Here is a 288,358-nt window from a genome sequence, read left to right on the forward strand (position 1 = left end):
TTAATTGTCTTTAATTGCGGCAAGCGCTAACAAAATCGAAAAATCACTGTTTACATTCGAAATGTTAACTTATATAGGTTTACAGGTTTGCTGACAAGGCTGGGGGTGTTTAATACAATCATTTTACTAAATTGATTTTTTTCATTTAAAAATAAAATTATTTCTTTTTTAATAAAGTTTTATTTTAAAATATTTGTTTTTGTTTATTTATATAAAATTACGATAGTTGAATTGTATTCTTTCAATTATATTGGCAAGTAAAATATAAAAGATTAAAACGGAACGAAATTGAAATTTCCATTACATTTTCAATACAATCCCAAAACATAAAGCTTTCCTCGCCAATGAATTGTTTTGATAATATACTTAAAGTGAAATAAATCGAATATAAAATTAAATGAAAATATATTAAATAATTAAATGTTAAATAGATTTTGTAAATAGTACAGTTGAAATGATTAGAATATTTCCAATATGTAATAAGGTCGAGGTAATTAGTTAAAGAGATTTAATATAATGTGATATGCAAATGAGCATAAGTCATTCGATATGGGGGTGGTTTGTAGACTAGTATATAAAGAAATTAGGCATTGATTCTTATGTCTCCTATAACAGAAACATCCTAAAATGGGTTCTAATGTTTCTCTACCAGGAGAGATCTACCCTCTTACCTCCTTTATATTTCGTTGATGATGGAGAGCTGTACACACAGACAGAAACACACGAACCCTATTACTTTATAAAAATATAGATATATATATATATATATATATATATATATATATATATAGGGTACCCACAAAATCTAACTATATAATCCACCTGGTGCCCAATAAAGTCTGGCTACATGATGTAGCCAGACTTTGTGATATACAGTGTAACCCGGATAAGAGACTACTTATCTGTTTTTGGCGGATCTCTTATATTCGGGTTATATTGTACATTAACACAGGCTCTAATTTGGGACCAGAGAAAATCTCTTATATCTGCTTTTCTTACATTGGGTCACTTATATCAGGGTATCAGGGTTACACAGTTTATATATATATATATATATATATATATATATATATATATATATATGTGTGTGTGTGTGATTAGAAAGATTAGTGTGTATGCGCACGTGAATAAAAGAAAAATATACCAGCAAACATATGGATAACTGATAATTTAAGTTAGCTATTGATAGATATGAACTGACTGAAATATAAAGATAAAACCAGACTGGAATTAATGACATCACTCATCTCTTTTTTTTTCTTTAACTATTTTATGTTTTACCTCATCTAATTTTTTCAATTAGTCTGGAGACTTATTTTTCTTTAAAAATTTGGATATTTATATTTAGTGTACGTGCAGTATATAAGATTTCTAAAACATGTAGCTTGCGTAAAAACATGTTCTTACACGTCATGCCTAAATCAGTAAAAATTCCAAAAATTATAAAAAATGATCTGCTAGAAATACTTTTTACAAAGAATCATAGATATTCGTGGTCCACCATTTTTTATTTTGAAATGGCAGATTACAATTTTTTTGTCAAAATAGATTGCAGTTACCTCGCCTGGCCTTTCAACATTAACAAATACGATAAAACTATAATTTGATAAACTTTATTTCTATTTATAACAAGCAGGCCACCAGGCATTGCCCAGTCGTAGCATACATATATGATATTTTAATTTATGCAGAGTTTGTATTTATTATTATTATTAGAGAGCCAACTATCTATTAATTATTATATTATATCAGTTGTGTCCAGAGAAATGGGTTGTCAGAATCATGGAATATTTGAATGCAAAGTAAACAAGCTCATTTTAGGTTCAATACTATTTACTACAGTCGAAACACAAATTATATTCACAGCACAATATGCACCACATGTTAGCACAGCCGTCATCTTGTCCATTCTCCCTGGAACTCTTTAGTCTTTTTTCTCTTCATCTATACAAGGGCAATAACTCTTACTTCCTTTATTAGACCTATCTCCCCTTTAGCTTTTGATCGCTATAACAGTATCCAAGATATAGTAGTGATTTCAAAAGGTTTTAAAAAATATGACTTGTGTGCCATCAGCTAGAATTGAAACCAAACATTTAGCACTTCAGCCTTATTCATTATCGTCTGAGCTAACAACAGATGGATATCAGAACTTTAAAAATGAACTTTACCATGATGCCTCTGTTCAGTCTCAAGAGACAATGGGTATCTCCTGAAAGGGTAGCTGTGCATGTAATTGCGAGACAAGAGTTTCACAATCCCCAACCACACTTCTCCTCAATTGGCATTGCTTGAGTCTAGTGACAAGGAGAAATGCAAGACGCCTGGAAACAATGCCGAGATGAGCAGAGAGTACATACAGCATCTGGAATTCCCAAATGGTCACCCATTTAGTACTGCCCAGGCTCAATGTTGTACAGAATAAGGACGACCGATGAAACGAGTTGGAAAAATATGGAACACCAGTGGTCATCTGGTGTTATAAATACAGCACTGGTCTTGGACTCGAGAGACTTTTAAGTCCACTTTACATAGCACTACAAACAGGATTTATTTTTACAGGATTTTTCTTACTGAAATTTGAATAATAATGGCGTTAGGACAATGTGATGATGAACATTACTTGCAACTAATTCATCGGTTGATAAATTTGCAAAAAGAAAACAACAAACTTTGTGCTGGCAGGGAAAATTTGTCGAACCAGCCCCACACTAAAAAAGACAGACCTGTGATAAGCATGGTTACACCAACAAAGACTGGCCATTATTCATCGACACATGAATTCGGTGCAAACAAATAAACAGTTAACTGACCCCATGGATATACACAACGAGTTAAATACAAGTACTTGAACCAGGTAAACAGACTTTTGCTCAACCTACTAGGGCTTAAAACTCTCCATATAGCCATAGAAGAACAGCTTCTATGGTATATATGACTCATTGCAGTGAAAGGTCTACATCAAGAGGTGCATAGGCATGGATTCCACAATATAAGACAGCACAGTTTTTGACAAAACTTTAGTCCCAAGTGAGGTTTTGTAATTTTACTGTCAATTGTCCTAACGAGAGCTGCTGACAGACTATAAACTATTCAGAGAACATGGTGGCTGGCCAACTTGTAGATGGACTTGCAAATACAGAATACCAATGGAAGCTATTGGTTGAAGCCAATAATCTGGTTAGTCTAGAGACAACGGCTACGTCAACTCCTCATTTGCAAAGCAGCCTAAATGAGTGTTTGACATTTGGTTCCATGAGGTCGGAGAAAAAAGCATCTTGGAAGGAGGAGGTACCTAGAACCCACCCAAAATAAACCGTGTAATGGATGTGGGAGGACATCACATGCTAACGATCTCAAAGGATGGAAGAACTGTCTGGTGAGGGAACTCAGATGTCATAATTGTAGAATTACTGGATACTTGCTGGTAAGTGTGTAGAAAATCAGAGAAGTGACAATGGAGTCAATGAGTGATTCAATATGACACCAGTCAAAAATACTTAGCAGCAAAGTGTGAGCAAAAACAGAAATTAGAAGCAATACTACATCTTGCATGGAGCAGAGGTAGATTCAAAAGACGCTCCCCCCCCCCAAAAAAAAACGCCACCCTCCATAAAAGTTGAAGTATCTTGGATACTGGAGTTCCATGTCAAATTTGGGTGTGCTGTAGATAAGGGGATATGCCGTCAAATACACCATATCCAGGCCATTGTGGATACTGTTGCTCGAACATGCTTGAGTAAAATACTTGAAGCATTGAGATGCACTAGCAACGTGTTGATACCAACTACCTCCAGGATATGTAGAATCACTAATGACCTACTGTTTGCATAGCTGGTTCTTTGGGATAATAGGGGCGCCTCAAACTCCCCTTCCAAAAAAAGCTTTAATGTTTTTACTATTTTAAAGCGTTTTTTTTTCTTTCTTTTTCTTTAAATTTGAAACACAAGTAGTGGCTAGTTGTTAACTTAGAACAACAAGGGTGAATGGCGGAATTCTTCAGGGTTTAAATGTATTGTAATGCTTTTATTGGGGTCAAAAAACGTTTTTCAGCTGCCACATTACTTCCTATTTATTTGCCTCCTCACAAGGGCAGAGTTAGAGACAAGGTTGGTTTTTAATGTAGAGAAGTATTTATTTATCATTCAAAGGGTCAATAATCATAGAAGCACCGGTGGTACATGTCACGTGACCAAACTGTTCAGATTTTTAGAACGAGGCTCGTCCGTGGGACCTACTTATCTAAGCTGCACTGAGAAATAGTTCCAAACAAATCTACTAGGATCCTGTTTACCCTTATTGGAAATAAGAGGGGACCTGTGGAACACTGGTTATGGGAGCACTTTCAATCAAGCACATTCAACCATTACAAATGATGTCAGGGAGACCACTAAATATAACGTTCACTCTGGGAGTGAAACCATATCATAATAATCCTTTTTTTTTTTTTTCACAAAAGAGTCACCACTCATAAAGGTCCAGAGGCCACCTGAGAATAAAGGTTAATGAGTGTATGGTAGTCAATAGGACAATATCATAGTAACCGTTAGTAGTGGGAATTTGGTAAATTAGATTACTTAAGGGGAAAAGCTCATCAAGAACTTGTTTACATTGGACTTGAAGACGACCATATTGTAGTCAGCTAAAAAACAGGGAGACAGAATAGAGTTCCACAGGCATGCTGTTTTAAGAAAGAAGCTTTGTTCATGGAATCTACGTTTAGGTTTAGGCACAGATAAAGAGTGGGGGAAATTATTGATAGTGGTTTTAGATAGACGAGTGTTTTTCATGAAAGTTTGGCAAGGGAGAACCATAAATTAGAGCTCAGATGAGCACTTACAGAGGACTATTGAACCGAATGGAGGGAAAATTATTCAAGATCTGTCCAAGTGACTTCTTTCCCAAGGTATATCTGTTCTGTGTTTTCTTTAGTCATTTCTGTACAGTAGAACCTCAGGATATGGTTTTTCATGTTATGATATGGAATGCAATGTTTTTCCAGCCCTTGGTTACGATATTTGCCCTGCCTTATAGTGTCATTTATAATGTTATTATATACTGTATTGTACTTTCTTACTAATTTTTAATACCATATCCCTGGGTTTTACTGTACTATAATAATTTGTAAACGTTTTCCATTTAAGTGTTATAAGAAAGGTCTCCCTTTTCGTGTAAGTAAGAAAAACATTCGATAAGTAAAAATGAGATTAGATAGACCGAGATTCGAACCCCGTAAGCAAGGTTCAGGAATAGGGTCAGAAATGGAATTTTCGCATTGTTCAGTTTTCACATAAAATAGTTTTGATATGTTGTTTGAAAAGGAATTTAATTATTCAATTCTTTTTATGAAAACTGAATTGAAATAAGGTCAGTTAGAAGAACGAACAATAGAAAATTAAAAACATATTGAAAAATAAGTTAGGTCGAAAATAGGTTAGAAGAATTATTTGTCTGTAGAAATGGGTTGGACATGTGCGAACCATGCATGTTTAAGCTACCATGTGAGTGGGGCACGTTCTTGGACATGTGCATGACGTCATAGCAGAAAATGAATTCTCAATATAGTTTGCTAGTTTTAGGAGATTAGAGAGAGTTGGACAGAGTTGGAGACAGGAGCCAGTCGAGTTCGGATTGAATCAGAGGAGGGTCTCCCTTTGGAAGCGAAGGGTTAGACAGTTTTAATCATGTAGTCATCTTTGAATTCCTGGAACCAATCATCATTGCAAGCGGCCGAATGTAATAAAGAACGCATCATATTTTGTAACTGCGTCTTCGTGTTGTGTCATTCTTCAACAATTAAAGGTAATGTGAAACATCCTTTATATTAACATTGTGTCCACTCATCGTTATTAATGAACTTTGTGTATAAACCATCTAAGTAATGTGTCCCCCTCTCCATCATAAGTCATGACTGTCTCCTCCTGTGTTATAAGAACTGAACCCCCCCCCTCTAAATATGTGTTAAAAGAACTCCTCCTCTCCCTCTGTGAAACAGAACTGTGGAACTGTATAAATGTCCTCCTCTCTTTTCTTCCCCTCTCACTGTATTACATGTCCCCGTCTCTCTTTAAAATGTACCCGATATATGTCTCCCCAATATAACACCCCCTATGCAACATAAGAAACATTCAGATTTTATTTTGTAACTACATGTAACTCTGTAATACTTATAGCGCATCAGGCATCTCTGTTTGTTGGATTTGATATCAGCATAAATTAATCTAAACAAATTCAGTTTCTTAAATCACACTCTAAAATTTATAACAACTGGATTGATTATCTTCATTAATAAGTAGTGAGAAAAGGTGAAGATTAGTCGCAGGAAGAGTTCATGTGTATGGACGTAAATAAAATATTGGAGACAGTCCTGTAGGAAGATATTGGTTCACGTGTATACCATATTGAAGTTTGGTTGCTGGATTATTTGTTTCCTCGTATTGTCAAACTCAGAGCCAAAGGCTTGGGTGGGTTCTATTGCACCCCAAGAGAATAGTTTGAGAGTTGATCTGAGCTCTGTGAAGATTGTTACTGTTCTGTGAGCCAGAATGGAAGAGAGAAAATAGCCATGGGTTTAACCTTTTTATGAACTTTGTCATGTAGTCAGCTCACTTGAGAACTGGTCTCTGAGTGGGCAAGCCAGAAAGGAAGTTGACTGCTACAACCAATCAGCAATGATCTTATAAACCAACGATATTAAAAATCTCAAGCTGCGAGTATATGCTGCTCCTGCTGCTATGCATACATGCACACACATTTGGAGGGGCCCTTTTTAGGGTTCTAGTTTGAGTTGAGAAATACATTATTTAGCTACACCAACGCATGACAGAAGGGAAAGAGAAGATCGCATAAAGCAGGTGTTAGCACTTTGACTCAAATTCCTTATTGAAAGAAAAATTTGTTCCTTTTTATGCATTCAGGATCGATCAAAACAGCAAATTTGATTAATTCTTAACAAATGCATCTGATTGGCTTAAAATGTTTGTATTTTTTTTTTTACTAATTGAGGCGTAGAGTCATATGCACAGAAACGATTTTAAGCATTTTCTTTTGTTACATAGTGAAAGGGTGTAACAGTGTATATTCAATGTAATCATGTCTATATAATCAAGTGTGTATATTCTTGCTGTTTCTCGCTGTCATCTAGTGGTTTCCAATTGTTCCTTGTGTGCGTATGTGTGTGTGCATGTGTGTGTATATGTGTGTATGCGTGTGTATGTATGTGTGTGTTATGTGTGTGTGTGTGTGTGTGACATGCAATACAGTGCAACATATAAAATTTAATACACAAATAATGGCGGGACTCAGTCTTAGGGTTATTATCTTGCCAACAGAAAACCATACCTTCATTCATCCGCGTCTTGTTGGGTGAATTCGCCAAAAGCTGAAACGAACATTTCTTTTAAAGAAACGACCAGGAGTCTTCGGTTATATTTCAGATTGCTTTTATTTCACCATGTTTCCTTGTTGGAAGATTGCATGCCGGTCTTAGTCTACACCCCCAGCACCAGGCCCAAAGGTCTGTCGCTAGGGATTCAACCGTCCCACTGTGTCTCCATGATTTCTCCCCTTTGGAATTCTGTCCCAGACTCTCTTTGTCTCTTTAACTAACTCGTATATATATCTAAACTAACAAATCCTATTATATCGTTGACTTCCATTACCTGACACGTGACTTCCAAACACGTTTTGATACTTGATTTAGTCATTTTATTTGCTGTTTGGTAACCTACATTCCCATCAAGGCCAAATTCCAAGATCTCTTTTTTCTAAGTTAAATATTTTACTAACATTCCTTTGTTTCAATGACATTCTCTCTGCAAACCTTTTTCTACATAACAATTAACAAAACAATAATAATGTTCATTATCTTATATTTTACTTTTTAATAATAATAATAGTTGATTTCCTAAATCGATTATCAGCAAGGCAACCCGGCGTGATATAACATTTTTTGGACACTGAAGGATAAACTGTTTTGCTCGCTACACACACAAATGCACATGCACACATAAATGCACACATACACACAGACTATAATCAAATAAATCTTTCATCAGCTGACAGTTATGAGATAACTCATCGAATTCAACAATGAGATTAGTTATAGAAACAACAAGATTATAAAATAGTTACAGAAGCAGTGAGTTTACAACATGCAATACATTCCTGGCAGAATTAGAAATGAAATCCGGTTTAAACAACCATACAACAAAAAACTTAAAAACAAATGCAACAAAAATATTTCTAAACCAATAAACACTTACCAACATTGAAGAAATTACATGACATTTAAGCTACAGTTGAAAACAAAACAATAATACATACAACACTGCAAGCATCATGCAAAACATGCCAAAAAAAAAAAAGTTTGACGCTTCTACACTATTGGAACAAGATTTTCGGAAATCGTGAAACTGAATTTTGAATTTTGAAAGCACAATTTTATGTTCTTTTCCATGAAAATAATGGTGTTTATGTATTCATTGTATTTTTAAGATGATTATATCCAAAAATTACGAAAATTGATAATGTAGAAAAAATTTTATTAAAGAAAGTAAAAAATAGAATTTGATGAAACAATCGTAAAACACAGGAGAGTTCAATAGAGAGTTAATTTTCAGTTTTGATCAAAACAAAATGGCGGTAATTTTTAACCTGCTAACACGATTGAAGTTATTTTTTAATAATTCAGGTATTTCGGCTGCATAATTTGGAAGCTACTATTGTAACTTATTGACAAACAAATTAGTTGAAACCATTGTTTTTTATCTGAAAACTCCATTTATCAACTACAAAATCTTGTACCAATAATGTAGAAGCACCAGCTATTCTAACTAAAGGCAATAAAAAACAAAAGAGCTATTCACAGAAAACTGCATTTAAATTTTTTTGTTGTATAAATATACGAACATAATGCAACACTTTCAAGTTCAAAAAAAGATGAACCTGAAGAAGGTTAGCATTTACATCATTCAAAATTTTGTGAAAATAACAGCCAAGATGAGAATAGTAGCTTAAATAATCCTAATATATATAATAAATAACCCTCATATAAAAATTTTTTTTAAAAACATAACACACAGTACTTACCAGATGTATATGGTACCTTAAAAATTTACACCAATACAGAAGTTCAAAATGTCTATCATCAATTATTATCATAAAAAAGAAAAGAAAAAAGAGTAGAAATATAGTCATTGTTTGTAGACATCTATTGCATGGAGAGAAATGACATGAGAATGAATGTGTAATATAAGTCTTTAAAATAGGCTTAGATCTGATGACCTCGGAGGAAGATTAAATCTGAACAGTATAGGGAGACAAGTGCAGAATTAGAGACTTTGATGGCATAGCCATGTTGAAAAAAATGGATAAAAGTTCCTGGGTCAGTAGATATAGAATAATTGTGATAGCAGGGTCAGTTCACATCGGGAAGGCCAAGGAAAACATATGAGGAAGTAATAAGGATGAACTTGATAGAGAGAGAGAGAGAGAGAGAGAGAGAGAGAGAGAGAGAGAGAGAAATAAAGACCTGGCACAAAGAGAGATGCAAAAATATCCACAAAAGTGTACCTCTCGTACAGATATTGGCATGTTGGGCTCGATGATGCATCCAGTAACCTGATCACCTTTCAGACATGCTTTGACCGATACTGTTGGCGTTGCTACCATTTGGCCTGAACTCCTCAACAGAGATATTCCAAAGAAAGCTGAATTAACAATTTCAAGGCATTCAGGGGGTTGTCATTATTGTAGATGATCTAGTCACAAGAAAAATACTCCAGAAATACCAAACGATAGGAGTAAAACTTAACCCAGAAAAACTAGGGACCGGACTAAACGTGATCATTTTCATGGGGTATCGCATAACCAAAGATGGCATTGGAGTCGACCCAGAAAAAATGAGGGCTATCACGTATATGCCAGCACCAGGAAACATTGGAGCTCTCCGCAAATTCCTAGGCATAACAAACTACATAGGGAAATTTATTCCAGATTTTGCAATAATGACAAAACCCCTCCAGAATCTGACCAAAAAAGATGTTCTGTGGACATGATCAGATTTCCAACAAGCAGCTTGAAATACTGGAAAGAAGCAATCACAAACTTGTAGCAGACGAAAATTGCAACATGCACAAGCAGGAGCTAATTCTCTGGATTTTAAATCTACTTTCTTTCTGGATTGTCCAATCACAAGCCAGCTCTCAGTCACGTGACCGAGTGTATAAAACGTGAAACTGGCAACAAGCTTGCTTTCTCTCTCTCTTTCCCCTGCTCTGGCTGGTGGATCATTCCTGACAAAGGTAAATAGTCTCTTAAAGGACCCATAGGATTGATGCGCCATGGTAGCTGACTAATCAAGAATGCAAGAAGGCATTAATCCACAAGAAAAAATACTCTGTTATGGTGACTGCTACAATCCTGGGCCCCTTCGGTTCTGACCAATAAGCCAACATCTTTCCTACCACAGCACTCTTATCCTTTGCTTCCGTCTCTACATGAACGCATGCTCTTTCAACAGGTATACACATTATAATTCAATAACTTGAGTGTTATTTCTTCCGCCCGTCACACCAATAATTTCTTGGGTAAGGTTGACACTGTTGTACAAAATTCCAACTTCCAAACTTCTGTATACGTAATGCACCTTCTCTCAACTCGAAACGAACTTCTGCTAATTCAACTTATTTCTTCGAAATCCAACTTCAAAATGAACGTCCCTCTAAAAAAATCAACCCTCTTTTATCTCCAACCAGGAGCATCTCATTTGCATATCGGGTGGTCACATTGCAGGCACATAAAGAGATAAGGCAGCCATTTTTGTTTCTCTCTTCTTCATTCATTTCATTCCACAACCGACCCGTTGAATTATACACACGTGCTAGTTAAGTAAGTCGCACGTTTCCCTACACACATGAACACTTTTCTCATTCTTTCTCATTAAATGTTGCAATGTAACGATTAACCTTGTTGTGAGGGAAAATTGGTTTCCTGGAGTCTGCGTTTGTTTCCATTTAAACTTTGTGTGTCTGTGAATGAATTTAGACTAAGTTTGTCACGCGTAGTCCTTTTATAAATATTTTATCACATATTTTCGTATCTAATCAGTCAAAAATTTCTGGCCTTCTATCTCTTAGTGTAGCTATTTCCTTGGGCAATGTGTTTTGCCCGATAATTTTTTGCTATAATGAACTGTGTATCATAGTGGAAAGATAGGTGTATCCGAATTTTAGGAGAATTTTTTACACCCTTAATACAAAACTGCAAATAAAATATAAAAAAACCCGTAATTTCTATTTTTAAAGTGGGTTGCTTAATTTCTTTTTGGAATATACTTTCAAAATAAACTATTAAAGTTTTTTTAAAAAAAATAATAGAAATATTATTTTTTATTTTTTAAAAAACAGTGTTTACAAAGTGCTTGCGTGCGCTCGTGCAGCCATTTTTTTTACGTAATAAAATGAAGTGAATTTTATGAGTTAAATTTTTTTCAATTTTTTCAATTTAAAAATCTATCCAAATTTTTCTATTGGTTCAATTTTTAAGATATTTTCAGGTTTAATGTGAAATTTTATGCTCTTTCCAATAAACCGAAGAGAATATTCTAAACAAACGTTTTTTTTTTGTAAAATTCACCCCGCCCCCATTTTGAAATGTCTATTAAAATGAAAATAATTAATTTTCTTACCTAAGGTTTATATATCACAAATTGAAGATAAAATAAAATAATTTAATTTATAAACAAAAACAAAAGAATAGTTATGTGCAAATTTACCTGTAAAGTCAAAAGTTTAAAACTTTTTTTTTTAAAAACATGTTGATTTTTTTTTAAGTGAAACGTCATATTTTGAAAATATTGTCCTGTAAGAATTGGACACCTACATCAATTTTTTCTTTTTCATTCAATGTTGCTTTCTTTTAGATTTAAAAAAAAAAAAAAAATTATTGCATAAAGAACAAATAAAATATTTTAAATCAAAAACTCGTAATTCTTTAAGAGAATAAAAAAAAAAAAAATGGAAAATTTGTAAGCGGGTTTGTGTATAAAAGTAAACTTAATTATTCAACTGATGAGTGAAATGTGATAATTTTTTATTACGGTGACCCATAATTGACTAACTTGGTTGTTGACAGCAAACATATGTCAGAAATTCAAAGGGGAGATAAGACACTTGTCAGCACTTCAAATGTTTGTTTCTTTATATAGTTACTACCGGAAAATATATTTGGTCTAATGTGTTGTTTTTACGTTTTTTAAATAATCAATTATGGCGGTTTTCAGCCTTCGTATTTCTCAACTGGAAGAAAGAGAGACAACTCCGTTGTGAACCTCTGATATGACAATTTAAAATCGCGGTCTTTTTTAATCTTTGCTTAAAAAATTCTTTTATTTAAAAAGTACACGAAATATAAAATATAAATATGGACAAATTCTTAACAATGAAGAATGGAAGCACCCATTGATTATTATTTTTATAGGTAAGTGATTTTTTTTTGAATTTATATATATTTTTATATTCGAAGTAAGTTAAAATTCGTTGAATTTTTCAAAATCTTTTTTAAAGAAAACCGATTTTTAAAAAAATATTGCATATTTTTCTATTAAACCTTTTATTATTTTAAAATTTGGTCTTTGCTCCTTTTATTGAAAAAAAAAATAGGGTTCAAATTACATTTTTCAAGTAGTTATAAACTTCGAAAGACAGTGAGTCTAATTATTCTGATTTTTATCACTCATTTTTAATGGCGATATCTGACACTGCTAGTGGAAAGATGTAGCACAATCGCGCTCACATCAGTGATTGCTCCTGATGCACTTTGTGTTTTGTTTAAATATCGTTATAAGCTTATCTAACACCGTCTACTTCCTATGACATGTAATGACATTTAAAACAGGAAATGACTCCAGAAAGTTAATATGCCGGTTCGCCACGTGTTTGATTTAATGTTTTCAACAGTAAAGGAAGAAAAATTACTCGAACACCAGCAAATAAAGAAAGTAAAAACATTGCCAAAATTTACTTAAAAAATAAATAAAAATTTTTTAAAGCTGTATCTGGTCCGGAAGTGGACGATCATTTATATGCGAAACTGATCCCCATGCTCAAATCTAAAAAATATTTTTGTCTTGTTTATTTTTGCTGCCGAATTTTTCAGGCATATAATCGACTAAAGAGAAATAGAATTTAATCTTTCATTTTTTTTTTGTGTGAATGTATAAAAGCGAAGGAGTAAAATTTTGTTCAATGTTCTAAGCGACGGTATTTTGTTTTCTATGCTCTAAGCGGCCATAATTGACAACTAGAAAATATTCCTGGGGGAAAAAAAACATAAAAACAAAAATTTTGCTCAACCTTTTGTGAAACAATACTGGAACAAGGGGGAAAAAAAAACTGTAAGTAAAAACAATATTTTTATATATTGCTGTTTAGGATTTATTTATATAATAATCATAACCAAATGTAAATTTTGAATCTTATAAATCTATGTGATTATTATCGTTTTCTTTTCTTTTTTTTTTTTTGTTCGTTGTTTAATGTTTTGCATTTAAGGAGAAAAAAAAATACCACACCTCTTTTTTTTTTCTATCTAAATCTCCGTAGTGTATTAATAAAATTATGCGACAGCTTCGGTGTATGTGTGTTTCTCGCCTTATGTGACTTACAATCACGTCGACACTGTCACATTGGTTCTCGTTAGATCACTGAAGTTAAGCTACGTCTAATCTGATTAGCACCAGATGGGTGACTATTTATTTGGGAATACGAAACAAAAAAAAAATAAATAACGAAAGGCACTTATGCATCCATGTTACCACGTTGAAATAATGTTATTTAGAAAACCGTTCTTAACCTGGGGAGGGGATTTTGTAACTATTGTGTATTTTCACTTAACAATTTAATAAATAAATGTATCGTAAAACTAGAATTTAACTCGAAAATACTATTTAAAAAGAAATAGCGCGGTAACATGCATTGCATAGGCAAAAACGAAGTGTGCTGCAGTGCTGCTGGTCTAAAATGTAGGGTCCTGAGATTTTAGCCGCATTTTCGCATTGGGGAAGACTATCCCTGCTAGAAAACTGCGGCCGGTGTCACACAAAAATATTCTCCTTTTCGAAAATATTCCCCTTTTATGGGCCGATGAATTATATTTTTTGCAAACTTGTTTTTTTTTTGTTTTTTTTTCTGAAAAAGAAAAAATTGGTACTAGTGCAGAGAGTGATCCGGACGTAAATAATAACGTTATTATTTAAAAAGCCATTCTTAACATGGGAAGGGTGTTTGGGTTCAGATTCGAAAAAGTTGTCAAAAAACAAATATATAACAAATAAATGTTATCAAAGGCAAGATAAGTTACTTTTCTACCTAACTGGATATATTTTTCGTGTTTTTATTCAATGTAACATGTTTATTCAGCTCGAAAAGCATACAGTGTTTACCGATGTATTGGAAAATTCAAAATGGCGGCCGACACTCTTTAACACGGTAAGTTCAGGAAAAAATGTTATAAATAATAAACTAGACAACGTACTGTTAGAAATTCGCTCGTTATATGTTACCGTGACATAAGTTGACATATATTCGGTGTTTTTTTAATAGTATTTTGTATAGTTTTTTTATTTATAACATAGGCACCGCCAAAACTGGGGGGGCAGGTCAGTACTTTTTGATGGACCGTCTTTTTAAAAATCTACCAAAAATCAGGTAATTATCCGATCAATACGAAATTTTCAGCGATTATTAGGAGAAGAATGAACTTTATAACCGTGTACTTATTTTTCATAAACGATATTTATATATATATTTTTTTTGCTTACAAAACCCCCCCTTGTTTTGAAGTGGGAACAAATATGCTTAAAATAATCATCTGAAACTGAACAAAACATATTGTGTTGTTGTAAGGGACAGAATTATAGATTAAAAAAAAAAAAAAATTGTTTGCATACCTTATTTTGACGTCTGAATATCAGAACTTCGATTGTGTTTAATTATCCCGCTTTTGAGTTTTGAAGTGTGAAATTCGGTGAATATGTTAAGTAAAATAATTAATTTAAGTTAAGCAAAACAAAAAAAAAAAATTTTTTATATTTATACGAAAAAAGCCATTTTAAAATTTTTGATAAATAAATTAACAATTTTTTTTTAGCGAGCCGAATAATGCATGACCATTATTAAACAGAGCATGCTTTGAATTATCGATACAAAAAAAAAAAATTCGATAAATATTGTGCCCTTTGTGTTAAAAATAGCATCATTTTTTTCGATCTCGTTTGAAAACGTTTGCCGCCTTTCGACTACGGTGGACCAAACGCGCTGAAATAATTTTTTTTTATTCTGCTTTAAATTGCCCCCTCCCCCCATTTTGGGGAGCCTGGCCCCCACACACATACACATTAAAAACCAAACTCATACAAATGGTCACCCATCTGGTACTGGCCAGCCTCAGCTTAATAATACATTGAAATTTTCGTCACTGAAAAATAAGTTTTTTTGGCCTGTTTAGTCTTCCATAGTTTTCGTCTCATCGAAAGAAAACGTAAACAGAGTCGATCTGAACTCTTCGGCGACGCGAAATATCTGGTTACATATATGAATAAGTGGAATTATTTGAAATTCAGGTACTTATATTATAATATTTTTGCATATTCTCTTAGAAAATCATCCTAAATCTTAGTTAGACAATAAATGAATAAATAAATTATTTCAAAAACCCTTTTTTTTTAAATATTTAAGTACGTTTTTTGTGCAAGACAAAAAATAACAATTGTTAACTTTTTGGGAAAATTTAACATTTAAAATTGAATTAAAAATAGTAGAAAAAGTTTTACATTATTCTGTTTTCTATATGATAAAATTCAGGGTTTTATCTTTCTGGAAAAAAAAAAGTTACTCAGAAATAATGGATTTTGATAAATGTAATTTAGTTTTAAAAAACAACAACAACTTGATTTTGCGGCCATTTTTGGCGGTGCCTATTATAACACCTTTTCCCAAACTTACCATGTTAAAGAGAGTGTTGGGCGCCATTTTGAATTTTCCAATACATCGGTAAACACTGCATGTTTTTCGAGCTGAATAAACATGTTACATTGAATAAAAACACAAAAAATATATCCAGTTAGGTAGAAAAGTAACTTATCTTGCCTTTGATAACATTTATTTGTTATATATTTGTTTTTTGACAACTTTTTCGAATCTGTGTTATAGTAAAACAAACCCGGGTGTTTTGTATACTTCAACCTTACAATTGAATAAAAAAGCATATCATAAAACTTTAATTAAACTTGGAAATACGATTTAAAAAATAGCGCGGATCACTCTCTGCACTAGCACCAAAAAATTTAAAGACCAACTGAAACTTACACAGAAAAGTCGTACTGTGTTCACTTGTAAAATTAAAAACGTGAGTCTTTTCTGGATAAATTTTTTAAGTCGCAACTTATCAAGGTTAAAACACACTCGAGGATAAGGGTTTTCCTAAAACAAAACAAAAAACGACTTAAACTTATCCAGAAAAGGCGCATAATGTTTACTCGTAGAGATAAATTTAGTTTCTTTTTTTTTTTTTTTTTTTTTTTTTTTTTGATAAATATGAATGGAGAGTAGAAAGCGCATTGTGGATGCGTTATCGGCTGCTCCCATTACTCTCGCTTCTCTTTATTTGTCACTCAATCCTCATTTTTTAATGAGTGATTTTTCTGACAAAGGGAGAAGAAAAAGCTGTATGGCAGTATTTTATGTGGATAGTCGGCAGAAATGGCGGAAATTTTCTTTTTCTATGTCTATCCTTGTAACCATGTCACTAGTAAGGGTGCTGGAGGTAAACGGTTTATCTGGGCTGACGTTATCCGTCTGATAGTCAGGGACCCGAACCTTGGATTAACCACTAAGGAGGCTGTACTATCAGCAGGTGTAAAGTACTGGGGCTGCTGTATTGCCATTTCGTGAATGGATTCTGGACCATGCAGTAGCTTCTGGTGGGGGCCTCTCGATGCCATATTAGTGGGTAATTGTTACTGCTTTACCTTATGTTCTCCCAAAAAAAATTTTTTTTCTTTCTTCATTTCTTTTTCTCTCTTAGTTTCCCCTCTCTGTCCTGCTCTAAGCAAGTCTGACGACCTAGTCCACAAACTCCAAAATTCCATCATGACGAGTTTCAAGAAAAAATGCACAATTAAACCCGGATCTCCAACTTCCAACGTAGACCCCCACTACCATGTCTCCTTCTCCAACATCAAGGATCTACGTTCTAACCTTCCAGAGATTGAAACCCAATTACAGGAGACTAAACCAGGCTTTTTATTTTTAAGCAAAACTGGCATTGGACAGACTGTTTCCCTAGATGAGTTCACAATTAAAGGATACTCTAACTTAACTTCTAAATCTGACCCCCAAGATCGCCATGGGCATGGAATATGTGCCTATATTAAAGATGGCTTTCCATGTGGTACGGACATCTCCAGAGAAGATCCTAGCTTACCTTATATGTGCTTTCAGGTTGCACTTTCTCACACTACTGCATTTATATTTACTCTCTATCGCCCCCACAACAGCGGAGTTACTATCTTTAAAAGCATATCTGAGAAAATTGACCAAGTCCTATCTGCTAATCCTTCAGCTAACATGTGTATGTGAAGACTTCAATGTTCACAACCTGGAATGGTTGACCCACTCAAACAAGACCAATGATGAGGGGAGGTTCTGTTATGATTTCTCCATTGCTTATGACCTCACTCAGATTGTTCACGAACCCACCCGTGTGCCCGATAATGACGGCCAGTATGCGAGTCTAATAGACCTTTTTCTCACAACTTGCCCTGAACTATGTTCAGTTTCTGTTCTGTCTTCTCTTGGATCTTCCGACAACTCTGTTGTATCAATTAAGATAAAAATGAAATGTAATAAATCCCCAGACATACCTCTCCATCATACAGTATATCGATACACTAAGGCTGACTGGGATAGCTTCCGTACATTTATATCGGATATACATCTGCGTTCCATGTTTAAAAAGGATGTGTCCTCTATAGTATCAGACCTGACAGAATGGTTAATTGTAGGTATAGACCGTTTCATACCCTCGAAAAAGTTTCAGCAAAAACCTAACAGCCAGCCATGGTTCTCTCCAGAATGTGCCACTGCCATTACACACAGAAATCACTTTTTCCACTGCTTCTAACGTAATAGATGTATGGAAACTAAAGCCGCTTCAGGACTGCCAGCAGTCATTGTAAGAAAGCAATAAAGAATGCAAGAGTTGTATGCTCAATCCGTCAAGTCCAAAGTAGCTGAGCAACGGCTTGGTTCCCACCAGTTTTGGCAAATTGCAAACAGAATCCTGAACAGAAGCGTGTGCTCTATCCCAACTATCATCAATTGACCTGAGGTAATCTCGTCAGTATCAGACAAAGCCAAACTCTTTGCTAAGAACTTTGCAGCTAATTCTACCCTTTGCGACCAAGGCCGCCAACCCCCAATATTTCCTCCTGTATCAGAAAACACGCTATGTGATATACATATATCTGTACGTGATGTTGCCAAGCTAATCAAAAACCTTGATTCCAGTAAAGCAACCAGCCCTGACGGTATTCCAATTATAGTACTCCAAAAAATTCAACCAGAACTAGCGCCCATACTTACAAAACTGTTTAAACGTTGTCTTAAGGAGAATTGCTTCCCATCACCTTGGAAAATCTCATTAGTATGCCCTGTATTTAAGAATTCAGGTGATCGCTCATCTCCCTCTCAGTACAGGCCAATAAGTTTCCTGTGCGTCATGAGTAAGTTGCTGGAATCTGTGTTAAATATAGAAGTAATCAACCATCTTAACAAAAATAACCTTCTTAGTGACACTCAATATGGTTTCCGTTCTGCTAGATCTACAGCAGATGTGCTTACAGTTATATCTCATAGGATTAGCGAATCTCTCGATGGAGGCAACCTTTCTAGGGCAATTGCTCTTGACATATCTAAGGCCTTTGATAGGGTATGGTATAAAGGTTTACTTCACAAGATCTCTAGCTATGGTATAGCTGGAAATGTCTTCTCAATTATTAAATCATTTCTTTCTGATAGATTCATAAGAGTAGTAGTTGATGGGCAAAAATCAGAAGCTCACAGTATTAATGCTGGAGTCCCTGAGGAGTCCATCCTGGGCCCAACTCTTTTCCTGATCTGCGTTAATGATCTTCCAAATCACATCCTTACATCATTTGTAGACATTTATGCTGATGACACTACCATTTATGGTCGCACATCTAAGACAGTAAACAACCAAGTTCTCTCCAATTCTCTCTTCTCTGATCTTGAGCACGTGGTACAATGGGGAAAGGAGTGGCTGGTTACTTTTAATGCATCTAAAACCAAGCTTTTATCTTTACATCATCAAAGTTCTGATCTCCATCTGGCATCAGTTGAAATGAATGGCTCTCGTCTTGAGGAGGCCTCAAGTTTTGACAAGTTTCTGGGTTTGACCTTTACTCCTGCTCTTAAATGGAACACGTACATCAAATCTGTTGCTAAGGCCGCTGGAAAATGGTGGGATCTTTCTATCGATCCAGTAGATATCTCACTGCTGATACAATTCTCTATCTATATAAGAGCCAGGTACGTCCAAGGATGGAATACTGTTGCCACATCTGGGCAGGAGCTGCTAGAAAGGACTTGTTCTGCCTTGATAGAGTTCAAAATAGACTTCATAGCCTCATAGGAGATATCCTTTTCTCTTCCCTGCAACCTCTATTTTACAGAAGAGATGTTGCGAGTTTGTCTCTGCTGTGTCGTTATTTTCATGGAAAGTGTTCGACTGAGCTTCAATCTATGGTCCCCCTCACCAAACTTTCACAAGAAACACTCGTCTAGCTGAAAACACTATCAATAATTCCCCCCACTCTTTCTGTGCCTAAACCTAAACGTCTGTGGAATTGTCTTCTGTTTTCCTGCTTTCCAGCTGACTACAATATAGTTGTCTTGAAGTCGTAACGTAAACAAGTTCTTGATGAGCCGTTCCACTTAACAAATTTACCGAATTTCCATTACTAACGATTACTATATTGTCCAATTTCTACCGTACACTCTTTAACCCTTATCCTCGAGTGGCCTCTTGGCCTTGATAAGTGGTGATGCCTATGTAAAAAAAAAAAAAAAAAAAAAAAAAAAAAAAAAAAAAAAAATTACTTCACCCTCGAAAATTCCTTTAAAATTACCACTCTTATAGGTTTTAGGGATCGCTGAAAACGAAAATAACGTTTAAAATTACGGCAAACGAGTAGTTTCCAAGATATGAAGAAATGTTAGTTTTTAAATAGGGGGAATCACTTTTCTATATTAATTTAACGTAAAATGAGCACCCACTTTATGCCCACGATTTATTTTTTTTTTTTCGGGGGGGAGGGTCTTTCTTTCCACCCTCGGAAAATCCTTTAAAATTACCAAAGAAACAAGTAGTTTCCAAGATATGAAGAAATGTGCTCACTTTATGATCACTTTTTTTTTTTTTTTTTTTAAGTGGGGAGGACTGCCGGTTTGTTTTTCGTTTTTTTTTTTTTAAATTAACCATCTTAACGTAAGTACCGCACCGACATTAACCGAGCAGAAGAACTGTTTAATATTTTCCAAAAATTCGTCTCCCATCAAATGTAAACAGAATTTTTGTAAGATATTAAACAGTATAGTGCTAGTGCACTATTCACTTACTGATCCGCGCTATTTTTTAATCGTATTTCCAAGTTTAATTAAAGTTTTATGTTGTTTTTTTTATTCAATTGTAAGGTTAAAGTATAGAATAGGTACAAAACCCCCTCCTCTCCCCATATTAAGAATGCCTTTTTAAATAATAACATTATTTCAGCACAGATCGATAAGTGCACTAGTACCAACAGTTCTTCTGCTCAAGACAGTTAATTAAACTGCATAAGCACCTATTAAAAAAACGATACAAGTTCTATAATTGAATATCCCCCTCCAACAAAAGAACGAAAAACAAACTGGCAGTCCCCCCCCCCTCAAAAAAAAAAAAAAGCTACTTGTTTCCTGGAATTTTAAAAGTTAGTGGTAATTTTAAAGGATTTTTCGAGAGTGGAAAGCCCCCCCCCCTTCCCCCCGAAAAATGAAAATTGTGCCCACAAAGTGGGTGCTCATTTTACATTAAATTATTATAGAAAAGTGATCCCCCACTTTTTTAAAACTAACATTTCTTTATATCTTGGAAACTACTCGTTTGCCGTAATTTTAAGCCTTATTTTCGTTTTCAACACCCCCCAAAACCTTTAAGAGTGATAATTTTAAAGGAATTTTCGAGGGTGGAGTAATTCTTCATATTTACCTTTCTTTTTTTTTTTTTTCTTTTTTTCTAACCAGTCGCAACTTATCAAGGATAAAACACTTCAGGATAAGGGTTAATGGAAGGAGTTTTTAGACAAACAAAATGTGTCTTTCTGGATAAGTTTTATTTGTTTATTTTTCCTAATGAGTCGCTAGTTATCAAGGATAAAAGTTAATGAAGAGTTCAAAGAATTTTTTCAATAACAAATAACTAGTGTTAGCGCATGTGATATGCGTCACATGTCACGTTCATAAAAGTTGTGCCTGCAAACAAAAAAACATACAAATAAACTTTTTTTTTTTAGTTTAAGTGAGGAATCAGTTCAAATTAAATTCTATTTAATATTATGCGTGTAAGAACACGCTTGAAATGTGTACAATCACTAGAGAAGAGAGGAAAAAATGAACAACAATGGAGTATTGGAGTCGTCCTATAGACAGAAGTTGGAGAAGTATTATTCCAGTATATGTTGGGTAACCTGGGGCATTAGGCACCACTCTTTTTTTTTTTTTTTTTTTTTGTTTTTGCTGACTCTGTTTCATCATAAAAGTTAGTTTTAAAGGTTCTTTTTGGACTGTCACGGGATTGATGATATCTTATTTAAACAAATGATGACGAACCTATACGAGAGTGCCCACCCACTAAAAATGCGTGTTTTACATCTTTATTTTTTTTTTTCTATCCATAGATTACAGACTTATTAATCATATAAGCAGAAAAAAAATTTGAAAAAAAAAAAAAAATTATTAACTTTTAAGAAGGGGGTTCACTTTCACGTTATAACGTCCTACTTCATCATTGCTACCTGACTTAATATCCATTCTTTACTGGTGTGTCACATGATTAGAACATAACAAGAAAGTGAACCCCTTTCTTAATCATTAATTTTTTTTTTTTCCAAAGTATTTTCTGCTAATATCATACTTGTCTGTAATCTATGATAATCGTCAGAAAAAAAACTTAAAAAAAGATGGAAAACATGCATTTGGTGGGGGGAAACGCTCTCATACAGGTCCAGTCAAATGACATTTGATTCGTGTTCTTTCAAAGAAGAATGCATGTTTTAGTGAATATTTTTAAAACTCTGGTTAGCTTTCCACAAGTTTCAGCCACCTGAAGTAATAGGCATCATCTCTCGGACATGAAGCACCAGGTATACTGTGTGCAATAATCACACCGCCATTCTTCATTTTGGAGGTTTTAAAGTGAAATGTTGATGCTGGTGCATTGTACAGAAATCACAGATGTTACACTTAACCAAGTTAATGCAATCACATCTACTAGGTCTGCAACATTCTTCAGTGTCAGTGCCCCCCCCCCCCCCGATGTTGACAGTGAACTTGTTGTTAATGGTGATAATTGTGTTTTCTATCCTATGGTTTTTTGTTTGTTTGTTTTACCTCTGCTTTTCTCCTTTTGTTTCCTTCTGCCACATCCTCCTGGACACTGTAGCAACCTCCTTAGCAGCAAATATCTCTTCATGGGTTTCTTTATTACAAGAAAAGGGGAACCTTTTCTTGTAATAAAGAAAAACATTAGATAGACCGAGATTCGAACTTTGTAAGCAAGGTTCAGAAATAGATTCAGAAATGGAATGTGGAATTTCGCATTGTTAAGTTTCACATAAAATAGTTTATAGATGTTGTTGTAAAAGGAATTTTAATTGTTCAATTCTTTTTATGACAACTGAATTAAAATAAGGTCAGCTAGAAAATAAATAACAATGCAATTTAAATATGTTGAAAAATAGGTTAGGAAAAAAATAGGTTAGTAAGAATTCTTTGTCTGCAGAAATGATTTGGAAACATGTGCGAACCACGCATTTTCAGGCCATGTGGGTCGATCACATTTTTTGGACACGTATGACAATGAATTCTTAATATAGGAGCTAGAGTCGAAGATGAGTTAGACAGTTGGAGACGACGATAGGAAAGAGAGCTGACATGGTCAGAGGAGTGTTCCTTTGGAAGCGAGGGAGAGTTTTAATCAGGTAGTCGACTTTGAATTCTTGGATGTCATCATCATCTCGACTGGTCAAATGGAATAAAAAAAACATTTTTGTAACTGCCGTCTTCGTGTCGTCTTTCTACAACAAAGTAATGTGTAATCATCTTTAATGAACTTTGTATAACTCATCATAAGTAATGCCTCTCTCCATCATAAGTAATGACTAGTCCCCCCTCCTGTGTTAAAAGGACTGATCACCTCCTCTCTCCAGGCTAATCTACGTTATAAGGTCCACAGAACTGTATAAATGTCTCTTCTCCCCCTCATCAATACGAATGCCCCCATCCTATCTAATAAAAAGACCCCAGCTATGCAACATATTGATACTTTCATCTGCTGTAAGGCTCTCCCCATATCAGAATCTTTCTATTCTAGATGATCTCCCTGTTGTTGCAGATTGAAATTGGGGAGTCTTTTAGGGAAAAAGTGTTTCAATGAGTGACGAAGATGAAGTCACCAAGGCATGTCTGAGCATGAATGTCTTGGAGAGAGGGGCTGAAGATGAGGGTCCTGGAGAGGGGGGGGGGGCTGAAGATAAGGTTTCTGGAGAAGCAGGTGTGAAGAGCTCTGTTTGAGCAGTGACATGAGACTGACTTTTCCTAGTGACAATTTAAGCATTGAAAGGACAGATCTCTGGCTTGAAGGAGATATGTAAGCCATAAGCATAATAGGGAAAGTCCCTCCTTTTCATTGGTCCTATGTAGGTTCAGGCAAATTTAACGAGGATGGGACCATCTCATGAATACCCAATTTCCCTCTGCATCAGCTTGATGTACTCGGCAAGCTCATTTTTATGAGCGCAGACAGCACCGTTTGCTTCCCAACATGTTTGTCCACGTGGATTTCCTCAGACATTATCTTAAGCAATGAGGTTTTGTTAATTTTGAAATACTTGGTTTCTTGATTGACATGACTCTGCTTCTTCATGATGGCCTCATATCTCCTGAATGGCTCCGACTCTACTTTCCACCCTTAAACACATTTTTAGTCTGTGTACACGAGTATTATTATCAGTAAATTATTATCAGTAAATGTTGACTTGTTACAAATTTCTAGTTTTATATAACTTCCTCAGTAATAAGAATAAGTTAAACTTAATAAAAATCATGTTTCTTATTTACACCATTGTAAAGGATTTTCAACTCTTTTTGTTCAGGAAAATAAAGAAAGCAGTACTTTTTTTCAAAGATTGATATATTTGTTGAAAAAATTGCACACTGACACGTAAAAATAATTTATATATGCTGCTCCCCATTTAGGGGGTACCAAATTGGTCAAAGGGAAAATTATTCCCAACTCGCATTTAGGTAAAAATGCACTTTCGTATAAATAATTGAATTCGTTCAAAGAGTATCGCTAACAAAAAACAAAAACATCTACATAAATTGCACTGTTACATCATGCTTAAAACAATTAACGTACTGAAAACTTGGCAAGTTGAATTTTGCAGCAAATTTAAAAATCTGTGTGCAAATCCTGATTACATTTGATAGGATGTGGATGAAGCCGACCTTAACAAACTTTAAAACCCTGAAAATCTGAATGTGTAAAAAAATTTTGATGTGGAAAAAAAAAAAAAAAAAAAAAAAAAAAAATGACACTTAACTCCGATATCTCGGAGAAATAAAGTTTTGTGCAGTCGCCTTTTCTGAAGTAAAACATTATGAAGTCAGTTTTAAAATGGCTTAAGATCTGAAAGGAAAACAGCTTCTCATCTTGACACAAAATGACCAGGTTTGGTAAATGCTACTCTTGAGAAATAAGGCTTTTGATTTGTCAGTTATCAGACAAGCTTTGTGCTTCTTGCTCCACAAGCGTCATCCTAATGCTATGGTGAGATTTGTGAAGAGTACCTAGTTGCTCGTGCTTAATGTCCAAGGTTACCCTACACATTTGAAGTGTGTTTTTGAGATTATAAATGAGTGAAAACTAATGGGAAAATAATCTCCAAATTAGTTTAGGGTTATTAGTAAGTTTTTGATTACATAAAGTAACAAACTTTTTTTTTTTTCTTTTTGCAGTAAGTACTGAAATCGTTCTCACGGCATTCAAAAAAAAAAAAAAAAAAAAAAACTATTGAAGATGGAGTAATTCTACAAACTCACGTCCCCCCCCCTCTCCAAATAATGAAATTACAAAATTGAATTCAATAGAATACATCGACTTTTCATTATAACAGTCTCGAACAATGTATTGTATTGTTAATTGTTCCATATCTTTATTAAAGGAATTGAACTGAACAGTAAAAAAAAAAAAAAAATAAAGGGGGGCGATTTATAAAGAACACAGCCATGGCAGAATGCAAGAAAAAATTTGTCTAGGCATTAAAAGTAATTTTGTTATATTCGTTAAATATTATTAATTTATATTAATAATAATTAGTATTATTAAATAAGGAATTATTTGGAGTTAAAATTTGAATTTTGTTAGATAAACAGCACATCAGTACAAATTTGGTAATTTTGTTGTTCAGGTAATGTTGACACTTTTATGGCCTGCTTTTCTCAATTTTAGATGCATAATACTAACTTTTATTGGAAATGATTTCTCATTTAATAATATATGATGAAAACAATATAAAACTACCTTTTTAGTACCTAAACAGATGTTTCCTCGTGTTCTTCCATAGTTGTGATTTTTATGAATTGTCAAAAAAATAACTGTACAATAACTCTTATGATAAAGTTGTCTACCTTTTTAATTAGATGAATTAAACCAACTGATTTAGCCAGCACACAAAGAATAAATATAATTATGATTACACATAAAAAAATTAAAAATATTAATACTAGCACTTTATTATGTTTAAAGAATAACAATGAATTTGAAACAAAATTTTAAAAAAAATTTAATTTGGATTTCAATTCCATTACAATTTTTGCTGAATAGTCTAGCATCACAAATGTATTTGAAAAGTTTTATCACCACACAAGCAAGAGGGCTCTGTGTATAAAATCAACAGTAGGTTATTTTTAAGAATAATAAGACCGGTGTGTTTGAAATTGACATTTGTTTAGAACACAAAGGCCATGATGACTTTTACATTTTAAAATGTAATTCAAGCGATTATATAAAAATTTTTATAAAATCAGGTTTCCTACAGTGCAGTGTAGACTTACAATCTATTGTGAACTAAGTAACTGTGAGGAGGCATGTGATGTTTCTTCATGGTGTACTATGGTGGGTCCCAGACTAGAGCAATCAATCGATTTGATTGAAAAATGAGTGATTTAACAGATTTTGATAACAATAAAAGTATTTTAAGTGTGGAACATTGGTTAATCCTCATTCAATCCCTGGCAACATCAGGTCTTCCTGCTAATACTTATCTATATCGTATTAATAAATGGTGAATCTGCATAGCTCATTCTACCGTTATAGGTTTTAATTTGTTTTGTATGAGTCTTCTGCATGGTATTGCCTGATTTATTTATTTTTTATTTTTTTTTATTTTTTATTTTTTTTTATTTATTTTTATTTATTTATTTATTTATTTTTTTTTCAGGTTTCGTTTTGATATTTAAAAATAATTATTCAAAGGAATTTTTTTTTTTTTTTTTTTTTTTTTTTGGTTGTCTAATCTTTTTCAGAGATTTCTTTAATTTTGTTTTTATTTGTAGGTCATTATGAACAGTTGCGATGGTCAGATGGACTTGTCGGGTAAGCTAATAATCAAAGTTCAATTGGACGATGACATACGACGTATCCCAATCCACAATGTGGATATTACTTATGATGAATTGGTACTTATGATGCAACGGGTTTATCGGGGAAAACTTGGCACTAATGATGACATCACAATCAAATACAAAGATGAAGGTCAGCATCTCCATATTTTTTTCCATTTCATCTATTTCATTTTTCTTTTTTTCTTTTTCCTTTTTTTTTTTTCTTGTAACCCAATGATTTGCAAGACACAAGTTCTTGCTATACTTCAGTTGAGGTTCGTGTGTGCATGTGATATCATCGTATAGCGTAGAAAGATGGATGTATAATTTGGTAAAACAAATTCTGTAAATTAAAAATTTACTACAAATTATATAATTCTTATAAATTTTCACACAATCTTTAGTTTTCAATTTACATGCTAACCAGCAAAATTTGTAGACTACTTATGAATATTATTTTGCTAACTACGTTTCCTCTGAGGATATGAGCCATTCATTGAAACTTCATGAAATAAGGAAAAATTTTGACTCTGGATTTCTTGTCGAAAAATAAATTTGTTGTAAATTTTTAATTTACAGAATTTAATTCCAAATTTTCTATTCATACTATTGCTCAATCTTGTATATTGAGCTTTTTCATCTGGTTGGGATTGTCTTATAAATATTGATACTAATATTTATATGGATTTTTATTTTACAGTATTGTATAATCTGTAATCTGAAATGAACTTTTTCTTGAAATATATATAAACTATTTTATTTAATCACATAAATTAATATACAAAGATATAATTTTATGCGTAAATTTTTAGTATTTATTTCAACAGTGCTCGAATGAGCATGGCGGCAACTAGAAAACTGATTGGCTAACTAGAAAATTCAATAGCATGTGCGTATATAAAAAGACCCGCTAACCACAACTTTTCACATAAGCCTGACGAATTCTCATGAGAATGAAATGCAGAATAGTCTATGTAGCTTAATTGCTATATATATTTCCACAACTTATATATATATGATTTAACAGTTAAAAAAACATACAAGTGCAAAATTGATTTTAAACATTTCTATATATTAAGATTAATTTTTTTTTTTTTTTTTTTTTTTCTTTTTTTCTTTGTTTTGCATTATGGTGGAGGAAATAACTTCTGGCATGTCCTCGGAGATTGGAAATTGAAGCTGAATGAGATTTAAATGTCTGATAACAGTGTGACCAGTGGTCGTGTACACGCACACATATATTTATTAGTCACTGTCCACATAGAAGACCGTTTAGGTTGCGAGTTGTTTGTTTGTTTTTTTTAATGGACAGTGTCATCCTTTTGTTACTTCAGAATCTATAACACCTGATTTAATGAGCTCATCCATTCTGCATACAAATATGTAAGCATGGCTCACAAACTTTCTTCATTTGTATACATTATTGATGTAAGTAATGATGATATTTCAGATAAAGGTGCTTCTGAAGAATAATAGGATTTGAAACAAACGCATTTCAGGTAAAAACACTGTTACATACTTAACATATAATGTTGAAATTAGTATAAATTCCAAAAATTATTAAAAAAAAATAATCAATAGAAAAATTATTACAAGTAAAAATAAAATTTATCAAGCTTATCATGTTTTAATTGAAACAATTCTATATGATAAACTGATTTTTCCTTGCTTTCAATTAAAATCCGTCATTTAAAAATGCAAATGTAGATTGTATGATTTTATAATTTTTGGAATTTTTACCAATTTCGACATGATACATAAGTTTTTTTTTTTTTTTTTTTTTTTTTTTTTTTTTTTTTTTTTTTTTTTTTTTTTTTTTTTTTAATATCAGAAATGCATACTCACCATTCTGCAGAAGCACCTAGGTGAGATTTTTTTTTTTTTAATCTGGACTTATTGAGAGTTATACTCTTATGATGAAAATAAAAATAATGAAATAAATTTAATTTTTAATTATTTTTTATTGTCTAAATAAGAATGTGTATTTATTTATCGTCTCTTTTACTAAATTTCAGATGGAGATCTGATCACAATATTTGACAGTTCTGATCTTTCATTTGCTATTCAGTGCAGCAGAATTTTGAAACTCACTCTTTTTGGTAAGAATTAAAAAAAAAAAACAAAGACAGAAGCAATTATTTTTTCCCCAATATAAAGTGTTGGTTCTTGTCCAAAATTCCTACATATTAAAAAAAATAAAAATTTTTTAAATCTGTATGATGTATGTACCCATAATGGAACGATCAACCAATGACAGTCCGTTCAGTTGGCCTTTAATGTCAGTTGAGAGTTGAACAAAATTAAAGATGGATTGTGACTTTGAGCAGATGGGAAAATGAACTGATCAGCTAACTGACGAAAATGGCTTCAACAGCAGATATAAATGTTAGCTTTAGCAAGTAGAGGTCAAACAAATAAAATAAAAAAAACATTTTTAAAACAAATCAATTAGAGTAATGCAGTAAATTTTGCAGTTGAAAAAATGAAGGGATAGAAACTTATGAAGATGTAAGAGAGAAGAACAGAAAATATGATCTGACATTTATTTCTGGTTTGAGTCTCAAGAGTTTCTTACTAACTTGACCCCAGGTTATAATTTAATGAGAGTAGAAAATGGATCTTGGATTTACTTTCAGCAGCCTTGTAACTCTTGCTTTTCTTATTTTGTCCTTGAGTCCTCACATTCCATGAGCAATATTTCTGACAAAGAGGAAAGAATTGCTGAATCCATTCCATCTAACACTTATCATTGGCAAGTTTTGGATTTTGAAGGGGTAGTGTTTGTTTTTTGTTTTGTTTTTTTTTTTTGTTTTTGTTTTTTAGCTCCTTACATCAAGTGGCTTCAGAGCGATTTCCATCAAGAAAAAAAAAAAAAAAAAAAAGAAATGCATTTATAAATCTTTTATTTACTGTTCAAATAAAGATTACTTTTGTTTTTAAATGGAACTGATGTCGGCTTTAGCAAATAAGTAAAAATAAATTAAATAAATCAACTTTAAATAATATTCTTAAATGGAACAAAACTCTGTTACTAAAATTCATTAATAACATAGTCAATTATTAAAATAGTTTTTTGAATGTAAATTGGATAACTTCTAAATTTAGATTTCCTTTGAATAAGTAGCATTATATAGAGACGATGAAAGTGTGTAATTTAAATTCAAAGAAGCCTGTTTTTAGTATGAAAATTAATTTGTGAAATAGTGTACCTTTTTGTATATATTAATCAAAATGTGAACAAACAACTAAACAAACAGGCAGGAATATGACTTTATTATGAGAGATAAGAAAATCAAATTTTAGGAGTACCAGAAGTGCGATTGCTTGTCCTTTATTTTGAAAACAATCTAAAAAAAAAAAAAAAAAAAGCAAAAAGATAACTAAATAATACAAACTTTAGTTGTAATGCCTATGAATTGCTTTATTCCTTACGAAAATAAAACTACTTAATTTTTGGGATAACATGTTTTCATCACGAGTATTTATATTATACAGATTTTTCTTTTCTTTCTAAAACATTAAATAGGGAAATTTTGGATAAGAACCAAAGTTTGAATTTTTAATCTATTGATCTTTGTTGCTCATGATGATTGATTTTTTTTTTTTTTTTTTTTTTTTTTTTTTTTTTTTAGTGAATCGCACGGCTAACCATTTAGACCATGAAGAAGTGAAATACATTCGTGATGAATTAACTCGGCTAAATGATCATATTAATCATTTATTGGAAGATCTGCAACCGCCATCATCAGTTGAATCTGAACGGATGATGGATGAAGGTCAGATATCTCTCTGTATGTATCTATACTTATTGTGTCATCTTTCGTTCGTCAAACGCGCACACATCCTTATCTCTCCCTTTCTTCTTTTTCAAGTTTTCTTTCTTCGTATTTCAGATTGACTTGCTTCTTTTTGTACAAATGTAAAATATACAGGATAATCAACAAAACGTAAATCATTTTTATCAAGGGATTTCTTTTTTTAAGGGTTGTCTTTTTAAAATGTTGGATTTTTTTTTTTTATTATTGGAATTATTTTTTTTTTTATTTGTAAATGTTGGTATCTTTCTTTTCTATTTTTTTTTTCTTTGGAAAACAACTTTGTTTCATTAATTTGGAATATTTAAAAAAAATTTTTTTTTAAATGTTGAATCCATTTTGAAAACATTTTTATTCCTGTGGAATAGATAATTAAATACCTTTTTAATGAATCTTTCGTTTGTGCTTAAATGGAAACATTTCTCTCACCAGACTGCTTCACTCATAAGAGATTAAGGGGGCATATATATATAAGGGTCATTCCAAAAGTAAAGCTTACTTTTTTTTCTTTTTTTTTTTTCCTTACTGCAAAGACAGCAAAAATGAATGACGTTTTGTGCTCCAGAATTTATTTTTCTACATAGTCACCATTAAGAATTCAGTGATGCATTTCTACTTCTGACACAAGTCTATGACAGGAGTTGCTTTTTTAGCATCTCACACCGTCAATATCTGCAACAGATGAAACTTTCAAGTCATGAATGCAGAAGTTCAGTCATCATAACGATGAAATTTGCAACCCCCCCCCTTATCCTTTTGGACAGAATTAAAAAAAAAAAAAAATAATAAAGAGGCAATACTTTTGGAATCTCATTTGTGTGTGTGGCTATATATATATATATATATATATATATATAGGCAGCATATTTTCATTAAAACAAACCTTGTTAAAAATCAGAGCTTCTGCTTGATTATACCATTTTTAATTTTCTTTAAATCAAGAAAATCTTATTAATACAAAAATAATACACTCCGAAACAAATGTAAAAAGTTAAAAATACTCGACTTTAAAATTAAACAAAATGCTGATAGAAATGAAACCAATAACTGCCACTGTGACATTGATTGAGTTGATTTCTATAAGTATTTTGTTTTATTTTAGGTTTTTGAGCCATTATCGAGGCTCCAATGCTGACAACCTCATGTCAGCCATTTTGTAGTTGTTCTAACTTAGCAACTTGGCACTATTTGTGTTTCTAATTAAATAAGCACTTTAAAATAAGTTAATACACCAAAAACTTTCTAAGTAGAAGAGTAACTTTTGCTTTTGGTAACATTTTGTTTCTTTACCACTTTTTTGGTTTGTTGTCTATACTAATATATGCCCGTATATAGATATAAATGTATACTCCAGAGATGTTTTAAGGATGTCATCAAAGACAATATGAAAACTGGATGTGGATGAAAGTACAGTGCTGGCAAAAAGAAAGTCCGCACTTGTAATTTTTTTCAAAAACTGCAAATTTAAGCTAAATTTAATGTAACTGTTTAAACAACTTGTACCTCATTTGATTCACCATTTATTATTCTATAATTTTACCTGTTCATATTTGACTTTTAATTCTAGTGGTCACGTCAATTTAAAAAAAATAACTTCAAATTGAGGCGGCAAAAAGAAAGTCCGCAGCAACAAATTCACTTAAAACCAGCTTAAATTATCGCCCCTAAATCAGTTTAAAATTATCCACCAACAAGCAACAAAGCATCTCTAATCGTAATTGTTGTTGTTCCAGGTTATACAATGTAACATTTAGTCCATATGCCACGACTTTCCCTTAGTGATCATCAGGAGCTCATTAATCTTCACCTTTCTGGTTTATTCAGTCGAGAACTCGACCGCAGATAGAAATATGATGAGAAAACGGTTCAAAAGACAGTGCAAAAGCACTAAAACACCGACAGTATTCATGATGTCATAGTAGAGTTACTTCTAACAGGGAAGACAATGCTATCAAGATCCGCAGCCTAAGAAGCAGATTTGAAACGACTACCCAAATCCAACAACAGTGCAATCTTCTACAGTTAAGAACAGATTAAAGGAATTTAATCTGCGAGGATATGTTGCAAGACGCAAGACAATGATTTCTTTAAAGAAAAGAAAGCGCTGTCCGGACTTCGTCAGATGCAATGAAGATCATGACTCTTCATATTGGTCAAAAGTGATTTTTAGCAATGAAAGCAAGTTCAATAGGCTAGGCAGTGATGGTAGGCAGTATGTCCATCAGAGGAAAGACAAAGAATTTAATCCTAGGTGCTCAGTTTCAACGCTGCAAGGTGGAGGAGGTTCAGTTTTGGTGTGGAGCATTATTAGTACGAATGGTCCAGGGCCTATAGTTTGCTTGCAAGGTCAAATTAATTCGACCAAGTACATTAATATGTTGACTGAGCATTTTCTACCTTACTTTGATTGGAATTTGAATGATAATCCCATCTTCATGCAAGATAACGCTCTCATTCACACAGCTAGCAATGTCAAGAGGTTCCTTGAAGAGCATGATATTCCGTGTTTGGATTGGCCTGCACAATCTCCAGACTTCAATCCTATCGAAAACATATGGCATTACATCAAGCAACAGCTACACAATGATAAAAGTTTAAATTTGGAAAAAACTTTGGACAAAAATTAAAGAAAAGTGGGATGCTCTTTCCCTGGAGTATTGCTACAGTCTAATTCAAGGAATTCTCAAAAGATTGCAGGTTGTCAAATTGCAGAAGAGCTATGCTATTAAATATTAATTAGTTCGTTGTGTTCCTGTTGTATTTGTGTTGCATTAATGTCCTAAAGTTACATTTAAATAATAATTTTTCATTGTGCGAACTTTCTTTTTGCCTCCTCAATTTGAGGTTATTTTTTTCAATGGACGTGAACACTAGAATATTTCAATTAAAAGTCAAATATAAACAGGTAAAATTATAGAAGAATAAAAGGCCAATCAAATGAGGTTTAAACAGTTACATAAAATTTAGCTTAAATTTGCAGTTTTTGAAAAAATTAGAAGCGCAGACTTTCTTTTTGCCGCCTGTGTATGTAATAACAACAATTGACAACACACAGAGAATATTAATTCTCAGTATATTTGCTTCTTTCTGGTGCCAAATTATTTTCTTTGTTCTTTTCACCAGCAAAATAGAAAAATTAGAAAAAGTAGCAGCAGCACTAGTTTTGGCTCGATTGAGTGTTGGTGTGAACTGCCTTTAATCAGTAGAGCATTACCATTGTCAACCCAGGAAAGTGCACTAAGCATATGTATGTAGTATGATGTAAGTGTAACCTGATTAGTGAGGGTTGAGGACATGTGTTGCATGATGAGAAATAAATACAATAAAGTGAGTAATGTGAGTCTTAAAGACAGGCTTAGTTCTGATGACCTCTGAGGACGATTAAATTCGGACAGTATAGGAAGATATGTACAGAAGAGTAGACTTTAATGTTATGGCCATGTTGAAAGAATGGACAAAAATTCTTGAGTCATTAGATGCAGAACAGTTGAAGTAGCAGGTTCAATTCACGGAGGAAGGTCAAAGGAAACATGGGAGTGAACCTTAGAGAAAGAGAGACAAATAAAGGCCTGGCTAGCAATAGGTTCATTTGGGAGTCAATTTCTTAATACCATCCAGGCCCTGTCGGTGGGGCATTAGAATACGCCGACTGCCCCCCTGCAGAGGGTAAAAGTCCCTCAATGGGGGTCCCGGATATGACCTTAAACTATATCCAATGGTGAAGCCCCAGCTTGTGGGCTTTGGGGAGTGTGGAGCCACCCTTTAATTACCATTGCTCCCAGGTCCACTCTGACCCGGAGTGGTAGTACCTGTTAGGGTCCCAACTATGGGTTAAATAGAAACCGATGTGAAAACAACAAATATATTCTATTAAAAAAATTTTTTCTTTAAAATCTTTGGATTCGGCATTAAATAACCCGAAAAGGGTTGATATGCCGTAAAACAACCAACCAACCAACCAACCAACATAATCAACATCAATGATCTCCCAAAACACATACCTAAATCATTCGTTGACATCTATGCTGATGATACGACCATCTATAGCAACACATCAAAGGATGTAAATGACCAAGTTCTCTCTGATTCTCTCTCCTCTGATCTTGAGCGCGTGGTACAGTGGGGAAAGAGGTGGCTGGTTACCTTTTAATGCATCTAAAACCACGCTCCTATGTTTACATCATCAACGCTCTGATCCCCATCTGGCATCAATTGAAATGGATGGCTTTCGTCTAGGGGAGGCCCCATGTTTTGGTAAGCTTCTGGCTTTGACCTTTACTCCTGATCTGAAATGCAACACATACATCAAGTCTGTTGCCAAGCTCGCTGGAAAAATGGTGGGATCCTTCTACCGCTCCAGAAGATATCTCACTATTGATGCAATTCTCTATCTATATAAAAGCCAAGTACGTCTAAGAATGGAATGCTGCTGCCACATCTGGGCAGGAGCTGCTAAAAACAGCCTATCCTGCCTTGACAGAGTACAAAATAGACTTTGTGGTTTAGTGAGGCATGCCCTTTTCTCTTCCCTGCAACTTATCTCCCACAGAAGAGACATTACGAGGCTATCTTTGTTTTATCGTTATTTCCATGGCAGGTGCTCGTCTGACCTCCAATCTCTGGTCCCCCCTTGCCAATCTTTTACGAAAAACACCCGTCTAGCTGAAACCACTGTCAATAATTTTCCCCACTCTTTATCTGTGCCTTAATCAAAATGTAGATTCCATGAACAAAGCTTCTTTCTTAGAACTGTACGCCTGTGGAATTCTTTACCGCTTGCCTGTTTCCCTCCTGACTTCAACATGGATGTCTTCAAGTCCAACACAAATAAATTCCTGATGAACCGCCCCCTTAAGTAATGACACTTTGTCAAATCTCCAATACTAACAAATACTACAACACTATCCCATTGATTACTGTACACAAAATAACCCTTATCCCCGAGTGGCTTCTGGGCCTTGATAAGTGGTGACCTCCATGTAAAAAAAAATATATATGATAAGGCATTTATTTTTTCTTGGCAACTGATTTTATTTTTGTTGCAATCACATTATCTGATAAGTGATACGCATACAGAAAAACACACACATACTTTTTATGTTGCTACACATTAATGAGCATGTTTCGGTCAGCCAGTTACAAGTAACTAGAGACCTTTTAAGGCGATATTACTTATACAAAAGTAGAGTCTATAATGAAAATTAGAAAAAAATATCTTGCTCTACTTTGGTATTGAGCACTCTTATATGAACCTTGTTAAAATTCATTAGTTGCTTCACCTCTGGAAAATATTAACCTGGAATAATTTATTTACTTATATATATATAAAATTACAAAAATATTCGTTATACTATTATAATAAAATTAGGTGATTATCTTGTTTGCAAGGAATGAATAGATACTATATATTTATTACATGATAGAATATATACAAAATGATATTCAATTGCTGGACTAATTTTCAACAGAATATTAAGAGTCCAAATAAAAAAGGAAGCATTACTCGTGTTAGGATCATAAGTCTCAGTCTTCGCACCAATGGAAACATAGTAAGTTCAGTTCTATTCCTGTTTTTAAATTGTTTCATCATTTGTCTATTATTTAAATATTAAATTTATTTAGTTTAATTTGAATCTTGTGTAATAAAAAAAATAAAAAAGATTCTGGGATTTTATTAGATACATATTTTCTTGTTTTTAGTCCTGAAAGACCGTTTGTCTGTCAGTGGTGTACATCAGAAAGAATTTGATCCACTCTCCTCACAACCAGCGGCGGTGGATGAAGCTGCTCAGAAAAATGTTCTTTCATCATTTGGACTTATACCCGAGGGTAAAGATTGTTTCAAATTCATAAACTATTAATTTTTTTTTCTCTTTTGTGCATACATAATTGGCCTGTGCTGAGTTCAAATCTTATTGGATCCATTGTGATCCATTTACATCATTATTTGGGAAAGGTATGAACTCGATCCCCCACCCTCACCCCCAGATGTGGGTAAAATGGCAATTTGTGTTCAATTTATTATATATTACAGATCATTTACAATAGTTGATACTTATGCAAAGAAGGTACTTTTATAAAAACATTTAAAAATCCGTTCTTAACATGGGAAGGGAAAGGTGTTTCGTAACTATTCTGTACTTTCACCTAACAATTTAATAAACAAAAGATACTACAAAACTTGAATTTAACTTGAAAATCTTATCCAAAATATAGCACAATACCTTCTGTGCATAAGCACTCAGTAGTTGAGTTTTTACATTAAATAACCTAAAAAAGGGTTAATTTGCTAAAACAGGTACATCAAATCTTTTTTTTTTTCTTTTTTCTTTCTTTTTTTTTCTTTTCTTTTCTTTTTCTTTTTTTTCTTCTTTTTTTTTAATGGATAGTTTATGTCTATCTTTTGATAGATGAGAATGAAGTTATCAATGTAAATATACTCCGAAGTAACAATTTCTTTTATATTAAACTAGCATGGATATCTGGTGTTGCCCAGGTGGACATGAAGTTTGGTTTGGACACAGCTACTATACTAATGATATTAATCACTTTCATCGATAACCCCACAACAATCCCCAAAATAAAAGAATGGAATCACCAAAATAAAAAAACAATCTTCCCACCAGATATTTCAGCAGAAGGGATACAAAGAGAATTAGCTATTCTCCGGATATTGAGCACTTTTTGTTACCTGTGCACTGGAACCCCCTCCCTCCCAATAAATAAATGAATCAAAATAACTTTTCTTTCAATCAAAATAACAGTAATAAAAAATGAGCCGCGGCAATCAGGCTTGAACCTGAAACACAAAAGAGGAAAAGAAGGTAAAAAAAAAGCTGCTGGCAAACACGCTTGCTGTTACGGTCACGACTACTTATGATATCATGACGTTGCAAAATAATGTTTTTAAACATGGTTTTAGTAAATTATGCATGTGTGACTTACGAAAAATATCATGCAAAAAACAGACCCCTCTTCTAAAAAGTGATCCAGTTAACCACTATAGAATTAATCTTTATTTCTAATTTTCACATATTGTGCATCTGAAGGATTGCCCTCTCAGATGGTACTGATTTTGACCCAGTCGGATGCGGCTGATGAAAGTTTTTAATTGACATACAAACACACATACATTAACACACAGACGAGTTTCCTTTATATAATAGATAATTTGTCTGTGTGTCAAAAGTATATCTCAAAATAAATTCTGTTTTCGAACCGATCTATCCAATGAATCCTGCTATCGTAACAGTTGCAGAAATGGACAACAGAGAATGTGTGGGGAAAAAACGGTTTACCTTGTGGACTTGTATATATATTTTAATATTTCTTTACAAGTTTTCACTTGTAGAATATTTCATTTCCAGCTTCAGATAATATTGTCATCAGGAGAGAATATGTACCCTTTTGGAGGCCTTCTTCTTGATGGCTTTTTGCTTATCGATCGCCCTCACTGGTGTGAGGTCCCCATTATCTGAATTGCATCATTTCAATTAAATGAACTGTTCACTGGAATCAAAACAACTAAGTGTTTAATGGTTTAGCATTTCGCGTCTTTGTTGCACGTAAACAATCTTTTTTCTCTTACAAAGGTAACAATGTAATTTAGTTTGGTGTCAAAATAGTACCTTGATATAAATTATGTTCTCTAAAGTAGTGCCAAGCTATTGTAATTGAATAAAGAAATATTCACAATGTGTTTCGTATTTTAAAGTTGCCTATTGCAAAAGATACACAAAATAATTATTTTAGTTGCATCTATTTATCATAAAATTATTTCATTATTTTTAATTTTTATTTATGAGTACTCATCTTTTTTTTTTTTTTTTTTTTTTTTTTTTTTTTTTTAGGAATAAACATGGTTGAGAAAAATCGGTTCTAGTCAGCTAATGTACTTCCTAACTTCCGGCATGGCTGCTACCGGAAGTGGTGACAAGACAAATCAGTTGCTTCACTGTTATTGCTCTTCAGTATTTCTATTGCGAAGTGATTTATTGAAATGAAATATGAGAAAAGAACACTATTGAAAAGTATACAATAAAAATTGATAAAATGATATAGATAAAAATATCAGTTTGTAGTTTCACTTTTAATAACAAATTAAAAAGATAAGTTTTTATTTTATTTGAACTTTTATAAAAAAATATGTTCATGAAAATATAAAATACATTCTTTTTTACTTTTTAAAAACAATTTTTTTTTTATTTGATTTTAAATAATAAATAAATGTTTATGAAAATATAAAATAAAATTATTGCAATCAAAATTACAAATAAAATTGAAATCAAAATAACAAAATTTCAGAACTCAAAAGAAAATGTATCCAATACATAATTTTCACTAAAAAAGTTTTAAAAGATTTTTAAAAGCGTTTTCAATAATTCTTAAAAAAAAAAAAAAATAATAATTTCAATAATTCTTAATTAAGATAAGACAAAAAAAAACTTTTCATTGATTATTAAATAAAAAAAGAACGATTGGAAAAACAAAACATGCACAGGAGAGATATGTGTAAGAGAAAAAAACAAAGGAACTCATTTGTCTTGTCACCACTTCCGGTAGCAGCGACGTCAGAAGTTAGGAAGTACATTAGCTGACTATAATTGAAAAATCTTAGTGATTTTGAAATTCAACTGTTGTCTGCATGAATTTACGAGGGGTGTTTAATAAGTAATGCCTGTGACCCACTTCCAATTGTCTGATTTTGTTGTAATGATTTATATCTCTATGAGTTATATGACAAATTACAGCTCTGTACTAATTGTGGTTTCTGATTTAAAGATGTTTGAATTGAGTCAGGTGTAAAATGGAGCCAGTTGAGTGTTGCACAGTTATCTGGGTTTGGTATTTGAAAGGACATGCACCACAGGAAACTTTTAATGAAATGAAAGAAACGTATGGTAACGATGCCCCATGATGTTGTAAAATGCTAGCATCCTGAATTTAAACATGGACGGAAATTTATGAAAACATCTCCCAGACTTGGTTGTTCCCCCTTTTACCGTTGATGAAGCATCTGTCAGTAAAATTGAGGCTGCCATTTTGGAAGATCAACACGTGACTATTCACTAAATAGCCCATGAGATCAATATTAGTGCTGGGTCTCCAAAAACTGTCATCCATGACTATTTGCATATGCATAAGATGTCCGTCAGATGGATTCCCAGTTTGCTGACACCTTTCCAGAAGTAAGAATGCCTAGAGTGCTCGAGGATGAATTTGAAGAGATGCCATGAGGATGAGGCAAAGTTATTTTTGTAAGGAAAGCATTTCCCAGATGATGCAACCTTGTTTATGTTTATAGGCAAAAGTCTATTATGGTTCATTTGCGCTGCTAAAGTAAAGAGTAAACATTTCACAAAGAAATAAAAGTGCAATGAAATAAATTTATAATTCATTGAAAAAAATTTTTTTTTATTAAAACAACTTTAAGAGTTTGATGGGGTTTTTTAATTAATACTTTTTTTTGTGAAAACTATCAATTTGACTAATAATAATGGAATTAAATTGATTAAAATATCAAATAATAGAATTGATTAAAATTAAAACTTTATTTACAGTCAACTTTATATTTCAAATTGTGAAGACTGATGACAATTTTTTTTATAGTGAATATATATTTAAATATTGAAGATTTCTTTTTTTTTAATTTTTTTTTATTTTTTTCATACTGTTTATTTTTCATTTTAGTTGATTCGGGTGAGAATCGCAGAGAAGTAAACACAGAAAGCAATAAAGAATTTGATCCCCTCTCTGTTCAATCAGCTGAAAATATTCAAAACCAAGTTTTGTCATCTTTTGGATTATCAAATGATAGTAAGACATTTTGTTTTCATATTTGTCCTTTTTTTAATATATTTACCCGGGATGCTCCAAAAGTAATGTCTCATATTTTTTTTAATCCACTACAAATGGGTCATAGGGGATTGCAAATTGCATTGTTATGATGACTGAACTTATGCATTTATGACCTAAGTTTCATCTCTTTTGCTGATATTGATGGTGTGAGACTCTACAAAATTAGAAATTGTTTAAAAAAATAAGATACAAATGAGTAAAATCTAAAGCTGTTTATGGATGTTTGCAGATTACTATATATACAATACTGTTATATTGTAGAATTAAGAAGCCATTTTGATATTAATACAGTTAGGATAGGTGGGAAAAAACTTTTGCATTTATTCATTGATTCATATATATATATATATATATATATATATATTATTTTATTCAATTAAACAAGATTATCATAAGTCGCTACAATAAATTTACTGTTTCTGTCTTAAGACATCGTCAGACAACAATAAACCTATGGTCTTAATGTCTTACTTAAGGCCAGTCATTTAATGAAAACTGAATAGAAAAAAGAAAAATACTTTTTTCTTTTCTGGTTTTCATTTCATTAAATGATTGTTTTTAAGATTGAAACAGTTAAATTTATTGAAGCGACTTATGGTAATCTTGTTTACCTAAATTGAATAAAATATATTGCTCTTTTAATGTAGCACTATCACTAACCTCGTTGAAATTCAATGGTTTTTACGTTTGGATATTTTTAACCTGGACTATATATATATATATATATATATATATATATATATATATATATATATTGTTAGCAAACATTCTAAAACTGCATGTGTATTTATTTCACATTGATATAGTTTTATTGCAGATATGCAATAAAACTATATCAATGTGATATAAATACATATGCGGCTTTGGAATATTTGCTAATGATATCTATGCTCTGAAAGTGTAAATCCATTTTTATTGAGCTTAATTGTGGCAATTTAGAACTTTATTGAATATATACCTTACAAGTATATATTTTTAAAATTGACGATACAAATAATCTCTGGACAAATGAACCTATCAAGATAGTAAAAGCTCTGCATGGTGAAGTGGAGCAATTAATATAAGAAATGTAAGTGTCCACAGTTAAATAAAACTTTACTACATCAGATCAATAATGAAAAAGGAAGAAAAAGAACTTCTTTAAACCATGGCATTTCAAGGCCAAATGCTTTTTATCAAGAGAAAAATCTGGCATACAAACATTAGCTTATATATATTGTGTATAGCCGTAAGAAGGATATTGAAAAATGTAGCTAGCAGTAAGATGGAATAAATAAGGACATATATATGAGCATAGGCACATGCAGAAAGAGAAAAGTAGAGAAGTACAAAAAAAATATTAAAAAAATATAAGAAAACCAAAGTAGTTCGAAGTTTAGAGGATTAGCCAAGTAAAATCTGTGAAGAGTATCTAGTGAGTTGAAAAATAGTGCAGAAAACATCAAGCAAATTGTAAAAAAAACAATTTATTTCTAATATATATATAAAGTGACCTTGTCTGTATGTATGTGTGCGGAATGGTCTCTACCAAACCACTCTGTCAGTTTTTGGTCTATGGACTTGAAACTTCATATATAGAGAATTCGGACCTGTGGAATGAATTTGATTTGGTTTTTAGCCAGAAAAAAATGTCTGCTAAAGAGACAAAATTGGAACTTGGCAAGTCTAAGTTGAGTTAATATGTATTCTCTATGCATGTGCATTTATGTTTAACTGTGTTAATTTGTAAAGTTTTCATATGCATGTGTCCTTATGTCAGATGGTAATGAATAACGTTGGAGTTAAATGTTTTGGTTATGATTCTAGCTGATGGCACCCAGCCATTTCTTTTTTTTTTTAACTTTTAAAATCACTATGATATAGTGGGTACAATATAATAATTGGTACTTGTACAGTTTAATCAAGACATTAAAAAATAAAAATATCGAAAAAAAAAGTTTAAATTGTACGTATCCGTTATGGAACAAAGTTCTAAAAAAAAATTTCACTTAATTTCATCAAGTAGTTTCTTTTTTACAGCGAAAAAAAACTATTTATAATACCGAACAAAAGATTAAATTTTTAGGAAGAAAAGCTAGTAATAAAGATGGGGAGGGAGTGTCGGTGCTTTAACTGGAGTCATCTCCCCGTGGTGTGTTCAATAAATTTCATAATGGCTGTCTTCAACGCGCTCTCATAAAAACATGGTTTTCTGCTGTAAAAACAAAACCTACTCGATCAAATTAAGTGAAATTTTTTTTCGGAGATCTTCAGTCCAAAACGGATACGTAACATTTAAAACTTTTTTTCGATATTTTCATTTTTTTAATTTCTTGGTTAAACTGTACAAGTACCTAATAATCAATAGAGAATTGGCTGTATAATCATAAACACTAAATCTGCATAAATTAAAATATCATATTTAAGCATATTTTATGATTGGGCAATGCCTGGCAGTCTAGAAATAATAATATATATTTCAGAGAGGCGGTAGCACTCTCTATATAGGGATGGCCCGTACACGCCTATATACGCCTACAAAACAAAACTATCCAAATCTCAACTAAAATCAACTTATAAGTTTCAAAAAGCACATATTCTTACAGAGAAGCGTCTTACGAATCCAGCGAGTGTCAGAACGTCGGTTAAAATGTCAAAAGAGAGAAAAAAAAAAAAAGGTACAAAAATGGCCAATTGTTCTTTCTTCTTCTGCTTTCTTCTTTCTTTTGAGACGATGTATCTCGGTGTACGAACGGTCTCTGACAACAGTTCAAGCATCAATCGACTGCTCTTTACACGGAGAAGTTCAGTGACCCATCGCTTTTTAGCTAACTCCATAATTAAATAAGATTACGTGTAATAACAAGTTTTAAACACTATATACCCAATGTAGACAGACCACTTCGAACACGGAACTTCTCTCAAAAGGGACAGCTCCAAATAATACACCGGATGCCACAGACGTTCCAGTTTGCCAGTGGCCTATATTTCTTGGACGCTGAATATTTGAGGTGAACGTTAAGGTTTTTTCTTTAAACAGTAACCCACCAGCGTTAATGAAACCACGAAATCTTTATCTCAGTTGATCAAAATTGTTATAAGAGTAACCTATCAACAAGTACGACGTCAAAAAACAATGTTATAAAAACAAATAATTCTTCAGATTTTGGACTGTAAAATATGTACAAAATGTCAATGCTGTGACCAGGATTCGAACCTAGGTTAGCACGGCCACAACGTGGGGTCCTAACCACTAGACGATCACGGCTAACACTGACGTCTGTCGCTCTTGGCAGAAAGACACATGACTACTGTCAAACTATTGAAAAATAAGGAGGAAACTTGAAATTCTCACGCATGCGCAAAAATACACTATAGCAACCATTGTTAAATGCAGCTGAATCTCTTCGCTCGCTAAGAAAAGTAGATCAGACCAGTTCTTCTAAGAACTCGCCAAACGCCAAAGGAAATAAGTTAAATTAACCGCAAAAGAAACTGCAAGAAAGTCATCTTCTAAGAACTCACTGGAAGCTGACCAAAAAGAATCAAAATCCAAGCCCTAGCCACAAAAATAACTAGATATTGTGGCTACTATACACAATCTACTAATAAAAACAAGTTTTCTAAAATAAACTACAATAAATTAACCAAGTAACCTCACACTGTCACTGATTAGGACTTCATATAAAGATAACAACTACCCTATTGGTGTATATACCGTTCCACACTTTAACTATTGGTGACGGGGCAGTATCTCAATTCTACGAGAGTTGTCTTGCTATAAGATAAGTGATGTTATAGTAAGATACACATAAGTGTTATATGTTTACATTTAATAAAAAATGCCAAAGTCAGCACGTAGTAAAAAAGCTCAGAGAAATATAGACTATGAAAAAAACAAAGTCAAGGTATTATCTGAGCAAAAAGAATACTATCAGAAAAATGCTGAAATAATAAAAATAAGTATCATGCAAATCCTGAGGCAAAGAAGGCTGCCTCACGTGCTGACTCAAAAGCACGGTATAACAGGGATCCCGAGGGGAAAAAAACTGCCTCACGTGCTCTTTATAACAAAGAACCAGAAAAAAAGAAGGCTGCCTCACGTGCTGACTCAAAAGCACGGTATAACAGGGATTCTGAGGAGAAAAAAGCTACCTCACGTGCTCTTTATAACAAAGAACCAGAAAAAAAGAAGCCTGCCTCACGTGCTGACTCAAAAGCACGGTATAACAGGGATCCCAAGGGGAAAAAAGCTGCCTCATGCACAAACTATTATAAATATAAATATCAAAAACTGCCAAATCTTTGCCAAAACGCCAAAGAATGAACCAAGAAAAATTTAATAGTGAAGGTATGAACATTTTAGAACTTTATAATACTCTAACTGTTTTATCAGAGAGGCGGTAGCACTCTCTATGTAATATAGAACCGATGGAGGACCAAGAGGCAACTCCTAAGGCCCAAAACCCAAAGACCTAAAACCCAGCAGGAAGCGACCTGCTACTAATGGAGGCGGCAATGAGCCGCCTCCTAAAAAAGACAATACTATCATGAATGTAAGTTTAAAAATAAGACTGTAAGTAAAAATACTAATTAACAAGAATAAACAAGAATTACAACCGTAATGATGGCACGGAATGAAGATTGGAGAAAAGCTATAGGGCTATACTTTGGATGCAATTCTATTTCCATGTGCCTAGCCATTCATAGCTATCTTGTTTGTATACTTTTTGGCATACCATCCGTATATCCTTTTGCATTTCCAATGCTTTTTTATTCTTGTATATATATTGTTAAAGTTTAAATGAAATTACTGATCAGATAAGAATTTTTTTTTTTTCTTTTTTTCAGAGATCTTCAGTCCAAAATGGATACGTACAATATAACCTCGATATTTTCATTTTTTAATGTCTTAATTAAACTGTACAAGTGCCTAATTTTGAATTAAAAACACGAACAATGTTGATAATTAAGAGCAATAATATATAATTAAAGAAATAAAAGATTGAATATATACAGCAGAATTTTGAATATTAAAAATGATAATAGGCTTATAAGTCAAGATGATAAAAGTGTAGTATAATATATCAATATAATAATAATAATAATAATAATAATAATGTACTAAAATAGTAATAGGAAATAAAAATGTGCTAATAAAGTAAAAATAAAGATATTTCTAGAGTAAAAGAAATATTACTATATCGATATTATATTTATTTAATATATAAACAGTAGGAAAATCGTGTATATATATATATATATATATATATATATATATATATATATATATATATATGTGTGTTGTTAAAGTTTAAATGAAATTACTGATCAGATAAGAGATTTCCAAAATGAGCCAAAAACGCATTTAATTCATTTTCATTTACTTTGTTTCTTTTTTTTTTTCTTTTCTTTGTTTTTCTTTTTTTAGGTTCATCTGCTCTTTGATTTTGGAGCAATTTTCTTTAAGGACACACACTACTCCACTCCCATCCCCATCCCAACTACATGTACACACTCACATAATTTGTTAACTCTTTGCAGCAAAATACTGAAACTGTTTTTACAAAAATTTGGGTGAATTTTGAAACTATACATTTTTACTTTTATCACTGTAAAGAAACAAGCAGACCAAACATGGATAGTGATAAGTGTTTACTTCTGGTTTTGGTCTTATAATTTAAGATGTGTCTGTCACAATTTAGATAAAATCTTCAGCTTTTTAAAAATATTAATTTATTAAATTATAAAAACCACATTAGTGGATGATCCTTTAATGTATTTGGTCTATGTGAATGTTCTGTAAGATTTTTTTTTTCCTTGTTTTTTAAAAGAAAACTACAATATAATTGCTTGCATGAAACTCTTGCTTCTTTAACTGTTTTTAGCATTTATTTTCAGAAGTGTTTTTATTGGGTTTGGAAGATATATATATCCAGGATGGGTAAAATGAATTTTTCAAATAGTTTTGCATCACTTTTATACCACTTACAAAGATCAAGATATAATGATACTAAAGCTTATGTCTAGAATCCTTATTTTAATTTTGATCAAAATCCATTGCATGATTGTGATTCTAAAATATATTTAAAATCTAAGGCTTAAAAACTTAAGGCATCTTACAAAGAAATTAATATTTAGGGAGTCTTGCTAAACTGCCATGCCTATGGATCAAATTCAATGCAAATCTGATGGATTTCAATTTTCAAATGAGATATTGTATCTATATTATGCCCCCTAAAATCACTTTAAAATACTTGTATTATTATTCATCGTACTATGAATAATAATAATAATACAAATAACCAAACCTCATCTCCAAAATTTAGAAACGTCATTTACAATACTTATTTGAAATATAAATTGATGTCTAATACCTATTGTTAAAATTTCATGAAAAGAGGTACCCAAATTTTCACAAAGGGCTTCCATCCACATTTTAACTTCTTTTAATTAAATTTGGCATAAAGATTCCCAAGTTCCACTGCCAACTTGCTCTGCTACCTCAACTGTTCTACGTCTGCTAACCTAAGAATTCTCACTTATTTTTTTCAATGTGACCAAACCAACAAATTCTCCTGTTCTGCACATATACTGTCCAGATTTATTCTTCATCTGAGGTTAACAGATCTAAGCCTGTTTTTTAAGACTCATATTATGCATACCCTGTGTCATTCTCCTATCATTTCTTTCTATGCAACTCATGTCCTCAACCCTCACTGGGCATCAAGCTATGCGTTTTTTTATGTCCTAGACATATTTTCCATTTGTGTAAAGAAATTGCAATGTTTAAACTGTTAAGTGACACATACCCCTTAGTTAATATTGCCTCAAGTTTAACGCTTCTTTTCATCATGAAACTCCATTCCACTTAGAATTTAGAAAATCCAATCCAATAAATTTTTCATAACCTTTCAGATTTTTATCAATCTTTCGACTTGTTTCACATTTACTCTTATGTTGCTTTTCATGCTAGTCCTTCTTATAATCTGTTGAGCACTGCCCACTTTAGTTTATAAAATTCCTTTGCCATTTAGGCCCAACAGAGAAACCAAGTCCCGCTGCTTCCCTTTCACCTGCACAAGTTATGGAGGCTCGCGGAGGAAGTCCTGACAGTATATCCAGTGTCGGTTCTTCTTCAGTGGCCAGTCGCAACTCCCATCTCCAGTCAGCCGCAGCCGCCACCCCACCATCACACATGTCTCCATACCGTGGTTCTCCAAGTCCAGCTCATATGCAATCCAACCCTCGTGCACCATCTCCTAGGCAAACAAATACAACTCCAGTCCCAATGGTGCAGGGAAATCAACCATATATTTCACAACAGTCACATGAACCAGTCAGTCATCAGATGGGCTATGCAGGTGTTCAGACACCACCAAGACCCATGTACCCTGGACAGATGCCACAGTCTGGTGAGTAGATCATTCATTTTAAAAAAACAAAAATGGATTAATTCTTAAAATGCATCTATTCAATCTGCACCTTGTAACAATGAAATTTTTGGTACTGATCCAGAACCTGACTCAAGGCCACGTTGACATCTTCCGGGTAGTTTATGGTAAGCCACTAGAAAAGTTGCCAGAAAAGCCAATGTGAACACTGCCCGGAGATAAATTTAAAATGCTGAAAACAAAACTTTAACACAGTAAGATAAGATTTACTGCAATTTTAATTATATGAACAAAATATTTTTATTTCATTTTTTGTTTTTAAGAAAAATATATTTGAAAATTTTTTTTCAACAAAATATTTTTTTTTTGTTTAAGATGAAAACATGGAAACGGCTATGAATAAAAAAAATTTTTTTTTTTTTTTTTTTTTTTTTTTTAACCAGTTTTTATTAGTTTTTTCCTATTAACATTGTTTGCTGATTGCCTAAGTGCATCTGCTTTTACTAGTAGTTTACCGTAAACTGCCGAAAGATGCCGACACAATCTTGGGTCAGGTTCTGGATCACTACTCAAGAATGAATCTATTGATGATGAAAATTTTATCGAGGTGCTTGGATGCATTTGACATATTCTGAAAAACCTGCAGATTTCATGATGAGAAATTAAATTCAAACTGTGACGGATCAACAAAATTCATATTCAAAACTTAAACGTGATACAAAACAGAAGTTACAAATTGACTTACAAAGTCTCACAGAGATGCAAGAACTCATTTAAAAATGGTGAAAAAAAATAATATTTTCTGATTCATTTATCTTGTTATGTATTTTTTATTTATTTATTATTAGATCCTTCAAGAAAGTTGTTTTATAAGAGGTATAATCTCTATTTTTAGTTCATCCGTTTTGTTTATTGGGGAAGGTGGATATTAAATAACTAATATCTGTTTAAAAGAAAAAAAATCGCCATTTATCTTAGATTTAAAGTAAAAAAAAAAATTATATTTCTATAATCAAATAATCATTTTACTTTCGAGTATAATTTTATTGCAGTTTAACATTTTTTTTATGCCAAAAAGATGCTTTTTCTTTTCTATTAAGGTTACCCATCTTGCCAACAACAGCAGTCTTATCCCAGCCAACAATATGGCCAATCTTTGCCATCAGATACTGGATCCCAAGGAGGTATGGGTTTCAATAGCGGTTTTAACCCTAACAGTAATTATCCATATTCACCGAATATGCAACAGCAGCAAACACCCCCACACCAACCCTATGGCTCTTAGCAAACAGGTAAGCACAACCCACCACCAGTATTTATTTATATAACGGAACCATTTTATTTATTTATTTATTTTTTTTTTTTTTTTAACCTCTTTTGCTCTGTTAACCATACATCAAATTACAGCAAACAAAAAAGCAAACTGTCTTTAATTTTTTGGAAAACAATTAAAAACTGAATAACGTGTATGTGAAAAATGACAAGTGAAGTGTAAAGTATGCTTCACCAATGTTTACACTCACTATTTATCTGGATATATTCATATATAATCATCAAATTATGTTAGTAATTCAATTTTCCATATGGAAAATAAGTATATGTGTGTATGTGCATATATATGTGTGTGTATGTGTGTATATATATATATATATATATATATGACACACACAAATAAATGTCTATTAATCTTTATTGTTCAGCGAAGGATATATATCTCCAAGAAAGTTATCTAAAAAATTGTTGAGAATAAGCTCTAGTTAGCCGTTTATATATCCTCAACTAAGAATATCAAACAGCCTCTTAACAACTAAATCAGCTCCTGATATTATTATGGCAGAAGTATTTGGAGCAGACGTGTAAAAAGGTAATTTACTGGCACCTTAAAACCAGATTCCATCGCGATGACAGTCATTCAACATGAATGAGATCTATTTAGAAAGTTTCAGTTTTGTGTAATGACCTACGATAGATGAGATTTCTCAACCTTTCAAGAATGAAACTGATGTAAAACTGCTGTATTAAAATGTGATTACTAATCCATTCACCTTGTAATAATGATGGAGGCTCGTAGAGGCATAGTGGTGTAATATGAGCATTGGTCATTATAATTTAATAACGTACAGTTGTGTGATCTCGTCTATCACACAAACTTTATTTAGTTTTATGGTTGTACCTGCAGCAGCATTCACCCGAAATGGGTTTATGGTGATGGAGAAGTGTACAAGCAATATGTTAGCAGCATACGGTCACAATTCTATGCAAACGTGACATAAAGTAGAATTGGGTTACAAGTCATACAAATCTGCAGTTGGTTTAAAAAGCCACCTACGAAGTTACAAACAAGGAAAGGAGGTGAGTGGAGAAATGTGATGAGTTAGAAATAATCTGTGAAGATACGAGTTGTCATGATCATGTACCTGACGCCTTCAATCAGTTTCTCCGACTTGTTTCGGTCAGTCACCTAATAAGATGTCTAGCAAAAACATACTTAATTTTCAAAAGTCAACAACAATTTTAAATGCCTGTACAAAAAAGTCTGGAAACTTATTTTAGGCAGCTTGTATAATCAGCAAGAAGAAAACAGACAATTCAGATAAGAGATTAAGAACATACCTGATGCACTTGTCACTGCTACTATGACTTTTAAGATATGTTTCCTGATCTTAAAGTTAAGATTCAATCATTGACTAACTATCCAGTTGTAGACAGGTTATGTAAGTATTGAGGTGATGAATTGAAATCACGAATCCAAAAAGTGGGATACCCTATAGGGTATTGGAATCAAATATTTTTTTGCCTATTTTCCAATGCCAAAAATGATTATTTTTATAGTTTTAATTTGTTTAAAATTTAATTCTACATAACTCGTATTAATGATGAAATGATATTTATTGATTTTTAAACTACCAATAAAACTAAAATCACCGTGGTTGAAAAAATATTTCTGTATCTGAATCGGGAATTTAGAACAGAATCAGTAATTGTATTGGAATCTAGGGGAGGGAATAATGGATTATCCCATCACTTATACATGTAACTGATTAACTATTTACTTATAGGTATGTTTCCATGGCTTGCATGGATCTGCCTTTTGATGGCTGCTCGGACGTCTGTTTGTCATTTTAGTTCGATTCGTGGTATCCCGCTTACAAAGTTGCCAAGCCTTCAAGTCCTTGATAGTTGCAGCCTAGGTCTTGCATAGACGATCAATGTCCATGATACCAGCTCTGTTGATTGCACTTGGCATGATCAAATCAGCCGAGACACTTCTTGCATAGTGCTACATCTAGAGGTGCGATTTTGGAGTCTTCTACAAAGAGTATGTCAGCAACTATATTCTATCATCTTCGTTATTTAAAACAAATGTAACAAATTAAAAATAATGTTTAAAGAAATTCATGCTTGGAATTATTTTTAAAAAAAATTTTTTGTTTGTTTACGTGCAGATTTCTGAAGAAATGTAAGCATATTGAACAACGTGGCCTTCTGTTGATGACTCGGCTGGACCGAAATAGACACTCACCTTGATCTGGTTAAGTGATTATTGATGAAACGTGGCTGTCATTGTTTTCATCTTTTGTCACTTACAAAGCATTTCAATCAATAAAAAAAAAAAAAAAAAAGGACAAATTTAGGTTCTTATCCAAAATTCTTTCTTTATTAAGAAACGAAAATAAATAAAAATCTATTATGTATGTAGCCATGAAGAAATGAAAATATATTCCAAGTATCACATAAATTGATCGAGTAGTTTTATTTTATAAGTAACAGAGGAACGGGTGTCTTGTCCGCCATTTTGAAAACAATCTATTTAGAAAAAAAAAAAAAAGAAAAAAAACAGGGAGATAACTCAATAATTCAAACTTGTAAGATTTATGTTGTAATGCCTATGAATTCTCATTAATCACTTACAAATGATTTTCTTTATAAAAATAAAACTACTTGATCAATTTATGAGTTTTGGAATGTGCTGTTTTCGTTTTGTTTCAGGTATGTACATCAAACAGATTTTTCTTAATTTTTGTTTAATATGGATGAATTCTGAAGAACCCATATTTATTTAATCTCAAAATAAGAGTGGGAAGTTTTTCTTATGGTTTTCTTATTTATAATAGAAATATATATATATATATATATATGATACATTTGTTAATGAAAACAAAAAATGAAATAATTTAATAAAGAAAATACTTTTTTTTTTTTTTTTTTTAAATTTACATAGAATCCCATTTTATTTCACACAGTCGTTAAATATCAAATTGGCCAAATGTTTCCCATCATTGCTAACACACGATTGTAGACGTTCACAAAAGTTTTCAATAACTTGATACATCATTTTGAGTGGAATAGCAGCAATTTCATAAATAGCTTGTTTTAATTCTTCAAGAGATCAAAGGCGGTGACTTTTGACTTCAAATATCATAAGAAAAAACATTGCAGGGTTTTAGATCAGGTGATCTTGTGTGCCAATCAATATCACACAAAGAGATCAAATGATTTGGGAACATGTCCTTAAAAAAGAAAAATGCATAAATTAAATACAGATATGAATTTTGACCTAACTAAAATAAAATGGCATTCTACGTATATCCAAAAAATAAAAATACATTTTCTTTAATTGTTTTTTTTTACTTACAAATGTGTCGGATCATTTTGGGACACACACACTGTGTGTGTGTGTGAGAGAGAGAGAAATAGAAATATATAAATTTTTTTAAACTTTTAAGCATGCAAAGGAGAAAGCATAAAAAAATTCAGAACTAAGAGTAATCAATTATTTTCCTTTGTTTATTGGTATTCTCATTATGAATGTTATCGTCCTGACAAACTTAGCATCTTCCAAAAATTGTAAGACTTTGTCATTAACGAATCAGACCCTTTCTTCAATCTACGCTTGCGGACAGCCTTGCTGTTGTGGAAAAAAAATTTTAAAAGTTTCCCTCTATATTAAAAAACGAAAATAAAGAAAAATCTGTATTATGTAGCTGTGATGAACTGAAAGTATAATATTCACGTAAATTGAACAAGTGGTTTTATTTTTAAAGAAAATCAATTTTTTTTTTCTTTTTTGAGTAACAGAAGAGCAGCTGTAGTGTCAGCCATTTTGAAAACAATATAAAAAAAAAAAAAGAAAAACTACATAGTTCTAGATATTGTCAGACTTGGTTATTTAGGAATCAGGCCCATTATTTAATCTGTCAAAGGGCAGCCTTGTTGGTGTGAAGAGAAAAGAAAAGTTTGTCTAACTTTATATCTGAAGATACTCAAGCAAGACAGCCGAATAGACATGAACTGACTGTTCGTGTGCTTTTTTTTTTTTTTTTTTTTTTTTTTTAGACCTCTTCATGGACAAACTACTTCGTGAATTAAGAATGGAACACAATCCAAAATGTAATATTGTTATTCCTGGAAACTACTTTGCTGCCGACACTTAATTATTTTCCCTGCAACCAATATCAAACCATCTTTTTTATCCATAATGCCACAAATTTCAGATGTCACAAAACCTCATGCTCTCTCTCTCTCTCTCTCCTTTTGTATATCCAATTAGAACGTGATCACTTCCCAATCATCAGGTTCTGCCAATTATAGTGATTGATTACTGACAAAGGGGGAAGAATTGCTGTTTTACAAAGCGGCTCTCATTTTAAGTGGGTGATGTAGAGACTTACAATCCTCTCATAATATTCATCATTATTTGATTGTTAATCTGCTCATCTCATTATCAATTATCATTGTGTTTTTTGGCCTTGATAAAGGAGTCCTTCATTAGTAAAATAATGATTTAAATAAACACTTTGTGAATCACAGCCGAAGGCAACAAAGCTTTAAAATCTAACTTAGATCTAGGAACCATAACATTCTGCAATGTATGAGGCAGTCAAAGAATACCATAGTTTTTAATCTGAAGCCAAATTCACAAGTGTCCTTCTACTTGCAATCAAATCTCTTGATTCCAGTTCATTTTCGGTCTTCTTTTTCCATTTGTGGTCCATTGGAGCACTTCATTCTCAATTCTTTCTGGGCCAATCTTAGGGTATGTCAGAGTCAGCCTAAACATTGTTTGCACATTATCAACGATATTACCTGTTGGTTAGTGCGGTCTCTAATTCCCCAACAGTAAAAGATTTTAGGAAATGGAATGGACTCTTCCAATTCATCTTGTCATTGAAGCAGAGTTTCAATTCATTCTATAAATACCATTTGCTCAAGAGACCTGAATCCATCTCATTACTTTGGTTATAAAGATCAAATAGCATTAACAGTTTGATCTTCAGCCCCCTGCGTGTGCGTGTGAGATGAGACTTTCGTTAGAAACTTTAGTGGTTCTTGTCCAGAATTCAATCTAATTAAAAAAACAAAAATACAGAAAAATCTTTATAATATATGTATACATCACAGAACGAAAATGTCATATTTCCAAAATCATGAGAAAATCAGGTTCTTTGAGGAATCTGCCATCTTTTAATAAATAGACGAAACAACTCAATTCAATTTTATTTTTTAAATACGTTTTAAGAATTAATTTTTAGATAACATTATTTCAGTACGCCCTTATTCCTGAAAAGGTAAGATTCATTACTGATTACCTCCCCCTTGACAACCTCTCCAGAAATAGACCAATATCAGCCTTGTAATGGCTATGATTTTTGTTAAAGATAAAAAAAAATTGATTTTCTATCTTTTCAAAAAAAAAAAAAGGGGGGGGGAGGGGTCAATTTACATGTTTTGAATGATTTTTTTTTTTTTTTTTTTTTTTTTTTAATTTTTTTTTTATTATACATGGACACATACATAGATTTTTATTTATTTTTATTTTAATGTAGGTTGAATTCTGGACTTGCACCAAAACTTTTTCAAAACCTTCCCATTCTTTGCAATGGGAAGTTCTTAATACTAGAATGAGAACACCAAATCAAATAATTTTTTGTGATATTTTTCATTTTCACAAAAGCTGGAGTGGGGTGAGATTTGAACAGTTGCCTTGGTTGTCCAACCAGTCTATGGAAAGGACCTCTTTCAATGATGATACATGAATAAATAAAAAAAGGACTGATAAAAATCTTTTTTTTTTTTTTTTTTTTTTTTTTGTAACTTAGACTGAAAAGGGGTAAACTAAAAATATTATGTGCTAATTTTAAGTAAGTTTTGGTGCATGTGTAAATTGGAAATCTTGTAAACTAACATTTCGGGTGAAAACATTACATACAGGTCATGTCAAAATTAGTATAAATTCCAAAAAATAATCCAATAGAAAAATAATTACAATTAAAAATAAAATTTATCGAGTTTTATCGTATGTTTTAATGTGGAAGAGTTGTGGCCAATTCTGTATGAGAAAATAACTTGTCTCCCTTGATTTAAATTAAAAGGTCTGCCATTTTTATACATAGAATCTTAGAACTTAATTATGAATGTTGTTAAAAATATATCTAGCACATCTACTGGATCATTTTTATAATTTTTTTTAATTTATGCTAATTTTAACCTGACACATAAGTATGCAATAATGTCTTCACGTGAAATGCGTTGATTTAAAAGTTCACGAATCTACAGAAGCACTAAAGTTTTTTTTTATTTTTATTTAATTTTACAAAATAAATTTTGAACATTGCATGCTATAAAATGAACCATGTCAAACAGGTTGATTTGGTTTTAGAATATAAATTTGTTAAAATAATTTGCTTTCTGTTTTGTTTTTTTTGTTGTTTTTTTCCTTAACTCTTGGCCGATTAATCATTGACATAAGAAATCTTGTGTTAAAACAGTTGCAAACATTGAATAATCAGCAACTTATTTTTTTTCTTTATTGTTTTTGATTAACTCTGAGAAAATGCAGCATCCACTTTGAACTCCTTTTTCTCATTGACAAATATTCATGCAAAATGTCTCCTGATCTTTCAAAACGAGTTTATAGATTTTTTTTGTTTCCTAGGGCGACCTCAGCATTCGGCATCATTTATGTAAACCAATGTTGAAAGTCAGCATACAACCTCTTAACTGTTGTTTCTAACAGTCTGAATACTATTTTTCAAGCCATTACTTTAATAGTATTTTTCCCCATCAGAAAGCAATGCTTTTATCAACACACAAAATTCAGATTTTTCATTGCTTTAAAAATTTTAAACAGTAATTTCACTTCAATTAATCAGGGTTTTATCACTCAATGAAGAACCCTTCTCCCTGTGCCGAGCTATCCGCTGCCATGTGGGACCCGTGTTTTGTATCAGGTCGTCCCTTCTTCTTAGTCTTCCCTTTGGCCTCTTATGTTCATGAGGTGTCCATTCTGTTCTAATGGACCATCTGTTGTCTGGTTATGTGCTCTGCCCATCTGTGACAGCCAAACACAGATGGGCAGGGCACATAGGCTTGGCGGTATTGATGTCAATAACTGTTGTTTGTTGGCGGATCCAGATGTTTGTCGAGTGATGCCCAACATCATCCTCTCTATCTTCCTTTGTGCCACTGCCAAGATTTCACTTTGGCAAGACTCATGGTTCATGTTTCACTACTGCCATAGGTCATCATCATGCAGTCCGTCAGTCTTGACGATAAGTAGTCGGGGCCTCAGTGCTTTATCCTTCTGTGTTGGCATAGTCCTTTCTGTATGAAACATCCAGTCACAGGCACTGCATATGTGGGTGCCAGGGTTGTGTCGTTTATAGTGTCTCAGCTCTAAAGCTTCTCCAATCTTTCTCTATTTCTTTCTTCCCTTTGTGGAGACTGTTCCGCCAACCACTCCTTTCTTTGGCTTGTTCCTCCCAACTCTCAACATTAATGTTCATTACCTTCAGGTTCCACTTTACATCTTTGTAGCGAAGCTTCTGACCTTCTACCTTGAGGGTTTCATTTTCCAGTTCCCCGTAGAAGATCATCTTTGGGATTCGGTTGTTCCATTCTAGTAATGTGCCCAGTCCATCGTAGTTGCATAGTAGCTTCCATGCTATCTAGGTTTGCTCTTCTGAGAACTTCCGTGTTTTGTATGTAGTCACTCCATTTGATCTTCATGATCCTTTTCAGGTGTCTCTGCTGGAAGGCTTCCAATCTCCTTATGTGTTCTCTATACAGTGTAGGTCTTTGCTGAGTACAACAGGGCTGGCAGGACAATGGTTTTGTAGACTCTGCACTTCATCTCTAGCCCGATACCAGCCCTTGTCCAGAGCCTCTTTTCTAGCTTGCCAAAGGAGACACATGCGCTTTGGATTTGTCAGCTTATTTCTTTGTCAGCACGGTTATCAGTGCTTAGAGTGCTTCCAAGATATTTGAAGTTTTTAACACCTTGCCGTTGATTGTTATTATAGGCTCTTGCAGGTTGTTATCTGGTGAGGGCTGATACATCACTTCAGTCTTCTCTATGTTGATTTGTAGGCCTATCTTCCCGGCTGTTTGAGAGAAGCTATCAACTATCCTTTGCATCTGAGCTTGATTTTGAGCTATCAGAGCAGTGTCGTCTGTGAACAATAGTTCTGTTATCAGTTCCTTCCTTGTGTTGATCTTGGCCTTCAGTCTTGCAAGGTTGAACAGTTTCCCATCAGAGCGTGTGTGGATGAAGACCTTCTTCTATGCTTTAATGAAGCAGCATTAGGCCAGCTGTCAGAAATTGGGTGAACAGTGTTGGGGCCAGGACGCAACACTGTTCACCCTATTTCTGATAGCCGACCTAATGCTGCTTCATCAAAGAAGGTGGTACAGGTAGTATATATTCATTGAAGATCCTCCGTTTGATTGCCATACTTGCTTTTCATATTCTAAATGACATCCACTCTAAGAGCAAATTGGTTGGCCTCAACATCCATCTTGGGAAGACCACGGTAAGGTTGAACCAGCACGCTGGCAAGTCGCCAATAATTGTTGATAGAAAGACCATTGAGGAAAATGAAAGCTACATCTACTTCGGAAAGAAAATTACGAAAGATGGAGATCTCCTCCCTGAGATAAAGAGAAGGATAGCATTGGGATGGGCAGCTTTTGGAAAAATGGATATTATGAGAAGCCAAAAAGCAAGTATTGCAATCAAAAGATTTTCAAAAACTTCACTTACGTCATTATAATTTATAAATTAATAATTTAATTTGGTTCTAATTTTGACATGTGCTGTTTGAAAGTTGTACTTTATAAAAATCATGGATTTTTTTTTTTTTTCATTAGTGGTGCTGGGATTTTATTGAGTGACATGTTAATTTAAAAATGGCAAAGCAAAATAATCCTATTAATGAAGAAAAATGCTGTTGTCAATTTTTTGTAGAAGTGAGTAATATATACACCCAGCAGTCTATAAAGAAAATGGCTGCCGAGTTCAAGTTTTGTGTAAAACCTGTAACTAAAAGATTGTTACTACAAATATAAATTATAATTGTCTGTAAGGAAAGTTTGTTTCACTAAAAAAGAAAAAACGTTTTCATATTAAACGGCAAAATCCATCTTTTAAACATTTACATCTCCAACCATCATTTGACTGTGAATAATGGTTCAATGCACATATAAATTACAGATTTAACACCAAGAATTGTTTTTAACCAATGCTTAGCAATCCATTAAAACAGTAGGCAGAGGTGTTTTTTTTTTTTTTTTTTTAAAAAGTGGTAGTAGGCAGGCAGGCAGGCTCGAACCTGTGACGCAAAGGCAGAAAAAGTGAAAGAAAATCTGGCGTCTTACCGCTACTCCATGACACGACCGGGAGTTCGGAATGTTAAAATTAGGCAAAGTCAATCCAACTGATACGATGACTTGCAAAAGATCGACCCCCTCCTTGTAGAAAACTGCCCAGTTGAGGGTGAAGGGATTAATATTTTTGGCCAATTTTTCGGTATTTGTCGTCCGAGACGTCAAGCTTCAAAATGATACCGATCATGAAAATCCGTTTCCTCCATTGAAAGTTTTAGGAAAACATACATATATTTAAATAGACAGGTGAGATTTCTATTATAGACTAGCGGGGATGCCCAGCATTTCCCAGGTATAAAATGAAAAAAAAGTTTTGGTAGGCAATTCTTGAGGCAAAGGCGGAAAAAAAAAAAAAAAGTGTGATGACTTACCTTGACGCTACGAAAACAGTAGAATGAGAATGGAAGAAATTGAATAATTAAAAGGTTATGTGACAGGTGTGCGTAAATTTAATGCGGTCAAACATCACGCCATAGGGGAAATGAAATCTCGCAGTTAACTTTGGCTGCGAGGCAGTGTTTTGTTTCCTCAAGATGTTGGGTTGAAAACCAGCTCCCCATAAAAAAAAAAAGGGGCGTGTCCAAATGAATAGCAATTGTCTGATGTGACGATTTTCACCGCATTGATCGAACCTGATATTGCTTTCTGGACGTCCCTGGTGAGGAAGCCAAGGTATCAACTTGGCCCAATCAGTTTCATTTTATTTATACTAAAAAGCCGAACAAACACAGGACAGAACGAAATAGCACAAATTTTATAAAAGTCAATCAAAATAAATCTAGACACGATATCCCTTTGCAAATCGTAGATATTATCTGTACTATTTCTTACAACTGTTTATATACCCCTAGATAATATAGGTTTGCAACAACATATGCAACATACAAATTTATTACGTCTAGACTATTAACCACTATCTTATGTAACTTTAGAACATTTTAGACATAATTAGTCGTTCTAATAAAATCCTACATTATATCCTAAGAGCAACATCATCACTATCGCAGCATTTTTATTTTTTTCCTATTTTTCACCCTAAATATTAAGTCTTCCTACCACCCTAAGTCAAGACCAGGAGGAAACACACACATTCTACAGATATTATATTTGCACTCTTCATAACTGGATCATGAATTCATAATTTTTCTATTCCTGGATTCAAATATAATAAATTCTCCCTTCTCAAATTACACCCATTCTCATTGGCTTAGAGTTGACAATTTGATTATTCCAGAATCTACCTCTTAATACATAAACGAATGCTCCAGAACTTTTCAAATCTGGCGGCACTCTCTACAGGAGGCAATTGTTTAAAAAACAAAAAAAAAAAAAAATAATCGCTACTAAACAGAAAATTAAATACTGATAACCTTACATTTAATTATGCACACATTAACAACACGCTACTATCCCCACCTCCCCCCCCCCAACTTGTACAGGTACCATTGTTTTGTTTTTTGTTATTTTTTGATCTTAGAGAAGCTTAGTTAACCTTACATGATACTATTTTTTTTTGTTTTCTTTTACACTGCCATCCCCTAATTTTTTTTGTTGGTTTATAGTATTTGCAGGTAAGTACCCTAACAACGATTATCAAGGTTAAATTCGAGGCAAATACTTTGGGCCCCCCCCCTCACAAAATGGGGTGTCTATTCAGATTAGCCATGTTTGATTTTAGACAAATTATACTTTCTGTGGAGTATTTTGTTTACTTCTCTTTATCGACACTGCACATATTACCTTTTTTGGCACTTGTACAGCTTAATCAAGACATTAAAAAATGAAAATATCATGAAAAGGTTATATTGCATGTATCCATTATGGAATGAAGTTCTCCGAAAAAAAATTTCACTTAATTTCATCAAGTAGTTTTTATTTTACAGCAAAAAAACAATTTATGATACCGAGCAAAAGGTTTGATTTTTAGGAAGAAAAGCAAGTAATAAAGATGAGTGTCATGGAGTTATATCCCCGTGGCGTGTCAACAAATTCCATAATGGCTGACTTCAACACGCTCTCATAAGAACGTGTTTTTTCCGCTGTAAAAAAAACAAAAAAAAACAAACAAAAACTACTCGATCAAATTAAATGAAATTTTTTTTCAGAGATCTTCAGTCCAAAATGGATACGTACAATATAACCTTTTTTTGGATATTTTCATTTTTGAATGTCTTAATTAAACTGTACAAACTACCCCTTTGTTTATACATAAATTTTTACCATAGCTCCACCTCCACACTTTTCTTTAAAAATAACTTTTATAGGTTTTCGACTAAGCTGATTAGGAAAATCTCATTTAAATTTAGCAGATACAAGTAGTTTTTGAGATATAAAAACTTGTATTATGCACTTTAAATCAGTGGCCACCAGATTTATACACACGCGTGAGGAACAAATCTAATTCTATCCAACCGACACTACCCCCCCCCCCCTGCCAATTTTTTTTGTTGGTGGGTATCATGACCATGATTGTCAAAGTTAAATTCGGGGCAAATATTTCGACTCCCCCCCCCCTACACACAAAATGGGGTGTCTATTCTGATAGCTGTTCTCAACATGAGGAGGTTGAGGGTTAGGCAACAACAAGCAACTGAACTTTAATTTTTTACAAGGGGAAGGATGCTTCCACCAGGCAATGTCGGTTAACAGGTCCTGCTAGTTTTAAAATAAAACTACTTGATCAATTTACATGATTTCTTGGAATATATTTATGGTCACAGGTATGTACATCATACACATTCTTCTTTAGTTTTTGACAAGAAGGCCGCCCAGCATTGCCCAGTCGTAAAATATGCTTAAATATGTTTTAAGTAGAATTTGTATTTATTATAAAGCTAATCCTTTATGGATTATATTGTATCTAATATATATAGTAGTAGTCTGAAACCTTATTAGATTATTATATTGTACCTAATATATAGTAATGAGTTCCAAACTTTCAAAAAATGACTTGGTACCATTAGCTAGAATCGAAGTAACAGCATTTAGCACTCCAGCCCTAGTCGTTATTATTAAAGTTATTGACAGATTGATAAGAAAAATTAAGTGACTTTTAACATATAAATGGATATTTGTGTACGCGTAAAAGTAACAGGTTTAGTTGACTTACTCCTGCCATAGTCAATATTTTTTTCTTTTTACAATTGTGACCCCCTAGCAGCTATTTTTTTTTTTTTTTTTACATAGGCATCACCACATTATCAAGGCCAAGAGGCCACTCAAGGATAAGGGTTAAAGAGTGTACAGTAGAAATTGGACAATATAGTAATCATTAGTAATGAAAATTTGGTAAATTTGATAACTTATATGGAACAGCTCATCAAGAACTTATTTACGTTAGACTTGAAGACAACCATATTGTAGTCAGCTGGAAAGCAGGAAAACGGAAGACAATTCCACAGGCGTGCAGTTCTAAGAAAGAAGCTTTGTTCATGGAATCTACGTTTAGGTTTAGGCACAGATAAAGAGTCGAGGGAATTATTGATAGTGTTTACAGCTAGACGAGTGTTTCTTGTGAAAGTTTGGCGAGGGGGGGGGACCATAGATTGAAGCTCACTCGAACACTTTCCATGAAAATAACGATACATCAGAGACAAACTCGCAACATTTTTATACTAATTTTAAACCAAATAGAATTTGTTCCACAGGTCCAAATCCCCTATATATGAAGTTTCAAGTCCAGACCAAAAATTAACAAGATTTTAGTTGAAATAGTTCCATATACACACAGACAAGGTCACTTATGTAATGTGTACGATTTAAAACTTTCATCCTAAATGCTATATGATTATGCACAATGTAGAAAATACGCATAAACAAGCTGTGCGTGCATGGTCTCCCTCTTGTGCTGCATGTGAGATGAAACCACAAAAAATACTGAAGAAATGATGAATGTGAGAAGTGTGAAGGGCCAACGTTGCCTTCACATGTTTGTCAAGTTTCAGAAAACTCAAATGGATAGGGCAAATGTTATGAGGTAAAAAGTGTCATTTTTTGCAATTTTGAGGCATTTGTGACCCCTTTTGAGCTCCTGGGAATGTCGAATCCCAGTGAAAATGGACAAACGATGCAGTTTCATGCCTTAAGACATGTATCATGTATATTTGAATTCAGCACCATGGAAAACTACTATATAGATATACATATCAAGTTCTTGAATAATATGAAAAAAGAGCTCCAAAAAGGCATGTTTTTTTTTAGCCCTAAAAGTCCCAGGGGTATGCAAACCAGAATTTTGCCAGGGTCACCCATACTGAATTTATATTAAGAACAATAGCCTCCACATTTTGGCCAAGTTTCAGGAAAATCTAATGGATGGATCAAACGCTATGGGGCAAAAAGTGTCATTTTTGGTCATTATTCGGGTATTTTTTTACCTCTTTTGAGCCCCTGGAAATGCCAAATCCCAGTGTAAATGTATAACGGTGCAGTTTCAGGCCTTAACACATGTATATTTGAGTTGACCAGTGTGAAAAACAACTATATAATCAGATATATCAAGTTTTTGTTGAGAAATATGAAAAAAGAGCTACATACAGGCGTTTTTAGCACTGAAAGTACCCAGAGATGCAAACCAGAATTTTGCCAGGGTCACCCATACTAGATTTATATAAAGAACAATGGGCTCCACATTTTGACCAAGTTTGAAAAAAATCTAATGGATGGATAAGTAATTGGGAAAAATGTGTCATTTTGGGACATTTTTGACCTCTTGAGCTCCTGGGGGCACAACGGGAATTTTTGTAAATTTTTTTTTTTTTTTTTTTTTTACTGCGCACACCTATTTAATGAAATACAATTTGTGGTGCAATTTCAAGAAAAACTAATGGACGGTTATCTGGCAATAGTCCGGACTAACAGATGTACGGAAGCCACTGCCTCTCCGATAAATCGGACCAATAAAAATAAGCGTAAATGAAACCAAACATCAAATGGGAAACTATAAAAATGAATAATTAAAGTTTGTTTTTCAAAGGAATCTGAAAATTAGTTAACCTTCATTTAGTCGTTCGCATATCCATGACTGAGTATATTAAGAAATTTGTTTTAATAATTTTTAAATAGAAAAAGTAGTTTTTTTTAATATCAATGTCATTGTAACAAAAAAACTTTGTGTATAGGTATAGGGGGAATTCTGGACAAGAACAGAACCTATTCAGTACAGATGTAATCTGAATTCTGTGTATTTTTTGTCAAAATCAGATTATATACAGTTTTGTGGTAACCAAAGTATATAAAGGCTGAAACTTTGAAAAATGACAACCAAGATAATGAAAACTGTTGAAAAGAAGTAAAAAGAAAATGTTTATTTCCAACTAAATTATTCAAATCAGTTGAAAGTAGAACAAATAAGCACGAAGCAACTAAACGAATCTCCAACTCACCTTTCATATTGAGAGACACTTTCTTTCCCCTAATCCAACTGTTTCTCACTGTGCTAAGGGCAGTGGCAACATAGTAGTGCCATAACTACTCAGTTAACAGGCCACTGGTGCAAATTAAGATCCGTTCTTTTCTAGTAATATGCCTCTGCAGCCACATGCTCCCTTGTTTGACAACTATCACTGACTAATGCCGATTCTGTGGTCTTTTTTCATCTTCTCTTATGGCGGTGTCGTCTTGGCAACTGCATGGGTTCAGGGGGTATAAAAAATAAAACAACTGGAAACAAACTCAAGAGAAACAAAGCACTAATGGCCACATCTAAAGTCCTCTGTCGAGGTCGTCAGCTCATCTCAATTTTTTTTCAAAACCACAGCCTGCATTTAACTATCAGAAACTCGAGAATTTCTGTAAACTGTTAGGTTCGGAATTGGAATCCCATGACGCGTGAAGATAATAATGTTGCTTCTGCATATGTGCAACTGCCATTCCTTCGTTTTCTGTACCAAATCTTCAACTTGATACACAACTACCGAAACTTGCTATTCTAAGTGTTGGGTTAAAAATTTGCAATCTTACAGATATTACTATGACGTGACTGTCTTGAGGAGCGATACTGTTCCCCACTGGGGAGGTTAAAATCCCCTAAAACCCTAAGTAAGACCGGGTACATATGCTGAGATTGTCTGTTAAATGTTAACTGAATCCCGGACAGCGGCAGATGACCTATAAAAAAGGACGAGTTTGTATTTGATAAAACAGACATATTTTTATTATTTGGGACAATGACAGGAAATGTCAGAATAAGGAGCGATGACATGCATTTGGCCTCAGGAAGCCCAGCTCAGACGTTCTGGGTTTCTGAGTGACAGGGCTTGACCCTTTGAGGTCGTGTGAAAAGGATTTCATTTTTGATCCCAGCTTAAACTGCGGACAAATTGCTGAGATGCACACACGCAAAATGTATCCGGCGATTTCCCAGAAAGCGTCTTGAACGCTGATTGGTTTATCAGATCGCCAGACCCATCCCATCACCTTAGTATAAGAGCGGGTACTCGGGTCAAAGCAGACCGATTGAAGCCAGAAACACACACTCCCGGAGGACACCACAGCCCCTCCATCCATCCTAACCGCCATCGTGAGAACGAAAATCAAGATTTTGGGAAAATCTTGATATTTTCTGATGTAATCGAACTGAACGTTGTATATATGTAAAAACTTGAACTTTCGTGAAATTAACTTTTTTCATGGTTAGAAACCCTGAGTCTGTCTGTCTTTCTTTTTCTTGCATGTGTGCGAAGCTATTTGCTTTTCAGCAGAATCGACACGGGGATGAGACGCTGAGAAACTATGTGAAGGACTCCTGGAGAATAGACGATCACAACCAACAGTTTCGATGAGGCCAGAGATCAATTGCTGACCTGAGCGGGAGATCCTTTCACATTACAGTCAACAAGGAAGACTTCATGAAGATCGGACAATCTGGAAACATGATCATTGTGGGCACGATTCATACAACCACTTGGACATCCAAATGTTTGTTTTCTTTTGTATAATTTATATGCTTCAGATTACTCTTCTCGTTTCGATTGTTATTTTCACAAGATTCTGGTTGATTTAATCTCTAATATTCTTCAGATATACCTTGTCAAACTCATGAATCTGCACAGCATCCTTTATTTAATCTGCGGGGTTGCATGCTCTCGTTTAGTCAACCATGACTGGGTAGAAGTCCTAAGTAATTCTCAATTGTATTGGAAGTGACACCTGCACTGACGATTAAATCTCCAACCTCCAGAAAAGTATAACTTACAACTGAATTTACCAAGTACTTTATCCACTATGTCACAGAAAATAACACTCAAGATGAGAAGAGTAGTCTGAAGAATCCAAATAATCAATCCTCATCTCAAAAATTCAGAAACATAATTTGTTTTCTGTATTCGTTTGTTTTGTATTTCAGGTATGTCTAATTTTTTTTTGATATTGATAGCAATAAATGTTTTCAAACTTATAAAAAAAAAAAAAGTAACGATTTAAGACATTTTTTAATAATAAGAGAAATAAATTAAAATAAATGGAGAAAAAAAAATTCAAATTTCCAACAGTACTATCTGTATTAATCAACAGAACCAAAAAATATATAGCGTTACATGTGGGAGTGGTTTTTAAAGTCTGGCTCAATAATCAGATTTGTTTTGCGCCCCCAACCCCACTTTTTTTTTTTTTACCCTATCCTCTCCACAAGTAATTTTTCTAGAGTTTCATTCATTTTTGTTTCAAAGTCTTTGGGATGTCTGGGTTTCTTTTCTATTTGTTTTTTTTCTTTTTTCAATATTGTCAAAAAGAAGCCATTGATTATTTTTTGTAAGTTAACGATATTAGATCAGGTAAAAAAAAAAAACAACCTGTTAAAAGTTTTGCATTTTTGTAATCTCCTACAACTGTTGGTCAGCAATTTTATTAATCATATCTGCTTCTTCATATATTTTGTTGAGGGTAGTTGGCTGCTGGTCGGGGATAAGTGCCTCCATAGGAACCAGGACCCCGGGCATAAGGGTTGGCACTACCGGTACCACCAGCTGTTGGCGGAGGGGTGGCTGAACTCACTTGTTGTGGATTAAATCCATATTGTGGTTGATTTGGTTGTCCTTGACCCTGAAAACAGAAAGAGAGTGAATTTAGAAAAACAAAAGGATAGATTTATATATAAAGTTTGTTACTGATCTAGAACCTGACCCAAGGACGAGTCAACATCTTCCAGCAGTTTACAGTAAGCAACGGAAAAGGTTGCCGGAAAAAGCAAACGTAACCTTGGCCCAGGTTCTAGATCACTACTATAAATGGCATTATCTGTGATTGATAGTTTCTAATTTTATTCAGATTTAAACTTTTTTATTTTTTTAAATATCCAACATGATTGGCCCAATTAATGTTTGAGGAATTTGTTTCTTTTATTTGAACGAAATATTAAATTCTATATATAAAGACAAAAATGAAACAAAATAAATTTTTAAAAAAACCCATTTTTTTTAACCACTGACAAAATTTTTATTAATAAATTTTTCATTTAATTTCTAGGTGAATCTAGTTTATTTACATTTAACATATCACCCTCAGATCCAAACTATCAAATATTAGCTGGAGTAATGTTTTATTTTTAATTTTAATGAGTAATCAGTTTGTTATTTCTTCTTTTGTAACAATACAAGTCCATGAATGTTTGTGGCTTTCTCGATTCAATTCGGTACTCTAATTTGGCTTTAACAGTCGCCTATCAGGAAAGTTTGTGCACGGATCTAAGGTTATGTCTAATGTCTCAAAGTACATTAGAAGAGAGTGGATCAGAGACTGACGCTGATTGGGTTTAGAGGCACCCAACTATGGTGTGTATATTTGAACAAATGTTCTTTAATTTTATGTGTTTTTGATTGTTGATATAGTTTTAACGAATCTAATCAAGGGAATGGATAAGGTAAATAGAGAATTACCAAAATTGTTAGTTCAAAGGAAAAAAAAAAAATTCAACAAGCAAAAAGTCATGGGTGATCAATAGTTTATGTTAAACTTTAAAAGCTAACTAAACTACAAACGTCATGAAGAAACAGAATGTGATTATATTTGGTTTGCCAAGCTTAAGTGTGAAATTTACATTTTCAAGGGGAGACAACTGGAATTAAAAAAGAAGATGTTTGGAGTGAAATCATTACAATTACAAAACTATGTCAGAGAAACATGAAGAATATATAAAATCTAACTCAAAAGGTAAAAAACAGTAGAAATAAGAATGAAAACTCGAAATATTCAATTTTATAAAGCTCTTTTGAAAGATTTTCCAACAGATGCAAAAAGGGAAATAAGTTCATTTTCGGATTTAACATACTAGTTTAAATACCCATCTTAGACAGGTTCATCATACTTGAAAAATGTAAGTGAAATGATCATAGTTTCTTCCTTTTTTATGTATGAATATGTTCCTTGCTCCTGTTCAAGACGAAAGTATCTAAACAACTGCTTCAACCCAATTTTAGGAAGTGGACAACATGCATAAATCCCATTAAAGTGCAATTTAATATATTCTAGTTGGTTTAAAGCGATAGTAAATCATTTGCAGCACCCAAAAAGATTTTTGCTGTCTCATCTGTTCACAATCTTCAGTTTTTAAAAAATGTGCATAGCAGATGACCTATTTTTTTTATTTTTATTTATTTTTTTTTTTTAACAAATTCCACCATTCTAGATGGACTTTTGAATTTTTAACAGTTTTTGAAAAACATGATTAATCAGTTGTCATCTGCATGGCAAAAAAAAAAGAAAAAAAAAAGCTAATTACTCACCCTACCACTTATAACAACAACAAAAAAAAAATTCCATTTTTATTTTTTTTATTATAAAAAAACAGAATTATGCTAAAAAAATAGAACTTATATAATGAGAATGTTGTAATGTGCTAAAAGCTTTGTGCATAATATTAAAAGAGTTATGTTTGAAGACTATGCTAATATAATCTTGTAGAAAAAAGACTGCTGGGTTCAGGAGTAGATAGATAAAAGGAATAGTGACCATATTGAACAATTTCAATATTTTTCAATTATAAATTTTTTTTTAGTAACATGATTTGTCACATCAGAATGATAATGTAGTGTTAAGTTCTCTAAATTTTTAAGGTATACTTCATCTTCAGGAGGAATAAAAGAACAAGGTGTGCAATCAGTCGGTGATTCACTAGATTTTATCTTTTGCATTACTGAAACACACACATACCCACTATAACAAAAGCACTTGCAGGAACATCTTCATAAACTACAAATCAACACTCCCCACCAAAACTAAAATAGGATATGCTATGAATGAGGCTAACTACATCAGTAGAAAATGCAAAAATGAAAGTGAAATAGAAAAGATCACCTCCATTAGACGTTTTCAACTCGGGCAGAACGAATGAACTGCAAATGCCAAATACCACACTAGGATATCTAGAAAACTACAATACTCACTGTCTAACACCCGTTTCCTCAAACTACCACAGTTCAACAATATCAGCCATCCACAAAAAGAAAAATTGGATATCCAACTCACAGATCCCAGACCAACACTGAGACAACACTTATCCAGAACTAGAAGACCAACCAACGAATCCTGCACTGTGCCAAATTGCCCCATCAACAACACAGACTTATGTTATCGGATATACTCAGTATATCAAATACAATGTGTGATATGCAAGGAGTTCTCCTTCAGTAGCACAGTTAGGCTATTGGATATGCATGTAAAAGAACACGCTACAACCAGGAGTCTTCATTCCATAAACACAATCCTCACCAAAGATATACAAATAAAAATACTAGTCACAAAAAGAGACCTAGGTAATCTGAGAATTAAGGATTCACTGTTAATACAGAAATTCAACCCTTAAATAAACAGACGAAGCTCAATTGCAGCTTCATGATATATAACTACATAAACACAAACAGCACTATTAACAGGCATAAAATATTAGAAATACAAATACTATCATCCACTACTAATATTTGATGCGCACGTATGCCGAAATATCAGACATGAAACTTGCATCTGACATATTTATGTAGAACGCTAACATGCAGCAGAAGACATTTATATAGAAGATAACATGTAATAACAAAATACATATAAATAACTGCACAATAAAATAAACCCATAATATAATTAACCATTATTACTTCCTTTACAAACCATTAAATAAGTAATATATGAATAAACAAATAAGTTAAATAAAAATGACAGTTTAAAAACACATACAGAATACAACCCAAGGGAAATAACTCTGAAATTCACAAGAGTACCCTGCCCTTGGATAATATCACTAAACAATATTAAATAACAGTATATGTAAGTAAATACATACATAATTCAAAAATACTACCCAGGAGAAATAACTCTGAAATTTGTGACAGCAATTATCTTTCTTAAACTCATTACTAAACAACAAAAAGGAGAAAGATAAAATGTGTAAAATAAAAAAAATAAAAAATGTGTAAGCATGTGAACAATTATAAGTAGAACACTCAATATAATTATTATGGATAAATTTTTTTCGTCTTGAAGATGAGGTATACTTCAAAAATTTACAACATTTCCAAAAAATTCCAGCAAAAACCTAACAATCAACCATGGTTCTCTCCAGAATGTGCTACTACCATTGTGCACAGAAATATTTTCCATTGCTTTCAACGTAATAGATGTACTGAGACTAAAGCTGCTTTCAGGACTGCCAGCAACCACTGTAAAAGAGTAACAAAGAACACAAGAGAATTGTATGCTCAGTCCATCAAGTCCAAAGTAATTGAGCAGCGGCTTGATTCCCACCAGTTCTGGCAAATAACAAACAGGGTCCTGAACAGAAGCATGTGCTCTATCCCAACCATTATCAATGGATTTGAGGTAATCTTGTCAGTATCAGACAAAGCCAAACTCTTTGACAAGAACTTTGCAGCTAATTCTATCTTATGTGATCAAGGTCCCCCCCCCGTATGTCCTCCTGTATCTGAAAGCACGCTATGCAACATACCAATATCTGTGTGTGATGTTGCCAAGCTAATCAAAAACCTTGATTCCAGTGAAGCATTCCAATTATAGTGCTGAAAAAGATTCATCCAGAATTAGCTCCCATACTTACAAAGCTGTTTAAGCATTGTCGTAAGGAGAATTGCTTCCCAACACACTAGAAAACCTCATTGGTATTCGTATTTAAGAATTTAGGTGATCTGTCACCTCCCTCTCAGGACAGACCAATAAGTCTCCTGCGCATCATGAGTAAGTTGCTAAAATCTGCTAATTAGAGAAGTAGTCAACTACCTCAGCAAAAATAACCTTTTTAGTGACATGCAATACGGTTTTCGTTCTGCTAGATCTACAGTAGATGTGCTAACGGTTATATTTCAAGGCTTCCTTTCTAAGGAAATTGCCCTTAACATATCAAAGGCATTTTATAGAGTATGGCATAAAGGTCTACTCCTCAAGATCTCCTGCTACTGTATAGCTGGAAATGTCTTCTCAATTAGTAAATCATTTCTTTCTGATAGGTTCAGAAGAGTAGTGGTTGATGGGCAGAAATCAGAAGCCCACAGTATTAATGCTGGAGTTCCTCAGAGGTCCATCCTGGGTCCAACTCTCTTCCTAATCTACATCAATGATCTCCCAAAACACATACTTAGATCATTCGTTGATATTTATGCTGATGACACTACCATCTATGGCAACTCATCAAAGGCAATAAATGACCAAATTCTCTCTGATTCTCTCTCCTCTGATCTTGAGCGTGTGGTACAATGGGGGGGGGGGCTGGTTACTTTTAATGCATCTAAAACTAAGCTTCTATCTTTACATCATCAACGCTCTGATCCTCGTCTGGCATCAATTGAAATGAAAGGCTCTCGTCTTGAGGAGCTTCATGTTTTGACAAGCTTCTGGGTCTAACCTTTACTCCTGATCTGAAATGGAACATTTACATAAAAAAAAAAAAAAAAAAAAAAAAAAAAAAAAAAAAAAAAAAATGGTGGTGGTCATTTTACTGTTCCAGTAGATATCTCAATAATGGTGCAATTCTCTACCTGTATAAGAGCCAAGTATGTCCAAGGATGGAGTATTTATGCCACATCTGGCCAGGATCTGCTAGAAAGCTTTATCCTGCCTTAACAGAGTTCGAAATAGACTTTGTAGCCTAGTGGAGGATGCTCTTTTCTCTTCCCTGCAATCTCTTTTTCACAGAAGAGACCTGTCTCTGCTTTATTGTTATTTTCATGGCAAGTGTTCATCTGAGCCCCAATCTATGGTCCTCCTCCTCGCCAAACTTTCATGAAAAACACTTGTCTAGCTGAAACCACTATTAATAATTTACCCCACTCTTTTATCTGTGCCTAAACCCAAATGTAGATTCCATGAACAAAACTTCTTTCTTAGAACTGCATGCCTGTGGCACTCTGTTCCATTTTCCTGCTTTCCAACGGACTACTTTATGGTCGTCTTCAAGTCCAATGTAAACAAGTTCTTGATGAGCCGTCCGTTTTAAGTAATCTAATTTACCAAATTTCCACTACTAACAATTACTACGATATTGTCCCATTGACTACGGTATACTCATTGACTCTGATCCTTGAGTGGCCTCTGGGCCTTGATAAGCGTAGAATAAACAGACAGCAAATTTTCATTAGAATGAGACTATATAGAAGCAGCAATACTCATCAACAATAAAACGCTTTGGATAATTACAGATTTCAAGATAGTCATATTTTACAGAACAAAACATTTTTAAGTCTTCAAAATACCACCATTTTGTTTGGAAATGAATATCCTTTCACATGCTTTTAATAAGTAATAATCAACATGATATATTTAAAGAATTTTTAGGAAAGTAATGATAAAAATGGTAACGCTATGAAATGGCTATTTTGCGTTAGATTTTTTTCCCCCCTCTCAAAGCTCTATACCAATTCCTTATGAGGAATTTCATCATGAAATTTGGAAAACAATCAGAAAAAACATAAATCTCGCTTATTGTCAGTGTATAAAATAAACTGGTCGTTATTTTTTTAAAATAAGACTTTAACATGACGTGTATGAACATTGTTTTCTAAATATTTTTTGTACCCCAACTACATTAATGTTTTTCGTACCCCAACTACATTAATGTTTTTTTTTTATTCTTATACATTCTTTTGGTATCAGCAGTTTCTAATTAGTCTCTCCAAAATATTAAACCCTTTTTCGCAAAGGTAAACAACGTAACGCTAATAATTATAAGCTAGCCAGCAGCTGATACAGCAGCCACTGTTGATTTAATTTTATTTTGGAAAAGAAAAATTTTTGTTTAAAATTAATGCAGTTTGTTAGTGGCCCCTTCAAGAAATAATAGTTTTCAAAAATACTTAACTTTCAAACTTTAATTGTAGTAATAAATGACTTTCTAGTTACCAATTTAAAAAAAATTTTTTTTTTTTTTTTTTTTAGATGATTATGTGTTAATACCCTAAAAACTTAGTGGAAATATTTTTTTAAATTAACAAAAATAATTTAGAATTAAAAGAGGGGGATCAGTTTTACATATAATTTAAGCATAATAATCCCCTTTTTCCTGGACATTGTCTTTTAGCAGTTAATACTCCAAATTTTGATATTTTTCAATTTGAAAAGTGTGTGTGTGTGTGTGTGTGTTTATAAATAAAATTACACTATCATTAAATCTAGGTTTGAGTGACAATTTAATTTAAAATCTGAATGACACCCCCCGATTTTCTTTGTATCACTAACCTTAAGTCCGAATGGCACCCATTTAAAATAAAAACCTTCCATAACCCTAAGACCGAATGGCAATCCCCATCATACAAACCGTCTTAAAACCACACATAATGCATCGGATTTGTCTCTCATAGTAAAATAAATCGATTAATCATTCTAAAATGCTGGAACGGCCTGGAATTGCTGGGTTATTTTACATTAAATTTATATGTGAAACTAATCCCTCACTCTAAAATAATTGTTTTTATTTTAAGATTTTTGTTCCTTAGAAGTGCAGGTTGAGTTTGAATGAAATAAAATATGTATTATATACGTTTGAAGCCAAAACAACGCATTATTACAAAATAAACCGACATTTATTTTGTTTGAAATTTATATTGAAATTCATAAATATATTTCGAAGATATACTTCATCTTCAGTATGCCTTTTTTTTTGTTGTTGTTTTTACGAAAAACAACAAACGGACTTATACTTTTTATACTTTCTGATTCTCTGCTCCAACAACAACAACATGGCAAAAAAACGACATACTGAAGATGAAGTATATCTTCGAAATATATTTATGAATTTCAATATAAATTTCAAACAAAATAAATGCATGTTTATTTTGTAATAATACGTTGTTTTGGCTTCAAACGTATATAATACATATTTTATTTTAATTGTTTTTATATTTTCAGGATGTTCACACATAATTGCCCATAGCACTACTACTAACCTGGTCAGAGTGGCAAGCCTTCTCTTATGAAGACCCTTTAAAACACACACGCTGTCTTTAAAAAAATTATTTAAAAAAAAACAACAAAAAAAAAAACAGGATTTATTTTCATAGAAAAAAATTGGTTAACTCCCCTAAAAGGTTAGAATGAACCAAAAATCTAAGATTATTTTGCATTAAATTTTATGTTAATTTTTTTTTTTTTCTAATTGCTTAAAATAGGAAAAATCACATTTTTGGAGAGGCGGATAGGTGTGATTTAGTAAGTGTTAATCTACAATAATACTAAGAAATCTTGCAATATATTAATTTTTCCTTAGGTTTTAGTTTTTGTAGATAAACTACAATTACAATTCAACTTAAAGAGTTCTGACTTTTTTTCTTTTTAATGCATACATGGAATTTTGATGGTATTGAAACATGTGCATTTACTGTAGATTACTTGGAAATCATTAATTTTTTTAGATTTTCAGTGCCCTATTCCGATTCCTTGTACAAAAGTACACTTATACGGCAAATTTCATTGCTTTATCGTGTGTTATAAAGACAAACTTTTCATTAAAAAAATAGTGTAAAAAAAATGTGACAAATCATGGTCTAAAAAGAAGGAAAAAATATCCAAACATGCGAGACACAAAAATAGTCATGAATTCCTTATTTTTAGTCAGATTTAAAAACTTAAAGATTCTTAGATTATAAAACATTTACTATGTATGCCATCGAGATATTTTAATTTCAATGTTTTCATGTGTATTGCTAATACAATGGCTATTATTATCTTCCAGAAGTAAAGACTTATTTCGCCATTTAATTCAGTGTGTACAGACACACGTATGTAAATTATACATTGACAAAAAAGTCATTCTTTAAATGTTCAGACATCAAGAAATATATTAGAGAATGATTGAATCGACCTAAAGTTTATGACTAATTAAACAATTTTTTCCCTCAAAAAACTCAATCCCAGAAGTAATGTATATTAATGTTCTATTTTATGTTAGTTAAAGTATACAAAATAAAACTATCTTAGGGAAATAAACATTGATTAACTCACATTTATATATAGTAGTGTTGGAATGATTAATTGGAAATCGTAAAAAATAAAAACTTTTTAGGGTATCGGAATCGGAAAAATTTGTGCGTATCTTCTGATACCAAAATGATTTTTTTTAAATTGTTTTTTTTGTTTTTGTTTTTTAATTTGATTTATTTTTAAAAAGCAAAATTTTCCACTGCTGGTAGTAATAAAATGATAAACTACCAGTAAAACAAATCTATAAATCATCCCCCACACACGTGTGTGTGCAAAAATATATGTACATTTAACATGCTTTTACAGTAATTGTCAGAAAAAATAACTCAATAGTTAAACATTTAGAGATTTCTAAAGAATCAGAATTTGTAATTGTATTAGGATCAGGAATTTAGTATTGAATTAAGCAAAAAAATTTAGGAATCATCTCATCAATATATAGTATAGTTTTTATAGTATAATAGACGTGACCGGTGTTAGAATATTATTTCTACAAAATTGAATCTTTGTAGAAATAATATCCTACCTCTGCAGATTATACATATATAAGAAAAAAAAAATGTGTATTCTTTTAAGATCCTATAATAAGATCTTAACTCTACAAAAATAACTGTTGCAATATTTTTGGCATGTTAAGAGGAATATGACGACAAAAATTTGGGCGATTATATTTATAACCAGGGATAATGAGAACAAATCAATCAGATGGCAGAATTGTTTTATAAAATATACCAAATCTCTGAATTCTTAGATGATAGCTTTTTCCTCTTGATATGACAAGACCACTGCACTCAACCGATTTTGACCGAATTAATTATTTTCATGAAAAAGGCTGCCATTTTTTTCTTTTTTGGTTTAAGACAATTACATTTCTCTATTACAAGACTGGCTCTACATTAAAAAATAACATGAGTGTGTGAAGGGTTTTCAATATAGTATGTTTTTGATTTGAAGGATTTTTAGGTCTAACTTCTTGCATTTACTTAAATGAGTCCTTAACATAACCATCCATCCCCCCTCCTCTGCTAAATTTTTTTCTTACATTTGACTTTAAATGAGACTAACAAGATGTAGATTCTAAAAATACCCCTTACACATATCTCAAGAATGTTATATATTAGGGACCCTACGTCAGTAGTGATTAAGTTAGCTAGTGTGAATTTTGACAAGGGCCACATTTAATGCATAATAGCCCAGATCTGTAAAACAAAATCATTGCCAGAGTTAAATGAAAGATGGGTAACAAAACAGGGGCAACAGATCAAAAGGTAAACAAAATAGAATAAACGATGGCGAATTGACGTCACGTTTTTTGAGCCGAAAAAAAAGAAAAAAAAAAAAAAAAAGACAAAAAAACTAAGGTTTCAGATTAGTCTTTCTCAAGAAGCGATGAGAATGAGAGCCAATAATCTAGAATAATCTAAAGCAAATGTTATTTTGACGTTTGTTATTCTGTGTCACTCATTTCTTAAGTCAGAGAGTTTATGAAGTAAATAACTATGATAGCATTAGTCTTTGTCTCCCAAGTCCATTCTCTCCAGATAAAACCTTGAAGAAAACTCAGCAAACATCTCCTTGTGTCTTTTTTTCACAATGAAGAGTTTTATTCTTCTTAGTCAAACAGATGACCACTTATGAAACGTAAAGAGAAACAGTGACGATGAAGAGAATAAAAAGACTTCTGTATATACACCTGCGCATGTATGTATAAAGACTGCTATCTTTCCACAAACCACTTGAAACCAATGTATCCCTTTGGACCTTCTATACTTTTGTATAAGCCACATGGAATTTGAACTTCCAACCCATTTTAAACGGGCAGTCTGCAGAGTTTGTTCTCGTTCCTCCCTAGCATAATGTATTCTTCATCAGTTATTGAGAGGATAACAATGTACTTTGCAACAATGTTTTGATTCCCTTTTTGTTTTTTTGTTTTTTTCAGAATAAATAAGGGGAAAATAAGTATCCAATTTTCATAGTAAAAACAAAGTTTTGGTCAAAACATTAGTGAAATGTGAATACATTATTACGGCTGGTGATAGGGATTAATTATTCATACTTGGATTCTTTGGACTACTATTCTAATCTTGAGTGTTATTTTCACGTTTCGGTTGCTGTCACCCACCATCTTCAGGTGTATTGTGCACAGAATTTTGAATGGAACCCTTTATTTAATCCACAGGAGTAGCATGCAAGAGCTCCGGCAGCCATGAGTGAGTAGAAACCCTTAGTAATTCGAAATTGAATTTTGAGTATCACCCACACTGAGAATTAAACATTCAACCCCCAGAAGAGTATAACTTTACAACTGAAATTTACCAAGTACTTTATCCACTTTGCTATGTGTCCTTGCGGATGGTTATATCGACCAAAAGATTGTGAATGTTATGACGTGGGTAAATGGAATCCTTCATAACAGTAAAAACCATGGTAATAAATCACACCGACGGAGAGACAAAACAATGGTTATCGGTTAACGTTTATTGATGTTAACATAACGATTACATAAAAATATATACTCAGATGGGAACAGATTAAATTAGAAATGTCTCTGCTACGAAGAACGATGTTCGTTCCTCCATTGTCCCCATCGCAGACTGGGCCGCTTCTCGTATTCTCATTCCTGTGTTTTCATACGAGAATTCCAGGGACCATTCCACAGTTCAGGGGAAACAACTCTTCTCTGAAAATTTAGGAGTTATTTCCCTTAGATTGGATTCTTAGATTTGTTCTAATTGTCGTCCGAACAGTGAAAATAGCACTGGAGATTAGAGCAGTATTCCAAAGAATCCAAAAAAGAATAATAATTTCACAAAGGATAAACGACACAAAACAAAAAATTAATAAAAGGCAAAAATGAACGTAGGAAGACTCCCCAATTATAAATAATTCATTGTATATGATAAATCGAACACAAGTTTCTATTTCAGCCATAGCTGCACAAATATTGTGGGTTCATACTCCTCTCATAATTATTAGTATGTAAATGACAACAATCGGTCGGATAACAGACTTTGATCTGGCAAAGCATATTCTATAGTCTGTGATGACATCCATTAGGACAACCACACACCTTTGCAGGAATGGAAAAATGAGTTCCAGTTTGATTCTATGCAACAAATGCAACCCTTTTTTGTGGTGATTTAGTGCTAAACATACAATACATTTTGTAAAAGTGTGTATACGATTAGTTAAACACTAATTGTTGTTTTACATACAGATAAAGGGGGGAGTTAAGATGTTAAAAAATCAAATATTTTAGTACGTGGCCAATTCTGTTGTTTTTATTTGTTTCTACAAATACAGTTTAAAAGAAAAAAACAAAAAAGAAACTAGTGTCATCACAAATTCTACCATTATTTCTTTAACACAAATACAAAACGAGCATGCACATGAAACAACTAAAACTAAATACACAAAAAAAATCACATTCTACACAAAGAAAACATTCTATAAAATATATATCACATTCTACAAAAAAAAAAAAACATCACATTCTACACAAAGAAAACATTCTATAAAATATATATCACATTCTACAAAAAAAAAAAAAAAAAAAAAAAAAAATCGCATTCTACAAAAATTAGCTTTAAGCAGAAATTTTTTTAAAATAAGTTGCTATACTCTTTACCAAAGAAAAAATATATCTTTGAAAAATAAAATGTTGACAGAAAATCTGCGAATTACTAATAAAAGCAGGTTCAGTTTAGTCATGAGTTTAAAAGGGATTTTCTTTCAACATTTACACGAGACAAACTTTAAGTTTCCTTACAACCAGGAGCAACTTTATGTTACATTACTTTTGGAAAGATTTTTATGCTTCAAAAAGGTTTTTATGCATGGTGTTTGGTTTCGTTGTTTTACTAAAAAAAATTGTTGTTTTTGATTTTGCAGAACATGATTGCAAAAGGAAAGGAATAAGATGTCAATTTTTGGTCAGGAAGCCAGTATCTTCAGCCATTTAAATCTGACAGTAGCAACAGGAAACTATATTTCAGCCATTTAAATGTTTTGCAAATATTTTTTTTTTTTTTTTTTTTTTTTACATGGAAGTCACCATTTATCAAGGCCCGGAGGCCACTCGGGGATAAGGGTTATTGCGTGTACAGTAATCAATGGGACAATATTGTAGTAATCGTTAGTAATGGAGATTTGATAAAGTGTCTTAATAATATTATTATAGCGACTGTACACAAATATCAAATTATTATTACTAACGAAACTACCTGGCATTGCCCAGGTCCAAATTTCTATAATTATGCAGATTAAAAAAAATTTTTTTAAATAAATAATCTGCTAAATATTATAATATCAAAGTTCATTTTGCAACAAAATTATAGTAAAACTAATTTTTTCTTGGTTGCTGTTCAAACTCAAACTGCCTCTATAAATGATGCTGCACTAAATGATTGATTCACGACGCGAGCACTATTAATCTAATACATTAAGTAGCCTTTTTATCCTTTTCTCTAAAGCAACAAAAACGTGCATAATGGAGCAAAACGGACATCAGGACTTCCTTTCCGTATTTTTCAACCACAAGTAAATATTAACTGTAACTACTGCTATCTAAGTCATCATTTAACATGGTTGCATTCTAAAAAAAATTATGAGGTGGATAAATTATATTTTGAAAGAAATTAAATTGAAATATGTTTCTTTAAGAATATTGATAAATGTCAAAAAATAAAAAAAATAATAAGATTGACTAATCGGAATCAAATATAGAGTTTTGTAAGAAGAAAACTTAAAATTCCAAAAACTGACTCAATTTGCTTTATAAATTAGATTTGATAGTTCTCTTTTATAAATAATTTTTTATCCCAATAAATTGTTAAGTCATTAAACTTCAGTTTTTTTTTTATTCTTCAATTATATGGTCAAATGTAACATTCTGCAAAGGTCAGTTTTAAAATTGGCATGAAGCATAATTTTTAAAGTTGTCATTGATTAATTTTTTTTTTTTAATCTGTTCTTTTATTAAATAAAAAATATATTTATTAAAGAAACAAAACTTTTTTTTTTAAGCTAAAAAAAAAAAAAGAAAAAAAAAAGAAAAAGGAGGGTGCTTATCCAATTTTACATCAATACTAAAAATTAATTGCATAAAAACTTTATGTACATAACTTGGGTTAAAAAAAAAAAGGTCAAAATTTATACAAATTCATCCAGTATTTTCGTTTTTAAAAAATAAAATCATCTCCCTGTAAATTTTGGAATCCATTCTTAACACAAAGAAGTTTTGTTGAATTAAAGTCCGAGTTAAGTTCCTTTGCACTGATCTTAATGAAGACAAAAAATGGCTGCTTTGACAATTTTATTTCAGTCTTTTTTACACCAAAAATACTGCATGAATTTGTGCATTTTTTTTGGCATATTGTCTTTTTTTAGCCTAACACATAAATACAAAATTTTATGCTATTTTGTTAATTTCAATTTTACAAGTAGTTTTAAACATTGAGGTGAAACTAAAATAGACTCTACAATAATATATTTATAGAAATCAGACTTATAGTTACGGATGATCCAGATAACTTATAAGTTTCTCCATCTCTCGTTAATACTAGCCTAGTCTAAAGCTAAAACAATGAGGGATATATGCTTAGAATATAAAATACAGATTTTAGTAAGTGACACACAGGCATTCATAAATGCATCTAAGAGGAAAAAGGTGAGTATTGAGAAGAAGCCAGCAGAAGGAACAAATAGAAAAACAGTGAAAAAAAAAAAAAAAAAAAAAGTAAAAACGGTTAAGGAAATTGAAAGAATACAGATTCCATTTTCACTGCGGTTTAATATTATTAGACTGAGCTAGAATAAAGGAAAGATGAAGAAACAGATTATGTATTTTCAGAAATAAATGCTTGTTGGAGAATTTTAATCATGGATATAAAAAAAAAAAAAGAGAGAAGTTAAAAAATATTTTTTTTAAAATGAGAAAAAAAATTGGTAATTCCATCACAAGACTTCAAATAATGTTTCAAAAAGGCACATCTACTTACAATGAAATTCTTCAGCCATTTCACATCATTTGCTTTTGTTTACTTGCAGCTTTTGCTTTTGTAAAATGCATTTTTTTCTTACTTTCACTTTTTTTTAAAACAAATTTTGATACAAAGTTCTTGTTTCTCTTCATGTATAAAAAAAAAAATGATTCATCGATCCAATATGAGTGCGAAAAAAAATTTTTTTTTTGTTTATGATAAACTAACTAAAATTGTCAATTGTTTGCTAATAAACTTCATTTCTAATTGGAAATTTCTATCCACAAATTTAAAGATTTTAAAATGGTATTGACTCAGATTAACTGCCTCATCCTGTTGTGGTTATTTTGGCCAAGGTTGCAGTTGTGGAGTCAAAGATTTTGAAAGAAGTCAGATTCAGACCTGTAAGAATGCTAAAAGTTAGAGTTGGATTTTTAATCTTTCTGAAGAATCAAGTCTGAACATTTGAACACTTTAAAATATTTCTCACATTTTGAGATGATTAATAATCCATATTCAGAATACTGTTCTCGTCTCAAGTGTCATTCGCACTACATTTCAGTCGATGCAACCTCTGACCTTCTTCAAGCGTATCTTACCGAACTAAGGAATTTGCATTGAATTTTGAACAGAACTTTTTATTTAATCCACATTAAAAAGTCGGGTATGGTTGACTACATATGTGGGGGAAAAAAAGGAATCATCTACCATTATGGAGCAAAGTAAAGATTATAGATAGAAAAGAATGGTAGAAAGTAAGATAACTCAATGAAGCATTGCATATGCTGGGCTATGATCAATCACCTACTTGTGTTTTATTTTCATACTAGCATTTCAGCCTGGCATTGCCCGCACGTTTGGAGGTGTAAAAAAAAAAAAGCGGTCAATTTTTTAAACTTTGACTCCTATTATGCCCCCTTAACATTTGTTTTGGGCTCAAATCAAGTTATTAAATTAGATCCATGTCCAAGGAACCTATATCTAAAATTTCAAGTGTTTATACCCAAAGTTAGCGGAGGAGTTTGGTAGAGTTCTCAAAGGTCAAATCGTTGAACTTTGACCCCTTAAGAGCCAAATTTCAGGCCGAAAATGGATTACAAAGATTTTCCCAAATCTCAGTACCCTGTATATCAAATTTTGAGCCCGGAGACTGAAAATTGACAGAGTTATTGCGTAGGAAAATGTACACAGAAGTGTGTGTGTGTCTGTGTGTACATTTCCCTACGAAATTACTGTCAATTTTTAGTCTACAGACTCGAAATTTGATATACAGGGTACTGAGATTTGGGAAAAATCGATGTGATCGGTTTTTGGCCAGAAATTTGGCGATTAAGGGGTCAAAGTTCAACAATTTGACCTTTGAGAACTCTACCAAACTCCTGAGAATTTTGGGTTTATGCACTTGAAATTTTAGATATAGGTTCCTTGGACATGGATCTAACTTAACTTGATTTGAGCCCAAAACAATAAATTTTAAGGGGTCATAATAGGGGTCAAAGTTAAAAAAAAATTGACCTCTGCGGTCTCTTCCAAATTACTCAGACAATTTCTGGTCTAAATATTTGAAATTTTACATAAAGGGTATTCAGAGATAGGGAAAGCTTTTTCATCAGTTTGGGTCGAAAATTTTTAGTTACCAATATATAAATGTATGTATGTCTGTTTGCATGTCTGCCTTAAACTTTCAATAGGGGCGACGGATTTTACCAAGATCAGTATCGTTTTAAAGTTCGACCTTTCATACGACAAATATCGAAAAATTGGCTAAAAACATTAATATCTTCCCCTTCAACTAGGCACTTTTCTATGGGGGGGGGGGGTCACTTTTTTCACCGATATTTTCGAAAGTTATCCTCTCCTTTAAATTGTCTAGCCCTAATTTTAAAAAATGTCGCTTCCGGTTTGGCGGTGGTCATAACAGCATAAACGTTAGGTTTTACCCCGTTCTTTTCCTCCTTTGCGGTACGGGTTCGAGCCTGCCTTCCTACTACCACTTTTTTTTTTTTTTTTTGCTCAACATACACATCCAAACACCCGGGCAAGGCCGGGCTAAAATGCCACTATATATGCAGACATACAATTCATTATTATAATTGTCAGCTGTCTTGCACGAGATTACATAAATAATAAACATCCAGTCATTAAGATGATTTACAAATCTATATATCTATAAAAGTGAAATGGTCTCTGTGTGTGTGTGTGTGTGTGTGTGTGTGTGCGTGTGTGTGCGCGCGCGTACATTACCCTACCAAACTACTCTGTCAATTTTCAGTCTACAGACTAAAGATTTGACATAAAGGGTATTGAGATTTGGGAAAATCATTTTAATCAGTTTTCAGACAGAAATTTGACTGTCAAGCTGTCAAGTTCAACGATTTCACCTATAAAAACTCTAGCAAACTCCTCCACCAATTTTGGGTCTAAACAATTGAAATTTTAGATGTAGGTTCCTTGGACATCGGCCAAACTTTTTAATTTGATTTGAATCCAAAACAATAAATTTTAAGGGGTCAAAATTGAGGTCAAAATTAACAAATTTGACCTCTCCGGTCTCTACTAAATTATTCAGTCAATTTTTGGTCTAACCATTTGAAATTTTACATAAAGTGTATTCAGACATAAGGCAAGCTTTTAAATGTGGTTCTGGCTGAAAATATGACTGCCAAGGGGTCAAAGTTCAAAAGATTTGACCTCTAGCAAATTATTCAGCCAATTTTGGATCTAAACATTTGAAATTTTACATAAAGGGTATTCAGATATGCAACAAGCTGTTTAATTAGTTTGGGGGCAAAAATTTGGCTGCCAAGTGGTCAAACTTTAAAGAGTTGACCTTTCAAGACCCTACCAAACTCTCCCGCCAATTTTGAGTCTTTACTTGGACATGAGTATATATATATATATATATATATATATATATATATATATATATATATATATACACACACACACACATGCAAATAAAGTTATGAACAGTACATAAGGCCCAAGCAAAGCCAGTCTGAACTGCTAGTATTATTATAGACTTTTGTACACCACAATCAAAATAGTGAATATATTTGTATTATTTAAATTATTTGGACTACTGTTCTCATCTTGGGTGTCATTTTCACAACATTTCCATCATCTATAACATAAATCTCACCTGCCTGTTTAAATATATGTATGTATGTTTGTAGGTTTGCCTAAAACTTTCGACAGATTTTCACGAGATTGGTATCGTTTTGAAGCTCGACCCTTCGGATGACAAATATCGAAAAATTTGTCCAAAAACATTAATTCTTTCACCCTCAACTGCGCACATTTCTACAGGGAGGGTCGCTTTTTTCGCCAATATTTTTTTAAGTCATCCCCCTCTTTTCGATTTACTAGCCTTAATTTAAACCTTTGCCACTTCTGGTTTTGTGATGGACGCAATGGCAAAGATATCTTTTTTTCACATTCTTTTCCTCCTTCGCGGTACAGGTTCGAGCCTGCCTACCTACTACCTCTTTTTTTTGTTTTTTGTTTTTTTTTAGCACTTCTGCCTACTGTTGTTTTGATTCCCCCTGCCCCGCTACTACCACTTTTTTACACCACCCTCTTACTACACCACCTACACACATCCAGGCACCCCCACTACTGTTTAACCCCTCCACCAGGTGTCCTTACTACATCACCTAAACACCCAGTCAACGCCGGGCACCCCCACTAGTCTATTATAAAAAGGGCAAAATGGGCGTGAGCGTTTGTGTATGCCCACGAAAGGCTTCTTGCATCATTTAGAGTCCACAAGAAGTTTTTGCCTATTTCCCAGATCATAATATCTCAGATTCGCAAACGAATATCGTCTTTTTTTTTTATCAAAGTAAACAAAATTCCCACCGTGCCGTCGTCTCCAGTGTTTTTTTTGTTTCTTTTTCTTTCTTATAATTAAAGCGAAACTATTCAAACACAAACGCCTAGCCTTTGGGCTGGGTGGTATCTGTAATTGGTCCTTGGTCAATGTAGGGGAAACTTTCATACTGAGACAATTACTATTTATTTAGATACTGCCAGATTGCCCTTTTGGGGGGAGATGGTTTTCCTCCCACATTAAAAACGACCTTGTGTCTAATTTGCTTCCATGGGAGGTTTAAAAGCAATGCCATTTCTGCAAGTCATCTTTTGTTTTTGATTGACTACGTTAAATTTTAACGCTTTAGACTTTCGGTCGCATCATGAAATAGTGGTAAGACGTTAGATTTTCTTTCACTTTCTTTTCCGCCTTTGCGCCACAGGTTTGAGCCTGCTTGCCTACTATACCACTTTTTTTTTTTTTGCGCTCAACACACCTACAAAACACCCGGGCAATGCCGGGCACCCAGGCTAGTTCCCGCTTTTCGCCAAAATATTTGAGTCCTTAGTTAATCAAGCCCTAATCCAGCACCTAACAGCTGCTAAACTCCTGACTGACAAACAATATGGATTCAGACAAGCCCGTTCAACAGCAGATATCTTAACTGTAGTTTCTGAACGTATATACCATTCATTGGATAAAACAGGGGAGGGTACAACGGTGGCCCTTGATATATCTAAGGCTTCTGACAGGGTATGGCACGATGGTCTTCTAAGGAAAATTAGATCATGTGGAATCACTGGAAGAATTCATAATGTAATTAAATCCTTCTTAAGTAATAGAAAAATCAAAGTTGTCCTTGACGGTCGTACATCCAAACAATATGACATAAATGCGGGAGTACCTCAGGGCTCTCTCCTTGGACCTCTATTATTCCTGATATTCATAAATGACCTCCCTGATAAGATTGTTTCGGAGATGGGTATATTTGCCGAGGACACCACTCTCTATAATAGATATGAGGGGAAAACAAATGAACACATATCCAAGGAAATGGCAGAAACACTAGAGGATGACCTCCAATCTGTAGTGGAATGGGGACAAAAATGGTTGGTCACATTCAATGCTGCTAAGACTAAGCTTGTTTCCTTCAATAACTACAAGAAACCTTCTCTACCACCAATAGCAATGGCCAAGAACACATTGCCTGAAAATACTTCTTTTAAACTCCTCGGCCTAACGTTTACAGGGAATATGAACTGGAATAGATACATTGAGAGCATTGCCAAGGCTGCTGCAAGGAAGGTTGGCTCCCGCTACCGTGCTAGAAAACTACTTACGCCTGACAGTATCCTATACCTCTATAAGGCCACCATTATCCCATGTATGGAGTACTGTTGTCATATCTGGGCTGGTGCATCTGCTGCTTGTCTCTCGCTCCTGGACAGGGTTCAAAAGAGAGTCGCCAACCTGATAGGTCCTGAACTGTCATCTAGGCTTCAGTCTCTGTCCCATCGACGAGATGTTGCATCCCTCTGCCTGTTCTACAAATACTTTAATGGTGAATGCTCTGACGAACTGCAAACACTTGTACCTCCCTGGCGTAACTACCCCCGACAAACCCGACAAGCTACTAAGTCTCATCCCTTTACAGTAGAGATCCCTAGGTGCAAGAAAGCCTTTTACTCCAATAGTTTCTTCCCCAGAACTACGGGTCTTTGGAACTCCCTTCCGGGATTCTGCTTTCCCAACTGCAATGATATGCAGAAGTTCAAGTGTAATGTTAACAAACATCTTTCTACTCATCTCCCTTCATAATGACCCCGCTAATAAAGTCCTTAATAGTAGCCCCCTGCTTCAAAGTGGCACTGTGCCTTGTTTGGGGTGAAAATTGAATAAAAAAATAAATAAATAAATAGATACAGTATTAAGTAAACAATAATGTGTGTATATATATAAGTAGTAAATAGTGATATTTATAACTAGAAATAAAATGGGTTTAAGGCTCCAAAAATTCATACTAGCACTGCCCGCAAGGATCAGTGGCACAGTAGTTATAGTACTTGGAAAAATCACTTGTAAAAGTGATATTCTCCTTAAGGTTAAAGATTCAATTACCAGTGTGAGCAACAGAAAAATACAATTGCAAATTACTTACGACGTTTATCCAGTCATGGCTGACAGACGAGAGCATGCTACCCCCGTGAAATAAATAAAAAGTTCTGTTCAAAATTCCATCCAAATTCTCGAGTTCAACAAAATACGCCTAACGGTCTGAGGTTATATTGACCAAAACGCTATGAAAATGACACTCAAGATGAGAACAATAGTCCAAAGAATTCAAATAATACAAAGAACCAATCCTCATCTCAAAAATTCAGGAACATAGTGAGCATATTATTATTATTATTATTACTAGCAAGGCTACTGGGTACCTTGCTCCCAATATTATAGATAAAAAATTCAAAGTAATTTCTGGCTAAACTTAAAGTTTATAGGCCAAAGTCAAGTATAATTGTCCATTTGTGCTCCAAAATTAGGTTGCATGAGACATAGCACACCACATGTCTAAATAAAAAGTAAACCTAATTTTTCGCTGATGGTACAATGCTAGAAAAGTACTTACACATAAGCTGTTTTTGGAAAAGTTTGGTTTTGTTGTTTTTGTTATATGGCATATCGACCCTTTTCAGGTTATTTAGTGAAGAATCCAATAATTTTAGCAAAACTTCTTTATATCTTTAAATATTTATTCATGGCATTTGGTTTGATTGTTTTGTAGAAGAAAAATGCTTTTGACTTGGCAGAACCTGATCGAATTTTGCAAAGGGAAAGGGAAAAAAAAACAATCTCAATGTTTAGTGCCTTTTTGGTCAAGAAGCCAGTTTCTTTAGACAGCCTGATTTTGTAGCACCAGATGCTACAACAGGTATAACCATTCGGGCCAAAAATGACCCCCGAGAGCAAGGGTAACTATAGGGCAACTCCACATTCCCCCACAGCTTTCAAATGGGGCCTCACCACTAGATGTCTTAAGATCATACCCAGGGCTGGGAAAGTAAGGTAAGTAAATCAGCTATGTAATAGATATTTCCTTTCGACCCCCCCTCTCCAAAAAACAAAAACTTTTGAGTGCAAGAGTGTATGATTGAACAAGAGTGAATGAAATGAAACAAAAGTTAACTTAATCAAATTATGCAGACCATTAAAAAAAACTTGATTGCCCACATGACAAAAAAAAAAGGTTTTTCAAACACATCAATATTGTATGGATGAATCATGGTTTGTCTATACAACTAATAAGAATGGGTTACAACAGAAAAACAAAGAATTCTACAAGACAACACCAATTACAAAAAGTAACAACAGAGAGGGTGTAGAAAGATTGAGACAGACCGTTTCTGTTTGGTTGCAAGATTAAAAGTTTAATTCATGTACAAAAACAGTTCAAAGATGGAATTAATAAAAGTGTATTGAACAAAAATATACAACAGAAAATATACCAAAAAAGGACAATACAATACAAGAGACAGAAAAAAAAAATACAAAAAGGCAGAAAAAAAAAAATACAAAAGGCAGAAAAAAAAAAATACAAAAGGCAGAAAAAAAAAAATACAAAAGGCAGAAAAAAAAAAATACAAAAGGCAGAAAAAAAAAAATACAAAAGGCAGAAAAAAAAAAATACAAAAGGCAGAAAAAAAAAAATACAAAAGGCAGAAAAAAAAAATACAAAAGGCAGAAAAAAAAAAATACAAAAGACAGAAAAAAAAAAATACAAAAGACAGAAAAAAAAAATACAAAAGACAGAAAAAAAAAATACAAAAGACAGAAAAAAAAAATACAAAAGACAGAAAAAAAAAATACAAAAGACAGAAAAAAAAAATACAAAAGACAGAAAAAAAAAATACAAAAGACAGAAAAAAAAAATACAAAAGACAGAAAAAAAAAATACAAAAGACAGAAAAAAAAAATACAAAAGACAGAAAAAAAAATACAAAAGACAGAAAAAAAAAATACAAAAGACAGAAAAAAAAAATACAAAAGACAGAAAAAAAAATACAAAAGACAGAAAAAAATACAAAAGACAGAAAAAAATACAAAAGACAGAAAAATACATAAATAAAAATACAAAAATGAAAACAAAAATTAAAAAACGAAAATACAACATGAAAGTTAGCATAGGATAAATTGATTACCATATTTTTAAATTTTATCAGATATAAAAAGGAAAGGAAATTGAGAAAAAGGAAAGCTAGGAAAGATACGGAAAAGGGAAACATACGGAAAAGGGAAAAGAAAGAAAAACAGAAAAAGAAAATACAAGAAACTAATGATCACAGCTAAAGTAAAAACAGAGGAAAAGGAAAAAAATAAAACAAAGGAAAAAACTATTTTTAGTTGACATAAATTAAAATTACAACAAATAGATCTATTAAAAAATTAATTTTTAAAGTTAAAAATCAAAACAAATAATGTTAAATTATTTTTCAAATAAACAAAATTATTTACAATAGAAATAAAAAAAAAAAAAAAAACACTTAAATCTACGCATATTTTTCATTTTTATTAACAAAATTTCTCCATATATATATATATATGTCTATATATATTTTGTATAAATTTTTATTTATTCAAACATGTCTGGCTAGATAAATGCATAAATGTTTGAACTCTAGCCCAAATGGCCAGGTTTCATCAGGCCAAGAATTTAATTGACAATGATTACCAAGTTCATGAAAAACAAACAGAAGGATATTACATGACTAGAGTCTAGAAAACCACCCAAGATTTATTAATTTAACTTTTCATATACACTTGTTTGATCTTTTTTGGTCATCAAACTTGTTTCTTAAATTCATATATATATATATATATATATATATATATGTGTGTGTGTTGAGACAATTAATTGGAAAAATTGGAATATTTTAATGCATCAGAATCAATATTAGATAAAAATGTGCCTATTTTCCAATGCCAAAAACGATTATTTTACTCGTTTAATTTTGATTGTTTTCAATAAAAATTGAATTTAAATTTTCCATATTTGGTACTAATGATAAAATGATAAATATTTATTTTTAAACTACAAGTGGAACTAAAATTATAGGTACCGCCCCCCTTCAACTGTATTTTTACGTTTGTAAAAATATATACACATATGTATATATTACCTGTGATTTTAAGGTAATCCAGAAAAAAAAAACAAAAAAAAAAAAAACAGCTAAATATTTAGAGATTTTAGAATTTGAATCAGTAATTGTATCAGAAAAAAAAATATTGGAATCGTCCCATCACTATATATACATATATATATATACATATATATATATATGAATGGCAAAAAGATAGTTGATCTTATTTAAAATTAGATCCCAACCCATGAATAGCATATAGTCATGAAATCAACAAATACAAAAAAGGCACCATTTTTCTCTTTCTACAACTCAACTACATTTGATCGATTCAAACGAGCATCTCCATGTCTCTCAAATGCCAATCAATATAAGAACAATTTCTACTTCACAAACAAAATATTTTTTGTACATTTACAAAATTACAGAAAATGTCAATATTTACTATGCTAATACTGATTTGACATGAGACTAGACTTGAATATACACCAAACGCTTCGAGGTATACAGCACTTTAGTCAACAAAGTTGATTAATAATATAAAACTCTAGAATTTTTGTGTACTACCTACATTTTTGTGGTTGTTAAATAAACAGTTTGCGTTATTTTTCATATAATATTGCGAGTGTTTGCCATCTTATTTACTTCTTGGTACTGATCCAAAACCTGACCTGGCATCTTCCAGCAGATTACGGTAAACTGCTGAAAAAGCAGCCTGAAAGTCTCCATGATTAGCCAATCAGCAGACAATATTTTCATTATTTGGAAGAAAAAAATCACTAATACTTTTCTTAAAAAAGTTTTCAATCATAGTTGTTTCCATAAAGAAAATTGTTTTCATTGTGACAATATATATATGAACTTATTTTATTGTGACATATATATATATATGAACTTATTTTATTGAAACTTTCCTTGAAAAGAAAAAAAAACTTAGATACTTTCCATGAAAAAAGAAAAACTTGATTTTTGTTTATAGTTGTTTCCATATTTTTCTCAAAAATCCTTTGAAACATTTGTTAAAAAATTTTTTGCATTATACTTTTCTTAAAGAAAAATTTTCTTCCATATGATTAAACTTAAGATAAATTGTATCTTCTTGCATAAACTGTCCAAAAATACTGACATGCTCCTGAGTCAGGTTCTGGATCAGTACCTAGTTCCATATAAAATTAGAGCAGCATAAAACATTTACTATTTCAACATTTGGGGGTCACAAGATACCCAACCAATACCAATAGGCATTTGTGCTGCAGCAGTCTAATACACAAGTCATCAAGATGGCTAACGTCTGTTACAAGGTTTTGGAATTTCTGAGATGAGGCTTGATTATTCGGACTACTGTTCAATATGTTCACATGATCCTGTAGTACAAGAGATGAAGTGTTAACTAATAATCAGTTCTAAAGACAGTTTTCTGCAGGTTGAACTTATAATTTTCATTGTTGATAATACTACGAGTGTAATAAAATTAGTTCATAGCTCACGGAAAGAGAACACTTTATCCCCGTGAAAGGGTTGAGTTTGAAATTCCGTGAAGAGTTCAACAAGAAAAACGTGAAAGTTGAAGGTTACATTAGTCGGTATGCTGTCAGAATAACATCCAAGACGAGAACAAAAAAAATATTGATTTTCTAGAATAATCAACAAAATAAAAAAAAAAATGAGGTGAAAAAATAAATACACAACAAATAAATGTTACCAAAGGCAAATTAAATTACTCTTCTACCTATCTAGATAAGTTTTGTTTTAACTTATTTTAAAGTGTTTTTCAATTAAAAATAAAGCTAGCCTGTAGCGTTAGAATGAAAAACAAAATGGAGGTCTCATTTGAGCTATAATAAAGCTTTAATAATCGCTCAAAAATCGAAAATTAAACAAAATACTGGTAGAACATTACATTTCCACATAATTGGTGACATTTATTGAATGTATTTCTATCGGTATTTTGTTTAATTTTCAATTTTTTAGAGATTATCGAGGCTCAACTATGGTTTTAGTTTTTTGTTCTTACTCTACAGATTTTACACTACCTTTATTTTTAATTACAAAAAATTTAAAATAAGTTAAAACAAAAAACTTATTCAGGTAGGTAGAAAGTAACTTATCTTGCCTTTGGTAAGATTTATTTGTTGCATATTTATTTTTCACCCTTTTTTGTTTTGTTGCCAATACTGAAAAAAAAAAAAAAATCACAAAATTTATTTAAAAATTTTTTTTTATTTAATCAAAATGGACTAAAATGCAATGGTTTATGCCTCCACCAACCCGCCCCCAAAAATTGCCATAGTTGCCAAAATAAAATCTTTTTTCATAGTAAAGAAACAAAGAATTTTTTATGTAAAAAAAAAAAAAAAAGTTATGCAAGATTCGACACATCATATGATTCAAACGTGTTACATAAGTCAGAGGTTCACGAAAAAAAGCATAATTCAGATAAACAATTGTTTTTTTTGTTTCATGTTAGATATCCAGATATTGTTTTGGCAGGATAACAGCAAAAACAAAAATATCAATTAATGCATGTAGTATTGTTGGTACATTTTAGCTAGTGCTGGTTTCACTTTTAGTCAAGGTAAAAAAAAAAAAAAAAAAAAAAGGTCTCATTTCTAATAGGTCCAACCTCTGTCCCATCACTACAATGTTGCATTCCTGTGCATGTTTTATAAGTACTTTAACAGAATGTGCTCTGATGAACTCATAGCACACATACTCCTCAACGTATATACTCCCAACTAACCTGCAAGCAGCAAAATCCCAACCCTTCACTTTTTTCCCCCTAGATGCTGTAAAGCTTTCTACTCTAATGGTTTCTTCTCTTAAATTGACAGACTTTGGAATTCCCTGCATTTTCTGCTTTCCTGACTGTACCAATTTGCAGAAATTTAAAATGTACTGTGAACAGACATCTCGCTGCTCAACTCCCCACAGTCCCCTGTTAGACACAATCCCAAATAGTAGCCCCTTGTGTTCAAGTGGCTATATGCTTTAGGGTAAAAAGAAAAATTATTCTAAGTTGATGCATTCGATACACACATTTCCCCCAATTATTCAAAAAATATTTAATATTTATTTTAAAACCAAACAAGCAAAAATTTTTTAACAGAATGTAAAAATCTTGATTTTCAGTTAAAAAAAAAAAAAAAAAAATTCTTTAAAAGATAGGAACAATCTTGCTATAAACACAAAAACATGATTGTACAAATTGTAAACTAATGAAGTAATGGATGGTTGGATATTTTTAATGGAAGGGGAAGGGAGTTATTTCAGCTATGCACTCTTTGTTATGTGTCAGACTATCATTGAATCATGTTATAAGGGAAACAGACAACAGGACGTTACAAGATTAATAATCCATTAAGTCCCACTGTCCTATAATTAAGACACCAAATAATTTTTATTTTTAACTCTATAAGATAATATATAATAGTACTGCATAATTACTCTGTAGAAAAAATAAAATTGTTTATATTCATCGAATTCTCTGAGAATTGCTGAAATCCTCTTAAAATTCTTGTGAAATTTGCTAAAATTGTTTGATGATGTATGAATTTAAATAAATCAGTCTTAGTAAACAACTAATTTATTTCTAAAAGTGCAATGTAACTTTTTGCGTTAACTGCTTTGCTCCTTACCATATGTTAATTTTATCTTGACTGTATAGCCTCTTGATTTATAAAATTTAACACCTGTATCCAGTGTCCTATTTATTAGTGAGTCAATACTTTTTTTATATAAAATAAATAACTTTCTTTTCAATTTGTGTATTCTAACAAATTTTTAATCATTACAAAAACTTTCAACCCAATAGTAAAAAATTTAGCCATCATGGGACTTAATGGGTTAATGCAGAAGTTAGGTTATTTAAAAACAAACAAAAAAAAAAACTGGTAGAAAGCTATGGGTCTTCTTGTACTAAGAAAAATCTTCCCTCAACTGCCAAATTGAAATTATAAATAACAAAACATGGTTAATAATTATATTGATAGTGAGGGGGGGGGGAATAGAAAACAAGAAACTTGTTAGTAAAATCATCCAAATCTTTCCTAAATATTAGACTGTTCCCCATTTTCTGATTTCCAATGTGTTCAAGACCAAAAAGCAAGCAGGACAATCTTTACATGGAAGTAGATCTAAATGGGAGATAAAAGAAGAGGGTGGAGATGTTTTCTAAAAATATAAGTTGGGGTAGGTTGCAGTTAAATATAACAATGGGCATCTGAAATGAAGACAGGAATGGAACTCATTTACTCCTAGCTAAGAAACTAACTCTGCTGAAGGGCTGGGGTTTGATAAGAACAGTGACCCATTGCACTAGGCAGGGAACATATACATTTTGATCTTAACCAAAAAGCCAAGGATTACTGAATACTATTGAAATAAATATTATTTTGGATATATATCTGTCACTTAATGCAAAACATTGCTATTTGTATAACAAATTAAACTCTCTCGGCAGTCGATAATGTAATCAAGCATAAAAACAATTCCCCTTTCTTTTGTAGCATGCTTGATAGTGTGTAAGCAAGACATATGACTGTTGTCCAAACAAGTTAGAATTTCAGCTTAAAATACTTGCCATGTCTAGCCACACTGAAGAGCGATGACAGAGCACAACAATTTATATATAAAAATAATTAGTATTTAAAAAGGAGTTCAGTATTTTATTTCAGTTTCATGGTCAATCTGACTGCCAGAAGTACATTTCCATCCAACACATTTGAATGCTTGTAAATGTATTGGATAGAAATGCAATTCTGACAATTGGATTTATTATAAAATAAACTTGAGACATTTACCCAAGATGTGTTGAGCTGTCTCCTTGCATAGAACAGTGTCTCGGACAAACACAGAACACACATGACCATCCACAGCAGCCAAGATGATGGGCAACCAGTCCTGAGACCAGTGGCAAACACCGTACACCAGAACTAGATTTGACGTTGGCTTTGATAGTATGTAAACACATTTTCCGTTGGCCTCCTGAGCGTCTTCACCAACCTTGGAGTGGTTCTGGAGTTACTGCTTCATGGATGAACTCTTGGAGTGTTTTTTTTAACCATATAATCACCACTCAAGGGCTGGAGGCCACTCAAGGATAAGTCTTAATGGGTACCATGATGGTTGGTGATGGTGGAAATTGGATAAGTTAATTTATTTTAGAAGACGGCTCATCAAGAATGTTTATGTTGGATTTGAAAATGACCATGTTATAGTCAGCTGGGAAGCAGCTCCATGGTACTGCAGAATTAGGAAAGAAACTTTGCTCATGGCATTTTCACTTAGTTTTAGGCATAGAAAGTAAAGGAAATGGCTGATAGTGGTTGTAGCTAGTCGGGTGTTTGCCACTAATGCCTTACAGAGAGGAACCATAGAGTGAAGATCAGTTGAGCATTTGTGATGAAAAAAATGATAGAGCAGAGATAGGCTTGCAATGTCTTATGAGAAAGGAGCAGCAGGGAGGAGAAAAAAAAAACATCACCCACTAGTCGGTTTTGTACCCTGTCCAGGCAGAAAAGGATGCTCTGAGCAGCTCCTCCTTAAATGTGGTAACAGTACTCCATCTTAGGGCGTCATTGGCTCTTATATAGGTAAAAGATTTGCAATAGGAGGGAGATACCTACTGGAGCAGTAGAATGATCCAACCATTTTCCTGGCAACCTTGACAACAGATTTGATGTATGCGTTCCATTTCAGATCAGAAGTGAAGGTCAGTCTCAGAAGCTTATCAAAACATGATGCTTCCTGAAGATGAGAGCCATTCATTTCAGTTGGGACCAGGTGGGAATTAGAGCATTTGTGATGGAAAGATAGAAGTTTGGTTTTTAGATGCATTAAAATTAACCAGCCACGTTTTTCCCCATTGCACCTGCTCAAGATCAGAAGAAAAAATAAGAAAGACAGAGAAGAAGTGTCCAAACGAGTAAACTAAAATGTTCAGATAAGTCCCCTTGAAACATTGTTATAAAGCTCTATTTGAAGATTGTTGAGCCCTTTATGTGTGCAAAATCTGTTCTCTTAGATCAGATATGTTTCAACTCTAAGTTGATTCTTCAGACTATTGAGATCTATGATCTGCATATATACAGTTAAGTAACAAACCATATTCCATGTCTATCAAGTAGCAACTTTCATTAGTGTGCTACATACAAGCCTAGCTTGAATTGCCAGCATTAAGCTTTATTAAAAAAACATTTATAAAGCTGTGTATAGGATTGACTTCATAATAATTTACTACATCTGTTCTTCATGTTTATGGACATGTATATTTTGAGAATAACAAAATATACCATAACTAAAGAAATAGATAAAAAATTAAAAATAATATTACATTCAAAGTTATTGATCAATAATTTCTCTTGACATGCATCTATATGAAAGACACCATATTTGGTTGTTTGTGACAAATAGTCTGTATTGAAATGCAAGAGTGCTCGATATCATGACAAGTAGAACATTATTATATACAACTTCCATTAACACAGGCAAAGTTTTGATCTAACGTCCTCTTCACACTGCATCATCTAAACAACAAAATAAACTCATTCAAGTGTATTTTGTTGTGTTAAAATATTTTACCCTGAAGAGACCATTAGGTAAAAAACCATAGTAGTGTTGAAATAAACCATAAATAAATATAAGCATCAATGCGTGCACACTTAACTCCAGCTATTAGGAGAGGTCACAAAACAGAAGAGATAACCCATCTGTCAAAGGGACACAGACATTAGACTTGATATGTATTAGAGGTGCATGACAACACATTAAAAAAAAAATTGGAATGAATGGATTTCAGTATTTTGATGGTGAATCCGGAGTCAGTTCCAGAAATGGTCAAGTAGTTTACAATTAGGAAGCCATGAAAAGAATGCAAAAATCAAGCGACATTAAACATGCAAAAGGTTAGGTTTGTAATTTAAAAAAAATTTAATCCACTGAAGTCCATAAGAAAAGAAAAAAAAAAAAAAAAAGAAGCAAAATTGGTTAAAAAAATTTTTTTTTAAAAGTGCCTTTTGAATCATAAACTGTTTCAGCCATTTCCAGGACTAACTGAGGATTCTCCGTTAAAGTACTGAAATCCTCTGGATGCCCATTATTTATAAGTAACGAAGATTCAACGATATTCTGGAAACAAAAACCCAGAAGAGATCTAGAGTGCATAGCGGAAACATACAGAGAGAAAACAAAACAAAAAAAAAAACACATGAAATTGATCACAATGATCTAAAACTATAAAGACAAGGAGTATCGGCCGTCATTAGTTTAAACAGGTGCTAAAAGCATTTAAAATACAAACATTAACTAGTGTGACTAATTGACTATAATTACTATCACAAAACAAGAATAGAACCGACAATTTTGGTTCTGAGGCATGCCAACAACAATTATAAGAAACATTTCTATGACATTTTGAAATATTGAACCAGATTTGGAATATTAAATATTAGATTACTTGGAATGTTTAACAAGATTATTTTGTTTGATAGACTGGGCGTGACTCCAGGGTTGGTTGACCCATGGACAGAAGGTGGGGTCAGATAGTTGATTGGCTGCTCCAGTAATGTTATCAGAGAGAAATATAGTTGCAATGTGCAAGTTATAAATGAATCATGAAGTTAAAAGCAGTATTTACATCCGTGATGAAGAGATCAGCCAGAAGCAAGTTTTTACTAAGAAAGATGGATCCATATATCTTTAATTCTATGTGTGATCCTTGTTTCAGCAACCAGCCAAAGACTACACTGTAAGACTTCAGACCACGATTGGAGTCAAATGATCGATTATGTTACATTAATAAATTTTATAGATAGAAGGAAGGTTTTTGAAATAAAAAATAAATTAAAAAACTTACTTAAAATATGAACCATAAATTCATTAAAAAAAACAAAAACTTGAATGAAATCAGGCAAAGAGTGGTTTTGAATAGAAAAAAATTGAATTAAATTTATTAAATAAAAAAATTGGATTCAAATTTTTAAAAGAAAAGAAAAAAAATATATATATTCATGGTTATTTTAAAATGGTCTGTAAACATGGGTTCTTTAATAATTTCCTTAATATATGGATACATCATAAAGTTTTAACCACACACAAACAAACATGCATATATAACTAGGATAAGCATCCAATAACAGGAAAAATTAATTCCCCTAACAGAACAAATCAAAATCCTAAATCTTATGTCTAGAATATTTATTCTAATTTTGATCAAAATCCATCACATAATTTTGTTTTATTAAAATATCTCAAATTTAAAGCTTAAGTTTAAATGGTCTTCAGGGAATCTTGCTTCATCGGTATCTAATGACTATCTAAAATTTAATGCAAATGTGAAATGTTTCAAGTTTCAAATGGAAGGTTGTGCACATTATGGCTCCTGAAAGCTTTTACCCCACAGTCAAGAAAATTCTGAAATTTAGGAGATATTTATTCATTGACATTAAATAAAAATTTTTTTTAAATAGAAAATAAAAATAGAGATATCTGAATTTTTATAGGAGACCATATCGCCTATTCTTACTTCCTTTGTATTAAACTAAATGTAGCCAATAATTTGACCCATGGTATTTATATTTCAAAATTAATAATAATCAATTAATTAGTTAAGTGAATCCTGCAGATATCAAGTTATAAACATATAAAAGATATAAAAAATAGATAAATCATTTTACTTTTATGATGTATCCAAAAATAAAGGAAATTAAAAATAATTGCACCATGTTGAAATATATACTTTTGTTTTTGTTTTGTAAGCCAAAGGGATTAATTTTTTTTTTTTTCTTTTTTTTTTTTTAGTTGTTATCCTTATTTTTGTTAGATTTATCACAAAATTTCAGCCAATCAGCTTTCTGGGTTTCTCCAATTCATAACATCCATAGAATTCAGCAGAACAAGTGAAGAAAATTGACCAATCAAAAGAAAGAGAAGAAAAAAAAATCTGGTCCGACAATACTTTTTTTGGTACTTATACAGAATTCCCCATATATTAAAAATCAAAAATAAAGAAAAACCTGTAAGCATGTACCCATGATGGAACGAAAATATCATGTTCTAAACATCTTGTAAATTGATCCAGTAGTTTTATTTCTAACTAAGAAAATTCAATTTTATAAGTAAAAGGAAAGGGGGCTATCTCATGTTGCCATCTTGAAAATAATGTCAAGAAACAAGGGAAACAACGCAACAATAATTCAAACTCGCAAGAATTTTGTGGTAATGTCTACAAATTCCCATTAATTGCTTAAAATGTTTTTTTTTTATAAAAATAAAACAACTTGATCAATTAACGTGGTTTTTGGAATATGACATTTTTTGTTTCGTCATGGGTACATCAAGAGATTTTTCTTTATTTTTGTTTTTTAATATAGGGGAAATCCTGGGCAAAACCCCTTTTTTTGTCTCCTCTTGATTTAGCCATTTTTAAATAAAACAGAAGTTCTCTGGGTGTTTTCACTTAGAATCGAGGTCAGAGGAAAAGTTACAGTTGGACAAAGGGAGATAATGCAATAACACATTCTGATAGAGAAAATGACAATCACAGAAACCAAATGTATTTTCATCTGCACTTCTTTGTCCACGATCCTTCATTCTCACATCATACTCATTCCACAAGTATAATTCTATATCTAAAAGTTCACAAGATATCTTCTTGTTAATTTTTGGTCATGTAGAGTTTATGAGAGAGAGAGAGAGGAGAGTCTGTGGAATCAACGCCGACCGGCGAAGTTGAAGGCCGTTCGAATTCTGTTAGGGTAGGGAACTCCTCGGGTAGAAAGTGGGAGGGAGTTGAGTATATTCATCATGTTCTTCGGGCTGGGCACCAGCATTCTCGACAAGGGGCCAACCCTGGTCACCGAGCGTTGAGAGGTCACTGTGCGATGGGTGGCCACTGTGCGTTGGGAGCCCGCTGTTGCTGCTGCTGCTGCCAGCACCTGAGCTGATGTCCAGGGTCGCTGACCCGACCTTTTCAGCTGGAGAAGAGGGCCAAGCAGTTTGCCCTGAAAGTGGCAACAAAGAAAGAAAAAAAAAAAAAAAAAAAAGAAAAAACACAGCGTCAAACACGTCAGACAGCAGGCGGTGGCCGGTACACACAAACACACCACGTGACAGACAACATTTACAACAACAATACTAAACGGGGTGGGTGGGCGGTAGAAGAAACAGAAGTGACAACATCAAGCCAGTGTATCATGAAACAATGTCTCCCAAACAGACATGCTTTATTTTAGTCATAAGCAAAAAAACTACACACATACAACATCTAGATAAAGAAAACTTGTTTTATGAATGTTCTAGAAATATGAAAACTACAATGTTGATACTACAAGTACAATATCAAAAGCAGTAATGAAACCACACACCAAATATTAATGCAATACTTGTGCAATTAAATGAAAAGGGAAGGAGGGAAAAATATTTTTAAAAAAATTTAAAAAATATGAAAGAAACAGCACAACAAAAATCACACAAATTTTGAAATGAGGATGTCCTTTTGTAAATGGTTGGAAAATGGTTGAGTTTCATATGGCATATCAACTTTTTATTATTTTTTTTAATTGCAAACAATTTCTGAAGGATTTGTGATAGTCATTCTTTTTATCAAGTTGGAACTAGGCTGTATAGCATTTTTTTTTTTTTTTTTTTTACAAGGGACATCATTTATCAAGACCTGGAGACCACGCAAGGATAGAGGGATATGAATGTAAGGTGGTAGTGTAATAATCGTTGATGGTGTAAATTGGGTAGAATTTGGATTATTTTTATTGTTTCCAAAAAGAGTGAAATAAGAGAATGCAGTAGGATTATAATACAGATCCAACAATCTAAGTAGCCATGATCCTAACGCATCTCATTACTGAAAGATAGTTGAATTTGTATCTTTTTCTTTTTAATCTTTTTTATTTTAAGCAAAATATATTTTTCATGGTATATCAATCATTTTTTAAATGGTAAAAGAAAAAATAAAATAAATGTTACAGAAAAATAGATCAAATAATTTTTTTTCATATTAAATATTCTTTGATAAAAATCAATTGCCGACAATTCAAAGAAATATAAAATTTATTTGGTAATCAAATTAATAAGAAAAAAAACATGTGAAATGTAAAGAAAACTCTTTAAACTATGGTATTTCTTTAAACTATGGTATTTCAAAGTTTAATGCTTCATCAAAAAAGAGCAAGGTTATATATAGAAAAAAAATGGCATAAAATCATTAGCCTAGAAATAAAAACTATTATAAATATTAAATAGATAGTAAAGAACAGAGATAAAAAATATATAAAAGTATAGAAAATATATACAAGAAAAATAGAATAGAGAAAAAATTAAAAAATATAGAATAAAAATTGTAGTCCAAACTTTGTTATTTCTGATGAGAAGGATTAAGCTTTGAAATACAATGGTCTAAAAGAGCTTTTATATTTCACTTGTTTTTTCCTTACTGATTTGATGATAAAATAAATTTTATTTAACTTTGAATTGTCATCAATTGTTTCTTATCTAGCTTGCTCCACTCGTCAGTGTAAAACTTTCTGTATCTTGATAGATTATTGTATAAATATTATTTTTAATTATCTTTATCTATTTATTTATCATTATTCTTTGACATCTTAAAAATATATATATATATATATATATATATATATATACAAAGAAAAAAAATTCAGAATATTTTAAAGAAAGAAAATGTTAAACTTTTTCAAAGAGGGGAAAAGTTAAATGAAATTAAAATTTAATATTTTAAAGGAGACAATATTTTTTTAAAAATATGAACAAATGTTAACTGCATAGTTTGACTTTGAAGATTTTTTTTTTTTTCTTTTTTTAAATTTTACTCCTTAAAAATCAATCAATAATCAATTTTCCTCAAGTAAATCTGTTCAACATGGAAATGAAAAATGCCGGAGCAAATAATTTGTTGTCTTTATGTGCACTGAAATATAATTGCAAACATAGCGTTGATTTTGGTGTCCTTTCAAAATTAAAATCCAATTTTCTTCAACCATAGTAAATTGTCTCATGCAAATGTAACATTTGATTATTATAGTCGAACATGATATTTCTTTTAATTTATATACTGACTGTCAAAAACTGATCACAACGCAAATCAGATGAGTTTGTTTTTTTTTGTTTTTATATAAAACTAGCAAATTCATGCTTCCTCCAGCTGCATATTTTTGCTAGGCTGGTAGAATTATATGATTGTTTGGTTTGTTTTATGGCATATCAAAACATCTAAAGAGTTATTTAATGCTGCATAAAATTAGCAAATATAATTCTATAAAAAGAATTATATTCCTAGAATAGATTGCTTTACTCTTGAAAAATAAATTGATCTAAGGAAATTTCACAAAGGGTACCACCACTACTACTCAAAAATAAGAAAATGGAGCATCCCACTATTTAACACTACACTTGAACAAAAAATTACTCCTTGGCATTGGTAATCTTTGTTCCCAACATGATTGCCACTGCCTTCTATTGTGACACCACATGCTCCCACAGACAAGCTGCCGAGCTCAAACGCTATGTGTACCGTGGATTTTTTTTGTTCATCTTATGGCCATATTATCATTTTCTCAATGGGGACGCATGGGTCCACAAATAGAAAAATACAGACGCCAATGCTCCACATATATGTTGGTTGGACTGACTGTGTGTTTCTTCATGCTAAAGTTCACATGTACGTTCTGTCGAGGCCGTGTCAGTCACTTGCCTTCAGTTCATCTCCCCATCTCCCTTGGAACAACGAACTACCGTATCCAAAATCCAACTGTCCACATCAGAGTTCAAGCCTCAACTAATTAAGCATCCGACTAATCCCTCTCCCCCATCAAGTGTCGTTCCTATTGTTCCATAAGTATCAGTCATTCAGTCACCTAGTCACTCATCACATGCTGAATTAAACCCTACCCTTATTTCTCTTTGTGTTAACAAATTCCTATCCACTGTCTATTAGCAAGTCCTTTTAGTACTCGTGAAACCTACCTCCTTTTCTTTTGTCATCTATCTTGCCCTCACTCCACCCATACTCAATATAGTGTCACACTAATATGTATTTGAGGAGAAAATAAAAAGGAGAAATAAGGTTTTGATTTTTGAAAGAATCAGATGGGGATGAACTTATATGCAGGTTTAATCAGCTTCCTCCAAAGAAAAGTTCCATGGGAGCATGAAATTCACAAGTAGCTCCCAGTCACATGTATATACCCATTAGAGGAAATGACAAAGTGGAATTTTTGCAACTCTTGCAGAGAAGTGTCGGCATCCTACATACAGCACCTGGAATTCCCAAATTGGTCACCTATTTTAGTAATGACCAGGCCAAATGTTGCTTAACTTCAGTGATCTGATGGGAACCAGTGTGTGAACATGATTATGCCATATATATATATATATATATATATATGATTATCAAAGAACTACATACAATACATAGTTAAAACAATAAATTCTAAACTATGAAAGTAATTTCAACACTATTGATAAGGTTTTACCTATTCATTCAGTTACTTTATTATTGCTTATATTTAAATTCATATTTTGAAGCATGACGTAACTCAAATCTATAATGCCATAGCAAAGCTTTAGTTTGTTAAGGTAATGTATTAAAATCTGAAGATCAAGATTTCCATTTCAATTTTTAGCCATGGCATCTGCTTTATTTGCTGGAAATTTAGTATTAACTATTGATGCAATATTTTCCATTTCTAAAAGTAGTTAAGATCTGATATTTCAAAATGTGACAAATTCCTCAACGTATGTATCAGGTTTTAAAAAAACGGTGACTAATGGAAACACAAAAATCTCCTTAGAGATAGTCGATTGAAGATAAATTTTTTTCTCTCACCTAAGGATAACTCAAGGACATATTAACATAGAAAGGGAAGATCAATGACACATCAATATCTAAATTCCTTTTTTTTTTTTTAATAAAAATGTTTTAATTAAATACAACAAAAATCATTACATAAAAATGAAAAATGAACTAGAAAATATAAATAAATAAAAACCAGCCCAAACCCCACATGTAACCTACTGACAGACAAGTCCAAACTTCAGAGCCTACTTATCGATAAACCAGTTTAAACCCCACAGACAACCTAGCAACACAAAGAAAATTCTAATCATTTTGATAGTTTCTGCTAACAAAGAATAAAGTTATTCAAACTATTGTTTTGAATCTTCGGTTCTTGTCCAGAATTCCCCCATATTAAAAAATCAAAAAACAACAAAAAAGAAAAAAAAAGAAATCTGTATAATGAAAGGAAAATATCATATCCTAAAAATCACATAAATTGATCAAAGTTGTTTTATTTTTAACTAAGAAAAATCAAATTTTATGTGTAAGCAAAAAGACTGTTTTACACTACTATCTTGAAATAAGTACAGATAACTCCACAATAATTCAAACTTGTGAGATAAGTCTTGTCATGCTTACAATTTCCCATAAATAATTTAAAATCGTTTAAAAATCCATTATAAAAATAAAACTACTCTATCAATTTACGTGATTTTTGGAACATGATCTTTTTTATTCAGACACAAATATGTATAGCATAAAGATTTTTCTATTTGTTTTTTAATATCGGGGAGATTCTGGACAACCACCGAATCTTATATTTTGCAGTCCCCCCCCCATACACACATATAAAGAATATTTGTGTAAACCTGAAACATTTAACATTAAGAAAATAGGTTTCTGAATTTTTGAGATGAGTATTGGTTATTCATATTATTTAAATTCTTTCGACTACTGTTCTCATCTTGAGTGTTATTTTCACAATGTTTCGGTCAATGTAACCTCCGACCATCTACAGGTGTATTTTGTCTAACTCGGGAATGTTTCTGTCAAACTTGGGACCTGTGGTGCAAAGACCTGTAGTACAGTGATTAGAGTACTTTGAAAAATCAATTGTAAATAGTGATATTCTCCTGAAGGTTGAAGGTTCAATTCTCAGTGTGGGCGACCGAAAAATACAATTGCGAATTATTTAGAACCTTTATCGAGTCATTGCTGATGGAATGAGTGCATGAACCTTGTGAAGTAAATAAAATGTTCTGTTCGAAATTCCATCCAAATTTCCGAGTTCGACAAACATTTCCAAGTTCAACAAGATACACTTGAAGAAGGCCTGAGATTGCATCGATCAAAACGTGAAAATAACACTCAAGATGAAAACAGTAGTCCAAAGACCCCAAATAATACAGATTATTAAAACATTCTTCAAACTAAGTGCTCAGCCTGGAACAAAAAAAAAAAAAAAAAAAAACAGTATGCACCGAAAATGATAAAATCTATAGAAATTTTTGTGCATTTATCTGCACGACATTTGTAGTCTTAAAAACAACTACAATCAGTTTCAACTAAGTCAAAATTAAGAGAAAGAATAGAGTGTGTGTGTGTGTGTGTGTGTGTGTGTGTGTGTGTGTGTGTGTGTGTGTGTGTGTGTGTGTGTGAGGGAATTAGACAGGAAGTCATTCTTTGATGAAACAAAAAATCATCTAACTTCCATACACCATACACAGCAATATTAACAGTTTTCAGCAAGACTGGTCATAAGAGGAAAAAAAAAAGGCAAGATGGAATAAGAAAAATAAGAGAGAGAGAGAAAAGAAAGGGTTAGTTTAGTTGTTTTGTTTTACAGTATATCAACCTTTTCGTGTTATTTAATGCCGAATCCAATTGGTTTGATAAAAGTTCTTCATATCTTAAAATATTTATTCATGGTGTTAGGTTGAAAAAAGAGTGGTTGTCAAGAACTCTGATATATTAAAAAACAAAAATCTCTAATATACTTACCTGTGATGGAATGAAAAGATATTTTAAAATTAAATTTGAATTATCTTTTTTTCTTTAAGATGCCCAACCGAGACAGTTCCTCTTCGCTTACTCATAAAATTTAATTTTCTTAGTTAAAAATAAAACTACTGGATCAATTTATATGATTTTTGGAGTATGACATTTTCATTTAGTCACTGATGTGTACATCATACAGATTTTTTTCTTTTTTTTTTCAATAGAGGAGAATACTGGACAAGAACCAAAATTTGTCAAGTCATTTTTGCCAAAAAGCGAAACAGTGTATACAGTAAGTTTTCCTCAATAGTAGCAAAAGTCCAAGCCATCATAAAATACTTCCCCGCTCCCCCATTAGCACAACCAGGAGTTTTTGCAGATTTTTTTTTAAATAATGAAATATTTTAATATAGGGAGAATTCTAGACAAGACCCAAAATCCCCCTAACAACTCCAGTCGCAAGCAAGAAAAGAACTTAAGCACATGGAGAAGATAAAATAGTTAAAAGTCAATATATAATCCAAGCGTGTCAGAATTGGATGGCTGAACCCTCCTACCTGTGATATGGTTTGAAGGAGACAAGAAAAGAATGTATGTGTGTTACATATTAAGAATCCGACATCAGTAGTGATTAAGTTAGCTAGTGTGAATTTTGTGCTTAAAAAATTACCAAATATATTTAAAAAAACAAAGATATTGAAAAAAGAACTATATTGTCCATATCGGTCATCGAATAAAGTTCTCAAAAATGAAAGAAAAAAAAAGCTCGCTTAATTTGATCAAGTAGTTTTTTTTTTTGTTTTTTTTTTTTAAAGAGGAAAATCAAATTTTAATAAGATCGATCATATCGCAGCCATTTTGGCTATTTCCATGGACAAGGAGGGAGGCGTCAGGAAAGATAACTTCATCACTACTTAAAGTTTGTCAAAATTTGACAAGATTTTGAAACATAAGCAGAAAAAATACCAAGATCAGTATTTTATTTATTTCTTTATTTATTTTTACTTATTTTACAGAGTTTCTCTGTCCTTTTTTAATCCCTTTTTCATTTAAAGACAATCCCCCCTTCTCCTCCGTGGAAATAGTCAAAATAGCTATGATACGATCGATCTCATTAAAATTTGATTTTTCTCTGTAAAAAAAAAAAAAAAAAAAAATACTTGATTAAATTAAGCGATTTATTTTATGAGAACTTTATTTCATAACAGGTACTTACAATATAGTTCTTTTTCAATATCTTTGTTAACAAGGATCATGAGTGTATGATGACCCAGATCTGTGAAACAAAATCTTTCCTAGGGTTGAGTAAAAGATGGGTAACAAAGAAGGGGCAACAGGTAAAGCAGTAGACAAAATGACGAATGATGTTAAGTTTTCAAGCCGAGAGTTTTTCAAATCAGTCTCTCCGGGAAGCCATACGAATGAAATGCAACCAATGATGTAGAAAACCGATTATCTTAAATGTTACAGATCACTCTGCATCACTCATTTCGTTAAGTTAGAAAGTTTAAGATTTAAATAATTAGCTAAGATAACATTAGTCTCCCTCTTCTAAGTCCATTCTTTCCAAATAAAATCTTGAAAAAAACTGTTCTTCCCCAACAAAAAGAAACTTATTTTTCCAATAACCACTAGACAAAATGGTAATAATGAAAAGAGTTTCATTTACTTTAATTAAACAGACGAGACAATCAATGGCTACTCATGAAATGTGGCAAAGAGAAACATTGATGATGCAAAGAATAAAAAGACCCCCATATAAAGCTTGCACATGTGTGTATAACGAACTTGCTTTATTACATGTGTGATAGAATTAGCAGATTATCCTTTCTCCGAATTGACTATCACATTATATAAACATGATAATTTGTATACATAATTTGAGATTTTGTCAGTTTTCCTAGATTTTGGCAACATTACTTTATTAGTTTGTTTTGATCTCCATTACACTGTTCTATTAACCGGTTAGTTATCTTTTTTATTCTTATTTATTTTATTTTTTTTTTTCCATAGGGGTCAACACTTATCAAGGCCCAGAGGCCACTTGAGGATAAGGGTTACTGAGTCTACAGTAGTCAATGGGATAATATAGCAATCGTTAGTAGTGGAAATTTGGTAAATTGGATTACTTAAGGGGACGGTTAACTAAAAATTTGTTTATGTTGGACTTGAAAATAATCAAATTGTACTCAGATGGAAAACAGGCAAACGGAAGAGAGTTACACAGGTGTGCAGTTCTCAGAAAGAAGCTTTGCTCATGGAATCTACATTTTGGTTTAGGCATAGATAAAGAAGGGGGAAAATTATTGTCAGTGGTTTCAGCTAGACAAGTGTTTTTCGTAAAAATTTGGTGCGGGGGAACTGTAGAGTGGAGCTCAGATGAGCACTTGCCATGGAAATAATGATAAAGCAGAGACAAGCTCGCAGCATCTCTTCTGTGGGAAAGAGGCTGCAGTAAAGGGGAAAAAGCATTCCTCACTAAGCTACAAAGTCTATTTTGAACTCTGTCAAGGCAGGATAAGCTGCTTCTAGCAGCTCCTGTCCAGATGTGGCAACAGGACTATCCTTGGACGTACTAGGCTTTTATATAGATAGAGAATTGCATCAGCAGTGTTTATGTTTCTGAATTTTTGAGATGAGGATTGATAATTTGTATTATTTGGATTATTCGAATTACTGTTTTCATCTTGAATTTTATTTCCACGTTTCAGTTGTTGTAACTTCCAAGCTTCTTCAGGTATATCCCCTCAAACTATGGAATCTGCACAAAAGTTTTAACAGAACCCTTTTTTTTTAATCCACAGGGGTAGCAAGCTCTCACTCCGTCAGCCATGATTGTGTAGAAGTCCTAAGTAATTCGCAATTGTATTTTGAATATCGCCCATGACGTAGTGGATAAACTGCTTGGTAAAATTCAGTTGTAAGTTACACTCCTCTGGAGGTTGAAGGTTCAATCTTCAGTGCAAGCAAGATGAAAACGGTAGTGAGAATAATCCACAGATGATACAAATCATCTTCCTGTTGATGTCCACTGTTTGAAGATTTAAAATCCCTAAATTACTGTCCTGTTTATGCTGCTGTTAAATGTTATCTTTATCTGGTGAACAATCCTGTTTCTTTTTTTTGTTTTTCTATTATCGCATGCCTGAATTGCATTCATATATGATGAGGGAATTTTCTCTCTCCTGTTCATTACATTTAACCGATATTGATCTCTGACTATTTTCATCAAAGTGGATTTTTTACATTTCGGAATCTCAGAAGACTTTAATTTGAAATTATATACAGGCTACAATTTCTAGGTAAAAAAAAAAATGTACCTAAAGAAAGTCAGTAGTTACTTTGGACAAAAATGTTGTGAAGAAAACAATTAAGACAAAAATAGTAGCCTGAATAATCAAAGATTTTTTTTTATTTGCAAAGTCATGCCAGTATGTTGCATCAGTTGTAAATTTGGCATTCTATACTACGGACACTTCTTGGTACAGCTGAGAAGTAGGACTTGAGACCTATTGGCAAATGGATGTTTGTCCAGTATCGAATAAATGCATTTCAGGTAAAAACACTATCGAAACACACATTGAAATTAATATTTCCAAAATATACAAAAACTGATCAAATAGAAAAATAATTACAAACAAAATTAGAATTTATTAAATTATCAAATTTTATCATGTCTTAATATAAGAGACTTGCGCAAACATTTCTGTATGATAAACCGGCTTATCTCCCTTGCTTTCCTTGAAATCTGCCATCGGAAAAAAATAGAAAATGCCAGACCACCAGCCTCTACAACTTTTTGCAAAAAATAAATCCAGCACATCTTCTACTGGGTCATTATTTGTAATTTTTAAAATTTATACTAATTACATGGTAGGCAAGTACATGATAGTGTTTTTATCTGAAATGTATTTGTTTGAAAACCCACTATACTGCACAAGTACTGACAAATGTTCGATTTTCAGACATTTTTAAGTTAAAAATAATCAAAAATACATAGAACATTCCGACAAATAATAGATTGAATATTGAAAGATAAATGGAAATTTATTATGGAAACTGATAACTAACAAACAAGATAAAGAAATAATTAAGATATCTCGTAAAAATATAATCAACTTTAATATTTTTTTATTTTCCAACACATCTTATCCTTAGGTCTGAGTCGGAATGTTATTTTATATATTTTCAAATAAAGTTGACTTAATTTCCTTTAAAAAAATCTGAAAAAACAAAAATCAAACAATTGTGTTTCTCAGTTAGGTTTCTTTGATGCACACTGAAGTGGCCTGCAGTATAAAATGATATGGTTCCGTCAACAATTGGCTGTGCTCCACGTGTACATCCCTTTATAGACAAAAAATAAAATCTAAAAACGAAGATGCATGAAGAATAAAATTTTTAAAAAATTAAAATATAAGATGCCACTTTGTTTTTTTAAATCCAAGCAAGAGAGAAGAAAATATGGAACACTTTCTTTCCCCCGACCCGCCCTTTGTTTTTTTTTAATAAATAGTTAAAGTATTTGACATTTGGGCAGGTATAGATATTTTTCTAAATAAAACTAAAATGAACAAGTTTCAACAACAAATGAAAGAGTTCTCACCAGACATTTGTAGACTTCCCATTTCTAGTATTGCTTTTGGAAAATGGGACGATTCGGCATCGCCATTTTGGCTTAGCCGATTTGACGGTGTGGCTAATTCCGCAGAGGGACAATACAGCATTGACCACACCAGTCACATTTTTATAAAGATTTGATAACTTTGTTTTTAAATTAAGAAAAACAATATGAACCACTTTAACCGTTTTTAAGAAACTCTTTTTGATTAATTATTTTCTAATAATTTTTTTAAGGATAAGAACTTAAAAAAAAATGTTTTTTTTTTTAATTAAGAAAAACAATATGAAAATATAATTTCACTGTTAACGACTGAATGTTGTCTGTTTTTGTGTTGTTTTAAATAAACACAATTCAAAGTTTTTAAGGTTTATATCAATTTAAATGTTTTTAAGGAAAAATGATGTTTTTGCAAAACTCTTTTTGATTAACTGTTTTATAATTAATTTTTTTTAATAATTAATAACTTTAAAATATTTTAAAGTTTTCTCATTAAGAAAAATATGAAAATATAATCTCATTGACAACTAAGTTTTATTTGTTTTTGTGTTGTTTTAAATAAACACGGTTATTTTTAAGTTTTTTTTTTTTTAAAACAAATTAATTTTTTCTTTTAATTTTATTATATAAAAATACTTTATGATGACAAAGCACTAGTTTGACATCGAATCACCCCCCTTGCAAAATTAGCTAGGCAGAAGCATACCAAACCCTACTTTTTGATTGGATAAGAGAATCATCGATCAGAGGGAGGGCAGAGTGGGGGTTCTCATTAGAAAAGATAGTAGTAACAACCAAAGTTTTGTAGGATCGTTTTTTTGAGGGTAAGAAATGAACCCTGTAATTTTATTGCTCTACAGGCACTTGGGTACTTATACAGAATAAGGATCATGCTATCTGGGCAGTTTATGTAAAATGCTAAAAAGGTACTGAAACATTGAGCTAGTGAAATCATAGCAGCCAACTTCATTTAAGAAAACATTTATTTGCTATTATTGGTTTATTATTCCAAATAAACTAAATATTTATTTTGATTTGAACAAAAAAGTCATAAAAACGTTTTAAAACAAAATTCACAAGAATGTTTGCTAACAGTTGTTTACTATTCAAAAAAATAAATATTTATTCATGAAACTTACCTTACAATCAGTGTATTTTTTCTTGATTTGAATTTTAATTTGCATAGTTTCATAAAAATGTCAAATTCATTTTATTTTCTTCCTAAAGAATATTGTTTTTATTTTCCAAATTTAAATCTTTGTAATAGAAATATATCTATTTTACAACTTGGCCATTGTTAATACAAAAAAAAAAAAAAAAAATGAAACTTATTCAATAGCTTCCTGTATTTTATGCAAACTGCCCCGAAAAATTCCAATAATAACATGATCTTTATTCTGTACTGGCACTTGTGTTACTAAGAAATAGAACCAACTAAGATGTTCATGGTCAGCAATACTTACCACCTGGTCATCGACAAATCCCTTTATATCCCAGTATTTTACATAGAAAACCAATATTTACTGGGACCAACCAGAACGGATTCTTTTTAGTGACTAGAGTCCCACTTTGCAATGTAAACAAATATAGCATGCACAATTAAATTGTCGGACAGGAATAAAGAAAAAAAAAAAAAAAATTGCCATGGTTGGTGTATAAGGGACCACCATTTCATAAACATTTGTTTTGTGAAATGTTTTTGTTTAATGTTAAGGGCACTACTGCATCAGAACTCTACGACACAGTAATCTAAAGTGGACTAATGAACTTATAAAAATGGGAGATCATTTTTTTGGAATATTTATAAAAAATAAAGTTTATTGGCCATCAAATACGGTAATTAAAAATAAAAATTTCTTACCTGTTGATATGGGTTGTAAGCTTGGTTAGGGCCCTGTTGTGGTTGGTGTACAGGTTGCTGCTGCTGTTGTTGTTGTTGTTGCTGTACTTGCTGATATGCAAAGTTCTGCATGCTAGGATTAGGCCCTTGTTGTGGAGCACCAACAAAAGAACCTGGTTGCTGTTGATTAAATTGTGGTCCAGGAAACTGTTGTAGCTGTTGCTGTGGTTGTTGTGGGGGTAGTTGCTGTGGTTGTGGCTGTTGTTGCTGCTGCTGTTGCTGTTGTTGTTGGGGTAGTTGCTGTGGTTGTGGCTGTTGGGGCTGGGGCTGGTGTTGGGGCTGAGGCTGCTGCTGCGGTATCTGCTGTTGCTGTTGTTGCTGTTGTGGATAGCCTGAAAAACAGAATAAAAGTTTAACTCCATTCAATAAAACACAGATTTACATTAATACTAAAGAAAAAGTTTTTGAAGATAAAATTGCCACACAAAATGAAGGTGATGATTTAACATTATCGACAAGTCTTCATTTCTTTCCAGTTTTACATTTTTTAGTCATTTTTCTTTCTACTTTTCTTGAGCTGGAATTTTGTTTTCCATCTGAATCCCTCCCCCACAAACATTTTTTTCTTTTCTATTTTCATAATCAAAAGAAAAATAGGTTCTTGCCTAGAATTCCAATATTAAAAAAATATATAAAAAGAAAGAAAAATCTATATGATGTACATACACATGAAAACAAAAATATATATTCCAAAAAACACAAATTAATTAAGTAGTTTTATTTTTATAAAGAAAATATCTTTAAGTGATTAATGAGAATTCATAGGCATCATAACATAAATCTTGCAAGTTTGAATTATTGTTATTTTTAATGGGGGATGAGACAGTTTCTCTTTCACTACTCATAAAATTTGATTTTCCTATTTAAAAATAAAATTGCTTGATCAATTTACGTAATTTTGGAAATATGATATTTTTGTTTCATTACAGGTACATACACTAAACAGATTTTTGTTTTTTTAATATAGAGAGAAATCTGGACGAGAACCAAATAATAAGTGTCCTCTTTTAATTAGAGTTAATTGGCAAAAACACTGGCATTACAGGAAGTGGTCATAACTAAAATCTTATTTATAACAATACAAAGATGCAAATACATGAAAATAAGGTTAACAATGATATTTTCCTAATCAGGTTTTATAATTAAGAAGAATAGAAAATTCCATTTGGAAGTTGAAAGTTTAGACTTAGGATTAAGTGTCAAGATATGACATCAAAAAAGAAAGTACACAGCAGAAAAGCAAGAGATTTCCTGTCTCTCGAAAATTAGCTATCAGGTATTCCTCCACCATATGAGAATTGAAAGAGGAATACGCAGTTTATCTTAATGCACTTGCAACAAATTACTGTAAGAACTAAATCTAAATCCCAGAGCAATTAATGAAGTTATTTGTTTTCTTTTAACTTGATTCCATTATTCCAGCTACAAAGCAGAAATAAATAAGATACATCTCTATGACTGTTACATCACCACCGATAAAAACGTTACTATCCAATTAGTCAATTACTACATGTCAAGAAGAGTGACAAACAGTCGTTTTCTGTTGACAGAAATAACAAACAATCCACAGGATTCAAAGAAATATCCCACACTGTGTTACATCTTTATGTACTATAAATAATTTTGACACTCATACGGACCTCGGATTACAATTTAGTATGCTTGTTAAGGTGAGCATTTAGTCTAGGATATATATGCATGCATATTTATACATATAACCTATAGACAGACTGTTTCACAGCTTTTCAGTGTGGCTAGACTAGCACCATCTCAAGTCAGGAATCAAACCTACAACTACTAATTAACAGTAAACAATTCTACCTTGAAGCCACAGAATAGACAATCATAAATTATATCTCCAATGTCTTTATATAAACATTGACCACTACTTTTAAAATGCTATATCTTGAAAATACAAAAACAATTTATTTCTTTAATTTTTCTCATCTATTTGTGTTTCTACTGAATGCTAGACATTAACCCTTTATTTCAAAGACTCCAACAGAGAGATCTCTTTAAGATTTTAACCATTCCTTTAAGCATAATTGTATCTCTAGTAGGTTGAACACAAGAAGTGTCGATCTATCTATTTATCTATCTAACTGGAGAGATGGATGGGAGATGAATGTGAAGAATGTTGAAAAGATTGTCAAAATATGATAAATCATATTGTAGACAAGTTTACCGGAAGAGCTGGTCAGCTGATCGGATGTACGTATATGTTACGTAGATCAGGTTAGCTGGAGATCATTGAAAGTTGGGGTTTGGACGTTGAGCAAAGTGGACGGTTTAACAGATCATTCCCCCTTCACTGGGGAGAGGGCTGACATGTCTCAGAATGGAGACTTAGAATTAACCACGCAAGCAAAGATATTCACTTTCCATTCTTCTGCGATAGACACTTGGAAAGCAAATACAAACTATATAAAACCAACCAGCGTTCTTGGAAGTGAATGAATATTCGTCCGAACAGGTTCCAGCCTCCCCTCCAAGAACAAGATGAATTTCAGGTGGACAAGATCAACAACGCATGAAGGTATGTCTAAAATACATGTATCCGGCACACACACACACACACACGCATATGAACATTAGACGATCACAGAACGTAAAATGAATTCAGAAGTGAAAAATCATTAATAGACATTTAGTAATACATTTAGGATACGTCACAAACATGAAACGTATACACCCGTTTACATGGGTGCTGTACATGTTAGATAAGGTAACGGCTCATTTTGCTGCCGTTTTCGGTACACCATTATATAACATCTGTTGCACTTGGTTCACCAAGTATATTCGCTAGGTAATTTTTTAAATTCATTTTCATGAGCCCTGTTACTTCTATGAGTACTGGTATGATAGAGATCTTAAGATCCCAGTTTCTTTTCATGTTAAATATGCAGAAAACTGATGAGTAAAATCATTGTTTTCTCCCTTGGTTAAGAACCTGGCAGTCTGTAGTTCCATACTCCAAGCTTGCAGGTCTTGAGGATTGAATCCATGGAAATTCCATTGTCCTAGATCTTTGTTGATAGTTTGCATCAAAGTTTTCTTGGGTTGTTAAATTTTCCTTCAGCCTTTCACCTCCAAGAATCGCTTCTCTCAACGTGGCCAGACCAACCTAGTTGACTGACCATCAGCTCATCAAATTTTAGTATATACAGCCTTGCCAACAGACTATCAGAGTTGATATGCCAGGTAAAAGGTTACACATTTTTGGTTCGATTAATTTATTTTACAACATATCAACCCTTTTCGGATTATTCAATGTCAAATCCAGTAATTTTGGAAAAAAAATATTTTTATGCTTTAAGTTGTTTATATTGTCAAGTATTTATTCATGGTGTTTTGGTTTGCTTCTTTTGTATAGGAAAATTGTTTTTTTTGTTTTTTTTTCACTTTGCAGAACATGATTGAGTTTTGCAAAAGGAAAGGAAAAAAAAACATTTTATCTTTAGTTCATTTTAGGTCAGAAAACTAGTATCTTCAGATAGTCCACTTTGGTCCACTGCCACAATCAAACTATCATGAAATAGAATAGATAAAAAGGGGGGGGGGATTTTGAGATGGGTACTTTAATAATAATGAAATTCTTAAAATTTGTTTCAATAACTGATCGAGGTTGGACATCTTTTTTTAAAGGTAGATCTTCCTCTGAGAGTGGATGATGAGGAGCTTACATAATGTAAGTCTACAGTATTGGTATAAAAAAAAAAAAAAAAAACATAAGCCACTGATCAAATATGTTGCTCCATTTGTATATATATATATATATATATATATATATATACACTAGTGGGGGTGCCCGGCGTTGCCCAGGTGTTTGTCGGGGCGTGCGTGTATAGGGGAAAAAAGTTTTGGTAGGCAGTAACGCTTGAACCCGAAGCCTTGAGGCGAAGGTGCAAAAAAAAAAAAAAAAAAAGTGATAACTTGATATTTTACCACGACATTAAGAGGGCAGAGGAAGTAAGAATGGTTGAAATTAAACGATTAAAAAGTTAAGTCAATGAGTTGACACAGGTGCGTAAATTTAACAAAGTCAAACATCACGCCATAGGGGAATGAAATCCCGCACTTAACTTTGGCTGCAAGCTAGTTTCTTCAATATGTTGGGGAAAACCAGCTCCCCATAAAAAGGGGAGTGTACAAATGAATAGCAATTGTCTGTTTTGGGTGTAAACACTTGAAATTTTAGATGACCTGCAGTATAAAATGATATGTTGGTAAGCATTTTAATCAGTTTTGGGGAAAAAATTTGGTTGCCAAAAGGTCAAAGTTGAAAGAGTTGACCATTGCAGATTCTAACAAGTTCCTCCGCCAATTTTGGGTCTAAACACTTGAAATTTTAGATGTAGGTAACTTGGACATGGGTAAAACTTTGTATTTTGATTTGAGACCAAAATAATAAATGTTAAGGGGTCAAACTTGAAGTCATCGTTAAAAAGAAATTTACTTCTCTACAAAATTACTCAGACAAATTTTGGTCTAAACATTTGAAATCTTACATAAAGTGCATTATGAAATATGTAACAATATCAACTCACTTTCAACAAGGTCTCTTTCCTTTATGTTCCCCAAACTCCATCATCCGGGTCTTTCAGAAATAAAATTTGCATCATCTTTGTTTTTGAAGGTACACAACCACAAATAACAAGACTCAAACAGTAACAGAATTAACCCAGTCTGGCCAATTTACGACACTAACTACTTCCTTGCTCTTTATTTTGATTAAAACTGATGATGTCCAGCTAACAAATAAGATGCGAACAAAAAAAAAAAAAAAAAAAAAAAAAAAAATCACAGCCAATAAAGACTTTATAAATTCAATGCTATGTCAACATTTCTGACAACCTGGGTAGAGAAAAATAGTTCCCAGTTGAAATGTGGTAGTGTTGACTGGGGATATCTCCTATCAACTACGATGTCCTCTTTGGAAAAAGACTTGAAATTAAACCAATTGCTGCCAAAATTTTAGTCAAGATAGGTCATGTAAGGTTCAGAATATTGGTTCTGTTTAGACATCCTGTCGGGATGGTCTAGCAAATAGCAACTCTTAGTTAAAGAAATGAAGATCCATTAGTTACATGAATAAAATGTTGAATGTCAAATCATTGTAGTGTATTTTTTCATTAATATACCAGCCTTTCACAAAAAGTTAAGAATGTTTACATACACAGCCTTTCAAGAAAAAGTAGAAAAATATTTACATACACAGCCATAATGACACTAATTATCAACAATGCAAACATTATTATAAACATGCAAAGATTAAACAAACACAAAAACAAAGTATCAAAATTCATAGTAAAAAATGAATACATAAAACGCATAATATTAAAAAAAAAAAAAAAAAAAGTATACATGATCCCCAAAAACAAATAATACAATTATTTACATGCTTTGAACGTTAAGTTTTTTTTGTTTTTTTTTCCATCTTGGTTTCTGCCATTTACAATGTTTCAGCCAATATACTCTTCAGCCTTCTTCACTGAACCTTTTTAATTCATCCACTATAAGTAGACATATCTCATTTATTGACAGTTATCCTTTTCTCTGAAGTTTCTTTGACCATGTGTCCTATTCAATAAATAACCAAGTGGACATAGGCATTAGTTAAGAGATACTCTACAGCTAATTCAACCTAAATGCTGCAAGTTCAATTGTTCATGAATGAACTGGAGCAAAAAGGACTGATTACTAGATATCTGACTGTCATGGAACACACAACAAAATAGGAAGATTAAATAAATGTGTTGGCTCAATATATTCAGTTATTTCCCTTGAACCATATTAAAGTTATCTTTGAATTATGCTTGCAACCAGAGAATGAAACTCTTCGATTATGAAGTACAAATAAAGACTTGCTGCACAGGTGCGAGATCGAAATTGAAGCTCATCCTATTCCTGGCATTAGGTTTGATGCTGCCCAGATGTGTCTTAGCTCCACATTTCATATGGTTTAGCATCAGATGTTCTATTTATGGATTGCTGAATGGGTTTACAGATAGATGTTAAACTGGAATCCTTTAAGCTGCTTCAAAATGATCTTTTTCTACTGATATTCTAATTATTAGTATTCCATCTTTTTTTATTGCTTTATGATTCAACCTCATGTTATCCACGATGATACAACATATTCAATATGGCAACTGCATGTTAGAAAAGGGATGCTAACGTGTGTTGCAACCCAAAACGAATTTAGAATAATAGCAAATATTCTAATTTAATAAACGGTTCATTCTTTTTAACAAAACGTCACTGGAAGAAGTTTAGAGAATAGAATGGTCAAAATGTGAAAATGGCATCGATCAAGATAATGGAAAATGCCCGAAACGTGTAAAAGATGTAAACAAGGCGAATCCCTCATCTCAGAAATATTGCAAAAGCACAATGCAAAAAAAAAGAAAGTTATATCTGTTTAGTCGAAACTAAACTAAAAGTGAAAGCATTATTTCTGTCATCTGTCAATAAGCAACAAAACAACAATATCAGCAGCAGCAAACATCTAAAACAAGTGAAAAGCGAACCAAAGATCATTTGGTATTGGACCACGCAGAAAAATAAAAACGTTATTTTACTTAGAATTTTTAAGTTTAGCCAATGCAACACAGAATTTTTTTCCTTTTTAAATAAACAATTTAAAAAGTTAAACTCAGTTTTGTTAATATATGTTGGTGTTTTTCTTTTTGCTTTCCTCATGACATAGTGTCACTAGAAATCAAAGTCTGTGTGGTCTTAAACAGTGATTTTTTTTTTTTTCAAATGTTCAAATCAGGAGGATGTGCATGACTTGCATGAAATGAATTAGTTTCAATATAAACATTGTGTGGATTTGAATTAGAATTTATAAGGTAAAACAATACAATGTTTGCATCAAAGACAAAACAAAAACAACAAAAAAAGAACCACATCTGTTATTTTTTCTTATAATTTATCGCAAAGTTGACTAACTTGGCCTTTTGGTCAAGATCAAAGTGCAGTATCTGTTCTTCAGATGCTGCACTTCCTTTTCTTGTTCTCTTTCGGTGGAGGATCAGTCCTTCATGACTGAGACAATTTTTTATTTTTGTACCTTTTCTCCACGTTAAAAAACGACCCTGATGTCTAACTCTGTCCCGTGGGGAGGCATAGTAAATAGGTACAGGAGAGTTATTTAGAAAATCTGATTTTCATGTCATAGCGGTTAACATGATCATGTTAGCAACTAATGCTGTTAGTGGCAAAATGAAAACAATTTAAGAGGAAGTTTGATGAAATTTCTTGACTATTGTCAAGTAGAATAATTTCAGGTAAATGGTTTTGGTTGGTTGTTTTACAATCTATAATCAACATTTTCGAGTTATTTAATGCCGAATCCAGTAATTTTGGAAAAAATTTATGGTATTTAACCACTATTTGACCCGTGCGCTGAAATAATATTTAGAAAGCCATTCTTAACATGGGGTAGGGAGGGTGTTTTGTAACTATTCTGTACTGCCACCTAACAACTTAATAAAAAGAAAAGATATTGGAAAACTTGAATTTAATTTGAAAATACAATTTTAAAAATTGCACGCGTCAAATAGTGCATAAGCACCAACGTTCTTATATGTCAACTTCATATCTTTATTTATTCATGGTGTTTGGTTTGCTTTTTCTTTTGTATAGTAAAATTGCTTTTGTTTTTGACTTTGCAAAACATGATTAAAAACAATAACATTAATGTTTGGTGCGTTTTAAGTTAGAAAGCCAATATCTTCAGACAATCCAATTTGGTAGCACCAAATAATTATTTACGATTTATAGCTTGGTGAATATAGGAGTGTTGGTTAAGAGATATTCTAGAACAAATTGTACATGGAAACTCAGAGTTCAATTCTTGGTAAAGGAACTTGATAAAACTGAACTGATACAAGACGTCTAAAAGGTATTGAGAATACAACAGAGTTGCCACTTATCAAGGCCCGAAGTTCACTGGCGGATAAGAATTAATGAATGTAAGGTGGTAGTGTAGTAATCTTTAATGGTGTAGATTGGGTAGAATTTGGATTATTTAAGATAACGGTTCAACAAGTACTTGTTTACATTGGACTTGAAGGCTACCATATTGTAATCGGCTGGGAAGCAGGCCAGTGGAATGATGTTCCACAAACAGGCAGTTCTAGGAAAGAAGCTTTGTTCATGGAATTTGCATTTAGAATTAGGCACACAGAGAGTAGGGGGAACTTTATATAGTGGTTGTAGTTAGTTGAGTTTTTATTTTTTATTTTTGTGAAAATTTGGCAAAGGGGAGAACCATAGATTGGAGCTCACACAAGCACTTGCCATGAAAATAACAGAGCAGAGACAGGCTCACAACATCTTTTCTGTAGGGAAAAAGTTGCAAGGAAGATGAAAGGGTATCATCTACAAGCAATTCTTGTTTACTTGCCTTCCCACAAGTGGATTAAATAATGACTTAGTTTAAAATTTATAAAATGTTACTGACTATAACTAAAGACATTTGAAGAAGGTTGTATGGTATTTATTTAGATTGGCACTTATAGCAATAAACGAAAAAAAAAAAAAAAAAAGAAAAACTTATTTTGTACAGAATGTCATGTCATGGAATTCCAAAATTCACAAAAATTGATCTAGTAGTTTGTTTTTTTGTTTTTACGATAAACAAATTTACCACATTTTACTGATAAATGACAGATGAGGCTATATTTCTATAGAGAATATAAGGGGAAGTAACCAGTGATTTTGAATTTTCATGTGCATTAGGGTATGTTTGCCTTTGTCCACCAATTTGTTGATTTCAATTCTTTTCACCATTGAAACAGTAAAATTTAAAAAAAAAAAAAAAATACTTGATCAAATCATGTGATTTTTGGAACTTTTCATTTTTGCCCCATGACGGGTACATACATTTCTGTATTTTCTTTAATTTTAAATGTTGCCATGAGTGCCAATTTGAATAAGCACCAGTCATACAGTACAACAGCTGAAATTTTGTGAACATGACAATAACTAAGACAACAGTCCTAAATGTGTAAATAATATCAAACCCATCTCAGAAATGGTATTATAATGAATGGCTGGTTGTTTTTGTTTTATGGCATATCAACTCTTTTCAGGTTATTTAATGCCAAATCTAGTGATTTTGAAGAACAATTTTTTAATAGAATATATTTGTTTTTTTCAAGTCGGTTTCTATTTAACCCATAGTTGGGACTCTAACAGGTACTACCACTCCGGGTCAGAATGGACCTGGGGGCAATGGCAATTAAAGGGTGGCTCCACACTCCCCAAAGCCCACAAGCTGGGGCCTCACCATTGGATATAGTTCAAGATCATATCCAGGACCAGTTATAATGAAACCTAGATACCTAAAAATTGGAGCAAAACCAAGTCATTTGAAATAATAACATTACCAGATTTAAAAAAAAAAATCTATTTAATCATAACATTTGCATTGGACGGTCACACTTTAGTTCTAAAATAGAATTTGCATCACTATATAAAGAAACTGAATGGACACATCTTAAGAATGTATCCGTTCATTTTATTTATAAAAATTTAAAAAAAAGGTAAACTTGTAAAAACAAAATTAAAATGAAAATGGATGCAAGAGAAGAGCCAGAGCATTCGGAGCAAAAGGAAGCAATGTTGGAAAGTAGAAATACAGCCAGGGGGAAAAAAGAGAGAAAGCAAGCATAAAAAAATAAGGCTATCAAGAAAAACCTGATTTAATGAGGATTTAGTATATATTAGTAAACTTACGCAACATTGCCTTGATGGCATACATGTTGAACATATATATATAAAATGATTGTATTGCTGTAGTTTCCTAGATTTTAATTCAGTGAAAATCTGGTGCTTTAAAAAAAAAATGTGCTCAATAACAATAGAGTGCTATTATAGTATAAATTCCTTCATTTACACAACCATTATAGGCTATATATATATATATATATATGCATACATGTTTAAGTTACAATTTCTTTCGAAATGCAACTTCCTTGGGCTGACATTTTCACATAAACCCAAATAGTTTACCTGTCAAGTAGAATAATTTCAGGTAATTATTTAGGTTTTGGTTGGTTGTTTTACAATATATAATCAACATTTTTGGGTTATTTAATGCTGAATCCAGTAATTTGATGATTTTGGCCTGAGGGAGTTGCAGTTGAACACTTTCTACTATATGAACCAGGATTTAGTCCCCCCCCTCCCAAGTTTAGAAACTTTGGTTTCATTTATATTTATGTGGGGGAAGGAGATAGTAGATAGGAATAACATACCAAGCCAAGAATAAACCATATCGTACAAGAATAGCATTTATTAAATATATGCATGACACAAAACTGAGATGGCTCATAAATCTAGTCTTTCACTCATTACAGCTAAAAATATGAACAAATAAAATTAACTTTGATCAGAAATAAAAATCCAATGCCACCCAAATTTTTTTTTTCTATAAACTTCCCTCCACCTAATGCACTCCTTTCAATTATTGTCTTTGGCTTCACCCCCCCCCCCTTTCCTTTTTCCCTTTCTTTCGATATTTATTTTCCAGTATTTGTCCAGAGTTCAACCTTATTAAAAAAAAAATAAAATAAAACTACAGAAAAATCTTTATGATGTACGCGTCCATCACAGGACAAAAATGTCATATTTCAAAAATTATGTGAATTAATTTTTTTGTTGTTTTACAGAGAAAATCAAATTTTGTAAGGAAACGAGGATGGTATGCCTCAGTTCTAATGGGAGACAAATTAATTTGAACTTCCTAGAAAGAAATAGAGATAAAAATCAGCCTTGTAATACCTACTAATTACTATTAATCACTAAAAATCATAAAAATGATTTTCTATATATAAAAAATAGACCTATTTGATCAATTTATGTGATTTTTGGAATATGATATTTTCATTCCATGATGAGTACGTACATCATAAAGATTTCTCTGTATATTTTTTTTTTGTTAAATCAAGTTGAATTCTGGACAACAACCAATTTTGCTTTCCAATATCCTCTCATCATTCTGCATATCACAAACTACCACAATAGTCCTCCTCACTTCTATTTTTCACCCACTTGCAACAGTCGTTATATCAAAGAAACAGAACACCTTTTTTTTAGCTGTGTCATTACATTTTTACGGATCCAACACGTAGATTCCATTGCAAGGAAATAAAAGAAAGGAAAAAAACTCAATTCACTTTCTTTTTTAGCAGAAGCCTTTATATGTTTTTTTCCAATAACACATTTTTTTCTAAATAGTTAAACAGTTTGTTTCTCCTTCTCCAACCACAAGATTTTTCATCTCAGCTGACGTCACCCACATATCTCGATCACCTGCTTCTCTCGTCACGTCTCTCACACCTGTTTTGCCGAACACCACTTCTCAGAGAACTTGTATCCTTTTTAACTCTGCTGCAACGTCACTTTGCGCAGTCAGCTTAGTCGTTTTTATTTTATTTATTTTTTTTTTTACATAGGAGTCACTACTTATCAAGGCCCGGAGGCCACTCGAGGATAAGGGTTATAGAGTGTACAGTAGTCAATGGGATAATATAGTAATCGTTAGTAGTGTAAATTTGGTAAATTGGATTACTTAAGGGGACAGTTCATCAAGAATTTGTTTATGTTGAACTTGAAGGCTACCAAATTGTAGTCAGATAGGAAACAGGCAAACGGAAGAGAGTTCCACAAGTGTGCAGTTCTAAGAAAGAAGCTTTGTTCATGGTATCTACATTTAGGTTTAGGCACAGATAAAAAGTGGAGGAAATTATTGACAGTGGTTTCAGCTAGCTAGACGAGTGTTTTCTATGAGAGTTTGGGGGGGGGGCATACATTGGAGCACTTGCCATGAAAATAACGATAAAGCAGAGGTTTGCAACGTCTCTTCTGTGGGAAAGATTGCAGAGAAGAGGCTATGAAGTGTATTTTGAACTCTGTCAAGGCAGGATAGGCTGCTTCTAGTATTTGCATATCTTTATGCTCCCAGCATCAGTGGACCTGTTACACACTTACATACACCGTCTTTCTTTACATACTTATCACCCAATCTCTTTCATCAATCATCTTCAATTGTACACCTGATAGTTTACCTACTAACAATCCCATTCCCCTCACACGTCTCCATTACTCATTCCTGCAGTTAAAGCTTGTCTCTTGCTACTACTTGCAACATTTTTATATTTGATCTGTTTAATAAATACTATTCTTGACAAAGTTTCACAACTGAAATAAAATATTTAATCTCAAGAAGGATAATTGTGTGTCAACTATTTCTTCGTCTATATTGGATGTTATTGGCTTGTTACTGTCATTTTTATTTATTTCGAAACAAGCTGTTACATATTTATGCTTTCAAAAGCTTCACATTGCACATAAACACTATCAAATTTCTATGATGAATAAAGTAACCTTGAATGGATTTAATTCTAACTTTCATTAAATATATGCAGCTTTCATTAAATATATGCAGCTTTCATTAAATATATCCAGCTTTCATTAAATATATCCAGCTTTCATTAAATATATCCAGCTTTCATTAAATATATCCAGCTTTCATTAAATATATGCAGCTTTCATTAAATATATGCAGCTTTCATTAAATATACAGAACTTCATGAATTAAAATGATTTAAGTATTACTTTCAATGTTCATCTTACATATAAATTATGTCAGCTGAATTTTAAAAGTTGGACCTGAATAGTATTTTAATTGGCAAATCAAACTTTGATTTTGGTTAGGCAATTTTCATTTGCTATTGTTGTACCATGTTATTAGCAATAAACTAATGTGTTTTGTTGCAATTTAAAAAGCTTACTCAATCTGGTTCAACAGTTTGTTAATGTAGAAACATTTTTAACACCTAAAGAAAAATCAGCTAAGGGGAATAACTCTGTTAAGAGTTATCGTTCTTTATTTTTTTTTTTTTTTAACTTAGATACTGAACCTAACAAAAAAACTCAGCTCCCTTGTCATATTGAATTTTACAGAATGACAAAATAGATGGCAATCAGCAGTTTGACATACATAATAACATTAGAGCTAGTTGCTCTTCAGATTAGTAATTCATATTTTCGAACACTGAAAAAAAAAAACATTCACAGTGGCAATTTCGAATATGTGTAATCAAATGAAAAATTCTTACATATTCTATTATAACTTTTACTAAACCACGCTTTCAATAAATTTACTCATCGAAAATAGAGATACACAATTATTCACGCAACATATTTACACACCAAGCGATTTTTCTCATACACTTTATGCGATTTATACATATGGAAGCCCAAAGCATCATATACCTTCATTTTTTTCTCTTAATTTGCTTAGTTATATTCTCCTTAGAAAAGAATTCAATATTGCTTCTTCGCATTCGTACATAAATATATCCTACATTGCCTTACTACTACTGCTAGTATTATAATCACTACTACTACTACAAAAATAAGTTTTATTTAATTTAAAGGTACTTACGTAGAAAATGGACAGGGATTTTTAAACTTGTGTACTTTTTACCTTACAATTTATTAAGATATGGCAAATAAGATGATTTTTTTCCATTTTTAATGTAAACATTAAATTAAACTGGAAAATCACATCTAAAAATAGCAGGGTTTTTTTTTTATATCTATACAAAAAAAAAAAGAAAAATAACATTAAACAGTACTTCTGCAGAATACAGACCAGACTTTACTGTTATTGCTATTAGTGGTGGTGATTTTAACATTTTTATTATTGTTACAACCATATTTTTTTATTTATACAAAAAAGAAAAAAACATTTACTTTTATTTAAAGGTCACCTAATAATATAATAAAAACAAAGACTATTAACAGATACTTTTGGAGATTATTGACTGAGCTTTATGATGATCTATTTTAATTTTCTATATTATTCATATCAAATTTCTATGATGAATAAAGTAACCTTGAATGGATTTAATTCTAGCTTTCATTAAATATATGCAGCTTTCATTAAATATACAGAACTTCATGAATTAAAATGATTCAAGTATTACTTTCAATGTTCATCTTACATATAAATTATGTCAGCTGAATTTTAAAAGTTGGACCTGAATAGTATTTTAATTGGCAAATCAAACTTTGATTTTGGTTAGGCAATTTTCATTTGCTATTGTTGTACCATGTTATTAGCAATAAACTAATGTGCTTTGTTGCAATTTAAAAAAACTTAATCTGGTTCAACAGTTTGTTAATGTAGAAACATTTTTAACACCTAAAGAAAAATCAGCTAAGGGGAATAACTCTGTTAAAAGTTATTTTTTCACTGGAATTTGGGTGTCAGTAAAACCTCCCTAAGGTCCCAGTCAACTTCGCACTCATCCAGTGAATGTCTGCTTAGTGCTTTTTCTCCTCAGTCTTTCCATCGATCTTGACTATTTAAACTGTGTCAATCGCTTTATATTAACATTTCACTAAATATACGTCACAAAAATGTTAAAATTGTATCATCAAAGGACTGCTTTAAGGTTTATTTCCCAAAATTTTATTCAAATTATGAGATTTTATTCTTTATCAAGTAATTTCCACTGTCCATTTTAGTGCAGGTCTCTTAAAATGTTTTAGGGCAAAAATACAACGTCTAATCTCGAAAACTTTATTTTATTTTTTATATTTTTCTGCCAAAGAATAATAAACAAAAGCACATCCTAGGTATCCTAGCCTGATATAAATTAATTATTTATCGACATACCACCATTTTTTAAATAACTTTAAACAACTTTTTTGTCTACCGAAAAAGTCAATTGCTTGACCTGATAAGGAGTCATGGCTCTGGCAACATCAACTATTTTTTTCCATAGGGCATCCTTTGAAGTAAACTGTTCTCCCTCTCAAAATGACAATGGTAGATCATGGCAACAAATGATTATTCAAAAAGGCCATGTATGCATTGCTGGTAAGCTTTACACCCTCTGGCACTAAGAATGGTCCAACTAACTTACCCCTACAGTTTCCCACCCAAAACATGATGCCTCCACCTCCTTGTTGACGATAAACTCTGTAAGGGGTTAGAGTTCCATTCAGATTCCAAACTTTGGCCTATCCATCCGGACCGTCAAGAGTAGCACAGCAGGTCTCATCCATAAATAGGACATGTTGGAAATCTATTTTCATGTAATTCTGTGCTCAAGCCATTCATTTTTCCCTATGTTGTTTGCTCAATGGAAACCTTGGAAGAAGTTTAATGTTCCTTGCCATCTCATTCAACACATTGCATCAGGTCTGCTTGGATCTTGGTGCGATTCCAGCTTTAGCAAAAATGGAAGAACCGGTGCTGTTTGGGTTTCGATTGACTTCCTTACGCATTTTCCAAATATCACAATTTGAAAGGTTTCTCCTGGTGCCTTTATCCTTTCTGGATTTGGTGTTGGGGTTGTTCACAAATGAATCCCTTTCCAGCTCCGTGGCTAAATCTTTGATGGACAATCCTTCTGAAAGTCCAGCAACAATCCTTTGCTTTTTGATAACCTTTAATCGCCCGTTTTTGGCATTGTAAGAGATCTGCAATAAAGTGATGGACAGTATAAATTCCTTGATGATAAAATGCCATAAATTTGTGTACATCGTATGAATTTGAATAAAATTTTAAATAACTAACCTTAAAGCAATCCTTTAAAGAAACAATTTTAATTTTTTGATGTATATTTAGTGAACTATTGATATTTTACTAATCTGCAATAAAGCGATTGATACAGTTTAGTATGGTGCTAGTTGATGCTGAAACTATAACATTATTGTTGATGGTTGTAGTGATTTTAGTGTTGTATTGATAGTACTATTTTGAGTTTCTACATTCTTCCTATTTTTGATTATTATTTTGCTTTATTAATAGTAATCTTATTAGTATCTATATATTTTTGTTATAACTATTCTGATTATTTCTATTAGCTGTATTACTGTTACAATTATTATTATGCTTATTATTTGTCCGTCATTATTATTAGTCTTAATATTGTTCCTATTTACCTGTCCACAAGAACAGAATTAAACACAAGGTCGGTTTTTAATATAGAGAAATTCCAGCTCCCAAAAAGGGGCACTTTGGATAGGAACACAAACAAAAATTGTCTCAGTCATGAAGAATTTCTCCTCCACCAACTGAGGACAGAAAAGATGAAGTGTAGCATCAGAACAGATACTACACTGTGATCTTGGCCCGAAAACCAACAAAAACATTATCTTTAGTATTTTTATTTTCTTAGTTAATGTTATTAGTATTATTTTTATCACTATGATTCTATTAGTATCATTGTGAGTATTGCTATCAGTAGTGATATTATTTGTTTTATATTTTTCTCAGTATTACTATTTTCATTATCATCATCATTACTCTTTATTCTTACTATTATCAATAATGCTATTACTATAAGTAGTAGTAGTATTACAATTTTTGTTATTACTGATCTTTGTATTAATATTGTTAACATTACTATCATCTACTATTATTCATCATTAATTCTAGCTTGGGCATTAAAGTTTACTCACTATGAATTCCCAGACAATGTTGGGACACTGGTAGGCTAGTATATATATATCTCCAACATTTGTTTTGTTTCACCAAATTTTAAATTTAATTTCTAAAAGGATATTTCAATAAATGTTCATTTATTTGTGGTACTTTATCATTATTTTATGTGTGTGTGTGAAACAAACAAAAACAAATTTGCTGCAGAAAACCCCTAAAAAAGCTACAAAATCATACCATGCTATTTTTTTTTTCTTTTTAAGAAAAGTGGAGACAGGCTTTGAAAGGAAAACAAAGTTTTTCTTTTTCCCACATTCTTTAGTATGTTAGTATTGAGTTTGTGTTTAGAAGCAGAAAAGGAGATAATAGTGGAAAAAAAAATGCCCATAGATGCTGAAGGATCAGACACACCAGTATTCTCAAACTGTTAACCACTCACCTCGGTGTCCAAGTGCACTCACAACACTAGCGGAGTAGATTTGCTGCGAAGTGGGGAAATTCTGGGGGGCTCCAGGTCGCATAACCTGGAAGCTGGATGGCATCATTTTCTGGCCAGAGTATTCATGGGCAACATTTTGTGTAGAATCGGGCAACCGAGCTGGCTGATTGCTAGGCTGTATACCCAGAGACGGAGACTGGGTGGTTGAGTTTACAGGATTGGGGGAAGATTGCACAGGGGTGGGTGAGGGGCCAGAGGATGGCTGGTGCTGTTGCTGCTGCAATTGCTGTTGACGGAACTGTTGCAAACGGTACTGGTTGCTGGCAGAGGAACTAATACTCGACACACTATCCGGGGTTCCGGCACGTTCCGCCATAGCAGCAGGGACAGTTGGTACTGGCATTTGTGCAGAATTCCCAGATGGTGCGGGTCCTAGATGAGGGACAGGCAAACATTGTAAGTACTCGGAGACAACTTACAAGTGTAAATAATACACACAGAACTTCTATCTGTAAACCATTTTCGCTATTTTTCTGTGTTCTTATTAATGAGCAATACAATAACTAGAAACAGCATACTTAGTACTTAGAATACTTAAAAAAAGAAAAAAAAAAGACTGATATTAAATGTAGAATTCATTTTAATTAGAAAAAAATGTTTCTTTAGAATTTACTCTATATTTAAAAAATAAAAATAAAAAAAAAATCTGTATGATATATGTACCTGTGATAAAACAAAAATATATCACAGAAATCGATCAAGTAGTTTTATTTTCATAAAGAAAATCATTTTTAAGCAATTAATGGGAAGTCGTAGGCATCTTTTCTATAATATAAATCTCAAATGTCTTTTAGTGTGTGTGTGTATGTCTCACTAAAACTTGCAAAATTTGCAATTTCTGAATGACCCCCCCCCCCCAAAAAAAAAAATGGCAGATGAGACATTCATTCCTCTGACAGTTATAAAATTTGATTTTCTTTATTAAAAATAAAACTACTTGATGAATTTACATGATTTTTTAATATATTTTTGTTTTGCCATGAGTACATACATACAGATTTTTCTTTATATTTGTTTTTTTAATATAGAGGGGAATTATATACAAGAACCAAATTTCTAAACTTTGTAAATCAAGATTGCAGAGTGGAACTCGCATTCATAAAAATGCTAGAAGTCAGTTTTTAATCTGCAAATATTCCACAGTTTAGATATTGGAAGAATTTGAAATAACGAGTCAGAATCTGTTGGATACTTGGGAATTTTAGGAGTCAGAGTTAGATCCCATTACTTATGATTCCACAACCATTTGTGATTTTAATGAAATATATTTTGGTGCTTGTGCAATATAATGAAATTTCAAACAAATGCATTTCTGATAAAAACACTATCATATACTTATGTGTCATGTCGAAATCAGTATAAATTCTAAAAATTATGAAAAATGATCTATTTTTCATAAAAAAAAATAAAATAAAAGATACTAGGGACCCAACATTTATTTTTTTTTTAATGGTGAATTTAGAGGAAAGCAAAAAAACAAAAACATAAGTCAGTTTGTCATATACTATTGATTGCACAACTCTTCCACATTAAAACATACAATAAAACTCAATAATTTCTATTTTTACTTGTAATTATTTTTCATTGGATCACTTTTCACAATTTTGGAAATTTATACTAATTTCTACATAACCTGATAGTGTTTTTATCTGAAATGCATTTGTTCAAATTTCATCTTACTGCACAAGCACCTATATTTCTGTTATATAGGTTGATTAAAAGATGACAGGCATCATTAGTTCTCTAATGTAAATTTTGAATTTTATTCACTCACAATAAGGGTCCAATAAGGCTGAAAACTCAAATATATTAATATGAATTTCAAACAATTCCTTTTGATCTGGCTGATATCAAATAGAAAACTTATTAAAAATGTGACACGTTTTTGATATTGAATATTTCAAGAAACAAATGCTGCATCTAAACAGGATTGACTATATGTCTTGAAGATAATTGGCGATTTAGCATATTTACAGATTCAAATGAATTCCAGTTTTGAAACTCACCAGAAATAAAATGCGTTATTTATTTTCGAGACCCAATTATATTATATTGCTTTACTTAATCTAAAAAACCCACTAATATTACAGTTCTGATCCTAGCTGGGTTGAACCAGCTTCTCTCCAAGGAGAAAAGTGTCAAGGGAATAATAAATTCGCAAGCAGTCCCTAGTCCCATGTATATTCCAGTCAAGTAGGAGATAACATTAAGTACTTGCAAGGTGTCAATGTTCTCTTCCTACATATAGCACCTGTGTGTGGTTGGATTCTTAATCCGGCAGGGGGATGTGATGCGTCTAGTGTGTTAGGTATAAGTTAGTGTTAAGCTCATACTTGCATGCCTTCTCGCTAACACCGCTGGCTAACCTCGTGGTGAAAAGAGAGCAGCTATGCATAAGTCTTCCCTGCCAGTACATAGCCTCTCCATCATTAAGACTCCTACAGTGCCTCCACCTTGGTCACACACGGTAACTGGGTGCCTTGAGGCCCCAGGCTAAACTTGTAGATCTCGGAGTAGTAGGGGACCCTAGAGGTAGTGCGTTATAGCCCACTGATGTGTGGACATGCCTTGGCACACTACCAAACCCCTACTCCACTGTCTTGTGGGTGCCCTTGGTTAGGCGAAGACTAAGGGAACCAACCCCAAAATCAAACACCACTGCCTTGTGGACCTTATCACAGCTAAAGGCTAAGAGATGGGAACTCTGACTTCAAATACTACTGCTGCTTTGCAGTTTTCCTTAAAAGGCTATGGAACCTCATCCAGAAAGAAAAGGCATAGTAGCGGACATAATAAGATGACTGTTTACCTCACTGACATTACTTTCGGCTAGAAGCTGCGGCCTTCTCTGCTACCAGTCGCGAGTTCACTCCACTGGACATGAGCATTAGAGGTTCAGAAGGTGTCTATCTGATGCACAACAGATACTGCACCTAAACTGCGCAAGCAAATTTGGAGCCAAGGTGGGAAGTCCTGTGGCAATGAAGTGAGACTACGCCAACACCGAGGGATAAAGCACTGAGGCCTCAACTAGTCATCGTCAAGCCTGACAGACTGCATGATGATGCTATTCCCACATAGGTACAGACAAGGTTCAACATTGTTCAACTTTGGTGATCTAACAAGAACCAGTGTATCAATGTGATTATGCCGTATACACTTTTTGAGACGAGGATTAATTATTCATATTATTTGAATTCTTCAGACTACTTTCCCTATTTTGAGTGTTATGTGCAAATAACACTCAAGATGAGAACAGTAGTTCGAAGAATCTAAATAATACGAATACCCGCTAATATCTTGCTACATTCCTTTATTTGTTCGACTATGATTTAATTTATTATATTTAAAGAAAATATTTTACCTCCAGTATTAATTGTTTCTGTAAAAAGGTTTCTGTTAATAAACATATTACTGGATTCGTATTTATTATGCAGTTCAATTATATTTGGACAAAAAACATTTTTATTTTATTACACTTATTTTATTTATTATATGTGAAAAATTCATTTTTTTTTTTTTTTTTTAAACAAGGTTAAGTAAATATTTATTCATTTTCTTTTCTATTTTTTTTCAATCATATTTAAAAATATTTTACTTTTAGTATTAATTTCTGTAAAATGTTTCTGTAAAAAAAATTTTATTAAATGAAACATGTCATTAAACATTTAAATAAGTCAGTTTACGAATATTCTTGAATCTAAAAAAAAAAAAAAAAGCTTTCACTTTCAGTATATAAATTATTTCTGTAAAAATATGTTAACAGATATTCTTATATTTGAGTAAGATTTTCGGCTGGGGGGGGGGGGGCATTTGAATGAGTATATATGCCAAATCACCAGATAACTATATGAAAATAAAAACTAAGCAAACTTATGGATTATATTAGTAATAAACAATGGTGGTTTACAGTTCTCATCTTGGAGGTTATTCTCACAACATTTTAGTCAATGTAACCTCTTTTAGAGGAGTCTTGTAAAGGATGGAGACTGTCGAGAATCAATATGAAATATTAAACGGAGCTCTTTATTTAATCCACAAAAGCTGCTTGCTCTTATTTTGTCATCCATGATCAGGTAGAAAGTATGGTCTTGGCTGACAGAACAAGAGAAAGCAGCCCCCTATAGATTAAAGGGTGCCATTTGAAATTGCATACAATTTCCATAATTTGAAGAGACTCGCGTAAAGGTCAAGGTTACATTGGTTGAAACGTGAAAATAACATCCAAGATGAGAAATAGTAGTCCAAATAAATCAAATTATCAATCCTCATCTAAAAGATTTCAAATGTCATAAATGTTTGAACGTTCCCATCTTTTAGTAAGACCAATTCAGCACGTTTAGTTAGATTTTGAACATCATTGGTTAATTCAGCTGTTGTAATGAACTTCCTTATGAGCTTATAAATCAGATATATTGTAGTAAAAGTAAATTTGTATGAATCAGCCTGATAAAACCTTTTTGACCAGCTTAAGTCTTGTTGTTTGCTTTCGTTTCCCAGATTATTTTTAAAATCAGATACAGGAGAAACCATGTAAAGTTTGCCAACATCCATAAATGAAAGTGATGCTACAGAACTGACTAGATTCAATCTTGACAAACTTTGGTTGTCAGCCCACATTACTGACTTAACCATTTCTACCCCCAATAAAATTTAATTGCCTTAAATATACAGGGTGACCCAAAAAAAAAAGAAAAAAAAAGAAAAAAAAAAAAGCTAAATGGAGGCCACCATGAACATATGTTGTAGAACGGAGAAAAAAAAGGCCAAAAACCCTAGTGTTTTGATGTGATGTTTTGAAAATAAACTAGTTATGACCAAAGTTTCATTTCATTCGGACAAAACACTAAAAAAAAAGGGGCCTAATCAGAGTTGAGGCCCGTTTATTTTGGGTTACCCTGAATACTATTAAAAAAATAAAATGTTGCCTCTCAATTTTAAAGTGTTCTTTCAAGATACTATATATGATTACAAAAAGCATGAAAAATCATGTATCTGTGACAGAAACCATTTAATATGTGTGAGCCATGTAGGTACTTTAATTTCATAGTACTGTTATACGTATAGTTGCAGTTTGAAAAGTGCTTTAGTTTTTAAAGCACAACTCAACAGGCATCAAGCTGCAGTTGGGGAAAACATAAGCAAAGATAAAACGCACAATAAATTACCTTCCAGTGTTTTTATGTGACATCAAGCAGTGGGTGTCGATGACATTATGTGTCATCAACAATCAAAAAAATGTTTAAATAAGACATTATGAATCTGCAAAAGAAACATTTTTATACTCTGTCCAGTGGGAAAAGCTGATGGTGTTGCCAGGGATGGCAGTACTACCTTAGCCATTGAAAATGTTTTTACCACTGGTTGACATTCGAGGAGGACTGGATAGCACACACGTTTATAAATTAATATATATATATATATATATATATATATATTGGACTTTACTATAATCAAATCATACCTCAGATTGTGTTTTTTTTTTTTTTTATTTGAACTTCATTGATTATTTGATTTGTTCAAATCTAACTTTTTGAATTTCAATATAATCTACTTAACTTTAGATTCCAGATGCTTCCTTTTGGACTTTACTGTTTACAACTTCATTAATTCATTGACTGCTTATTTTATTTTATTGAAAATGCATTTTAATTCACAAAAAAAGTTTATATCTATTTGTTTTTTTTTTGTTTTTTTTTTTTAATACTAAATTTTATCCTCTGATGAAAATAGGATATCTTTCAAAATTCACAAATTAAGGATTTTTTTTTATTATAATTTCTTGTCTGAATTTTTGATGGATTAATATTGTAATATTTTCATCATCAATTTTTCTTGTTATATGTGTGTGTGTGTGTGTGTGTGTGTGTGTGTGTGTGTGTGTGTGTGTGTGTGTGTGTGTGTGTGTGTGTAAAACATTGGGCTGAAACCGCAGTTTCCTTTTCTTCCAAATGTTGTTATTGCTTTCTCAATTTAAGCCACCTTTGAAATATGAATGTAGAGGAGTAGAAAAATGTAATTCTTTCAATCTTTACGGGTGTTGTCAGAAGGTATGGTTTTTGTGAGATTTTATGAATTTTATTGTCTTGGTGGGAAAAAGTGTGACTTAATTTTCATTAGTTTTAATTTTTTTTCTTTTTTAATGAGTCGAAGACGTTAGTATTAAATCTTAAATATAATTATAATAAAATTTATATTTAATATAATTTTAAAATTCAGATAATTTTATATATTTTCAAATATAAAAATTATAATTTTTACTTTGTCTATTATGTGACAAGTTTTTATTTATTATATATGTGTCTTTGTTTAATCAGTGTCTAAATAATTATTCATATTTATACATTTGGCTGTATTATATACACACACACGTATAATACAACCAAACATATGAATAAGTAATTATTTAGACACTGACAAACAAAATACAATTATATATATATAGTGAGAGAGTTATACAGTATCCATTAAAGTATATTTAATTGATTTCTATCCATACTGCAACTTCCTGTTTGTTTATTCATGTATAGGGTTGGTCTGGTAAAGTTTTTCTTTTCTTAGTTCCACTAGAAAATTGGATATCTATATATTCCCACATCCCATTTTCGTCTCTCCATATCTATTTATCATTAGTCTATGAAAAGTTCAAAGAAGGAATATATTTAAGAATAAGGATTTGTCTTATTCAAGTAACCAATTCATGGATTTTGCCATTTTTTAATTTACATATGTCATTGCTAAATCATTTCTTTGAACATTGTTTTTGTATCAAATTATAAAACTTTTCTTAAAAACAAATTTTCTTTAACAAATGGCAGAAATTCTTTTACTAACAATTTATAAATTTTTAAATTCATGCAAATTAGTAATTCTTTAGTTTTATTTTGCTAGTTATTTCCTCTGACGAGAAAATCTTAATTTTTTGAGATTCTATGGAATAAGGAAAGAAATCTTTTTTTTTCCATATCATAGTTTTTGCCTTCCTAGCATTCAATTGCAACTGAAAAAATTAAAGTGCAAAAAATACAGCTGTTGTTGTTTTCTACATCACTGTTTGTAGTGATATTTATAGTGCTTTGGCAACACTCATCAATTCGAGTTAAAATATTGAAAGAGAAGATTTGTATCCCGTACAGTATTTCATTTATATTAAAAAGCAAAAATTAAAGAAAATTCTGAATGATGTACGTACCCATGATGAAATGAGAATATATTCCAAAAATTACATAAATTTATAAAGTAGTTTCATTTTTAAATAAGAAAATCTAATTTTATGAATAATAGAAGAGAGGCCGGCTTGTGTGCCATTTTGAAAACAATCTAAAAATAAAACAAAGGGAGATAACTCAATAATTCAAACTTGCAACATGTGTTGTAATGCCTACAAATTCCCATTAATCAGTTGAAAATTATTTTCTTCATGAAAACAAAACTACTTTATCAATTTACATGACTTTTGGAATATATTTTTATTTCGTCATGGATACATACATGGTAAGGATTTTTCTTTCTGTAGGAGGAATTCTGGATAAGAACTGAAGATTTAAATTGGCAAAACCACAATCAAAGACAAGATAACAGAACAGTACAAACACAGCAATATAGACAACAGCAATAAATTTTCCAATCCCAACATGTAAGTCCTAAAAAGTGTAAATCCCAAAACACCCAACTTTAATGTAGATCCTTACTATTACGTTAACTTTGCTAACAGAGGTTGAAATTCATTCACAGAAAACCAAACTTAACCCATTTCTGTATAATCCTCATATTGACCAGTCAGTTTTTATAGAGGATTTAAAGATTAACTTTTTGTTAAAAATTCACCCATATTAAAAAACAAAAATATATTCCAAAAATTGTGTAAATTGATCAAATAGTTTTATTTTTTTTTTTAAAAATCGAATTTTACGAGTAATTGAGGAGTGACTTTTTTCACCCACCATTTTGAAAGAAAAACAAAATAATCGACAGAAACGAAGGGAAATAACTCAACAATCACTTATTGATTTTCTTTATAAAAATAAAACTACTTTATTAATTTATGTGATTTTTTTTTTTTTAAATATATTTTTGTTTCATCACTGATTTTTCTTTATTTTTGTTTTTGAATATAGGGAGAATTCTAGAAAAGAACCAAAAATTACAAGTTACACAAACATTGCCTCAAAATCCAACCTTCAAGGCTATAGAATCCGCACCTACATTGGGAATGGTTTTACATGAAGTAGGGACCCTTCTATTGGAGACCGATTTGTCTTGGGTTGTTCACAGTACCACTTTCATGTGTCCTCTACTGTTCCCTTTCCAATTGAGTTACTGTCAACAAGCAAATCTCTAATTGATCTGATCCTGTCAGTACACTCTTCAGTTACATTAAGATTAATTTGAGTGCTTAGTCCATTCAAACAAGACTGACGATGAAAAGAAATTTTATTACTTTCTCTTGCATACAAGTTTATGCAAATTTGTATTATTCAGGTTACTGCTATTCTCACCATGTTTCAGCCGGTGTAACCTCCAATCTTCTTCAGGTGTAGCTTGTTTGTTTCATAAGCCCATTAGCTTAAAGAATAACTGGAAATGTTCTCTTGATCATAAAATCTTTTCTATCCGATAGATTTATAAAAGTAGTTGTTAATGGGCAAAAGTCAGATGCACAAAGTATCAATGCTGATGTGCCTCAAGGTTCAACCGGATCCTCATAAATGATCTTCGAAATTATATTCTCAGATTATTCATTGACACTTATGTGAATGACATAAACATTTATGGCAACAGCAATGATGGTCAAGATCTTTCTGACTATTCCGACCTGGAGCATGTGGTGCAATGGAAATGGAAGCATCTCCCCTTTCACAACCAACATTCTGATCCTCATTGTTCCCCCAGTTGAAATGAAGGACTCTTTTTATAAACTCCAGATCTGAAATGAAAGTCTTATATTAAATCTGTTGCTATGGTCGCTTGAAAAATGAGTGGATCATTATACCAATAAAAGTGTTTCTAACCTAATTGCACTATCAGCCAAGCTCCAACCCCCGTTTCATTGCCACAAGGTTGCATTCCTGTGGTTTTTTTATAAGTATTTTAATGGAATGTCCTCTGATGAACTTGTAGCACATGCTCCCCAATGTAAATAGTCCTGATTAACCCAACAAGCTGCAAAATCTCACCTCTTCATTGTAAAGATCCCTAGATGCTAGAAAATTTTCTACTCTTATAATTTCTTCCCTCAAATTGCTAGACTAGAATTTCCTCCTTGTGTTCTGTTTCCCTGATTGTACTGACAATGTAGAAATTTAAATGTAATGTGAACAGACATCTCGTTGCTTAACTCCCCACACAGTGCCTCTGTAGTCCCAAATAGTAGTCACTCACATCCAATGGCAATATGCTTTGCTTGAATAATCATAAAAAAAAAATCCTCTACCTGTATAAAAGCCAGAAGATGAAGAATGGTTGCCACATCTGGGGAGATGCCACTTGGACCACTTTTTCTTGTCTTGATAGAACAAAATTAACTTAAATTTCCCTACAACCCCTTTCTCACAGAATAGATATTGCCAGTCTTTCTCTACTCAATTGTTTCTTCTGTGGTAAGTAACCGACTGAGTTCTAATCTTTAGTTCTTCCTATAAAACATTCACAGCAAGAACTCATCTATCTACAGCCACAACAAAGAACTTTCTGTGTACCTAAAACCAAACAAATTCCACAAGCACCTAGAACTTTCCATTTGTGGAACACAATATCATAGGCTGCTTACCAGCTGATTATAATGAGTGTTTTTGAGTGCACTGTAAACAAATACTTGGGGGGGGGGGAGCACTTCCACACTGATGATTTCAATTGCAATTAAAAACTCAGAAGGCATAAATATGGTTCCAGAGATTACCTTGTTTTACAATTAAAACAGTTCCAACTTTCTGAGACCAAACAAACTACCTCAACATCTAAAAGAGAATTTTTTTTTCTTTTCATATTAATTTTAAACTATGACACAACTATAAAAAATAACAAATGATAAAATAGGATAACCTACCATCAGAAGAAAGGCCAAAAGATGACATCACTTTGTTTTGTGCGTTATCCTCGTTAGATCTTTGGGATGATAAAGGGTCAAATTCTTTGCTGTGAGCAGCTCCACCTGCTGGACCGCAGTTAATACTAGTTTGACGTTGGTTTTTGGACTCACCATTTTCTAAAGAGAAAAAAATAGATTATATAATGTTTAGTATATAGAGTTGCGGATCTCACTATAGATTGAGATTAACGCATAGGAAAAGAATAGAATAAGTTGATAAACATGCGACCAAAAACATTGACACTGAAAATATACTTAATATATATATATATATATATATAAAAAAAGCTGACTTAACCACATCAAGACAGAAGTTATCTAAATAATCTCTCCTGTTACACCTCTAGCAAAATTTATATCGAAGTGACCTAATGTTCACACAAATAAATCTATAAGCACAACAGGGAGACTTATTGAGTGCATTTGTCACACATATGCTAACTCACAAACAATTCAACATACAAAAATCTACTATAGTTAAACATGCAATAACACCAAGCTTAGATGCCTAATTAAATCCAATCTCATTCTAAACAAAAAAAAAACCCACAAATATCCACCATTGTTGGTATAGCAAATTCTAAACGAACAAAAATTTACGTTTTATACTGGGTAACCCAAATCCAGTAGCCCACTTGCTTTCCTTTGCTCCTTTCATATCTGACCTACTCTTCCCTTTCCCCAGTTTCTCGCCACCTGGCTGATACTAACACTCATTACCATGACCACCTCTCATCTCCTTACTTTATATATTTTTTTTTTTTTTTTTTTACATAGGCATCACCACATTATCAAGGCCAAGAGACCACTCAAGGATAAGGGTTAAAGAGTGTACAGTAGAAATTGGACAATATAGTAATCATTAGTAATGAAAATTTGGTAAATTTGATAACTTATATGGAACGGCTCATCAAGAACTTATTTACGTTAGACTTGAACACAATCATATTGTAGTCAGCCGGAAAGCAGGAAAACGGAAGACAATTCCACAGGCGTGCAGTTCTAAGAAAGAAGCTTTGTTCATGGAATCTACGTTTAGGTTTAGGCACAGCTATCCTAGCTAATTCTGTTAAAAAACTAAATAAAGTGACTCTGCAATGCTGAAACTATTCAAAAATCCAAATATAAGAGCTCATCAATACTTTAAATATGTTTCGCTGTCAATACTTTTTAATCAGTTTGTTTCATGTTTAGCAACTCGATTGTTATCAGCAATTTAATATTCTTTACACAAACTCTCAATTTGTCAAAGCTGAAAATGACAGCTTTTTGTTACAGGATATAATACACCCTTACAAATTTGTCCAAAGAGTTACAAACCAGAAAATGTAAGTCTCTTTCTTGAACAACAATATCCATGACATTGAAAAAGAATGATATATGAAAACAATGTGCAACAGAGTATTTTTTACCACAAAAAAATGGATAGGTTTTATTACTGAACAAAAAATGGATAAGTTTTATTACTGAACATGACAATTTCTTCTCAAAATGGTGCAGAGTCATGATCATTTTTTTTTTTTTTTTTTGGAAAGCAGTGCCTTTAAAAACAAGGTGAGAAATTCAGGATTGATTGCTTCTAAACAACAGTTAAGCAAGGAAGTGGAAGCATAATGATTTTGGGTGCAGTTTCATCACTTGGTATTGGAAAGTTAATTCTGTGTGATATGAACATCAACACCAAAGAATATATTTTTTTTTTAAGAAAAAAAAAAAAAAAAATAGTTTGGTCGTTTTGTTTTACAACATATGAACCCTTTTTCAGGCTATTTAATGTTGAATCTAGTAATTTGGGGGAAGTTACATTGCTTCAAGTTTTTGTATATCTTCAAACATTTATTCATGGTGTTTGGTTTGATAGTTTTGCAGAAAAAAAAAGATTTTGTTTGTGACTTTCAGAAAATGATCAAGTTTTGCAAAGGGGGGAAAAAAATAATATAAATAAAACATCAATGTTGGGTACATTTTAGATTAGTAAGCCAGTATCTTCAGACAGCCTGATCTGGGATCAACAGATTCCTTAACAGGTATTACCACTCTGGGTCAAAGTGGACCTGAGAGCAATGGTAACTAAGGGACAACACCACATTCTTTGCAGTCATCAAATGGGGCCTCACCACTAGATGTCTTAAGGTTGTACCTAGAACTCATGATTTGGAAGTGCATTTTCATCAATTGGTTTTGAAAATTTACTTCTGTGTGATAAGAGCAACAGTGTCGAAGAATATGTTTGTTTTTAGGAAAAGGTTGAATTCTGATAGTTCAGATGATTGTTTTCTTGCTGTTTCTTGTTTGAATTTGCATTTTAACTGAAAAGTGATTGCATGATGATCTTTTCAATGTTTTCAGACAAAGTTCTAATTTTAGTCTAATGGAGAAATTGTGGAACAATTCAAACAAAAAGTTATTCTAGGAAGCAGTAAAAAAAAAAAAAAGAGTGGGTGAATATCATTCAGCAACAATGCAAGATGATAGACAGCTTGCCCAAACCTAAATCTTGTTATGAAAGGCTTGCAGTAGAGCTATCCGGTATTAGTTAAATGCCAGTTTGATAATTCATATTTGTGTAGATTATTTTGAAAATAAATATTAAAAAATGTAATTTTTTTTTTGCTCCTTTTTTTTTTTTATAAATGAATATTCAAAATTAGTAAATCTCCATTTTTTTGCCTAGAAGATTATAACTGAAATTATATAAATATCAGAAAACCTCTACATGGATTAATCAACGTTTTGATGATGTTACTCATTTTGTCAAGGGTTTAATTTGTGACTGATTAATCTGCATATGTATTAAGCACTTGACAAAAATATTGTTTTTTTAGAATTTAAAGATAAATCAGAAAACTTTAAATGTCATGAAATGATAAAATCATTTTTATTTACTTTGTTGGTGTTTCATTTCAATGTTTCGCTAAAAAATCTATTAAAAAATAAATGTCTTCTAAAAGTGTGTAACTACTTTTCACTTCATATTCATGCCTGGAACTGGGGCGATGCACACGTTAATTGGACACCATGTACATTCAAATTTTTTTTCTCCAAGGAATTACCTTCTCCTTCATAAATAAATGAATAAACAAAACAAATACGGACTGGACCTAAAACCCTGATGAGACTATTTTTTTTTTTTTAGCAAAATATTGGAATGAAACACCAACAAAGTAAATAAAAATGATTTTATCATTTCATGACATTTAAAGTTTTCTAATTTATCTTTAAATTCTATTGAAAATAAATGTCTTCTAAAAGTGTATAATTACTTTTCACTTCATATTGTTTTGGGTTTTAGTTCAATACATTTGAACTTAATTTATATAAACTAGAACCAACAGTTGATTTGAGTGGGTCTCAGTTGTTCCATATTACTTAGAATGAGAGAACAAAGTTATTTTTTTTAAGCATTACAAAATTGTGGCCAACAATAAAAATTTCTGAGCTAAAATTAAAATATGTAATAAACAAAAGTAAATTTTCTCGTCTATAAAACAAAATTTAAGAAATGAGAAAATTTTTTTTAGAAAATTTAAAAATATGACTTTCATTATTCTACCCCAGGCCCCTCCTCCTACCAAATCTATTTTAAAACCAAATTGATGTCACAGTGACAGAAGTCTGTGTGTGTGTGGGGGGGGGGGGTATTTCGTTTGGTTTATAGGTAATTTGATGCTGAATCCAGTAATTTTAGAAAAAAACGTTTTTATGCTTCAAGTTCTTTATATCTCCAAATATTTATTCATGGTGTTTAGTTTAGTTGCTTTGTAGAGGAAAATTGTTATTTTAAACTTTGCAGAGCATGATTGAGTTTTCCAAACAAAAAAGAAAAAAAAACATGATGCATTTTAGGACAGGAAGTCAGTATCTTCAAACAGCCTTAACAAAAGTAACAAAAGAGAGAAGTTTTAAAAGAAATGTTACACACCTTTTTTTTTTTTAAAACTTTTCTATTTAGTTATTCATTCCCACATAACTCTAAGCAGACCTGCTAGTTTTGATTAGTTGTTAATATAAAAACTTATCCATTTTTTATTTACATTGGAACGAGAATTTAGATAAGTACAAAGAAAAAAATATATATATGCTCCTACACTTAAATTCTACCCAATAAAATGAGATTAGAAAACATTTTTTTATTCTTTTACTTTGTCCAACAGAAAATCAGATTAATTTATTTATTGCGGACTATTATTCTCATCTTTATTAGTTGTTGTGAAACAACAACTACAGATGGCAGTGATTGCTGAGAATGCAGTTAGGCGATTCGAAGTTCCTATTCGTCGCGGTTACTACCTGATGAAGGCCAGAGGAATAGTTGGCCAAAACGTTGTGAAACAACAACTAATAAAGATGAGAATAATAGTCCGAAATAAAAATAAATAAATATAAATAATACTCATCTCAATAATGAATTCCAATTAAAATAAGAAAATCAGATACTCACGCATTGTAGCATCCCCTTCACCAGATACAGAGGCAGGAGGTGGTTCCAAGATGTCTAACAAATGGTTTATACGATTTCGTAATTCCTTTAGTTCTCGACGTATGTATTTCACCTCGTCACTTTCTAATGGACGGGGAAGACCATTTACTAATAATAAAAAAAAAAAAGACAAAGTAAATGGTAACAATTACAGAATTATCAATTTTATAAAATGGGCAGAATGTTGGATTTATTTCCTTCTCAAACCATTTATCAGGAATGATGACAACATAATCAATGAAACCGAGTACTCAAAATGACAAACCTTATTTCAGAGATACGTTGTTCAAGTATAAGCATTGATGGGTTTGAAATATTGCAAACATGCACTGTGTTGCAGGGTTAACATAAAATCCTGTTGCTCTCTTTCGACTTCTTATGACTAATTTGAATATAATCTTTGGTACTTATGCACTTATGTTACCTTGCTGAAATAATATTTAGAAAGCCATTCTTAACATGGGGAGGGTAGAGTGTTTTGTATTTATTCTGTAGTTTCACCTCACATTTTAATAAAATATCAAAAAATATTGTAAAACGTTAACTTGAAAATACTATTAAAAAAAAAAAAAAAAATATGGTGATGTAAGTACAAAAGCACCTAATCTTTACTTAAAATACACAAAAATCATTGAACATAAAAAAAAAAAAAAAAAAAAAAAAAAAAAAAAAAATTTACTTAACCTGAAGACAAAGTTGGTAAACCTAGTAGCGGATAAGTAAATAAGAGAGAGGAGGAGGTCAGAGTATGCTAAGAAGCAGTTTAATTATTCAGACAAAGAGGATCTCAAAATTTTAAATTTATGATATCTTTGGTCAGAGAAATATTTCAAAAGAAATTACCTTTTGTTACCAGAAGGCTTTAAAGAATTCTTCCAACTAGATTTATAACCCTGGAATCACACTGGAACTGAGGTTTGAACTCATAACGTTGATAAACCAACAACTGCCAAGTTAGAGCGAAAATCTTTTATAGAGAGCACTACTCAAAATTAGAATATTCTAAAACATTCTCGATTTTTCTTAAAGTTTTTGAAAAGTTCTGGCAACTTCTAAATCTTTTTCTTTTTTTTCTCTATTATTGTAGATTTTTGTGAAAGAAAATCTTTCTGAAAGGACAGGTAAGACCTATCTATATTTAGGGAGGATAAATTAAAACCTCATAACTGTGCAACACATTTTGCTGGTGCATACGAATGGTAGACTTTGCAGGTAGATAGATGCTTAACCAAAGGATGAGAAGGAGCACAGAGAACTGATCAGAATCTGATCACCCAAAAGATATTTTCTTTCCTTGAAAAGCTAAGTGGCTTATTGAATGAAGACGGCATGCTGCTCGGGAAAATAATTTTCCTATATGAGTTCCAGATAAACTTCTATGAATAGAAACCATCTTGATGTTATCTTCTGGTAGGTTGAATTGTGACCGCTAACAAAAGCTCAGAATCAGTCTGGGGTGAAAAGATTACAGAAGATAGAAAAGAAAGGAAGAGGAGGAACAAGATTGGGAGTTGGAGCTGAACATTTGAAACAGGCAATCGGTTTTCATGAAAGCTGCTGGGCAGTTTGGCCAGTGTACCTCTGTGAGCATATTAGGTCCTTTGGAGTCTCTTAGCAAAAGGACCAATTCAATGGGAGCTGTGCTTCAATCTGGTCAGACAAAACTCATTCTGCATGTTTATCGTTCAACTTTGGAACAAGTATCACTTTCAATATCCCCAAAATAAACATCATTTGTTTATAAACTGGATTTGTGGTTTTTGTTTTTGAGAGAGAGAATTTCTTTGTTGCAGGGCTGACTAGATCAGACAACAACCTTGCATCAGTAATTAAAATAATTGAATATTAGATTTTTTAAATTTTTATTTCATATCAATTATTTTGATTAAGTTTCATGACTTACTACAATGTATCAAACACATGACTCAATTATTTTAATCATTAAAAGAAAATAAGTTAATTGGAATTTTGCTTTTAATTCTTACCAAAAAGAGTGAGTTTCAAAATTCTGCTGCACTGAATGGCAAATGAAAGATCGGAACTGTCAAATATGGTGATCAAATCTCCATCTGAAATTTAGTTTAAAAAAAAAAAAAAAAAGGTTAATTTTATTCAAAAGTTCATGTATTCATCTTGGAAGCTGAAAGAGAAACAGATACAATCCTATTTCGACAATAAAAATTCAAATCATTTCATTCTTTTTCCTATCACATCTGTATAACCTTCAATAAGTTGAGATTCTTTTAAAAATCTTATGTGAAATACTATCATTAGTTTGCAATAATCTATAAGAAAAAATAAACTATTCAGCTTGCTTGTCCCCATGCACAGTGGATGATGTCATTCATTAAATAAGTCCTTTATGTTATAAATGCTGAAGTAACAAAGGGACAATATTGTCTATTAAAAAAGAGAACATAGATGATTCACAACCTGAATAGTCATGCTTGCCTATGCAGCAACAAATATACATATGCACACAGCTGACAGCCATAACTAGAGGCTAATATAAAATTAAAATCAATGTCGATATGAGTTACCAGATGTGGGTTTATTAGTTATGAAGGACAGGGTAATATTATTTGGGATCAGCTGGGTTATCTTTCTGAGAATAGCTGATTGTTTAGTTTGATCATGTGACAGAGGAAAAGATTTCAAGTAAGATTTCATTGAAGAAACATGTATGGTTATGGTTTGGACAGCTGGGGGGGGGGGGGGGGGGCACGTAACGTCCCGACAGCTGGGGGGGGGGGCGCCACATAACGCCCCGACAGCTTGGGGGGGGGGGGCACGTAACGTCCCGACAGCTGGGAGGTAATTCTATGTTTCTATTCAGAAATTTAGTATTTTGAAACCCATCCTCAGATGGAGGTCATAAAAACTTGAAAATTTGAGCTTTTATGTAACTCACAAGATTACGTCCAGGTGACATTTTAAATCACATTTTCTTGAATAATTTCAGTTTGGAACATGAGGTGACCCAGAAAATTCAATCAGCTAATTTTTCAACCCAAGGAATACAAAAATGGTAACAAATTTGCTCAGAAATCAAACCTTCTATGTGACTTTATATATGGCACAATTAAGTTGACACACCGGTTCTCGACAGATCACTAGAGTTAAGCGACGTTCAGCATGGTCAGTACCATATGGGTGAGCATTTGAGAAGGTGAGGTGCTGTATGTATCGCGAGGTAAAATACAAGGTCGAGAAATGGGCGCGATCTATCCTTTTGAGGGTAGATGGGACTCTCTTAAGCCGTGATAGGCATCCCGTCTAGTGATGATGGCATCACAACAAAAAATTCCCTTGATAGCCCTGGCGAAGCATCAAGTATTCAGCTACTGACAAGATTTGAATTACACTACAAACTCATGTAGCCAGTCCAATCTCGGCTATGGCCACGCAGGATGGACGGATGTGATTTTATCAGACTTACCAATTTTTCATGTGTGTACAAATATACGGGGGGGAAACAAAAGATGATGTGGCTGATATGGTACCTTTTTTAATTTTCTTTCATTTGGACATTCATGCGGATACTATAAAGTTCTTTTGAACGATTTTTTAGTGTCAAGAAAAATAACTAAGACCCATTTTGGAATACGAAATACTCAAATTTTTCCGATATCTATATATCTATAAAAGTGAACATGTCTGTCTGTGTACATTTCCCTACACAATAACTGTCAATTTTCAGTCTACAGACTCGAAATTTGATATACAGGGTAGTGAGATTTGAGAAAATCTTTGTAATCGGTTTTCAGCCAAAAATTTGTCTATTAAGGGGTCAAAGTTCAACAATTTGACCTTTGAGAACTCTACAAAATTCTTCCAACAATTTTGGGTCTAAACACTTGAAATTTTAGATATAGGTTCCTTGGACATGGATCTAATTTTAATAACTTGATTTGAGCCCAAAACAATAAATGTTAAGGGGTCATAATAAGGGTCAAAGTTTTAAAAAATTTGACCTTTGCGGTCTATCAAATTACTCAGACAATTTCTTGTCTAAACATTTGAAATTTTACATAAAGGGTATTCAGAGATAGGGCAAGCTTTTTAATCAGTTTGGGTCAGAAATTTGAGCTACCAATATATAAATGTATGTATGTTTGCATGTCTGCCTAAAACTTTTGACAGAGGCAACAGATTTTCACAAGATCGGTATCGTTTTGAAGCTAAACCCTTCAAACGACAAATACCGAAAAATTGGCTAAAAACATTAATTTCTTCACCCTCAACTGGCCACTTTTCTACAGGGAGGGGTCGCTTTTTTCGCCAATATTTTCTAAAGTCATCTCCTCTTTTCGATTGTCTAGCCTTAATTTAAACCTACATCACTTCCGGTTTTGCGGTGGTCATAACAGCAAAGCCATCATGTTTTTTCCTGTTCTTTTTCTCCTTCGCGGTACAGGTTTGAGCCTGCCTGCCTGCCTACTACCACTTTTTTATTTTGCTCAACATACACCTCCAAACACCCAAGCAATGCCAGGCTGAAATGCTAGTACATTTAAAAAGTTCAGAGTTTTCTGATTAATCGTTTCAATACGAGTTATAATCTTAGAAGGTACTATGCCTTTTTAGAGCCAGGACTTTAGCTGTTCTCTAGATACTGGTCTAGGGTAGTTAGTATAGTTATGAAGTATAATTCTTATTTTAATTTAACTATATCAGTTAATTAGAAAACTTAAGACCCCACACACATTTTATATAAATATAAATATATATATATACACACACAGTGGCACCAAAAAGAAAGTTTGCATTTGTCATTTTTTTTAAACCACAAATTTAAGCTAAATTGAATGTAACTGCTTAAACAACCTATACCTCATTTGATTCCTCTATAATCTTACTGTTCATATTTGACTTTTAATTGAAGTGTCCTAATGTTCATGCCAATTTAAAAAATTAACTTCAAATTAGGAAGGATAAAAGAAACTTTGCAACAACAAATGAGCTTAAAACCAGCTTAAAATATCCACCTTTTAGACAACAAAGCATCTTTTATCATAATTGTTGTTGTTCCAAGTTATACAACATAAGATTTAGTCCATATATCCCTCGACTTTCTCTTAGTGATCGCCAAGCGCTCATTAATCTCCACCTTTCTGGTTTATCTAATCAAGAAATCGGCCACAGATTGAAATGTGATGAGAAAACAGTACAAATGATTGTGCAAACGCACCAAAACATAGGCAGTGTTCGTCCTAGAGTTACTTCTTACAGGGAAGACAATCTTATCAAGCTCCACAGCCTCAGGTTTGAAACTGCTACCCAAATCCAACAACAGTGTAATCTTGTTAAAAAGTGTTCCCTTTCTACAGTTAAGAACAGATTGAAGGAATTTAATTTGTGAGGTTGTGTTGAACGACGCAAGCCAATGATTTCTGTAAAGAACAGAAAGTGCTGCCTGGAGTTCATCGAAAGTGATTTTTAGCATCAAAAGCAAGTTCAATAGTGATGGTAGGCAGTAGTCCGTTGAGGGAAGGCCAAAAAGTTAATCCTAGATTCAGTTTTAACGTTGCAAGATGGTGGAGGTTCAGTTTTGGTGTAGGACTTTATTAATACCAATGGTTCAGGGCCTATAGTTTGCTTGCAAGGTCGAATTAATTCGGCCAAGTACATTAATGCTGATTGAGCATTTTCTACTATACTTTGGCTGGAATTTGAATGATAATCCCGTCTTCATGCAGGATAATGCTCCCATTCACACAGCTGGCAATGTCAAGAGGTTCCTTGAAGAGCATGATATTCTGTGTTTGGATTGGCCTGCACAATCTCCAGACCTCAATCCTATTGAAAACATATGGTATTACATTAGCAATACACATGGCTGTTAAAACGCTTTGGATACCCAGATTTCAAGGGGTTTCTGCTAAAATAGTCATATTTTAAAAACCAAAGCACTTCAAGTCTTCAACATACCACAGTTTTGTTCAGAAATGAATATACTTTCAAATGAATTAGTAAATAATAACATACATTATATATTTTTAGCGTTTTAAGCAAATAAAGTGATAAAAATGTGAACATCATAAAACAGCATTTTCGTTAAGATTTTGTAATGCCCCATTCGTACCGTGTTTCTGTGAAGAATTTTTTAATGAAATTTGGAAATTAGCCAAAAGAGATGTCATTTTTAATAATTTCGAGTGTCCGAAATTCATTTCACGACTCGTTTTTTTGTTGTGTTAAAAAAAGACTTCAAAATGATGAGTATTGAAAATTAAAAACAAAATTTTCTTCGGACACTCATTATTAAATAAAACAATCTTTTTACAATGTTTATTCGTTAAAAAGATGATTTAACAGTGTTTTCTCTAGTGGTACGTAGTAATTTAAAAACATAATATCCGAAAAAATCATTATGAATTTGAATCAAGACTTCTGTAGTAGTAGTAGTAGTAGTAGTAGTAGTAGTAGTAGTGATAGCAGTAGCAGCGATAACATGGCATAAACAGACCTTTTGTTTTTGTTGTTTATTTTTATTTCAAATCGATTTTTTTTTTTAATTGAAAATCTGGTTATAAATAAAAATTCTTACATGTTTAGTTAGAGCTATTTTTTTATCAACCATACAAATATTTTTAAAAATTGGGTAGTAGTAAATTTTAAAATATTTTAACAAATGGAAATGTGAACTATCATTGTTTTGGTTCACGTGTATGAACGGTACACACACTTCTAATTTTCGTCCCTTAAAAAATATTTTCAGTGAATTATTATCGAATGGAAACTAATCTACCCGATTATTAAAAATAAAATAAAAAAAATAATATTTAAATATTTGTAGGAGGTGCTCAGTTAAAAAATAAAAACGGTAGGAAAAGACATGAAATGTTATTAAAAATCAAAATAACATTAATTCAAAATTTTTAATTTGTCAGCTTTAGCAAAAACTTGTTTCTTTTTTTATATTTAAATAGAATTTAAATACTTGATATTTTTCCAAGCATCATGTTTTCTTTTAGAGCGATCTCACTTTTTTAAATAACATTTATTTTTGTTTGTTTGTCATAATTTTTGTAAAGTTTCACAATGGGTATCAAACACCCTCTTAAAAAAAAAAAACTTGCTTAATTCTATGTCTAATCCTAGGTATTCGTGGCAAGCCTCCTCCTAAAACCTTTAGTCTTAGCAATAACGCTAAGTACAAGTGGCAGAGTTCCCCACTAACCAAACTTCCTGCGTGTTCATATAAGCATAAAAAAAACATAAAACGTTTAAAGAAAGTGCACGATTAATCTCCCATAAAAAAATAAATTGGTCAACTGTCCTAAAACGCTAGGATCGTCTTGAAATGGTGAATTATTTTACATCTATGTGAAACCAACCCCCACTCTAAATTCTAAAATTGTTTTTGTTTTGTTTCTATCAAGTCTTCAGGATGTTCACACATAATTTTCCTTAGCCCTATCATTAACTTAAGTCAGAGTGGCAACCTCCCCACCTTCTCATAATTGCACAAAGACCCTCTTAAAACCATGCATAATCGACTTTTAGAAAACACACACAAAAAAACACCCAGGATTTATCCATCATAGGAAAGGGGGGGGTAACTGCCCTAAAACGCTCGAATGATTCAAAATGAGAAATCATTTTACATTAAATTCTAAAATAATTTTTATCTTTTATTAAAGTTGTTCACATGCAATTGTCTATAAAGGTAGAATCACATATTTTAGAGAGGTGGTCAGATGGGGAGGGGAAACAGAAGGTATTAATCGACAATAATACCAAAGAAATATTGCAAGATATTCATTTTTAACCAATCCTAGATTTCGATTCCAGTTTTTGGCACATAAAATGTATTACAACTGAGTTCTCTAACTTCTTTAATTTAATGAATACATGGCATTTTTAAGCAATCGCAGCATATTTATGTGCATTTACTGCAGGTTATTTGGAAACCATTAATTTCTGGAGATTTTCAGTAGTATATTCAGATTCCTTGCACAAAAATACACATGTTTTAACAAAGATATAACATTTTTACTGAAAAAGTAGTGCAAAAAATGTGACAAAACGCATATGGTCTTAAAGAGGTGAAAATATCCAAACATGCAGGGCATAAAAATAGTCATAACTTTCTTGATTTTAATTGGATTTAAAAAATTTAAAAAGATTCTTTCTTAGCTTATCAAGCTCTTTCTATATATACCAATATTGAAATATTTGAAGCCATTAAAATTTTTTCATGTGTATTGCTAATTACATCAAGCAACAGCTACACAATGATAAAATTTCAAATCTTGAAGAACTTTGGACAAAAATTACAGAGAAGTGGGAGGCCCTTTAACTGGAGTATTGTCGTAAACTAATTCAATTATATTATGATGAACTTTTGAACATATCATAATACAATGAAGGTTCAGTTGGCGTCATTTACGACCATCTCACTTGGTAACTTACAGACTAATTAGCATATTCCAGTTTCATTTTAACAGCTTTAAGTAGAAACATAAAAACAGCTAAGAAAAATGGTAAGGCTTTAATATTATAGGAAGTATTATTCTAATGGATATTACCATTTGCCATTATAACATCATGAAAAATCCAAGATGGCGGCCGAGAAATCCAAAATGGCCACCATGACACGATTCAAAGAAATTATAAACAAAATATGGCTTGTAGGATATCAAATGAAAGGAAATTTTGTACAGATCAGAATTATGTTTTCAAGTACATTAAACTAATCAGTATAATTAAGTTTCATTTTAACGGCTTTAGGTAGAAGCATCATAAAAAACAGTTAAAAAAAAAAAAATGGGAGGTAAGGCGTTATCATCATGCAAAATATTATTTCTGATGGACATTATCATTTGTCATCATTACACTGTGAAAAATCCAAGATGGCAACCAGGAAATCCAAAATGGTCACCACAACACGATTCAAAGAAATTATTAACAAAATATGGCTTGTAGCATATCAAATGAAAGGAAATTTTGTACAGATTACAATTATGTTTTCAAGTAAATTAAACTAATTAGGATAATTAAATTTTATTTTAATGGCTTCAAGTTATCATGACAATTATCAGGTGAGTTGCTACCACTATTTTGCATAATTTTTTATTTTTAAGTCATTGCAGAGACTTCAAGAGACACTTCGGCCATTTTTTCTTGTTCTCATGTAACGCTTGACACTACTGAATAAACATTTACAACACCAAAAATTTATCGAGGTAGGTAGAAGAGTAACTTGCCTTTGGTAACATTTATTTGTTATATATTTGTTTTTTGATTATTTTTTTCATACCTCTGTTGAATAATTAACATTGTTAAAAGTTAATTAGTTATTATCGATCTGTCTATCTATTCAATGATATTCTTAAAATACTTTATATTGGGAGTTATTTATTGTTTATAGAATAAAGTGTAGCAATGGGTTTAAGCTGAAGATGTTTATATAAATTAGCTAGGTTAAATATAAACAAAATAACCTTGAACAGGCATACGTGACAGAAAGATCATGTTAAGGGGACGTGTCTTAATTGGTTACATCACCGGACTGAGGTCAAGAGTTTGGGAAGTTTAGAGTCAAGAGTTGGAGTTTGATCACGAGAGTGAACAGACGGGGGAGTTGGAGCTTGGTCATGGGAGTGAACAGACGGCCAGGAAGCGAGGCTGGGTAGAACAAACATGTAGACAAGAAATGTAGACACTGAAGACCATTTGAGACAACTGAAATAAATTTATATTTTAAAAATATAAAGTCTTGTTTTTTGGTTTCACAAAAAGAAAGAAGAACAGATGTCTTGATTGCATGGTGTTGGTCATTTCATGTTTCATCACGGAACTCTGCAGTGAAGATAAAAGAACTCTTGAAGAAAGAAAGGTATGAAACATTATTCTTCCTTTAAAAAAATGATACCTTATATAATATGAACTGTAATATATACCAGTGTGATAACTCTCCAATACAACATGACTCAGTTTATACATCAATATCATATCCTCTGACTAAACAATACATACAATTTATACGTTTATAACAGATGTTATAAGAACAATATCTTCCACCTCTCTATGTAACATATATAACTGTTTTATAATATCTCACCTAATATATAACATGACACGTTTTATCCTGACTATACAGTACCTCTGTGGATTGTAAAGCAAACCCAATAAAAGTTATTCTTTTACTTAACTGGATAAGTGGTTTATGCATTTTAACTCATTTAAAAGCGTGGTCATTCTTTTTCAAAAATATTCTTTTCCTTTCCATAATTAAAACTTATGTTTTCTAAATAACAACAAAAATAAAATGTATACTTTATGTTTACAAATTTTTTGTGCATGTATCGGCATACAAAACTTCTCATGTTAATATGCGGTTGTCACTAGTTCTATAGATTCGTGCATAGTAAGTTTTTATTCAATTATTTTCAAATTTTAGGACAAAAGAAATTAATATATTTACTATTAAATAGCGTTTGAACACAGTTTCATTATCTTTGTACTATAAAGCATCAACTTTGAGATATTCTAACTTTTGACTGGAAAGACGTGTTCAAATTCCGTAGCAAAGACAATTCTTTTCCCGGATTAGCTAAAACAACTACAAACATCGTCGACAAGTACAACTTTCGCTTCAAATAATTATGTGAACACACCCCGACCGCTTATTTGCAAAAAGTGATCTATTTCCATGTTTCGTCGTTAATAGTCGGATTTAAATAACGATTTCTTTGAATATACACATCACAACAAAAATATTAAAATACCATTTTTAAGTAAATTTTATTGTGAATCCAGTTATATAAGTTTTATTTTGATGGACATAGGAGAAATGTACTTATTACTGATTTAAAGACTATGAGTGTCAAATTAAGTAGCAGTGTGTGTGCCTTGTCCAGCGCTGAACGTTATGGTGTCTGGTATTGCTACATAAAGATCCATTCATGACAAAGACAAAACTAATAAATGCAGCATATTGCAAACTTAAAATGTTCAAGTACATGAAATAAAGATTAAAAAGAAATTTTATAAAAAAGTAAGAAAAATAGAAAAAACAAGAAAAAAACAGAAGAGGTGCTGACCTTCATCTTTGTATTTGATTGTGATGTCATCATTGGTGCCAAGTTTCCCTCGATAAACCCGTTGCATCATAAGTACCAATTCATCATAAGTAATATCCACATTATGGATTGGGATACGTCGTATATCATCGCCTAATTGAACTTTAATTATCAGCTTACCAGATAAGTCCATCTGACCATCGTAACTGTTCATAATGACCTGCAAATAAAATGAAAAGAATTTTAAAATCTCTGGAAGGAATTTAAAAAAAAAAAAAAAAAAAAAAAAAAAAAAAAAAGTCTGAGATTAAAATTTCAGAAATTGCCTTCAAATAAAGAAGGCTAAGATTTGAAATTTAACTTTTACCTACAAAAGAATCAGGTACGTACTAAGATATATGTCCTCGTTAAATGACCCAGGTATCTGGCAGCTGCTCACATTAGACGGAATTCACCCAGAAAAGGTAGATTCATGTATCTATCTTGGCTTTAACATCATATTAACTGGGCAGGTAATGGCTACAATTGGACAGTGAATAAGAGCAGCATTGTATGCCTTCTTCCATTTCAATGGGTCTTTGTGATTCCAATCAGAAATATGTTTGAACATGAAGAGATGTATCTATCAGGTGATGGTGAGGACCATCCTTCTCTATGAGAGCAACGGAACTATGCAAACTGGAAGCGTTCAACAACAACTATCCCTGCAGTATTCTGTGTTGCCGCTGTGGAGATCATGTTCTGGTTTCTAGACTGCTGAAGATTAAACCTCCACCCCCTACCATCAGTCCTTTTTCAACAACATTTCCGGTGGTTTGGGCATGCAGCTAATCAATCAGGAGAGTTCATTTGCAAGGTCCTCTTTACCCCCTGGCTGGCGCAAATGTATCAGTGGGCAGCTGAAGACCTGGGCGACGACAATTAAAGACTGCCTAGCGGTACTACCAAACCCACAAGTAGTTGGTCTCTGGCAACGGAATCAGGAGTGGTTAGCCATATTCTGCGACTAGGCCCAAGATCGATAAAACTAGACTGCGATGGTTAAAAATGCAGGTCGTGCTCAGAAAGAAGCTGGCTCAATCTGACAGGAATAATAGTTGCTACAAAGTACAAGTAAGATAGAGTACTACTGCTCAGAGAATACTTTCTTGCCTTGACAGAGTTCAAAACAGACTTCACAACCTAGTGTGGAATGATCTTGTTTATTACAACCATTTTCTTACCAAAACTAAACAGAACTTCAATAAGAAAGGTCTCTTTTTAAGAACTGCCTGTCTATGGAACAATACCATGGGGCTGCTTCCCAACTGATTACAACATGGCAGTTTTCAAGTCCAATGTTAAATTCTTGTTGAGTCGTCCTCTTAAATAATCAAACTGCCCAGTCCCAACTATCCTTACCGATTCTCTAGAAAAACTCATTAACTCTTATTCTCGAGTGGCATTTGGGCCTTGAGAAGAGGTCATTAACAAAAAAAAAAAAAGAAAAAAGTATTGCTAGTCTCTTTATTCTATCATTATTTCAAGTTTGGAACCCCGGACATCAGTCATACTAATCATGACAATCCAATGCAGCTGTTCATGGAGGAAATATAGTTTTTAAATGAACTTTATATTTATTTAAGATATTGATAATTTAGAGGATTCAATTCCTTTTACAGTAGAATCTTAGTTTATGCTTAAACTATATCAATAGACTTTTTTTTTTTTTTTTTTTTTTTTTTTTTTTTTTTTTTACAAATTATTAGCTAAGTTAAATCATATCAAAGAATTTACTGACATCCAACCATTTCAAATGTTGAGAAGCATTTTTTAACTCATCTGATCTAAGCATGTCCTAGACTTACACACATCCCTCATAATTTCCCTCCATGAAACGGATATCCTCAACCCTCACTGGCTATGTTTCACTTCCATACATTATCACACTGCATTTACATACCTAATAGACGCTTCCCATGGTGGGCAGTGTGTAAATAGAACTATACTCATTTTAATTACAAGTAAATTTGTGTGTGAAATATTAAAAAAAAAAAAAATTTAGAACTAATGTTTGTGCCGATACATTAAGGTCAAGCTAAAAATTTTTACAAGAATTTCAATCATCAAAGAATTGTTTAACAGTTAATCTTGAATTGAATGGCCGAATTTATATCATCTATAATATAAATCTCACCTGTCTGTTTAAATGTATGTATTTTGTATATCTTCCTAAAACTTTCAACAGAGGCGACGGATTTTCACGAAATCAGTATCGTTTTGAAGCTCCACCCTTCCGATGACAAATATCGAAAAATTGGTTAAAAACATTTCTTCATCCCCAACTGGCCAATTTTCTACAAGGAGGGGTGTTTCTTTTTGCCGATATTTTCGAAAGCCATCTCCTCTTTTCAATTGACTAGCCTTAATTTAAACCTTTGCCAACTCCGGGTTGGCAATGGATGCAACGGCAAAGACGTCACATTTTTTTCTCCTTCGCAGTACGGGTTCAAGCCTGCCTACTACTACTTTTTCTTTTTTGCTCAACACCTCCAAACACTCGGGCAACACCGGGCACCCAGGTTAGAAAACTTGAAAATCCATTAAGAAACCAGATAACAAGGATTTATTTGAATTCAAATTTTTGGCTCGATGAATGCTCTTCAGAGTTATACAGGATTTTGTTTTTCTTTTATTGCCAAGATATTACAGCTTTGTCAAACATCACCAATTTCTTCCAAAACACTCAAGATAAGAATAGTTAGAATAATCCAAATATGACAAATTATCAATCCTTATCTCAAGAATTCAGAAAAAAAATTATCAAAATAATTTGTTCATTTGCATGAATGATCAATACAACTAAAAAAGACTGGAGAGCACATCAACCAAAAACCTTGCCCAAAATGGTGTGAACAATATCTGGAGGAAAAAAAAAAAAAAAAAAAAATACAATGCAAATCAACTCTGTATTTCATTCCACGTAAATATGAAAACATAAAAGTGGGACATTAAAAGGCTGCAAGAACATCAGTGAACTATATATAGTGAAATCAAAATCTTGGGAAGACCGTTTACACTTGTGAGAAAGAGAAGCAAATATAGATAAAAGAATGTGAAGAGTGATATCCCCGAGAAGCAACGCATATGTTAGATGATGATGACTTCATAAGTTGACCTAGTACAGAATTGAACATGAGAACCAATAATTATGTATAGTCCATTTGAACACCGGTAAGAAAATTGCAACTAGAGTAACAATAAAAAAATAATTAAAATTGCAACTAGAGTAACAATAAAAAAATAATTAAAATTGCAACTAGAGTAACAATAAAAAAATAATTAAAATTGCAACTAGAGTAACAATAAAAAAATAATTAAAATTGCAACTAGAGTAACAATAAAAAAATAATTAAAAAATAATCCAATAAAGTAGTACATGAATCTATGGTTAAATGGTTAACAATTAGCTCAAAGTGAGAGTGTCCTGGGAGGTGAAGGTTCAATGCTTACTACAGATCATAAGATTAACACTACTTCTATCTGGTTAAAGCTAACAGAATGAGAATAGTCTACCTTTGTGAATGCAATAAACGATTTAGACAGATTCTCAAGTTAGACTATTAGAATCCCAAATTTGAAAAGATGCACATTAAGGCGGTTTGCCCGTTTTACAAGTACTTTAGTGAATGTGCTCTGATGAACTTATAGCACTTGACCCCCACCTTGACAAACATACCTTCAATTAACCCATCAAATAGCAAAATTCCACCCCTTCACTGTTGGCCCTTCTACTCTAATAAGTTCTTCCTTTGGACTGCTAGACTTGAGAATACGATTTCGGTTTCTCTAACTGTACTAACATGCAGAAATTTAATTGTAATGCAAACATTTTACTGCTCAACTCCCCACATAGTCCTCTGTAGACATGATTCCAAACAGTAGCTCTCTTATGTCCAAATGGCAATGTGCCTTGTTTGAGGTTCATAAGAGTTTAAAAAAAGATTACATCAGCTGAAACATTCCATGTATAACAACAGATGAGAATGGTAGTCAGAATAATTCAAATACTGCACATCAACTCCAGTTTAGGATATCTGAAACATTCATGAGACAAAAATTCAACATGGCGATTTCCTAAAATTCATTTTTCTCATGACTATTTACACCAGGCACTTGACATTTTAAACATTTCAACAAATGAAGTCTAGTTTTATGGATGGTAGGGTGGGTGGGGATTCCATGACCTCTTATTAATACAGCATTTCTAGTTTCGTAAAGTTCACAGAGGAAAGAAATGAGACAACACTGATGTGCAGATTTTCAGGTCACTGGAAACAAAAAAGGATTAAAAATTTTATGGGGAGGGAGAGAGATAAGGGGCAAGTTCTATCCCTAAAGCCTCCATCCACAAGATTTCTGAGACAAGATATTCTTATTTATATTATTTGCATATTTATATCCCTTTTCCTCACCTTGGTTGTTATGATTACAAAATTTTAATTTTTTTTAACTTTTTTTACTCATGTTCACTCCGTAAACAAGACATATTGCTACTTGAACGTAAGTAGCTACTATTTGGGACCATGCATAGAAAAGATTAATAAAATGTTTGCATTACATTTAAACTTCTGCATATCAGTACAGTGAAAGAAGCAGGTAGTAGGAAGGGAATTCCAAAGTATAGCTATATATATATAGGTTCTGGTATTTAGAAACCTCAATAGTTGAGGGTTGAAATTTTGTTGTTAAGCGGGTTTGTCGGAGGCATGTTTAGGAGGCACAAGTACAATGAGTTTATCAGAGCACATTTCATTAAAATACTTGTAAAACAAAAACAGTGGATGCAACATTGTAGCGATGGAACAGGGGTTGGAGCTTAGTTGACAAAGTGTGACCTATTAGATTGGAGACTTCTTTGGACACTATCCAAGAGGGAGAGACTAGCGGTAGATGCACCAGCCAAGATGTGGCAACAATACTTCATGCATCGAGTAATTATTATGACTGTATTAATCTCTAGTCTAGAATATTTAAAATATACGCAAAATATTTCTTCATTATTATAGTGAATGAGTGAAATCATTCCATGATTCAGGGATATGAGCGATCAATGATGAAAAAAAAAATGAAATTGAGCTAATTTCCCAATCTGCACAATGGAAAAAAAAAAAAAAATTTAAAAAAATGAAGTCTTTGATTAACTGCCTTAAAATGTTAGAATGGTCCGGAATTGAGATTTTTCATTTTAAATTAAATTCATATGCAAGACTGATCCCCTCATTCTTAAATTATTTTTTTCTCTTTTTTTCCTGCCAAGTTTTTAGGATGTTCATAACCACCTAAAAAAAAAAAATAAAAAAATAAAAATAAAAAAAAAATTAAAAAAATAAAATAAAAATAAAAAAAAGTAGAAACTCGGGAGGGAGGGAGGGAGGGGGTGGGGGGTCAACCTACACAAACATTTTTTCAGTAGGGCTGATTTTGATCCAGAAACAAGAAATCTGTGTGTTATGACACCCTATTTTGGAATTGGAATATTTTAGAAAATTTGCAATTTTGGAGCTAAAAAATGATACTTTTGGGCCTAAATTTCACTTATGTTTTCATGGATGAGGAATTCAAAAATCATAATTCGAAAGGAAAGACCTCGTTTTGACCAATTCATGTGCCACTGTGGCACTTTTTAAGAGGTTGTTCAGCCCTCCAAAGTAGAGCAACAAAAAGGCTAACTGGTGCTTTTCCTGAAATAATTTTTGGATTTTTTAAACATAGGATGAAACCTTCATAAAATCAAAAAATATCTTTTGGCATAATCACTATTCTGACGTATTTAAACCCCAAAATTTAGTATTTTTCAAAACATTTCTCGGTTTAAAAAAATTGCGATATTTACCTAAATTTTATGAGGTGTTCATAAGAAAAAAATTTGAGTGGGAGGAGTGTAAGGGCTGGATGATATGGACTGCAATGTCCCACGGGTATATATTTCACATTTTTACTTTTAAATTCATTAAACACTATTAAAATTAGCTTTTTGTATAAAAAGAATGTTTAATGTTTTTCTTTTGTTTTTTTTGTATGTATGTATGTATAAGAAAAGTTTAAAAGATCAAAAATATGTTTGGTCCAAGAAATAAATGAGAGAAAAAAAAAACAAAAACATGGAAGTTAGCGATTAAAATATTGAATGAAAGTTACATCCTCCAAAAAAAAGTTACAATTTCTTGGTTCATAATTTCAAAATCAAGAGAAAGATCAAAATGCGCATGTGGGGTGGATGGTGGTGGGGGGGGGGGCGACAGGAAGTCATTCTTTGATGAACCAAAACTCTTTTAGCTCACTTATCCACCTTATAAGAATTGATTACGATTTTGTTAATTTGAGAAAAAAGGTTTTACATTTCAAGTTCTTCAAATATTTATTCATGGCGTTTAGTTTATTCGTTTGTTTTTTTTGTTAGAGAAAATTGTCCTGTTTTTGGCTTTGCAAAACGTGATTGAATATTGCGAAGGAAAATATAAAAAACAATAACACCAATGTTAAGTGTATTTAAGTCAGTAAGCAGATATCTTCAGACAGTTTTGAGAGAAAGAAAAATAAAGCAAAGGGATTTCGCAGAAATCAACCTTCTATTAAAATTTTAAAAATAAATAAAAAGGGGTTTTGTTGCCGATTCGGATTAAAGGACATTCCATATTTTACAACTTTTTTATGACTTTTTTATGGGGTCCTGTTTCAGAAATACAATAAGATTTATAATAACCTAGACAACCGCTGAACCGTTTAATCAGTATTTGTTGTATTAAATATTTGGAAAATCCAAAAGATATAAATAAATGTTGGGAAATTTCAAATTACTGTTGCTATAGTTTGTTTGCTTATTATGCGAGTCAAACTTGTTTATAGAGAAGATTGATATAAAGTAAATTGTGCTTCAGGATTTTCTGGCATGCATGAAATCCATCTCGTTAGTTGTAGTTACTCGTTAAGTGTTTAACCCCAACACCAAAAACAGCAAGGTTCAATTATTACAGGCAAAATTGAAGTTTAACTGCGAACACACAAAGGAATGCCGAGAAGCAGTGTTACCATTTTTGATCAATTGATTTGTCATTCTATATATCTAACACATCTTTGCTTGCCACACAAAGAGGCAGAAACACCTAAAAGACAACGGATCCTGATGCCAACTCTGCTTAGATTTTCACATCTATAATAGTTGCTTATCTACTATGTTATTTTTATCGTAAAAATAATTCAGATAAATATTCTTTTAAATACATAAAATCAATGTCACTTTTCAAGTCAATGAGAACAAGAGAATTCTATCCATGCAATCTTATTTGATAATAATTCAATGCATATTTATCAGTTAATTACGTTACAAATAAAACTGTTGCATTTGCGAGTGATTTTTTCAAGTGACAACTAGAAATAATAAAATGCTTATCTTTTGGCGATTTTTTTTTTTTTCACCGACAATCTTCCAAAGCTCATTACTGAGCAAAAAATTGCTTTTCCAACCTTTCAATAAAGCAAGCAAAGTCAAATTATTTAAGCCATAAAAGGTTTAATAGAACAATGTACTCTTTTTTTTTTTTTTAACGAAGATTATTTAAAAACACCTGAAGAAATTTCAATGTTTATTATACCTTCAAATCATAACATCGAATTTGGTGCATATTTAGAATTACTTATTAAAAAGAAAATACAGTAAAATCTTTATGATGTACTTGTCATGGAATGAAGATGTCATATTCTAAAAATTATGTGGGTTTGGCTAGTAACTTTCTATTTAGCTAGTAAATGAAAATATTTGGTTGTCAAAGTTCAATGAAAGAAATTTGTCTGTAGAGACCAATAATTATGGTCGAGAATAGCTCCTAACATATGAAAGGCCTTTAATAGGGTTTGACAGAAAAAAGTTTGCTTCGTTAACTAGCTTTGGAATATCTGAAAATGTCTTCTCAACCATTGAATCTTTTCTCTGACAAGTTTTTAAAGTCATTGAGGAGCAGAAATCTGAAGCAGCATCTATGTACTCTAGGCACCGCCAAAAATGGCCGAAAAATCAAGTTTTTTTTTAAAACGAAATTACATTTATTAAAATCCATTATTTCTGAGTAACTTTTTTTTTTTCCAGAAAGATAGAACCCTGAAGTTTATCATATAGAAAGCAGAATAATGTAAAACTTTTTCTACTATTTTTAATTAAATTTGAAATGTTAAATTTTCACCAAAAGTTAACAATTGGCGTTTTTTGTTTTGCACAAAAAACGTATATAAATAGTTTAAAAAAAAAGAAAGGTTTTTGAAAGAATTAATTTGTTTATTTCTTGTCTAACTAAGATTTAGGGTGATTTTCTATGAGAATATGCAAAAATATTATAATATAAGTACCTGGATTTCAAATAATTTCACTTATTCATATAGGCAACCAGTTACTTCAAGTCGATTTGATTACTCTGTTTACATTTGTACTTGATAAAAAGCAAACTACGGAAGATTAAAAAGCCAAAAGAAAAACAACTTATTTTTCAGTGACGAAAATTTCAATGTATTATTAATGCTGAGGCTGGCCAGTACCAGATGGGTGACCATTTGTACGAGTTTGGTTTTTAATGTGTATATGTGTGTGGGCCAGGCTCTCCAAAATGGGGAGGGGGGCAATTTAAAGCAGAATAAAAAAAAATTTATTTCAGCGCGTTTGGTCCACGGTAGTCGAAAGGCGGCAAGCGTTTCCAAACTGGATCGAAAAAATGATATTTTTAATACAAAGGGCACAATATTTATCGTATTTTTTTTTGTATCGATTCTTCAAAGCATGCCCTGTTTAATAATAGTCATGCATTATTCGGCTCACTAAAAAAAAATTGTTAATTTATTTTTCAAAGATTTTAAAATAGCTTTTTTTGTATAAATATTAAAAAAATTTATTTTTTGTTTTGCTTAACTTAAATTAATTATTTTACTTAACATATTCACCGAATTTCACACTTCAAAACTCAAAAGCGGGATAATTAAACACAATCGAAGTTCTGATATTCAGACATCAAAATAAGGTATGCAAACAAGTTTTTTAAAAAATTTTTTATCTATAATCCCGTCCCTTACAACACAATGTTTTGTTCAGTTTCAGGTGATTATTTTAAGCATGTTTGGAACCCCCTCAAAACAAGGGGGGGGGGGTTGTAAGCAAAAAAAAAAAATTATATACATATAAATATTGTTTATGAAAAACAACTACACTGTTATAAAGTTCATTCTTCTCTTAATAATTGCTGAAAATTTCGTATTGATTGGATAATTACCTGATTTTTAGTAGATTTTTAAAAAGACGGTCCGTCAAAAAGTACTTACCTGCCCCACCAGTTTTGGCGGTGCCTAATGTACTCGATATGTGTCAAAGTTCTATCCTCAGCCTAACCCTCTTTCTGATCTTTATCAATGATCTAAATTCATTCAATCATATTTATGCAGATGCTACAACCATCTGTGGCAACACTGATCACCTTTATCAATCAAGATCTGTCCTCCTCTTTCTTCCAACCTGGAGCAAAGAGTGCAACAGGAAAAAATGTTGCTGATTATTTTTAATACATCTAAAACCAAGCTTCTCTCCTTTCATCACGAATACTCAGATCCTCATTTTGCCCCAATCGAAATGAATACTTTCTGCCTTGATCAGCTACTAAATTTGTTGCTAGGGTTGTTGGGAAAATGATTGGATCATTCTATCGCTCCAGAAAGTATCAGAATCAAATACATCCAAATATGGAATACAGTTGTAATATCCAGGGAGATGCCGTTCAAAACACTCTTTCCTGCCTTGACAAAGTACAAAACTGACTTTGAAATCTAGTGGGAGATGTTCTCTTCTCTACAGCTTCTTTCTCACAGAGGAGATATTGCTAGTCCTTTTCTTTATCATTATTTTCATGGTAGGTGATCGATTGAGCTCCAATTTATGGTTCTTCTCTATAAAACATTTACTGCAGGAACTTGTCTAGCTACAACCACTGACAATATTTTTTTTTCTTCTGTGTACCTGGGTAATTCCATCTCAAATCATCCAGAAAAAAAACTCTTTGACACCCTTACCGCTCAGATTTTTTCCAAACTTTCACCATATATGTTGGTATCAAAAAAACTAGAGAATCCTGAAAATTTGAGCTTTTAACTTTAAGTGCTTCTGGAAATATCGCAATTTTGGTATTTTACGTATATCGCATCGAGGCGCAAATTCGCAAAATTATGAAATTACGGTTTTGGGCATAAATCAATTTCTAGACTAGGTAGAACCTTGAAAATTTGCATGGACAAGGTTTTCCACACGAGGAATCCAAAAATCACATTTAAAACCTCTGAAAATGAAGTGTTTCTGAGTTATTGAACTTTTAAGTCCACATTTGAGTATTGGGCTAAGGTAGGCACCGCCAAAACTGGTGGGGCAGGTAAGTACTTTTTGACGGACCGTCTTTTTAAAAATCTACTAAAAATCAGGTAATTATCCAATCAATACGAAATTTTCAGCGATTATTAAAAGAATGAACTTTATAACAGTGTACTTATTTTTCATAAACAATATTTATATATATATTTTTTTTTTGCTTATAAAACCCCCCTTGTTTTGAGGGGGTTCCAAATATGCTTAAAATAATCATCTGAAACTGAACAAAACATATTGTGTTGTTGTAAGGGACGGGATTATAGATTTAAAAAAAAAACAAAAAAAAAAAACTTGTTTGCATACCTTATTTTGATGTCTGAATATCAGAACTTCGATTGTGTTTAATTATCCCGCTTTTGAGTTTTGAAGTGTGAAATTCGGTGAATATGTTAAGTAAAATAATTAATTTAAGTTAAGCAAAACAAAAAATAAATTTTTTTAATATTTATACAAAAAAAGCCATTTTAAAATCTTTGATAAATAAATTAACAATTTCTTTTTAGCGAGCCGAATAATGCATGACTATTATTAAACAGGGCATGCTTTGAAGAATTGATACAAAAAAAAAAAATTCGATAAATATTGTGCCCTTTGTATTAAAAATATCATTTTTTCGATCCAGTTTGGAAACGTTTGCCGCCTTTCGACTACCGTGGACCAAACGCGCTGAAATAATTTTTTTTTTTATTCTGCTTTAAATTGCCCCCCTCCCCATTTTGGAGAGCCTGGCCCACACACATATACACATTAAAAACCAAACTCATACAAATGGTCACCCATCTGGTACTGGCCAGCCTCAGCATTAATAATACATTGAAATTTTCGTCACTGAAAAATAAGTTGTTTTTCTTTTGGCTTTTTAATCTTCCGTAGTTTGCTTTTTATCAAGTACAAATGTAAACAGAGTAATCAAATCGACTCGAAGTAATTGGTTGCCTATATGAATAAGTGGAATTATTTGAAATCCAGGTACTTATATTATAATATTTTTGCATATTCTCATAGAAAATCACCCTAAATCTTAGACAAGAAATAAACAAATTAATTCTTTCAAAAAACTTTCTTTTTTTTAAACTATTTATATACGTTTTTTGTGCAAAAAAAAAAAAACGCCAATTATTAACTTTTGGGGAAAATTTAACATTTCAAATTTAATTAAAAATAGTAGAAAAAGTTTTACATTATTCTGCTTTCTATATGATAAAATTCAGGGTTTTATCTTTCTGGAAAAAAAAAGTTACTCAGAAATAATGGATTTTCATAAATGTAATTTCGTTTTTAAAAAAAACTTGATTTTTCGGCCATTTTTGGCGGTGCCTAGGCTAAGGCAAACCAAAAAAACATGGCACTATTGGAAATTGAATTTTGTTTTTGTTTCTAGACATTCTTGATAGTCTGAACTTAAATTCCTCAAAAAAGTGTTTGGTTCTTTCCTCGTTAGCTCACAATCGAACCTCAAAGATGGGCAGTTTTACGAGTCTCGTTTCCAGACAGAGCAGTGTACAATCTTATCTGAAAGATTACATAAGGATCACTTTCATTCATGGGTAATACTGAGTGTCTCTGCTAGTTATAGAAATGTCGAAACAACATGCAACAATAATACATAGTAAAGATGTATCATTGGGGACAGGTCTTTATTGTAAATAATAATTTTTATGAAAGTAATAGCAGGGCATCCAGCATTGCCTGATCGTAAGATACGCTTAAATATGATATTTTAATTCATGCAGATTATGTATTAAATTAAAGAGCCAATTCTCTACCAATTATTATATTGAACCTAATATATAGTAGTGAGATCAAAACTTAAAAATATATATATGACGGATGCCATCAGCTAGAATCAAAACCAAGGCTTACAACTCTCCACCTGCATTCCTTAGCCTCTACGTCACGTTCATACACACACATATATATATATATATATATATAAATTCATCTGTCATCCCTTTTTTAAAAAATGGAATAGCCCGTACATTGAAGACAAGATGCAAGGTCCAGAGTTTTATAATTATATAGATGCCAGAAATTATTTTAAAATAATAAAATTTCGAAATTTCAAACAAATTTATCTAATATCTCTTCACATTGGTAATTTATTGATAAGATTTCAAAAACTTAATCTACCATAAAGTTAGATTTTTTTCTGCCTTATCAGATTATAAATACGCTCAATTCTGTTTATCTTTTACCAATCCTCTCATGGTGTTCATCATCCAACTGACAATCTCATCAAACCTTACGCATGTGGTTTTGGCTTGGATAAGTGATGACTCCGTATACACTTTTTGAAAAATCAGAAACAATGGTAAAAAGAAATGAATTTATAGGAACATTCATGAGATTTATTTTTAGATTGAAGACGATTTGATCTGCATATTCATAATATATGTTCTCTGAGATTTTCATTATTAAAGTTGAAATGAGATTAATGCTGAAGACAATGTTCAAAGAGGCATAATAAATAAGGTTACAACAAATATACAAAACAAGTCATTGTTTAATCATCGTCATATAAAAACTATGCTAAATTGATTTGAATTACATTGCTCAATGTCAAAAATGTGTTGTGTCTTATCCTTTCTATTGTATAGGACATCATCACATTTCAAAGAGACATTAATAAACCTATTTTAATCGATATTGATAAAATGCAATAGAAAGAAAACTGCAATATATTTGAATGATTTTTTTGTTTTGTATTTTTACTTAAAACTTATGCATGTAGGAATGGTATTTTTTTTATTTCAAACAAACCCTGACCATTTATATTAATTTTTTTTTTTTTTCTCGCAAGAATGTGCACAATTTGTAAATTCTAGAGTAAATTTCTCACTAAATATATCTCAACAAAAAAGTGAGCAAAATTTTGTTGTAAAATTTTAATTTTATTGTCAACATTTGACATGGTATATTTGATACAGGAATCATCTTGGCAACTTTTTATAATAGTTGTTTCATCTTTTTGTTGAGAATGGTTAAATCTCACCTTTTTGTAGAGAATAGTCATATATACCTAAAACTACAATCACAATTAAAAAAAAAAAAAAAAAAAAATGTTGCTAGCAATAAATCCCTGGGAGAAAGTGTCAAGGGAATATTAAATTAACAAGTGATCCCCAGTCATATGTATATCCAGGTCAGGTGAGCTGATGAGGTTAGGTTTTTGCAGAGAACTGTTGATGTTCTCTAACAGGTAGTGATCAAGCTCAATGTTGCTTCAGTGATCTAACAAGAGCTGGTGTGTTGATGTGATTATCATAATGTTGATTTTATGTATGTTTCTAATAAAAATCTGGAATATTATTTAAAATAGAACCCATCAATTTTTTTTTTTACATGAAAGTCACCACTTATCAAGGCTTGGAGGCCACTCGGGGATAAGGGTTATTGCATGTACAGTAATCAATGGGACAATATCATAGTAATCGTTAGTAATGGAGATCTGATAAAGTGTCTTACTTAAGGGGGCGATTTATCAGGAACTTGTTTATGTTGGACTTGAAGACATCCAAGTTGTAGTCAGGTTGGAAACAGGCAAACGGAAGAGAGTTCCACAGGCGTGCACTTCTAAGAAAGAAGCTTTGTTCATGGAATCTACGTTTTGATTTAGGCACAGATAAAGAGTGGGGAAAATTACTGACAGTGGTTTCAGCTAGACGGGTGTTTTTCCTGAAAGACTGGCAAGGGGGGGGGACCAGAGATTGGAGCTCAGATGAGCACTTTCCATGGAAATAACGATAAAACAACAGGCTCGCAACATCCCTTCTGTGGGAGAGAGGTTGCAGGGAAGAGAAAAGGGCATCCCCCATTAGGTTACGAAGTCTATTTTGTATTCTGTCAAGGCAGGATAGGCTGTTTTTAGCAGCTCCTGCTCAGATATAGCAGCAGTTCTCCATCCTTGGACGTACTTGGCTTTTATATAGATAGAGAATTGCATCATCAGTGAGATATCTACTGAAGCAGTAGAAGGATCCCACCATTTTTCTAGCGACCTTGGCAACAGATTTGATGTACGTGTTCCATTTCAGGTCAGAAGTAAAGGTCAATACCAGAATTTTGCTTGTCAAAATATGGAGCCTCCCCAAGATGAGTGCCATCCATTTCAATTGATGCCAGATGGGGATCAGAGCATTGATGATGTAAAGATAGAAGTCATTATATTCACCTAAAATCACTTAAAAAAGAAAAAAAAAAAATTCACTGAAAAATGCCTGCAAAATGAGAAGTTATACAATCTCCAACCAGATTTTTCTTAATTCGTCAATGGATTCGGCAACCAAAGCAATCTTGAGATTATGCAGGGAGACCAAGATTAAGAGTTTTCCTTCTCAGAGACTGAAAAAGAAAAAAAGCCTCCTCAAATCCAACATTATACTAAACATAAATTATGATAGATTATGTTCAGTATCATTCAAGAAAAACTATTCTCACAATCCCATTATATGTATCACATTTAGAAATGTATAGTAGTTAAGTGCTAATTAAAAATTGTTCCATTTTTTTTTTTTTTTTACCTAGTAAAGATTACACTTTTAAAAGGTGGCACTATTTCATAACAAACGATGACAATGAAATGTACATTACAACAGGAATTGAATCCACTTCTGAGAGTGACACTCCTTAAACTGAAGTAAACTCTTTATGATTAAGCTTTAATCAGCACTTATATAGTCAAATCATCTATTTGTTCATCTTTTAGGAACATTTTTTTTCTTTCTCTCTTCTTTAGACACTGAGAAGTATGACAATAGTTCTACATTTTCATAGTGGCTGTAATTTATTTGTTGAAATTAAATTTAATACAAATAATAAAAAATATATATACTAAAACTGAGTTAATCAACGTTTGTTTACCTAAGGCTTTTTCCAATATATCTTAATCACAAAATACATGCCAAAATATTCCTCAGTTTTGGGATTGAGTTATGATTAGTGTTGGGACGATTCCTAATTTTTATACGATTCCGATTCCAGGAAAATATTGATTAACGATTCCGATACCAAGTACGATTCCTAGGGAATTATTGTTTTGAAATATACCAGGTAGTTTTATACTTATGGTCGGTAGTTCCCAAATATGTTCCCTAACTTTGGAAGAGATATTTTATGTCTACACCGTGGTGTTTTGGTTTAAATAAAATTATTATATAGTAAACTAAACGGAAAAATTAGCAAAATTTATTTTAGAGAAAATTTATTTTACTTAATTGGAATACAGAAAAAAAAACTAAAAGAAAATAGAATTTATCCTTCAGAGAAAAAACAAATAAAATAGAATTTATATAACAGAACAAAAACAAGAAAATTAGAGAATAAATACACACGATTCATTATTTTGGTCCTCATAATTAACAGATTTAATGAATTAAATAAAAAAAATATAGCGGAAGAGAAAGAAAATATATACTAATTAAATATAAAAAAGATAAATATTTAATTTAATAATTTTTAAATGAACGTGCGTAATGAAAAAAAAAACAATATACCACGTGACATGGCGCCGTAGATACAAAATAACCTTTCCAAAGTTAACGACCATATATGAGAAATACCATTAATCGAAAGTTTTTGTGTTTTATACCAAAAGGTAGATATAACAAAAAGTTACAATTAAAGGAATTTCAAAAACGATTTTTTGTTTGGCTATTGATAGTTGTATTTGTGACGGCAGTTCTTCAGACCTCCATAATTCACAAGGAGTAGTTAACACCTATTATTTTTCTTACTTTTTCATTGCTTTTACACGTTGTTTCTAACATGAAGAATAAGTTTAGCCAAACTAATTTTGAAATAGGGTATATCAAAGGAACACATATAAAAATGATACCACTATAAAAAACAAATGAAATACTAGATAAAATTGAGCAAACATAATTACCAAAATTACAGAAAAAGATTTAAAAAAAAATAAAAAATTAAAAAAATGGTGAAGTTTGTTGAGTGAAATGAATTATTGAAAGAAAGTAATTGAACTAATAGAAATGTTAAATAAAAAAATGTCACCTTTCAATATTTTTTTAATAATTAAATTCTCAGGGTTGTCGAAATTAAAAATTAAGTGATTTTTTTTATTAGACTTCTTTCGAAGCTTGTTACCTTGAAAAATACATTTAAAACCCTGTTTTTTTTAAATAAATTGAAAAATAAACGCAATTAAAAAAATTTAATTGATAATTAAAACTTTAAAAACATATTAAACATTGAAAAATTACTTATCTCACAAATTAACGTCCAATAAAGTAGATAAGGTCTTCATACAGGAATTCGATTATAATAAATATATCTTTCCCAAACTTAGAAATTAAATTTTTTTTTTTTTTTTTTTTTTGGAGAGAGAGAGTGCGTTAAAATCACCGGGGAGTGCCGCCTAAAATTTTAAAGAAGTAAATTTTAGGAGTTTAGTGCCTTTCAAAGACGGTTATCATAATTTATTATCATCATTTAATTTCCTTTTTTTTCCTCCCCCCCACACACCTTTCCACGTGGTTCAGTAGTTAACCAGTGCTCCTGTTGCTGTCAGTCAGCTATCTTTACCTAAGTTTTAATTTCTAGTTAAAAGAATTTTTCATGAATAGAATCAGCATTTTTAAAAATTATTTTTTTAGTTGCATATATTGTATTTACTCTTTGAAGTTAAGGAGGGTTAAAAAAAAATTGGTGACACCTAGATGGTGACGTAGGCAAAAAAAACAAAAAGAAAAAAACACTGCGATTTCGACCCTCAGTAATAAAACTGCTCTGAGTGACTAGTTGGTAATTTTTTGTTCCTTTTTTTTATTTTGCTCCTCCAATTTATTTGGATGCTTCATAGTTAAATGTTTTAACATGTTGGTTGTGGTCATGTTAGATGGTTTTATTCCTCGCGATATTTTAATTTGACAGACTTTGCAAATGGCTTTCAACTCATCAACTTCAAAAAGTTTCCATGCAAGACTTTTTTTGGACTTTGGGCCATATTAGAAAATTCAGTTTATCTGTAAACAAATAATTTACTATTAAATTTTGTTTTAAAGCTAGTCACTTATTTGGATAATTAATTGAAAATAATCCGCTAAAAAAGACAAAAAGAAAAAAATATAAAGGGATGGGGCGGTAAATTGTACCAACCGGTAGTTAACAAAAAAAACTTAAAGAATTTAATTTTTGAAACCAATGTATAAAAGTTTACATAATGAAATGCAAATATGCATTTTCTTTTGAATTTTTTTTTGGTTGACTGTGTTCAATTCACACATGGTTGATGCGGTTCAATATTGCTAAACTATAAGTCTTAAGTAAAATTCTATTTATAAATACTTTTTAAAATGAAATTATTTAATTAACCGTAAATATTATTTAGACATAAAAATTAATTGATTACAAAACCTTTTAAAAAAATATATTAATTTCTTTTTCGTTCGGCAAAAAACTGCGCAAAACACTTAATTTTCAATTTAAAATTCTAGAAAAAAGATTATATTATTCTGCTTTTAATATAATCAAATTCAGGGTTTTATCTTTCTGGAGAAAAATTAAAAAAAAATAATGGATTTTATTTCAATGAAATTAAAAAAAAAAAAAAACTTGACTGAATTGAATTAATTACCCTTAAATTAACGAAAGGGTTATTTAATAACTTTAGGTTTGGAAGAGATAGGTATGGGGTCGATTTTTTTTAAACTTTAAAAGAAGCCGACTACTGTCAAAACTTTGCGAAATAATACGTGATCAATTTCATTTTAGAGATATTTCTTTCAAAAGCCTTCTTTTAAAAAAAGAAAAAAAGTATATTGTTCTATTAAACCTTTTACTGTTTAAATAATTTGACTTTGCTCGTTTTATTTTAAGAAAATATAAGTTGAAAAAGCATTTTCACTCAGTATTAGAAGATTTGTTAGTAAAAAAAAAAAAAACAGTCACCAAAAAGATAAGCGTATTTTTTTTAATTTTTACTTGCAATATAGAGCCCTGCATACTTCTTTTCAAGTTAACTCTTTTGTAGTTTTGATTACAATAGATCTGAATGAATGAACCTTGTAAGGGAGGGGCACTAAGCATTGCCCTGTTAATAATGAATTTCTTTGGTTTCTTTTTATAACATGCTACATTTCTCTTGCGGTTAGAAATATCAGGAAATTTTTTTCTTTTTTTCAACATCAGACTAAAAGAATTGTAATGAAGGAATCGGAAAATTAAGGTATTTTTTAACGATGCGATTCCGATACCTCCCAAAATACACGATTCTTACGATTAACGATTCCGATTAATCATCCCACCACTAGTTGGGACCCTAACAGGTACTACCACTCTGGGTCAGAGTGGACCTGGGAGCAATGGCAATTAAAGGGTGGCTCCACACTCCCCAAAGCCTGCAAGCTAGGGCCTCACCACTGGATATAGTTTAAGGTCATATCCAGGACCGAGGGAGGGGTTAGATTGGAAGATCCCACAGTCAACCAAGCAGCATATCTACCAATTGGTGACCAATGAACCCACCTTTATGGCTGTGAAACATGACCAATCAGTGGAAGTCAAAAGTCTTTGACAATGACTGCCTCCGACACTTTTTTTTTTTTTTTTGCTGATGGGTCAAGTGTGTCGCAACTGCTGTTCTCTGCCTAAAATCTCTTATGTTTGTCTTGTTGCAACAACTTCAATGGTTTAGTTATGCAGTTTATTGCCCAAACAAGAAATTACTTTGCAACATAATCCTCTCTATCTGTTTAGATGGTGCAAGTTTATCCATAAACAGCTGAGGAACTGTGCAACAACTATCAAGGAGATTGGAAGAAAATAAAAAAATGAACCTCAGTTTTACTTCTGGTAGCCTCATAATTCATTTCCCTTATTTTGTGCTGTAGTCCTCACATTCCATGAGTAATATTTCTGACAAAGAGGGAAGAATTGCCGTTTTCTGGTTTTAAATCTATCCATCTAACTTATCAATGAGTAGTTTTTCACTTTGAAGTGTTTTTTTTTTTTAACTCCTTACATCAAGTGGCCTCATGTCTTGTCTGGAGCAATTTTCATATATAAATACAAAAAAAAACCTAAATGCACAGGGGTTAGTCTCCAGTGAGGGACTTGCTGTTTTCTAGGTTGAAATCTATCCATCTAGTCAGCTATCTCGTATGAACTTGCTCAGGACTGTTGTGCATCAGCTGTTATGGCTTGGGATGTGGTATAGACGAGGGAAGAAGCCGGCATGCAACCAGAGTAAATAGCATTGCAACAGCAACTATTTAACCCATAGCTGGGAAGGATTTTATTTTTTTTTTTAATCCACTTCTGGAATAGTATTCATCAACGGTCACCTATTTAAGTACTGACCAGATTAAACTTTGGTGATTCAATAAGAATCAGGGTTTTAACAAATATAAATTTTATATTTAGTCACATCTGAGATCATGCTTAAAAACAAATTTCGTGTAAAGAACCCTGATCTTCAAATTCAAAGTTAGAGAGGATTGAAATAAATAATATAAAAAAGGAGGGATTGATTCGCTGATTGTTGAGTTTTTACAGCAGGTGAATTTTTCTTAGTTAATTTTATGTGAAAACCACATGTTTTGTAGATTAATTCATTTTGATACATAGATATTTTTTAAATAGTTTATAAGCAATAGATTATTTTCATCTATAGATGTGACTCTGGCATGTAATACCACTTTGGGTAAGAACAGATTCAAGTGTAATAGCAACTGATGAGTGGCCCTACACATGTGAAAGCTACTACATTTAAGGTTGTACCCAGAATTAGAACTAGTATTTACCCCCCTCCTATGAAGATGCGAGACAAGGTTGGAAGGTGGGGATTGAAAAGCCTGTTGAAAAGAAGAGCAATTTGGTCTACAGAACTGCTTGCATTCCTCAGTAAGGGTGCTTCAGATAATTAGCATTAAATCACTTCTCAATTAGCCAGAGAGTTAAGCCTGGGAGGGTGGACCTCCTAGAAATGTACAGAACCATACAACTCTAGAGAAAAAAAAAGTCACTACTCTGATCATCACGGACGTATCGCCAACTTAGCTTGGTGTATATATATATATATATATATAGATAGATAGATATATATATATAGATGACTACTTCATTTGATCACATAAATTAATATACGAAAGTATAAATTTATGCATAAACTTTATTTACTTCAACAGTACTCAATACGTAAGTAGAGCTAGGTAGTAAGTTATAAAATATACATGGCAATTTGGTATTTGTACAGTTTAACCAAGACATTAAAAGTGAAAACATCTATAAAAGGTTATATTGTACGTATCCGTTTTGAACTGAAGATCTTAAAAAAGAATTTCAATTAATTTGATCAAGTAGTTTTTTTGTTTTTTTTTACAGCGGAAAAAAACGTTTTTATGAGAGCGCGTTGAAGGCAGACATCTTGGAATATTTTAAAATTTTGTTTGGAGTTTAGAACACGCCACAGAGAGATAACTCCGGTTAAAGCACAGACACTCCCTCCCCATCTTTATTACTAGCTTTTCTTCCCAAAAAATCAAACCTTTTGCTCGGTATTATAAATTGTTTTTTCGCTGTAAAACAAAAACTACTTGATGAAATTAAGTGAATTTTTTTTCCGGAGAACTTCATTCCATAACGGATACATACAATTTAAACTTTTTTTTTATATTTTTATTTTTTAATGTCTTGATTAAACTGTACAAGTGCCGTCAATTTAGCTACACAAAATATTCTGCGTTTCATCCACACTAGGATTCATCTGGCTTATGCAAGGATTTTGTGGTTGACTTGTGTTTTTATATCCGCACCTTCTACTGAGTTTTTAGTAAGTCAATCAGCTTTCTAGTTTCCATCGCACCCTTCCTAATCAGTCAATGAGCAGGCACTTACAGGACAAAGGCCCAGTTGATCTCTGGTTCACCCATTCTTTTTTGTGTGCTATTTTAGCGGGGAGCAATACAAATTTTAAAACTAACAATAACAATAGAAAATAAACTTATATATACATAAATTACACACACACACATATATATATATATATATATATATATATATAAGAGCAAACAATTAATAAAACATGTTAAAAACCACTTTGAAAAAGAGTTAAAAACATATTTAATCTGAAAAGGAAACACTTGATAAGTGGATAGTCCTTAATCCACGGAATTTTGAAGAAATACTTTTCTTCTCATCAAAGGGTAGGTATTAGCAAAATACGGGATCGGATTTTGCATACAAAAGTATTTGATGAAACTACAAGTAAGTCAAACAATCTTAATATATATATATATAACATAAAAAAAAAATTTAACCTAGGTTTAAAATAGGTTAGGACACTAGATATCTATCCTCCCCGCTAAAATAACAGGCACGGATTCGTAGCCTTGTGGGTAGAGTTGCCGAATGTCAACTAGATGGTTGTAGATTCGATCCACGGCTGGGGAAAAGTGCTTGTCTATAATGATTTGTGATACAATGAAACAGCACTGCTTATAATAGGACACTAATTTTTTTTTTTTTTTTTGGAAGAAATGCTTGATAAAACAAAATGTTCCAAATTTTAAAGTTTGGCGTTGGAACAATTCTGGGTTTCATGTGTTAAAGTAATGCCCGAGTATTGGAAAAAATAATTCTTAAAACATTTCATATGTAGGTTCATTATTTTTTCCTTTCTACTTTTTTGTTAAACAGGAAAGAGGAGAATATTGAAACTGAAACTAAAATTGACATTCTTAAAAAAAGCTTCAAATGAATAAAAGCTGCTGATAAAAATAAAGCTATATAAATATTGAGTGCTTACTCTAGTAATACACACGGACGAAAAAAACACTTTGGATAATCACAGATTTCAAGGTAGTTCTACTAAAATAGCCATATTTTTCAAACCAAAGCACTTCAAATTACTACTGTTTTGCTTGGAAATGAATATAATTTCAAATGAATTAATAAATATGAATGTACATTATATATTTTAAGAGTTTTAAGCAAATAAAGTGATAAAAATGTGAACATCATAAAATGGCATTTTCGGTAAGGTTTTGTAATGACCCTCCCTGTTTTCTAAAGGCCCGTACCATGATTGTATGAAGAATTTCGTCATGAAATTTGGGAACCAATTAGAAGAGGTGTTAACCTTAATACTGTCAAGTGTCCGAAATATTTTTGACCATTTCTTTTTTTGTCATGTTAAAAATAAGACTTTAATATGACGAGTATCGAACATTTTGAAAAAAAAAATTTCATCGGACACCCACTAGTAAGTAAATCATTCTTTTTACTATCTTTATCAATTAAAAGTATTCTATGTTGAGTAGGACCGTGGTAATTGATAATAATTTAATAATAATTTGTTTCTATTTCTCGAGTTTGGTCAAATTAAGTTAGTATTAGTAGCAGCAGCTGTAGTATTAGTCATAGCACAGTATAAACAACACACGTTCTTTAATTTTTATTCATGAACAAATTAAGAAAAATATGAATATAAATGTTCTGATATGTTTAATTAGAGCTATTTTGTTATCAGAATAACATTAGTTTAGAACTATTCGGTTTTCAGAATGTATAATAACAACAATCCCAACCAATTCAACATTATGAATCCATTATAATTTCTCACATTTCTGGTCAAATTTAAAAACATGATTAAAAAAGCAAAATAAACTTTTGTAGATATATAGCTTGCATGCACTTTTATTCATTGCATTAGTTTTGAACAGCGAATTAAAACAATGTTTTACTGTGAACAGCCACAAATGTTTTTTTTTTAAATCAAAAGATGTATGAAAATCTCATTTGTCTTACTATGCATATAGATTTGAAAAAGTTGTCAAAAAACAAATATATAACAAATAAATGTTATCAAAGGCAAGATAAGTTACTTTTCTACCTAACTGGATATGTTTTTAGTGTTTATATTTAATGTAACATGTTTATTCAGCTCAAAAAATAGTGTTTACCGATGTATTCGAAAATTTAAAATGGCAGCCGACTCTCTCTTTGAGGCGGTAAGTTTGGGAAAATGAGTTATAAATAAAAAAAAAACAGACAAAATACTGTTAGAAACTTGCTCAATATATATTAGTGTGACAAAGGTGGATATATATTCGGCGGGTTTTTAACAGTATTTTGTCTAGTATTTTTATTTTTAACTCATTTTCCCAAACTTACCACGTGAAAGAGATAGTCGGCAGCCATTTTTAACTTTCCAATACATCGGTAAGTACTGTATGTTTTTCAAGCTGAATAAACATGTTACATTAAATAAAAACACTAAAAACATATCCAGTTAGGTAGAAAATTAACTTTTCTTGCCTTTGATAACATTTATTTGTTATGTATTTGCTTTTTGATAACTTTTTCGAATCTTATCAATCTTTCAAGCTCTTTCTATGTATACCAATATTGAAATATTTTAAGCTATTTCAATTTTTTCATGTGTATTGCTACTTATTCAGATTGGCACTTCGAGCGAAAAACAAAAGTGAAAAACTTCTTTACCTACTTGTCACGAAAAATCTTCAAAATTGATCAAGTAGATTTTTGTTTTTTTATTTTACAAAAAATAAATTTGCCAAGTGACAGACAACGACATATTTCTCTAAAGAATATAAGGGGGCAAGGGATAATCATGGATTATTTGTCAGTTTCAACGTGTATTAGAGTTGTCTGCCCTTGTCCACCAATTTGTTGATTTCATTTTTTTCACCCTCATCGAAACAAAGTCTTTTTTCTTTTTCTTTTTTGTACTTTTGCACATTGCGCACCGAATTTTCGTAAATATCCGCTCGGTCTAAACCGCCGGAATACGCCAAGCGCCGATCAAATGAAAAAACACTAGAAAACAGAAATAACATTTATCAGATGGCATCTGACAGATGCTAATTACAAAAAAAAAAAAAATTGAAAAATAGAATATAAATATTTTTATTTCCTCTAATTATTACAATTTTTATTATCGCTAAAAAAAGCTTTTTTTTAGCTGCATATATATATATATATATATATACTAATTCACTTTTGTTATTTTTAGTTTTTTTTTCATTTCACAATGTTTTTCAAATGGCGCTCGCCCAGTTTAAACAATTATGAATATGTCATTTCATTTTCTGTTTTTAATAAAAAAATATGTTTCATGAAAAACTTTCCCGTTTTCATTAATTAAATCGAAAAATTTCCAATTAAACAATTATGGATATATAGGCATTGCCAAATGAATGTGAAAAAAAAATATGCATGATCCCGTAACGTCAGATTTGTGTTAACTATACGAACTATGGAAAAGCAGAAACGACTTAATGATTTTTTAAAACCTTTGTTTCTGATGACACGACCATCTATGGCAATACATCAAAGGCCATAAATGACAAAGTTCTCTCAGATTCTCTCTCCTCTGATCTTCAGCGCATGATACAGTGGGGGAGGAGGTGACTGGTTACTTTTAATGCATCTAAAACCAAACTCCTATCTTTACATCATCAACGCTCTGATCCCCATCTGCCATCAATTGAAATGAATGACTCTCGTCTAAGGGAAGCTCCATGTTTTGATAAGCTTCTGAGCTTGACTTTTACTCCTGACCTGAAATGGAACACATACATCAAGTCAGTTACCAAGGTCACTGGAAAAATGGTAGGATCCTTCTACTGCTCCAGAAGATATCTCACCCCTGATGCAATTCTCTATATAAAAGTCAAGTACACCCAAGGATGGAGTACTGCTGCTACATCTGGGCAGGAGCTGCTAAAAACAGCCTATCCTGCCTTGACAGAGTATAAAATAGGCTTCGTGGCCTAGTGGGTGATGCCCTTTTCTCTTCCCTGCAACCTCTCTCCCACAGGAGACGTTGCGAGCCTGTCCGTTTTATCATTACTACCACGGCAGGTGCTCATCTGAACATCAATCTCTGGTCCCCACTCGCCAATCTTTCACGATAAACACCCGCCTAGCTGAAACCACTGTCAAAACTTTTCCCAACTACTTATCTGTGCCAAAATCAAGACGTGGATTCCATGAACAGAGCTTCTTTCTTAGAAGTGCACGCCTGTGGAACTCTGTTCCAGTTGCCTGTTTCCTACCTGACTACAACCTGGAAAACAGATTCCTGATGAACCGCTCCCTTAAGTAAGACACTTTATCAAATCTCCAACACTAACGTACTGTACACACAATAACCCTTATCCCCGAGTGGCTTCTGGGCCTTGATAAGTGGTGATTATCTTGTAAAAAAAAAAAAAAAAAAAAAAAAAACTGCAATTAATAATCAATCTTTGTTATAATTTTGTTAGGTTTTAAGACTTACACAGTTTAATGATTAATAATATTATAAACATTCATATATTAAATACGAAATACGGTTTTACTTAATGTTCATTTGGTTAACTAACAGCTTCCATATTTTGTTTGGTAAAAAGAGACAAAATGAGGGAGGGCCTACAAAATGCTTAATATTTATGCAATAATATTTTCAAATCGGTTTTAATCTAGCAATATAACTGACAAGAGCCATGTTTATATTAAAATTTAATATTAAAAAAAAAATTTAAATATATTAAAAATCTATGTTGTAACGGAACATTTTGAAATAATGGAATTTTAATCGTTTTCATCTTTTAAAAATTAATTTTAGGATGTTTTTTTTTTCTTGGCAATTCAACTGATTATAGTATATATTAATTTGAAAAGACGCTATTTAAAAAAAAAAAAAAAATTATATTTTTTTTAATTGCAACTTTAAGGTAAGTTTTTGTTCAATACGTGTATTTAATTTTTTTAAAAATTAAATATTTTACTTATTTGAACTCTTATATTTCTTAATAGAAATTTCGATAGATTTAAATATATTTTGTTCAAATTTCGAAAAAAAAAATAGGGGGGACACGCACTAAAAAAATTTTCCCCTTGTATATTTTAAGGAAACTGCATTTTATATGTAATTTCATTCTAAAATGGATAAGTATCAAAAATTTCACGAAAATCTGACCATTAGTTTATTTTGCTAGATTTATTAAACACCGGTATGTTTTCACGTTCGAACATGGGAACGTTATTTTAAAACGCCAATTATGTAAAAACAAGATTTTCGTCTCGCAAGTTCATTATTTTCGTAAGATGAAAAAAATTTTTTTTTAATTATTACTAGCTAATTTTACCCTTCTTTTAAATGGTACAAAAGTTATATTGATAATATTAATTTATAATAAAGTTCCATCGTTTTACATATGGGGGGGGGGTAATTCTGTGGCGACTTTTGGAGGTGCCTATGGATATGTTTTAACTGCTACAGATATATGTTCTCTTTCTAGGTACGGGCAAAAATGGGCGGACAAAAATAGGGGGACCTAGTTTTGAAAGCCGATTTATCATAATTGTTTTGTAGGTTTCCGACTACTTTTTGATTGTATTTGAAATGTTAAGGACTAAACTTAATTTCCAAAACGAAAAAAATATTTGTACACGTGAAAAAAAAAAAGTTATGAAAAATGTTTTCATGGCGAGCTAAACAATTCAGCTAAATTTTGAACTTAAATAAATTAATTATAAAAATCCTTTAAAAGATAATTAGTTTTCTGAGTCTATTTCAAAGATAATTAGTAAAGTCCTAAGATATCACAAAAAAAAAAAAACCTTGTTTGTGAAAAAAAAAAAAAAAAAAAAACTTAATTAGCCCTCAAAAAGCAAGTAATTTACCGTTCGCCAAAAACGCAACAAACTAAAAAAAAAATGTAAGCACGGTTATAAGGAAGCCCAAAATTTCAGCCAATCGAAACGCTGTTTCAAAATGAAGTAAAAGGAGGTAGGGGTGTCAGATTTCTCCCCCCCCCCCAGACGTGCATCCATACATTCCTATTCTGAACATTTGTATCAATTTTTATCATTTTTTTAAGTTCCTGTTTTAAAATTAATTATTTTTTAAATTATTGTTCGAGATTATATAAAAATTATGTTACGCCAAAAGTTTCACATTCTTACGAGCAAGAAAATTATTAAAATATTGCATATAAAAATTATGCGAAATCTGGAATTTAAAAAAAAAAAAAAAGTATTTTCGTTATTATAATTTTTTTTGTGTGAATATATTAAATAAACAATACTTAATTCAATGGTAATATCGGTAGTTCGAGAAATTCATTTTCTTCGAATTATATCGAATACGGACTTTAGGGGCTTTTTTGTAATGTTCCTATAAAAGAAATTTTCTTTTTAATTCTTACAAATTACGATTCTTTATTTATATATATATATAAAAAAAAAAAAATTCTTGCGTTTTTTATTTACTACTGAAAAGTATAACTTTAGTAAAGGTATTTTTGTTTAAACAAAATAATACATTCCCACTCAAATTTAAATAAAAATAATTAGTTCATTATATTCCGCGATCATTATTTGATAAATATTGAAAATTTCATTAAAACTGGTTAATTTCCTGATTTTTGGTGAATTTTTAAGTAAAGGGAGGGGTCAAAATGTGGTAAATTTATACAAATACCGTGACAGCGAATTAGTAGAAAAAAATGTACCCTAACCCTAACCCTGTTTTCAGATTCGTGTTCAGCACACCGAAACGTAACAGAATACTACGTAAAAGATTTTACTAATTCGCTGTCACGGTGTTTGTATAATAATACCCAAAATGTTTATACATTTTCAGCATCGGCATTCATTTTGCACGTACCTATCTCTTTCACTTTCTTTATTTACTTTTTTCATAGTTCTTTCCGGAAGTTTATCTAGTTTAATTTTTTTATTTTTTATTTATTTATTTATTTTTTTTTTTTTGTTATTCGGCCATAGTTTCAAATACTGATTTCTCCCTTGCATTTTAACGACAGGTGCGTGAAATAAAATGGCGTCTCCAGTTTCGGCGATAAAGTGTAGAATTTCTACACTGTAGAAGTAAGTACCAACTACATTTTTTCTTCCAATTAAAAGTCGTCTGCTTCAATTTTTATTGCCTAAGCGCGCTTATTATCGTTTTTTTTTTTTTTTTTTTTTTTCAACGGCTAGTGAACTCGATCAGCACTCGGCATATTCCAGCGGTTTACGTCAGCTGTCAGTCGAGCCCGAGCGGATATTTACGGAAATCCGGTGCGTAAAGTGCAAAAGTACGTTATTGTTTTCAAAATGAGGATTATCTGGATTAGTATTCACAATATTTCGGTCGACGTAACCTTCTCCAGATGTACACAACATGAACCCATGGTCTAACCGTTAGGCTTTAACGGTTAGCAGCATTGATTATTTATCAGTTCTCAATGACAATCTTCTGGTTCTTACTAACTACAGACAATAAAAAAATAATAATAATTAAGACTTCTACTCGATCATGGCTGACAGAACAAGAACAATCTATTCTCGTAGGTTAAATCAAAGAGCTCAGGTCAAAATTCCGTAATGGTTCCAGAGTTCAAATAGAATAAAGTTCGGTGCGTGTGCACTTTTATCACCGCGCTATTTTTAGATAGTTTTTTTCATGTTAAATTCAAGCTTCACGATATCTTTTATTATTATTAAATTGTTAGGTGGAAACAAAAAATAGTTACAAAATACCTTCTCCATGTTAAGAATGGCTTTCAAAATAACGTTTTAGCACGGTGGCAAAAGGCGTACTGTAACTGCTGAAATGTCGGTGCTAGTGCAGAGAGTGATCTGCGCTATTTTTTAAATCGTATTTCCAAGTTTAATTAATATATAAGTATTTTTTTTATTCAATTGTAAGGTTGAAGTATAGAATAGGTACAAAACACCCTCCCCTCCCCATGTTAAGAATGGCTTTTTAAATAACGTTATTTACGTCCGGATCATTTTATGCACTAGCACCGAAATGTCTCTTCGGTGTTTGAAATTACGTCAAAGTTAAAGAGATTGAAAAAAAAAATAATAATAATAATAATTGCAGCTGACGATGAAGATGGGAGGTTACATCGGCAGAAACATTGTCCATATAACCAGCAAGATGAGTAGTCCGAATAACCCAATTACGCATACTGTGTTTTGTAAAGAAAGTGTCGGTTTACTCGAATTATTCAGTTTCTAAATAATTCAATGTTTTAATTCGATATTCCCATTCCATCAAGAAAACAAATGAATTTTAAAATTTTTTTAAATCATATACAACCTGTAAGTAAAAACATTTATTTTTTACCATGACTCATATTTTATTTAGAAAACTTGTTTAATTTATATTTTATGAATGTCAACATTAACACTTTTTAAATAAATATTTTCTTTGTGCGTAAAGTACATGGAACTAAAAATAAACACGCACTTACACTATTAAATAAGTTATTTCAGCAAACATAACTTATATTAAATAATAGTAGTCGTCTTTCTTTCTCAACCATTTTTTTTCTTTCACACAACGCCTCCCCGGCGGGGGGGGGGGGGCTAACGAATAAACCAACACATTTCAACAAACCAGAATACAATATTAATATTTTAATCGAGAATAAAGATGAAGTAGGGGTTCTAGTTGAAGGTGGTTTTCTAATAAAATAAGATTTATGCAAAATTATATACTTACTTTGTTTTGCGCCGAGACTAGCCGGTTTGTGTGTCAAATAAAAATAAGCCTTCCCTAAGTGTCTGTATGCGAAAACGTCACTACAAAGATGTGGCGAGACCGCTTAGTACACGGACAAATGCCTCAAGGCCGCTTATGAATACTAATAATATTAATTATAAACTCACATTGCAATTAATCTTTGCCTGTTTTAAAATATTTTGATATTTTTTTTTACTTATACACTGTTACAAGAAATCCTTATAGTACCATAAATATAATTGTGAAACAATATAAAATGATTTTTGTTAAGTTTTAGGCTAATAACTACGAAGGCACAAAGGTACAATAAAATGAATGCATCTTCTTCGCTTACCTTTCTTCCTCTATTTATTCGGAATTAAAAATTAAATATTTATTATTGCATTTTAGATCCATATAAATTATCTTTTGTGCTGATATGTAGAAATTAAAGTGTAATAAATTAGTTATTTCTTGCCCATGTAAGCTACCATAGTCATATTAGGTTGATCATCTATAAAAGATGTACAACCTTAAAACCATTTTATTCTTTAAAATTTTTATTCTAAAATTTATTACATTTATTTCTTAGACCATTGTTTATATAATTTGATTTATTAAACAAATTTAACGAGAATATATGTACTGCAGAAAACAAAACTTACATTATGTTTATATATATATATATATATATATATATATATATATATATATATATATATATATATATATATATGCATATATAAACATAATGTAAGTATATATATATATATACATACATATACATACACACACATACATATATACATATATATATACATACACACACATACATATACATACATACATACACACAAATATACATATACATATATACATATATATACACACATATACATACACACATACATATGGCCCTGTCGGTGGAGCATTAGAATGCGCCGACTGCCCCCCTGCAGAGGGTAAAAGTCCCTCAATGGGGGTCCTGGATATGACCTTAAACTATATCCAGTGGTGAGGCCCCAGCTTGTGGGCTTTGGGGAGTGTGGAGCCATCCTTTAATTACCATTGCTCCCAGGTCCACTCTGACCCGGAGTGGTAGTACCTGTTAGGGTCCCAAGTATGGGTTGAATAGAAACCGATGTGAAAACAACAAATATATTCTATTAAAAAAAATTTTCTTCCAAATCTTTATAGTACCATATATATATATATACGTATACATACATATATATATATATATATATATATATATATATATATATATATATATACGTATACATACATATATATATATATGTATACATACATATATATATATATATATATATATATATATATATATATATATATATATATATATATATATTGCATAGGGGGGTACATATTTAAAGATGACGGGAGTTCATATTGGGTACATATAACGGGTACATGTAATACAGACATAACGATAGTGTTGATGAGGGAGAGAAGACATTTATATATATTACATTATGACGACTGTGACAATTCTTGGGGACTTCATATTATTAATACAGACTGCATGATATATGCAACAGTTCTTATACACATATAAAGAGGAAGAGGTGGGGAGGACACATAATACTTGGAAGGATTTACACAAAGTTCGTTATAAGATGATGATAAACACATTTACCTTTTCTGGATGTGAGTAATGACGACACAGGACAACAATTACAACATAGTTGGTTTCTTTATTCTTCAATCGGACAATCGGTGACGTAACAAATTCAAATTTGAATCTACATGGTCTAATCTTCTACCCTTCGCTTCTAAGGGGCTCTCCTCTCCAACTGACCATCTCTCATCAACTCTTAACTTTCAACTCTGTCTTCCCACTCTTCTAACTCCGAACCCACAGAATCCTATATTGAGAAAACTTCTTTGTTTATAACGCTAGAAGTGTGATTTTTAAACGTGACTAATTTTCATGTGGCTTTACATATGTTTCTCCAAACACACTTTTAGCAAACAAAAGAATCCCCAATTCTAATTCTAACATATTTTTTAAACAATATATTTTAACTCGCATTCTGCATTCATTTAACTGACATATTTAATATCTAGATTTCTAAAAGAATGAACTATCGACTCTTTTTCCGCTATAAACAATATTTAACTATTTCTAATAGAATTAACAATTGACTTAATTTTCAACATTCCATTCTCAATTATCTTTAACACTTGCCTTACAGGGTTCGATTCTAACCTGTTCCTAATATCATTTTCATTTATCTAGTATGTCTTTTTACTTACATGATAAAGAGACAGCCCTTTCATGTAACATACATACATACACACACATATACATATACACACACTCATATATACATATATACACACACACATATATAAACACACACGCTCCTTCTTGACAGAAGTTTGCCATCTCTTCAGTTAACTGTTATGCACATAGATGACTTTTTAACCCAGCTCCAGTCCTACATGAACATGCACATATGTGACAAAAACTTTTCTTCTTGTAAAGGCATTCACATGATAATACTGTGAATCTTCAAATGCCAAGTCACTTCTAGCTTTGCAGATTAGATTAGGGGTCTCTAAAGTTTTCAAACGGGGCCTTTTTTAGAGATATGCAACACAAAATAAAAAATAAATAAAAAGTGGCCTTGATGTGTTTTATCCTGTTTTGCTCATTAACGTGGCTTTTTTTAAAGTAAAAATTTCTCTTTTAATCTGAAAATGATTAAAAAAAGAAAAAAACAAGAAAAAAAACACCATACTATTGTAGCAGCTGAAACTCGCTACAATCACAGGCAGAAGCTAATTCTCGTGACTCGAGATTTGAAATCCATTTTCTTCCTGGCTTATCCAATCACAAGCCAGCTCTCAATTACATGACCAAGTACATAAAAAAGCAAAATCTGAAACTCTTAACCATCTTTTCTCACTGGCTTAAGCTGGTAGCAGACATTAGCCTGGGGCTTTGGCCCCAGGTTGAACATGAGTACAGCAAGACAACATGGCGATCTTTCAAACTTCTATATGTTTCCACATGCGGTACCCAAATGAACTTTGTTTATCATGCTATTGGATGCACGCTCCTACATATGTAAACACAATGAATACCTTTATCTTTCTTTCTCCTTTAACCAGTCTCCTTTGTCCCGACGACTACTAACTATGCATTACTAGCATATAAACGGAACTGTTCTCTCCTGAACAAGCCAGAAATATATTAAATCTATCTTTACACAAGAACACTTCAACCTACTAACCCATTCGTCTTTTCTACTAACGAAGATAACAAATAAAGTTCTTTATTAATATAGAATGAAACTCCATTTTATTGTATATATTCTATACTATTTTTACACATTTCCATTTTTTAAATTTTTCCTGAATATTTTTACATTTTCCATAAGAGCTTTGCATGCCGGATTTGTAGCATCGCTACATACGACCGGAACAAATCTTCAGCAGAGACATTCTCATAGCAATCACTGTTTCAACACCCACGGATATCAGAAAGCGTTAAGACAATGTCGTAATTTGCCCATCTGCACACATGTGATAAAGGAACTATGTTACATTCCATGCGTAGTAATGCAGCAAACAGACTATAATGTTCTAGAACTCGCCTATATAAGATTTTGCCCTCAAAAATCAAACCAGTCCAGGATGCAGTTTTACAAGTAAACATCACCGTTGCCCATTCATGGCGCATACGCCAGACTCTGTTCTTGTGAGACATTAAAATCACCTAATAGGACTTTGCACGCATCATGCACCTTAAATTCTCACCATGGAAAGTTACCATATTGAACAAGAATTATTTCTTTTCGACAAACTACTGTTTTCTTAACGCACATACATGCATCACGCTAACATAGCTTAATGGCTTTCTCCCCTCAGAAAATAACCATGTGTGTCCTTCTGTTCATGAAAATCAGTAATCATAAACTTTATGTCTTTTCCATGAAATACTTATTAGCAAAGAATGTCTAATGAACACTCGTTGCAAACACCTTAACGTTGGAATGGTTTGAATTGCTATTTCTTAAATATGTTAATAAATGTTGTTTCATTCCCATACAGCAATTTTGAGTTCTTTGTCGGATGTCGTTATTTTTCCAAAGTTATTCACTTCTTTTTATTTTATATAGGTGGTTGGTTGGTTGTTTTTGTTTTACGGCATATCAACCCTTTTCAGATTATTTAATGCCGAATCCAAAGATTTTGAAGAAAGATTTCTTAATAGAATATATTTTTTGTTTTCAAGTCGATTTCTATTTAACCCATAGTTGGGACCCTAACAGGTACTACCACTCCGGGTCAGAGTGGACCTGAGAGCAATGGCAATTAAAGGGTGGCTTCACAATTGGCTTATGAATGAGAATATAGGCACATAGCAGCTGGAAGTAGAGAGTGTAGGTAGTGTAGAGGACTAGGACATATAAATCCCAATCCCATTACAAAAGAATAATGAAACGAATGGAATTGAAGGAAACAAAAACTCAATGGATAAGATAAACGTCGTTTATTTACTGTTGAAAGAATGTTTTAGATATAACATGTGTTCATGTCCGCGCGGGTGTAACCATTGTTTGTTGCGGGACTGGTGGTGTAGAAAGAAAAAGGAAATGTGTGTTTATCTCAAGTTTGGGTCACTATCGTTTGTTCGCGCGTGGGAAGAGAAGTGAGTAACGTAGTGAAAAATGGGAATGATAGTCCAACGTGTAGACAAAGAAAAAGGATAGAAGGTTGAACTCAGTTAGCAGTCAGCTACGCGAAGGTGTTCTCAGGGACAAGTTGTATATGTAGAGAGAGAAAGAATGTGTACGTACGGTCTGTTAGCTTTTTGTCCCACATAGTGGTAAGTGGTGTGAGGCACGCGTGTGCGCGCGCCTGCCGAAACGGCGGCAGCTAGTGCGCCGACCAACCACCTCAGAAAGGCAGGTCGGAAAAAAGGGAGAAGCCGCTTGTTGCTCTTTCTTTTATAGGTGTTTCCGTTGGTCTTTTGCGCATGTGTGGATTTCCTTTGAAAGGAAGTGACGTCGTCCTTGTGTGTGTACGTGTGCGTGTGTGTGAGTACATGTGTGTACGTTAACATGTGTATATATACACGTGAATGTGAGTGTATGTGAGTGTATGTACGCGAACGTGAATATATGTATGTGTGTGGACGTGGGCGCGTCTGTTTGTGTGTGCGTATGTATATGACGCGTCTGTTTGTGTGCGCGTATGTATATGACAAGTAATATAGCTTGAAATGTGAATGTGTGTTTGTGTGAGACTAGGAAAGGCTCTCACAGTAGAAATAAGATAGGAGAAAAGTGGTCATATCTGAAGAATATGGCGTATATAGGGAAGGGTTAGTAGAGAAATATGAAAAATACATAGAATATAATAAGCAGTTGAAAAAATATATGCAAGTTAGGAAAGCATTTCTTGCAAGGCATGAAAAATGTTTTTTATAAACTTTAAAAATTAAGGTACAAGATTGAATTCAGAATTTATTAAATTTCAAAGTGCACTTTTATAAACTTTACAAAATAGGGTATAAAAATTTAATTTAAACTGAATCTAAAAATTACCTTGGATTTATTTTATGTGATGTACATCTTGTTGCGCTTAAAAAAACTAAAGTTATCTTTTCTTTAGCAATTAATGATATAGATATGTAATTTTCAACTAAATTATTTTTAAAGTGCAACAAAATGTGGGGATTTTGTTTCTTTACAGGATTCTTTAATTGTGGATAAATTGCGACATTTTGACGGCTTTATTTTAATCACAGCCCATGTGAAGAGCCCCTGAGACAGATAACTATTTTTTTCACCTGTAATCTGGATTCTGCAACTAAGGTTACATCATCCATAAATGTCTTCATAGAAGGGATCCTTTTCTTTATGGTGTTGTTTTTAAAACTACACAATATCATCTCCATTACCAACACATCAGTAGTGGAGAAATAACTCATCCCATAACGAAACCAACATTTAACTTCTATCATTAGAAAATCTCATATTTGCACATTGGAAATACGGTATTATGAGATTTCTAATATCTTTCGGAATAAAAAAAATCCATTGTTTTCTCAAGTAGTGGGTGTTTTACTGAGCCATATACATTTTCTAAGTCTAGCCAAATGACATGAAGTTTAACAAATTTATTCTTTTTTAGCCATTTTAATTTATTCCCACAACATAGTTGTATGTTCGGTACAGCCTTGGAAGTTGGGAGTTCCAGCCTTCCATATTAAAGTATTGACATAGCTAATGTCTAGCATAAAATCTGACATCCTTTTAACAATAACACTGAAAAAGATTTTACCTTCTATGTTAAATAAAGAAATTGGTCGAAATTGGTATAGGGTTTTGGAGATTTTTTTTTTCCTTTGGTATATGAATTCCATCTGCCAGTTCCCAATTCTCTGCTAGAAACTTCTTTGCATGTGCTGTCTATAAAAGCTTCCAGAGGCTTACCAATATCTTAGTGCATCTTTTATAAAGTTTATAGAAAATACCGTTTATTCCCAGTAAACTCTCTGCTCTCACTTTCCTAATAGTCATTTATTTCACCTAGTCTTGAAGGTATATTATCGAAATTTACTCCTGAGGATTGTGGACAGTTTTCTTCATTAAAAGGAACCAGAGGGTTGTTGGAGAGTGGGTCAGTATTTTTTTTTTTTTTTTAGAGATATGCTTCTAGGTCTTCTTTTGGAATATTGAAGACCCCGTTTTTTTCTCCTCAAACAATTTTTAATGTTTTTCAAAGTTACGCCAAGCTTTTTGTTTCTTTTGTCACCATTTTTTTTGCATTTTCAGCTCTTGAAATGACAACTATCCTTTCCTTTTAATTCGAACAATCGCTTCCTCACAAAATCCTGGTAATCTGGCATTTCCTTAAGCTGCTTCTTAAGAAGCCTTTCCTCTCTTATGAGTTGCCCTTTCTCTCTGTCTTCTTTGGCTGTTTTAACAGTTTTTTCCTTGTTTCTGTCTGCAGCAACCGAAGTGATCAAGGCATACTGAATGCACAACTGCAATGAAAATACGCAACCTCATTTTGATAGATACCTTTTCTTTTTCTTTTTTTTACACAGGCATCTCCACATTATCAAGGCCAAGAGGCCACTCGAGGATAAGGGTTAAAGAGTGTACAGTAGAAATTGGAAAATATAGTAATCAATTCGGTAAATTTGTTAACTTATATGGAACGGCTCATCAAGAACTTGCTTTTGTTAGACTTGAAGACAACCATATTGTAGTCAGCCGGAAAGCACGAAAACGGAAGACAATTCCACAGGCGTGCAGTTCTAAGAAAGAATCTACGTTTAGGTTTAGGCACAGATAAAGAGTGGGGGGGGGAATTATTGATAGTGTTTTCAGCTAAACGAGTGTTTCTTGTGAAAGTTTGGTGAGGGGGGACCATAGACTGAAGCTCAGTCGAACACTTTCCATGAAAATAATGATACATCAGAGACAAACTCGCAACATCTCTTCTGTGAGATAGTTTGCAGGGAAGAAAAAAGGACATCTCCTACGAAGCTACGAAGTCTATTTTGAACTCTATCAAGGCAGAACAAGTCCTTTCTAGCAGCTCCTGCTCAGATGTGGCAACAGTACTCCATAACTTCAAACTGTTTCGGAGAATGAAGGACAATTCCTTATTCAGCACATTCCATCTTTCGTTATTCAGTTGAGACTGGTTGCCCTCTCATGCACATTAGTTGAGTAGTAATTATCCTGACTCTGGACCAATTCCATCGATTTATTTATACCAGATTGAGATTTACATTGTTGTCGATTGAGACATCCCATTTTTGTGCAATGGATTCATATTCCTTTGACGTTTGCAAAATAGCACTTGCAACAGCATTGTAAATCTGTGGATGATCCATGTTCATTGCCGGAGTTAACCAAGTTGATGCTCTAATTCTTCCCACTCCCTTTCGGGTTATCATGAGGGCACATATCTTTATTCTGTGATGCAGTAGTTAATAGTGGTGTCGCAGAACAAGCAAATATAAGGAATTACAAACCTACATGGTTTACACAATGTGGTTTTGACAACCAACTTTTGTCACTCCATGCCATGGTCTTTCCCGATTGTCACTAGTCAGATATATATATATATATATATATATATATATATATATATATATATATATATATATATATATATTGTCATTATGGGCTGATTCCAATATTTTTCCTGATTCCGATATAACTACCGATTCCATGCTAAATTCCTGATTCCAATACCGATTCTTTATAAATCTCTAATTATTTAACTATAGAGTTGTCATTTTCCCTGAATTTTGTAAAAACACCTGTTAAATATGCAGATATTTTCCTAAACGTCAAAATACACTTGTGGAGGATGATCTATCGATTTTAGCTTTACTGGTATTTTAAAATCAATAAATATTTATTATTTTTTCATTATTACCAGCAATGGAAGATTTTACTTTAAACAAAATCAAATAAAAAAAGACAATTAAAAAAATCGTTTTAGCATCGGAAAATAGGAATCAATTTTTCTGATTCCGATACTGATTCCGATACCCCCAAATCTTCCGATTTTTCCGATTCCCAATTCCGATTCTGATTAATCGTCCCACCACTAATATATATATATATATATATAACAAACAAGTGACAAAAGTCTATATTCCAAATTTTATGATGTTGACCATCTTACAATTTATTTCTCTAATTATGTTGACATTTACAATTCTTGACAGTAACTGTTTCATAGCGCAAAATCATTCACTAAATTATTATACCAATCAATGAATCTATTCTGCCCTTAATTCATCACAAGAAATAGCAACTATCAATCCACCAAAAGAAAATAAAATGGGCATGATTAAAAAATCCGAAAATTGGAACAGAAGTTGCAATTACCTTATTTTATTTGTGAGCTGGATTTTGCAAATTTTTCATATCCGGCATATATATTCTTTGCCTATTTTTTCTCCCATTTTGCCATGTTGACTGGAGTCATTTTCTTCTATGCTAAGGTATTTGTATTGTGTCTGTTTTTCTAAGTCTTGATATCAGTACACTCATAAAGCTGTATGTTTTTAGTTTGGAACTTCTTCCCAGCTCTAATGGAGCATTTGGCATATTTTTTTCTACCGAATTTCATTCCAATATCTTTTGAGAAGGTGTGTACAATCTGTAAGAGCTGAATTCAGTAAACATCTGAACTATTATACAGCTTAAAGTCATCCATGAAAAGTAGATGTTTGATTGTTTTTGTTTTTTTTGTTCGAGTCTTGTTGGCGGCCCTGGCTCAGGTTGTAGTTTTATTAAGTAGTTTACTCAGCAGATCTATTGCCAAGCAAAAAAAAAAAAACAAAGGAGATAAACTATCACCTTGAAAAACTCCTCTTTGAATCTTCACGTCAGGGATTGTTATTCTTCCATTATTGTCGTTTAATGTCATGGTTGTCTGCCACATCTATATGTGTTCAATCATGGGTTTCTTGATTATGTGGGGCACACTATCATATGCATTTTGGTTATCAATCCAAGCCATTCTTCGATTCCTCTGTCTCTTTCTACAGTCTTCAATGATGGTTTTATTAATTAACAACTGGTCCTTGGTGCCTAAGCACTTCCTCCTACATCCTGCTTGCCTCAAAACAGAAATGTTTATAGATGCTGTCTGCAACCAGACCAGTGAAGAACTTGTAGGTCATAATGAGACAGCAGATTAATCTATATTTACTAAGGCGTTGTATCTCACTCAAGATTGGTATCACCTTTTAATAGTCAAGTTGGTGTGTCTTCTTCATCCCTCAACAGTCTGGTGAAGCAGCTATCATAATAATTATGAAGTGTTGTTAGTTTTTTAAGCAAAAAATTGAATACTTTCCTGACAAGAAATCATTTAGTATGATGGAGTATCAAGCTAGATGTTGCTACTTGAGGTAACATCACTTGGAAAAGATGCACCATTTCTCGTAAAAGTTAGTGTGGGTTAACCATACCAAGGAAATCTTATTTGAGATGTGAATACTATGTGATTTGGAATATTTGGTCAGGGTTTACTTCTAAGTAAAAGTATCCTCATGTGAGGTTGTCCTGACAAACCAATGTACAGAGAGACCTTAGACACTCAAGGATAGTGTCTAGTAGACATTGTGGGAACATGATGAGAATTAGCAGCGAACCGGATGTTAACGCACCCACCATGATAGTCAAAATGAAAAATCATCTTTTGCACATGGCTCCACGCATCGCTTCCACTTGGGAAGAAAAAAGTAAGATAACCACAAAATAATTATCGACCAATGGCAATATCACAGTCGCTGGGAGCCAGGTTGCCACTATAAAACTAGGGTTTTTAGGGAACCAGGAGAGAGGAGGAGAAAGACGACGAAGATGCCAGGCTGCTAGAGCTGATGAAAGAAGACCCTTGCTTTCCAGTTACAAGTCAGGACACACATCACTGACAGCAGGACAACCGGCCTACCCTGACCCTCCCCATCGTTGAAAAGATAAGTTACATTTTACGAACATTCATTCCTTGTCAATTCATGCATACCCACAAACATTTTACGAACATTCATTCCTTGTCAATTCATACATACCTACAAGCATTTTACGAACATTCATCTCCTTTGTTAAATCACATGCCATCCTACGAACACTTTGCCTCTCCTAATACAAATTATTAGTAGTAAATAAAATCGGTTCTCAACCTTCAATACTCATCTGTCATACATGGAGTCAGAATCTACACACTTTCAACGTTATTCATTTCAGGTATTCTTGGTTGTGGCCTCTGTGGCATCCTTAACCACCTCTAATCCTTTCTCAGGCCATAACATTCAAGTTATTAGGCGATCTTGTGCAGTGTTAGGTTGTCCCCCTTTGTATTAAGATGAAACTAGTTCTGTTTTTTCTGTTAAATTATTAAAGTGATCTCCCTTATTTGTTATGGATTATTGACTGGAAGACAAAGGTGTATCTTTACTTTACACAGTGTTGGATCGGAATTTGATGCCTGATGAATTTGTGTCAAATTTTCTGCTGAGAATGTTGAGATTGCTTGCTTCTTTAACTTTCATATTGGAAAATCTACAAATCTACTATCAGATCATGTGTGGAGTACTTTTGTCATATTTAGGTTGGTGAATCTACGTTTCATTTGAGGCTTCTTGACAAAGTGCAAAATGTATCTGTAATTTGATTAACTCAAACTTTCTTCTTCTCTGCAACCTCTCTCTCACAGATGTAATGTTGTTAGTATCAGTCCTTTTTTCTTTAATAAATACTAGTATGGCATGTGTTCTTCAGAATTGTCTAATCTATTCCCTGCTTCTTTTGTTCCAGCTTTTTTTTTAACGCGTTAGTCTAGTAGTCTTCACTAATTTGTTATTTTTATACCGCATTGTAATACAGCTTTCTATTCCAGTGGCTTCTTTCTAAGAAATGCAGGTTTGTGGAACTCTCTTCTTGCAGTTTCCTTCTACCAATAGCCTTGGTCTTTTCAAGAATAAGGCCAATAAACATCCATTGTTTTTGTGATAATCATCTTTTGTTCTTGTTACCTCCTTGCATTAAGTGGCTTCACACCATGTCAGGAGTGATTTCCATAAAAAGAAAAATGAAATACAAACTTTAAATAAAGTGATGGAAAAATAGGAAGCATATTTAGATTTATCTTTGAAACAAACGGAAAAATGTATTCTTGCCTAAATATAACAACAACACTTTGTTCAACATAGTAATAATGTGCTCTGATGAATTTTAAATATACAACCTAACTAGCAGCAAAATCACACCCCTTCACTCTAGATGTACATAGATGCCAGAAAACTTTCAACTCTGTTAGCTTCTATTTATGGCAGCACTCTGAAGAGTATTGGTAATCAATATCTTATTTTCTGTCTTCTGATTGGAAGCATGTGGTGCAATGTGGCAAAATGTTATGCTACTTTTAATATCTCTTTCACCACAAACGCTCCTTGTTTGAAGGTTGGTTTTTAGTTCTCTTCCACTGCAAGAACTTAGACACCAGGGTTGGATTGAGAAGTCATCATCTTCAAGGAGAGACACTCTGGCCTGCAAAAAAGTGCCTATGCATCCCCATCGGCATTTCCTGGTAGGGACACCTCAGGCGATTAGGAATAAACTAACCCCTTCTCAAAGAGAGAAGGCAAAGCCTAGGAGTGTGTATCTCCTAGAACTGCACAGAAACAGCATTTTTTAAGTGTTGAGACATTATGAAGAAAAATGGCAGTAGTAAATCAAATCCGTGAAGAATCAATGCAGTCACAATCTCGAGTATTAAGTAATCCTTAGTAATAAAGATGGTGGCAAAGAATCAATGTAGTCATGATTTCGAGTGTTGAAGAATCAATGCAGTCATGATTCGGTCATTTCAAGACAGAGGTTGACAGCAAACTGAATTGAATCCAAAATTTGATATTTTTTTATAATAAATTTGGAGACTTTTGATTCGTTGATTGTCCTAACCATAAGTTACAAGTAAGATCGTCGGGATCATTGAGGTCATACTCTTAACAGTAATCAAAAACATTTTAACAGCATTGCACCGCAATCAACATGATGACTGATGATTTTGGAGCCGAGGATTAAAATCCCTAGCCTGCTCCTTGTTTGAGTCCATTGAAATGACTGTTTCTCTCCTTGAGGAAGCTCCTTATTTTGATAAGTGCCCACAACTGATTTTTACTTCAGATCTAAAATGGAAAACATTGTTATTGGGCTTCATTTATACACAAGATATGAACTCTTTCGAACTGTATAAATATATCAAGAGGCACTGACTCATGGTGTGAGCATGTATTTTGTAGTACATCATATTGGCGTTTTAAGTACTACAACTCTCATTCTCTATGGATTCTGTCTTTTTGTAAATGCAAGCACTTTTTTCTAAGCAATATCCATGTTTGAGTCTTCCTTAGTGACCCTTGTAGTAGTCGATGTGTTCACATTGATGTATAAAATGCATAAACGTGTTTGCATGTATGTCATTTGCGCATAGACTATCCTGAATAAAAACAAATAATGATATTTTGGAAAAATCCAAGAACTTTCTGAATTTATTTGAAACTGGCTGCCTGGCATTGCCCGACTGTTTGGAGGTATATGTTAAGCAAAAAAAAAAAAAAGTAGTAGTAGGCAGGCAAGCTTGAACCTGTGACTGTGGAGAGAGGTGTTAAAAAAACATAGTAGTAACGTGGGGAGGAAATCAAAACAACAATAGGCAGCCAGGTGAAAAGAGGTGTTTAAAAAAAAAAAATGGTAGTAGGCAGGCAGGGTCGAACCCGTGACACAAAGGCGGAAAAGAAAGTGAAAGAAAATTTGACGTCTTAGCTGATGTCTCCATGACGCGACCGGAAGTCAAAAGTGTTGAAATTAACCAAAGTCAATCCAATGGTGACGACGACTTGCTAAAATGTTGGTAAAAAAAATCGACACCTTCTTGTACAAACAGCTGTGTGTGTGTTGGGGGAGGGGTAAAGCAGAACAAAAAGGAAACTTAGCCCTGTTTAAATAAAAAAAAAAAAGCGATGTTAAACTTCTTAAAAATTTAAAACAAAAAAACAGCGATTTTAAAAATGGAAAAGAAAATCTTTTGTAGGTTTAAAAGAAAAAAAAAGGGAGTTGGTGGCAGGTAGGCTCGAACCCGGAGCTCTGAGGCCAATAGGCTGACGGCATATACCTCCGCTACAGTGATGGAAGCAATGTAGGACGTTAAATTTAGCGATTAAAAAGTGAATGAGTTCAAATTGAGATCAAACATCACGCTTGCAAGACAGTTTTTAAGTGTGTGTTTAATGAGGTCAAATCCGCACTTAATTTCACTGTGGGATTTTGTTTCCCCAACATGTTGGGGTAAAGCAGCTCCCCGTTTATTAAGGGAGTGTCCAAATGAAAGCAATTGTCTGATATGACAGTGAAAACCAACATTGACCACAAACGTCTATCGCTTTCTGGATGCTACCGGCCTGTAGGCTCAGAACTGTGCCTTAGTTTCACCAGTTTCGCTTTTATACAAAAAAGCCGAATCAACCTAAGAGGGGCTGAAATAGCAAGAATTGTGTAAAACTCAATGTAAATAAATCTAGCCACGATGCGCGTTCGCAATTCGTACATATTATGATCTACAGAGTATATAAGAAGTTCTAAGCGATAGTACCTCCCCCCGAGACCCCCCCCCCAAAAAAAAAAGACTTTCTTGCACATATAAAAACTCTCGTGCGCGTTTTGCCTTTTATATATAGAGATGGTCTTTCTGGGAGCCACTTTAATCATTTAAGAAGCCAAATTTTTCTCCGATAAACCAGTGGCACTCAGTTAACCTGAGTCTACGGATTGGTGTTGCTGGGTATCCCTCTAGTTTATTGAAGAAAAATTTTGCTTTTGAAAGGATTTAAGTAGCTCTCAGAAAGACTATTTCAAATAAATTCAGAAAATTTTCTGGTTGGTTCAAAATATAATTATTTGTTTTTATTCCGGATAGTGTATGCTCAGATGACATGCATACAAGCGCATTTATTGTGATGATCATCAAAGAAGCAAGCGGCCATCCTTTCTGACTTTGAAATCTAGTGAGCAATGTCATCTTTTTCATACTACAGCCTCTTTCTCACAAAAGAGACATCACTGGTCTTTCTCTACTATATCATTACTTTCATGGCAGGTGCTCAACTGAGCTTCATTCTATGGTCATCCCCTTCCTGCTGTCAAACATTTACAACAAAAACTTGTATAGCTACAACCACTATCAATGTGTACCTAGTATTAAGTGGAACTTTCATGAGCAAAGTTTCTTTTTTAGAATTTCCCATCTGTGGAACACAGTATCACGGTGCTTCTTCCTGGCTGACTATAACATTGCCATTATCAAGTCCAATATTAACAAATTCTTGTTGAGCCGTTTACAAGATTTGGCCTTTTGGCCAAGATCAAAGTGTAGTATCTGTTCTTCAGCTGCTGCACTTCTATTTCTTGTTCTCTTTCGGTGAAGGAGCAGTCCTTCACGACTGAGACAATTTTTTATTTTTGTACCTTTTCTCCACGTTAAAAAATGGCCCTGGTGTCTAACTCTGTCCGGTGGGGAGGCATTGTCATTTTTGGATATAATCATCGTTACATGTGACTTCGATGTCTCATCGTTTACCTGTCTAACCCAATCACCCTTATCCTCAAGTGACCTTTGTACCTTGATAAAAGATGACTCTTTTGTAAAAATAAAATAAATAAATAAATAAATAAAATATTTAAAAAATTTTCTTTAATTTTAAACTTTTAAGAAACATTGTGGTAAAACCGGTTTATTGGCTTGAACATAATGCAATGAAAAATTGTGTGTAAGCAATAAATGGTTTTTTTTTCTTCTTGTTTTTTATTAAGTATTAGTAAGTGAGGAACCATTTATAGTTAAAATCTGTTTAGTATTACGCCTGTATTCTTAAGAACATGCTTGAAATGTGTACATATGCTGAAGTAATCGTTAGAAAAAAAGACAAAAAAACATGATGATGTTATAAGCATTAGTTCCTCAGTTAATAAAATTTAACAAATGCAACGGCGCTCCTACACTATTAGGACGAGATTTTGTAGTCGATAAATGGAGTTTTCAGATTAAAAAAACAAAAAAAAAAAACAATGGTTTCTACTGATTTTTTTGTCAATTCTAATAAATTACAATGGTAGCTTCCAAATTATGCGGTCAAAATTACCTGAATATTACTGCATTGTTTTAAAAAACAAAAAAAAAAAACACAACTTTATCGTGTTAGAAGGTGAAAAATTACCGCCATCTTGTTTAAATCGAAACGGAAAATTACCTCCCTTTTGAACTCTCCAGTGTCTTAGGATTGTTTTCAATAAATTCTATTTTTTATTTTCTTTGATAGATAATTTTCTGCCTTATCGGTTTTCGTCATTTTTGGATATAATAATTTTCAAAATACGAGGAATACGTAGATACCATTGTTTTCATGTGAAATTCAGTATTACGATTTCTGAAATTTCGTCCTGATAGTGTAAGCGCTAATGCAACAATATAAAACAATATTAATCACCTGTACACAATTTTTTTATCGCATTATATTCAGGCCACTAAACTGCGGTTTTACCAAACATTTTTTTTAATGATTGAAATAAATAGTCCAGTGGTTATCGCACCTTATGGCGTTATGTTTTGTTTTCCCCGCTAGGTGGCGCTCATTTACTCTGAAGATAAAAAAGGGTAAAAACAAAACAAAATAAAACAAAAACAAGAACAACAAAAAAACTCTCCGCCATCTTACGTCGGAGCCCATTCATTTTTTTTTTTACCATCTTTTAAGGTAAACCGGCTTATTTCAAATTTTCTAATTGCCATACATGAATGTAAAACTATGAATTATTTATTTGCAACAAATATATATATAAATATAAGAATTACTATTTAAATTTTGACCAAATTAGACACAAGGCCATCGAATCCATTGTTATATGATTTGTAGGAATATCAGCGAAAAAAGAAAAGACAAAAACAAAACAAAAAAGTCTACGTTTAATTTCGTTTTTATTTTTTTATTTTTTTAGACAAACTTATGTTATAGATTTCTTTTAATTCTTGTGTCAAGTAAACCACGGCAAGAAGATATATTCTAAAAACATGTAAATATATTCTTAAAATCAAACTGCATTGTGCTAGAAAGTTATTTACGCCTGAGAGTATCCTGTACCTTTACAAGGCCACCATTATTGTATGAAGTATTATTGCTACATTTGGGCTAGTTCATCTTGTACTAGTCTCTCCCTCTCAGACATGGTTAAAAAATTAGTCGCCAACCAAATAGGTCCCGCACTATCAGATAGGCTTCAACCGCTGTCCCATCGACGAAATGTTGTTGCATCCCTCTGCCTGTTTTACAAGTACTTTGATGGTTGATGCTCCGACGAACTACAATCCCTTGTACTCCCTTGATCCAAATACCCCCAGACAAGCAGCAAAATCACAGCCCTGCCCCTACACAGTAGAAATCCTTAGCTATAAGAAAGCTTGGGTTACTGTACACATAGATTCGAAAAAGTTGTCAAAAAACAAATATATAACAAATAAATGTTATCAAAGGCAAGATAAGTTACTTTTCTACCAAACTGGATATATTTTTCGTGTTTTTATTCAATGTAACATGTTTATTCAGCTCGAAAAACATAGTGTTTACCGATGTATTCGAAAATTCAAGATGGCGTCCGATTCTCTCTTTAACACGGTAAGTTTGGGAAAAGGTGTTATAAATAAAAAACCGGATAAAATACTGTTAAAAACTCGCTCAATATATGTTACCGTGACATATGTTGACATATATTCGGCGGGTTTTTAATAGTATTTTGTATAGTGTTTTATTCATAACACCTTTTCCCAAACTTACCGTGTTAAAGAGAGAATCAGACGCCATCTTAAATTTTCGAATACATCGGTAAACACTGTATGTTTTTCGAGCTGAATAAACATGTTACATTGAATAAAAACACGAAAAATATATCCAGTTTGGTAGAAAAGTAACTTATCTTGCCTTTGATAACATTTATTTGTTATATATTTGTTTTTTGACAACTTTTTCGAATCTATGTGTACAGTAATACAACCCCAAGCTTTCTACTTTAATAGTTTATTCCCCCATGACTGCTAAACTTTGGAATTCCCTTCCGGATTCCCGTTTCCCCCGATTGTACTGACATGCAGAAATTTAAATGTAATGTGAACAGACATCTTACTGCTCAGCTCCCGTCATAGTACTCCCAAAAATTATATCCCAGATAGTGGCCTCTACATCAAAGTGGCACTTTGGGGTGAAAATGCAATTTCAAAAAAAAAAAAAAAAAAAAAAAATTGTCAATTTGTGGACATTAAATCGTATTACTTTTCTCCGGGGAAATATCATAATATCAAAGAATATAAACTCGCTTGCTGAGCATTTGGTAACTTTAATATTCGACAATACAACTAAAATATTAAAATGTATCGGCTTTCTTCAAGATCAGCATCCTCGTGTTGGCAAAGGCTTTCTGCAGTCCTGTCGGTTAAACAACAAAAATAGTATAAAATTTCAGGTAAAGACTAAGAATATATTTATAAAATTAATTGTTACATTTTTTTTTTTTTTTTTTTTTTTAACAAACATCATAAAAAAATGTTAGAGGAATGATTTGTTTTTATTCGTCCAGCCGACAGGACTACCGCCTTTCTCAACCTAGGGGTGTTGATCTTGAAGAAAGCCAAATGTATCTTTTATATAATGCAATCTTGGTAGACTTAAAGGGTTAAATAAATCCCTTTTCAGTCGCTCACGATATTAGATGAAACTTTACTCCCTCCTCACTTTTTTACTTTAGGATAAAGGATATCAAGGGAGGCAATTTGGGTGCTTGTGTAGAATAGTGTATTTTGAAACATGCATTTCATGTGAAAACATTATGACGTACTTACGTGTCATTTTGAAATTAGTATAAATTCTAAAACTTTAGGAAAAATGATCTAAAAAAAAAATAATTTTTTTTTTTTTTTAATTCAATTTTCACCCCAAACAAGGCACAGTGCCCACAGTGCCACTTTGAAGTAGGGAGCTACTATTGGGGACATAATTTGCAGGGGCATTATGAAGGGAGATGAGTAGAAAGATGTTTGTTCACATTACACTTGAACTTCTGCATATCAGTACAGTTGGGAAAGCAGAATCTCGGAAGGGAGTTCCAAAGACTTGCAGTTCTGGGGGAAGTAAAAGGCTTTCTTACACTTAGGGATCTCTACTGTAAAGGGGTGGGACTTAGTTGCTTGTCGGGTTTGTCGGGGATAGTCACGTCGAGGAAGTAAAAATAGGATTATCGAATTTTACAATATGTTTTAATGTGGAAGAGTTGTGCGACTAGTTCTGTATGACAAACTGATTTTTCTCCCTTGCTTTCCTTCAAATCGGCCATTGAAAAACTAGATCACTTTTTGTAATTTTTGGAATTAATACTAATTTCAACATGACACATAAGTACATAATGTTTTCACATGAAATGCATCTGCTTCAAAATCCACTATTCTGCACAAGCACCATAACTCGTGCCTTAACTTTAAAAACTGAAGTTATACTTTTTCTTTAGTGTAAACGCCTAGAACTTGGCAAAAACAGAAAAAGGAACTATTTTAGAATGGGGTATCATTTTCCTATATTTTTAACTAGTCTGCGTGCCCGGCATTGTTTGTAGGTGTGTGTTGAGCAAAAAAATAAAAAGTTGTACTAGGTAGGTTATAATGGGACCGACACTGCACCATCCCTACCGGGTGTCTCTAACCTCATCAAACAACTATTTATTAAGTTCATTACTTCACAACGACAACTGTCTAAATTTAGGTGACTGACTATAGCAGTGAACGATGTATGACCAGACAAGTAAAGTCACAGATTTCCCATTAACACAGGCTAGTTAACATCATAACATCAGGCCCCGAAGGCCCCCAAGTCGGGAGCACTTGACCAGCCCAGCCATTCAGTTTTCTGGCTACAACTCTACTCTTTTTAGAATTCTGTTTTCTGAATCCAACCCTTTTTTCCTCACTTCCCTATCGAAAGTGGTTAAAAATACTCTTTCTCTCTTCCTCTCAGAGCCTACTCTTATCTCCTCCACTCAACACCTTTCTCTCTCCTTCCTGGGAAGGGGGGGGGGGTTGCTTACACTGATATCCATTGGCAGTCCCCTAGGGGTTTTTTTTGCCCAGCACTGTGTGCAGCCCTTATCATCTAATGTCACTTCTAATGCAACCATCTCCTTTGACATATCGGAGATAACTCCAATTTTATCTCCACTTTTGAGGCAATATACCATCTGGTTTGTTTGTAAGAAGCCCAAAATGACAGCTCGGCGGTTGGTCCTATTTTGCTAGTTAAATCTTTGCATTTCTCTGCACTCCTCCACCCCATCCCGTCTGGCCACACACCCGCCTTCACTAAAATATGCACTTCGCTGCATGCATTCATGACACCATGGTGTCACAGGCAGGTTTGAACCTGTGACACAAAGGCGGAAAAGAAAGTGGAGGTATGTGTAAGGGTGTTGATTAAGCAAAAAAAAACTAGGAAAATTGCGAGCACAAAAAAAAAAAAAAGTGGTAGTAGGAAGGTAGGCTCGAACCCATACCGTGAAGGAGGAAAAGAACGGGAAAAAACATGACGTCTTTGCTGTTACGACCACCACCAAACCAGAAGTGATGTAGGTTTAAATTAAGGCTAGACAATTGAAAAGAGGGGATGACTTTTGAAAATATCGGTTAAAAAAGCGACCCCTCCCTGTAGAAAAGTGCCCAGTTGAGAGTGAAGCCAATTTAGCCAATTTTTCGATATTTGTTGTTCGAAGAGTTGAGCTTCAAAACGATACCGATCTCGTGAAAATCCATTGCCTCTGTCGAAAGTTTTTTTCGAGACATACAAAGATATGTGCATTCATGCATACATTTAAACAGACAGGTAAGGTTTCTATATATATAAAAGGCAAAATGTGTGTGACCATTTTGTGTATGTCTTCAAAAGGCTTTTCTCGCACACGCTCCCGGGGTCGTTACTATCGCTTAAAACTGTGTATATAGGTTCTAGATAATAATATGTAGGATTTAGGAACGCATGTAGCTTATAGATTTATTTATGTCGACTTTTACAAAATTATTGCTATTTTGGCTTCTCGCGTGTTGATTGGGCTTTTTAGTATAAATAAACTGAAACTAAACTCAAACGGACGTTCTCGGCATTGCGCCGGGTAAAACGTCCAGCGTGACTCTATTTGACCTTCTTAATTAGGTCAAATGGAAGCAGCAGAGTTAACTTTTATTGTGCACGCCTGTTTTTATAGTTAAATAAATAATTTCAAACCTGTTTAACGTTGTCTGTCGCTGTGGCTCAATGGTTAACGTAGCACTTTTTTTTTTTTTTTTTTCACACATTAATTTCCAACTCAAGGGTACGGGTTCGATTCTCATACTCACCTACCAAAACATTTTTTGTTTTATTATTTACCCCCCCCCCCCGGAGTTTTGATTTACCTCAAGACTCCTGGGTATCGCCGGGTACCCCCCGCTAGTATATTATAGATGTAAAATGACCCCTATTTTGTACCATTCTAGCTTTTTAAGGCAGTTAACCAAATTTTTTTTAACTAACCCCTAGTCCAAGTGGCAAGGTAATTGGCCAACAACTCTTTGTTAAAATCAATTTTTTAAATGAAATCTTAGTTTTCTCCCTTTAATTTTTACTTATTTTTTTATATATAACTTATAGGACTTGTCTATTGTTATTGCCCAGTGGAAAGATGGTATAAAGCCCGAACAGATTGGTTAAAAGAACCACCCCCCTTCAAAAACAGATTAAACTGTAATTACCAAAGTGATCAGTAAGTGAAGAATTGAAGTCCCCACCAATGAAATATTAAAAAGCATGTTAGTTAATGTTTAATAAAATATGCATAACGACAAAAACTGTCCACGATCTCCCTGTCTCCTATAAAGGAAATAATGAATAAAAAGGGTTTATAAAGAAATATTTTGATTAATCCTGAAACCATTTCAATAAAGAGAAATCCTTCTAGACTAAGGTAATTTTGTTTTTCTTTTAGGAAGTGGTCTTTAAGTTTAGAATTTAGACCCTGCTAAAAAAGAAATCTTAGCAACTCCCTCCCCTCCCAATATTACCCCCCCCCCACGCTCATGCGTTGACTGTGAGCAAATGCAGCATCCATTCATGAGGGGAGGGATAAATGACCTTTTGTTTTCTTCTCCCACTCTACACGGCCCTGTCGGTGGGGCATTAGAATACGCCGACTGCCCCCCCTGCAGAGGGTAAAAGTCCCTCAATGGGGGTCCTAGATATGACCTTAAACTATATCCAGTGGTGAGGCCCCAGCTTGTGGGCTTTGGGGAGTGTGGAGCCACCCTTTAATTACCATTGCTCCCAGGTCCACTCTGACCCGGAGTGGTAGTACCTGTTAGGGTCCCAACTATGGGTTAAATAGAAACCGACGTGAAAACAACAAATATATTCTATTAAAAAATTTTTCTTCCGAATCTTTGGATTCGGCATTAAATAACCTGAAAAGGGTTGATATGCTATAAAACAAAAACAACCAACCCACTCGACATATGCATATTGTCTTGCTCCCAAGTTGGTTTTTAATGCTGCTCTCTTTCTCTCTAAATATGGGGGAGTGCAAATTGTGAAATTTATCTTTATTTCGGCTTCTTTTTTTTGCTTTTGGATACTACCATCCCTGAACATTTTTTTTTTTTTTTTCAGTTGACGCCATGGCACTGTGGACAGTAAAGCACCGCAGGTTTGCCTACGACAGTTACATGAAGAACAACAAGTCTGTCACAGCAGTTCAACAGGAATTTCGTCGCAAATTCAACATTCACCAGAATAAGCCTGTTCCTACATGTAATACAATCTTACGTTGGGTTTATGCACTTCATAGACGGGGGACATCGAACAGCAAACTGGATGGAGCTCCACGAACGGTATGTGCCCCAGAAAATGTGGAACATGTCAGACCAGCTTTGTTGCACAGTTCGAATCTATCTGGTCATGGACATGCTACTGGACTTGGCATTGATAATCATTCGGTGAGGGGTGTTTTGCATGAAGATCTGGTTGGTGGGCAACAGATGTCTGGAACAGATGTTCAGAGAGTTGTAGAACATGTGGAAAAAGATGTAATGGTTGGCAAAGAACTAGAATAATTATATATTTCCAAAATATTGTTAGGTAACGCAATCTGCTTAATTTAAAATTCATAACAGAACGACCATGTTTGCGTGTATATATTTATATGGTGAGTGGAAACTTGTGTTTGAGCATTGTCATTGCTTGATTATTTGCAATTCTTGTGAATCCACATCCAGAATTTGAAATTTTTAAACAATGCCCATGCATGAATTTTTTTTTTTTTTTTTTTTTTTTATGAGGAAACGCTTTGTACAGAACTAATTTCACTCTCTAAACAATGACCTTGGACCAAACAAGTGTAAATCTACAATATTGGAATCTAGTTGCCACAGGTTACATGAGTTTTTCTTCAAAATGACTGTTTAAATGTAGCGTGAAGCTGAAGGGAACTTCTCTCCCTGCGGTTTTTATCATGCACTCAGACACTCATCAGATTCTGTTTAACGTCCGTTTTACATGCAACATGTGCTCGATAAAGGCCTTGGAGTTTACAATTTAGTTTCCTTTTTCTATGAAGCCTAAACACTCCTGCAAAAATTCCAAGATTGTGAACTTTTTAACAATATTTTACCACTCAACAGTTTCAATCCCTACCAGAAAACTAAATTGCAAACTCTAAAACGTCCTATGCAACAACAAATGGAAAACAATTGGATGCCTTGATATAATCTAAATTCTTATTGACATTGAGTTCTTATTTACAAAAGTAGAAACCCTAAGTTTCAGCCTTAAATTTCTTACATGTACACATCAAAACCTCACTACCAACAGCATTTGACACAGTTACAGGCATCTGGATCCAAACCTAACAAAGAGCCTCATCCAAAGAATCCTCGTCACTGCATCGTTTACATGACAAAGGTATATCCAATCCAAATGCTCCCCTACCTCCAAAAATATCTGGCTGCCAATCCAAACATCATCATGACATCAGACAAAACACATCATATAAAAAACACAATTGACTAAACAATACATGTGCATGGCAGAGTGGCTAGTCCACTCTCACAAGGAAGGTTTGATCATAATTTTTCCCTTGCATATGAGCTGACCCAGATTGACAAACCTACTCACGTGCTTGATGCTAATGGACAATTTGCAAGGTTTAATCTTTTCCTGGCAACTTGCTCTAAACAGTTGTGTCAGTTAAGATTAAATTTAAGTTCAGGTAGATCTTAGATGTCACTGTCCATTGATCGGGACAGTTTCAGATGTATCATCTATGCTATTCTTTTCTGTCCTGTATCATCTCCAATATTGACTGATTGGCTAATTACTGCTATTGACTTCATACTCTCTAAAAAATATATATTCTTACGCAAATCAAACAGTCAACCAGGATGCATGCTCCCATGTATGCTGCTGCCAAACGCACACAAAAAGTCGCTATTTTAATAGCTTTCAACAAAATAAATACCCTTTTTATGGTACTTGTACAGTTTAATCAAGACTTTAAAAAATGAAAATATAAAAAAAAAAAAAAAAGGTTATAATGTACGTATCTGTTTTGGACTGAGGATCTCCGAAAAAAAATTTCACTTAATTTGATCAAGTAGTTTTTTTTTTTTTTTTACATAGGAAAAACACGTTTTTATGACAGGGCTTTAAAGGTAGCCATCTTTTAATTTTTTGAATATGCCACAGGGAGATAACTCAATTTAAAGCACCAACACCCCCTCCCCATCTTTAATACTAGCTTTTCTTCCTAAAAATCAAACCTTTTACTCGGTATCATAACAAACTGTTTTTTCGCTGTAAAAAAAAAAACTACTTGATGAAATTAAGTGAAATTTTTGGGGGGAGAACTTCATTCCATAACGGATACGTACAATATAATCTTCCCCCCCCCTGATATTTTCATTTTTTAATGTTTTGATTAAACTGTACAAGTACCCTTCTTACTAACACACAAAACAATCTCTAAACCACATTATCCAAATAAGGTTTTTTTTGAACTATACATTCCACATCAGAGGGATATTTAAATATTTACTTCAGTCAAATGTAAAAAAAAAAATAAATAAAATAAAATAAAATTTTCAATACATATTTTATAAAAAAATTTTTATGAAGTTTCTTTTTAAAATATTCACAAAATATAAAGTTTATTTGTGCTTTGAAGCCAAAAATATTTTCTGGTCGCATTTTTATTGTATCCAATTTTGTCATATTTGAGGTCAGAAAACAATTAGTTTTTTTTCTGTTCATTTTCCAGCGAAGTTCTTCATCCGTCTGATCTTTGAAAGAAGGCACTTAATTATTTCAGTCTTACAATAAGCACAAGAGAAAAGTTTTGGGATTAATGTTATCATCATTCATAATATTTTGTGACAAAAGCTGCCATAATTTTTATTAAGAGGACACTTGGTAGCTGTGGTTGAAAAGAGGGAGATTTGTGTGACTACATTGAAGAGCTTTATAATAAACTAGCTTTCGTAACTCGGCATCATTTTGGTTTTAAGGTTTTATGTTTGTACATTTTTGAACTTAACGTAGATACCTATTATAATTTTCAATTTAAGATCAATTGTGGCCCAAAGCCATGTGGTAGGTTACTTAAGACTTGAAGGGGATTGGTTTATATCAACCTGATCCTGGTGGGGGGAACAAGCAAAATGTCAACAAACAGGAAAAGTTGAAAGTCATTCACAAAACATCTGACTTCAAGCTTGAGACAAGAAGACAGAAAATCCAAATAAAAATATAGCTCCCTTACTGATTTTTATTTTTAGGTGATTATTTAAAAATGTTTCATATAAGCAGTAGTTTTTGCTGGACTAAAAATTCGAATATATTTTAGCTAAGTATGTTATATTGCCAGTAGTACTGTACAACAATAGGAAAGGAAAGTTCTCACGTTTAGAAACTGTTTTGTCAGCTTAAATGCTATTTGGGTCTGGTTCTGGAAATTCCACTAAAATGTTAATCTTCTATTATATAAAGGGTGGTTTTCTGTGTGAATGTTTGTATGTCTGGCTAAAAGTCAAAAACAATAAAACAAATAGACACAAAGTTGATTTAGTTTTCTATCTGCATTGCTCTAGATGAATAATATCTAAAATTTGGAAAAAAAAAAAAAAAGCATTCATACAGACACAAATTTTGTTGAGGAGGAAGGTGTCTCCAGACAGATTATGTACTAACTAAAGGGAAATAAGTGATTTTTTTTTTTTTTTTTTTTATCAAGGACTTAATTCCCTTGTGCTGACTCATTATATGAAGGATCTATAAAAACACGAATATAGCAGACATTTAACGAATACATCCTCTCCGACACTACACCCTACACTTGGGTCTACAGATGGCAACGTCCCAAAAGTTTTGGAATCTGACCAGACAGACCGCAACTAGACACCTTCAAAAAGATGGTAACAACAGACCAAACAAACAGAGAGCACCAACTCCTAGTCAACGTCCTGGAACAACACCCAAACATCATGGTGTACCACAAGGCTGGAGCGAGCAAGCTAAAAAACTGCTCGGACATGGACCACTTCTACATCATAAGCTGGCACAACGACCATCCGATCAGCGAATACAGTTTTTCAAACCTTAAACATACACTACAGGACCGCGGTGAGTTAGCGTACACAATGACGTGCCCTAAAGTATACTCGCCGTACAGGCTCTGCCAGTACCTACAGACTGACCTGGACATCCAGTGCGTGACAGCGGCCAGTAACCTGACAACGGACCGACAATTAGCCTTCCTACGACAACTGACAAGTAAAACATTATGCAAACCGAGTCCCGACATTGACGAAACAAAACTAGCAAATAAGGCCGACAGTCTCCGCGGTCAGAAGTATGACTTCATAACAAAAATAATGAAACATGCCAACTCAACGGACTTTGGGGACATTATGCTGTACTGTATGCGTACAGCAAAATCTACGACACAGACGACTTGGCAGTCGATACACAAAAACACAGCCAACTTCTCCAACATCATAGCGGCGGCAGTAGCAGACGTCCAGAGTGATGCCAATACACGCGCAGATCCGAGAAAAAAAAGGACTGTTCAGCAGCATGACCCAGCAGTACTGGCCCGTCCAACGTTCCCTGGACATATATGACGAATCGGTAAATTTTCATCATATAGACGCGGACGACTTTGCAACTGCCAGCTTCGAGGTGTGCCACAAGATTTGACCCAAAAAGAACGCACTCCACATAACAGGACCGTCCAACTCCGGGAAATCCTATATACTACGTAGCATCCGGAACGGGTTGATAAATGCGGGAAGAATGCGTTGTCAGGCCAGCAACACCTTCACGTTCTGGAGCTGCGTGGACAAAAGCCTCATCTTCAATGAGAAGATGTGGTTCACGCCCCAAAACATGGAGGAGGCAAAATGTATCGTGGAAGGGACTGACACGTACGTTAACGTCAAACATCAGAGTGAACGCATCTTGAAACGCACACCCAGCCTATCGACGACCCATGGCGGCACGTAGCCAACGGGCGACAAGCCATGGAAAATGTGGTTGACTATATAGCAAAAGCACATACACGCATATGAACAAGAAATTTACGTGCCCACAGCCGCACAGTCGACCACACAACCGAAACCTTCCAGCCGGTACACATGGCGGGAGGCGGACCAACACAGCCCCGCTAAAAAACCGTGTATGCAACCCGTGAAACGAGACCTTATGGACGAGTTCAAGCTCTGCGAACTGGACGAAACTCAACCAGCACAGGTCTGCAAACAACATGGACATCCCATCAACTGTCCGACACCGCTTATCGAAGACAGCCAGACAATACCGTTTACGGACAGTAACTTAGAAGCGATGATGACACCTACAAACTCGCCGAGTGCACCATCTGATAGCCCTGACAAGTTAACGATCATCATTAGTGACACTGATGAAACCGACAAAGAAAATACAACAGACGAAAAAAAAAAAAATTCCCTCTCAACGAATTCGTACTATTACGAGATCGAGAACTGCACACACGCATATACCTAACACACAGACACACAAAATCCTTACAGACATTGGTAATGTACTGCGAGGAATTGCTGACAGACTCTGACTGAGAAAAAAGAAAATCATCTAAGGTCTAAGTCTAAGGTGCCATGGCCGCCAAAAAACTTTTTCCTTTCTAAGGTCTGGCCACCATTATACATACTCTGTATATATATTGGAATTACATATTACTATTGGAATTTCATCTATGGTGTAATAAATAATATATATATATATATATATATATATATATATATATATATATATATATATATATATATATATACCATACCTGTGTTTGTATATTATATTTTTTTCTTTTGCATGACGCCTGCGACTGAGATGCATGAAATTTTAATTTTCAGAAAACGACCACCAGACCTTAGATGAAGAAAAGTTTTATAACGTGCGCGTGTTCAGAAACTTTAAACAACCACAGCTAAGGAGATTAGAGCATGGCTAGCAGTATCAGAATTTGGGGGGAATTTTTGACACCCCTAACAGAAAACTGCGAATAAAATATAGAAAACTCGTAATTTCTCTTTCTAAAGTGGGTTATTTATTTTCTTTATAGAATATGCTTCCAAAATAAACTATTTAAGTTGTTTAAAAAATAATAGAAATATTATTTTTCATTGTTTAAAAAACATTGTTTACAAAGTGCGTGCGTGCGCTCTGGGAGCCATTTTGTTAGGTAGTGAAATCAATTGATTTTTATGAGATGAATATTTTTCAATTTTTAAACTTTAAAAATCTATCAAAATTTTCCTATTCGTTCAATTGTTACGTTTTTTTCAGGGTGAATGTAAAATTTTATGCTCTTTCCGATAAACTGAATATAATATTTTAGACAAACGTTGTTTTATAAATTCACCCCCCCATTTTGAAATGTCTATGAGAATTTTAATAATTAATTTTGGTCGACACGTTTTATATATCACAAATTGAAGATAAAACATCAATAAATAAAATACTCAAATTTAAAACAACAAAAAAATATCACTTATCTGTAAATTTACCGGTAAAGTCCAAAATGTAAATCCTTCTTTTTTCGATAACCACGTGTTTTTTTTTGTTTTTTTTTCTTTTACGTGGAAGCTTAATTTTTGTTTAGAATTTTCCAGTCATTATTTTTCGGTCAGTGTATATTTTTATATTTAATTCCTGGTTTCCTTTTTTTCGATATAAAAAAAAAAGACAAAACCCTATAATGCAGATTTATAGTATAATAAATAAAAAATTCAGGTATTTTTTTAAGATATTAAAAAAAAATACATTGCATATCTTCGTCATTTCGTAATCCGTGTAAATCCAAAAATGAAAAATCCCAGTTTTCATGTACGATAGCGTAAAGGCGCCCACATTAAGAAAAAGGACGATGTTATCTCCTTTTATTCATATAGGGTCAATATGAAGCCACCCTCGAAAATTCCTTTAAAATTACAGCCAAATCTGTTCATTGCAATGTGGCCATAAAGTGGGTGCCCATTTGACGTCACATCATTATAGAAAAGTGACCCCCCACTTTGTGACCATTTGTAAAATTTTTTATCTTGAAAACTACTAGTTTCGTTTGCCGTATATATAAATGGTTATTTCCGTTTTTCAGCGCCTCCGAAAACCTTTAAAAGTGGAAAATTTGAAGGAATATATCGAGATTATTAAGGTTTCTGAATTAGTGTTTTTTTTTTACACTTATAGGCTTCCGTACATAAGTAAGTGTAATCTTAACATCCGGTGTCTTTACAACTTTCTTGAAAGACACGCGTTGTCGCGATATGTGTTGGAAAAATCCTTCCATTTAAAAAATACATGGATTATAATACATAAATATGAATAAATTCTCATTCAGGAAGATTAAAAGGAAGCATATCTTACTCATTAACCAGGTAAGTTCTTTATTTTGCCGTTAAATATTTATCGTAAGATTCAAGTAATGTTATTTGTTCGACATTCCATGAAATGTTAAGTGAAGAAATCGAAGGAAAAATAAATAAAATTGTTTATTTCTCTATTAAAGCTTTTATGATATTAAAATTTGGTCTTTGCTCGTTTTATTGAAATAAAATTTACGGGTTTAAATTACGTTTTCATATTTTTATAATCTGATAGAAAGATAGGTGTCTATTCAAAACGGCGAATTGGCTGAAAATTCCCCCAAAATTCTGATACTGCTAGAGCATGGGGCATGGCACTAAACGGCAGCTTAGAACAGTCAAATTCTCTAGTATTCTATTTTATTCTAAAACTGTGGTCGAAAAAAAAAAAAAAAACGTCGCCACGGGCACCCACCCACCCACATCATTAAACGAGTTGCCTGCGTATGTCTAGAGAGAAGGACTAGGTGAAAAAGAAAGAAGATGGTGGAAGTGGGGGGAAGAAAGATAGACTGATAGAGATATCGTATGAATCCGAAGATACTGTTGTTAGCATTCATTTTCCCCAATATTTTTCTAGTTAGAATGCCATTAAAATCGTACTATGCCCCCCTCTCCACTCCACCCCCCCCTCCCCAAAAAGAAAGAACATAAAACTTAGAAATTAATGTTATATTTATTGCTTATAGCTGTCCTGAGACTGGCATTCTGCTAGTTCTATATAAAATCATTTGTCGCCTCTCAAGGAGAATAACTCATGCCTCAACAGAAAACGAAAAGGTAAATTGGATTATCTCCCTTACACCAATAATTGTTGATCAGACAAATGATAAAATTGGTTTTGATCACACTGAGGTCATGTGCATTCCGTTTCGTTCAACAATCGTCATTGATCCACAATATCACTTCTGTTTCATCATGAGCAGTTTCTTTTCTAGAACTATCTGTGGAACACAATAGCGTGGGGCTATTACCTTCTTCAAGGAGCAGGCTGATACTTTGGTTTTCTTTAGATTAATAGTCAGATCGAAATTGTCACATGCCTTAGAAAAACGATCAACAATATATTGCATGTTTGGCTCTGTGTTGATATTGAGGGCACAGTCATCTGCAAATAAAAGGTCTTGTATGATGGTGGTCTTAATCCTGGTGACAGCACTAAGACATTTTAAGTTGAACAATTTGCCATCTGTCGGGTAGTTGATGCTTACACCGGGATCTTTTGCATTGAATACGTCAATTAGCACCACTGAGAACACCATGCTAAAGAGTCTTAGTGCAAGTATACAACCTTGTTTGACACCGCCATTGACTTGGAAGTCATCGGAAGCCTCTCCATCATCAATAATACAAGCCATCATTCCATCATGATCATTCCGTTTGATGATGGAAATGAATTTGTCAGTTTATGACCTTAAACTATATCCAGTGGTGAGGCCCCAGCTTGTGGGCTTTGGGGAGTGTGGAGCCACCCTTTAATTGCCATTGCTCCCAGGTCCACTCTGACCCAGAGTAGTAGTACCTGTTAAGGTCCCAACTATGGGTTAAATAGAAACCGACTTGAAAACAACAAATATATTCTATTAAAAAATTTTTCTTCAAAATCACCGGATTCGGCATTAAATAACCCGAAAAGGGTTGATATGCCGTAAAACAAAAACAACCAACCAACCAATACCCTAAATGAAAACCACATTGACTTTCTGAGGAGAGGCCATCTTCCAGATGTTTGGTTAAATGATTGATTAGCAGTCTTGCAAGAATTTTACCAGCTATGTTGAAAAGAGATATTCCTCTGGTTGTCATAGCTCTGTCTGTTTCCCTTACTCTTGTAAATATGCACTATGGATGCATCTTTGAATTCCTGGGGAATTAGATCCTTCACCCAGAATGAAAGAAATAAGTTGTGTAGCTTTTTTGTCAATGTGGGACCACCTGTCTTATATATCTCTGAGGGTATACCATCAAAGCCTGTAGCTTTGCCACAAGAAAGCTGTTTTACAGCTTTCTCAACTTCCTGGATGGTGGACAACTCATCAAAGGTTTGGTTTGTTTCAATCTGTAGATGTTGTGCGATTGCCTCATCATTGATTGAGAAAGACCTGTTCAGTACAGAGTTGCCCTACCCACCTGTCTAAAATATTGACTGGCACTGTTATCAGGTTTGTCTTATAAGCATTTAGCAGAAGAGAAGTGCTGATAGCCTGTGGTTTATATATTGTTTTGAGGGAGTCATTTTGCATAGGGGGGTACATGACAACATATATAACGGATTACACAGCGATGACTACAACCCACATTTATAATAGGAGGCTGAGATGTGAAGAGATATGTAATGAACAGTTCTTTAAACATAGAGGGAAGATACATTATTGATGAGGGGATACAGTCAACACTTTGAAAGGGGTTTCATATAAAGTTCATTACATGAGACGAAGACAAAACACATTACCTTGCAATTGATGATAAACAAGGATAAAGGCTTACATAACGATATGAAGACATTTATTTTCCAGCTAGTGATGGGGATGATGAGAATTCAATTCCGTGTTAGATTGCTACATTTTGTCTTCTCCTCCTCCCCTCGCTTCCTAAAGGAACTCAAGCCAACTCTCTCTCCAACTCAACTTGAACTGAACTCTGACTACTCTGTCTCTCCTCTCTCAACTCTAACTGTTTTCAGACCCTAACTTAACTGTATATATTGAATTTATATTTCTTTGTGATGTCAGAACGTGGCCAACATGTGCATGTTTTGCACGTGGATATTGCATCTGCTTCCAACATGTGTCCTGGCAACACAAAGGAAATTTCTTAATTTGATTGTTCATTATTCTTCTGACCTAACTTTGTTTTTCTATTTATTTCTAAGTACAATGGATAATTCCAGTGCATTCCTGGAATCGTATCTAAATGACAATATGCATTCATTTTAATTTTTCCAGCCTTATACTTCAAAAATAATTATCTCCGACCCTAATTACTTTGTTTCTAACTAAAAACTGGGAGCTGTCCCCTTCAATATACAACATCCTTTCCCTTCTCATTTTTCAAAAAATGTATGCATTTTTAAATGCCAGTACATTTTTTCTATTCTTCACCTATACTTGAACAAACTCCTTAAAATCTTCACACTCCACTTGGACTAAGAAAGATCAGACACCACCCATAAAAAAAATCTTTTTGCTCAGTCCTTTTCCAACTGACTCCCTAATTATATTAGGATCAGAATTTCCATCCAATCTTTCTGGCATATTTTGGGTGTAGGGTGCAACTTATGATCAATATCAGCTGTTTAATCCATCCACCTTTATGCTGTCACAACAGAGGCCCAATTTGCCTCTTCACCAACTTGACAACTCCTCATCCAATGGCTTCTGAACCTTTCTCTCCCATGGGTGTTACTACTAATTAGAGCTTTGTCGCATTTTCTACACTATTTTACTTCTTTTGGGACATACAGCAAAGCTCATTTTCTTAAATTTTTTTAATGGTTGGCTTCTAATTATACAACATACCTTTTATCATACTGACTCAAAACAGGCTTATATCCTACATACATACTTTATAATTTTTTTTAGAGATGTATCTTGTTACATCATTATTCTGATTAAATTATTATTCTTGTTACATCATTATATAATATAACCCTCTCTCTTCCGAGGGCCGGGCCGCATCCGTCGCTATCCTGGTTCACGGGAGTTGTAATGTACTTCTGGCCGAGTTCGTCGCTCCCAGCTCACAGGACCATAGATGCAACCCAGCAGGGTTACATTCTTACTTGTCTAGTGGTGGACCCCTTAAGGGTGATCAGACTCTCACTGGTCACTGGAAAATATCCTTCTGCTGCTCAGGGCACGCGAAATGTGCATGACCCTAAGTCCGTGTGGCAACATTGTCGATTTCGGCCGTCACTCTGGCTTCGTGCTGGATCCAGTCTGTCTCCTTCATCATCTGGCATCAGGAGATATCTGAAACAAATTATATCTTCATTCAGGCCAGCAAGCGAGAAACAAGGAAAAACTCTGGGACATTTTTATATGACGAAACAAATTAATTATTCATAAATCGTTTTACACTTGTTTAGTCGAGTTCTTGATTCAAGCTTCATGATGCAGGTTGTATACTTAAGTTCCACTAATCAATTTCCCAGCTAAGAACAAGAGCTTTTCAACTTAGCTCTTATGAGGGTCCCCCCCCCCCCCGGCGGGGTGAGAGCGATGTGTATGTCTCAATGCCAGTCAGTAAAAAAGGATTCTGGACCCTATTCTAAAAAAGACAATCGTTTTTATCAAATCAAAAATTCCTCCCTCCACTTTTTTGGAGTTATTATTCTCTTTTCCATTATCTTATTCTTTTTCTTCTCTCGTGAACTCATTATTTTATTCTTTTCATTTTCTCTTTCTTTTCTCTCTTCTTCGTCTTTCATGACCATATCTCTCCCCAGGTTCAATTTATCCATTTATCCGTCCAACCAACCCATCATTGGCTGGTGATCTGGCAGTTAAACACAACAGGTGGACCCAAACGACAACACCTCCCAGACCCCAGAGCAGACCTCCTGAACCCAAGTCATTGTACCTTTCAACAGAACATTGTTTCTTTAATAATTTGAATTGTTGTTCTAACCTAAACCAGGAAACGACCCTGTATTGTTTTTTCTGCCAACTCGAGAATCTCATTATCATGTTTATTTATTTATTTATTTCCCATCGAAATATTTTATTTCTTCTGGACATTTTTGCCTCTTCTTATCGCTACATAAGTACAAAATGGAAATTAAAATCCTTAAAGAACAATTATTATCTATTATTTTCTTCTTTTCTTGATAAAGTTCTAGGGACATTTTTCTTTTTTTCTTGATCAAATATCACACCCCTCTCCTACCTTCTCTTCCTCTATTTGTAAAGCAAGATCATCTGGCGTCGCCAGGGATCTCGTCATAATTATTCTTGTTACATATTTACAGCATATTTTACTTTTCCTTTACTAATCAATCTGAGTGATTTGTCTTCATACTGACTTCCTTATCATATGTATCTGAAGATCTCACATGTCTTTCAACGTCCGCATTTTTAATTTATTGTGATGAGAATTACTAACAACTCAAAGCCGTTATTTGCAGTCTGCTCTAACTAAGCACACAATATTGTGGAGTCCATTTATTTTTTTCAACAGGTGCATCTAATGTTGTGCTGAAACCTTGCAAGTAACTTTTTTTGCAGAAAAACTATGTACAAAAAACAATTTTTTTTTTTTGCCTTATCACTTTCCAAAAACTTTACATAAATACCCGTCTATGTAAATTTCACTCTTGTCCCCTCTTTAAAATTCTAATTATTTCTAAGCCAACTATTCGTCTAAAACATCGTCTTTAATTTTTATAACCTGTTTTTGTTTTTTTTTCATTTTAATTTCCTATCTATTTAATATCGGCATCAAATTCCTGAGAACAAAATACAACTCTATTTTACATGTAAAAAAATTGTTTGGTTTTTTTTAAAAAAGCCCCCACCCTCCTAAAGAAAATAAATTTTAATATGCTTAAAAAATAATTATAACGTTTTATTTAATAATTATTTTATTATAAATATTTATGCATAATAATCTGAAAAAAGTCTAAATAAAATTTTACCACTGCCATATTTACTTAAATTCAATCTATTTTTTAAGCCCTGGAAATGGAAACTTAATTCAAAGATTTAATTGCTGGCTGCCACTGTTTTTAATTTTTTTTGCACCAAAACTATTTTACTTGTGAAACCCCCCCCCCCCAAAAAAAAACATGTTGTTATACAGAAAAAAGTCAGAATTGAATTACAAATCTATATTTACAAATAATCAAATATAACTTTTTTTTTTTAAATATAATAGTAATGTTGGATTTGTTTTACGATAGACTTTAAAACATTTGCTCGGTTCAAAAAACAAGTAGTGTTGAGCGTTACGTGAGAATAAGAAAAAAAATGAACGCCACATAGGGTCATATCTTTCAAGTTTTGATAATGACTTAAAAATAAATAATAAAAAAAAATTACTGGTGGAAATCCACCCAATAAAAGTTACTGAGCATGCTGAAATAACAACATTATTTAGAAAGCCACCCTTAACATGAAGAGGAAAGTTTTTTGTTAACTATTCTGTACTTTCACTTAACAATTTAATTTAATAAATAAACTTGGCAAACTGAAACTCTCGCCGGAAGTTATATTACTGATGAAGTTTAATACCAGGAAAAGGATCTGACCAAACACCGTTTGCTGCTAACTTTGAATAGGGCACTTTTCTGATTTGCCATTATTTATAAAATTATCATTTCAATTGTGCTCTAAACAGAACATATATTTCAGACGCGCCCCTATCATAGCAAAGAACTCACAGTTGATTTTATATGCCTGGCTTTCCCTGGTGCTTTGATAATGGCTTTGCTAGGGTTAAGATGTGATGAACAGTTGAACTAATAGAGGAAGAAAGAGAGTGAATATAACAGCAATAAAATTTTATAGTCTTTATCTTTACTTCTCTAAAGACTTTTCACACTGGCTTGCTAAAAGAATCGGTCAAACTAACAAAAAGCATTTTCAGTTTTATGCAGACCGTGATTAGCCCCTTTTTAAAAAAAAGCCTAACCTCACCTCTACCTGTGTAAATATCTACTAAAAATATTTATATGGGGGAAGATTTTAAACTAGAGGAATGAGAGCTTAGTCCCACTTTTCAAACGTTTCTAGTTTCTGTTGTCAAGTGCCATTTTTACCTATTTATTCACTTTTGCCCTTATTACCGGTGCCATTTTTACTTAATTCGTATTAGAATATAAGTTGGATTAAAAAAAAAAAAATAAACGTAGCCTTTCATATGTAATTTTATGTTTATTGGCTAGACAAATGTATAAATGTTCTTGTAAAAATAAACTTTATTCATTTTTATTCCATTAGAAAAATATTTTCCCCGGTACGCCATGGAGAGATTTATCAAAAAAGTTAGTTTTGTTTTAGAAGCAAAACATCGACTTCAGCTCCGTTGTTTGATTTAAAAATGTGGTTTTTCCTATATAAGACACCTTCTACTGCTTCATTTCTCGTAATTTATAAAATCTATATTAATGTTGTCATGACACGTAAATACCTAATAATGTTTTCACCAGCCTCTGTCCCACCGACGAAATGTTGCATCCCTCTGCCTGTTCTACAAATATTTTAATGGTGAATGCTCTGACGAACTGCAAGCACTTGTGCCTCTACCACGTAAACACTTTCAACAAACCCGACAAGCAGCTAAATCTCACCCCTACACAGTGGAGATCCCTAGATGTAGGAGAGATTTCTACTCCAGTACACTTCGGAATTCCATTCCGGCTCCCTGCTTCCCCAACTGTACTGACATGCAGAAATTCAAGTGTAACGTGAACCGACATCTTACTGCCCAATCCCTATATAGTATCCCAGTAGCTTATGTCCCTGATAGTAGCCCTCTACACCAAAGTGGGAATGTGCCTTGTTTGGGGTGAAAATGTAATAAAAATGTAATAAAATGTTTTGGTTTAAAAGATCACCTATAATTTTCTTGTCAGTTTTTAGTGTGTGTGTGGGTGTTTAATTTTCTTCCTTTGAAGATTGTAACGCTGGGTATGAGGCAGTCAAACCAGCTACCAACATTGCCTTGCTTTTTATTGAAACCAACCGGGAGCTCTTTTTAGTATCCTCGCTGTTCCCTTAAATGCAATTGTCTGGATCTCTTTTGCACTTGGTTCATCAGGAATATTAGTTAGGTAGGACTTCAGGTTCTTCTTCCTAAGCCCTGTGGCACCTATGATAACTGGTATGATTGATATCTAAGATTCCAGTTTCCTTTCATATCATACATGAGACCTTGGTATTTGGTCTGTTTCTCCTTTTAAGCCCTGTTCAGACCTCCATCATTAGGAACATTCACTTCAACCAAGGTTGCAACTCTCTCTGACTTATTCTATATATCTATGTCAGGTTTCACAGCAGCATTTTCAAGGTAGGTGGCTGTAGGAATTACATGGTTGTAATGTATGGTATATAAGTCATTTCCAACTGTTCTTTCAGGTTGATGTTCCCAGGATTTTCTGCTACATTGGATGTTTAACTTTTTACAGATGGTCCAGTGGGTGTACTTACATACTCCATCATGTCTCGTTGTGTAGTAGCCATCCCCTAAAAGAACCTTTCAACTTGATACTAAATGACTCGTGTGTGTGTGTGTGTGTGTGTGTGTGTGTGTGTGTGTGTGTTTAGGTAACCTTGTATTCATTGTTTACTTAAGTGACACGGCAAGGGAAAAGGGAAAAACTCGTTCAACTCGCGAATTGTACACAGCGAACAAAAAAGTCCACTCTAAAACAAACAAGAATATCTGACCATTAAAGTCGATGTATATTTATGATCCTTGTTTGGCCGCTGCGCGCTGATATACCTTCTGCGCCAGTTTCGTGGCCCTTAAAGAAAAACCGGTATGATTTGCGCATACGAAAAAAAAAAAAAAAAAATAGAATAAAAAAAGAAAGAAAAGAAACAGGATCATTGGACGCAACGGGAGAATACTGACACAATAATACGACCTAAACAATTTTGATGAGAACTCAGAAAGACGTATGATTAAGGGGCGTCTCTCAGTATTGGATATTTGGTTCGGTTTTTGTTTCTGTAAATTCTGGGAACTTTATTTTTGTTTTGTAAAAACCGATTTGTATTGAGAGGGGGGGGACATTTTGCACATTACAATTGTTCTCACCCCTTATTTTTTCTCCCTCTCGTGATTCAAAAGATTGATCATATTCACGCAAAAAAAAAAAAAAAAAAAAAAAAAAAAGTTTTTTGTACTCAAGGATAGTTTTGAAACAAAAATACTGCCGGACCAATTCTAAGGCATATCAAAACTAAACGTAACGATATATCTCAGTATTGGATTTTTCCAATGACCTTGAGCTGATCATTCTTTAAAAAATGAATATTTTTTTTTATTTGTAAAATTCAGATTCGTATTTGAACCGGCCTGGAAAATATAAATGGAAAAAAGGTGGGGGTACAAAAATGGACGTAACAAGAGAATTTTGAAACACAAAGTCAATTTTGAAGAGGTTCCAATTTAATTCAGTTTAATTGGCAAAAAATAGAACAACTGTGCTTTAATTGCTGTCTATAAAAAAGGTTGGTAGAAATTTGCACAAAAGACGATACAGTAGCTCAGCTGAGCAGTGAGCACTTGTCCAAATTTACCTTGAATTGTTGCTATTGCTCTCTTGGAAGTCTATTCCAATTGCATATAGACTCACAGTATCTCTCATCTGTGGGTTTTTCGTTTCCGCCTTTCTTTTCTGTAATTTCTTGGTGCTATCGACTAATATTGAACACATTCTTTGGAAAATCTACGATTGGAAAAGAAAACTGAAAAGCAAAAAAATCCCTGGATGCAAGGAGTGAAATTTAATAGCAAACGCAACCCAAATCAAATTGGTGAGGACCAAAAACAAACGTATGATTATTGATGTTCCTTGGCTTTGAAGATATTGTTTTGTGTAAGTTCTCGCGATTATCAGGTAAAACTGAATACCTATTTGCATGTACAAATTAAAATGATTTCTTTTCATATTTCTGAAACACATCTGATTGTATAACAAAAAAAGTTTACACATAAATAATTAATATATATTGAACATAGTGAACACAACGAGACAATTTTGAAACACTAATTCAACCGAGTCAAATTTCGACGAGGGTTCAAACGCATATACGATTAAGGATATCACACATTGTTCGTCGAATATTTCTTTCTTTCCAGTTTTTCCTTCTGGTCTTTTTTAAATTCTGATCAATAGTGACTAAAATTGGACGCGATTTTTTTTTTTTGTGTCTAAAATATAGATTCGTATTCGAACTTTGTTAAATTTACAATTGTTTCTGTTATTTTTTTCTGGATTAAAAACAAAGTGGTCTAAACTCACGAACACACACACACACACACACACACACACACGAAGAAGAAGAAGAAGGAAAAAAGAAAAATTAAAAAAAAAAAAATCTCTGGATGCAACGAGAGACATTTGATTTAAATAATACAATCCAGATACTCAAACACATACGATTTTGATATTCGTTGGATGAAACCCACTCTAATTATCCCACAAATTTTCCTGGATAATAGTCTTAGACTTATCTTTTGTGGGGGAATATATATATATATTGAAACTTGTCCTGATAACATTTGTAAAAATAATTAAGCAAACTAATACGAACTGTGTCCATTGTTGGCAATTTCTTTAGAAAATAGTTTTTTGGTTTGGATTATTTGAATTATCATTATTCAGACGATTACTCTAATCGTGATTGCAACGTTTCGGCCGATGTAACTTCCGATACTTCACATGCATCTTTTTACACTTGGAAATTTTTTATGTTGAACGCAATTGAACACGTACAAAATTGCGAGCAGAACTCTTTATGTAATCCACGGTGGTAAATTGTTCTCGTTCTGTCAGCCATGAGAATCGTAGTAATTCAAATAATGCAAAGTATTACTTTTGATACAGTTTTTTAGGACCTTATAAAAATATTGAAGAAATTCGAAATGGAAGAAAATGCTGAAACAATTGTAACGATTCGACTACCAAAATGATTGATAAATATTCGATTTTTTTTTATTTTTTTTTTTGCTTTAAACATGTAAATTTACTTATTTCTACAAACTCTTTCTCGTCTATATCAAAAGAAGTCCGTATGTCAATGTACGTATTTCATCGATTCAATATCCCCTACACACAAACTATTTGTAATAACATGTAAATATACCAAACTATAAGAATACCCGTCCCAGGACGGGTAAAATTAATTCCCTCAACAGAAGAGTTTTGCACCATTTTTATATTCAATTACGAAAATTGGAAACAAAATCTAATGATACTAAACTTTATGTCTAGAATCCTTATTCTAATTTTGATCAAAATCCATTACATAATTTTGATTTTAGAAAATGTCTAAAATTTAAGACTTAAGCTTAAGAGGTTTTAAGAAGAAACTGAAATTCAAGGAATCTTGCTTAATTGATGTCTCATACCTATCGATCAAATTTAATGCAAACTTGAAATATTATGCTTATGTTATGCCCTCTAAAACTCTTTAAAACATTCGAAAGAAACTGAAATTTGCAAAGTATTTATTAATTGATGTATAATATTTATTGTTAAAATTTAAAAAACAACAACAACAACAACAACAAAAACGGGAGTATCTAAATTTGCACGAAATGTTTCCACCTCCTTTTTAACCCCCTCCGTTTTTATATATAAAACTTGATAAATAGTTATTGTTGAGCGATCCTCTCAATAATTAAAATTCTACCCATTTTTCCATCGTTACCGATCATCACGGTGTTGTATCGCGGGTTATCTGATACTCATTAACCCTAATCCTCGAGTGGCCTTTGATAAGCGGTAACTCGTCAGTAAAAGAATCTTTTATTCATTTAACATCACTTTTCCCTTGTTCAGGGGTTAGAGGCTTTATGATATTCCACAAATTCAGATTTTACTTGCTCTTGTCTGATTATTTGCTTCCAAGTTTTCCCTGATTAAATAATAGAAAAAAAATCGGACTGTATTTCTGGACGATATTAAAAAAAAAAAAAAAAAAAAAAAAAAATTCGACATAAAAAAGACTAATCAACATTTTTTTTTTCCTCTTGAAAATTCTGCTTACGAAATCCTCATTTTCTGGACTTTCTGGATCAAAATGCTTTTCAGATTAATTTTGACTCATCATTTGCTGAACGACATTTTCTTACTCTCAATACTTTTGACAATTTGCGATGACGTTGTCTCAGAGGCACCTCCAGGTAACAATTATTTATCTTTTTGATCCTTGTACAGAATTCCCTCTCTCTATATAAAAAAAATAAAATAAAAATAAAGAAAAGTCTGACGGAAAGAAAATGTCATACACCAAAAATGGGGTAAATTAAGTAGTTTTATTTTTATTAAGAAAACCATTTTATGCGACTTTGAGTTTTTCCAATGCCCCCCCCCCCATGTGAAGAATGGGGTTTTTTAATCTTGTAAATTTGAATTATTTAAAGTTATCTTCCTGGTTCGTCCATACTGTTTTCAAGATGGCATTTTGTCGCTAGTAGTTAGTCACAAAAAATGATTTTCTTATTCAAAAATAAAATTGATAAATTTTCATGACTTGGTGTACGAATCGTACACTGTACGATAATTTCTTTCTGTCATGCGTACGTACATACTTCATCACACAGATTTTCCAAAAACATTGTTTTTAATATAAGAGGCATTCTGGAAAACACGGCTTTTTTTTTTTAAACTAATTTTGTTAATCTATATAAATAAAACAGTAGATGCGTTTGTGTGTCTGCGTGAAAATATTTAACCGATAAACTCTTAAACTACTGGTTACATAACACTGAAATTAACAGGAAATAGTAATCATACACCAAGGATGGTTTATTTATATTTATATGAGTAAAATCTTTGTTTGGATGGATGAATAACATACAGAAATACGCCAGCAAGTCGAAATGCAAAATGTTCATGTCAATTTGCCTACATATTTCTATTACTTTTGCACATGCGCAAATCCATTCATAGTTTGAAGTGGCTTGCTTTTAAATCTTTCTTGTCTATCTGTCGATAGACTGTACGGAACATGGCTGAAGTGCTAAATGTTTTGACTTCGATTCTAGCTGATAGCACCCATGTCATTTTTACGTTTTAATTTTTGAAATCAATACTATATATCTATATAATATTCAATAGAGAATTGACTCTGTAATAATGAATACGAAATCTATCTGAATTAAAATATATTTAGGCGTATTTTACTACCGGGCAAGGCCGGGCGCCCTCCACTAGTCTGTTAATAAAAATTGTGTAATAATTTATGCGCACGTGTTTCTCACCTCTAAGTAATTTACGCATTATAATTTGTTTTATTTATTATTAATCGATTACTTATTGAAATCAAAAATGCAATAGTATAAACCTAGACGAATCTTTAGAAACTCTATCAAAAAAAATTTAATCATGAAAGTAAATCTATCAAAATGCATTTTTAGTTCTTCATATTTGTAGCTTATCATAAATGTATGAATGTCGTAGCCATGCAGGCTGGTAATAATTAAAACAATCATAGTGATATAATTAACAACAACAAAAAAGTGTATTTGCAAAAGTATGTTATAAAAGTATATGTCATGGTTCTGGGGCCATAACTGCCACAAAAAAAAACATTTACTTTCTTCCCACAGCAGGAAGATGTGACACAAGTTCAGAAGTTGGCAAGACTCAAGCCAGCACCCCTAAAGAAGGAACACTTTGATCTATTAAAAATTACCTGAGTAGTTCCATCAGCATTCCTTGGTGTCTCAGTAAGCAATAAACTCACTTCACCCATAAGACAGAAGGCAAAGCCTGGGAGGATGGATCTGTTAGGACTACCTAGAATGAATATCTCTGCCTGTCGGATAAATGGACACCAAAATGACCCAGTTGCTACCAGACTGATTGTCGAGATTAAAATTTCTACTGGTATATGTTAGCAACTGAAACGAGATGACCAAATGAATGTTGTGACACACGTTACACAGTAACGTACTCCATGTAACTATATTGATAGTCTTTAAGTTGATTATTCCTGAAAGAAGTATATTAGCTTACCCCATAGCAAAGAGTAAAAACATATTTCTTACACATCAGATAAGTGTGTGGTTAGTCTTCCCTCCATGCATTCGCCACATAATCAGCACACATCCAAACACCCACCCACCCACATCACTAGCTATCTAGCTAGCCAGCTATTTGCATGTATGTACTTGCTTGTTGAGTGAGTATCTGTAGTTCATTATTTATAAATTTAAGGGTGAAAAAATACTCAAAATGTTTATGTGATTTAAAAAGAAAAGAAGAAAAAATAGCGGAACAAAAATTAAAGTATAAAAGAGCCCCAAGCAACACCGGGTAAATACAGCTAATATCTATCTATCTATCTATCTATCTATCTATCTATCTATCTATCTATCTATATATATATATATATATATATGTAAAAATATATTTTCTTATTATATATTACAGAGCAATATAGAGAATAAATGACAAAAGACTATATTCCAAAATTCCTGATGTTGACCATCTTATAATTTATTCCTTTAATTCAGTTGACTTATACAATTCTTGACAGTATCTGTTTTGTAGCGCAAAATCAATCACTTAATTATTATATCAATCAGTGAATCTATTATGCCCTTAACTCATCAGAAGAAATAGCAAGGATAAATCCGTCAAAAGGAATTGAAATGTGATTTGACATGGTAAAAATCCGAAAATTGGAAGAGAAGCTGCAGTGACCTTTATATTTTTCTATTACGCCATATTGAATTTTTATCAAAGTTATTAAACCCAACTATTCGTACTAACAATTATATATATAATAGTTTATAATTTGTTGCTATTTTTTTCATAAGCATGTATACACAAGTTAGAATTAATAAATTTGCTAATTATTAAATAGAACATTTTGGTGGAAGATTCATAAATTAATTAAAATTGTTAGTACGAATAGTTGGGGTTAATGACTTTGATAAACATTCAATATAGCGTACAGAAAAAAATATATATATATGGAATATATATATATATATATATATATATATATATATATATATATATATATATATATATATATATTTCTTCAAAACCTCTGGCCTTGATGAAGAGGAGACTAAAACTTTTTGTTATGGTTTCAAATGATCTGAAATAACAGCAAGAGGAGACTTGATTTCAAATATTTCTCATATGTTATATCTTTCCTCTTTTGGAAATAGGGTACGATTATGAATATCTCCAGTATCAAATAATCCTTATACACTGTGAAATTTATTTTATGTCTAAAAATCAAACAGAGGAGAAATAACGTATGAGAAATATATGGAATCAAGTCTCCCTTGCTGCTATTTCAAATCATTTGAAACCATAATAGCAAGTTTTAGTCTCCTCTCCATTAAGGCCAGAGGTTTGGAGGAAATATAAGATGTTTTGTAATTCATATGCAAAACTAGAAAAGCAAATAACTATGATTGAAACAGTTTATAGTTGTAAAAAAGTGCCAAAAATAGGCTCTAGATGATGGCGGATCCCTTTAATGTGCGACCTTAAGGGCAAATGTCACATAGCCTACTACCAATTCAGGTCATTAGCTTTCCAACAGGGCTTCATTTGTTAAATTCTGATCAATAGTCACTGAGATTTCGAACTTATAAATTGTCAAAAAAGGCGATATATATATATATATATATATATATAAGCTCGATAGTAATTTCACTATTACATTAAAATACACTTAACTCTTTAGACTATTATTCTAATCTCCTTTAAATTATATATATATATATATATATATATATATATACATATATATATGCTTGTAACCAAATTAAATATGGAAATGCTCATATCTTTAATTCTATAGAACGAAACTACATGGCAATTTTCAAGCTTTTTCAAGATTATAATACTATTCTATGGTTAGAATTTTATGGCAATAAAAAAAAGAACCTATATTTTCAAACCAATAAAATATGCCCAAATTTGCCTGCATTTGTATATATATATATATATATTGTCCTGCGAGGACACTATATATATATATATATATATATATATATATATATATATATATATATAACAATATATATATACAAATGCAGGCAAATTTGGGCATATTTTATTGGTTTGAAAATATAGGTTCTTTTTTTTTATTGCCATAAAATTCTAACCAAAGAATAGTATTATAATCTTGAAAAAGCTTGAAAATTGTCATGTAGTTTCGTTCTATAGAATTAAAGATATGAGCATTTCCATATTTAATTTGGTTACAAGTATATATATATATATATATATATATATATATATATATAATTTATTATACCATACCTGTTCACACTGAAACACTTATCATAATATTCTGTGGATCTATATTAAAAAACCTTGTTAAACTTTGTGACATATTTCCATTCTATGGAAGTCAGGTGCGAACGAACACCCCATAATTTTATTATACCATATTTCTTCAAACTGAAACATAATTATTAAAGTATACGTACGCAGATAGATATGAAACGTCTTTATTCAAGTTTGTGCCTATTTCCATTCTATGGAGGCCGGGTGCGAAAGCAGACCCCACAATTTTATTATATCATCCCTATTTAAGTTAAAACATACTTATCAAAGTATTCTTATGTACATCTATATCAAAAACACATGTAAACGTTTTTGTTTTTTTAATTTTTAAATTTTTTATTTCCATACTTTGTGGACCAGGCGCAAACGCAGACCCGACAATTTTAATGAACCACCGTTCTGCCAGATCAAACATACCCATTCCTGTGTCTTGATACATCTTCTATCATTATATGTAATCAGTTTTTTTAAGATAGTCAACCATATAGGAGCCTATTCGTGACCACACACACACGCACACATTCAGTTTTATATATATATATATGTATATATATATATATATATATATATATATTCATGCGAGATTGCGACTTCCTGTTGATTTGATCACTGTAGAGTAGTTTTAATAACGTTTATGCCTGTATTTGGCTTTATAAATGTTAAATTTCACTTAATTCTGTTGCTGTTGATGGTGGTCCAGAGCTAATGAAATCAAAAATGGCTTTGCAGCTGAGTTTGAATCCCTCAACCAGTAACAATCGTGACTTCTTACACTGATGATTTTGAAAGGATGAAACATTAGTACTTGTAGGTATAAAAAATAATTATATGTATATTTTATTAAATAAAATAGACATTTTTATCTATTAATATTTTGTTCATCTTTTCCAGCTTCTGAATAACGGTCTTCACTTCTAGCAGGAACTGACTGATGTAACCGCCATATTTGTTGTAAATCCAAATAACAGTCTTTACTTTTGGCAGGAACTGGCTGATGTAATTGCCATATTTATCGTAAGTCTGAGTACTTTCCAGTCCTTCTGAATTCATTGTCAGGGTACTGAATTCATTGTCAGGGTACGATAAATATGGTAATTACATCAGCCAGTAGTTCCTGCCAGAAGTGAAGACCATTATTGGGAAGTTGGAATGGATCAAAAACAGAATTAATAAACAAAAACGTGTATTTTATTTAATTAAATATGCTTAAGAGAAAAAATGCTGCCTATATATATATATATATATATATATATATATATAATATAAAACTGAACGTGTGTGTGTGTGTGTGTGTCTGATCACGAATAGGCTCCTATATGGTTGACTATTATAGAAAACTGATCACATATAATGCTGGAAGATGTATCGAGACACAGGAATGAGTATGTTTGATCTGGCAGAACGGTGGTTCATTAAAATTGTCGGGTCTGCGTTTGCGCCTGGTCCACAAAATATAGAAATAAAAAATTTAAAAATGAAAAAAAAAACGTTTACAAGGGCTTTTGATATAGATGTACATAAGAATACTTTGATAAGTATGTTTTAACTTAAATAGGGATGATATAATAAAATTGTGGGGTCTGCGTTCGCGCCTGGCCTCCATGGAATGAAAATAGGCACAGACTTTAATAAAGACTTTTCATATCTATCTGCATAAGTATACTTTGATAATTATGTTTCAGTTTGAAGAAATATGGTATAATAAAATTATGGGGTGTTCGTTCGCACCAGACCTCCATAGAATGGAAATATGTCACAAAGTTTAACAAGGTTTTTTAATATAGATCCACAGAATATTGTGATAAATGTTTCAGTGTGAACAGGTATGGTATAATAAATTATGGGGTTTATCTATTTTATTTTTACTTTCATCATATTTTGCTTTGGTTTTGATACCCCCAAATTTGAAGCTATCTCTTTACAACCCTTCCTTTTCATAACCTATAATACTTTCATAAATGAGAGTCCATTTTCTGTAGGCTGTTTTTGAACCCAGTCAACGACGGGTACTTTTGCTAGTATATATATATATATATATATATATATATATATATATAGGCAGTATGAAATGAAAACAGTCAGTGAGGGTTGAAGATATGCGTTGCATGAAGAGAAACGGTATAAAAATGATATGAATAATAGAATGGATATGTAATACGAGTCTTATAAACAGGCTTAGATCAGATGACGTCAGGGGAAGAATAAATCTTGACAGTACAGGGAGATGTGTGCAATGAAGGGAACTTTATTAGTTTGGTCATGTCGAAAGAATGGATAAGAGTACTTAGATTGGTAGATGTAGAACAGTTGAGATAGCAGGACCAGTTTGCAAGGAGACGACCAAATAAAACATAGGAGGAAATGATAAAAATACATTTAAGAAAAATAGGGATAAATCAATATCTGGCTGGAGAGGATAGTTCTTAAATTTTAAAGCTGTAATTTAAAAAAGCTATAAGTTAACTTAATGCCAGAACGTGAAACAGACGTTAAGCCAATGATCATGATTATAGTGTGTAGTTGCAGTATAATAAAAGAGAGCGTGAAATTCTTGGGGAGAGGGCCTCTATGGACCCAAAGAAATTCTAGAGGTCGTGCCATTGGTTATTCTCGGGCAAGAAGTGTTTGTTTAAACCTACAATAAAAATAAAATTCCTTTCACATTATTCACAACATAACAAGCAAACAAAAAAAAAAAAAAAAAAAAAAAGCGGGACAAAATTGTGAAAAAATGTTTTTTCTTCCGACTGACCCTGATTTTTATTTGCCATTAACCTTGAAAATATATCGGCCATGTTTGTTCACAGGTAGACACACACAATAGGATGTGTACATAACTGACTCCTTCCACCATCTCCCCACTCCTCTGATAGAAATGTAAAAGCCTTTCATCCCATGTACCTTTGTTGCTTATCTTAATATATAAAATTCGGTTGGGGGATTTTTCCCTCGCCAACTAAGTCGAGGCTATTTCTGAAATGGTTTGTACTCTGTTGATTGAGGTATGCCTCTGGTCCTGTGCAGTTATAGGAGTTCACCCTCCCAGGCTTTGCCTCCTCTCTTAGAAGAAGGGGTTAGTTTATTGTTGCTGAGAATGCTAATGAAACTGCCCTGGCATTTTTTGCAAGCTAGAGTAGTCCTTCTAAATCCTACTTTCTAACCCTTGTGTCAGATCCTCTCACCAGGAGAGGGAGATAAATTAAATCTAATATATAAAGTAAAATCAATTTCTTTAACATGTCTTTGTAATCGATAGGTTTCTTCCTACAAAATCAATATTTGATGCTGGTTTATCCGTGTTTTTATCAAATAGCTTTCACCTTATTTCTTTTGAATTATTCAGACATCTTTTTCAAATCATTAGAATGCCATTGTATCTTTTGTCCTGTTGCAGACCAAAGTATGAACTGTTATGTTTGTAACAGTGGCCTTCCATCACATCCCAACAAGAACTGCCCACCGTCTGGAATAACTGCCCCATACCTGATCCACAACGAGGCTTGCTACGGCAGATGCTTCATAAGAACACATGACCGCAACCCAAATGGTAAGATACACGATTGTTTTGGTTTATCTGATTTATGGCATATCAACTCTTTTTTTTTTTTAAGGTAATTTAATACCAAAACACTATACCCATTGGAAACGAGTCATTGTATATGTGTGATTGAACGCAAGTTGCAGTAAAAGTACAGAATAGTTAACAATCGATAACTCGTACCTCCCCGCCAAAAAGACAAAAACGCATTAGAAGAAAATTCTCAACCTAACTCAACTAACTTATAACTCTTTTTATTTAGCACCTTTCATTACTTGCTTCTCAACCATCGAAAGTACAGCTAAAGGCCACCATTAAACATTAAAAATAATTGATCGTTGCAATAAGAATGAAGAGTGCTTGTCTGGAATTACCCGTTTCAAAAATTAAAGACGATTTGTATATTATATGTACCCATGACGGAAAAAAATATTGTATTCCAAAAGTCATGTAAATTGACCAAGTAGTTTTAGTTAAAAAAAAAAAAAAAAAAATTATATGAGTAAGTGAAAATGAAAAAACTCTACAAAACAAAGGGGGATAACTCGACATAATTCAAACTTGTAAGATTTATGCTGAAATGCCTATGAATTCCCATTAATTGCTTAAAAATATTTTTTATGAAAACAAAACTAATTGATCAATTTATGTAATTTTTGGAACATGATATTTTTATTTCATCACAGAAACGTACGTCAGGCTTATTTTCTTTATTTTTGTTTTTTAATATAGAGGGAATCCTGGACAAGAAGTGAATGAAGTTCATGTTGATGAAACAAAAAAGCAATGAACCATAAAATATCTAAAACGTCTACAAAATGTGAATATTGTGAATTTGAAAAACTCAAACAAGAAGAACAGACGATTGAAGAAGACTTAATTCAATGAAGATTAATTGAAAGTACATGCAAGGCATTACACCAATATAAAATTATGGAACAACTACTGATAGGAAATATGTCTTTAAGTATATGCTTTGACTTTATACAGCGACAAGGATTAATACAGATATCTAATCAGTATCAATTTAACGTAATAAAAGTAATCGCCGGTATTTTACATGTTAAAAAAAGATTTTAGAATGTTAGTATTATGGACATGAACCTTAAATAAAGCTCACACTTACTTATGAAACCTGCAAGATTGAGCTGAACTGGCTACTACTACCACCAAGTTAAGACCAAAGATCAAACAGAAGGAAAATTTCTAAAAGCAACAAAATAACTGAATTTTTCACTACTCATTAAATGTGTATGATACTGTGGACGTGCTCACCTTCTGCCAAGAACTAAGACCCCTGACAATGGGAAGAAATAATTCATTAGCAGACTAAAAGTATAGGAAGTGATATTAGTAAAAAGACAATGTGGGAGGGGGGGGCTTTTTTAAAAACAAAACAATGTCTTATGCACACACGCACGCGCGTGCGCGCGCACACACACAGCTCAACTAAATTTCATTTCCGTTTGATGAAAACTGGTTTTCCTTTTTTTTTTTTTTGCAGACCATCTACTAGTTGGCCAGTTGTGTACAAATCCCAAGAGCGATAGGAGCCTTCTATCATGTCTGAAAGTGACACAATGTTCAACGAAAGAGATCAGAGATGCGCCACTGTACACCTTATTCTTGCTACTGATCCAAGTTATGACAACAGGACCCTCCAGCATCCTCAAATTTCAGCACCCTCAAAATACATCGCTGGATTGCCACGAATAACAGGGACGTGTCCAGGGTGATGAAAACAAAGTTTCTGGCCACGGTTATGGCATTTGGTGTGATTTCAAGTGAAGGCCACATCATGCCACCTCACATCTTCGAAGTCGGCTTGAAAGTCAACACTAAAGTGTACCTGAATGTGCTGAAGAGTGTAGTGATCTCCTTGTGCAATCAGGTGGCTGCTGACAGACCCTGGGTGAGAAGAGGACTCGGCGCCAGCTCACAAGTCCAAAGCGATCCAAGCTTGGTTTCAGAAGGAATGCTATGACTTTGTACCCTTTTCTCACTGCCCCCTCCTTTCCTGACCTGAACTTGCTGGACTACTTTGTTTGGTCATATGTTGAGAACATCACCAGCATGACTTTCCACAACATCAAAGCGAGCCTGATCACCGCCATCCACAGAGTATTTGCCAAGTTCTTACTGGCGCTTGTGGAAAAGGCATGCTCCCAGTTCCAGACGCATATCAAGGCGGTGATTGCGGCTAAAAGCGGCTACATTGAATAGATATCAGTTTTACTACATAATCAAGTTACCTGAATTGTTTTTTTCAATAAAAGTTTTTAAATAAACTGTAGTGTTGTTTTTTAGGGCGACACTTTTATCGTTCCACCCTGTATTTTCTTGTTTTACAGTTTTGTTTTCAGTGTTTTAACTTTGGCAATGTTCATATCGTCTTTTTTTTTTTTTTAATTGCTTATGTATCCACGCCAGAAAATGGTAAGCACTGATGCATCTCTTCTTATTCTATTTCCCTAAGTTTTTCCATCCTTCTCTTTTCCCAGTTATTTACCGCGGTTGCACCGACGCCTATCCAGAATTACCGGATGCATTACCATTGAATAAATGCCTCATGTACGCAGATGGACTTTGGTGTTTCTGTGTCCTGAATATGTGCAACAGAGGTTCGCTAGGTAAGGTCAATTTTTAGCTTTAATGCTTAAGTTGTCAACAGAAACACGTATTTGTCAGCCCCACTATCCTCCTTATATCTTTTCAGCAGAAAACAAAACGCTACTTATGCAGAGAAGCTACCGTGCTGAAATAATAACGATATTATTTAGAAAACCATTCTTAACATGGGGAGGAGAGGGTGTTCTGTAACTATTCTGTACTTTCACCTAACAATTTAATAAACAAAATGTACCATAAAACTTCAATTTAACTTAAAAATACTATTAAAAATAATAGCATAGTACCTTCCCTGCATAAGTAACAACAAAACATGCCCTTAGTCCAAAACTAACACTAAGTTCATATGGCGTTTTTTACTGTAATGATCAGCCGTTCTGTTTTGTTCTGTTTTGTTTGTTGTTGTGATAGTAGTAGTAGTCGTGTAGAATAAAAATGATGTAAAAAACAGAGAGAGAGAGAGAGAGAGAGAGAGAGAGAGAGAGCAGTCAGATCTATGCTAGAAGGGTGTGGATAGTATTTTTCATTGCCAATGAGGAATCAATGAAAATGGCTGTTGTGATAACGCAACATGATTTGCAATCGAAAGGTTTCAACTAATGTAACTGCTAACCTTCTTCAGGTTATATATTATTTACGAAGGCCAAAGGAATAGTTGGCCGAAACGTTGTGAAACAACAACTAAGAAAGATGAGGATAATAGTCTGCAATAAATAAATTAATTTTCTTCAGGTAAATCTCACATTAGCTGAACCATTGTGAAAGTAATAACCAAAGTGAGAATAGTAGTCTGAATAATCCAAATAATCCTCATCTAAAGTATTACAAAGCAGAATGTGTGCATTATTATAGATAGCTGCTATTACAAACAACGTGATAATAAAGAGAGACACAGATGGTCTACATTCGCTGCTACTACCAATGTCCACTGTCCAAAATGAAAATGCTTTAAATCATTTCTCATCTGAATTAAAAAAAAAACAACAAAAAAAAAACAAAAACAAATAAAAAACATTATAAGCGAATCAGATGCATTTCTCTGAATTTATCAAATTGGTCGTTTTGATCCAACCCAAATAAATAAAAAGCTAGATTTTTCCTTCAATAAAACGTTTGAACAAAGGTCCACAACAGAGTTAACATCCGCTTTCCTCCAGTTCCCCTTGCTTCTCTGTCGGGTGATGGGAAAGTTAAAAAGAATACATTTATCAACTCACACACACACGCGCGCAGTCGTAAGCATGCACATTAACACTAAAACACACACATACACACAATGTATTAACTCTTTCGCATTGTCGGCTTCCTATCAAAAACAAATGTATAAACTTATTCATTCTAATACTAAGATTTCTCATTGAAATTTCTACAATGAAAACAACGGAAACAATTATTAATAACTGTACATGTAATAAATGTAATTTGTGCAACTAAGTGGGGAAATTTTGATTAAGACTTTTTAGACCTGTAGATAATTCGCAACTATTAAATTATCGAGCCAGAATTTCTCAATATCTCACTTACTGAATCTCTCTTGTTCTGCAAGAACTCTCAAAATATGAAACATTCTATGTCTTCATATCTGTGCCTAAATCTAAACGCAGATTCCATGAACAAGAACTTCTTACAATTTTATGGTTTCAGTTTTCTTGGTTGCATCTTTATTATTTTGCAGCTCACAAGGAGCTTTCACACAGCCCATAAAGGATCTCCTTGAAAACAGCCTGTGGTGTTTTCTGGAAGCTGAGTGACAACAAGTCTCCCCAGTTTTCCAGTGCTCTCCACCTCTTCTGATAACATTTACAAATGAATTTGCATTATCGCAACAGCTGTCCACCATCGATCTCTCGCTAGCAACGGCTATTGGTCACCACTGGAATTTGAGTGGCAATAAGGCTCCTCAAGGTCCCAGTTCTCTTCGCACTTGTCCAGCGGAGGCCTGGTCAGCGCTCTCCCATCAGTCTTTCCATCCTCCTTGACCCTTCTCGGCTATTTGGCGTCATTCTTTTGTGGGGGGGGGGGTTGATTGGGTAATATTATTATTATTCACAGAACTGCCCACCTGTGGAAAACTTTTCTGCTGGCCTGCTTCTCGGTTGACTACAACATAGTAGCCTTCAAATCCAATGTAAACAAGTTCTTGTTGAGTTGTCCCCATAAATAATCAAATTCTATCCAATTTACACTATTAACGATTACTAAACTACCACCTTACATTCATTAACCCTTATCCTTGAATTGCTTTCGGGCCTTCATAAGTGGTGATTCCCAAGTAAAAAAAAAAGAAGGTAAACTTGAATTTTAAACATATATAAAAACTAGCTGTATATAGCCGGTGTTGCCAGGTTGGAACAATATACGTCATATATGACATCATCTGCCATGACGTCCGTTGTTATGACGTCAACTTCTATGATTTCATCTAATATGACGTCATATGACGTATATTGTGAACAAACAGTGACTTCTCGCTGGCATTGACCATTGGCCTTCACTGGAATTTGACAGGCAATAAGCTTCTCTAAGGTTCCAGTCCTTTTTGCACCCATCCAGTGAAGGTCAGGTTAGTGCTTTCTTTTTATTATTATTATTATTATTATTATTATTATTATTATTAATCTTATTTATTATTATTATTATTTATTATTATTATTATTAATCTTATTTATTATTATTATTATTTATTATTATTATTAATCTTATTTATTATTATTATTTATAATTATTATTATTATTATTATTATTATTATTTATTATTATTATTATTAATCTTATTTATTATTATTATTATTTATTATTATTATTATTATTAATCTTATTTATTATTATTATTTATAATTATTATTATTATTATTATTATTATTTATTATTATTATTTATTATTATTATTATTATTTATTATTATTGTTATTATTTATTATTATTTATAATTATTATTTATTTATTTATTTACAAGGAGTTTTCACATGAGTTACAAACAAACATAAAACAATTTTTATCGCTTATACGTAATTTTTATTGTATTTACTCTTTCAAACTCATCATCTGCTGAATTATTTAGTCTTTGGGGCTGGATATAAAGGAACGATAGCATAGTGTGGAAGATGAGATTCATACAGCTTCGGAGATGATTTGTTTGTACTATTTCATCATACTCTGGATATATGACTCATTAGTCAAATGTTTTTAAATGACGCCCATGTTAGATGATTCTGCTTCTGAGGCACAGGTTCGAATCCTGTACAAATTCAGTTTTTCACTTAGTGGTATTTTGTTTCTATTTTTGTATTCAGGCTTGCAAACTGGATAAATAGTTTGTTTAGTGGTATTGTCTGCTTGGGTGGTGATGTCAACGTTAGAGATGCTTGATACATAATATGCTATTGGAAAAATTTCCAGTGTTAAAAGCACACACACATACACACACACACACACACACTCACACACACACACACATAATTAGTTACTATAATAATTATTAAATACCTACCTTTCGAGAATCATCAATGCAGAGTGTCACGATTAATGCCGGTTGAGAGATTCGAATCCAGCAACGAAGCCATCTCTGACTACATTGGCAAAGACCAAATGTATTCGGCCACCGTTGACCGCGATAAATATTGTTGAAATTTAAACATTTATTTTTAAAATGTTTCTTAACGTCTGTCAAAGTGATCATTATATGATGATCTGCGCATACAAGTGACCGAATTTCAACTGTAAAGTGCTCAACGATAAGAAACGAGTTTCTTAAAGGGACTAACATAATTATTTACTATAATACTTATTAAATAACTACAGACACAAGTGTTTCATCTTTTCGAGAGAGAGAGAGAGAGAGAGAGAGAGAGAGAGAGAGAGAGAGAGAGTATCAATAATAAAAAAAAAACAATATAAAAATATCTACTAATGTATTTAGATTTATTCGTTTATTCAATAAGAATGATACATCACTTAGGGGTGTAGGATAAGTAAAACTCCTTATACCATGGTATTTCAAAGCCTAATGCTTCTCATCGGAAGAGGAGAGAAGATGCTTGCTAGGTAACATAATAGGGATTTAGCATGTTGCCTAGCATCTTGTTTCCTCTTCTGATGAGAAGCATTAGGCTTCGAAATACAATGGTATAAAGAATTTTACTTATCCTACACCCCTAATTGATGTATCATCCTTATCAAATAAATATATATACATTAGTATATATTTTTATATTGTTATTTTCTTATCTTATTGACATTCTAAATAAGCTCCAAAATAATTTGTTGAGCTTTGCATTATCCCGATAAGTCTCCTTTTAATGAATCGATCTTAAACTTTTAACTCTCATATATATATATACTAGCATTTCAGCCCGGCGTTGCCCAGGCGTTTGGATGTGTATGTTGAGCAAAAAAAAAAAAAAAGGTGGTAGTAGGAAGACAGGCTCGAACCCGTACCCCAAAGGAGGAAAAGAACGGGAAAAAACCTGACGCCTTTGCTGTTACGACCACCACCAAACCGGAAGTGACGTAGGTTTAAATTTAGGCTACACAATCGAAAGGAGAGGATGACTTAAAAAAAAAAAAACGGCGAAAAAAGCGACCCCCCCCCCCGTAGAAAAGTGCCCAGTTGAAGATGGAGATATTAATCTTTTTAGCCAATGTTTCGATATTTGTCGTCTGAAAGGTTAAACGTCAAAACGATACTGATCTTGGTAAAATCCGTTGCCTCTGTTGAAAGTTTTAGGCAGACATGCAAACATACATACATACATTTATATATTGGTAACTAAAATTTTGGAACCAAACTGATGAAAAAGCTTGCCCTATCTCTGAATACCCTTTATGTAAAATTTCAAATGTTTAGACAAGAAATTGTCTGAGTAATTTGGTAGAGACCGCAGAGGACAAATTTTTTTTTTAACTTTGACCCCTATTATGACCCCTTAACATTTATTGTTTTAGGTTCAAATCAAGTTATTAAGTTAGATCCATGCCCAAGAAACCTATATCTAAAATTTCAAGTGTTTGTCTAAACATTTGAAATTTTACATAAAGGGTATTCAGAGATAGGTCAAGCTTTTTAATCGGTTTGGGTCGAAAATTTGAGCTATGAATATATAAATGTATGTATGTATGTTAACATGTCTAAAACTTTCAACAGAGGTGACGGATTTTACCAAGATCAGTATCGTTTTGAAGTTCGACCCTTCAGACGACAAATACCGAAAAATTGGCTAAAAACAGAAATTTCTTCACCCTCAACTGGGCACTTTTCTACAGGGAGGGATTGCTTTTTCCGCAAAGTCATTCCCTCTTTTCGATTGTCTAGCCTTAATTTAAACCTACGTCACTTCCGGTTTGGCGGTGGTCGTAATAGCAAAGACGTCACGTTTTTTTCACATCCTTTACTCCTTCACTGTACGGGTTCGAGCCTGCCTTCCTACAACCACTATTTGCTTTATTTTTTTGCTCAACACACAACTCCAAACACCCGGGCAACGCCGGCACCCATGCTAGTATATATATATATATATGAGAGAGAGAGAGAGAGAGAGAGAGAGAGAGAGAGAGAGAGAGAGAGAGAGAGATACAGCACAATCACATTGACGCACCTATTCTCATTAGATTATCAAAGTTAAGTGATGTCGTGTCAGGTCAGTATTAAATGGATGAATACCAGGTGCTGTATGTGCTCTCCAACTATTTCGGCATTGTTTCCAGTCGCCATGGACTTGTCGTTGTCACTGGAATCAGGCATCACCGACTCAGAAGATGTGTAGTTGGAGATTGCGCAACTATACGTGTTCACAATTACAAGTGTCGCTATCCTTACAGGAAGTATTTTTGGTTTCTTGAGACTGAATGAAGGCCACAAGACAAGGTATCATTATTTGTTTATTAATAGTGTTGTAGAAGATCAAACCAAGTTAATATTAGTGAGTATTCATAAACAATAACAAGCGGTACTCGGAGTTTTGGTTGCAGTAAGTCTACCCGGATTTTAAGCACTATCCATCTATTTTGATAATCGTTACAAACAAGTTTGCTTATCGCAATCGTTGATTACTATTTTGTGCATGGTGTATATCTCATGCATGGTGTATATCTCATGCATGGTGTATATCTCATTTAAATCAAAAGTAAAATAATGACTCTCATCTCTTTCTGCCTTCTCTCCTCTGAGTCATAGCGAGTTCATTTTGAGGAACCCCCAAGATCGCCATGGGCATGGAATATGTGCCTACATTAAGGATGGCTTCCCGTGTGGCAGGGATATCTCTAGAAAGATCCTAATTAACCCTATATGTGCTTCAGGGTTGCACTTGCTAACACCACTGCATTTATATTTGCCCTCTATCGGCCCCACAACAACAAAGTTACTATCTTTAAGAGCATATCTGAGAAAATAGACCACATACTGTCTTCACACCCTTGGCTAACATCCACATCTGTGGTGACTTCAACGCCATAACATGGAATGGCTGACCCATTCAAATAAGACAGACGATGAGGAGAGGTTTTGTCATGATTTGGCCATTGCTTATGACCTCACTCAGATTGTTCGCGAACCCACCCGTGTGCCCGATACACCTGGTCAATATGCAAGCCTCCTAGACCTTTTTCTCTCAACTTCCCCTGAGCTATGTTCATGTTCTGTTCATTCTCTTCTAGGATCCTCCGACCACTCCGTCGTATCAGTTAAGATAAAAACAAAATGTAAGAAGTCCCCAGACGTACCCCTCCACTGTACTGTATACCGATACTCTATGGCTGACTGGGATAGCTTCCGTACATTCATATCTGATTTACCTCTGCACTCCATGTTTAAAAAGGAAGTGTCCTCTATAGTATCAGATCTGACCGAATGGTTAATTGTAGGCATAGACCAATTCATACCATCTAAAAAATTCCAACAAAAACCTAACAGCCAGCCATGGTTCTCCCCAGAATGTGCTGCTGCTATCGCACACAGAAATCACTTTTTCCATAGCTACCAATGTAATAGATGCACTGAGACTAAAGCTGCTTTCAGGACTGCCAGCAACCACTGTAAAAGAGTAATAAAAAATGCAAGAGAGCTATATGCCCAGTCTGTTAAATCCAAGGTAGCTGATCAGCGGCTTGGTTCCAACCAGTTTTGGCAAATAACAAATAGGATCCTGAACAGAAAGAAGTGTGCGTTCTATCCCAACCATTATCAATGGACCAGAGGTCATCTCCTCAGCGTCAGACAAGGCCAAACTATTTGCCAAGAACTTTGCAGCTAATTCTACCCTATGCGACGAAGGCCATCAACTCCCCATATTTCCTCCTATAACACAGAACAAGCTAGGTAATATACAAATATCCGTGCATGAGGTCGCCAAGCTAATCAAGAACCTAGATTCCAGTAAAGCAACTGGCCCTGATGGCATCCCAATTATAGTGTTAAAAAAGCTTCAACCAGAACTTGCTCCCATACTTATGAAACTATTTAAGCGCTGCCTTAAGGAGAAGTGCTTTCCAACTCCCTGGAAGACCTCATTAGTTTGCCCTGTATTTAAGAATTCAGGTGATAAGTCATCTCCCTCTCAGTACAGACCAATAAGTCTCCTGTGTGTTATGAGTAAGTTGCTGGAATCCATATTAAATAGAGAAATAGTCAACCACCTCAGCAGGAATAACCTTCTTAGTGACACACAATATGGTTTTCGCTCTGCAAGATCTACCGCAGATGTGCTGACGGTTATATCCCACAGGATTAGTGAATCTCTTGACAAAGGCTTCCTTTCTAGGGTAATTGCTCTTGACATATCAAAGGCCTTCGACAAGGTATGGCATAAGGGTCTACTTCACAAGATTTCCAGCTACGGTATAACTGGAAATGTTTTCTCAATCATTAAATCATTTCTCTCCGATAGGCTCATAAGAGTAGTGGTAGATGGACAAAAATCGGAGGCCTGCAATATAAATGCTGGAGTCCCTCAGGGGTCAATCCTGGGCCCAACTCTCTTCCTGATCTCCATCAATGACCTCCCTAAACACATACTTAAATCATTCGTTGACATCTATGCTGATGACACGACCATCTATGGCAACACATCAAAGGCTGTAAATGACAAAGTTCTCTCTGATTCTCTCTCCTCTGATCTCGAGCGCGTGGTTCAGTGGGGGAAGATGTGGCTGGTTACCTTTAATGCATCCAAAACCAAACTCCTATCCTTACATCATCAATGCTCTGATCCCCATCTGGCATCAATTGTGATAGATGGCTCTCGTCTGGGTGAGGCCCCGTGTTTTGACAAGCTTCTAGGTTTGACCTTTACTCCTGATCTGAAATGGAACATGTACATCAAGTCTGTTGGCAAGGTTGCTGGAAAGATGGTGGGATCCTTCTACCGCTCCAGAAGATATCTCACTACTGATGCAATTCTCTATCTATATAAAAGCTAAGTACGTCCAAGGATGGAATACTGTCGCCATATCTGGGCAGAAGCTGCTAAAAACAGCCTATCCTGCCTTGACAGAGTACAAAATAGACTTCGTGGCTTAGTGAGGGATGCCCTTTTCTCTACCCTGCAACCTCTCTCCTACAGAAGAGACGTTGCGAGCCTATCCTTGTTTTATCGTTATTTCCATGGCAGGTGCTCGTCTGAACTCCAATCTCTTGTCCCCCCTCGCCAATCTTTCATGAAAAACACCCGTCTAGCTGAATCCACTGTGAAAAATTTTCCCCACTTTTTATCTGTGCCTAAATCATGAACAAAGCTTCTTTCTTAGAAGTGCACGCCTGTGGAACTCTCTTCCGTCTGCCTGCTTCTCACCGGACTACAACTTGGATGTCTTCAAGTCCAACGTTAACAAATTCCTAATGAACCGCCCCCTTAAGTAAACACTTCATCAAATCTCCACACTAACGTAATGTACTTGCAATAACCCTTATCCCTGAGTGGCTTCCGGGCCTTGATAAGTGGTGATCACTGTGTAAAAAAAAAAACAAAAAAAACGTTACGTTGAAAGCGTGACGTATTGCTTGGAACTGAGAGAATACATTATTTAACACAATTTACGGCGTCAGTGAAAAGGAGTGATGTTGTTTTTTTTCTTTAGATCACAATAACTACAAGTGTTAAAAAGCGATAAAAAGTTGTCAACTTCTGAAGTCGTTAATCATAAGCTGTTTAATGAATCTACGTTTGATATATTGCCCCCCCCACCTTTTTTGTCTTTTGCTCAAGAGTTGTCACTAATTTTAATAATTTTATTCTTTTATATTCTAATCCAGACGACCTACGAAATCCCCCCAAAGAGGAAGACGAGGAAGAAGAGGAAGCCGATCGCGGTAGATCAATACATGAGAAGCAGAGACTTCAAGGGCGTCAACAGCAAGGCAACAGCTATAATAAATATGACAAGAAATCTGCACTAAAACGCCCGCTAGAACTAGAACGAAGCCGCTGGGAAACTCCTTCTACTAATCAAGTCCGACCCCAGTGGCATCTGAAACGAATACCACCAGAAATTACTGATTGGAAACCATCTGGCAGCGGGGCTGAAGCTTATCTAGACGTTCGAGTGGCTAATACAAGTGCTAACATCACGATGATGAAGAACTCATTGCAAGAAAAGTTGAACGAGACATTACGAGATTTCAATAGCAGCGCATCCTCAGCAAATCATACCCACTACTGTGTGTACTCAAGCCTAATCTACATGGTTGTTTTTATTCTTTTATCCTCTTCTTAATATCTTCGTTTCACATATTTAGCAAGTTACTTAAAATAATAATAAACTTTAATTCATCTATGAACTGTGTTTTCCTTGTGTGTATTATACGTGTTTTTGAAGCTAAAACCTAGTGTTAAATATCCAGGTGCACACGTTGACAATATGCAAGAAACAAGGTTTAGATAAAAAAAAAAAAAATAGTGACGGTATGCGAGAAACAGGGTTTAAATAACGAAATATTAAGCAAGTAGCAACAGAATAAGACTTTATTGGTAATACAATAATGAAATATACTTTGGCATTTTTGTTTTACTATTTGTCAACGTCTGTCACTTTTTGTTCTTTTCAATTATTCTTCATCGATGCTCGTTGGCTCTGTGCTTAAAATGGTGGCTCCAGCTGTCATTATGATAAAGGACAATGTCGTCAGGTGACGTGAACTCTTGTTTTTAGTGACCACCAAATAATCAAGTTCTTTATTTTGTGCGATTCCTATAAAAAAAAAACAAAGGCAAACAAATATTGAGACGTTTATGGAAATCTTTCTTTTTTTTTTTTTTTTTTTTTTTGCATAGGCATCACCACTTATCAAGGCCAAGAGGCCACTCGAGTATAAGGGTGAAAGAGTGTAGAGTAGTCAAAAGGACAATATAGTAATCGTTAGTAATGGAAATTCGGTAAATTTGTTAACTTATATAGAACGGCTCACCAAAAACTTGTTTACGTTAGACTTGAAGACAACCATATTGTAGTCAGCTGGAAAGCAGGAAAACAATTCTAAGAAAGAAGCTTTACTCATGGAATCTACGTTTAGGTTTAGGCACAGATAAAGAGTGAAGAAAATTGTTGATAGTGTTTTCTGCTAGACAGGTGTTTCTTGTGAATGTTTGGTGAGGGGGTACCATAGATTGGAGCTCAGCCGAGCACTTTCCATGAAAATAACGATAAAGCAGAGACAAACTGCCAAAATCTCTTCTGTGAGAAAGAGGTTGCAGGGAAGAAAAAAGAACATTCCCTACGAGGCCACAAAGTCTATTTTGAACTCTATCAAGGCAGGATAAGTCCTTTCTAGCAGCTCCCGCCCAAATGTGGCAACAGTACTACATACTTGGACGCACCTGGCTCTTATATAGATAGAGAATTGCCTCAATAGTGAGATATCTACTGGATCGATAGAAGGATCCCACCATTTTTCCAGTGGCCTTGGCAACGGATTTAATGTATGCGTTCCATTTAAGAGTAGGAGTAAAGGTCAAGCCCAGAAGCTTATCAAAACATGAGGCCTCCCCAACACGAGAGCCATTTCTGCACAGAAATCACTTTTTCCATTGCTTCCAACATAATAGATGTGCTGAGACTAAAGCCGCTTTCAGGACTGCCAGCAACCACTGTATAAAAGTAATAAAGAACGCAAGAGAGTTGTATGCTCAGTCTGTCAAGTCCAAAGTAGTGGAGCAGCGGCTTGGTACCCACCAGTTTTGGCAAACAGCAAACAGAATCCTGAACAGGAGTGTGTGCTCTATCTCAACTATCATAAATGGACCTGAGGTAATCTCGTCAGCATCAGAAAAAGCCAAACTCTTTGTCAAGAACTTTGCAGCTAATTCTACCCTTTGCGACCAACCTCCAATATTTCCTCCTGTATCAGAAAACACTCTATATGATATACAAATATCTGTATGTGATGTTGCCAAGCTAATAAAAAACCTTGATTCCAGTAAAGCAACCGGCCCTGACGGTATTCCAATTATAGTACTCAAAAGACTTCAACCTGAACTAGCGTCCATCTTTACAAAACTGTTTAAACGTTGTCTTAAGGAGAATTGTTTCCCATCACCCTGTAAAATCTCATCAGTATGCCCTGTATTTAAGAATTCAGGTGATCGCTCATCTCCCTCTCAGTACAGGCCAATAAGTTTCCTGTGCGTCATGAGTAAGTTACTGGAATTTGTGTTAAATAGAGAAGTAATCAACCATCTGTTCTGCTAGATCTACAGCAGATGTACTTACAGTTATATCTCATAGGATTAGCGAATCTCTCGACGGAGGCTACCTTTCTAGGGCAATTGCTCTTGACATATCAAAGGCCTTTGATAGAGTATGGCATAAAGGTTTACTTCACAAGATACGGTATAACTGGAAATGTCTTCTCAATTATTAAATTATTTCTCTCTGATAGGTTCATAAGAGTAGTAGTTGATGGGCAAAATTCAGAAGCTCACAGTATTAATGCTGGAGTCCCTCAGGGGTCCATCCTGGGCCCAACTCTCTTCCTGATCTACATTAATGATCTTCCAAGTCACATCCTTACATCATTCATAGACATTTATGCTGATGACACTACTATCTATGGTAGCACATCTAAGACCATAAACGACCAAGTTCTCTCTGATTCTCTCTCCTCTGATCTCGAGCAAGTGGTACAATGGGGAAAGAGTTGGCTTGTTACTGTTAATGCATCTATAATCAAGCTTTTATCTTTACATCATCGCCATTTTTTTTTAGTATGGTTGTGGTTAGAATTAGTGTTACTTGTCTTGTTTGATATGAAGTAACCAAATTTGGGCTAAAAGAAAAAACTGTCCATAATTTAAATTAAAAAAAAAAGAGATTTTTCATTTAATAATAGAACAACAAAAGAAAACATTACAGGAAAAATTTCTCTACAATTTAAATAAATAAAAAAATGAAAAAAATTTCTCTACAATTTAAATAAATAAAAAAATGAAAAAAATTTCTCTACAATTTAAATAAATAAAAAAATGAAAAAAATTTCTCTACAATTTAAATAAATAAAAAAATGAAAAAAATTTCTCTACAATTTAAATAAATAAAAAAATGAAAAAATTTCTCTACAATTTAAATAAATAAAAAAATGAAAAAAATTTCTCTACAATTTAAATAAATAAAAAAATGAAAAAAATTTCTCTACAATTTAAATAAATAAAAAAATGAAAAAAATTTCTCTACAATTTAAATAAATAAAAAAATGAAAAAAATTTCTCTACAATTTAAATAAATAAAAAAATGAAAAAAATTTCTCTACAATTTAAATAAATAAAAAAATGAAAAAAATTTCTCTACAATTTAAATAAATAAAAAAATGAAAAAAATTTCTCTACAATTTAAATAAATAAAAAAATGAAAAAAATTTCTCTACAATTTAAATAAATAAAAAAAATGAAAAAAATTTCTCTACAATTTAAATAAATAAAAAAATGAAAAAAATTTCTCTACAATTTAAATAAATAAAAAAATGAAAAAAATTTCTCTACAATTTAAATAAATAAAAAAATGAAAAAAATTTCTCTACAATTTAAATAAATAAAAAAATGAAAAAAATTTCTCTACAATTTAAATAAATAAAAAAATGAAAAAAATTTCTCTACAATTTAAATAAATAAAAAAATGAAAAAAAAATTTATTTAATAATAGAAAAAAACAAAAACAAAATCATTTTGCAACATCATTCGGTTTTCTCATCTAGAACAATCATCCGTGGACTTAATATCACGATCTGAAACTTTCGGTAGAATCCACCTTAATCATAAAAACTATTCATTAAAAAAAATTTACAGCATTATTCGGTTTTCACATTTTCTTTTATTTTAACGTTACAAAATATGTAGCTAAATCCTATTCAAATTCAAATATACATACTAACCACGTGACGCACATCAACAAGATTTGACTTTGATGCAACTGTCAACAAGATCGGACGTTCCGTTTTCTCCTGTGGACCTTAGCATCACTAACAAGAATGAGGAAAAAAGCAAAACGCACAAATTACAAAGTTGTGTTTGTTTAACAATCCACAGAGATTAAAAAATAAAAGTGGTAAAATTTTTTTCAATATATAACAATATATGTTACCGTGATATATATTGGGTGGGTTTCTAACAGTATTTTGTACAACTTTTTAGTTTTAACTCATTTTCCAAACTTTGAATTTTATGAGCCAATTCGCGGCCATTTTTCTTGTTCTAACGTAACGTTAGACACTGTATGTTTTTCGAACCGATTAAACGTTTTAAAGTTAGCAAAACACTAAAAACATTCCCAGATAAGTAGAAGAGTAACTTATCTTTGATAGCATTTATTTGTTATGTATCTGAATTTTTGGCCACTTGTTCGAATCTGTGTTGATTGTAAAACAAACCAACAGATTCTTCTCTGATTAGGGTGGATTCCACGAAAAAATCTACAAAAAAAAATGATTTTCATTTTTCATTTAATAATAAAAAAGATTTTACAGCATTACTTCGTTTTCTAAAGTTTTTATTTTTAACGTTACGAAATAATGCTTTGAAACGATGTGAACGACTTCTATTCAAATCAGTTTGATTCAGCTTCACCAACAGAAAAAAGAGTTACGAAAACAGGAATACAAAATAAGTTGAATCTGCTGACGTGTGTACAAATTATAAACATGGAATTGAGTCTATGAGTTTCATCTCGTTTCTAGCAAAGGCATTGCTAGAGACGAGAAGAGAGAGATATAAGGTTTTATCACCTAGACATATCTCAATTTCACCTTCTCTGAACAAGGATAGATACGACATTGATTCATCTCGTTTCTAGCAAATCCATTGCTAGAGACGAGAAGAGAGAGATATAAGGTCTTATCACCTAGACATATCTCAATTTCACCTTCTCTGAACAAGGATAGATACGACATTGATTCATCTCGTTTCTAGCAAAGCCATTGCTAGAGACAAGAAGAGAGAGATATAAGGTCTTATCACCTAGACATATCTCAATTTCACCTTCTCTGAACAAGGATAGATACGACATTGATTCATCTCGTTTCTAGCAAAGCCATTGCTAGAGACAAGAAGAGAGAGATATAAGGTCTTATCACCTAGACATATCTCAATTTCACCTTCTCTGAACAAGGATAGATACGACATTGATTCATCTTGTGTCTAGCAAAGGCATTGCTAGAGACAAGAAGAGAGAGATATAAGGTCTTATCACCTAGACATATCTCAATTTCACCTTCTCTGAACAAGGATAGATACGACATTGATTCATCTCGTTTCTAGCAAAGCCATTGCTAGAGACAAGAAGAGAGAGATATAAGGTCTTATCACCTAGACATATCTCAATTTCACCTTCTCTGAACAAGGATAGATACGACATTGATTCATCTCGTTTCTAGCAAAGCCATTGCTAGAGACAAGAAGAGAGAGATATAAGGTCTTATCACCTAGACATATCTCAATTTCACCTTCTCTGAACAAGGATAGATACGACATTGATTCATCTCGTTTCTAGCAAAGCCATTGCTAGAGACAAGAAGAGAGAGATATAAGGTCTTATCACCTAGACATATCTCAATTTCACCTTCTCTGAACAAGGATAGATACGACACTTTGATTAAAAGAACCATAGTTAGGTTACGGCCATGTAGTTTTGTATCCCACACTACCAACCAAGCTCCAATCTCTGTCTCATTGTCACAGTGTTGCATCCTATGTCTGTTTTGCAAGTATTTTAACAGAATGTGCTCTAATGAACTCGTAGCATGTATGCCTCATCAATGTTAATACCCCTGACTAACCCAACAAGCAGCAAAATCCCACCCCTTCACTGTTGATGTCCCTAGATGTCAGAAAGATTTCTACTCTAATAGTTTCTTTCCTTGAACTGCTTGATTTTGGAATTCTCTCTCAGTCTCCTGTTTCTCTGACCATACTAACATACAGAAATTTAAGTGTAATGTGAACAGACATCTCGCTGCTCAACTCCCTACACAGTGCCCCTGTAGATATGGCCTCAAATAGTAGACCCTTACGCCCAAGTGGCAATATGCCTTATTTGAAGTAAATAACAGTAAAAAATAATAAATAAATAAATAAAATCCTCTTGCTTTGATAAGTTTTTAAATAAATAAATTATTTAATAAATAAAATAAAAATAAATAAAATAAAACATAAATAAAATAAAATAAATAAATAAAATCCTCTTGCTTTGATAAGTTTTTAAATAAATAAATTATTTAATAAATAAAATAAAAATAAATAAAATAAAAAATAAATAAAATAAAAAATAAATAAAATAAAAATAAATAAATAAAATCCTCTTGCTTTGATAAGTTTTTAAATAAATAAATTATTTAATAAATAAAATAAAAATAAATAAAATAAAACATAAATAAAATAAAATAAATAAATAAAATCCTCTTGCTTTGATAAGTTTTTAAATAAATAAATTATTTAATAAATAAAATAAAAATAAATAAAATAAAAAATAAATAAAATAAAAAATAAATAAAATAAAAATAAATAAATAAAATCCTCTTGCTTTGATAAGTTTTTAAATAAATAAATTATTTAATAAATAAAATAAAATAAATAAAATAAAAAATAAATAAAATAAAAATAAATAAATAAAATCCTCTTGCTTTGATAAGTTTTTAAATAAATAAATTATTTAATAAATAAAATAAAAATAAATAAAATAAAAAATAAATAAATAAAATAAAAATAAATAAATAAAATCCTCTTGCTTTGATAAGTTTTTAAATAAATAAATTATTTAATAAATAAAATAAAATAAATAAAATAAAAAATAAATAAAATAAAAATAAATAAATAAAATCCTCTTGCTTTGATAAGTTTTTAAATAAATAAATTATTTAATAAATAAAATAAAAATAAATAAAATAAAAAATAAATAAAATAAAAAATAAATAAAATAAAAAATAAATAAAAATAAATAAATAAATAAAATCCTCTTGCTTTGATAAGTTTTTAAATAAATAAATTATTTAATAAATAAAATAAAAAATAAATAAAATAAAATAAATAAATAAAATAAAATAAATAAATAAAATCCTCTTGCTTTGATAAGTTTTTAAATAAATAAATTATTTAATAAATAAAATAAAAAATAAATAAAATAAAAAATAAAATAAAAATAAATAAATAAAATCCTCTTGCTTTGATAAGTTTTTAAATAAATAAATTATTTAATAAATGAAATAAAAAATAAATAAAATAAAAAATAAAATAAAAATAAATAAATAAAATCCTCTTGCTTTGATAAGTTTTTAAATAAATAAATTATTTAATAAATGAAATAAAAAATAAATAAAATAAAAAATAAAATAAAAATAAATAAATAAAATCCTCTTGCTTTGATAAGTTTTTAAATAAATAAATTATTTAATAAGTAAAATAAAAATAAATAAAATAAAAAATAAATAAAATAAAAAATAAATAAAAATAAATAAATAAAATCCTCTTGCTTTGATAAGTTTTTAAATAAATAAATTATTTAATAAATAAAATAACAATAAATAAAATAAAAAATAAAAATAAAAAATAAATAAAAATAAATAAATAAAATCCTCTTGCTTTGATAAGTTTTTAAATAAATAAATTATTTAATAAATAAAATAAAAATAAATAAAATAAAAAATAAATAAAATAAAAATAAATAAATAAAATAAAAATAAATAAAATAAAAATAAATAAAATAAAAATAAAAAATAAATAAAAATAAATAAATAAAATCCTCTTGCTTTGATAAGTTTTTAAATAAATAAATTATTTGATAAATAAAATAACAATAAATAAAATAAAAAATAAATAAAATAAAAATAAATAAATAAAATAAAAATAAATAAAATAAAAATAAAAATAAATAAATAAAATCATCTTGCTTTTATAAGTTTTTAAATAAATAAATTATTTAATAAATAAAATAAAAATAAATAAAATAAAAATTAATAAAATAAAAATAAATAAATAAAATAAAAATAAATAAATAAAATAAAAATAAATAAATAAAATCATCTTGCTTTGATAAGTTTTTAGGACTGATCTGCAATCCAGACTTGAAATGAAAAACTTACTTCAAATCCGTTGCCAACGTTGCTGGAAAAATGGTTGGATCATTTTACCACTGCAGAAAATAAAAATACCTCATCCCTGACGAAATCCTTTACATGCATAAAAGTCGAATATGTCCTAATATAGAGTACTTGTTACCACATCTGGTGAGATGCTGTTCAGAGTACACTTTCTTGCATTGAGAGACGACAAAGCTGACTTTGAAATCTAGTGAGGAGGGATCATCTTCTCTTCCCTGTAGCCTGTAGCAACAGGAGCAGATATACTCACGGCTTAATATTTTGAATATGTTTGTAATATAACATCATCGTTGATTGGTTGTAGCGATGAACTTCCTTTCTATCTTGGCAAATCAAAGACCACCATTCAGGTGAGTTGAGGCAATTCTTTCTCTTTCTTCACAGATCTTGGACTGACAACAACAACACGTAACACGAAATAATCCCCAACTACTCCCTTGGGATGCAATAGAACCCACTGGGGCCCGGGGTTCGACAAAGACGTGAATACAAACATGGCTACCTCCGCACACAGACGTCAATGCGGTAAACACATGAACTCTTATTCTCCCACAGGACTCTCTAATCTGTTGTTCTTGTCCATACATGGACGCACGTTTCTACTACTAACTTCAACACGCATCCATGAACTCTTTCTTTCAACAGGTCTGCCTAATCTTTCATCTACGTCCGTGCATATTAACTCTTTCCATAATTAACTATTTCTGTATACAAACTTTCAAACGAAGATAATCAATAAAGTTAATTAAATGTCAGAATGAGACTCTCGTATTTCCTATTCTTCAGCTTCTTCCTCACAGAAGAGATGCTGTTAGCTTTTTCCGCTCCATGGTTATTTTCATGGAAGATGACAAAAACTCGTTTAGCTACAACCACTGTCAATAATTTCCGTTCTCTCTCTATCTAGACAAAACTAAACGGAATTTCCATCAGCAAAGTTTCTTTCTAAGAATAATCTGGTGTATCCTCAACTGATATGGATCACATCTACTCAAGCTGTGCCAGGTAAGTATGCGTTGCCATTAGAGGCAGCTTAAGATTGTTAAAAGGTTGGTGCAATGAGGATGGAGATTGGAATTCTAAAGTAGCATCTGTTACCCAGAAAACTGAGCTAGCTTGAAATGAAGAAGAAAAAAAAAAGTTACCAGAGTTCCATTAAAAATACCAACATCTTCTCTACAATTATATGGTTGATTATAGACAAGGCCAACCAGAAGGCTCCCTTTTTATTAACTGCTACACCGAGGTGAAGGAGAGGGCGCCACTTCATTCCCAAGATTATTCCACTTGCTCCTACTATAATGCTGAGTGTTTAGCAAGGGGTCATCAAGTACCATTTTTTAAAAAGTTTTTAGTAACACTCAACTGAGGATTGAACCACGATCTCCTGGCCCATTCGCAAACACTCTTACCATTATACCCAATGGACTGGTTAAAGCTAAATAGCCGACTATAGTCGAGGGCAACTTGAAGGTTTCCTTTTCATTAGTTGCTACACTGAGATGTAGAGGAGGCTGCCACTCAATTCCCAGGACTACTCTACTTGCCCTCGATCCCCCAGGAATACTAAGTATTTAGCAAGAGGTCATCAAGTATTATTTTTAAAGAGTTTGATTTGACTCGACCGAGGATTGAACCCTGGTTTCTTGGCCCATTAGCAAACGCTATTAACATTATGTTAAATGGGCAAATTAACTCAACTTTATTTAACAGCTTCCTTACTGCAGGGACTCAAAAATGTAAGGCAAGTTGGTTTAGTAGGCAGGCTTTAGTGATAGAAAGAGTTCCATCTATTCCTGCCACAACATAGCAAGAAGAGCTGTTTTTTAGTGTCATGGCTCAATTGTGTCTATTTTGCAACTGCTTATATTTTAGCACCAAAGTTAGGTTTGGCAGAAATTAAAATAGCTATAATAGAGTGTAGATGCGTGTATGGCAGCAGCAGCAGCAGCAGCAGCAGCAGCAGCAGCAATGGCAGTTGTATGCAAATAACCGAGCTGTGTGCGAGTAACGTTACAGTGAGAAAGACTAAAATGCAGGACAGAGAGATGTGTTACATATGTGAGCCGAAGGTGACAGGAACAGACCCATTCTAAACATGGTCGGACAAAGACATGTACCACATGTTGAACACGGCAGAGTCTTGTCTTTTCGATTGACTAGTCTTAATTTAAACCTTCGCCACGTCCGGTTTGGCGATGGATGCAACGGCAAAGACATCACATTTTGTTCTTTTCACATTCTTTTCCTCCTTTGCTGTACAGGTTTGAGACTGCCTGCCTACTACCACTTTTTTTTTTGCTCAACACACACCTCCAAACATCGGGCATCCAGGCTAGTTCATTAATAAAATTCACCATCCTTACTGTATTCCAACAATATTTGGTACAAGTAAACTTCAGTCTATGACTTGTCCACCAATTTTCAGTCTTAAATGTCCAATAATCAGTTTTATGGCTCCACTCCAATCCATAAAAGCGAAATTGTCTGTCTATCTGTGTATAACTCTTCTCACACACATGTGTGTGAGAAGAGTTTTGAATAAGTGACAAGACATTATTCTGGAAGTACCTGTACATAAATGTCTGTTGTTTTAATTGAAAAAAAGTGAGTCGAATTCTTTCCTTGTCTTTGTTTCTTTGTGACTGTCTGCATACAACGTGTGGGTCCCGAGTGTTGACATGTAATGACTACATTACAGAGTTCTGAATTTTCGAATTGCTCAATGTATTTATATGCAAGTTTTAACATGTCTGTTTTAGCCAACCGAACTAAAACTTAATACTATGCAAGAGACTGCATATAAATACAAAAGAAAACGAATCTCAGTTATGTAACTGCTACAAGATGAAAGCTTTTGATGATGCCTGGATCATCAAAATAATTGTTGGATGTACTGAAAATTCATTTGACTGAAATAAGTGAACTTGGCATCGACACACACCTGGGTGCAAGATAACAACATAGTATGATAGATTGTCAAATAAAAAATAAATATTCATTGGAATCACCGACATTTGATCCATAATTATTATCAGGTTGCTGCATAAGTTCTCGCCGTTTCATAAAAGTTTTTATTCTAAAACATGTTTTGATATTTGGAAAAGCGTTATATATCAACAGAAAGCACGTATTCTGTTCTACAAGATAATCGTCATCGTTATTTTGCTCATATAATTTTTTCTCGTTTTTCAGAACCGTCAAATAGATTAAGTAGATAAAAAATTACATTTTCGACACCTCCTTCCTTTTGCCTTTAATCAAGGGCAAAAAGCGAGTGAAATGACCAAGGATATTTGTACCGTATATGGAGAAAACGCTATAGCTGAGAGAACTGTTCGAGATTGGTTTACCAGATTCAAACACAGTAATTTTGACTTCAATGACGCTCCTCGTTCCGGAAGATCAATCAAGGCAGATGAAGACCAACTCAGGGTTCTTTTGAAGGAAGATGGCCATCAGACATGTAAAAAATTGGGTAATTGACATGTAAAAAATTTGATTTTGCGACAATTTCACGCCACCTTCAGTCGATGGGATTCACACAAAAACTTGGAGCTTGGGTTCCACACGAACTTACTTTTGCTGTTAAAATTCTTTGATTTTCTTTAAAAAATGGCGGGAACTTATGCAACAACCTCATACATGGCTACATTGACAGCGCAATTCCATGTGGTCATTGCAGGTGATTTAAGATTTTTATAAAAACTAACAACCTGAAATTGATATTATCAGTTGGTTTTCTGATTTGAGTTCAAGTAGAATCATCTGTCGAATTCCTGTATGTGAATCTTCCTCCCTCACTAAGCAGCATTTCTTCATGCAAATTGCAAAGTGACAATTTAAATATATAAGTGAGAATGTGTGTGTGTGTGTGTGTGTGTGTGTGTGCGCGCGCGTGTGTGAAGACACTTGTCAAACTATATACTCAACGAATTTTTGGTCTACAGACTTAAAATTTGGTATATAGGGTATTCAGACATATGAAAACTTTTTAATCGGTTTTCATCCGGAAAAAAGGACTGCTAAGGGGATAAATTGAAAAATTGGTACTTGAGGGAGATCATCGAATTTTTATCTTTTTGGCAGCTGTTTCACGACTGCGCATGCGTGAATCGTTCACATTATGTTAATAATAAGCTGGCCTAATGGTTATCGTACTTAACTCACTGTCTTTAGGTTTTGGTTTCGATTTCAGTTCGAGTATTCTTTTTGACTTACAAAAAGTAAACTGTTTAGAAAGAAAACATAATACTCGCATAGACATGTCTCAGTTTCTTTCTGTTTTTTTTTACTTCATTTTTTTAAAGGAATTTAACGTTACATTTAATACCGGGCAACGCCGGGTATATCTTCTAGTAATCTATATAAATAAAACAGTAGATGTATGTATGCGTGTGTTTAGCCGATAAACTCTTAAACTACTGGTCACATAAGATTGAAATTAATAGGAAATAGTAATCATACACCTAGAATGGTTTATAACGAGTAAATTTTTTGTTTGGATGGATGAATAATGCGCACGTATATATGTCGGCAAGTTGAAATCAACTTGCCGACATATTTTTATTGGGTTTATGCATGTGAAAATTCAACCATAGAAGTGTTTTAATTTTAAATCTTCCTTACAGTACATGATAGCAAATTTTTCATGAAAGCATAATCTACATGGGTCGTCTAGGTCTCTACAGGTGTTTGCTTGTCTTACTATTTTCCATTCAACTACCGGCGAACGGTCGCTTTCCTTGAGTTCCCAGTATTTATTTGCTAGCTTTGTTTTCATATGGTGTTTTGTATTGTTGAATGTACTTTTGTGGTCATAATATCGAGTTTTGAAATCTAAGGTAGTCAAACGTACGTAATATTACTATATATATATATATATATATATATATATATATATATACATATATATATATATATATATTGGTACTATGATTTGCCTTGACTGTCCGATGACGTGTGTGATAATGATGGCACTTAATTTTTTACTAGCGATACTTTCTTAATAAAGCTGAGACCAGCATATCATTAAATAAAACTGTTCAACAAATTTTCCACCCCGACAAATCAATATGTTCATCAGAAAAATAAGAATGTATAAAAGAAAAAAGTATATACCTAAAGGTTTTGTATTGCACAAACGTCCACGGCAAATACACCAGACTTCCAAGTAGTATTTGTAACATCCGTCCTTTGGGGTTGGCACAGGAAATGCATACACCGAGTCTGAACAACCACGGAAAACAACTATAAATAGAAAGTAAATGAGTGTAAACATACACGCATGTATATGTGTGTATGTGTGTGTGTGTGTGTGTGTGAGTGTGTGTGAGAGAGAGAGAGAGAGAGAGAGAGAGAGAGAGAGGGAGAGAGAGAGAAATTCCATATACAGTTGCCATCTTTCCCTTTGTTCAGCCGCCCACGCATTAGTGGTCGCTTGTCATTGGTTTAAATTTGAATAAGTCAGGTGATTTACTTGGCACGCTTTTTGTATCATGCTTTCATTTTCAGACTAGACAGAACTCGGCATGGGGATAGACTCAACCCCAGCAGCTCCCACTGGAGGGAGCTAAGACAATTCGTTCATGAACACCAAACAGTTGGTGAACAAGGGATTACATCTCTACAAGCAGAGACAACTTTATACAGCTGAATCTATCCAAATTAAGGATGACATTCAATAACTGTGCTTCATGCTTATTTACCAAACATCGGATCTTATCTCAATTGTTCTTGAGTCCTAAGTGGCTCACATTATGCCTAATTATAGGCGCCAACATTTCCGCCGAGTTTACCATGAACATCATGGATCCTTTCGAAGGAACAACGAACTAACATTCCGACAATAGGAATTCATACTAAAGGCTCCATGCGTGTGGAAGCAAAACAGGCCACCATTTTGCAAAAGGACAATATCAGAACCAAATAAACTTTCATTGCTGTTACTTGTGAATAAATTTTCAGTTTGAAAAAAGTATGGCTTTTGTATTTGTGGATTCTTTTGCTTCTGCTGGGAGGAAATTGGGATGTGAGAAATAATTTCTCACGAGAGAGAGAGAGAGAGAGAGAGAGAGAGAGAGAGAGGGGGGTAACTACTAATTCAAAACAAAAACCGGATCCCGTATTCAACACGTTGAGGTCTTGTTTTTTGAAAGGTAGTATCGGATGAACACTGTTGGTAGTATCTGACCAACACTGGCGAATTTTTTAAATTATTATTTCTGTTATTACGAAGATAATTCAATGAAAAATTAATTGTAAAATAGAAACAATATTCTTTTTGTTGTTACAAAGAAAATACGATGAATAATTATAGGACTTATTATTAAATTAATTTAAATTTAAATCCAAAGAAAAAAAAAACATTCATAAGTAAGTTTCATGAACAACTATTTAGTTTTTGAATAACAAATTTTCATTGGCTTGCCGTTTCGCTACCTTCCCGCTTTTTACACCAGAAAATCCCAATGATAGCACAGTTCGGTACTTCTACAGCTTAAGCAAGAGATTAAAAAATGAAAATATTGCAAAAAAGTTATATTGTACGTACTCGTTACGGAATAAAGTTTTCATATAAAAAAAAAAAAATCACTTAATTTGATCAAGTAGTTGTTTTTTTTTTTTTTATTACAGAACAAAATCAAATTTTAATGAGATTGATCGTATTGTCGTTATCTGCTTATTTCTGGGAACGAGGAGGAGGCACCTTTAAACGAAAAAGGGGATTAACAAAGGACAAACTAAAAAAGGGATTAAGGGGGGGGGCATGGAAACTGTAAAATAAGTGAAAAAATTAAATATTTATCTAGGTATTTTTTTCTCGCCATGTTTCAAAATAATCTCGGCAAATTTTGACAAATTTTAAGCGGTTATTGGAGTTACCTCCCCTGGCGATAACTCCCGATCCGCGAAAAACACGATCGATCTCATTAAAGTTTGAGTTTCCTCTGTTAAAAAAAAAACAAACTACTTCATCAAATTAAGTGATATTTTTGTATGAAAACTTTATTTCCTTACGAGTACGTACAATATATAACTTTTTTTTTTTTCAATATTTTCATTTTTTAATGTCTTGATTAAACTGTACAAGTATCCACAGTTCTTATTCTGTATAAGCACAAAAAAAAAAGAAAAAAATGTCGCCTGTTACTTACTTCCTCTATAGCGAACGTCTGTCTTGACATAGCAAGGACCAGAACAGTTGCTTCTGTAAATTGTCGGCCCGGCATTTATGTGATCGTTTCCAGGACAGTTCTCATTAATTGTCCCTGCAAATGAACTCTGGCAAATATAGCACTGGTGGGGAGCATCTTTATTGAGATCTGTTGATATAACAAAAGTAAAAAACGAATTCTGGTAGTGTAATGTAGTGCCGCCTCTGGCTCAGCTAGTGCATTTTGGTGATAGTAACGCTGTGAAAACTACCAAGAACAGCACAAACAATTAATATACATGTAGTTTGAATTGGCGAATGAAAAAAAGATGGATAAAAACATGAAGCTTATGAATGGATCACTAGTTAGCAAGTACTAACTCAATGGCAGAATTTTAAGAATGTAAACGAAACAACATAATTTAACGAAGGAAATATATTTATATCAGAGACAAATAGATATTATTATAAATTGCAGCAAATAGATGAAACAAAAACGCTGAAGTAAATCCAAATAAAGGCAGACGGATGACGGGTATAATTAATTCTCCAAAAGAAGAGTTCTATACCAATTACAAAGATTAAAATCATAATATAATTTTACCAAACTTTATGTTTAGAATCCTTATTCTAATTTTGATCAAAATCCATGACAGGATATTGATTAGAGAAAATGTCTCAAAATTATGGCTTAAATGTAAAGGGTCTTAAGAAGAAATTGAAATTCAGAAAATTTTGCTTAATTTATGTCAGAGTACTATGGATCCAATTTAATACGAATTTGAAATATCTGAATTTTCAACTGGGGGGGGGGTGCTCACATTATATTCCTAAACTCTTATCATAAATACTCGAAAAAAATAAAAATAAAATTTGGCGAATATTTATTAATTGATGATTAATATCTCCTGTGAAAATTTAAGGAAAAATATGGAGGTATTTGAATTTGGATAAAATACGCTCTTTTCATATCCTCTGCATGAAACTAAATATAGCTCACATAAGAGTACGTGAGTACCTTACGTTTTATTAGCTGTGTTAAAAAATTCAGATCCTGGATATGGCCTTAAACTATATCCGATGGTGAGGCCTCAGCTTGCGGGCTTTGGGGAGTGTGGAGCCACCCTTTAATTGCCATTGCCTCCAGGTCCACTCTGACCTGGAGTGGTAGTACCTGTTAGGGTCCCAGCTATGGGTTAAATAGAAACCGACTTGAAAAAAAAAAAAATATTCTATTAAAAAATTTTTCTTGAAAATAACTGGATTCGGCATTAAATAACCTAAAAAGGGTTGATATGCTGTAAACCAACCAACCAACCAATCAAAAATTCATCGTTGGTTAATTAGTTTAGGAGTAAATCCTGTAAATACAAATATATATATGTAATTTTATCTAAATATATATATGTAAGTGTGCGCGTGCGTGCGTGTGAACAAATATATATATGTAAGTGTGCGCGTGCGTGCGTGTGAACAAAGCTGACATGGATAAATTTGCTGCAGAAAAATGTAGTTTTTCAAATAATTTCACAGAAAATGCTTGCTTTTTAATACTATAGCCAATGAGTATTTCCAAGGCATAGTTATTTTTATCCTCGCCCCCAAAATCAACAGAGATTAGATCATTCTTGCAATGATCCGGTCCCTATTGATTTTGTAGTGGGAAGTTCTGTGTAGTTCTAGGAGGTCCACCATCCCAGGCTTTGCCTTCTCTCTTTGTGAAGGTGTTCGTTTATTGCTAATCACCTGAAGCACCCTTACCGTGGAATACCGAGTGCCCCCTCCTCACTGCGCTGACTTCTCAATCCCATTTTCTGGCCCTGGTGTCTAAGTTCTTGCAGCGGGAGAGAACTAAAACTCCCCCCCCCTCCCACTTCCAACACCCTGTTGGAAATATAATAGTGCCTGCTATCAACACGGAATTGGCATTAAATTTCAAAATCAGACAATATGATTTTCCTTTTTCTACTTTTTCTTTAAATCTATCGTTTTTTTTTGGGTTTTTTTTATAGATATAAATAGAAGTTACCAAGAAGGAAGAAGAAATACCAGCGTTGTGAGTCATACAAGGAAAATTAAACACATTCTGAAAAAAAATACGAATGAGTCATTACTTATTAATGCTAAAAGTCACCCGGGGGGGAGGAAAAGGATTAGTGAGATTAATAGATTAACAACTGAATGATGAAGAATATTATGAGAGGATTGAAAATGATGTATGGAATGAACAAAAATTAAATACTTATGAAGATGGTTTATGACAAGTATTTGTTGGCATTGGATCTGAAGACGACTATGTTGTAGCCTGGAGGGAAGCTGACCTTAAAAATGTCATTAGAAAGACTTCCAGGCAATGCTGTCTATGTACAGCTAGTTCGATATGAATTATTCAGATTTTCCCTTCAATTAAAAAATAAGCACAGGAATAATTTGAAAATTTCTCTTTCGCACATGATAATGAGAAGTGTATCATTAAAATGACCTGACGACTGCAGATGAACAAATACTTGGAAAAACAATTCTTGTTTCTGTCAGTTTACATTGCAGTTTAAGATAATTATACCTTCCCCAATTTGAATTTATACATCCTTCTATAAGCTTTGTACATTTTATTGCCTTCATTATCTACATACATAATCATGATGTCATAAAATGATCACGTCATCCATCAAAGAGAGATAAGAAATCCTTTATTTCGATCAGGGATTCCCGCAGATTCAAAGAAGCTTTAAAAAGACTCACAAAAAATAATTGTACTTTGGAAATCCACGGTATGTATAGGGATCCATATGGAAATTTGTTGAATATAAATAATATGTAAAACAATTTATGTTCAAATTTTTCTAGTGTTTTCTGTTAATCTGTCTGTTTGTCTGTCTGTCTGTTCCAATTTTGTTCGGAAACTACTTGGTCGATCTGGCTGAAATTTTGTATGAACCTTTACACACACACACACACACACACACACACACACACACACACACACACACATTTATCTAAGTTAAGTATACCTCTATATTTATATAAGTTACTGAGAACTAAGTGTTATGGTATCCGTTCGATGCACATTGAGGGATTAATAGGGATTAATAGGGATTAATAGGGCTAAGTATTTCACTTTTTCTTGTAAACTACTGGGCCGATCTGGCTGAAATTTTTACATGGACCTTTATTATGATAAGGTGCAGGGGGGTAGATGGATCCTCACTGTAAACTGATCTTGTGTTTAATCTCACCAATATGGGAGATAGTAAAAAAAAAAAAAAATCCTGCCTCCATGCTAGGCTGAAAGTGTTGTACAGGTTTTATTTCAGAGGGTTACCCTCCATTACCTTCATTACTTTTGTAATTTCAGCAGTGGTATCCTTCTTCATAAGAGTATGGTGGTGGTGGTGGTGGGGGGGTTTAAGTTGATTGCCTGTTATTGAGATGCAAGGTATGCCAACGAAACTAACTATTTTTTCTTCCACTATATAGTGACCTTATTGGAAAGCTGGATTCCAACCATAAAGTGATCTCATTGGGGAGCTGAATTCCCACAATAAAGTGAACTTATTGAGGAGATAAATTCCCACCATAAAGTGACCTTATTGGGAAGCTGGATTCCCATCATAAAGTGACCTCATTGGGAAGCTGGATTCCCATCATAAAGTGACCTCATTGGGGAGTTGAATTCCCACAATAAAGTGACCTTATTAAGGAGCTGGATTCCCACCATAAAGTGAACTTGTGTCTAACCTTACAAATATGGAAAGTAGATAAACATATTCGGGCTTCAGGCTAAGATCAAAGTGTAATATATGTTCCATTCTAGGAAGTGGTGAAGGGTTCATTTATTTCATCTCTTTTTTTAGAAGGGCGGTCTGTTGTTTGACATGTTGTCATCCATAACAGTATGAACCGACAATAGTTTGTTTTTTTTTTAACTAAATAAGAGTGTCCCTTTTGGAGAGCTGTATTTCGACTATAAACCGTGTCACTATTGGAGGCACACCAGCACTACCTGGCCTTAACCTAACTTTAACCCTTTGAACCAAAGTGTGGTTTCTATCCTTGTTTGGAGAAGGTAAAGTCCTTCTAAACTGATGAAATTTTGCCTTTGTCCCAATCCAGAATGTCCCTTCTAGATCAACTGGATTTTCTCCATATTAAAAACGGACTTTATGTCTTTTTTTACTCATTTTCGTCCCAAATAAGATGCGTCTTGTCATTTAGACATTTGGGATCATGTCTAACAGGGGATTGTGGCAAGCTGAGTAGCAGAGATGTCTGCTCATGTTAGCTTTAAACTTCAATGTCAATACGATCAAGAAAACAGGAAACAGGAAAGGAATTCCAAAGTCTAACAGTCCAAAGGAAGAAACTATTAAAGTAGAAAGTAACGGGATGGGATTTTTCTGCTTGGCAGGTTGGTTGGGAGTATGTCAAGGGATAACAAGGGCTATGAATTCATCAGAGCACATTCCATTAAAATACTTGTAAAAAAAGCAAAGTCATGCAATTTTGTGGCGATGGGACAGAGGTTGGAGCTTGATCGACAGTGTGGGACCTATTAGATTTGAGACATTTTAGGGGCTCTATCTAAAAGGGAGAGACTAGCAGTAGATGCACCAGCCCATATGGACTTATGATGGCTTTGTAGAGGTGTAGGATATTCTCAGGTATGAGTAATTTTCTAGCACGGTAAAGGGAGCCCATCTTTTTTTGCAGCAGCCTTGACAATGTGGTCAATGTATTTGTTCTAATTCATATGAATGTTAAACTGAGGAGTTTGAACAATGAGCTCTCAGGTAGGGTGTTATTTGTCATGGCAATCAGTTGATGAGAATGTCTAGCATTGTCCTCGTTAGGAAGCAATTAAATAAAGTTCCTGGGTGGAAATCTAAAGTGGGAGAACTCCAAAAGGAATGTACACCGGCCCTATGACTAACCTCTTGTGTACCGGTATGTAAATATCTACGTCATACAAGATCTTTATTTGTGCATATTTTTTTTATGTTTGTGGAGTAGGGGGGATTAGAGTGTCTCAGTATGACTAATCAACATTCCTATCCTTTCTCCACACACTTTTTATTTGCATGAATTTAGGCATTCTCTTGTTCGTTTGTAACGAAATGTCAGTTGGTCAGGTTATGTCAATAATGTAAAGGTTTACACATAAAATGTTAAGGGACACGTGCACAAAAAAAAGACAAGTTTTTAAGACCGTCTTTTCCCTTTAAAACAAAAGCTATTTTATTAATATGGCTTTGTTTCAGTTTTTTATTTTGCAACATATTTGTTGAATGTCTACTAGAGAGAACTTGAATGCCTACTAGACACTATCCTCGAGTGTGTAAGGTCTCTCTGTACAGGGGTTTGTCAGAACAACCTGGTATGAGGATACTTTTCCCTAAAAGTAAACCCTGACTATGAGGGGCGTGCAATAAGTAATGCGCCTGACCCACTTCCCATAGCAGTAGAGCAACGAAACTTGGCACAGTTATTAGTCTTTCTCTACATAGGAACCACCCAGAGTTATGCATTTCTCCCATCGTTTGATGCAGCGCTGGAGACCGTTTTTTAGAACACCCCAGGTTGGTCCTCCAACCACGACGTGACTTCAGATATCAAGGCTGCATCATCTGGGAAACGCTTTCCTTTCAAAAACAACTTCATGGCTGGGAAGAGGTGAAAGTCAAAGGGTGCAAGGTCAGGAGAGTAGGGAGGATTGTGGACCGGAGCGTTGTCCTGCAGGAGGAGGGTACCTTTGCTGATCTTGCCCTGCCTCTTGATTTTGATAGCTTCCCTTAATTTCCTTCAAAGTGAAGCATAGTAGGCTCCTGTAATTGTGGTACCTTTTGCCAGAAAATCTGTCACCATTACTCTGTCCTGGTCCCAGAAGACTGTGAGAATGACCTTGCCTTCTTTGGAGGTGGTGAGTCCAAGTGCTTCCACTGCATTGACTGTGCTTTGATCTCTGGATCATAGTTTCATCCTGTGTAATCAGTCTTTTGAAAAACTTTGACTCATCTTCTTGGCACATCTCCAAATTCATCCTCGAGCACTCAACGCGTTCTCGCTTCTGGAATGATGTGAGCAACCTTGGAATCCATCTGGCAGACATCTTATGCATATGCAAATGGTCATGAATGATAGTTTCCACAGACCCTGTACTAATCTTGACATCTTGGGCTATTTGGCGAATAGTAATGCGCCGATCTTCCAAAATGGCAGCCTCAACTTGATGGACAGATGCTTCATCAATGGCAGAGGGGGGGGGGGCGACCAGGTATGGGAACTTTTTCCACAGACTTTCGGCCATGTTTGAATGCACAATGTCAGCGTTTTACAAGATCATATGATGGGGCATTATCACCATAAGTTTCTTTCATTTCATCAAAAGTCTCCTGTGGTGTGCGTCCTTTCAAATATAAAAACTGGATCACTGTTTGACATTCAGCAGGCTCTATTTCACACCTGACTCAGTTTAAACACCTGTAAAACAGAAACCACAATTAATTCAGAGCTGTAATTTGTCACATAACTCGTAGAGATATAAATCATTGCACATGCAAAATTTCAGCTAGATCAGACAACCGTAAATATTCAAAATCACATATTCGTATTATTTGGATTCTTTAGACTACTGATCTCATTTTGAGTGTCATTTTTACAACTTATAGTCGATGTAACCTCCGACCTTCTTCAGGTATATCTTGTTGAACTCCGGAATGCTTCTATCAAACTTGGGAATCTGTTTTTTTTTTGTTTTTTTTTACATAGGCGTCACCACTTATCAAGGCCGATAGGCCACTCAAAGATAAGGGTTAAAGAGTGTAGAGTAGTCAAAAGGACAATATAGTAATCAATAGTAATGGAAGTTCGGTAAATTTGTTAACTTAAGTGGAACGGCTCATCAGAAACTTGTTCACGTTGGACTTGAAGACAACCATATTATAGACAGCTGGAAAGCAGGAAAATGGAAGACAATTCCACAGGCGTGCAATTCTAAGAAAGAAGCTTTGATCATGGAATCTATGTTTAGGTTTAGGTACAAATAAAGAGTGGGGAAAATTATTGATAATGTTTTCAGCTAGTCTAGTGTTTCTTGTGAAAGTTTGGCGAGGGGGACCATAGATTGAAGCTCAGTTGAACACTTTCCATGAAAATAACAATAAAGCAGAGACAAACTCGCAACATCTCTTCTGTGAGATAGAGGTTGCAGCGAAGAGAAAAGGACATCTCCCACCAGGCTACGAAGTCTATTTTGAACCCTATCAAGGCAGGACAAGTCTTTTCTAGCAGCTCCTGCCCATATGTGGCAACAGTATTCCATCCTTGGACGTATCTGGCGCTTATATAGATAGAGAATTGCATCAGCAGTGAGATATCTACTGGATCAATAGAAGGATCCGACCATTTTTCCAGCGGCCTTGGCAACAGATTTGATGTACGTATTCCATTTAAGATCAGGAGTAAAGGTCAAGCCCAGAAGCCTGTCAAAACTTGAGGCCTCCCCAAGACGAGAGCCATTCATTTTAATTGATGCCAGATGGGGATCAGAACGTTGATGATGTAAAGATAGAAGCTGTCATGTGCCCCTGGTAACATCGGGTAGCCATGTTAGTTAAGAATAAATATGTGTGGGCCTTTTTATTACACTGCACCACTTTGCGGAAGAAGTTATAGATTATTCGGGCCATCCATAACTATGAAATTCTGATTATCATAAATAAATTAATCCAAAGATAATTGTACTTCTTGAACGTAAATATCTGCAACTAACCTGCCAAGCAGCAAAATCCCACCCCTTCACCATAGAGGTCTCTAGATATTGGAAAGCCTTCTACTTTTATAGTTTCTTCCCTTGAACTGCTAGTCTTTGGAATTCTCTTTCTGTTTCTTGCTTCCCTGTCTGTACTAACATGTTGAAATACAGACCAACCAGCCTTCTGTGTGCCATGATGCACAGGAGGCTGATTGGTCTGTATTTCAACATGTTATTACAGACAGGGAAGCAAGAAACAGGAAGAGAATTCCAAATGAAGGAGTCCCTACTTTTCTCTCTAGATATTTAGTCCTACCACTACTACCAGTTGTCACCGGGTTTTTCAGCTATAATGTGATTACACCTTCCGTAATTGCTTTTTTTAGATACAAACACTAATCGAAATTTATTTATCTTCAAAGTGCATTTTTATAAATTTTACAAAGTAAGGTATAAAAATTTAATTTAAATTGAATTAAAAAATTATCTTGGATTTATTTTATGTAATGTACATTCTGTTGCACTTAAAAAAAAATCATTGAGAATTTTATATCTATATCATTAATTGCTAGATGAAAGATAATATTTTTAAATTGCAACAAAATGTACATTACATAAAATAAACCAAAGATAATTTTTTGATTCAATTTAAATTAAATTTTTATACCTTACTTTGTAAAATTTATAAAAGTGCACTTTGCATATAAATGAATTTAAAATTGAATCTTGTACCTTTATTTTTAGAGCCTATAGTAAAAACATTTTGTTTAACAATTTTTATGCCTTGGATGAAATGCTTTTCTAACTTGTATCTTATCTTTTTAAGATTATATTTTAAAACTCTCCTTCTCTCTATTTCAGTTTGTATTTCTCCTCACACCACAACTCATTTTTGCAACACCCTCTTTGTATTATTACAGGTCTGAATATTCTCTGTGTTTCAGTTTGTATTTCTCCTCACACCACAACTCATTTTTTGCAACTCCCTCTTTGTAATACAGGTCTGAATAATGAGAAAATCTGAATTTTTTCAACAAAACCTTTAAAATGACTTTTTTAGATTTTTTTTTTTTTAACTTCTTTCAGAATAGAAAATCTTTCAAATTTAATAAGGAACATATTTCATATAGGTTTCATTAACAAATATTCAGTACATAACGAGAAAAATAGAGATGAAATTTTCAAAAGGACTGTATAACTGGTTATGGTCAATAGTAGTCCACGCCAGCGAAAGTCTTTGTTATTGTTATTCTGTTATTATTATTATTATACATTTTGTGTCCTGCTCTTTCACACGAGGACGAATTTTACTTTTTTTGCAAGGGGGGGGGGTAGACTTCCACTGGACAACGCTGGTTAACGGTTCCTGCTAATAATAATAATAATAATAATAATAATAATAATAATAATAATAATTATCGAGAACGACTGAACTAAATTACAGTCACAATGTGTTTGAATATGAACCTACCTGGATTCTCTTTATTGTTCTTTTCAAATTCTTCAGAAGCAGCCCGGGCCAATGATTTTAAATCTTGCAAGGTTCGATTCTTCAGAAAGTTATCTGTGATATATAAATAAATTTTGACAGGTACTAAATCTATATAATAAAGTATAAATCTATATAATAAAGTAAAGTCAGTTGGATTCACAATTTTTGTCATCAATACTTTACTTCTTACAAAATCAATATTTCACTCTAAACTGAAGAATAGAAAATCGATCCTAGGTTTACTTTCAGCAGTCTCGTAAATCTCGCTTTCCTTATTTTGTTCTTTGATCTTTACATTCCATGAGCGATCTTTCTGACAAAGGCGGGAGAATTGCTGCTTTCTGGGTCGGAATCTGTCTGTATAATACTTTGAGATAGTTTTTGACTTTAAGTAGTATTTTTTAGCTCCTTACATCAAGTTGGCTTCATGGCTTGTCAGGAGCGATTTCGATAAACAAAACCGCCATTTTATTTTGTTGAACATCGGTCTATGTTGTTAAGAACAATAAAACGTAGTTAAAGTTAATTCATCTAATCTGATTTATTTTTGTATTACTATTAAAAAAATAATAAAGTTGTTAAAAAGAAACTCCATTTTCTTTCCTTATATAAACATTGTAATGAAAACGATATCTATTCACATTAATTCAAAGTTGTTTTTTTTATCAATAAAACCTTTTAACTTTTGTAGTGTATTCATTATTACATATCTATCTATTAAAGTATTCAGATTATATTAGAACTATTTTAAAAAATAATAATGTGCTTTCTTAAGGAAATATTTCACTTTTCTTTAATTAATAATGTGTATTTTTTAAGTTAACAATGTGCGTTTCTTAAATAAAAACACGCTTTTCTAAAAATCAATAATTTGCTTTTTGAATATTAATGTGTTTTTTTTTAATTAACAATGCGCTTTTTTAAGAATTAATAACGTACTTCTCAAAAATATAATAATAATAATAATAATAATAATAATAATAATAATAATAATAATAATAATAATGCACTTTTTTAAAATTACCAATTAAATTAAAATTAATAATGTGCTTTTAAAAAATTAATCATGTGCTTTTTAAAATTAATAATGTGCCATTTTAATGAATAATGTGCCTTTTTAAGTTAATCGTGCGCTTCTTTAAATGAGTAATGCACTTTTTAAAATGAATAATCTGCTTTTGTAAAAATTAATAACATACTTTTCTAAAAAAAATAATTATGTGCTTTCATAAAATGAATAATGTACTTTTTTTTAAAAATTGATGATTTTTTTAAATTAATAAAGTACTTTAAAAATAATAACGTGTTTTTTTTTTAATTAATAATGTGCAATTTTGTTCATGATGGGGTGATTGCTAAAGAGCACTAATCAAATAAATAAAAAAAGAAATAAAAAAAGAAATGTCCATTGGACGGCGTTTGTAAAATTCATCTTACTCATGGCCTCTCCATTACAATAACTCGTGTTACAAAGGCAATGGACGTTTTTCCTGTGAGAGAAGCAGCCACTTTCAGGCAAAGGTTGCGGCAACGGAATCAAATCAGAACAGGATCGTATGACGACTGAAAAAAATGGGGGGAAAAAAGAAATACAAAAACACAACTTTAAATTTTAAAAAGTCCAACTTGAAAGTAAAATCTATATATCTACAGAAGTGAAATTGTGTGTGTGTGTGTGTGTGTGTGTGTGTGTATACATTTCCCTACCAAATAATTTTGTCAATTTTAGGTCTACAGACTCGAGATTTGACATAAGTGGTATTGAGATTTAGGAAAATCTTTTTAATCGGTTTTCGGCCAGACATATGGCTGTCAAATCGTTCAATGATTTGACCTTTGAAAACTCTACCAAACTCCTCTGCCAACTTTGGGTCTATGTTATATTGTCTCTAATATAAAGAGTTGTGTGTTTGATTATCATAAAGGGAATCGTGTGGGAGTGACATGTATTTTTAGAACCTACCTCTGCTTCTTCGATGTTGGACCATCTGGAATTTTCTCGTCCTGGAGGGCGACTTGATACCTGTTTTTGGATGAAGATTCAATCACTCCAAGACAAGGAATTAGTTCTATAGTTTATTTCACTTTTCCCAGATGTCCTGCAGAAGGTGGAAAGTGAAATCGGCCTGTGTGGGTTCTTCTTCTACACACGTCAGCGTTCGTCCCCCCCCCGTGAAGAGGAGGAGACAACGGGAAGCCGTCCGTTGTCTTCTGAGTCCAAATCAAATCTCAACAATTCAGCTAACCTGATCACATGACTCACACGCAATCAAATCAGCTGATATTTTACTTCTGGCCAACGTGTCTACACTATAACTCACCTCTTTCCTTCTCTCTCTCTTTCTTTATCCATCTTCCTCTCTCTCTCTCTCTCTCTCTCTCTCTCTCTCTTCCTTAACATTCCTTTCCCCCTTATTTATAAAAATGTATGACGAAGACATACATTTTTTTTTGCTACCCACTTTTTCTAAGGGAATCCTAAACTGACCCCACTGACAAAGGAACTGTCATACCATTATTCACTAAATCATAAACAAAATAAATAAAATTACATCTACAAATAATACCATGTGGCGCGAATCCTTGCGCCCTCGAAGGTCAACAACTCTCTGTGACCCCATGGCTTCCATCTCGCATCTTAGGATCATGCAGAGATCACTATATCTCTTATCAAAGCTCATGACTCAACGAGATAAAAGATTTTTCTTATAATATTACGAGAGCATTTTCCTATGTCTCCCGCCGAATTACGCATCCGGAGAAAAATCCCACGAAATAACGACACAAAAAAAAATTCTACAACCATTTCGAAAATTAGAATAAATATCGACTGAACCTTTGACTCTTCCAAACTTAAGAACTAGTTGACCCCTTATTCAACCCAGTAGTGTATCTTTTTTCTCCTACACTGCTTAAATCTTATTTCTTTCTCCTTTTTTTAACATCTTATCATTATTATTAATTAACAACATGTTCTTACTTATAAATTAATCATTATTTCAATAAATCCCACAAGGCAAAAATCCACTCCTCCTCCTTCTGCGAGAAAAAAAAAATACATATCCAAGAACAAGAAAAAACCTGCACAATTCTGCTGTGAGAAAACATCAATCGCATGAAAATATAAATTAAAAAAAAAAAAAATCTTATCATTCACAAAGTTTCATCTCACCAATAAAAATTACAAATAACAAAAACATAGATTCGTGGAAACCCAAAATTGTCCACGTCAGCACATTTTGAGGTCAGGTTACATAACATTTGACCACCTCACAGAATCTCAAAAATAAAAAAATAAAATTTTTTTTTTTAAATCACAGTCGTTTACAAAAAATACATAGACATTTACAATTAAAATACATAGTCGTTTCCAAAAACAAAAAATAAAAACACGACTCATTTAAAATTTTCAGACAATCCTTCAAAACAAAATTCAACACAAAATAACAATTGATGGAAACTAAATTTGTCCACGTCAGCACATTTTGAAAAAAATAATATCCCCTTTTACTTATCCTAGTGATTTTTATTATGGCCTTTTCTGCCATTTTCTCTACTGCCACTTACGCCACGTCAGGGAACTCCATTTGCTCCCTGACGCTGGGCAGAAACACATTTCGCTTTGCTATATTGGAAAAACTTTTTTTTTCACATCGGTAACCGCGACTGCCTTTCAAGGCATATAGCTCAGCGAAACATATCGGGATTCGATCCATGGATTTTTCCATGTTGATCCTACTCGAAATCACAGAATCCCATCACCCTAAGACAACACTTGTTTTTTTTTTTCTTGTTTTTTTCTTAATCTAAAAAAACATACATTTTAACATTTCATAAAACAGTTTACATATAATAACATTTTTCCACACCAGAAAAAAAATTCTCACAAAAAAAACCCCGTACAATTAGAGAAAAAAAAACAATTCCACATTAGCAGAAAGTATCCACTGTTTCTTAACAAACAAACAAAAAAATACACATTGTTTTTTCCTAAAAGTACACAAAGCTTTTACAATTTAGCGACAATTTAACCTTATAATTTGTTTAACTTATAAATTCATAACAAATATTTGATTGACGTTTTTCTCTGGTAATCGTGACAGTAATCTCATTTCTTTTCCCCTTTTGTTTCACCTCTGTAACTAAAGTTTATGTGTTCTATTTCTTTTACACCAATTTGTTATCAGTCTGTCGATTAATATATCTGTTTTTTTTGTTTTTTTTTTAAATTATCATATAATATAACTACACATAATTTTAATGTGTCTTTGTTTCCGTTGTGTCTATATATATTTGTTTCACCGCTGTTTAATGAAAGGACCCTACGTTGTTTTCGTTTTTTTTCTTTAATTTCTTTATCTTTTCCTTTTTTATGTGTAGCGTACAATATTTTTTCTTTCTTTTCGTCGTGTCTATATAATATATATTTTTTATGGTAACCACCAGGTTCGATATTTTTCTTTTTTCTTTCACACTCACGACACCAAATGAGCGTTTGAATATATATACGGCGCAAACATAGAATATTTTCTATGTCTCCCGTCTTAAATAATTTATTCGGCCGGACCCTTTTTCACGGCCCATATGGCATCATTCAGGGATGTGGGTAAAGTAACCTCATGTTCGTTAACAGCTCTCATTCAGCCATCCCATGCCAATATCTCAAAAAAAAATTTGCCAACATCTCATTCGTCAGATTTCTGACTTCTAAAGTTCTTACGTATCAGCGGCATATATTCTTTTTTTATTTTTATTCTTTCTCCTACTACAGATTCACTACATAGTGGCCACGTCACCACTACACGTCCGCTCTTGCGTTGGAAGTTCTGTTACTCCCAAGATTGGGCATTTTCAATCAGCCGAAGCTCGCAGGCGGCCCTATCTGCAAGCTTAATCTATGTGGGTGCATTCTATCGCACACCCTCGTTGCAGCTACAACAAGCCTTTTAAGCCCATAGGCCTGCAGTACTCCCGTCTTTATTGTATGCGAAGAATATGATCTTTCAACCGTCACACCGGTCAGCTTAATCAAGCTACATACAGACGGCGAAAATAGCATTTTTCATAATCGAAAAACCTATTAAAAAAATCCCCCTTGCAGGGTCCTGTGAACCTCTTCCCCCCCCCCAAAAAAATAGTTAACCGCCTACGTAAATTTAAACCTGCCCCCTTTTTAAAATTCTCATTTGACTAGACCGACCATTTTATCTTAATCTAATCTTCTGATTTTTTTTTTTTTCTTTACTATTTTGCAGACCACTGGAAAACAACAATTATACATTATATAATACAATATCAAATCATCAATACACATTTTTTCTAACAATGAACATTAACTTCTAAGTAATTACATAAAACAACCTTCTCCAGTCCTTAAAAAAATGTTAAAAAATGTTAAAAAAATGCCGTTAAAACTGGAAAAACAATATTCACGATTTAGAGAAAAGTCTGGCCTGAAAAAGAGCATCAATTCTTTTTTTCTTTTCTTTCTTTTCTTTTTTTTTTTAACCCAGTTCAAGGCAAGCGATGGCCATTTTCTCTTTTTGCAACGGTGTAAATATTTCAAGTTATGATTGACACATTTCCAAACAATTTCAATTGTGCGTGTTCCCATTACATTTTCTTACTGTCTCATCGGCCCCTTGCTTTAAACAGAATAACGCAATTCTTTGTTTTTCCCTTCTAATTTTTACATTAAGTGATATTTTTCTTCGTTCATAACGATCTAATTCCTAATACGATAAACATTTTTTTAAACTATTTTCTATATATAAAGTTTTACATCTGTGTGTCTGTATGTCTTCCTTTTCTTTCTTCGTGAAAAGGTTGTACGTGTGTATTGCTTTTTTTCTATTGTTCTTTCTTTTTTCTTTTTTTTCCAGACATTTTATTGTGTTTTATGTGTTTTCTTGTCTTTTTTTTTCTTGACACGTAATCTCATTCCAATTTCAGGACCCACTTCCACGTTGTATTTTTCACCCCAGGTTCGATATCACATTGTCGATGCGAACTGGCCAACGGCACCAAATTGAGTTCTTGTTATACTGTCTCTAATATAAAGGGTTGTGTGTTTGATTATCATAAAGGGAATCGTGTATGAGTGACATGTATTTTTAGAACCTACCTCTGCTTCTTCGATGTTGGACCATCTGGAATTTTCTCGTCCTGGAGGGAGACTTGATACCTGTTTTTGGATGAAGATTCAATCACTCCAAGACAAGGAATTAGTTCTATAGTTTATTTCACTTTTCCCAGATGTCCTGCAGAAGGTGGAAAGTGAAATCGGCCTGTGTGGGTTCTTCTTCTACACACGTCAGCGTTCGCCCCCCCCCCGTGACGAGGAGGAGACAACGGGAAGCCGTCCGTTGTCTTCTGAGTCCAAATCAAATCTCAACAATTCAGCTAACCTGATCACATGACTCACACGCAATCAAATCAGCTGATATTTTACTTCCGGCCAACGTGTCTACACTATAACTCACCTCTTTCCTTCTCTCTCTCTTTCTTTATCCATCTTCCTCTCTCTCTCTCTCTCTCTCTCTCTCTCTCTCTCTCTCTCTCTCTATCTATCTTCCTTAACATCTAAACACTTAAAATTTTAGATATAGGTTACGTGGACATGGATCAAAGTTTTTTTTATTTGATTTGAGCCCAAAACAATAAATATTAAGGGGTCAAAATTTGGGTCGAATTAAAAAAAAATTTGACATCTGCGGTCTCTACCAAATTACGCAGCCAATTTTTGGTCTAAACATTTGAAATTTTACATAAAGTGTATTCAGACATAGGGCAAAATTTTTAATCGATTTTTGGCCGAAAATTTGGCTGCCAGGGGGTCAAAGTTCAAAAGATTTGATCTTTGCGGTCTCTAGCAAACTATTCAGCCAATTTTGGTTCTAAAAATATGAAATTTTACATAACGAGTATTCAGACATGCAGCAAGCTTTTTAATCAGTTTTTGGGCGAAAATAAGGCTGGCAAAAGGTCAAAGTTTAAAGAGTTGACCTTTGCAGACTCTACCAAACTCCCTCGCCAATTTTGGGTCTAAATACTTGAAATTTTAGATGTAGGTTACCTTAACAGGAGTCAAACTTTTTAATATATATATATATATATATATACATATGCACACAGTTATGAGCAGTACATAGGGTCCGGGCAAAGGCGGGCTGAACTGCTAGTATTCAAATAAGAATAAATAGAAAAATAATTTAAATTACACAGTGTTATTCATCTCCTTCCCACTACAGGAAGATGTGAGACAAGAGTCAGAAGGTGGGACTGAAGAGCCAGCGTCCCAGAGGAGCAGTACTCTGACCTGCAAATATGCCTGTCGGCATTCCTTAGTAGGGGAGTCTCATGTGATTAACAATAAACTAACCTCTTCTGAGAGAGAGAAGGTAAAGCCTAGGAGAATGGACCTCTTGCACAGGACAAGCAATATACCGTAATCAATAGGGAAAAGGCTATTTCCCCGGCTGAAGTATAATGATGTGCTGTTGCTTTTATTGTTCTTCATTCATTTCGTATGAATCAAATGATTATTGTTCACATTCGTTCGCTTGAGTTAGAATTTCTTTTTTAGAAATAGGGAACACATGGAGGTTTCCAACATCCCTATATGAAATTATTTCTGTGCTACTGAGGAATGCCCACAGGCATTTTTGCAGGTCAGAATGCTGTTCCTCTGGGGCGCTGACTCTTCAGTCTCACGTTCCGACCCTTGTGTCACATCTTCCTGTAGTGGAAAGGAGATAAATAACCACTGTCTCCGTTCCACCACAAGTACAACACACAACTCGGCAGCATATTGACTCGGGTGGACAGTGGGAATTCATTATTCACATTAGCTTCAGTACATTCTAACGACATAATCACATCGACACACCAGTTCTCATTAGCTCACTAAAGTTAAGCAACGTTGCACCTAGTTAGTACTAGATGGGTGACTATTTGGGAATATCAGGCACTGTATGTCGGAGGATGTCGACACCACCTTCCAAGAGCTACAAAAATTTAATGCTGTCATTACTCCTGACCGGGATATAAATACAACTAGGGACTGTTTGTGAATTTGATATTCCCATGGAACTTCCTCATTTGAATGAAGCCGGTTCAACCCACCCTAAGTGAATACCACTGCTGCATTACATTTTCTCCATCCATCGATCAGTTCATCAGTCTGTCATGCTTAAATTTGAAACAGCATTTTCAGCACTAAACGCACAGATTGAATGAATACATCTTAAGAATACTCATTCCTGTTATAAAGATGTGTACCCGTTCCCAAACAAGAAAAACAAGGGAGATAATTCTGTTAAGATTAAATAAAAAAAACAAAAACAAAAATAAAGAACAAAAATAAATTTATAGCCATTACCGTCATTGTTGTCTGAATTGGTTCAGATTTAAAAAACAAAGGAGGTAATTTTGTTAAAATTTAATTAAAAAAACAAAAAACAACAACAATAAAATAATAGTCATTACCGCCATTGCAGTGTGTATTGATTCAGAAAAACAAGGATGATAATTCTGTTAAAATTAAATTATAAAAAAAACAACAAAAAAACACAAAAAAAAATATTAGCCATTACTGCTATTGCTATGTTACTTGTATAAAAAAACCAAAAAAAAAAACAAGGGAGGTAATTCTGTAAAAGTTAAACTAAAAGAAAAGAACAACAAAATAGACAAAAACAAGAAGAAAACAAACATTACCGTCATTACTGCTGGAATGGGTTCTGATGAGGCATTTGCCCTTGCAAGATTCAGAATATGTAGCTTTCGGATTTACGGTGCCTTCTGCGGGGCAGTTAACGTTTTTCTTTCCTTCTATCGGCTGACCGCTGGTGTCAAGGAAGGTGCTTGTACACATGTAACAGTTGATGTCAGCTCTTACCAATGAAACACCTAAAAATAAATATAATCATTAAATCGATGTCAACTCCACATTCAGCATTTTTTCAAGCTTTTTATACATGGTGGCCCACTTAAAAGTAGCCCAACCTCTGTCTTCCATGTTTTTCAAAGCGGCCTACCTACAAGTAGCCCAATCTCTAATCTTTGTCCATTTTATTTTCAGATTAAGCGCCCCATTTAAAGGAGGCCGATCTTTCTAATCTTTCTCCAATCATTTTTTTTTTTTCAGATTAAGCGGTCGATTTAAAAATAGCCCGACTTCTCTTTCTCCAATCCTTTTTTTCAGAATAAGCGGCCCACTTAAAAGTAACCCAATATCTCTAATCTTTCTCTTTACGACCAACTGAAACCACAAGACAAAAGGCAATTCTTTTTCCAACAAGATGGCGCTACATGCCACATGTCCCACAGATCAGACACGAGTTCATGACATGTTTACGGAAGAAAGAACAATAAGCAAAGGGTTATGGTCACCACATTCCCTGGACTTGTCATCGTGTGATTTTTATTTTAGGGGTACTTTTTAACAAAAGGTTTATGCAAATAATCCTCAAAATCTAGACCAACTAAAGGGGAACACTACCAACACTATCAGGAGAATCTCCAGAGAAACTCTAAAAGTAGCATCTGCAAACGTTGTTAAACGTGCCCAGAAATGCATAGACGTCAACGGGGAGGACTTCCAGCATCTTTTATAACCCTACATGTAATGTAAACAATGCTTCAAGTAATTTAAACAATAAAAGAATGTTCCTCCTCTCTACTACATTTTTATGGGATACTTTTAAGTGGGCCACCCTGTAATTGTAAGCATTAGCAATAAAATGCAAAAATATAAAATACACATGAAGAAGCGGAAGAAAGTTTTTTTTTTTTTTGAAAATATGGATGTGAACTTTCATCTTTTTTTTTTTTTAAATGGAATCAAATTCTTCAGTTGTTGTCTGAAGATCCTACCACATGGTTCTCCGCCCGACAACACTGCCTACCCCACATTGTTTCCGTGGTCTTCTACTTTATCTTCTCTTCTGACTGTGTAGTCGTCTCTCAGCTACAACATCTTCCGGCACCTTGGAACTTTTACACTGAAGGGGTGGGATTTTTCTGTTACTGGCAGATCAGGAGTATTTTATGTTTCCCCTATTAAATACCCCTGATCTACCAGATTAGCAGAAAAATTCCAACCCCCTTTATAAGGTTACAAGTGCAGTAAGTTCATTTGAGGACATTTCATGTCAGTACAAGTGATGCGACAGGAGATAGAGCTTGACAGACAGTGTGGAAACTATTAGGTAAGAAACCTTTTTTTTTGCACCCTATTTGAGAGGGAGAGGCTAATGGATGGTGTGCCAGTCCAGATGTGGTAACGGTACACCTTACATAGGTGAATAGTGGGCTTATGGAAATATAATATAATATTGGCTGATGTAAGAAGTTTTCTAGTCCAGTAGAAGAGGCCTACCCGGTGTGCAGCTATTGAAGCGGGAGCGTGCAGTGGTGCAGAAGTATAAAAGAAAATAAACACCTTCAAGAGAAACAAAAAACAAAACAACAAAAAAAAACAGAAAATACAAACTAAGTAAATATCAGTTGGGTTTGAATACAAACTTTTATCTTTTTTTTTTAAATGAAATAAAACTCTTCAGTTATTATCTGAAGATCCTGTCATAATGTGCTACTACATGGTTCTCCGCTCAACAACATTGCCTACCTCAATGCTTCTTCCATGTTTTTCACCTTGGTTTTTTCTTCTGGTCGTATCGCCATCTCTTACATTGGCAACTACCGAGGGAGGCGTGAATTGACTCACAAATATTTAAAAAAATAAACACTTTCAAGAGAAAAAAAAAAAAAAAAAAAAAACTCCCAGAAAATACAAACTTCAACACATTCTGTAAATATCCGTTTGGGTCTACATGCATGTGTGACACCATCGCAGAAAATGTGCTAACGTCCACATCTTAATCAAGGCCTCTTTGTCAACGGTTGATGTTGTAACATGGCCGTTACTCTTTAACCGTGTCGTTACATTTCAAGTACTCGAACCCACATATTGTCTGGTACCATCATAAGGGAACAAAAAAAAAAAAAAGATAAAAATCCGACTCTACATTTTTTTAAAAGTGCAAATGAAATGCATTTATTTGTGGCTCTTTCAAGAATAATGCAAAAGTATTTTCGCACATGCATGTGTTTAATAATGCTCTGCCATATAACATGCTTTTTAAAAGTCTCTCTCCCCACCATCTCATGCTGGCCATAGCTAGCGCTTTCTCGCCCTCGGTTTCACACATCCATTTCCCTCAGCATGCACTTTGCTTCTCTTCCTGACCTCATGGTGTATTTTTTCTCTCCTTTTCTTGTCATGCAAGCTCGTGCACACTTGCTAATGTGCATATCGCTAAAACGCCCGCTGCTGCTGCTAATATTTTCGCTACTCAGTTATCCTATGGCTACTGTTGATTTTCTCGTTCATCGGCTCTCTACTACAATAAGAATGCATCGCTTTATTACAATGTTAGTTCATCTCCTCATTTACTCCAGGTCACAACTTGCTGTTAATCATCTCAAACTGGAAGCTCTTCAACTGTTGCAAACTAAAAACTGTCTATAAACTGTCCCTAACGGTCATAAACTGTCACAAAACTCACTCTAACTATATTTATCTCTATGACCGATCTTTTGTCCCAGTCACCTATAACACATTGATTAACAATCCTATTATCAGCTGTCTTTGTGTACCTGGCTGAACAATTTCTTCTCTATTGTCTTTCTATTAACTTCGCTTTTGATAACTTTGTTCTGCTGATCAGCTTATTTCCTCTTTTCTTTGAACTCCCTAACACTTTGGTGAGGGGACGTTGATAGTATCACAGTAAGATAGATTAATAAATTATGACATATAACTGATATGGTGCTTGAAGACTTCCAACTAACTTTGCCAATATAGCTGTATAATTACATCAGTCATACTTGGACAGACTGCATCGTTGTATCACAATTCTTCAGAGTAACTAGATAATGAAATGCCTCAAGCTGAGAGTGAAACTCAACTGTCTAGTTGACAGAGCTCCTAACGATGCGGCTATCAGTCACTTGCCATTAGTAAGCGAAATCTCAGTGTTTATATGAACACTACCAATTGTCGAAAAATACTCCATTTGTTTTTATACAAAAAGTTTTGCATCATAGCAGTTGGGTAACCAATCCTATAAATCTTTATAGTGTTTATACAATAGTGCTCAATAACAAGTAAAGCTGTATATTTATTGTTATGGTGTAAGCTGACCTACCTACTTCAGGAATAAATGAACTTACCCAGACACAATAAATACAGATAGATCAAAACGTAGTGAAAGTTTTGCATCATAGCAGTTGGGTAACCAATCCTATAAATCTTTATAGTGTTTATACAATAGTGCTCAATAACAAGTAAAGCTGTATATTTATTGTTATGGTGTAAGCTGACCTACCTACTTCAGGAATAAATGAACTTACCCAGACACAATAAATACAGATAGATCAAAACGTAGTGGTAGGTCTTGGCGGCATTCATTTGCCGTCCAGTGACGATAGCAGGCTCATGCCAATCGAGGATCCAATCAGGAATCCAATCTCGACAATCAATCGGTTATTTTATTAGCCTTTTATTTTTTTATATATTGCTTATATGTTTATATGTAATTTAACTATGGCGGCTAAATGCCCAATTTACATTCGTTTACCTCGGTTAGGGAGAGTAAGTGAAAAATTCGCCAAACAGATTAGCTCAGCTGTAAAACATTGCTATTTTGCCTCCAATGTACGTGTGATGTTTGCGACAAAACCATTATTGCCATCCTCTCAAAAGGATTTCTGCCCCTCCCCCATCATATGAATAATGTTATTTATCAATTTTAATGTAGTTGTAGTGCCAACTACGTGGGCAAAACAATCTTCAGGTTAGATGGTCGCGTCTAACAACATGTATCTAGTAAAATCCGGAATGGAATTTACCAACCAACGGACATTTTGAGCAATACGTATGGTTTTGCTATAACGGACCATTTGCTTAAAAACCCTCGATGTGCAATGAATTCCAGCAGTGACACATTTTCTATCCTGAGTCACGCTCACTCGTTATTTCATTTGAAAGTCCTGGAGACTATTCACATCCGGTTAAGGAGATCTTCCCTCTGTAAGCAGAAGGATTGTCTTTTAGGTTTGGATGTGATTTGTCTCTAAGGCGTTTTCTCCCCATATGATAACGATAGATTTATTTTAGTCGTTCCTCTCTTTTTTGTTCTCTTCCCTCCGATAATTTTATTTTATTTTAGTCGCTCCCCACGTTTAAATTCGTTTCCCTATAGTAGTAAAATAAAAAAAGAAAACCCTCGATTTGGCTTTTGAAAAGTGAGGGCGAAACCTGGTCGGCCGACTCTATCCCATTATCTATTTTTTCCCCCCCGTCATTAAATATTTTCTCTTTGTCCTTCTTTTTATCATGGATACAAAAAAAGACTCAGTCTTCCCTTTTTCATAGCTATAATATATGTGTATATATATATGTCATCCACATACAGTACTGTTTCGCTGTGTATATATATGTATATATGCGTGTATATATATATCTATATGTATATGTGTGTGTGTATATATATGTGTATATATATACGTGTGTGTGTATATATATATATATTGTGTGTGTGTGTGTGTGTGTGTGTGTGTGTGCGTGTGTGTGTGTGTGCACGGAAAAGTCAGTTATTTCAAGCGACGTAATAAAACCAACATGATATCAAAATCGTAATCTTGGAGCTTTTCAAGCATCAGTAAAATGAACAATTTACGTTTACATGCAGAGCAGTCATCCTACCGAAATAAAATTGAAGCAGAAAAGACAAAATAAAATATTCGAGATGTTCAACAATTTTAATGTCGTTCTGTAAGGGTGAAAGAGAGAAAAGAGGTTATTCATTACTAGCCGTCATTTTTATCAATTACTTGTGAAATGGACCTCTGTCTTTTGTCAGAGAAGTTTTAGATATATATTCATTTTTCACATATATTCAGCAGAATAAACATCTATACACGGATATATATATATATATATATATATATATATATATATATATATATACGTACACATCTAAATGAATAAATGGTCCCGTTTCTCGCACTAACGATAAAATCAAAACGCCCTATTACAAGTTAATTCAACTTTACACAATAGACGCGCCATTTTTTTATATACCGCTTATGTATATGCAATATCAGTCACTAGGTTAACTAATTTGCATATTACTTTTGGAAAAGGACATTTTATTAATTAACTATTATTTGTTGTTGATTTTTAATCAATGATTGTTTTGATTTGAATATAACAAAAAGTTCTGTTTCGCAATATTGTTTCATCTCCTTGACAAATAGTTAGCAATTGCGTCCACACGTTCCTTTAGTAGGACCAATTTCATTTCTCAACAAGTTATGATTGATTTCTAGATTTCAAGTGAAAAAAAAAAAACGTGATTTCTTCTTTCTCTTCCTTTCTTTACGGTCATGTTTAAAAGATAAATAAGTTAATATCGAAATTATTAATATGTTAATGTTAACCTTTTTATATATATATATATAAAAAAAATGAGGAAAAAACTGCGTTTTGTATTTACATCCAACGTTATGGGTGAAATATTTATTATTTGAAATGAATGTTTCAAGTGTTCCACGTAGTGAACTTTGCGAAGCGATAATGAACCGACAAAGTCAGCTAGTACACTTAGATTTGCTTATATAAATGTTAGTGAGTATTTTGGAACTTTGAATCGTAAGTTCAAAGTGTTGTTTTTGCAATTGAAAGTAATTTATCATTAAATTGTACGAAAGTTAACTGACATTGACCTTGGTCAGTACCGGATGGGTGACCATTTGGGAATATCAATTCCTGTATTTTGGAGGACTGCTGTACTTCCCTGCAAAAATGAATGCGCATTCATTCCTTTCGCAGACTGTTATCTTTATCTTCATAGTTGTTGTCGTATCACCACGTTTCAGCCAACTCATTCTCTGACCTTCTTCAGTGGTGCAGTGAATAGAGGCATTGAATCGCTACAGTCCTAGGTAAGCATTGTCTGAAGATAGCGGTTTCAATCTTACTCAAGTAGGCCAGAAGATTAGTTGACCAAAACGTGAAACAACAACTATGGAAAGCAGTAATTACTGGAAATAAGTTACAAGACTCAACATTCCTATCTCACCATGGTTAATTAACTGAGGAAGGCCAGAGGATAAGTTGGCTGAAACGTGGTGAAACAATAACAACTATAAAGATGAGGATAACAGTCTGCAAAAAAAAAGAATGAGTGCACAAATTATAAAGCCTCATCTCAAAGGATTTCAAAGAAAATAAAAAAATAAAAATAAAAATAAAAATAAATAAATAAAAATTAATGTTGTTAAATGGATTATGGACTGAGAACAACAAATAGAGGTTATCCACTATAAAATGTTTATTATTAATAATATTGTTGATTCCCCCCCTCCCCCGATTTATCGTAGAGGGGCCTATGTTTTCAGTGGCGTCCGTGTGTCCGTGCATCGGTAAGTCCGGACGATTGCCAGATAACGGTCCATTAGTTTTTCGTGAAATTTTGCCACAAATTGGATTTCATTAAATAGATGTGCACAGTAAAAAAAAATGTTTGCAAAAATTTCCGTTGTGCCCCCACGGGCTCAAAAGGGGTAAAAAAAAAAATGCCCCAAAATGGCCAAAAATTACACCTTTGCCCCATCCATTAGATTTTTTTTTTGAAACGTTGGCCCTTCACACTTCTCGCACTCATCATTTCTTCACTATTTTTTGTGGCGTCATCTTACATGCAGCATCACACACACACACGTACGACTTGTTAATATGTTAATAATCATGATGTTAATAAAGCTTAATAACTAAGCAATGTTAATTTTTAATTTGAGATAAATTTTATTTCTGTGAAAGGTATTGTCTGCCCGTCTGCCACTTTGTCACGGTTATGTTTGAAGTAGCATTTCCATAAAACGCTGTACTTTATTTTGGTTAAGTTCAAACATCTTACTTTATTTTGAAATGAACTTTTTTCTTAGCTTCCCCACTCCACCAACTGTTTTGCATTATGTAATAAATTCAAAAACTTTTATTATAATGAATTTGAACTTTTTTAACACACACACACACACACACACACACACACACACACACACACACACACACACACACACACACACACACACACACACACACACACACACACACACATATTTAAAAAAATGCACACACAAACATATAGATAATTCTTTACAAATTGTAAATATGTTTATTCAAAAACGATGGGGATTTATTAGTTAGATTAGGATCCACAGAGTGAATGAGGTATTGTGGTAAATATTGCCAATCAAGAGTAAGACTCCAGAGACAGTATCTTTACTTATGTACAATAGTCACAAAGACCCTGCAACCTTCCCCTCCCCAATTTCTTATATGGCCCTGTGCCTAAGTTTGTTTAGTATTGTAATATTTTGCTTTTATTTTTTGAATTTATTCATGATTTAACTGTAAAAATATTTCATGAGAAAATAAACTATATAAATAAGGTCAAACATCTTTATAAGAGGCTCGGTCGGCAGCGGTTAAGTTTTAAATATCATTCGGCATTAAATAACCTGAAATGGGTTGATATGATATAAAACAAGTATTCGTTTCGACTGATAAATAAATGCATACAAATATTGTGTAAATACACGCATCTCGTCTTTCCACCCATCTCCGTCTCTCTTTATTTCCCCCTCTTTCTTTGTTGGTAATCCAAATGGATCAGTTATCAGTAATTGATACAACTTCTAATTGCCCTTGTTTTGCTTGTTTGCTATCTCTAGAACTTTATTGATCCTTTCAGTTTTCATATGTAATTGGATTTATCAATTTAGCAGATGTTTTTATGTTGAACTTTACATTATGATTCTTAAGTTTCATTATTTTAATTTGCTTACTCTATTATCAAGTTTGAATTTGTGATTATTTTCCTATCGTTCTTGCGTACATTGATTAAGGTTATATTACACTTAACTTAGATAATAGACTGTATAAATGATACATGAAAGCTGATACTAATCCAATATATGTATACTCACTTTCAAATCACTCAACATCAATAATTCAACATATGCCAAAATATATAGAAAGTAGAATGCACAACAGCTCATCTAATTAAAACTTGTTCAATGAATATAACAACGCCCTAAAGAATAATAGATACAAAGATACAAATATTATTTTGAAGAACCCAACAATTACTGCAAATAGAACAAACAAAAAAAGAAATAGAAAATTATATGGTGTACACCCCCATTTAAACAAATGGCAAAAACTAACTTGGGACAGAAATTATCGAATCTAGTTTACTTACTCTTTCGTCCAAAGAGCACTTTACATGAAATATTTAATGAAAATACACTAAAATTGAGTTATAGTTGTAAAAATTTAGAAAAGATTGTTTTTATTTTTGATTCTCATAAAATTTTGTTTTAGCTACAGATGGGGTATCCTACCGGATGCCAGATATTCATCCGATATCTCATACATTCCAACCGAGATATCTTTTTTAAGATTCTAATAGCCCTTTAACTGCAATCGTTTATATATTACTTATGTTACAGGGAAGGACTATAAGAATCAGTACCACGAGCAAATCACATATAGTAATAAGAAGGAAGAAAAAGTAAAATATACCGCAAGTACGTAGGAAGGAAACATATAACCTTATAACTTTTTTTTTAGAGATGTATGAATGCGGGATATCTCTGTTGGGATCTTGGACGCTCTGATGAAAAAAAAAAGAAAGAAAGAAAGAAAAATCACAGAAA

At 33.0% G+C, this 288,358-nt stretch overlaps 5 protein-coding genes across 17 annotated transcripts in view; 3 read left to right on the plus strand and 2 right to left on the minus strand.

Moving 5' to 3' along the window:
* The first annotated feature begins 12,330 nt into the window (after positions 1–12,330).
* LOC145248087 (protein TFG-like) lies at positions 12,331–55,732 on the plus strand. Of its 7 annotated transcripts, none has more exons than XM_080109871.1 (9): positions 12,331–12,480; positions 26,955–27,153; positions 29,018–29,101; positions 30,635–30,793; positions 36,518–36,646; positions 40,508–40,633; positions 47,692–48,069; positions 49,149–49,340; positions 51,495–55,732. In XM_080109871.1, exons 2-8 carry the CDS (start codon positions 26,961–26,963, stop codon positions 49,331–49,333), a joined length of 1,254 nt encoding a protein of 417 aa, XP_079965997.1. In that variant the 5' UTR covers positions 12,331–12,480; positions 26,955–26,960; the 3' UTR covers positions 49,334–49,340; positions 51,495–55,732. The 7 variants fall into 7 exon arrangements, with proteins under 7 accessions (XP_079965997.1, XP_079965994.1, XP_079965998.1 ...); XM_080109868.1 differs by lacking the exon at positions 12,331–12,480 and adding an exon at positions 13,094–13,396; XM_080109872.1 differs by lacking the exon at positions 12,331–12,480 and adding an exon at positions 13,187–13,396 and having other exon boundaries at positions 30,635–30,778.
* Positions 55,733–66,124: 10,392 nt separating this feature from the next.
* On the minus strand, positions 66,125–185,177 carry LOC145248088 (uncharacterized). 3 transcript variants are annotated; one of them, XM_080109874.1, is made up of 8 exons: positions 184,862–184,998; positions 154,971–155,169; positions 145,905–145,988; positions 143,881–144,027; positions 139,398–139,556; positions 129,293–129,724; positions 112,341–112,711; positions 66,125–66,753 (listed from the first exon to the last, which is right to left on the minus strand). In XM_080109874.1, the coding sequence occupies exons 2-8, from the start codon at positions 155,161–155,163 to the stop codon at positions 66,577–66,579; spliced, it is 1,563 nt and encodes a 520-aa protein (XP_079966000.1). In that variant the 5' UTR covers positions 155,164–155,169; positions 184,862–184,998; the 3' UTR covers positions 66,125–66,576. The 3 variants fall into 3 exon arrangements, with proteins under 3 accessions (XP_079966000.1, XP_079966001.1, XP_079965999.1); XM_080109873.1 differs by lacking the exon at positions 66,125–66,753 and adding an exon at positions 98,791–100,054; XM_080109875.1 differs by lacking the exon at positions 129,293–129,724 and having other exon boundaries at positions 184,862–185,177.
* A 15,883-nt stretch (positions 185,178–201,060) lies between these two features.
* LOC145248090 (uncharacterized) lies at positions 201,061–207,851 on the plus strand. Its single transcript, XM_080109876.1, has 2 exons — positions 201,061–201,188; positions 207,159–207,851. The coding sequence occupies exon 2, from the start codon at positions 207,167–207,169 to the stop codon at positions 207,599–207,601; it is 435 nt and encodes a 144-aa protein (XP_079966002.1). The 5' UTR covers positions 201,061–201,188; positions 207,159–207,166; the 3' UTR covers positions 207,602–207,851.
* A 6,468-nt stretch (positions 207,852–214,319) lies between these two features.
* Positions 214,320–246,373, plus strand: LOC145248092 (uncharacterized). Of its 3 annotated transcripts, none has more exons than XM_080109881.1 (4): positions 214,320–214,453; positions 233,830–233,982; positions 236,475–236,603; positions 245,849–246,373. In XM_080109881.1, the coding sequence occupies exons 2-4, from the start codon at positions 233,838–233,840 to the stop codon at positions 246,307–246,309; spliced, it is 735 nt and encodes a 244-aa protein (XP_079966007.1). In that variant the 5' UTR covers positions 214,320–214,453; positions 233,830–233,837; the 3' UTR covers positions 246,310–246,373. The 3 variants fall into 3 exon arrangements, 2 of the variants coding, with proteins under 2 accessions (XP_079966007.1, XP_079966006.1); XM_080109880.1 differs by lacking the exon at positions 214,320–214,453 and adding an exon at positions 224,487–226,297; XR_013863325.1 differs by lacking the exons at positions 214,320–214,453; positions 233,830–233,982; positions 236,475–236,603 and adding an exon at positions 239,060–239,164 and having other exon boundaries at positions 245,849–245,985.
* Positions 246,374–246,530: 157 nt separating this feature from the next.
* LOC145248091 (uncharacterized) overlaps positions 246,531–288,358 on the minus strand; it is a 79,447-nt gene continuing 37,619 nt past the window's right edge. The window contains exons 2-7 of one of the 3 annotated variants that reach the window (XM_080109877.1): positions 279,287–279,478; positions 272,006–272,131; positions 270,548–270,640; positions 261,328–261,495; positions 259,292–259,420; positions 246,531–246,783 (exon numbers count right to left, since the gene is read on the minus strand). In XM_080109877.1, the coding sequence (XP_079966003.1) occupies positions 246,641–246,783; positions 259,292–259,420; positions 261,328–261,495; positions 270,548–270,640; positions 272,006–272,131; positions 279,287–279,478 (851 nt within the window). In that variant the 3' untranslated portion in view covers positions 246,531–246,640. Of the gene's footprint in view, positions 246,784–259,291; positions 259,421–261,327; positions 261,496–270,547; positions 270,641–272,005; positions 272,132–272,531; positions 272,896–279,286; positions 279,479–288,358 lie in introns of those variants that run through there. The other 2 variants (XM_080109878.1, XM_080109879.1) reach the window with 2 other exon arrangements.

Source organism: Euprymna scolopes, chromosome 26 (genome assembly GCF_053919585.1).
Source record: "Euprymna scolopes isolate OS-2025 chromosome 26, ASM5391958v1, whole genome shotgun sequence".
In the NCBI taxonomy this organism is placed as follows: Eukaryota; Metazoa; Mollusca; class Cephalopoda; order Sepiida; family Sepiolidae; genus Euprymna; species Euprymna scolopes.

What these genes read in the sequence shown, in the direction of transcription:
- LOC145248092 (XM_080109880.1), top strand. Translation starts at nt 226,195, where the DNA reads ATGCTTTTCAGATTAATTTTGACTCATCATTTGCTGAACGACATTTTC. An exon ending in TGTCTCAGAGGCACCTCCAG is followed by an intron (nt 226,298 to 233,829) that starts GTAACAATTATT and finishes GTCCTGTTGCAG; the next exon opens with ACCAAAGTATGAACTGTTAT. An exon ending in ACATGACCGCAACCCAAATG is followed by an intron (nt 233,983 to 236,474) that starts GTAAGATACACG and finishes CTCTTTTCCCAG; the next exon opens with TTATTTACCGCGGTTGCACC.
- LOC145248090 (XM_080109876.1), top strand. Translation starts at nt 207,167, where the DNA reads ATGGCACTGTGGACAGTAAAGCACCGCAGGTTTGCCTACGACAGTTAC.
- LOC145248087 (XM_080109865.1), top strand. Translation starts at nt 23,340, where the DNA reads ATGTCATCATCATCTCGACTGGTCAAATGGAATAAAAAAAACATTTTT. An exon ending in TGTCGTCTTTCTACAACAAA is followed by an intron (nt 23,424 to 26,954) that starts GTAATGTGTAAT and finishes TTTTATTTGTAG; the next exon opens with GTCATTATGAACAGTTGCGA. An exon ending in TTTTGGATTATCAAATGATA is followed by an intron (nt 40,634 to 47,691) that starts GTAAGACATTTT and finishes TTTGCCATTTAG; the next exon opens with GCCCAACAGAGAAACCAAGT.
- LOC145248088 (XM_080109873.1), bottom strand. Translation starts at nt 155,163, where the DNA reads ATGAACAGTTACGATGGTCAGATGGACTTATCTGGTAAGCTGATAATT. An exon ending in TTTTGGCCTTTCTTCTGATG is followed by an intron (nt 129,725 to 139,397) that starts GTAGGTTATCCT and finishes TCCCTCATCTAG; the next exon opens with GACCCGCACCATCTGGGAAT. An exon ending in CTTACAACCCATATCAACAG is followed by an intron (nt 100,055 to 112,340) that starts GTAAGAAATTTT and finishes TGCCACTTTCAG; the next exon opens with GGCAAACTGCTTGGCCCTCT.